The sequence below is a fragment of the Hyperolius riggenbachi genome, chromosome 2, assembly GCF_040937935.1.
Source record: "Hyperolius riggenbachi isolate aHypRig1 chromosome 2, aHypRig1.pri, whole genome shotgun sequence".
NCBI classification, from domain to species: Eukaryota; Metazoa; Chordata; class Amphibia; order Anura; family Hyperoliidae; genus Hyperolius; species Hyperolius riggenbachi.
This window is the reverse complement of record NC_090647.1, coordinates 497424137-497692228: the sequence shown is the minus strand read 5'-3', so window position 1 is coordinate 497692228 and position 268092 is coordinate 497424137. Positions and strand designations below refer to the sequence as shown.

Below are 268092 nucleotides of genomic sequence, written 5' to 3'. Positions count from 1 at the left end.
GAGTTATTTTAAGGATTGAAGAGTTAACTTAAAGACAGAAGAGTTATCTTTAGGTTTGCCTGGGGTAAAATGTTTCCTGAATACTACATGCCTCATCACCATGGTGATAACTATATAAACATTATTAAAGACAGGAGATAAGCTTAATGAATTGAGGCCATAGTGGTGATAAACTGATTACTTGACTCTGTTAAAAGTGGTATTAAAGAGAGTCTGAAGTGATTTAAAATACCTGTTTTTATTCATCAGGCTGCTTCAGAATTATAATCCAGACTGATTCGCGGCAGAATGAGGTCTTCTTAATCGCCCCAAAATCCCCTGGGCAAAATTCGGGGCTCCTTCCTGGTAGAGGCAGAGCTTTGTGCAGTAGCAATCTCCATAGATCTCCGCCTCCTCCCGCCCCTCTCAGTCTTCTTTCACTGAGAGGGGTGGGGAGAGACGGAGATTGACGTGACTGGAGGCAGAGCTACAGCGCAAAGGTCTGCCTCCTCTGGGCAGCAAAATCCATGACCTGGAAAGTCGTGGAATTTAGCCCCTGGATTTCAGGGATTGAAAGACCTCGTTCTGCCGCGCTGTTGCGGCGAATCAGATTGGATTATAATGCTGAAGCGGCTTGATGAATAAAAACAGGTATTTTAAAACGCTTTAGTCTGTCTTTAAACTCTAAAAAATGAAAATCCCCCAAAAAAACCTATGTATTGTGTTAATTAAAATAATAATATCTATAATACCCTGCCTTATAATATTTTTTTTTGAATTGTTCAAGTGTAAAAAAAAAACATTATATACTGTACATTTTACACTGGTTCTTTTTTGCCTTTGCCGATAACAGAGGGAGATCCGCATCCGAACGGGTGATAACATTATCTTGTGTTTACTTACCGTAATTGTAGCAGAGAGAAATGTAAACATTCCCTGACTGTGCAGAAACTTCTTCTAATGTGTCCAGAACTGATACACTGCTCAGAAATCATTACTGGGTACATTACAATATAAATACACCAGTTATGAATACAATACAATGGCAGCTTTCAGAGCAAATAAAACTGTACTTTGGAAACTTGTAATTTCTAAATGAATAATAATTCAAAAGCAAATATGATAACTGTATGGGATGTAAAAAGTAGGAAAATTACATTTTTATTGAATATTATGTCAGCGTTTAATACCGCTTTAAGAGTCAAAAGCAGAACCAGTGTAATGTACAGTGTAAACTGTTTTTTTACTCTTGAACAATTAAAACAAGTATGGCGGGGTCTTATAGGTATTACTTTCGTTATCACAAAACTGTGTTGTTTTTTTAGATTTTCATTTCTTAATACCATTTAATTCCAGCGAAACCCAGAAATAAATAAGGTCAATTCTCAAAGCAACCAAAATAATGCATTTCAATTATGAATTAAGAGACTGAACTTTTCAAATTGAAAAAAAAAACTTCCACTATTCAGCTTTTCTTGCCTACAGCTGTGCACCTCTCTGTACGGATTTATGATCTCTAAAGCTTCCTGTTAGCAGATTGAGGTCTTATAATTGCTAACCTCCTACTTCCTGTGAGCTACAAGTCCTGCCTCCTCATGTAGAGGTCACATGGTTTCTAATTCAATGCAAGGATGCTGGGAAATGTAGTCTAGCATGTGTTTCTGCTTTTGTTGTAACTTGGTCACACCTGACTGATCTATACAACAGGTGAACCCAAAAAGGAAAGGAAATAAAACATATCGCAGTTTATCAAGAACAGTAGGCCTACAAAAAAACTATTTTCTCCACTGCTTGGCTTCTGTATTCACTATCTATTTAGTTACCCACCTGATTCCTTTTAGAACTTGCCTTGCTTGTTCTCCAGTTTAGTAGTGCTTTAATAAAAATCTAAGCGATTGCCTCTAGGACAACCATACACAGCACATTGAAACTATTACAGCAGATATATTGCTTCTCATCACCTACCTGGCTGCTGTGGGCATGATGGAGGGAATATGTAGGAACCTGAAAGTTTGCACTCATCCTATCAAATTATACACAGGGCTTTTTGGTGTCATTAGTATTGTATTGATGATATCAGCCTACCATTACAATGTATATATAATTAAAATACAATTTTTATGGTACCATATAAAAAAAATAATATCATCTGGATCACACAGTTGTATAGAATAAATATTCACAGTTAAGTAAATGTGTCTTTACAGTCTATGTGGGTTTCCTCCGGGCACTCTGATTTCCTCCCACATCCCAAAAAACATACAGATACGGTAATTGGCTTCTCCCTAAACTGGCAATAGACTACAATACATACACTACACCATACATACATAGACATATGACTATGTTAGGAATTAGATTGTGAGCTCCTCTGAGGGACAGTTAAAGAGACACTGAAGCGGAAAAAAATATTATGATATAATGATTTGTATGTGTAGTGCAGCTAAGAAATAAAACATTAGGAGCAGAGACATGAGTCTAATATTGTTTCCAGTACAGGAAAAGTTAAGAAACTCCAGTTGTTATCTATGCAAAAGAACCATTGAGCTCCACGACTTTCAAAGTCGCAGAGAGCTCTGTCTTCTGAAGCTTATTATCTCAAGTGTCGGTCACTGTATTGTTTTTTTTCCTGCAGAGAACAGTTCAAAAGTTTACCTGCCTGCTCTGTAAAATCATTTACAATGCTGAGTAGTGTGTAAACTGCAAATATTAGAGAATGATGCAATGTTATAAAAAAAAACTATATAACTGAAAATAAAAATGTGAGAATATTATCTTTGCTACTAATATTCTAGTAATTGTCTGTACTACACAACCAATTCATTATATCATATATATATTTTTTTTTTTTTTGGCTTCAGTGTCTTTTTAAGTGACAAGACAATTTACTCTGTACAGCGCTGCGGAAGATGTCAGTCCTCTATAAATACTAATAAGAATGCCTTTTTGTACACAAGTCTGTGTGATCCATATGCCAAAAAATTATGTTTTATAATAAAAGTTAGATTTTATTTATACATGCATTGTAATGGTAGCAAGGTCAACGAATAAATTATCAACCGCCCAAAAATCTTATAACTTGGTTGGAACCAGACACCTTTTTCAGGTGCACTTCTGCAAATTCAAGGGTTGTTTACCCAACAATCTATATTACATTATAATAAAATTACTAACACATGATATATGTTGTGAGGCCATGCCAGAGAATTGCCGAGGCGATTGAGCACCTGAACAGAACGTGGTAACTGGGCATACCTGCAGATCTGAGCGCACAGGAAATTTGAGGGCGTGTCATTCACCATATATTGTATTGCTGTGCTGGACGCATGTTTATATATTTTGAATTGTCTGCCATGTCTAAACAATCACAGCGGACTATATAGACTGAAATAGAAAGGTCATTTTTATTAACTTTAAATTAAAATTACAAAATGGCTTTTGTAACACAGATATGTTATATCAATTCCTTTAAAATGCTCTTATCCTTTTAAGTGTGGATTATATTTTAACTTAATAAGTATGATATCTTTTTGATTCTGCTTCATGCCAAATGCAGTGTCCTCACATGCAAGATGGGATCAACTGGGCAAAATGTTCTTTTTTTGTTTTTGTTTTCAAAAGGGACTTAATGGCACTGATTGATTTAAGATGTAAAATGCAGGGTTATATATATATATATGAAAATTATTATTTAAATGTACTTATACAGGTCAGCTCTGAAGCGTATTTTTAAGCAGGCCTATAGATCAGTGTTTTGATATAAAAGCAAACCTAAAACATAATAGAGAAGTTAAACCCGACTTAGCTGCAGGCAGCATAAACAGGCTTATTTAAATCCATTCTGTCTTCCTTTTTTTTTATTTTTGTTTTCAGATTTGTAAGATTATTTTATAGCTTGTGTGTACTTAGGTTAAAAGTGTAGCATGCAGACATTCAAGGCTCATACACACATCCAACATGCACACGACCACATGACCAGCATGACAAACCACACAACCTGACGAACCACATGACCTGTACGTACACACGCCTAGTCGGCTTTAACAACCAACTCAATTAGCAAGAGGACTGACAGACTACACATTCAAAACAAGTAGAAGTCTTTCAAATAACTTGTACACACGCACCAACTGCGCACCAACTGCATGATATCAGACCAACATAGATCCAACAGTTGGATCGGGAAAACCGCCTGTTATCAGTTGCTCAAGTTGTTTGAACGCGTACAAATGCCTGATTATCATCCAACAGACTAAAGGCGCGTACACATGCCTGATCTCTTCAAATGACATGTCGAGAGGCTGATCAGGCTTGTTTTGACCGATCCGCCGAGCGGATCAGTCAAAACCAGCCTTATCAGTTTGCCGACAGACTGTAAACACGGTGAAACTGTCCTCAGAACGGCTGCCCCGCGGGCGGGTCTGACGACCCGTCGTTTGAAGAGGTCAGGTGTGTGTACGTAGCTTAAAGTCAGATGATAATCAGGCTGCAGGTTGGTCTGTGTGTACTTACTAGATTTAGTCAGTTTTTGGTTGGTTACCAGTTTGAGGCTTCAGGAGGTTCTCCAAGAAGTTAGAAGGTGTTCTGAGTGGTAAACCAAACTTCACAGGAAGTTCAATACCTCTAAAGGCTCGTACACACATCCAATAAATCTGGCCGATTGTCATCTGAACTTGGTCTGTTGGATGACAATCAGGCGTGTGTACGCATGGCAAAGGACCAGGCGAGTGACTGATAACAGGCGGTTTGCCCAATCAATCCGGCTCATCAACTCACACGACTGTTGGGCTGATATCGTGCACTTGGACACGTGTGTACGTCGTTTGAACGACATACTTGTTTTGAATGCAGCCATGTAGTGCAGTCCATCGCTTCGCTTTCGATCACTTGGTCATTAAGTTGGTTGTGCACAGAAAATACAAGTTGTGTAAACGGTAAACGAGGAGTCTTTCATGTTGTGGAGTTGGCCGTGCACTTTGTTGGACGGTTGTACGCACCTTGGATTTAACCTTGCATGGCAACATTTTCACTTTTTTGTCCTCCTTTCAAAACAACCCACCTTGCTCTTTACAAAATTCATTGTACTGAGTGGATTTCATCAGGCTTACCATTATGTAAACAAACATTTTTTTCCTCCTTTCTTTCATGACATTTATTAGGGAAAGACAATAAACAGCTGTGAAAAACAATTACGGTAGTTGAGAGACAAGAAAGTTTTTTCAGATGCAACTTTAAGGAACGTTTCCATTCCTTAAATATCTTGTGAAATTCAGCCCCGTCTGTTGTTGTTTTTTTTTAGTATGTGAAGTTTGACTTTTGATGAGCCACTTTGGGCACCATTTCAGGAGATCCTTGAGAAGCTTGTTACATATGACATGCAGTCTCTGCTGCAGGTTTTTTTTTTGGCACAGTAGCTTCAAGCAGGTTAATGGGTTACTATAACAGCGTCTGTTACAGGCTTATAGCAGTGGGCTTGGTTCTTTGCAATAGGGAGTCACTAGGTGGCAGCAGAGCTCCACTTTCTTTTTGTTTTGCAGTCTTTTTCTAACTGGAGTTGTCTTTTGATTTGACAGATCACTGTTGATTATTTTTATAGCAATTTTTACAGCATAGGGAAATTACTTTGTTTCATTTTCAGTTGTTGGCTCTCCCTAGGGTTGCTGTGTATAAGGATAAAGGAAAACTTAGTCTACAAGGTAAGGTTCACGGGAAACAGAAATATTGGCTTTTAGGCAAATCGCTTTTAATGCTCACAACTATGTCTATCATATACCTACAGGGACCTGAAATATCTGACATTCACTAGCCCTTCATTTTGCCGTTTATTGCACTATTTGCTGTCACTGTAGGCCACAGATGACCGTCTCCTATGGAATTACTGGAAAGGATGTCAGCTGTGCATGTACAAATATTCATACTCATTACTTTGCCTGGATTCTAAATATCTTCACTTCTAAGACGTTCCTGCAATATTTACAGAAATGCTACTAGGTGAACCTAAAGTGTTAGTTCATTTATAGTAACTTAAGATGCAACATATACTTGTATTACTGATTTTAGCTGCATTTTATAATACAGGCATGTTACTTCCTAAATGTTTACAATAAGTGGTTACTGTGTATCCATGCTGAGAGCAAACTAATGGCAGTGTGTGCTGAACCCTTTTTTTGAAAAATCTGCTTCAAATATGTGTCCTTTCCTTCTCTCTTGTTGTAAATTGCGTGTTTACACTGCTTATCAACTCGATGCAGCTCCTATCAGCACTCCAGCACACACTGAGCACAGAGTGGCATCTATGATGAGTAATTTCTTAAAGCAGACAAGGGACCCAGCAATGCAAATATATTACACTATTGATCAGAGTATGATTTTAAATCAATTTAGCCACGCTTAAATATAATTGCATTAATATTTACAGAATCCACTCCCCCTTCTGCATTCACTCAACACTTTCTGGTTTCATACAGCTGGGTCCACATCCCTGCCTGATGTCCAGCCAATCACTAGGCACAACTGTAGTCACGTGGGGGAGGGGTTACTGATGTGCACATATGTTAATTAATAACCAAGCTTTTCAGCATATAGGAGTTTGGAGTGGTGACAATGACAGAGAGGACATACATCAACGTAAATGACAGCAGTGTTGGCAGCGCACCCTGTCATCACCACAACATGCCAGTATCTTAAAACGCAGCTAAAATCATTTATGCAAGTAAGTTCCACCATGCATCTGAGTGTCAGGTCAACGCTTATTACCCATGACTATATGTGCAGCTGTTCAATTACCATTTTCCCAGAATGATCATTGATGATCACAAAATATCATCTTTCAGGACACTCTTGCAATGAAAATCTAGCTTTTGTGCATGCTTTAAGTGCACTAACACTTTAAATAAAAAATGGAAAGAAAATGATTTTATCTCTAGTCAGGGAATAAGAATAAAATAATAAATGGGATTAGAAGGTGACTTGGTAGCACTTAAGAATATAAAAAGCATTTGAAAGCGTTCCATTTAAATGTAATTCTGTGCTAGGGCAACAAGAAAAACTGTTATCGTTTCAAACGCATCAGATCCTTTGCGGACAGAGCCAAAGATATTTTATTGGTTTTTATGTCTAGTAATTACTTAGCAGTATTTTTTTCAGCTATTAAACACAAAGCAGTTCTGAGATTTCCAACCTGGGTCAGTGCTCTTATTTCCCAGAATCCTTCACACCAACAAACTTCTGCCAAGATAGACAACTGTCATCTAATCACGTGTTATGGTGACAGATATAGCAGGGTACCCCTATTGATCTCGTCCAATCAGTGGCAGCTACTGAGCACACCCCCTCTGCATGCAAAGTCATTTTATTTTGAAAGCCATATATAAATATACTTACTTGTTTAAGGAGCTCTTGTATTGGAAATACAGCCATCTTTAAAAAAAATGTATGGTAAAATTGTAGCATTTACTTGCATTATGTACATTTTCTGGGACATTTTTAAATAATTTAAACCTTTTTTTTGTTTTTGTTATTACTTTTGCTATATAATATTATCTGTATTTATGTGTAAATACATTTCAGAGCTTTCTGGGCATGAGAATCCTGATGCTTTTCATTGAAAATGCTTTACAGACTTTGTAAAAATTTGCCTTGTCTTAAGAAAAAAACACTGAACTGAGATTTTTTTGTTTTTAAGTTTTGTTTATTGAGCTATATAAATATATATATTTTTGTTTCTTGTTCACATTTATATACAGCTTACAGAGCATGGAGATATCAGACTCTTTTCATACAAGAGGGTTTACAAAAAAACAAAAAAATGACATCACAGGTTGTCGTAACGAGGAGTTTTGAGTTTGCATCGAGCTTTTGGGCTAATGTTCAATCTTTGCTGTTTCATTGTCCAAATAAACTTTTAAAAAATCAAGCTTGTTGTAGCGTGGTTGTTGGCGTGATGTTACGTTATGTGCGTTTCCCAAGTTCAGATAGAAAGCATCTTGTATAGCCTACTAATAGTATATGTCTATGGTTGTCATCTAATAAAAGGAGGACTTTCAAGTGTAACTTTAGCAAAAGATAGTAGTAAAAAAAAATCAAAACATTGCAAAGTGAGAAGTTAAAAAATACAAGATAGATCAAGAAATTATTGATATTTTCTGTGTAATTAATTCATGTTGTTTACTCCACCTTGAGCCTGCAGGCAATCATCTGTACTGCTGGTAGACAAGAAAAAAAAAAACACAGACAGCACCAACTGCCAATATCTACAAACACGCCCATTAATACAATGCATACTGTATATACAGTATATTTGCACACACACACACTGCTTGCATGGCAGCTGGAAAAAGCTGCTATTTCCCAGTGTGACGAGGTTCACAGACTGCAAACTGTCAGGATTATGGTCATGACATCACACTGTGGGAGGTGTCTCACCATAATATCAGCTATACAGACTCACCTAATGATCTAAGAAAAGGTAACGGTTTCTCATAGGAAAAGGGGTATCAGCTACTGATTGGGATTCTTCAATCCTTGGTTACAGTTCCCCTTTGAAGGACCTGTGTTACGAAAATCTAAAAAATGTAAAATACATGTTAACATATACAAATAAGAAGTAAGTTTCTTCTGGAGATAAATGAGCCATAAATTACTTTTCTCCTATGTTGCTGTCACAGTAGGTAGTAGAAATCTGACATTACCGACAGATTTTGGGCTAGCTCATCTTCTCGTAGGGGTTCTTAGGGTTTTCTTTATTTTTAAATGCACTAAATGGAATCAACTAAACGAATGGCAGTTGCCAAACAAGTGTACAGTGAGCATGGAGGCTGACCAACATCACTGTATAAATCTTTTTCAGGGAATGTCTTTATAAAGAATAAAGGCCATGTTGAGAATCCCCCATCGAGAGATGGACTAACCCAAAACCTGTCGGTAATGTCAGATTTCTACTACCTACTGTAAGTGACAGCAACATAGGAGAAAAGTAATTTATGGCTCATTTTACTCTGTAAGAAATGTATGTATCTAATGGACTTCTCAAGTCATCATGCTATAGATAGCACGGTAGCATCTATAGCACGATGACTTGAGAAGTCCATTAGATGTGTATTACACATCTTGGGACAAATAAGGAAGTGCTTTCTGATGCATGGATCTACTTGGAGGGGCCTTCTGAAGCTCGTCAGCCTGATGTAAGTTATATTTGGTTGTTTCTAGTATGGAGACTTCTGCACTGTTTACAAACTTTGGACTTATTTCCATTGGTCACTGCTGATATGAATATGTATATATGCAAATTGCTCAGACAGGTTGTAGTCTTCTATCAGGTCCTCTACCTGTGTATATAATGAGCATGGTTTGTGTGAATATGGCAGTGTGTACTGGAACCATTCTGAAGAAGGATCATATCCGAAACGCCGTGCATCAATCGTGACCCGGCACACTTTTATATTTTTGCCTGTGATGTTTTAACGAGCTTTAAATAAATACCTTTTTTTTAGACGGTGCGGATCCTTTCAACTGAAATTTATTACAGGCAGTAACATATTTAGTACTGGCAGGTGCTTTCTGCTGTTTATTTACTGAGAGTTCTAAAGCCAGTTAGAAAAGATCTCTGGTTTCACAGAATTGTCGGGGGATTCCTAATATTAAACAGTTTAGGCTAAGCCTCAGTGGAAGGGCAAGAATAGATACTAATATACAGCAAAGTATAGAAATAGGAAGTGTTTCTGATGCTGAATCCAGGAAATTTAACTTACAGGACACCCAAGGCGAAAAAAAAACTAATGAAATAAACAATTGTATCTATCTTCTTTCTTCTAAAAATGACTTTTCAACATATTCCAAAGTTTTATTTTATGTTTAAATCTAATTTTTAAGTTTTAACTGTTTTATTCTTTTTGCTCAATGACACATTCATTGAATTATGCCAGAGATAAAATTATGAACTATTGACCCTTTGTATCTCTTTCCTGCTCTCAGGCCTGGTGCACACCAAAAACCGCTAGCAGATCCGCAAAATGCTAGCAGATTTTGAAAAGCTTTTTCTTCTTTTTCTGTAGCGTTTCAGCTAGCATTTTGCGGTTTTGTGAAGCGTTTTTGGTGTAGTAGATTTCATGTATTGTTACAGTAAAGCTGTTACTGAACAGCTACTGTAACAAAAAACTCCTGGCAAACCGCTCTGAAGTGCCGTTTTTCAGAGCGGTTTGCGTTTTTCCTATACTTAACATTGAGGCAGAAACGCATCCGCAATCCAAAATCTGCAGCAGCCCGGGAGTATGTGTTTCTGCAAAACGCCTCCCGCTCTGGTGTGCACCAGCCCATTGAAATACATTACCCAAGCGGATCCGCACCCGCAAGCAGATCGCAAACCGCAGCAGAACCGCTCTGGTGTGCACTAGGCCTCAGAAGCCATTTTCTGCTAAGAAAGTGTTTTATAGTTGGAATTTTTTTTTATCAGTGAGGGTCACACTGTATTGCTCTTTCAGGCAGAGAAAGAAAAAAAAGCAACACAGCCTAGTTATTTGTGTGCTAGGCACTGTACATACCCATGTCTATCTCATCATGTCACATGTCACCTCGGGTATCCTTTAACCACGTAGGTCTATCTGGATGGATATATCCGTCCAGATAGCCTTCCCTGCTGCCGCTGCACCGGGCGCGCCATCGGTCTTTCTGAGCAAAAAAAACCTTTCCTGCCCTCCTTATGCTTCCTGGAAGCTAGAGCGTTTGCTTCCAGGATTAAAAAAAAAACATGTTTTGACTGTGGCCATCTTGTGGCCAAATAGTAAAACTACATCCACATACTTTTTTTTATTAAATAAACACATACTGTATTATTACATTTAAAATTAACTGTTTACCTCCCACACCAAAAATTACCCAAATAAAATTTTTAATACAATAAAAAAGATTACAATAAAAAAAAAAAACATAAATAGTTACCTAAGGGTCTGAACTTTTTAAATATGCATGGCAAGAGAGTATATTACTATAATTTTTTAAGTTATAAGCTTATAAATAGTGATGGGCGCAAATTGAAAAAATGCACCTTTATTTCCAAATAAAATATCAGCGCCATACATTGTGATAGGGACATCATTTAAACGGTGTAATAACCGGGACAAATGGTCAAACAAAATACATGGGTTTTAATTACAGTAGCATGTATTCATTTCAAACTATAATGGCCAAAAACTGAGAAATAATGAATTTATTCCATTTCTTTTTTAATCTTCCTGTTAAAATGGATTTAGAATAAAATAATTATTAGCAATGTACCACCCAAAGAAAGCCTAAATGGTGGCGGAAAAAACAAAATATAGATCATTTCAGTGTGATAAGTAGTGATAAAGTTATTGGCGAATGAATGGGAGGTGAAAGTTGCTTGGATTCATAAGGTGAAACAACACTATAGGCTGAAGTGGTTAAAGTGGGTATCCTAAATTTACTGCATTCTACTATATGTCACTACAGTTCCGCTTTAATTTAACTTTATTAGACAAAGTTGATAAACACTCTAGTGAGGATACACGTGTGCTAAGACGATATGGTGCTGTAGTCCAGCAGAACCACAAACAGGAAAAGCAGAGATCAGCAGCACCACGTAGGTGAATTTATTGCATAAAAGAGATACAGCCCAGGGACAGCGACAGACGCTATTTCGGAAGTATACTCCTTCCTCAAGCTGTGTAGGCTCACTAAAAAGAGCAACAAACACCACAGGCATTTATATACACTCTCTATAAGGTCACATGGACCAATCAAACATCACCACAACAGAGGTGAACACCAACATCCAATCGTGGAGCAGGGAATAATGAGAGGACCTGATGGGAACCAAATATGTAAATTAGTGACTGTTATCTCAACAAAATTTAAAAAACATCAGACCCATACTGGCCAATCAGCAGTCACCAGCCAAAGAGGACCTGATGGGGAACTGCATCACAAGCCTACACAGCTTGAGGAAGGAGTATACCTCCGAAACAGCGTCTGTTACTGTCCCTGGGCTTTATCTCTTTTATGCAATAGAGAGCTTTAAATACACTTATGTGGTGCTGCTGATCTCTGCTTTTCCTTAGTTTAACTTTACATATATAGTATGTGGGAGGGGCATGGCTTTTTTTCCCATATTTCCAAAGCTCCCCTTTAGCTGGGCACCCCACATGGAATTGGGGAGATCCACCGGTAACCTACACATCATGTACAGCAGCAGCAACCCGCAATGTGTTCTCCCTTATAGAGAAAGCTCATAATTTTAATGTAACAGATAATGAAGTGCTGGAATGATAGATTACCCCATAAAACCCCAGGCACTGAATAATCAGGCTGAATGGATTTGGGTTTACACAAGATGGAAATCACGGGATTGGTGTTTTCCTGCAGCCCTGATAGCGCCGCGTATGACATCACTGCTTCCACTGCTCCGCACTGATTACACTCTTTACTCAGATAACAGGACTGCTGAAGGTGACATCTATGGAGGAGGAAGTTCTGAAGAATAAAGCCATATCCGTCCACTAACAGACCAGAGGAACATTCTGCCTTATAGACATATTACTTTACTTCTTCTGAGCTTAAAGGATACCTTAGCGCTTAATACAATTTAAAAACAGGAGCAGACCTCCCAAACCTACTTCCGGGTCGAGATCACACACATGCGGCCCAGAGTGCTCTGCGCATGCACATTACATCACAAGTACGTAGTGAGCTCCCAGCCGCATGCGTGCGATCAAGGACGCGCTCCGCTGGGCAGCCCCTGCGCACTGCACACCAACCCTCCCGATCCAGAAGTAGGTTCGGGAGGACATTAGGCCTTAATGGAGGGGTACGAAGGTCAACGGGGGGTGTAGTGGACGTGAAGAGAGGCTCCTCTACATGCCTGCTCCCCCCATTTTTACATTTTAATAAGCGCCAAGGTAACCCTGTTGTGCTGATACGCTAACGGATCACAACTTCTTTGTCTGTTTGAAAAATCAGATCATTCCTTTTAAAGGGGAACTTAAGAGAGAGGTACAGTATATGGAGGCTGCCATGTTTATTTCCTTTTAAGCAATACCAGTTGCCTGGCAGCCCTGCTGATCCTCTGCCTCTAATACTATTAGCCATAGCCCCTGAACAAGCATGCAGCAGATCAGGTGTTTCTGACTTTAAAGTCAGATCTGACCAGACTAGCTGCATGCTTGTTTCTGGTGTTATGCAGACGCTGCTGCAGAGAAATAGACCAGCAGGGCTGCCAGGCAACTGGTATTGATTAAAAGGAAATAAATATGGCAGCCTCCGTGTACCCCTTACTTCAGTTCCCCTTTAAGATCAACATATTTAAAGGGAACCTGAAGTGAGAGGAATACGCAGGCTGCCATCTTCATTCTCTAATAAATAATACCAGATGCCTGACTTCTGTGCTGATGCACTGCTGCCTCTAAGGGCACATTCACAGTGGGACATTGTGTTTTCACCTTCCTGGCGGTGCATTTCTGTCTGGAATTATGAGTCAAAAGTGTTACATTTTTTCAAGAATTTTAGGCCTCCAATTCTTAAAGAGAGTCTGAAGCGAGAATAAATCTCGCTTCAGACCTCATAAATAGCAGGGGCACGTGTGCCCCTGCTAAAACGCCGCTATAGCGCGGCTTAACGGGGGTCCCTTCACCCCCAAATCCCCCTCGATACACCCGGGGAGCGCTTCCTGGTTGGGGCAGGGCTAGCCGCCGCAACCCTGCCCCATGCGTGTCTGTCAGCGCGTATCTCCGCCTCTCCCCCGCCCCTCTCAGTCTTCCTTCACTGAGAGGGGCGGGGGAGAGGCGGCGATGCGCCGCTGACAGACGCGACTGGAGGCAGGGCTGCAGCCGTTAGCCCTGCCTCCAGGAAGCAATAAATCACGACCAAATCTGCGACCAAGTGTCGCAGTGGTCGTTTTGGGGGTGAAGGGACCCCCGTTAAGCCGCACTATAGCGGCGTTTTAGCAGGGGCACACGTGCCCCTGCTAACTATGAGCTCTGAAGCGAGATTTATTCTCGCTTCAGAGTCTCTGTAAGTCTTAAGTCACCAAAATATGTCAGTGTAAAAGCCTGGCAGACATTCTGCATATAAATTAAAGACTAGTACATAAAATTGTTCAATTAATTTATGAATAAACTTTAAAAATTGTGAAATTGTACAAATAAGGCAGACAGGGAGTAGTCAAAATCCATGCTGAGGTCGATGCAGGCGGCAGGCTGAGAGTAGTCAAAATCCAGGCTGAGGTCGGTGCAGGCGGCAGGCTGAGAGTAGTCAAAATCCAGGCTGAGGTCGGTGCAGGCGGCAGGCTGAGAGTAGTAAAAATCCAGGCAAAAATTGGTAACAGTAAGGCAGAAGCACTTAGCACAGAAACAGTTGGAAACCAAATGGCTATATTGTCATCCTGTGCTTTCAATTGAGCTTATCTGCCATCTCTGCCATGGCAGTCAGGTGACACAGGGGAGAGATCAAATTACAACTTGTGATTAGAGACAAATGAGGAGGAATTAGACACGCTAAACTCTCTATATACATGCAGGCTACACACACACACACACACACACACACACACACACACACACACACACACACACACACACACACACACACACACACACACACACACACACACACACACACACACACACACACACACACACACACACACACACACACACACACACACACACACACACACACACACACACACACACACACACACACACACACACACACACACTATATACACACACATATGGGCTTGATTCAGTAAACGGTGCTAAGTCAGTTAGCACGCTTAAAGACTTTGGGCGTGATAACCAGGGTGCTAACTAGGTTAGCACCATTTACTAAATTCACATCGTGCACAAAATGCCTCATCGCAGTGCAACGAAAAAACGGCGCACCCGATGTGCCTATAAGGTCGTATCGGGTGCGACTTTAACGTCGCATGGTGCTTTGCGCGCAATGTGAATTTATCCAGGTATTCTCTACCCCGACCTGAGCTCTAGATTACCGCTGGCTGCAAATATTTTCTACCCCAAGCTCCGGTCGGGCTTACAGCCAGGGAGGTTACTGCAATGTTAAAGTCACAACGTGTCTGCATTAAGAGGTAACGCACTGCAAGCCGTGAGTTACCGCAACGCATCATTTTCAACACAAGGATGACTTCGCACTGTGAACGGCCCATAGGATTATCATTGCAGTGCAGTAAGCTGCGTTATAAGAGTTTATAACGCAGCTCCGCAACGTGGCACTGTGAATGCAACCTAATACTATAATTCCCTTGCCCTGAATGAAGGGTGACACAGCAATTTAACTTAGTTGGTGGCTGGGGCCCTCCTCTTGGTCTAAAGCCTCGTACACATGCCTGACTTAAAGGGAATCTGAAGTTAAAATAAACTTAAGGTGGCCATACACTGGCCCGATTCCCGGCCGTTTCGACAGCAGATTCGATCCTGGGATCGAATCTGCTGCCAATCGTTCGCGGTAAACGCCGCCGACGATCCGATTTCCTCCCGAAATCGGATCGGTCCGTCGATCGCGCCGTGCGGGAAATTACCCTCGATCGCCCGCGGGTAAAGTGCGCGTCGCTAGCGGCGGCCGATCCGATGAAAAATACATTACCTGATGCGGGCTCCCGGGCGTCTTCTCCGCATCTTCTCAGCGCTGCACCCGCTCCATCCCGGCGCTTCCTGGGTCACTGCAGTGATCCAGGAAGTTCAAATAGAGGGCGCTCTATTTGAACTTCCTGGTCACGGAGTGACACAGGAAGCGCCGGGATGGAGCTGGTGCAGCGCTGAGAAGATGCAGAGAAGACGCCCGGGAGCCCGCATCAGGTAATGTATACGGGGGGGGGGGGGGGGGGACAGGCGGCAGGAGCAGCTCAGCAGATGGTGAATCGGTTTCAGGCTGAAATCGATTCACAATCTGTTTGCAGTAAAGGCAGCCATACGATCCCTATCTGATCAGATTCGATCAGATAGGGATCTGTCAGCTGGTCGATCTGATGGCACATCGACCAGTGTATGGCTGCCTTTATGATATATTGATTTGTATGTGTAGTACAGCTAGGAAATAAAACATTATTGGCACAGATATAAGTCTCATATTGTTTCCAGTACAGGAAGAGTTAAGAAACTTCAGTTGTTATCTATGCAAATGAGCTTCTTTGAGATCTGCAACTTTATAAAGTTTTGGACAGCACTGTCTTTTGAAGCACTTATCTCAACTGTCTCTCATTGTTTCTTCTTTGTTTATGTTTTTTTCTGCAGATAAAAGTTCAAAGGGTCAGTAGCCTGCTCTGTGAAATCATTTAAAATGCTGAGTGTATTATGGAAACTGAAATTATTAGAGAATGATGCAATTTTATAACCAAAAAAAAAAAGCTATATACCTGAAAATAAAAATATGACACTATTTTCTTTGTTACTAATGTTCGCTTCAGTGTCACTTTAAGTCGGCTGAGGTGGTCAATTGCGACAGCTTCAGCCAATAATCAGGCGTTTGTATGGCATCCAGCGACCCCCAACCCATGAGCAATCCGCCGGACGCACTCCCAGCTAAGTCAATCCCCACAGATCCCGTTGTTTGTACTGCTCCCCCATCCGCCACGTGACATCACAGACGTGACGCTCATCGTCCCTCCCTCGCCTCCCACATAGCAACACAGTGTGTCTTTGTGTGCAGCCTGGCCCAGTGAGGTTCCCCTCTTTCGGAGGGTCAGTCCCTTTTTGGGGACCAAGAAAAAAAAAGAAACCAAGGCAAGTCTCCCCTGGATTTAGATGGCTGTTGGTGAGATACAGCTTGTGTACACTTCTGACCCTTTGAAAAGCCAGGGACCAGGCTCTCAGGATGGCAGTGAGGTAGACAAAGACAAGACAAATAACATTTATATCGCGCTTTTCTCCTGGCGGACTCAAAGCACCAGAGCTGCAGCCACTAGGACGCGCTCTATAGGCAGTAGCAGTGTTAGGGAGACTTGCCTAAGGTCTCCTACTGAATAGGTGCTGGCTTACTGAACAGGAAGAGCCGAGATTCGAACCCTGGTCTCCTGTGTCAGAGGCAGAGCCCTTAACCATTACACCATCCAGCCACTACAGGGGATGCAGTCAGCCTTGGGATCCAGGGGGACCATCCGGATGTCCCGTGGGTTGGAAGGAAGCGTTGACGCTTGCCCCACAGCGATACTACCAGCTCTCTCCTGGTGGAAGACGGGAAAGGGGTGTTCGCGTATCAGGTGCCACCATAAGCTGTATGCAGGAGAGGTAGGCGTCACACGCTGCTTGGCAATACCGAGGTGACTGCAGATGAGGGACGAGGAAGCGTGAATGGCTAAAAGAGGTGGTTTATTGGGCAAATAGGCGACACGTTTCTCGGTTGTTTCGTCCTCCTTTTCATTAGGTCTTTTTTCATCCGCTTTTTATGACCTGATAAAGCGGAGGACGTACCTATGAGAAATTATCCTATTTTACAGAAATTCAATAAAAAATTATGGGATTTTCTGAAAAATCTAAAGCTTTTTTTTTTTTTATTCGAGCAAGATACTAATTTACAGTAATTACTGAATTTTCTATGCATTTTATATGCAAATCCACCCCCAAAAAAGAAAGAATACACTATTTCTCTAAATCCATCCCCTACAGTTTTAAAATAAGAGTAAGAGATTTGCCTTATAAGTAAAACAGGCTGTCTGCATCAACAAATACATCAGAAATTGCCATGCCATAGACATATTTTGACCATTTGGTGGTTGACTCTTATGGTGGCCTCTTGTATCTAGGAAAACTTGCTCCTACTTCGAGCGAGACTTCCTCCTACCTTGAGGATCGTAGACTTTGAGTTTGAAAGATCTGAATGAAATTTCAAAGTTAGCATACTTTTGGGGATGACTCTAATGATGGTCGCTTCATTTATCATAGGTCACGATTGTGGACATTTACTGTGGCATCTGCTGGCGTCATTGGCATGTCCTCCTGGACCTTCTTGGTAATTAGTCTCTCATTAGCATGCAGTGCCAGAACAATAAGAATCCTGAGATATTTAGTGGACTATAGATAGCTGAATCAGAGAGTCCTGGGCATAGCATACACTCACATCTGGGGGACCCTGTACAAGCAGCGATAACACACATTTAATGTGTTTGCACAAGCAGAGAATGAGCCTCTGACGTTGGCAAAGCTATTACTAGGAGGACACAATGCAAACCTCACAGAATAGCTGGGGACTGGCCGCCAAATGTCACCAATGTGACTGGCTAAAGTGGAATTTGATTGGGGTCCTGGAGATGCGTTGGGGGGGATCTAGGATTATAAGAGCGGTCTGGGCTCACATTGTGTCAGAAATCCAGGACAAGCCTTTCTCTAAGGCGCTCAGTGATAGGAACTATCATAGTTGATAGAAATGGACACTATAGTTATTCTCAGCCTCATCAGCACAGTTCTGTTCTCAACGACCCGTCTTGTGAGCTGTGCTCCGATAGGACAGGATGACCCTCTGCAACTTACAGAAGGTATGTAGACAAAACAACAGCAGAACCAGGTATTCAGGTAGGGGCGGGGGTAACTCCAATGCAGCAAGGAGAGTCATCTAAAAGCATATTGGCCCATATGCAAGTCACTTTTCTCCTAAGTTTTCTCCTAGGAGATAATTTTTCATCTTCTATTTAAAATAATTTTTAAGCAATTTTTAAGCTATTTAAAGGGACTCCGAGCAGTGCAGAAACTATGGAAAGATGCATATCATTTTAAAGCTCTCTTTCTCCTCTTTCCAATGATATATTAACCATCCGCCCTACGCCTTTTAGTTTTTGCTATTTTCGCGATCGAAATTGCAGCGGCCGCGATTTCAATCGCGAAAATAGAGAAAACTAAAAGGCGTGGGGCGACGATTTAGGTGTCGTCAGAAAGAAGAGAAAGAGAGCTTTAAAATGATATCCATCTTCCCATAGTTATATTGTATTACACAGGGTGACTTTTTCTCAAAGTCAGCAGCTCCATTCAGCAGGAAAAAGTCGCCCTGTGTAATACAATATAACTATGGGAAGATGGATATCATTTTAAAGCTCTCTTTCTCCTCTTTCTGATGACACCTAAATCATCACCCTACGCCTTAAAGTTTTCTCTATTTTCGCGATCGAAGTCGCGGCCGCGGCAATTTCGATCGCGAAAATAGCAAAAACTCAAGGGCGTAGGGCGGCGGTTTATACATCATTGGAAAGAGGAGAAAGAGAGCTTTAAAATGATATGCATCTTTCCATAGTTTCTGCACTGCTTGGAGTCCCTTTAAAAAAATACCAAAAATAGGTGAACAGGTGCTATGAAAATTATTTTGAGTGTTTTCTTTCTTGCTGGTAGTTTAAAGGGCATTTTATTTTCAAGTGAAATTATCACCAAGGAGAAAACTCAGGTGAAAAAGTTATCTCCTAGGAGATCATCTTCATATTCTCTTTAAAATAGCTTCTACGCATCTTACTATTGATAATGTACCCAAAAGTTGTAGAAAAAGTACCATCAAAATTATATTGAGTATTTTCTTACTTGCTGGTGATTTAAAGTGCATTTTATGACAAGGTGTGAAAATATCTCTCCTACATGATATTTTTTTACACCTTATTAATAAAATGCCTTTAAAAGGACACCTGAAGTGAATTGAGGGGGAATTGGAAGCTGACATATTTATTTCCTTTTAAACAATACCAGTTGCCTGGCTGTCCTCTGCCTAATGCTTTTATCCATAGACAAGTGATGGCTAACCTTGGCACTCCAGCTGTGTTGGAACTACAAGTCCCATGAGGCATTGCAATAATCTGACAGCTCTAAACATAATTTGGGGAGGCAGAAGCATGATGGGATTTGTAGTTTTGTAACAGCTGGAGGGCCAAGGTTAGCCATCACTGCCATAGACCATGGAAAAGCATGCAGATCAGATATCTCTGACTGAAGTCCGACTTAAACTAGTCGAACTTCAGTTGCAAGCTGCATGCTTGTTTCAGGTGTGTGATCCAAATACAACTGCAGCCAAATAGATCAGAAGGACTGACAGGCAACTGGAATGGTTTATAAGGAAATAAATATGGCAGCCTCCATATACCTCTCACTACAGGTGCCCTTAAAGGGAACCTTAATTGAGATGGATATGGATGTTTCCTTTTAACCTCTTGAGGACCTCAGTGTTAAACCCCCCTAAAGACCAGGCCATTTTGCATTAAATTGGCCACTGCGGCTTTAAGGGCAAGCTGCAGGGCCACTCGACACAGCACACAAGTGATTTCCCCCCTCCCTTTTCTCCCCACCAACAGAGCTCTCTGTTGGTGGGGTCGGATTGCCCCCCCCCCTCCCCCCCCAAATGTTTGTTTGTTTGTTTGACTGTGTGTGTGTTTTTTAATAAAAATATTGAAAAAAAAATTTCAACTGTAACCCTCCCTCCCTTCCCCCGCCAGCCAATCCCTGTGATCAGCTGTCATAGGCTTCAGCCTATGACAGCCGATCACTCTGTGTCTCAGGAAGGGACAGCCATGTCACACATTGCTGCTGCAGATCGCAGCGCTGTACATGTAATTAGACGGCGGTTACGCCGTCTAACAGAGACTGAAGGCAGAGCTCCGCTCCACCCACCAAGCAGGAGATGCACGCGCACCCTGCGCACGATCTTTTGAAAAACAGAGCCCCAGGTCTTTAAGCCGATCGGCGTTAGGCGGTCCTGGGGCTGCGCGGTTGGCTAGAGGTTAAACAATACCAGCTGCCTGGCTGTCCTGCTGATCTCTTTGGCTGCAATAGTGCCTGAATCATACACCTGAAACAAGCATGCACCTAATCCAGTCTGACTTCAGTCAGAGCACCTGATCTGCATGCTTGTTGAGGGTGTGTGGCTAAAAGTATTAGAGACACTGGATCAGCAGGAGAGTCAGACAACTAGTATTATTTTAAAAGGAAGAATCCATATCTTTCTTAGTTTAGGTTCCCTTTAAAGCCACCAGCAAGCAAGAAAATAATCAGAATAATTTTGAAAGCACTTTCCTCCTACTTTTTGGTACTTTTTTTTTAAATTTGCAGAGTGCTGAAAAGTCATTAAACAGAAGATGATTTCCTAGGAGAAAACGCAGAGTAAAAAATGAATTAAATACGGATCATTGTTTTACATTATTATGAAGTACTAAATAGTATGCAGCTATAAATATAACAAACGAGGTGTGGATTGCTCATTTATAACAGACTAAAGCCTAGTACACACTAGCAATTTTGATAGGCCAATCATTGGTCAATTTTACCACCTCCATGTAGTATGACCATTTACCTATATAATCTGCATAGAATTTAAAATCTGTTTGGCCCTCATACTACATGGAGGTGGTAAAATTGACCAATCATTGGCCAATCAAAATTGCTAGTGTGTACTAGCCTTAGGGTGCGTACAGTATACGATAACGATCGTTCGTTCTGAACGACGAACGATGTTAAAGGAGGTATCGGCCGATGATCGTTTGAAGAAAGGCTACTTTGAACATCGTTCGTGTACGAACGATCTTGGAACGGGCGTTGCGTGCGCAACATGATTTATAAACTGATTTCAAACACAAGTGTCAAAAAGAACTGTTTGAGCATGTGCAAAGCTTTGAGAACGAACGATCAACGACCGATCGTTGTACAGACATTACTTTTTGAACGATGGTCGTTGGAAAAGATCTGGCAGAATGGATCGTTCTTTACCAACGACATATCTCGTTGGTCGGTCGTTTTAACGATCGTTCGTGCACTTTTTACGAACGATCGTCGGGCAATGCCGTCGGTAACGATCGTTTTAAACGACTATAGTCGCATGTCTGTTCGCACCCTTAAAGGTGGGTACACACATCAGATAAAAGTCTTTGGAAAATGAAAGATCTTCGACCAATTTTACCCCCTTCCATGTAGTATGAGAGCCATACTCTACACAGTCTATTCTATGGAGCTGAACTCCCCATCAGATAAAAACTCTTTGCAAGATGCTGTACACAAAGATGCTGTACACATGCAACAGATAAGTATCTGCAAAAGATCCGTTCCTGCAAAATGCATTCATAGTCTATGATATCTGCAGATCTCATACACATCAGTCCAAGTTTTGTTGAGGCAGCAGAAAGTCTAGAGCCAACGCATAGGAAATATGTTGCAGAAATGTAACTTCATCAGTTGGCTGATGGTGTAATGGTTAAGGGCTCTGCCTCTGACACAGGCGACCAGGGTTCGAATCTCGGCTCTGCCTGTTCAGTAAGCCAGCACTAATTCAGTAGGAGACCTTTGGCAAGTCTCCCTTACACTGCTACTGCCAATAGAGCGCGCCCTAGTGGCTGCTGCTCTGCTCTGGCGCTTTGAGTCCGCAAGGAGAAAAGCGCAATATAAATGTTATTTGTCTTGTCTTGACTTGTCTTGTCTAACTTTACTGCCCACCAGGCAAAAGAGTTAAATATGGGCCAAACTGTAAGGCACTATGGGGGATATAGGCCTACATGGTAGCTGCACTGGAGGCGCGAGATGAGGTATCTCAGAGCAGGTGGTGTAGCTAAGCAGCTATGGGCCCATGTGCAAGTTTTACATTGGGCCCCCCTTAAGCACTCTAACAGTTAGCACCGCTTTGTGAATCAAGCCCAATATGTGCCCTTTACTCATGCTCACCACTCCCTTTACCTAGTTCAGTCCAGGTTTTCTGGATCTCTTATGTTCCCTCAACCTGGAAAACCTTTATTCCCTTGTCTGCCTCTTCTAGTATTAGAGAGTTCTGGCCACTCATGGGATTGTTTTCCTGCTTTTTAGGAGAGTCAGAAGAGAACGAAGAGGACCGCCTGTCAGCAGAACAGCAGGACAGGATTGTCACGTTTTTAACACTATTGGAGAAGGCGGAAAAGATTGCAAGTTCCAGATTCGCAGCTAGAATCACTGGAGTCAGAGGTGAGATCTCCTTATTCCCATTTCCTGCAGACATGTAACCATCTTGTCAGCAACTTTCACTAGTGATGATTTGCTAATGACTCACAATTATGCATATGTTTTCACAATTTTGGCCATACGCAATTATGATTTGGACATTAAATTCGAAATAGTCCATTCGTAATTTTGCATATTTTTTGCGTAATTTCTTACCGATTTTAGCGGTTAATAGCAAAGCCCCTGTACATGCTATCGCCACCAACACTGCTATGTATGTTAAGGAAAATAATGGGAACAAGTGAAAAAAAAATTTTTTTCAAAAAGTCCTAGTCGTTTTTGAGAAAATCGATTTTAAATATGCAAATGAACATTTATTTTAAACTCAGAAAAATTAGTTTAAAGGATACCCGAGGTGACATGTGACATGATGAGATAGACGTGTATGTACAGTGCCTAGCACACAAATAACTAGGCTGTGTTCCTTTTTTTCTTTCTCTGCCTGAAAGTGTTAAACATCAGGTATGTAAGTAGCAGTTCCTGTCTGAGTCAGGACTGGGTCAGACAACAGTGTGACCCTCACTGATAAGAAATTACAACTATAAAACACTTTCCTAGCAGAAAATGGCTTCTGAGAGCAGGAAAGAGATAAAAAGGGTCAATAGTTCATAGATTTTAGCTCTGGCATACTTCAGTGAATGCGTCATTGAACAAAAACAATAAAACAGTAAAAACTTAAAAAGTAGATTTAAGTATACAATAAAACTGTGGAATATCTTTAAAAAATCATTTTAAGAAGGAAGAGAGGTACAATTGTTTATTTCATTAGTTTATTTTCACCTTGGGTGTCCATTAAAAAACATTTTTCCTTTGCATTTCCATTGTCCACTATCTTCCTTAAAGAGGAACTCCAGCCTAAACAAACATACTGTCATTATGTTACATTAGTTATGTTAATTAAAATAGATAGGTAATATAATCTCTTACCCACCCTGTTTTAAAAGAACAGGCAAATGCTTGATTTCATGATGGCAGCCATCTTTTTGGTTGAAAGGAGGTGACAGGGAGCATGAGACACAGTTCCAACTGTCCTGTGTCCTGAGCGCCTCTCCCAGTTGCTAGGCAACGTGAATAACAACATAGGAAATCCCATTATGCTCTGCACAGCATCAGGGAAAAAAAGACTGGGCTTTTTTTCTTTGATTTGTGGAGCTTAGTTAAAAATGCAGCTAAAAATGATGCTTTGGTAAGAAAAACAAAGTTATGATGCTGTGAAAATGTTAAAGAAACACCAAGCCTTTTCAGTTCTGCTGAGTAGATTTTTAGTCCGGACTCCGGAGGTTCACTTTAACATACTGTATGTAGAAATTTTGGGGACCATAGCATGTATGGAGGCCTTGCTATTAACTGCAAACGTCAGCAGGAAATTACATGAAAATTATGCAAAATCACGGTTCCTGATTATATTTACAAATGAAATGTATTTATGATTTTCCCAAAATTTCAAATTACGATGCAAAATTACGGTTATGCAAAATGAGTGATGTCTTCTGTTGTAAGGCCCTACGAACACAATGACTGAGCAGAAGCGGACTGATTTGGTATGGCGAATTTGGCAAAGGCACCCAGGTTATGAGTGGGTGCAAAGATTTGGTGCCCCATCAGGGTCGAATTATGCTTTTAGATGGAAGAAGAAGGAATAGGCACCAGAGCCTCAAGCCAAAACAAATCATAGAAGGTGAGTATCAGTGGAGGATATTGGTTAGAGTTAGGCGTAGATTAAAAGGGGGATGCAGATGATGTTTAGGCAATTCATGAGGTAGATGTCAAAACCATTTATGTGTTGAATCCCAGCACTACTGCAATCTATTCTGAAAGGAGGGAATAAATTATCCCTTCACCATATTTGAAGGGGTTGTGGCTTTTAGAAACATTACATTTCCTCTTCCCATTCTGTCAAATTGAAGGCATGGTTTCAGGTACAGGAGTTGCAAAGTGGACATGGAACACTGTTTAACGCAGAACTAGGGAATGTTGGAGAAGGTGTGACCACTAAAGATTGAGTATCCTGATGGTCCAGAGGTGTATGAGCAGCTGTTGTAAAATCGGGCAACGGTATCCAAGAGAAGGTGACAACGTCAAGTTGAATCTCTCATTGTCCATTTCTAGGATACCCAAGTCCCTCTCTGCTATGGCCTGACTGTAGGCTTACTCTGCTATATCTCCAGGAAACTACATTCTTAAATAGCAGGAATGTGAATTTATGTACACTGAGAGCCCTCAAAGCCAGAGACGTCCTGAGAAGAGTAGCCACATTATCCATCCATTAAATTGAATAATGTCCAAAAAAATGTGAACCATCTTGATCAACACAAAAAAGAAGACATTTCCCAGGTCCTTTGTCATAGCGCCTACGAGGTCAGGAGGTCATATTTGTTCTTCATAAATAAAAGACTTTTACAAGGCCGTAATTTGGTTCTTGACATTATTTCCAGTGTCCTGCCATGGCCCAACAAGATGTTTTCCGAAAGACGTCAAGCTGCGTCAAATCTTCAATATGGCGGTGCGGCTGAAGAGGAATGCTTTGTGGTTGTGTGGAAAGTATTTATTCTGCCTGTATGGACCATTCATCAATTTGAAGTGTGGGGGCATCACGTGTCCTCAGGATAAGCTCTTCATAATTATGTTGGTTTGACGAAGCACCATTTTGTGGTTGTTGTGTGGTCAGATGAGCGGAGGAGGGCTCTCATAAGAGAACAAGGGAAAATACAAAATGGAGATTTTGCACAAAACAATCAGTCAAGCATTAGCTTTTACTTTCTTACTTCTTCTAGAAGAATTCCAACACTGTAAGAGTCAGAGGCCAATATGCAATTCATTTTTTCACATGAGTTAGCACCATGGAGATAATTTTCATCTTCTCTGTAAACTTTATTTTCAGCATTTTGCAATTTAAAAAGTACCCAAAAGTTGGTGAAAAAGTACTATCAATTTTATTGAGCATTTCTTGCTGGTGATTTTAACCACTTGCCGACCGCGCACTCATAACGCGCGTCGGCAAAGTGGCAGCTGCAGAACCAGCGACGCAGTATTGCGTCGCCAGCTGCAGGCTGATTAATCAGGAAGCAGCCGCTCGTGCGAGCGGCTGCTTCCTGTCAATTCACGGCGGGGGGCTCCGTGAATAGCCTGCGGGCCGCCGATGGCGGCTCGCAGGCTAAATGTAAACACAAGCGGAAATAATCCGCTTTGTTTACATTTGTACGGCGCTGCTGCGCAGCAGCGCCGTAAGGCAGATCGGCGATCCCCGGCCAATCAGCGGCCGGGGATCGCCGCCATGTGACCGGAGACAGCCTGTCACTGGCTGCACAGGACTGATAGCGTCCTGTGCAGCCCGGCTTACCAGGGGGGGCCAGGTAGGAGAGGGAGGGGGAGGATTTCGCCGCGGAGGGGGGCTTTGAGGTGCCCCCCCCCCCCGCAACACCCGCAGGCATGAGCGATCAGACCCCCCCAGCACATCATCCCCCTAGTGGGGAAAAAAGGGGGGCGATCTGGTCGCTCTGCCTGCACCCTGATCTGTGCTGGGGGCTGTAGAGCCCACCCAGCACAGATCAGCTACAACAGAGCTGGTCGTTAAGGGGGGGTAAAGGATGGGTCCAAGTGGTTAAAGGCATTTTATGACACTTTGTAAAAATATCACCTAGGAGACCACTTTTTCTCCTGATTTTCTCCTCAGTGATATTTTCACAACTTGTCAATACAGTGCCTTTTAAGTCACCAGCTAGCAAATACTAATAAATAATTTTGATAGTACTTTTTCATTTAGTTTTTGGTACTTTTTCAATTGCAAAGTGCTAAAAAGTTATTTTAAAAAGAAATCGAAAAAATGTCAATTGCTTATAGGCCCCCGAAGCCCGTATGCAATTCACTGTTTCACCTGAGGTTTCTCCTAGGAGATAATTATTTAGCTTCCCTTTAACCTGCTGGGCGGTCTGGACGAGCACAGCTCGTCCAGTACCGCCGGAGGCTGCCGCTCAGGCCCTGCTGGGCCGATTTGGCTGAAATAAAAAGCAGCACACGCAGCCGGCACTTTGCCAGCCGCGTGTGCTGCCTGATCGCCGCCGCTCTGCGGCGATTCGCCGCGAGCAGCGGCGAAAGAGGGCCCCCCTAGCCGCCTGAGCCCTGCGCAGCCGGAACAAAAAGTTCCGGCCAGCGCTAAGGGCTGGATCGGAGGCGGCTGACGTCACGACGTCGGCTGACGTCGATGACGTCACTCCGCTCGTCGCTATGGCGACGATATAAGCAAAACAAGGAAGGCCGCTCATTGCGGCCTTCCTTGTTTATTCTGGGCGCCGGAGGCGATCGGAAGATCGCCTCCGGAGCGCCCTCTAGTGGGCTTTCATGCAGCCAACTTTCAGTTGGCTGCATGAAATAGTTTTTTTTTTATTAAAAAAAAACCCTCCCGCAGCCTGCCTGGCGATCTTAATAGAACGCCAGGCAGGTTAAAATAACTTTTAAGCATTTTGCACTTGACAAAATATTAGAAAGTAGTTATAATAATACTAATGTCATTATTTTGAGTTGATTTTCTTGCTTGCTGTGGGTTTAAAAGGCATTTTATTAACAAGGTGTGAAAATATCTCCTAGGAGAAAGCTCAGGAGAAAAAGTGAATATGGGCCACAGTCTACTATCCTTTTCAGTAGCCAGCAATGAAATGTTTCTTTCCAGAAGTTGTTATGGGAAGGTCAATCTATTGCAGAAAACTGGATAATCTGACTTTTATAAACATGGCGAACACCAGAAAGAACATCAGTTTTCTGGTAATCTGCTGATGGGCATCTTAATATATAGCCGCTAGGCCTTACTGGTCCCTGCTGAAAGCAAACCTGCAGCCAAAAAAACTTGATATGAATTGCATTCGTAGTACAGAAAAAAAGCTATAGAACATTAGAAGCAAAGAGAAGAGTCTCATATTTTTATTTTCAGTTATATACAACATTGCATTATACTGTCTCAGTTGCAGTTTTAAAACCACACTCTGCCTTTTAAGCTATAAAACAAAGTAGAAATAATGACCCTTTGAACTTTCCTGCAGTAAAACATTATCTCAAGCTGTCTCTTACTATTTCTTGGCTGTTTAAGTACTTTAGAATCTTGGACTGGTGGTCCGTGGGCCGTTTGCTGGTGGTCCGCGGGTCTAGCCTCTTGCCCCCACCTCCCCCTCGCGGCCACCACTGCTGTTACCTTAGCTGATGGCCGCTTCCTTATATTCCCCTCTCCTGCGTGTGCTATTTGGATTCACAGCAGCGCGCCCCACGGCTGCTGTGATGAGCAGAAAGCAGGAGAGCGGCTTCCTGTAGCGGCGATGTTACCTGGGGTACCGCTCTCCTGCTTCCTGCCTCATCACAGCAGCCACGGGGCGCGCTGCTGTGAAGCAAAATAGCATGCAGGAGGAGAGGAGAATATAGGAAAGGAAGCGGCCGTTAGCTAAGGTAACAGCAGCGGCGGCTGTGGAGGGGGGGGGGAGCGTATGCTGGGGCAACTTTACTACCTATACTGGGGCACTATACTACCCATACTGGGGCACTATACTGGGGCACTATACTAGCTATACTGGGCACTATACTACCCATACTGGGGCACTATACTAGTTATACTGGGGCACTATACTAGCTATACTGGGGCACTATACTACTCTGGGGCACAATACTAGCTATACTGGGGCACTATACTAGCTATACTGGGGCACTATACTGGGGCACTATACTAACTATACTGGGGCACTATACTAGCTATGCTGGGGCACTATACTACCTATGCTGGGGCACTATAATACTCTGGGGCACTATACTAACTATACTGGGGCACTATACTACCCATACTGGGGCACTATACTGGGGCACTATACTAGCTATACTGGGGCACTATACTAGCTATGCTGGGGCACTATACTACTCTGGGGCACTATACTAGCTATACTGGGGCACTATACTAGCTATACTGGGGCACTATACTACCCATACTGGGGCACTATACTAGGGCACTATACTAGCTATACTGGGGCACTATACTAGCTATACTGGGGCACTATACTACCCATACTGGGGCACTATACTGGGTCACTATACTAGCTATACTGGGCACTATACTAGCTATACTGGGGCACTATACTACCCATACTGGGGCACTATACTAGCTATACTGGGGTAACTAAACTTCCTATACTGGGGCAAGTATGCTTGCCATGCCGCCGCACCCCCCAACCCCACTGGGGCACTACCCTGGGGCACTATACTACCCATACTGGGGCACTATACTACCCATACTGGGGCACTATACTAGCTATACTGGTCACTATACTACCCATACTGGGGCACTATACTAGCTATACTGGGGCACTATATTAGCTATACTGGGGCACTATACTGAGGCACTATACTAGCTATACTGGGGCACTATACTACTCATACTGGGGCACTATACTAGCTATACTGGGGCACAACCCTGGGGCACTATACTACCCATACTGGGGCACTATACCAGCTATACTGGGGCACTATACTACCCATACTGGGGCACTATACTAGCTATACTGGGGTAACTAAACTCCCTATACTCCCCCCAACACCCCCCCCCCCCCGTAACTCGCTGCGCACGACACTGCTCAACCCGGACACCAACCCCCCCTCTCTGGTCGAATAGCGATCCCCAGGCCGAAAAGGGTTGGGGACCCCTGCTTTAGATAACAGGACTGTATTCGATTAAAGTTGGGTCGAAGGGCTCAGTGAAGTTCTTTTGCATAGGTAACAACTGAAGTCTTTTAACTCTTCCTGTACTGGAAAACAATATATGACTTTTTTTTCTTTTGCTACTAATGTTCTATTTCTTAGCTGTACTGCACATACAATTCATTGGGCTTGATTCACTAACCGGCGCCGGTTAGTGAGCCCTATCACTTAGTGGGCGCAAACCACGGCACTAAGTAGTTTGCGCCCATACATCACTCTCAGCCCCGCTCAGTGCGCGTACACTGCTGTGCGCCTGTATTAGTGTGATAATAACGGCGCATCGGAGGCCCCTGAGCTTCGGGGAGCACCCGATGCGCCGTTATCGTCGCACCGGCTGCGACGTCTAAGGTGCAGCGGGTGCGACGTTATCGTCGCACCACGCACTAATACAGGCACACAGCAGTTTGCGCGTACTGAGCGGGGCTGTGCGCAAACTAGTTCTGCGCGGCCGTTAGTGCGCGCAGAGCTACTTAAGGAGCACTAAAGGCTTTTCACAGCGGCGCTAACAATTAGCGCCGCTTTGTGAATCAAGCCCATTATTTCATAAGTTTATTTACACTTCAGGTTTGCTTTAAGCGACAGCAGAAATTTGATCTAGGAAAACCTGATCAACTCTAATCAACTCCTCCGTCTAGCTTTCCTTTAGCTTGTGGAAACAGCCGGTTTACGCTTTCATATTTCATTTTTATTTTGATTTCATATGCGTCTGAAGAAAGTGCTGGGATAAGAGGCACAATATCAAGTGCTTTCTTCATATACTTATGAAAACTATGGAGGTTTTTCAAAAAACCAAACGTCAGATTTGAAAAGCTATTACACCACCTACACAAAGCGTATTTATAACTGGTACATGGAGTTCTGCAATAAATGCATTCTGCGGCAAAACGTAAAAAGACAAAACAAAACGATTTTCTTTAGAAAAACAAAACATAAAACGCAACATTTCTAATCTAGTCTTTTTTTTTCAGCTGGCAGTGGCAATAAACTATTTGGAAAGAAGAATAGAATGGTATGTATTATGTAAAATATAATCACGTATTATTGCTATCTATTATTACTATAATAATTACGGAATGATGTACTGTATATAGTGTATATAGCATATGTATGTATATAGTGCTGCCAGGCCCGGATTTACATCACAGGAGCCTATAGGCACAGATGTCCTGGTACCCTAGACTTTGCCCTACATGAACCTACAGACCCCTGCAGAACCACACTAGTACTACAGGTGTGCTGGCTGTACCAACTGTCACTTCTACCCTCAGTATTAAGTAGCTAGAGGTGCCCCAGACTGAAATGAAATCTTGTCAGTGAAATGCTGAGAGCTGGGTGAATAACCTCTTATTTACGCTCTGCTTGGGACTTTGCATAGGGAAGGAGGGAGAGAGGCAGTCGAGGAGGAGAGTGAGCTGCCTTTCCATCATCAGGCGCCTGTAGGCATGTGTCAGAATCCTCACACAGCACAAGAAGCTGCTTTTTCCCAGTGATGACATCTTCACCTCGCTCTCCTCTCCCTTCTCCTCCTACTCTGACTGCATGCTGCAAGTGTAAACAGTACAAACATACTGCCCCTGAAATCTCTGTGCCTGATCCAAATGTTTCACCTTGCTTCATGAGAGAACCAGCCCTGTGTGTTAGGCCCCATTGCCTTGCATTGCCGTTGCGTTAACTAGCAGTAAAACAGGGTAACGCAATGCAGAATTTCAATGCAAGTGTAAAAGGAGCCTTAAAAATCCATCTGTGCCCCCTAAAATGTATCCAGGAGGAAGCGATGAACTAAAACTCTTGATGATGGTTAAAACTCTTCCCCATAAAAAGTTTATTTGTAATGTCTTTTTGCACTGCAGTGAGAGAAATGTCCCAAGGAATGCAAATAACAATAAAAGCTCCAAAGAGGATCTAATTCCAAACTGGCTGTAATACGTTGTTTTCCAGGATTTGGGCTCTAAAGTTCATCTCAGCTGAACGTTCCTCCACTTGAGCCTACAGTGGGTTGCAAAAGTATTCGGCCCCCTTGAAGTTTTCCACATTTTGTCACATTACTGCCACAAACATGCATCAATTTTATTGGAATTCCACATGAAAGACCAACACAAAGTGGTGTACATGTGAGAAGCGGAACGAAAATCATACATCATTCCAAACATTTTTTACAAATAAATAACTGCAAAGTGGTGTGTGCATAATTATTCGGCCCCCTTTGATCTGAGTGCAGTCAGTTGCCTATAGACATCGCCTGATGAGTGCTAATGACTAAATAGAGTGTACCTGTGTGTAATCTAATGTCAGTACAAATACAGCTGCTCTGTGAGGGCCTCAGAGGTTGTCTAAGAGAATATTGGGAGCAACAACACCATGAAGTCCAAAGAACACACAAGACAGGTCAGGGATCAAGTTATTGAGAAATTTAAAGCAGGCTTAGGCTACAAAAAGATTTCCAAAGCCTTGAGCATCCCACGGAGCAATGTTCAAGCAATCATTCAGAAATGGAAGGAGTATGGCACAACTGTAAACCTATCAAAACAAGGCCATCCACCTAAACTCACAGGCCGAACAGAGAGAGCTGGTCAGAAATGCAGTCAAGAGGCCCATGGTGACTCTGGACGAGCTGCAGAGATCTACAGCTCAGGTGGGAGACTCTGTCCATAGAACAACTATTAGTCATGCACTGTACAAAGTTGGCCTTTATGGAAGAGTGGCAAGAAGAAAGGCATTGTTAATAGAAAGCATAAGAAGTCCCGTTTGCAGTTTGCCACAAGCCATGAGGGGGACACAGCAACCATGTGGAAGAAGGTGCTCTGTCAGATGAGACCAAAATGGAACTTTTTGGCCAAAATGCAAAACGCTATGTGTGGCAGAAAACTAACACTGCACATCACTCTGAACACACCATCCCCACTGTCAAATATGGTGGTGTCAGCATCATACTCAGGGGTGCATCTCTTCAGCAGGGACAGGGAAGCTGGTCAGAGTTGATGGGAAGATGGATGGAGCCAAATACAGGGCAAACTTGGAAGAAAACCTCTTGGAGACTGCAAAAGACTTGAGAATGGGGCGGAGGTTCACCTTCCAGCAGGACAACGACCCTAAACATAAAGCCAGGGCAACAATGGAATGGTTTAAAACAAAACATATCTATGTGTTAGAATGGCCCAGTCAAAGTCCAGATCTAAATCCAATCGATAATCTGTGGCAAGATCTGAAAACTGCTGTTCACAAACGCTGTCCATCTAATCTGACTGAGCTGGAGCTGTTTTGCAAAGAAGAATGGGCAAGGATTTCAGTCTCTAGATATGCAAAGCTGGTAGAGACATACCCTAAAACAGTGTTTCTCAACATTTTATTGGTATGTACCCCTTTTAAAAGCTTGTACTCGCCAAGTACCCCCTAGCATAGTAAACCTTATCACAAGTACCCCTTGACAAATAAATATTTAATCATAGTACATAATAATTGGTTCTAAACAATTTCCAAACATTTACTATTGCTTTTAATTAGCTAAAATACTAATTTGGAGATGTTTATGTAGGATTTATCATTTTCTAAAACTCTAAATTTGTTATACTTGGTTAAGTAAATCAAGCATGAGTACCCCCTGGAACCATCAGAAGTACCCCTTGGGGTACGCGTACCGCAGGTTGAGAACCTAGGCCCTAAAAGACTGGCAGCTGTAATTGCAGCAAAAGGTGGTTCTACAAAGTATTGACTCAGGGGGCTGAATAATTACGCACACCACACTTTGCAGGTATTTATTTGTAAAAAAATGTTTGGAATGATGTATGATTTTCGATCCACTTCTCACATGTACACCACTTAGTATTGGTCTTTCACATGGAATTCCAATAAAATTGATGCATGTTTGTGGCAGTAATGTGACTAAATATGGAAAACTTCAAGGGGGCCGAATACTTTTGCAACCCACGGTATCTCTGCCATGTTTCTCTGATACTTCCAATGGTTCTCTATGAAATCCCCTTCCTGCTGTCTTGTTTAAAAGGCCACATGTGAGATCTGTAGTAAGGTCTGATCAATCCGCTCTGCCTATCCTCCTTGATCATCAGTGGAGAAGGGCCAAAATGGCTGATGAAAATTCTGTGACTAAATCAATGTAGTAAAGTATTGGTAGAAGCAAGTTACAGATACTCTCACTATTGACTTTTCCTGGTGGCCAAAATGCGCAAAAAATGAAATTATATTAATAAAAATACTTGTGTTAGTGAAACATTGGTCAAAATTACATTTTTCATACAAAATCACAATTCAGGTTTTTCAAAAGTTCTTCCAAACAAGCAACCCGCTTACTTTTACATGTCAAATGTAGACTAGTTGTACGCATGTAGAGGTGTGGTTGTCCTGAGGCAGGAGAGCCTGGGGCAGGACAATCTCACTGCACCATTCCCCTATGCACATTGCCCTGCGACACAGTGCACCAACAAACAGTGACTTGCTTCCAGCTTGACAGGAAGTATGTCACTGTTTTTCCCCCGATAGGCGCATGCATGCCGCACCACCATTGCCACCGTCACCGTGCCATAGACTCCAATGCAAATGACTGGTGCGGGGTACTGGTTGGAAATGCCTCTACGGCGTCGTGATCACTTCTGTTGCATTGCGTCGCACCAGGGGGTAGTGTGTCCTGTTGACCTGTCGGGTAGTGGGGGTAGTGGGGGTAGTGTGTCCTGTTGACCTGTCGGGTAGTGGGGGTAGTGTGTCCTGTTATGACCACTGCGATGGGGGACTGGCGGGGGAGCATACAACGACGCTATGCGGGTTGTGTGAAAGTAGCCTTAAAGTTACTATTGTTATATATTTATATTATCCTTATTTTATAGGATGACAATAGGGAGGATCACAGCCACCCATCTCTCCATCAGGAAGAATCTGTTGACCAAACTGATGAGCTGACAGACCACAATAACATGAGGGGGAAGCACTTCAGGAAAGGCTCTCAAAGCCTACCCAGAAAGGCTAAAAAACGAGGTAAGCGTTCATGTTAGAAAGTAATGCCACAGTGCGTTAGATAAAGGTATCGCTTGGCCTGAGTTTGAATGGAAGGAGGCATTTCTATTGTTTTTGTTCTCCTACAATATAAACAACTTCTCCCAGACATGGCCCTTCTGTTCCTCAGTGGGACATGGACCTGACATGATACCTTCCTCTCCAGATTACTAAAATTCCATCACCTGAGCTACAATTCATCTAGTATAGGTGTCCTCCAACGTTGTTTGCTTCCCCTTTAGTAATATGCTGACAGGCCCGAGGCAGAGGCTTGGGAGGCACCAGCCTATGGGCAGACACACCTGAGGGATTACCTAATACTGGGGGCACATCTGGCTACCTATACTGAGGCGGGCCCAATCAGCGGAGGCATACTTTGAAATCTCTGCCTCTGGTGCTGGGTAACCTTGTCCCAGACTTTAAGTGTTTCCTGTGTGACTGTCTGAAGATCTTATCTTCCTACAGAATGAAGCATATGTATATAGAGCATGACTAATGTCTACATCTTTTTTATTTTTATTTTTTTTAGCTTGCTTTTGGAAATACTGCATACAAAATAACTGACCAAGACGACCGTGTGCCATGGCCGCGGAAATTCGAAAATCGACAGTGAACTCTTCCTTTGAAGATTTTATACATTAGTATCTTTAGCGACAAGGAACAGCCAGAGCTTTGTTCCAGCACTTAAATGTAACGAAACTGTATATAGTGTATGTTTAAATTAAAGCATTGGGAAAAGATATTGGGGACGAATGATATATGACTAAATAATGTTATTTCACCTGTAACGACAAACAGAAGCAATGTTTGAGCTGTTTTTTTGTTGTTGTAAATGTTCTAATTTGTGTCTACAGCTGTATTTTTGGATTACAGGGGAAATATTGTACAGTATGTGCCCCTCAGACTTCACCAAAAAGCCACCAAAATGCAGAATGTTTATTTTGGGTGTCATTTCCTATCATCTAACAGATTCTGCATTCCTGTTCAGCTCAATGATTAGGTCGGCTTGATGTAATACTGCATTTCTAATGGCTGGTACACACCATGCAATATCGCATAAGATAGACGGTCAAAACGATTATTTCCGGCAAGTCAGATCTGATTTTAAAATCGATTGTTTAAAAATGACCGGAAATCAGATCGAATGTGTTGGAAATAATCAATTTGACCCACCTATCTGATGGGAAATTGCATGGTGTGTACTGCAGTCACAACACTGCACATTGGCTAATCGGTCAGCAACCCCAACAGATGTTCTAATATGACCTAGACTAGACTTGTAGTCTTATGCTACGTACACACATGCGACAACGATCGTTCATTGAGAACGACGAACAAACTTTTAATTGATGAAAGAACGACCTAAGTAAAGTTAGTTTTTAAATGTGTGTAACGATCTGATCGTTACAACAAACGTTACATCACATAAAGCAACTATTGCACTTGCGCATAAAAATGAGAAGTTTCATGGAGAAATAGCGAAATGCGCATGTCAAGCCTAGTACGAACGACCGTTTCCAACGATGTACGATGTACTACTTTTGCAAACGATCGTCGTTGGTAAAAATCCGCCAAGCTAGATCGTTTGTTTTTAACGATCTAGCTCGTCCGTCGTTATACTTAATGATCGTTGGTTGCTTTTTTTTAAAAGATCGTCGTTTGAAACGATCGGGGAACGATCGTTTCAAACGACTATAGTCGTATGTGTGTACGCACCTTTAGACATTTTCTCTTTCAAATCCAGTTTAGGATTACATAGTTACATAGTTAGTTGGGCTGAAAAAAGACATTCATCCATCAAGTTGATCCAGAAAGTATGGTACTAGTATAACACTAAGACTAGCATGCACCCTTATATATCCCAGAGGAAGGCAAAACCCCTTATCCTTGCTTTGGATCATTTATGACGTTCCCACTTGGGGTCTTCTGGGATTATTATTAGAGATGCTCAGTGATGGATCTAGACAAAGTTGCGCCTGGGGCAAGGTCAGGTTTTTGCGCCAAAAGGTCAGGTTTTGGAGCCTAAACTGCCATTCAGTTTGCTGCCTTTGTAAGAACTCAACAAACTGCGCCTGGGGCAAGAGACCCGCCTGGATGGCCGAGCTGTCATTTCTCTCCTGGTTCCCTTGCTCATCATAGGTAGCTACAGGTGGTCCTTAGTATTAGGTAGCAAGAGCTATCCTCACTATTAACCACTTAAGGACCACGGCACACAAGTGATTCCCCCCCCCCCCTTTTCTGCCCACCTACAGAGCTCTCTGTTGGTGGGCAATGATCGCTCCCAGGATGTTTATTTTTTTATACAAATATTTATTGCATTATTTTTTAAGTAAATATGTTTATTTATTTAGGCCCCCCCCTCTCTCTCCCCGCCAGTTAATCAGTGCGATCGGCTGTCATAGGTTTCAGCCTATGACAGCAGATCACTTCCCTGCCTCTGAAGGGGACAGCCGTGTCACACAGCTGTCTCCAGTACAGCGCTGCCATAGATCGCAGCACTGTACCTAGTAAAAATACAGCGGCTTCGAGGTCTAACAGTCTCCTAGCAGCAAACACCGCTAGGAGATTGATGGAGGAGCAGAGCTCCGTCATTTAAGTGGAGATGCGCACGCAGCGACGTCCTGCAAAACACGCCCCCCAGGACTGCACACCGATCGTCGTTAGGCAGTCCTGGGGCTGCCGCCATGTCCACGCCAATTGGCATGGAGCGGTCCTAAAAAGGTTTAGTAACTAGTGGTGCCCCCGACTGAAGGGAGATCTGATTAGTGGGATGCTGAGAGCTGGATGAGTAACCTCTCATTTACACTCCGTTCAGGACTCTGCATAGGGAAGGAGGGAGGGAGGCGCTAGGGGAGGGGACTGAGCCACCTTTCCATCATCAGGTGCCTGTAGGCATGCGCCTCCAGTGCCTTATGGTAAATCCAGCCCTGGTCAGGACTCTTCCATGAGTAGCTGAAGGTGATGAATTCACCGCCTGTCAGCCGCTCCCGTTCAGTAGCCGGACGCTTGCAAGTGCTCAGCAGTGGACAGGCAGCCCTCATGGAGTTGCGTCCGAGCACAGCTCAGATGTGACCTGGCTGCTGGGTAGCGCCGTGCTCGTCAATCGTGACATGTTCAGTGTTCCCGAACGTTGTCCTTTAGCTGTATGAGAAGGAGCTTATGTCCGGCAGCTACAAGTGGGCAGTTCCACCTCCCGTGGAAAAGAGGCCTCAAAAAATTAACATTTTAAAAGTAGCTTGTCATTATCTCTCCTCTGTAGGTTTACACTGAAGGCATGTGCAGTGCTTTTTTTTCTTTATTTATTTATTAGGGTTAGTACTGAAAATAAGTAGTCTGTCCATATATTTAAATATCATTTTGCTACTTTAAAACAGAAGGCAATTGCAATAATTCATATTAATGTGAGCAAGAAAAATCCCCCATGATGCATCACTGCTGATTGTACAAATCATCCCTTAATGTCCCTGAAAGTCCAGAACCGCTGGATTTCAATGCAAAGTGGTTAAGCATTTTGGTGGGAAAACAAGTAATTGACATGCAGAAGTACCATTACCATTGAACACACCTGTGACACAAGTTGGCTTGCTTGTGGGGCGGCGGTCAGGGGCTATTGTACACACATCTGATTATCAGCTGAGGCGGTCCTTATTGGCTGCCTCAGATGACTTTGATGATACATGTGCACAGCAGAATGCTTGTACAGCAATGATCTATTTATAATAAAAGGGGAATTCTCTATCAAAAATTCTGACTATTCAATGCTGAGACAAGCCAAGACCTTGTTTCCTACATGTGTTCTTTGTTTCATTTTCTACATTTGAATGGCAAATAAGACAAAACAGTGAGGTATATCATGTTGAAATGTAATACTTTAATAATAAACATTTAAGGCATGTGTACAATGCAGATGCATGTGAATCATACTTCCAGCCAAGACAAATAACATTAGCTGATTATCCTGCTGGAGCCATTTTGAATTCCAAGCCAATATCCGGCCTATCGTTTTTGTGTAGCAGAACTCATGGTGGAGCATGTGATCACTTTGGTCAGGTGATAGATTTGCAGGGCTCTCATTTGCTGTGATCACTTCCTGGTTTACATTAAACATGCATGTGACAATAACAGCTTCTTATGGCAGACAATCGGCAACTCCATCCTATATACATCAGATTTCACGGCCCCCTCATAGAATACAATGCTACACTAATACAAATAGCAGTTGAGGTTTTCATGGATGTCATATCACTCCATATAAGTACAAAACACCTTACACATTAAAATATATTTTTTTTTAGTTTAAGATAACGGGTATAGAAATCCACACAAAATTCAATATTCCATCAAAATGTATAATTCATGCTTCTAGATGCATTTCCATTTCTTTCTTTACAACTAACGCGTTTCACAGCCCTCAGACAGCTTCATTAGAGGCAAGAGCGTTATCACAGAATACTACTGTATTTACATTTGGGAAGCGTATATTGTTTGGTGATAATTAGTCACAAATGTATCAGGTATAATAACCACACCGCCCAACTTTTTGAGATAAGAAAGAAGGACACTTTAAGACACACCCCTGTCACACCTCTAACCACGCCTCCACCACACCCCTTGTCATGCATACCACAAAGAATTTAGAGGCCAAATATGTCGTTTTATCATTCACACCACACTGGTCCTCTCTATCATCATTTTGTCATATGAAAATTAAAAAAAAATAATTTTAAAGGATGGGAATAAAGTTTAGTGTCAATTAAACACATTTTTCAGTAGACAAATACATATATTTACATAAACCTGTACATGAGTCCTGAAAGAGGGACAAATGAGGGAGAAAGAGGGACAGGGGGATTTGGTTCCCAAAGAGGGACTGTCCCTCTGAAAAAGGGGCAGTTGGGAGCTATGTAATAACTCAGGATCTCCCCCATAACAATGACAGTAAATTTTCACCCTATCCGTGGAATTTCATATGCAAGGCTGCAGTAGTGTCTGAATCACACTAGAAACAAACATGCAGCTAATCTTGTTAGATCTGAAAATAATGTCAGAAACCCCTGATCTGCTGCATGCTTGTTCAGGGTGTATGGCTAAAAGTATTAGAGGCGGAGTAGCGACAGGACAGCCAGGCAACTGGTATTGCCTAACAGGAAATAAATATGGAAATATGGCAGCCTCCACATAATTCTAGTTACAGTTGTCCTATAAACTGAAAATGAAGTAAAAGTTATATTTTAACCACTTGCCGACCGCACGCTTATACCGTGCGTCGGCAAAGTGGCAGCTGCAGGACCAGCGACGCAGTACTGCGTCGCCAGCTGCAGGCTGATTAATCAGGAAGCAGCCGCTCGCGCGAGCGGCTGCTTCCTGTCCATTTACGGCGGGGGGCTCCGTGAATAGCCTGCGGGCCGCCGATGGCGCCTCGCAGGCTAAATGTAAACACATGCGGAAATAATCCGCTTTGTTTACATTGTACGGTGCTGCTGCGCAGCAGCGCCGTAAGGCAGATCGGCGATCCCCGGCCAATCAGCGGCCGGGGATCGCCGCCATGTGACGGGACGTCCTGTCACTGGCTGCACAGGACGGATAGCGTCCTGTGCAGCCCGGATCACCGGGGATGAGCAGGTAGGAGAGGGAGGGGGGAATTTCGCCGCGGAGGGGGGCTTTGAGGTGCCCCCCCGCAACTAGCCTGCCCACCAGAGCGATCAGACCCCCCTGCACACCATCCCCATAGGGGGGAAAAAAGGGGGGCGATCTGATCGCTCTGCCTGCACCCTGATCTGTGCTGGGGGCTGCAGAGCCCACCCAGCACAGATCACAAAAAATAACGCTGGTCCTTAAGGGGGGGTAAAGGGTGGGTCCTCAAGTGGTTAACGTGAAAGGTGTTTTGTACATACATGGCGAGACACGGTCTCAATAACTCCGAGATTGAAGACCATTCATATAGCAGTAATTTATTCAGCATTGATTGAACTGCTAATGCTATACATCTCAGTGCGGTACAACACTGTGGCATTCACTCACACAACTCTACCCAACAATTATCTATCCTCACTTATTTTTCACCTTACCTATAAAATATTTTTTCATTTTTTTTTAACAAAGAAGATCACTCAAAATAAGCTGTTCTTGATTAAATAACTTTTTATTACTTTTCTTATATTGTATTTTGTTTGTTGAATAATTAGCAGGATATATACAGCATAGGTAAAAACCTAAAGCTCGGTGCACACCATGCAATTTCCTGTCAGATAGATGGGTCGAAAGATCATTTCCGATTCTGATCGATTTTCTGATCACTTCTATGCAAATTGATCAGAAATCAGATCGGACCTGTTGGAAATGATCTGTTCGATCCATCTATCTGGTGGGAAATTGCATGGTGTGTGCCAGGCTTAATGCTGGGAATACACCATAAGTTTTTTCAGCAGATAGATGGTTCGATAGATAATTTCCGACATGTCAGATATTATTTTCGATCGTCTTTCTGATCGATTTCTCATAGAAGTGAATGGAAATTGATAAGAAAGGATAAGAAGATCGATCGGAAAATCGATCAAAAATAAGATCGGACAGTAAATTGGCTGACAAATGTCATTGTGTATTCCCAGTATTATGCTGGGTGCACACAATGCGTTTTTTCGGTCGATTTTCCGTCCGATCGATTTCCCATTCCATTCTGTTATCTTATCTATTTTCATTCACTTCTATGAAAAATAAGATCTGACATGGAAATTATCTATCGAATCATCTATCTGCTGAGAAAACATATGGTGTATTCCCAGCATTAGATGAGATAACTCCTGAGAAAAGCTTTGCGAATGATCCTCTCCCTGAGGCAGAACCCCCCCCCTACACACACCCCACCACCCTCTCTACCCACCATACAGAGATCCCCAACATGCCAGAGAACATAATTCATCTGTAGAGCTTGTACAGACTGCAACTCTCACTTGGGTAATATCAGAACATAACGGGGTTACTGAAAGGTTAGTAAACGTGAGGTTGTAAGACTGTTGCAGTAAGTCCTTTCCAGTTAATAAACCCAGGCTCTCTTATGTCCTTTTTGTAGATGTTTGTATACAATTGCAACAGTAATATTTATAATTCACTAAGCTTTCAGTGATCCTCACTATATTCCAATATGGCCCAGGTGACGGTTGCAACGTTTCTTTTTTTACAGATCTAGTCCAGGTTTGCTTTTTCATTTGTATTCTCCTAACCTAAGTGAACTTATCCCTATGCCATCATTCTAGAGTCATCTATTTATGGCTCAGTTACATTGATTGGCACATGTATTATTAGTACAATCTACATAGTGAAATCATTTAGCCACACCCTCTTACCTCTATGGTCATGCAGCAATGAAACTACAAGGCCGAGCCTTCCCTAGAATTGCACCAAAATGATTGCTTTTGATGGATTCAGTCAACACTCTGCCTGCAGATAGTGACAGCTTACATTCACCAGGCTGCTGAGCTATATTTATTGTCCTATGCAGGGGTGTGGAGGGGGAGGAAGGGGGGGTTATGAGATGGAGAAGCAGGGACTCTACAACCATGCAATTGGCAGTTGTATAACTAGAGATCATGGGTCCCCATAGCAAAACTTTCTGGGTCCCTCAGCTGTAGGCACTCTCAAGCAATGCCACCTGTCCCTACCCTATGGATATGACTTAACTGGGCAATGTACATTCTCATGCAATCATCACTGTATATACTGCATGGACACTGAGACAAGGTCAGAGGGCGGAGAAACGCAAGAAAACTAATGGGGAATAAATGAAGTACCACCTGGGCCCCCTATGCTGCTATGGCTATTGTCATGTCCCTGGCAGTTGGTCAACTGTCATTGGGATGAATTGCACCTTTGAAGACATCAGATTGATGACTGCTAGCTGAATGATTATGAATGATTATTTCAGTGGTCAGGGCCCTTTTCCACTAGCGATTGCGATTTTTCATCAATTTTGTTATGCAGTTGCAATTTTGCACACTGAAGCACAATCGCAGGTAAAATTGCTCCAAAAAGCAACTATACTTTAGCGAAAATCGAATCGCGATACTGGAAGTTACATTTTGTGATTCCTGTGTTAAAGGTACATAGTTACATAGTTATTTGGGTTGAAAAAAGACATACGTCCATCAAGTTCAACCAGAGTTGCAACCATAGTGATTCAAAAATTAACATCTTACAATTTTAAGCAAAAATGCTCTCAGTAGAAAAGGGAGCCCAAACACAGCATTGGAAGTTTATACCAGCTAGAGCTAAAGCAAATGGGGTCCCACAGCAACCAATCATACTGTGTGTCTTTGCAGGTCGAAGAATGAAAAATAAAACCTGATTGGTTATGATCTGAAGAAAAATCTCCTTCATCCACACTCAATCCTCACCCACCGTTCTTCCTGGGGTAGCTAGGAAAATGAATTCATGTTAGTAGTAATTCATGTCTTGTGTGGTCCCATGTATAAAAAAGAGGTAGCCATTTTGTGATAGATGCCACAGAATAGACTGCACGCTCTCCAATAATGGGAAAGCCCAATAAGCTACCTAAACTTAAAGCTGTAGTCCAGAAACACAGTTTAAAACACACCATATACCGACCCCCGAATAATCTTTCTAAACTTCTCACTCCCCACACCTTAGAAACTCCGTAATGGTGAGACTCCCATGATGCATCACATAAATACAAGAGAACCTTCCAACAAGGTTTGCGGGAGGGGTGATGTGGTGACATCATCACATGCCCCTCAGATGCACCAGCCTACAAGAAGCAGGGCCAAGACCAGGCCTGAGGAACTTACAGCATAGAAAAGAGCATTCTCCTAGGCATGAAAAACATAACTCCAGGATTTACATTTTTGGATGTGTAAAAATGGAATGTTTCTGGGGTTAATTGTTTCTTTGTTTTGTTTTTTGTAATAAGTGACATCCATATTTGACAGGTAAAATAATATTTGTGCCCGGAGATAAATGAACAGAAGTGATAGATGGCTAAGATGGTTGCAAGCACAAATGACAGATTAACAGCTCTAGCATATAACATACAGTTTTGACACTGGTGAGCAATATTGCATAGATACACAATCTTAAACTGTCAGTTTCACAGAATAAGTATCTTTTCAAACTGGGGAATTAAAGGAGACTTCCACTCAAAACTAATTTGTTTTCTGTAGACCAAGGCGAGGATATTTACAGGACCATTGCTATAAAGTTGTAATTACTTTCAAAACTTACATTATATTTACCATTTGAAGTTCTGGAGTCAATCTCCTCCTCTAGTTATGCTCAAGCTCCTCCTCTAAACATGCCCATTTCTCCACCCCTCAGCATCTCAGATGATGTCAGCAGAGAGAACGGGTGTTGTAAAAAAAGAGGGTATTGTAAGTGAACTTCACAGGTGTAAAACACATCGTAGTTAGGTATAACCTTTTGTACATGGTCCCCTCGCCATATCTCATGTAAAATAAATATATTAGTTTTGGGTGGAGGTTAACTTTAAATACTGCCCAGATTCTATTGGTTTTAAACCTGAGGTAAACAACATTTCCTGAACCATCACACTGCATGAATAATATGCTGTGACGCTGGCCAGTGTGACCTATGACCCCATTCTTTTGGCCACTCCATAATATGCATATTCGATCTCGTAGTCGGCTGGGCAGGTGTTGGTAAACTCATCCCTGGCATACGCATACTTCAGATATCTCCAGATTCCGTTCATGTCTGCTGGGATGTCGAAATTCCGGAATTTCTTGGCTACCACCTTGAACAGGAGACATAATGTAAGGGTTGCAATTAGCTGAGGTAAAATTGGTGAAGAAGGGTTTGTGGAAGTAAATCAGCTGGAAAGAGATGAGTGATGGAGGTCGGCACTGCTTCTTATGGTCTTAATACAACAATCAGTCAAATATATTCTGTATACAAGCATAGTAGGTCATTCAAATATGTGCACATACCAGGTCAAGGTGCAGCAGGCGGTGCGATGGGTGCAGGGCACTGAGTAGCTGCTCAGTGCCGACCTCCATCTTTCATCTATTTCAAGTTACCGTAAGACTGTCTTCATGGTCAGAGCACGCAGAGGCTACATTTGCTGACCATGTCAAGTGTAGTGGCAAGCCAGGCAGACCCATATATTCTTTCAGTCACTGCAGTGCCAACGCTATTTTCTACATTTGCTATTGCAAGTAAACAAGTAGGCCCAAGCCTCCACTGTAGGAACAGACCATTTTCAGGCTCTGATGAGCTGTTTTTTAAAATCTGCATAGTAGTCAACTTAGCCAGTCCATATAGTTTTTTACAGGACAGATTTGCCTTTATTTTTCATACTATAATGCCTGCCCAAACTAATATATATATATATATATATATATATATATATATATATATATATATATATATATATATATATATATATATATATATACACACACACAAAATAGTCGGACAGTTCTGCCTCTTTCTTGATTTGTCTGTTTTTTCTTATTCATAACACTCGATTTGTTGATGTTTTTTATCATTCAACAATTAAGTTTCATATAATACGGAGGACAACTTGAGTAATGGCAATACACAGTTCTTGAATGCTCATTTAAATTATTGATGAACATCCATATCATTCAAGTGTAACAGCAATTGCCCTCCCTAACTTAATTATTGGTTCTGAGACTTCCACCATCAACACCAAAACCTGCAATAAAATCCTTCTGGCAACAGAAAATACTAGTATGTCTTTGGCATCACTGTGGAGAAATGCTGTCCCACTTTTCTCTGCAGAATTGATTTTATTGAGCAACATTGAAGGGTTTGTGACTATGAAGTGCCCATGTAAGGTCCTTTCACAACATCTCCATGAGGTTCAAGTCAGGAGTTTTGACTAGGCCACTACAGACCTTAATGTAACCATTTGATGGTGGATGTTCTCTTGTGCTTTAGATCAATGCATTGCAGTATAGTCTAGTTCTGCTGGAGCTTCAAATCATGGACTGAGGACCAAACATCCTTGTTCAGTATTTTCTAGTACAAATTTGAATCCGTACCTACCTTGATAATTGCATGTCATGCTGGCCAGTCATGTTTGACTGCGAACATGATGTTTTTATTGTAGTGAGCTGTATTACCATAACCCCATCGAGCTATAGCAGCGCTCAGTGAGTGATTTGGGTGCCGTCAAAGCACAAACTACTACAAAAACACTGTCATTTGGCCACCAGCAATAGCTGTAAGCCAAATTACGTCTTTCCCTCACTATTCATGGCGGCCTGGAGGAGGAATAGTAATAAACGCCGGCGGGGCTTTTGCAGGAGCAGGGTAAGCCTTTTAACGGCTTTGCCCTGCACCCAAATCTCCCAGCTGCCATTTCATAGGTATGCAACACCAGCTGTAACTGGGTTACATGTCATCCATAATATTCCAATTTTGAATCAATATATGGAAAACTACTCCAAAGTTTTAGATAGTGAATTTTAGACAACCCTTTGTGTTGGTCTTGTTTAAAAATGGTTTTAGCCTTGCATGTCTCCCATGGATGCTATTTTTACCAGCGTCTGTTTAAAGGTGGAATACTCAATGATAATATTAACTGAGCTTAGAAAAGCCTGAGGTTTCTGAGTTGTTTTTGTGGGTTCTTGGTGACTCCATGGGAGCAGTTTTGATAGGACAGGTCCTCGACCCGGGCAGATTTACCACGGCTCCAAGTTTTCTCTATTTGCATATGACGATTCTCACAGTGGTTTGTTAGAGTACTAAGACTTTAGAGATTGCTTTGTAACCCTTCAGTTTTCTTCTTTCTCAAGTCTTTTGGAATCTGTTTTGCTCAAGGCATGGCAAGCCATTCTATTGCAATTTAAATGCAGCTGAATATCAGCGTTTGTAACATCACATGTGTCAGCGCTTGACACGCAGTGGGGTTACCTAGGGGCAAAAAAACACTTCATCAAAATCACTGCCACCAGCCTTCCATGTGGAAGAGGCCTAATTTGAGCCATTATATTCAACTACTTTCATTTACACAAGTGTGAGTATTGGTGAGCATCTTCTTGTCTTTTCAGGAATGAGTCCCACTGTGGTTGAACTCATCACTTGTAGCATTCATTAGCTGACGTAGTGATCCTGGAATAAAATTAGCCTTGAAGTTGACTTTGGGGCTTCCCACCATAGCCATGAATATGTGGAACCAGCAATATCTGCTGTTATTAGAGGTGTTGTTTACATCTGATTAATACAGACGCTTCTGGTCATGTAACTAGTATTATTTTTGGTGGGGGATTTGGCACTTTCTAATGTTGACAAATATGGAGTATTGAGCAGAGGAAGAGGGCTAAGGGCTTGATTCAGTAAACGGTGCTAACCCAGTTAGCACGTCTAAAGACTTTGGGCATGATAACTAGGGTGCTAACTGGGTTAGCACCGTTTACTAAATTCACATCGCGCGCAAAGTCCCGCACACAAAACTTTGCACGCGCACAGCGTAGTGCGCACGAAACATTGCATCGCAGTACGACGAAAACGGCGCACCTGATGTGTCTATGAGGTTGCATTGGGTGCGACTTTAACGTCGCATGATGCGCCTATAAGGTCGCACCCAATGCGACCTTATAGGCGCATCGGGAGCGCCGTTTTCGTCACACCGCGATGCAACGTTTCGCGCGCACTGCTCGGTGCAGGCACAAAGTTTACGAACGAAACTTTGCGCGCGATGTGAATTTATCACGCCTAAACTTTACTTTAGGCGTGATATAGGGCTTTTCACAGGCGTGCTAACACTTAGCACGGTTTACTGAATCGAGCCCTAAGTGAGACAGCTAGCCTTCATTATGGGTGGTTTGGCAGCTTTTTTTTTTGGGAAGATATTAGCCAGGCTGAAGCCAGTTGGTAGGTATTGACAATGGGCACAATTCACTAAGATCATACTAGTGATAAAGCAGATCAAAACTTATCACCACACATAAATCAGTATTTTAAGTGTTAATTCACTAAAGAAGTTTGCCATATTAACATGTAGTGATAATAAGCTTTCATGGTGAAAGTGTTACTGTCCTTAAATCAGATTGTCACCATAAAAATCAAATTTCAACAGCAATATTAAGTGATAAAGATGCTAATCCTGCATTCAAAACTTTCAAAACTTGTTCTGCTGTTATGGTTTGGAGTTATCACATACCTTAAGAGCACTGGCCCTTTAATTGCCATTGTCAAATAGTTGCATGTTGGGGGATCTTTTTAATTTTTTTTTATCTATAATAGATTCCTCATCTTCAATTTATTTCCCCCTACTCCTAATGACATAAGACTTCACTTCCTAGTATAGACCTCAGTGGGAGTGTCTGAAGACTTTGGGAGGAGGGCGGGTAACGAATACACAATTAGCAAGAGGAGAAAAAAATAGCAAGAGGAGAAAAAATAGTAAGGGATGAAATGATGTCAGGAGGTCAAATGTGACCAAGATGGAAACTGTCTAGAACAGAATTCTCTGCTTTTCCCATATAAAATCCACAAGAATCATAATGGGGCCCGTGTAATACATTATTTACATTACAGTCTGTAGTAACACTTCCCTTAAATACAGTTCAGGCCAGGTGATAACTTCTCACACATGTAACACTTGCATTCTTCTCTGTGAATTAACATCCTGTCCTTAACTGTAGAATTCTGTCATTATTTTAAGGATTGAAAACTTAACTTTAGAAATCACTCCTTAACTTAAGGACAGAATCCTAATTTTAAGGTCTGCCTGAGGTAAATTGCTTAGTGAATACTAAATGCTTTATCACCATGGTGATAACAGTAAAAAGAGCACAGAATCGTTATTAAAGACAGGAGATGAGCTTAGTGAATTGTGGCAATTTTTTGGCTTTAGAAAGGTTAGGTAATATTAGGGTGAGTGAATATAGGGGCCAGGACTCAACATCATTTCTGTCTTCATAACTACCATTTGCCAGTAAAATTATAGCTATGTTAATAATTTGGGAGCTGCATAAACACTTTGCCTCTGCAAGCTCCCCTGTCCATTTCTCTCAATACTCCAGTCTGTACAAAGACTGTTAACCAATTCTTACAGTGAACACAAGCGCAGTTAGGATTCTACAGGTAATAATGGAATATTACAAAGAGTTCCCCAAATCAGCAAACCACAGCTTAGCTATACATAGCCGCATGTTATCACACCTTAATGATGTGGAGTTTTGGCAGGAGGTTGCAGTCTGCTAGAGTCAGGTCATTCCCATCCAGAAACTTCCTGTCGGAGACTTGGATCTCCTCTGTGCTGTTGGCATCAATCTCATCAGGCAGGGGCGTGTTCAGAAAGTCATCCAGTTTTTTAAAGGACCTCAGCAAGTTTTTCTCTAAAGCTAAAACAAAATATAATTGGGCCAAATTAGAAACATGAATCTTTTCTCCAATGTATATTATCTCACAATAATGGATGAGAACTTACAATATAATTATGCTACAAACAACTAATGATTGTCCAAATAATTTATCATTACAGTCCATTACTGAAGGAGCCTCCCTGAAAAGATCTGAGGACCCCAAGGCAAATTTTTTAAAATAGCTTCTAGTCTGTTCACTTTATACAGCAGTGTTGTGGGAGGCACAATTTCTCCTAGCTCTCCCTCTGCCTTTTAAACCACCTAAAGGACAACTGAAGTGAGAAGAATATGGAGGCTGCCATATCTATTTCCTATAAAATACTACCAGTTGCCTGGCAGCCCTGCTGATCTATTTGGCTGCAGTAGTGTTTGAATAACACCAGAAACAAGCATGCAGCTTATCTTGTCAGATCTGACAGTAATGTCAGAAACACCTGATCAGTTGCATGCTTGTTCACGATTTATGGCTGATTGTATGAGAAGCAGAGGATCAACAGGGCAGCCAGGCCAGGCAACTGGTATTGCTCAAAAGGAAATAAATATGGCAGCCTCCATATCCCTCTCACTTCAGTTGACCTTTAAAGACCGCAGTGTTAAACACCCCTAAAGACCAAGCCATTTTTCACTAAATAGGCCACTGCAGCTTTAAGGCCTTGCTGCAGAGCTGTACAAGTCAGCACACATGTGATTAACCCCCCCCCCCCCACCTTTTCTTCCCACCATCAGAGCTTTCTGTTGGTGGGGTCTGATCGCTCCCCCAATGTTTTGTTTTGTTTTATAAATATTTATCTGATTATTTTTTAAATAAATTTGACCTTTTTGTTTGTATTTTTGTTACATCCCACCCTCCCTCCCCCCGCCAGCCAATCACTCCTGTCTCCCCCAGGGGGACCGCTGTGTCACACGGCTGTCCCCAGTATAGCGCTGCCTTAGATCACAGCGCTGTACACTGTTGTTAGACGTTGGTTTCGCCATCTAACGCTCCACTCCATCATTCATGCGGAGATGAGCGCGATCTCCTGTAAAACCCCGCCCCCAGGACTGCATTACAATTGGCGTGAGGCGGTCCTGGGGCTGCAGCCGCACTCACGCCACTTGTCGTGAGTTGGTCCTAGGGAGGTTGAACCTTTCCACTGCGTATCTCAACAGAATTACCCATATTTCTTTTACCTGTTACATGCATGCCGGATGTGATACAGAAACAAACAGGAGAGGGATGATTACAGAGAGCACTGTTCAATGCATGTGCTGTATAATGCATACTATGCCTGCAGAATGCTATCCTATTAGTATTCAGCCTGCAGCACACTGTCCTATTTATATGATGCCTTTAGTATGCTGTCCCACACATACTGTGCCTGCAGCACTCTGTCCTATGTGCACTCTGGGTGCAGCATGGTGTTCTATGTGTACTGTTTGTGCAGCATGCAGTTCTATGTTACTCTGTGTGCAGCATGCTGTCCAATGTATTCTCAGCCTGCAGCATGCTGCTGTCCAATGTGTTCTCTGCCTGCAGCATGCTGCTGTCCAATGTATTCTCAGTCTGCAGCATGCTGCTGTCCAATGTATTCTCAGCCTGCAGCATGCTGCTGTCCAATGTATTCTCAGCCTGCAGCATGCTGCTGTCCAATGTATTTTCTGCCTGCAGCATTCTGCTGTCCATTGTATTCTCAGCTTGCTATGTGTTATCTGCCTGCAGCATGCTGCTGTCCAATGTATTCTCAGCTTGCAACATGCTGCTGTCCAGTGTATTCTCAGCCTGCAGCATGCTGCTGTCCAATGTATTATCAGCCTGCAGCATGCTGCTGTCCAATGTATTCTCAGCCTGCAACATGCTGCTGTCCAGTGTATTCTCAGCCTGCAACATGCTGCTGTCCAGTGTATTCTCAGCCTGCAGCATGCTGCTGTCCAATGTATTCTCAGCCTGCAGCATGCTGCTGTCCAATGTATTCTCAGCCTACAGAATGCTGCTGTCCAATGTATTCTCAACCTGCAGCATGCTGCTGTCCAATGTATTCTCAGCCTACAGAATGCTGCTGTCCAATGTATTCTCAACCTGCAGCATGCTGCTGTCCAATGTATTTTCTGCCTGCTGCTGTCCAATGTATTTTCTGCCTGTAGCACACTTCAAACTATAACTTACTACTTATATATCAGAAGGATTTGGCAGATCAATTGAGGACCATAAGTTGGCACAGTATACAGACTCGAAAAGAAGATATAGATAGTCTATCATACAAAATATCACTTTACCATCTAACATAGTTTATTGTTGCAATGATCTATTTATATGTTTAGTGACTGATTGTGCTTTCTTTACAATATATGTACTTCTGAACTGTTCTCTGCTTATACATGTATGAAAAGTTTTGAAAAATGTGGACATTTTTTTTTTAAAGAAATGGCTTAAAGAGTAACTGTCAGGCTGCAAAAGCTAATTTAAACCTCTATTCTCCTGTGTTAAACAGTTTAGAAGGAAGCCAAAAAGGCAATACTGAAGTTAAAAATCTCTCTTACTTTGATGTGTGCTGAACAGCAAGGCTCGTTATTCCCAAGCTCCTAAGGAGGCCAGCAGGCCGCATAACAGATACTGCAAAGCATTCTGGGGCTGCTTCTTCTCCCCACTGCACTACCTTGGGTCCTCCCCCTTCATTTCCCTATCCCGCCCTAAGGCTCCTTTCACAGTGGGAAGTTACAGGCTCATGTTACAGCAGCTTGTAACAGCAGCCTAACTCACAGCACTGAAAAATCACAGGGCACATGTTCCATTAGAGTATACTGCATGAGTCCACTATTGTTCCTAGCCACATGGCTAATTAATATTCACTGCACAGTAGTGTTGTCCGGATCATGAACCATTAGGATCTTTTTTGTGAGTCGAATCATCAGGAAGCAGGGAGGATATGACATCACAATTGGCTTCATACAAGACAGACAAACATGGAACCTGCCATGAGCTGTCAGGAGCATCATTCTCTGCAAATACTATATAAAAATTCTGTGAAATCCAAACGTGGACAGTGAAATGCATATGTAATGTAAGTACAGCCAATATTTAGCTACTGATATATGTGTTTTTTTTTCTCTGAGACCTTATACCTAACAGCTCCTCTTTAACCAACCATATTTTGTTTAGCCTTTAGATTGTAAGCTTGCAAGGGCAGGGCTCTCTCACCCTTTTGTGTCTTTGTTACACATTTTATTAATATTACTTTTGTCACTGTAATAACCAATTCTGTATTTTGCACGGATTCTGTATTTTGTACCAACTCTGTATTTCATATATTGGTGTACACCATTGTCTGTATTATTTTGTACCTCATGTTTGTTTCTTACTTTGTACAGCGCCACGGAATATGTTGGTGCTTTATAAATCAATAATAGTAATAATACAGATGAAGACAAATATACTCACTTTCATTTAAATCTTTCCTGGGGTTTTTTATGTAGGCTGAAAATTTTGCAAAAACGTCATTTCCGGCTGAATTGGATTCTGGGTGTCTTGGGGCAAGTTTTGGATACCTTCAGAAAATATAACAAGAAAAGATGCAAAAGGTCACTAAGTGGTCAATATACTGTAAAATTCAGTATATTTTGAATATCAGAAACAAGTGAAAACCCCTAACCAGGGTGATAGATAAAGATGATCTCTGGGACAAATGCAAAAAATACATACACATAAAGTACTGTGTGTGTATTGTGTCTGTGTTTGTATTCACCTTTTAAAGTTGCCACAAAATTGAATAAAGTAGCACTTCCTGTGTTGGGATGACAACGGGAGGGGGCAGGGCCGGATAAGGCACCGTGGGCTCATGCCTACAGGTGCGCAATGACAGAAAGGTGGCTTACCCCCTCCCGTAGTGCCTCCCTCCCTCTTTCCCTATGAGGAGTCCTGAGCAAGAGTGTAAATGAGAGGCTACTCACCACACCCTCCTGCATTCCACTGACGAGATATTCCTTCAGTCAGTGGCACCTCAAGCTACGTAATATTAGATCACCAAGAGATCACTTTATTACTTTATAATTTGTGGCTTTATATAGAGTGATGAGGCAGCTGGCATTGAGGGATTTTAGCACAGACAGTAGATTGTTACCTTAGGCCAACAGAGTCCAGAATTTAATGTTGCTCAGCTGGCATTTACCTTGGCAATGCTAGTTTCTCTTCCAGAAATTCCTCTATTTTATTCACATCAGTCTTCACTTCACCGTCAAATGTTAGAAAAGGCGGGTTGGTCCCCGGAGCGAGGTTCTGCAGGTCTGCCGGCTTCCTGCATACAGATGAGACATAGTTAGTATATTCAGCATGTGATCATTCTTGTATTGGTTACACAGGGAGTACCTTCCTACAGCCAAGGACACTGGAGAGCAAATCCACCAAACCTCTCTAAGGCCTCTTGCACACTGCAAGTGATTCAGATTCAGATTCCGCTTTTTAATCGGTTTTTACTTCCGATTCTGATTCAGATTTGCAGTTTGCTCCCTACACACTGCAAATCGGAATCTGAATCGGATGTAAAAACTGATTAAAAAGCGGAATCTGAATCTGAATCGCTTGCAGTGTGCAAGAGGCCTAACTATGGTCTGCTACTAGGCTGCAAAATCTTGCCAGCCTTCTCCAGGACAGATTAGACCACTGAAAAGCGGGCAAACCCAGGATTTTCAAGGTAGGGGATTCCCTCAGGCATGCAAAATACAGTATAATAATATGGTAGGACATCATACTGGGTACACATAATGCAATTTCCCGTCCGACTGACAGGATCTGACAATTATTTCCTAAATGTCCAATCTGCTCCCGATCGACAACAATCATTTGGATACAGATAATAATGAGGACAGCTGACATTGCTAATGAAGGGGAAAGTGAAGCATTCACCCAGCAGGAGCACAGTGTTGTGCTCATACCTTACTCTGTTTCCCAAAGGGGCAGTGCTGGGAGTTGCAGGATGCCTGCAGATATTCTGGTGTCTCAATTGTGCCTATCCCCAGACACTGCACTGGCCCTGGTCTGAGGGGGATTCTGGGAAGCTGTAATCCCCCCCGCCTTAACCTATGAAAGGATTGCTGAAAGTTTAGCAAATAAGTGCCCATTTATAAAGCGGTAAACGCTATGGAGCTTTGGGCTCCAGTGCAAGTTTTATATTAGGCCCCCCAAGCACTCTATACATAGCAATTCATATGGCGCCACAAACCTGCCAAGGACAACCACATTATTAGAGGTGTAAACAGAGGAGGGGAACAGTTTGTTAATGATAACCACTATTCAAAGCATACATAGTAGTGATCATTACTAGCATAGCACCATTGAAGAGCTACTGCTGTGTTGAGGTAGGGCCCCTAGTTGACCCTCTGGTCAAAGGGCCCTGATGCAGTCGCAACCTCTGCATCCCCTATTGCTACACCACTGGGTGAAAAGGCTGTTTGCCATAAAAATGCAGCTATTGTTTTCTGAAATAGCCTTTTTCTGTTATCTGAGCATACCTAATGGGCCTGTTTTGATAGTGCTGATCCCCATAGGAAATGGGCCTGTGTGTACTATTGTTGCACCCCTGTTCTCAGAGCTTACAGTCGTGGACCAATAGACATTTTAAAATGGCCACAACTGTCCCATGGGCCCGGTCACACATGTCCATTTTCTCCATGTCTGCGCATAAACGCAATGGACAAACTCAACAGATTAATTCAGGTGTGAAGCTTTCTGACTGACTTGTAATACTCCCCATCCTCCTATACAAGAAGGTGGATCATATATTTACATATCTTCATATTGGTTCAACACCCTTATTTGATCACATTAGAATTAGTCCTAGCAGACCCTCCCCTTTCTTAGTTGCAACTCCTGAAGAATTTGCTACATGAAACGCATCGGGCCACACTGTCGAGGTGAAAAACACAATGGCCTCAATTCACTAAGCTTTATTGAACACTTTGTCGAACATCTGATAATTTACCTCATGAGTAAAATCTAATTTTGAATTCACTAAGGTGTTATAGGTTTATCAAATGTTTTATCTATAAAATGTTCAATAAACCTATAACACCTTAGTGAATTCAAAATTAGATTTTACTCATGAGGTAAATTATCAAACGTTCGATAAAGTGTTTGATAAAGCTTAGTGAATTGAGGCCAAAGTGTCATCCTATATATTACTCTATATCAGATTGTACTGGGACGGTGATCAACATTAATTATGAATACTGCATATGGATAACCAAAATGTATACCGGTAATTATGGAGATTTGCTTTGCAGTCATTAGGAATGGGACAAAGCCAGTATGTCAATCACCCTCATTTCATTGTAGGTATGTAGAGAGGGTTTGGCCCAGTTTGGGAGGTGGCATCTAGCAAACTGTTCTGAGGACTGGTCATGTGACTGGGTGGATTTTTTGCAGGGAGATAGTGGGGAGTTAAACCGATCTAGAAAAGAGCTTTAGGGTGACCCAGGAATAAAATGTTCCTTAATTACCTCTTCAGATCCACAGTGGTGACATTAAATACAATGCCCTTCAGCCATAGGATCATAAATAGACGTTGAGAGAACGGACAGTTGCCAATGCTTTCACCATCACTGCCAGCCTAGACAAGAGAGACAGGAAATACAATCAATACAAGTTACCTTATACAGGGAGAAGCAGACAGCAGTGACCGTCTGTACAAACAGCTTCAGCACAAAGCCTTGACTACACCATTTACCCCGGCCCTGCTAACAACCAGCGCAACTTGCATTATTCTTTATGGTCAATATTCAGTCCTTAAATAGTATACCTTCTTCAGCCTCCTATGTGAAAGAGGCTGCAAGGTATACACAAGTACAACAGATAAAGGTGCCCATACACTCGTCAGATTGGCAGCAGATAGATAAGAAATGCATCTGATGATCTATCTGATGCGTTTTTAGAACATTTTTTACCAGGATAGAATTCCAATAGATTTCAGTTTGAAATCTATTGAAATTCGATCTGATGGCATTTTTTTGCCATCAGATTTCCATTAAGGCCAATGCAAAATGATAAGCAATCTCATCAGATCGACCTAAATTTTCCATCCTGCCAGTTCGACAGAAAGCCATCGAAATCGATCGAAATCGGCCATCGATCGGTCGATTGGCCAACCGATTTTCAACCGATTAAGCGATCGATCGATCTGGGTCGATCGGTCGGCCAGAAAATCGGCTCAGTGTATGGGCCCCTTAAGAAGCAGAGACAGATGTTTAGGAAAGATACAACACTTAAAGGAACACTATCACAAAAAAAGTAAAATGTAAAATACATGTAAACACAAACAAAATAAGAAGTATGTTTCTTGTTAGAGTAAAATTAGACATAAAATTACTTTTCTCCATGTTGCTGTCACTTATTAAGGGGCCCATACACTGGTCGATTTCAGCCATCGATCGATTCTGTAGACTCTAATAGTACAGGAGTCCATACAGCGCTCACTCCTCAACAGTCCTATATATTTAAACTTAAATAGTTCCACAGTTTCTTCAGCAGTTCAATCCAATCATTGATATCATAAAATACTCTCACCAACGTTCAGTGGCTGATTTAATCACAGATCAGCAAAACACACTTTGCAGATGGATCTCTCCTCAGCAGGCTGCAGGCTGTCAGTGTTTAGGTCAAGCACTTGCCAGCACAAAGTCTGACGAGGCCCCTGCCCACATACAAACAATGGAAATCCCCATGTAACCTGTTCATGAACAGAGAAAGCAATAACTGTTGAAGAGTGTGGAGCTGGTTGCTATACTAAAGCGCTGTATGCTGGTCCTGGTCTGGTCAGCAAATCTTTGCGGTGAGCCTGCATTCCTACTATTCGGTACTGGGAAGTGCTATGGAGGTGAACACTCGCTACTGGCACTGGGGTGCACGGAGGTGTGCATATGTTTGCAAAGGGGTGTAAAAACTTCTGCACTTTGGAGTAAGTGATGTTAAAAGTGTAATATCGGTACTGGATTACGCCATGTTGTATACCCCCTGTTTTTTCTGAGGGTTATATGAAGCAAGGCCTGGACGGTGTGAGCCAATACAGATTAAAAACCAAGCGAGTTATGCTGATCTGTGGTCAAATCAGCCATTTCATCTGGTGAACCTGCATCTTATCTAGGAACTCCAAGAGAAGAGACCCAGCACCGTCTTCAAGTGTATTATAAGCTCTTTTATTTATTTAAAGCATCAAAAAGACAAAAAGGGCAAGTCTGTGCGACGTTTTGAGAGGAGACTCCTCTCTTTCTCAAGCTGACAAGCCCTCTGAATACATGAAACACAATCAGCCTTAAATAGTCCTTGCTCCACTAGAGAGCCAATCAAAATGGTCTGGACGCCCTGTCATCAACCAATTAGGTTAAGTTCCTGCTTGCAGGCCCTCCCATCTGGTGGAGGACCTGATGGGGAACTAAATCTATACACTCCAATCATTTTAAAATGGCCGCTAGAGGGCCGAGCAATGAGGGTAGAGCATGTTCTGAATGGAAAAACGTCATTCAACCGTCATGCGGAAATCCGCATTGAAAATCCGCATGTGGTTGCGTTCAATGCGTATGCGAAAAAACGTACACGTAAAAACCATATTCCAATACTATAACCACGCGGAAATCCGCATTGGATATCCGCATATGGTTAAAATGAATACAAACGTACGCGTAAACACCTGGAAGCAAAAAATCGTCTAAACCATAGACGTTTCAATCCAATCGCCTATACCGGTTACGCATAAAACTGATCTTAACAGGTTTAAAAATGTACATGCTCCTAACCCTAATAGAAATGAGTGTCAACAATATATAATAAAAGAAATCTGATCTTATCTATTGAGTATTAGTTCACACAGAGGAGGTGCTGGTGAAGGGAACGTATCCTAAACTGGATTACGCTATGTTTGTCCCATCTTTCTTTCCTGAGTGACATATAGGAAGGAGGGACACTGCTGAAGAGAGATCCATCTGCAAAGTGTGTTTTGCTGATCTGTGATTAAATCAGCCACTAAACGTTGGTGAGAGTATTTTATGATATCAATGATTGGATTGAACTGCTGAAGAAACTGTGGAACTATTTAAGTTTAAATATATAGGACTGTTGAGGAGTGAGCGCTGTATGGACTACTGTACTATTAGAGTTTTAGGGGAGGAGATATACCCCATTCTGTATAGCGATCTGCCCGACAGTTCAGGATGCACGAATACTAATATTAATATTAATACTATTTGGATCTATTGCAGAGGAGCGCACATACCACTTTTTTCACATGATTCTGTAGAATCGATTGATCAGAAATCGATTCTTTCAAATCTATTGATCGATCGATTTGTGGCCGATTTGATCTATCTGACAGGATGGAAGATCTAGGTTGATCTGTTGCTGGCAGCAGATCGATGGCCCATAGAGTTGCATTGTATCTAATGGTCCAATAATGGATTAAGGCCTCTTGCACACTGCAAGCAATTCAGATTCAGATTCCGCTTTTTAATCTGTTTTTACTTCCGATTCAGATTCAGATTTGCAGTTTGCTCCTTGCACACTGCAAATCTGATTCTGAATCGGAGGTAAAAACTGATTAAAAAGCGGAATCTGAATCTGAATTGCTTGCAGTGTGCAAGAGGCCTTAGATAGATTTCCAATAGATTTAATTCTGAAATCTGTTGGAAATCTGTTCCTAGTGTGTGCCACACATCAGATACATTCCTGTCAGATTCGACTTGAAAGGCATCTGACAGAAATATATCTGATGGTAAAATCTGCTGCAAATCTATAAGCGTATGGCCACCTTTACAGTAGGTATTAGAAATTTGACAGAACTTACATTTTTTGGATTAGTCCTCTGACCCCCCCCCCCCCCCCCCCCCCCCCCTCCCTTCTTGTTTGCACACTATTTTGACAGCTGGACCGAGCAACTGCATTCACTGTTGTTGTATTTTTTTAAAAAAAATATTTTTTAAAATATATTCCTTCAGGAGACAAAACGTTTATAACCGACCCTGTACTGTACACTGCATAGAAGATTAAGTTGCCATGACCACTCCTATCCGCAGAGTAGATGAAGTTGTGGTGAGGCCCTATGATTCCTAGTTGCTCCACTCTTGTACAGGCTTGTGAGAAAGCTGAGACTCTGACACACTGTAGCAATGTGCTGTGATAACAATTGGGATATAGAGTTCTCACTTTTCATTGCATGTGACAAGTTCACGCCGCTGGAGCGGATCCACAGCAAACACAGTACACGTCTGAGCGGCCGGGAACAAGTGACCTTGGGTTACAGAGGCTTCAGCTCAGCCAGAGATGGATTCTGCCGCATTGTGTGGGCCAATTTACTACCCGCAGGCCGTCTGCTTGGAAACTGCACGTTTCCTTCATTTATTTCCGATTGTCCCGGCAACAGTAAATTTCACCGAGTCTGACGCGCGAAAGCAGCTCGGTAACTTTCCACCCGGCGCTGCAACAAGCTGTCACCGAGGAGGCTGCCAGCCTGCTGTGATATGCAGAGCACCCCAAGAACATCACACACAGCCTGCTCCGTTCAGGTGATTAATGAGAGGAGGATCATGGGAAACCGAGAAGCAGGATGTACCACGGAACACTCATGGGAAAACCAGTATCACAGGGCTGAATATTCCATACTCAGGTAGTGAGAGGAGACAGTCTCCTATCAGAGTTTCAGTGGAGAATCCATTGTTCCTGCTGAAACCAGAAATCAACTCAAATACACAATGTTCAGGCCAAATTTCACTTGTACCTGTATCTGAATAGCAATAGTTGTGACAGGTTCTCTTTGATTTTAAAATACATTTTCACAGAAAATTATGGGATTTGTGACCGCCTGTTAAAGAGGAACTTCAGCCCAAATAAACATACTGTCATTAAGTTACATTAGTTATGTTCATTAACCTCCTTGCCGGTTATCCCGAACTCAGTTCGGGGTAACCTGCGCAGGAGGATTGCTCAGGCCCCGCTGGGCCGATTTGCATAATTTTTTTTTTTGTTACAAGCAGCTAGCACTCTGCTAGCTGCTTGTAACTTCCGATCGCCGCCGCCGATCCGCCGCAATCCGCCGCACCGAGCCGCTCCCCCCCGCCCCAGACCCCTGCGCTGCCTGGCCAATCAGTGCCAGGCAGCGTTAAGGGGCGGATCGGGATTCCCTATGACGTCCCGACGTCCATGACGTCGGTGACGTCATCCCGCCCCGTCGCCATGGTTCTCAACGGGATTTCCTGCATACTCTGATCGGTGGGGGGATTCCGCCGCTCAGCGGCTATCATGTAGCCCTCGGCTCGCTACATGTTTTAAAAAAAACAAAAACAAAAAAAAACCTGCGCTGCCTCCTTGCCGGAGGAATTGAACCGGCAAGGAGGTTAAAATAGATAATTGATATAATCTCTTACCCGCCCTGTTTTAAAAGAGCAGGCAAATGTTTGTGTTTTCATGGGGGCAGCCATCTTTTTGGTTGAAAGGAGGTGACAGGGAGCGTGAGACACAGTTTCACCTGTCCTGTGTCCTAATCACCCCTCCCAGCTGCTAGGCAATGAAAACAACAACATCAGAAATCCCATCATGCTTTGCACAGCATCAGGCTAAAAATTCCTGTGCAGTTTTCTTTGATGGGGCGGAGCTTAGCTTAATTGCAGCTAAAAATGAGGCTTGGGTAAAAAAAACAAAGTTCTGATTCTGTGAAACTGTTAAAGAAACACCAAGCCTTTTCAGTGCTGCTGAGTAGATTTTTAGTCTGGAGGTTCACTTTAAAGAGAACCTGTACTGAGTAAAATTATTTAAAATAAACACATGAGGTAACTTCAAATGAACATTACATAGTTACCTTGCCATCAGTTCCTCTCAGAAGCTTTTTGTCAGAACTGAAATATATCAGTTGCTGTCAGTTACAGCTGAGAGGAGAACTGATGTGTCCATGTTTCCCTATGGCTCAAATGGGCGATGTTACAGTTTAACAGTATGCTGACCAGGAAGCTGTTATGGGGTACTAGCCATTTTCAAAATGGAGGACGGAGAATTCCATGCATTGACCACAGTGGACAAACAGGACACAAGAAAGGAGAAAGAGATTTAGGAGTAGACTACACAGGAGGTAAGTATGACTTGTGTATGTTTATTTTGACTTTTAATTTTCAGTTCAGGTTTTCTAGAGTGACCAGATATTTGTTGGCTCAACCTGGGACGGGGGGCGCCGAAAAATGGCGAGCCGAACCATGGGGGAATGTGCGCCGTGCCGAAAAATGGGTGTGGCCATGATATTGTATGGGCGGAGCTAACATAATGATGTAACAGTGAGGCATAAGAAAGCAGTGTTTACGCCATGATGTGGTCAGACGAGGTTTCGCATCATGGGTGTGCAGAAACTGTGTGATGCTATTTAAAAGTATACCGTAACTCCAAAGCAGCAAACATAGCCAACTATGACCATTAAATAATAAATGCAGCAACAGTTACCCCAGACACCAGAAAATAATCGCAATGTGGGCAAAATTTCAGCACAAAATAAATGCAATGGGTAACATGTCAGCACAAAATAAACACAATGGGCAACATGTCAGCACAAAATAAACGCAATGAGCAACATGTCAGCACAAAATAAACGCATTGCGGGCACAAAATAAACACACTGGGCGCAAACATGTCAGCACAAAATAAACGCACTGTGGGCAACGTCAGTACAAAATAAACGCAATGTAGGGAAACATGTCAGTACAAAATAAATGCAATGCGGGGAACATGTCAGCACAAAATAAACGAATGTGGGCAAACATGTCAGCACAAAATAAACGAATGTGGGCAAACATGTCAGCACAAAATAAACGCACTGTGGGCAACGTCAGTACAAAATAAACGAAACTGAGGGCAAACATGTCAGCGGAAAATAAACGCACTGAGGGCAAACATGTCAGCACAAAATAAACGCACTGCGGGCAAACATGTCAGCACAAAATAAACGCACTGCGGGCAAACATGTCAGCACAAAATAAACGCACTGCGGGCAACATGTCAGCACAAAATAAACGCACTGCGGGCAAACATTTCACGAGAAAATAAACGCAATGGGGGCAAACATTTCACCAGAAAATAAACGCACTGCGGGCAAACATTTCACCAGAAAATAAACGCACTGCAGGCAAACATTTCACCAGAAAATAAACGCACTGCGGACAAACATTTCACCAGAAAATAAACGCACTGCGGGCAAACATTTCACCAGAAAATAAACGCACTGCGGGCAAACATTTCACCAGAAAATAAACGCACTGCGGGCAAACATTTCACCAGAAAATAAACGCACTGCGGGCAAACATTTCACCAGAAAATAAACGCACTGCGGGCAAACATGTCACCAGAAAATAAACGCACTGTGGGCAAACATTTCACCCGAAAATAAACGCAATGGGGGCAAACATGTCACCAGAAAATAAACGCAATGGGAGCAAACATTTCACCAGAAAATAAACGCACTGCGGGCAAACATGTCACCAGAAAATAAACGCACTGTGGGCAAACGTTTTACCAGAAAATAAACGCAATGGGGGCAAACGTCACCAGAAAATAAACGCAATGGGGGCAAACATTTCACCAGAAAATAAACGCACTGCGGGCAAACATTTCACCAGAAAATAAACGCACTGCAGGCAAACATTTCACCAGAAAATAAATGCACTGCAGGCAAACATTTCACCAGAAAATAAACGCACTGCGGGCAAACATTTCACCAGAAAATAAACGCACTGCGGGCAAACATTTCACCAGAAAATAAACGCACTGCGGGCAAACATGTCACCAGAAAATAAAAACACTGCGGGCAAACATTTCACCAGAAAATAAACGCACTGCGGGCAAACATTTCACCATAAAATAAACGCAATGGGGGCAAAAATTTCACCAAAAAATAAATGCACTGTGGGCAAACATTTCACCAGAAAATAAATGCAATGGGGGCAAACATGTCACCAGAAAATAAACGCACTGCGGGCAAACATTTCACCAGAAAATAAACGCACTGCGGGCACACATGTCACCAGAAAATAAACGCACTGCGGGGCCCACATTTCACCAGAAAATAAACGCAATGGGGGCACAGTTCACCTGGAAAAAAAAGCATTTACTCACCTGGCAAAAGTTTCCTCTGGCACGCTGCTCCTGGGACCGTCTTGTTCCTCCTGCAGTCGCCCGCGCTCAGAGTGCAGGGCTATGGCAAGATGGCGCCCGAAGCCCTGTACTGGAGACATAAATAGTCTCCAGTACAGGGCTTCAGCAGCCATCTTGCCGTAGCCCTGCTCGCCTGCCGGTGTCGGAACACCGGAAGACAAGACACTAAGGAGGCTGGTGCGGGGCTGCAGGCAATGAACTGGCACGGCGTCTATAGAAGCCGCTGTCAGTTCATGCAATACAGTGACCAGAGTCCCGAGGACGGGACGTTCCGCTGCTAAAAGCGGGACGTTTCCCGGGACCTCATGCAGCCTAGGACAGCGGACCCCGAATCCGGGACGCGTCCCGGGAAATCCGGGACGTCTGGTCACTCTACATTAAGATAGAAGAGGAGTGGGTATTTCATGACATTAAAGGGCTGACATAGTGAGATGGTTCAATAGCTTAGAGGTGCATGCATAATACAGATAGTTCCCGAGATGTGAAAGACAAGACACACAACATTTATATTGTGCGTTTCTCCTGGCAGACTCAAAGCACCAGAGATGCAGCCACTAGGGCACGCTCTATAGGCAGTAGCAGTGTTAGGAAGACTTGCCCAAGGTCTCTTCACTGAATAGGGGCTAGCTCACTGAACCGGAAGAGCCAAGATTCAAACTTGTGTCAGAAGCAGAACCCTTAGCCTGGCTAGGGATGCTCAAATTCGGATTCGGGAGTGTCACAGGAGCCCTAGTGGCTGACCGCACTTAGCCTTCTAAACGGTGCCAGCGCACGGATCGTGCAAACTCTGGTCGCAGTCAATGCGCAGGAACCGTTAAGAATTAGCCGCAGACAACTCAGAAGGGAGCCTGTGAGACACTGGTGATTACAACTTCACCCACTGGTTAAACTGCCACCACCGCGGTTACCATGGGACCGTGGAGCCCACTAACTGACTGACTAGTCCTGCGAATAAAACGGTTAAACACACGGTATTCTGTCTAGCCAACAACAAACAAACAGTAGCGTATCTTCAGAGACCCGGGATCAGTTCTGTGTGTGCTGATAAGCAGGGTAGCGGACAGTGAATGACTTGGAGAAAGTCGTTTATTCACGCAATATAAATAATTAATATATACCGACAATTATTAAAATCAACAATTATTAAAACAGTAATAGCCAGTAGTGATGCTCAAATACCCCTTTTTAAAATTCGAGTTTGGTCGAATTCGAATAGTAAATTATTCGAGGTCAGTCGAATATTCGAGTCGAATAATTTTTACTATTCGATTCGACCTCGGACTTCGAGCTCACTATTCGAGTCGGTATTCGAGCTAACTATTCGAGCTGACTATTCGAATTGGCCTTAAATAGCTTTCAACACTTGTTTTGAGGGTGAATGATGCAAGAAACCTCTTTTTTTCCAAGTAACAACAGCAAGTGATTATGTGGGGATGTTCCTTTAAAAAAAAATGTGGAAAGAGAAGTTGTGTCCTTAATTTTGTTCAGTAGTGTTACTGTATATACTTGTTCTTCTTCTTCTTTATCTTTCTTCTTCTTCTTCTCGATCTTCTTCTTCTATATCTTCTTCTTCTTCTTCTATATCTTCTTCTTCTTCTTCTATATTGTCTTCTTCTTCATCTTCTTCTTCTTCATCTTCTTCTTCTTCTTCTTCTTCTTCTTCTTCATCTTCATCTTCTTCTTCTTCTTCTTCTTCTTCTTCTTCTTCTTCATCTTCTTCATCTTCTTCATCATCTTCTTCATCTTCTTCTTCTTCTTCTTCTTCATCTTCTTCTTCATCTTCTTCTTCTTCATCTTCTTCATCTTCTTCTTCTTTTTCATCTTCTTCTTCATCATCTTCTTCATCTTCTTCTTCATCTTCTTCTTCTTCTTCATCTTCATCTTCTCCTTCCTTTTCAATATCGTCTTCTTCTTCTTCACGTATTTCTCTTTTCAATTTTTTTTTTAAAGAAATGCAGCTATTTTTGAGCGTAACAAATAGCTGGTGGGCGCACGCATGTTGGAAGCGCCATTGTATGTGCTCCCTGGCAGTGGAAACACAAAGACAGCAGGAGGTAAATTCAGCAGCAGGAGGAGGAGGATGAGTGTGTGGCAGCAGGCAGTCAATGAGGCAGGCAGCTCGCCGTGACATAATAGCCCTGGTACCTAGCGGTGATACCAGGGCTGTAAATAAACACAACAGGAGGTCCCAGACAGCGGTCGTGCAGCCCACATTGTGTCCAATACACAACTGGGACAACACAGTTTTCAACCCGGGCACCTCAGAAAAATTAAACCTTTTTTTTTTTTTTTAATGGTTTGTTTGGTTTTGGTTTTGCAACCAATATAGCTATTGTTTGATGTAATAGCTGGTGGCAGAGTGGCAGCAGAAGGTAATTCTGTGTACCCTGGCAGTGGGAAACACAGACAGACAGCAGCAGCAGGAGGAGGAATGGAGGAGTAGGCGAGCAGCTATTGTTTGACGTAATAGCTGGTGGCAGAGTGGCAGCAGAAGGTAAATCATCTGTGTACCCTGGCAGTGGGAAACACAGACAGACAGCAGCAGCAGGAGGAGGAATGGAGGAGTAGGCGAGCAGCTATTGTTTGACGTAATAGCTGGTGGCAGAGTGGCAGCAGAAGGTAAATCATCTGTGTACCCTGGCAGTGGGAAACACAGACAGACAGCAGCAGCAGCAGCAGGAGGAGGTATGGAGGAGCAGTGTGAGTGTGGCAGCAGGTAGGCAGCGTGACATAATAGCCCTGGTACCTAGCGGTGATACCAGGGCTGTAAATAAACACAACAGGAGGTCCCAGACAGCGGTCGTGCAGCCCACATTGTGTCCAATACACAACTGGGACAACACAGTTTTCAACCCGGGCACCTCAGAAAAATTAAACCTTTTTTTTTTTTTTATGGTTTTTTGGTTTTTGGTTTTGCAACCAATATAGCTATTGTTTGACGTAATAGCTGGTGGCAGAGTGGCAGCAGAAGGTAAATCATCTGTGTACCCTGGCAGTGGGAAACACAGACAGACAGCAGCAGCAGGAGGAGGAATGGAGGAGTAGGCGAGCAGCTATTGTTTGACGTAATAGCTGGTGGCAGAGTGGCAGCAGAAGGTAAATCATCTGTGTACCCTGGCAGTGGGAAACACAGACAGACAGCAGCAGCAGCAGCAGGAGGAGGTATGGAGGAGCAGTGTGAGTGTGGCAGCAGGTAGGCAGCGTGACATAATAGCCCTGGTACCTAGCGGTGATACCAGGGCTGTAAATAAACACAACAGGAGGTCCCAGACAGCGGTCGTGCAGCCCACATTGTGTCCAATACACAACTGGGACAACACAGTTTTCAACCCGGGCACCTCAGAAAAATTAAACCTTTTTTTTTTTTTTTTTATGGTTTTTTGGTTTTTGGTTTTGCAACCAATATAGCTATTGTTTGACGTAATAGCTGGTGGCAGAGTGGCAGCAGAAGAAGGTAATTCTGTGTACCCTGGCAGTGGGAAACACAGACAGACAGCAGCAGCAGGAGGAGGAATGGAGGAGTAGGCGAGCAGCTATTGTTTGACGTAATAGCTGGTGGCAGAGTGGCAGCAGAAGGTAAATCATCTGTGTACCCTGGCAGTGGGAAACACAGACAGACAGCAGCAGCAGCAGCAGGAGGAGGTATGGAGGAGCAGTGTGAGTGTGGCAGCAGGTAGGCAGCGTGACATAATAGCCCTGGTACCTAGCGGTGATACCAGGGCTGTAAATAAACACAACAGGAGGTCCCAGACAGCGGTCGTGCAGCCCACATTGTGTCCAATACACAACTGGGACAACACAGTTTTCAACCCGGGCACCTCAGAAAAATTAAACCTTTTTTTTTTTTTTATGGTTTTTTGGTTTTTGGTTTTGCAACCAATATAGCTATTGTTTGACGTAATAGCTGGTGGCAGAGTGGCAGCAGAAGAAGGTAATTCTGTGTACCCTGGCAGTGGGAAACACAGACAGACAGCAGAAGGGCAGTACACAGCAGCCCACTGTAGGTGTAAAATGTGTGGCTGCAGGCGACGTAATAGTCAAAGTGAACCAGGCTGGCTTAGTGAGCAGGAGCCAGGAGGTGGTAAAGGGTGGTAAGGCACATTAACGATGGTTCCGGCAGCCAGTTCATGTCCCCCTCTCGCCGACAACAGGGGCCAGGAACTCGCCTTCCACCCACGCCTGGTTCATCTTGAGAAACGTCAGTCTGTCCACAGACTTGTGAGACAGACGTGAGCGTTTCTCGGTGACCACGCCACCAGCTGCACTGAAGCAGCGCTCGGACAGCACGCTGGAAGGGGGGCAGGACAGCACTTCCAGGGCGTACTGCGCCAGCTCGCTCCAGATCTCCATGCGCTTGACCCAATACTCCATGGGATCAACAGGGGCATCGCTGTCAAGCCCGCTGTACGACCCCATGTAGTCAGCCACCATGCGGGTCAGGCGCTGGCTGTGACCGGAGGAGGATGCTGCTGCATGCATCTCCTCTCTAGTCACTGCTGCCGGAGCCTCTACAGTCCTGTAGAGCTCGTGGCTGAGAGACAGCGGGTCTGTGGGGCGCTTGCTGCTGCTGGATGCAGGCACCTGCTGCTGCCTCTGTGCTGGCTGCTGGACAGTGGGGGTGGAAGGCTGGGGGAAGGCTTCCTCCAAGCGCTCAACAAGGGCCTGCTGCAAGCTCCTTATTTGTTGCGCTGGGTCTCCTCCTGCAGGCGGCAGGAACTGGCTCAACTTCCCCTTGAGGCGTGGGTCCAACATCATGCTGATCCAGATGTCCTCCCTCTGCTTCATCTGGATCACCCTGGGGTCCCTGCGCAGGCACGTCAGCATGTGCGCTGCCATTGGGAAGAGGCGGGCCACGTCTGCTGGCACATCGACGTCAGTGCTGTCCTCATCCTCCTCCTCTGCCGCCTCATCCTCTCTCCACCCCCGCACCAACTCAGCTGCGCTGTGCTGATCCCCCTCATCAGCAGCCAGGTCAGGGACCTCCACCAAGTCCTCCTCCTCCTCCCCCTCAGAGGTGGACTGCGCAGCTGGTTGCCGCTCCTGCTGGTCCAAGGCTGCCGCTCCCTGTTCCAGCAAAGCATCGAGGGCCCTGTTCAGCAGATAAACCAGGGGCACCCACTCGCAGACCATAGCATGGTCCCTGCTCACCATGTTTGTGGCCTGCAGGAAGGGAGCCAGCACTAAGCACACCTGCTGCATGTGCCTCCAGTCATCATCGGGGACGATGGACGGGATGTTGCTGGTCTTGTCCCTTCTCTGAGCTGCGGAAACAGTGGCCAGGGCAAGGTACTGTTTGACAGCGCGCCTCTGTTCAACCAGACGCTCCAACATCGCCAGGGTGGAGTTCCAGCGAGTCGGAACGTCAAGGATCAGCCGATGGCGTGGCAGATCCAGCTCCTTTTGCACGTCTTCCAGGCTCGCACAGGCTGCAGCCGAGCGCCGGAAGTGACGCACAACATTCCTTGCCGTTTCCAGCAGTTCGCCCATCCCCTGGTAGGTGCGCAGGAACTTCTGCACCACCAGGTTCAGCACGTGGGCAAGACAGGGGATGTGGGTCAGGTTTCCCCTGTCTATTGCGGCAACCAGATTGGCCCCATTGTCGGCCACCACCTCTCCGACTCTGAGGCCTCTGGGGGTCAGCCAAATCCTCTCCTGCTCCTGGAGTTTGGCCAACACATGGGTTGCCGTCAGCTTGGTCTTCCCAAGGCTGACCAAGTGCAGCAGCGCTTGGCAGTGGCGGGCCTTCACGCTGCTGCTGAGGCGGGGGGTTTGGCCAGGTGTGCCGGAGGATGGCAGAGGATCGGAGGAACCTGCTGCAGTTCCCCTGAGCCTGCGGGGTGGCACCACCCACTGTGTTGCTGCTGCTGCTGTGCCCGCTGCTGCTCTCCCATCCTCACCCCCTTCCACCAAGCTGACCCAGTGGACAGTGAAGGACAGGTAGCGGCCTGTCCCGAAGCGGCTGCTCCAGGAGTCCATGGTGACGTGGACCCTTTCACCAACCGCGTGCTCCAGCCCTCGCTCCACATTGGCCATCACAAAGCGGTGCAGTGTAGGAATGGCCTTGCGGGCAAAGAAGTGTCTGCTGGGGAGCTGCCAGTCTGGGGCTGCGCAAGCAAGCAGCGCACGAATGTCGCTCCCCTCCTGCACGAGCGTGTACGGCAGGAGTTGGGAGCACATGGCCCGTGCCAGCAAGCCGTTCAGCTGCCGCACGCGACGGCTGCTGGGAGGCAGAGCCCTAACCACCCCCTGGAAGGACTCGCTCAAAAGGCTCTGGCGTGGCCTTTTGCTGACACGGGAATCAGCAGACACAGCAGAGGAGGCCACTGAGGACTGGCTGCCAGAACAGGCCTCAGTGTCGGCGGCAGGAGTTGCAGAGGGGGGAGGAGCAGTGCGTTTCCGCACTCCTGCTGGTGCTGCTGGAGGAGCAGGAGGGCGGGTGGCTGCTGTTGCTGCTGCTGCTGCTGAAGGCTGTGCAGTGATGGGTGTGGTGCCACTGCCAGCAGCAGATGCCTTCAGCCTCTGGAACTCCTCATGCTGGTGGAAATGTTTAGCCGCAAGGTGGTTGATGAGCGAGCTGGTGCTGAACTTTAAGGGGTCTGCACCTCTGCTCAACTTCCGCTGACAGTGGTTGCAAGTGGCGTACTTGCTGTACACAGTGGGCATGGTGAAAAACCGCCAGATTGGTGACAGAAACTTCCCCCTACGGCATGGAAGCGCTGCTGCCTGTCTCCCTGTGGTGGTTGGGGGGGGGGGGGCTTGGGTGCGGCTGGGGGTGGTACTGGCTGATGCTGCTGCTGCTGCTGCTGCTGCTGCTGAGCCTGAGACACCAGCAGGCTGTGGGACGCTGCCAATGCTTGCAATGATGCGCCTCCTTGCAAGGCCCACAAGCGCATCCTCCTCCTCCTCCTCAGAGCTGCTGAGGACGACATCCCCTGGAGGTGGTGGCACCCAGTCTCTGTCTGTCACCGGGTCATCATCATCCTCCCCCTCCTGAAACATGTCCTGCTGGGATGAGGACCCCCCAAACTCCTCTCCTGATGCATGGATGGGCTGCTTGACTGTCGCCACAGTCTTGCTGTCCAATCCCTCATCCCCCAAAGTGCCCATCAGCATCTCCTCCTCAAGATCGCCAACAACAGCAGACAATTTACTCATGATGCCTGGGGTCAAAAGACTGCTGAATGACAGGTCGGCGAGTGACGGTGAACTGGCCTCCTCCCCAGACCCTGCTGGCGGCTGCTGCGAACAGGGGTGGTGGTGGTGGTGAGGGTGGAGGCCTCGGATGCAGAGCTGATGGCGGGCTGCTCATCCTCCGTCATGAGTTGCACCACAGTGTCTGCATCCTTTTCCTCAATGGGACGTTTCCGACCCGGCTGGAGGAAAATGGGAGCAGGTGCTACACGCTGCTGCTGCTGTGTCTCTGCAGCGTGAGTTGCAGATGCTCCTGCTGGGCGGCGCCCAAGGCGTCCACGGCCAGTGGCTATGGGAGGAATGTTAGCCACTGACGCTGCTGCTGCTGCTGCGGAACTGTGCATGGTGGCGCGCCCGCGGCCGCGGCTTGCCACAATGCTGCTCCCTCTCCTCCTGATTCCCTTGCTGCCCTTCCCCTTGCCCAAACCGCGCTGGCTGCCACTTCCAGACATCTTAAATGTTTTGGGCGTATAGACAAAAGTTTTGTAAAAGGGCGGGTGAAAAGTGGGGTACTTTAATGGAGTGGGTTGGTTGGTGTGGTGACTGAGTGAGTGTCCCCTAGTACAGTAAGTAAGTAGTAACAGTCAGGAAGTACAACTAGCAGTTACAATAATCAGTAGTAATCACAAGTAAATTTAGTGTGTGTACACTCAGACAGTGAGTGCACGCACGCAGGAGCTAGTAGCCTATGAACACAGTGACTGAGTGTCCTAGACTCCTAGTACAGTAAGAGTAAGTAGTAACAGTAAGTAGAACTAACTAATTACAATAATCAATCAGCGATCAGAAGGAAATGGAGTGTGGGTGTGTGTACACTCAGACAGTGAGTGCACGCACGCAGGAGCTAGTAGCCTATGAACACAGTGACTGAGTGTCCTAGACTCCTAGTACAGTAAGAGTAAGTAGTAACAGTAAGTAGAACTAACTAATTACAATAATCAATCAGCGATCAGAAGGAAATGGAGTGTGGGTGTGTGTACACTCAGACAGTGAGTGCACGCACGCAGGAGCTAGTAGCCTATGAACACAGTGACTGAGTGTCCTAGACTCCTAGTACAGTAAGAGTAAGTAGTAACAGTAAGTAGAACTAACTAATTACAATAATCAATCAGCGATCAGAAGGAAATGGAGTGTGGGTGTGTGTACACTCAGACAGTGAGTGCACGCACGCAGGAGCTAGTAGCCTATGAACACAGTGACTGAGTGTCCTAGACTCCTAGTACAGTAAGAGTAAGTAGTAACAGTAAGTAGAACTAACTAATTACAATAATCAATCAGCGATCAGAAGGAAATGGAGTGTGGGTGTGTGTACACTCAGACAGTGAGTGCACGCACGCAGGAGCTAGTAGCCTATGAACACAGTGACTGAGTGTCCTAGACTCCTAGTACAGTAAGAGTAAGTAGTAACAGTAAGTAGAACTAACTAATTACAATAATCAATCAGCGATCAGAAGGAAATGGAGTGTGGGTGTGTGTACACTCAGACAGTGAGTGCACGCACGCAGGAGCTAGTAGCCTATGAACACAGTGACTGAGTGTCCTAGACTCCTAGTACAGTAAGAGTAAGTAGTAACAGTAAGTAGAACTAACTAATTACAATAATCAATCAGCGATCAGAAGGAAATGGAGTGTGGGTGTGTGTACACTCAGACAGTGAGTGCACGCACGCAGGAGCTAGTAGCCTATGAACACAGTGACTGAGTGTCCTAGACTCCTAGTACAGTAAGAGTAAGTAGTAACAGTAAGTAGAACTAACTAATTACAATAATCAATCAGCGATCAGAAGGAAATGGAGTGTGGGTGTGTGTACACTCAGACAGTGAGTGACCGCACGCAGGAGCTAGTAGCCTATGAACACAGTGACTGAGTGTCCTAGACTCCTAGTACAGTAAGAGTAAGTAGTAACAGTAAGTAGAACTAACTAATTACAATAATCAATCAGCGATCAGAAGGAAATGGAGTGTGGGTGTGTGTACACTCAGACAGTGAGTGCACGCACGCAGGCAGGAGGTAGTAGCCTATGAACACAGTGACTGAGTGTCCTAGACTCCTAGTACAGTAAGAGTAAGTAGTAACAGTAAGTACAACTAACTAATTACGATAATCAATCAGCGATCAGAAGGAAATGGAGTGTGGGTGTGTGTACACTCAGACAGTGAGTGCACGCACGCAGGAGCTAGTAGCCTATGGACAGTGACTGAGTGTCCTAGACTCCTAGTACAGTAAGAGTAAGTAGTAACAGTAAGTAGAACTAACTAATTACAATAATCAATCAGCGATCAGAAGGAAATGGAGTGTGGGTGTGTGTACACTCAGACAGTGAGTGCACGCACGCAGGAGCTAGTAGCCTATGAACACAGTGACTGAGTGTCCTAGACTCCTAGTACAGTAAGAGTAAGTAGTAACAGTAAGTAGAACTAACTAATTACAATAATCAATCAGCGATCAGAAGGAAATGGAGTGTGGGTGTGTGTACACTCAGACAGTGAGTGCACGCACGCAGGAGCTAGTAGCCTATGAACACAGTGACTGAGTGTCCTAGACTCCTAGTACAGTAAGAGTAAGTAGTAACAGTAAGTAGAACTAACTAATTACAATAATCAATCAGCGATCAGAAGGAAATAGAGTGTGGGTGGTGTGTGTACACTCAGACAGTGAGTGACCGCACGCAGGAGCTAGTAGCCTATGGACAGTGACTGAGTGTCCTAGACTCCTAGTACAGTAAGAGTAAGTAGTAACAGTAAGTACAACTAACTAATTACAATAATCAATCAGCGATCAGAAGGAAATGGAGTGTGGGTGTGTGTACACTCAGACAGTGAGTGCACGCACGCAGGAGCTAGTAGCCTATGAACACAGTGACTGAGTGTCCTAGACTCCTAGTACAGTAAGAGTAAGTAGTAACAGTAAGTAGAACTAACTAATTACAATAATCAATCAGCGATCAGAAGGAAATGGAGTGTGGGTGTGTGTACACTCAGACAGTGAGTGCACGCACGCAGGAGCTAGTAGCCTATGGACAGTGACTGAGTGTCCTAGACTCCTAGTACAGTAAGAGTAAGTAGTAACAGTAAGTAGAACTAACTAATTACGATAATCAATCAGCGATCAGAAGGAAATAGAGTGTGTGTTGTGTGTGTACACTCAGACAGTGAGTGCAGTGCGCACACGCAGGAGCTAGTAGCCTATATGAACAGTGACAGTGAGTGTCCCTACGGGTACAGTAAGAGTAAGTAGTAAGTAAGTACAACTAACTAACAATAATCTATCAGTAATCAGAAGGAAATAGAGTGTGTGTACACACAGACAGTGAGTGAGTGCACACACGCAGGAGCTAGCTAGTAGCCTATAAACAGTGACAGTCAGTGAGTGTCCTACTCCTAGTACAGTATAACTACAATACTATTAGTAAAGGACAGCAGAAATACTGGTATAGATGAGAGAAATAAACAGAGGACAGCTGCCCACAGAGGCAAGGCCCCCCTGAGGCCTAAACCTGTAAGCTTGCAGCAGCTGCCTGTCTCTAATGTAACACACAAGCTACTAACTAAAATACAATGTCTATCTAACTAACAACAATATAGGTGTATATGGCAGGTGTAGGTGAGCAAAAACGCTAGGTAAATGATCACAATAGAGCACTTGCTAAGCCAAAGCACAAAGGAGCAACTCTCTCTCTGTACAAGTCTCAGGCAAGCATGGAGAAACGGAACATGGCGGCCGCTATTTATAGGGTAGGGGCTGGCCAGGGTCCCCCTCTGTGATTGGCTGCCGTCAGAGGGCCTGGGAGCCCTCTGATTGGCTCTAAGGACATCAATCTGGGCTATGACGCTATTCGAGCTCGGTACCGAGCTCGAATAGCGCCGGGTTGCTCGAATAGCTCGAATAGTGAATGGGCTATTCGAGTGTACTCGGATAGCCCATTCGAATAGCTCCAGCTATTCGGAGCTCGAATACCGAGCTCGAATAGCTGAAAAAGAGCTCGAATATTCGAGCTACTCGAATATTCGAGCTCTGCTGAGCACCACTGATAGCCAGTATAAAAAAAATAAAAGAAGGGAGAAAAATACTTAGTTCCTGGAAAGATGTCCTTTTTTGTGGGAAAATCATAAAGTTCTTGGTTTCAATCAAAGTTCAGCAGAATTCTTTGTTCCAGGTTACAGAAGAGATGGCCAATCAAGATGGCCGCCAGCACATGTGTCCTTTGTTTCAGAGCTTCATTCAAAGTTCAGCAAAATGGCCACCAGCCCTATGTCCTCTGAGCTGGCAGCAGGATGTTCTCATATGGATGGAATGGGAGGACTCAAGCCCGCCTGCTGGCTCTGTGCTTTTGATGAAGCTGGTTTGGGGGTGTGGCAGTGCCAGCCCCCTCTGAGCTACCAGCAAATGACAGTTCATTCCCTCTGAGAGATTTTAGAGCTAAACTTATGAATTGCTGTAACTCCTGGACCATACACGTTACATTTAGGGGGGTAACAGCTTCATACTTGGAGGAAAATACAGATTAATATGATATCCGACATGGCTAGTGCAGCAGATCAGGGTCCTGGGTAGATTCATACCTGGGTTGTAGGGGCCCCGGGCCCCTCTCAACTGGTATCAAGAGATCCAGCATGACCCTACGGATCCAATGATACCGCTCTCATAACCACCCTATTTATTGTATTCTGTAAATGGGCAAAAGATTATATAGTACATTCATTTCTTCCTGCTAAGGCTGGAGTCAGCCTGACTGGAGTCCAGCTGTGTCTGCTTCTTGGGATCTCCTTTTTTTGAAAGGCCCTGTTGGCTCCTTCAATTAACATCTGAATGTGAGATCAGCTAGGTGTCACCTGGTTCCCAGAACAGAAAGGGAAATTGTGCCTTCCACAGGGAAGATGTTCAAGCTAATTAACACCTCCCCCCCCAGGCTTCCACTCAGCTAAGACAGATCCCCCAGCTGTTCCTAGGCAAAGGGATACTACACATCAAATCTTGGTTTAACGATTTGTGTCGCAAAGCGACCGCAATCGCGTTTTGGCCGACTGGGCGTCGCCCGGCGTCACACCTCCCCTTCCTGACGCTGTGTAGGGGGTTGTCAGCAAGACATCCGCCGTAGCAGCCATTGGCGCTGCTGGGTCTAGTTCCCCCTGACACCGGGACAGCCCATCGGCGTTTTGGTGTCGGCTGCCCGCTTTGTGTTGGATCGTAAAGTCGTACTGTTGCAATGACAGGCTCCACCGTAGGAGCTTGCCATTGGTCCCAGCAGTACGGTTTAGCCAACTTAGGGGGTTATGGTCGGTAATGATCGTGAAAGAGCGGCCGTACAGATACGATTGTAGTTTCTGTAGGGCCCACACGATCGCTAGGCACTCCTTTTCAGTTGTGGAGTAAGCTACCTCTCGGGGCAGGAGCTTCCGGCTCAGGTAGAGGATAGGGTGTTCATCTCCCTTTCCGTCCACCTGGCTGAGGACTGCGCCGAGACCGTAGTCAGAGGCATCGGTTTGCACAACAAACCGACGACTGAAATCCGGGGCTTGAAGCACAGGGGCACTCGCGAGTGCCTGCTTCAACGCTTGGAAGGCGTTCTCGCAAGCGGGGGTCCAGCTAACAACCTTGGGGTGTTTCTTGCTAGTGGCATCGGTCAGGGGCTTCGCCAGGGTACTATAGGCTGGAACAAATTTCCTATAGTAGCCGGCGGTCCCCAGGAACGCCTGGACCTGCTTTTTCGTGATAGGCCGAGGCCATGCCAGGATGGCGTCAACCTTTCCCGTGTCAGGTTTCAGGGTGTTACCCCCCACCCGGTGACCTAAGTACTGCACCTCGGTCATACCAATCTGACACTTACTCGGCTTAACTGTCAGATTGGCTGCGGCCAGCCTCTCTAGTACCTGGGACAGGTGTTTGAGGTGTTCCTCCCAGGTGGGGCTGAACACCGCAATGTCATCCAAGTACGCTACAGCGAACCCTTGCAGTCCCTCCAGCAGGTCGTTTACGGCCCGCTGAAACGTGGCAGGAGCGTTCTTCATCCCAAAGGGCATCATCGTGAACTCGAAGAGGCCAAAAGGGGTGATGAAGGCCGACTTCTGCCTCGCGTCAGGTGCAAGTGGTATCTGCCAGTACCCCCGGCTCAGATCCATGATTGATAGGTACCTGGCGGACGCCAGCGTATCCAACAACTCATCGATGCGAGGCATGGGGTAGGCGTCTGTAGTGGTGACGGCGTTCAACTTCCTGTAGTCCACGCAGAATCGAGTTGTCTGGTCCTTCTTGGGGACCAGGACAACAGGGGCTGCCCAGGCACTACAGGACTTTTGAACCACCCCTAGCTCCAGCATCTCCCTCACCTATTTCTGCATGTCCGCTTGCACCTCTGGGGAGACGCGGTAAGCGGATTGCCTGATGGGGGGATGGGTGCCCGTATCTACCCTATGCACTGCCAGACTGGTCCGCCCCGGGACACCGGAGAAGGTGTGCTGGTACGGACCCAGCACCTCCTGCAACTGCTCTTGCTGGGACGAGGAGAGTTGTGGGTTGACGCTTAGGTTGCTGTCCACATCTCGTATGTCAGCCAGCAGGTCTAACAGAGGGTCTGCCTCTCCTTGCTCTAACCGGCTGCACACTGGCAGCACATACTTGGTCCTGTCATGGTGGGCCTTCAGCATGTTGACATGAAAGCTTTTCTGTTTCCTGCCTCCCATGTTCACCAGATATGTCAGAGGGTTTAACCGTCGCACTATAGTGTAGGGTCCCTCCCAGGCCGCTTGCAGCTTGTTCTGCCTCACTGGAAGAAGGGCATACACTTTGTCACCTACTTCAAATGACCTCTCTCCAGCAGTGCGGTCATACCAGAGTTTTTGTTTGGCCTGAGCCTGGGCCATGTTTTCCGTTACCATTTCTGTGAGGGACTCCATCTTGTCCCTGAACTTGAGGACATAATCCACTACCGAGACATCTGTGGGGTCCCCCTTGCCCTCCCACGTCTCCCGCATCAATTGTAGGGGCCCTCGGACATTCCTACCATACAGGAGCTCGAACGGGGAGAACCCGGTAGATTCCTGCGGCACCTCCCTGTATGCAAACAACAGATGAGGCAGGTATCGTTCCCAGTCCCCACCTTGCGACTCAACAAACGTGGTCAGCATTTGCTTCAGCGACCCGTTGAACCTTTCACACAGTCCATTGGTCTGCGGGTGGTAGGGACTGGAGACAATGTGCGTCATCTGTATCTTTTTGCACAGGGCCTCCATGAGTCCGGACATAAACTGGGTTCCCTGATCAGAGAGCATCTCCGCAGGGAACCCGACTCGGGAGAAAATGTTAAGTAGCGCGTCGGCTACCTTGTCCGCCCTCAGGGAGGAAAGTGCCATGGCCTCAGGATAGCGGGTGGCGTAATCCACCACCGTCAGGATGTACCTTTTGCCACTGCTGCTGGGAGTGGGCAATGGTCCAATTATGTCGACTGCCACTCTGTGAAAGGGCTCACCTATGATTGGCAGTGGACACAAGGGAGCTTTGCGGGGATTCCCAGCCCTTTTTACCTTTTGGCAAATGGTACATGAGCGGCAGTAGTTCGTCACATCTATCCGCATTTGAGGCCAGTAGAAATGCCCCCGGATACGATCAAGGGTCCTGTGGATCCCCAAGTGCCCGGCCAGGGGAATGTCATGTGCGGACTTCAGCACATGCCCCCGGAAGGCACTAGGTACCACAAGCAACTTGGTACCCATGCCCATTTCACCTTCGGTGGGGTGTACAGGCTCACTGTACAACTTCCCACCTTCCCAGTATACCTTGAACGTAGCCTCGTCTGTGAGGGGCTCAGAAGCCTGTTTTCTGAGGGCCTCGAGGTTAGGGTCAGTCTGGAGTGCTTGCACAAATGCAGCACTCTCACTCTCAGCCAGTTGGCCCGTGGCATATGAGGTTAGTGGCTGAAGGGTACCATCCCTGTGGTCAGAGGAGGGAGAGGAGGCCGGAACCTCCTCCACCTGTTCTGAGCTCAGGTTCTGAGCAGTATGGCTGCGTGTTACCGCTAGCACAGGTATCCCTTCAGAATGGCACATATTGGCATTACCTACATCATTGTCACAAGCATTAATAACAGTAACAGGAACATTTTCATCACAGACAGTTTATACATCAAACACAGGTACCCGTGAACTGGGCACGTTCAACCCACCTCCCCCCTGTTCTTGCCCCTGGGTGCAAAGTACCTGGGTGTGGGCAGAGAGTCCGTCTCCGTCCTGGCATTCCACAGGGCTTGGTGCAGGTTCATAGTACGACACCAGCGTGCCCAAGTCGGTCCCCAGCAAAACAGGGACCGGCAGTTGGTCCAGGATCCCAACAACCTTCTCGTGGACTCCCACTCCCCAGTCAATGGACACCCGAGCTTGGGGAATGTGAGAAAGAGTGCCCCCCACTCCCGTGAGGGTGAGGTACTGGTCAGGAATGATGGCCTCTGCGGGGACAAGGTGTGCACGCACCAGAGTGACATCTGCTCCGGTGTCACGGAAACCAGTGACAAGCTGGTCATTCACAGTAACCAGCTGGTGATTACTTGTGATGGGGGAGTTCCCTGTCCCCGTGGCAAACATCATGTTGGATGCGGCTCCTGGTTGGGGTACACTGGCGGGTGGTGTCTGCCGCGGGCGAGGTGCGGGTGGTCCAGGGGCTGGGGTGGTCTGCCTCCGCTCCGGACAGGTGAACTTCATGTGTCCCGTCTTGTGGCAGTAGTGACAGGTGACCTCTCCAGAGGCTGCAGCCCTGGGTGCAGAAGCTGTGCTGGGTGGCCTCTGTGGCTGACGGCTCACAGGGGCAGGAGAGTCTGCCGAGGTATTGGGCTGACCTCCTCTCCAGCTGGATGGGACAGTTCTGCGTGTATCAGACACCCGGGTAGTTGCAAAGGTCTCAGCGAGGTCTGCAGCGACAGTTGCTGACGCAGGCTTGCGCTCCAACACAAATTGTCGTACATCAGCAGGGCAAATGTTCAGAAATTGTTCGAGGACTATCAAGTCCTCCAGGACGCCATAAGACCCTTTGGTGAGGCCTAGAGTCCACTGGCGGAGTGTGGTGAGCAAGCTGCTGACCACATCTCGGTACGAATCAGAAGACTTTTTCTGCCAGGCCCTGAACTTTTTCCGATAGGCTTCTGGCGTCAGCTGGTACTTAGTAATGATAGCGTCTTTTATAGCAGCATAATCATTATCCTTTTCCGCAGGCAATTCTGCGAAAGCATCAAGCCCTTTGTAGCGCAGCAAAGGTGTCAGATGTCTGGCCCACTGGTCTTGGGACAGACGATACTGACGGCAGGCTTTTTCAAAAGACCGCAAAAACAAGTCAATGTCTGTGTCCTTTTCAATATTAGCAAATTTAAATTTTGCACTTACGGGTGCTGCAGCTCCTTCAGCAGGGAGGCTGGGCGGTGAACTCCGGCTGGCCTGTTGAACCTTTGCCATGTTGAGCTCATGCTGTCGTCTCTCCCGCGCCTCTGCGGCATCCCTCTCCGCGTGGCGTTCTGCAGCAGCAGCAGCAGCCTTGCGTTCTGCAGATTGGCGTTCCCGCTCATCGCGGGCTTCCATGTACTGCATGTACTTTTCCAGGTCAGTCTCCATCAGCTTTTGTAATGCCTGCTGCATTACCGGGTCAGCACCCATGGACAGTCCAGTACTGGCCGGTTCCAGGCGAGTACTTTCAGAAACTCTGGGATTGGGGTCCATACTGACAGTCTCTGGCGTAACTGTTGCGACAGGGCCCGCAGGATGCTCAACCTCTGTACGCCTAGGATCTTCAGCCTCTGGTTCCCCTCGATTGTCAGATGGGCTGGTATCCACCTCAGCGGACACTCCCGGCTCCCGCAGTTGCTGGGTATCCCATCTGGACAAGTCTGCTATCAGGTCCTGTTGTTTCCTGCGGCCGACGTCAATGCCTCTCGCTTGGCAAAGATTTTGCAGGTCCGACAGGCACATGTTCTGGTAATTCCCGGACATTTCCATGCCAAATAAAATAAAACTTTTGGGGAGGGGTACTGGCTACACAGTCTCTCTGTATATATAAAAAATATATTGCATTCCAGCTACACCAACAAATTAGTTCGTTTCTTGATAGAGCTAGCGCTATCTTAGATACTTTCAGCACAACACAGGTTCCAACCGCTGCCTAACCACTGTCACAGGAGTCCTAGTGGCTGACCGCACTTAGCCTTCTAAACGGTGCCAGCGCACGGATCGTGCGAACTCTGGTCGCAGTCAATGCGCAGGAACCGTTAAGAATTAGCCGCAGACAACTCAGAAGGGAGCCTGTGAGACACGGGTGATTACAACTTCACCCACTGGTTCAGAGTAAACTGCCACCACCGCGGTTACCATGGGACCGTGGAGCCCACTAACTGACTGACTAGTCCTGCGAATAAAACGGTTAAACACACGGTATTCTGTCTAGCCAACAACAAACAAACAATAGCGTATCTTCAGAGACCCGGGATCAGTTCTGTGTGTGTGCTGATAAGCAGGGTAGCGGACAGTGAATGACTTGGAGAAAGTCGTTTATTCACGCAATATAAATAATTAATATATACAGACAATTATTAAAATCAACAATTATTAAAACAGTAATAGCCAGTATAAAAAAAATAAAAGAAGGGAGAAATATACTTAGTTCCTGGAAAGATGTCCTTTTTTGTGGGAAAATCATAAAGTTCTTGGTTTCAATCAAAGTTCAGCAGAATTCTTTGTTCCAGGTTACAGAAGAGATGGCCAATCAAGATGGCCGCCAGCACATGTGTCCTTTGTTTCAGAGCTTCATTCAAAGTTCAGCAAAATGGCCACCAGCCCTATGTCCTCTGAGCTGGCAGCAGGATGTTCTCATATGGATGGAATGGGAGGACTCAAGCCCGCCTGCTGGCTCTGTGCTTTTGATGAAGCTGGTTTGGGGGTGTGGCAGTGCCAGCCACGTCTGAGCTACCAGCAAATGACAGTTCATTCCCTCTGAGAGATTTTAGAGCTAAACTTATGAATTGCTGTAACTCCTGAACCATACACGTTACATTTAGGGGGGTAACAGCTTCATACTTGGAGGAAAATACAGATTAATATGATATCCGACATGGCTAGTGCAGCAGATCAGGGTCCTGGGTAGATTCATACCTGGGTTGTAGGGGCCCCGGGCCCCTCTCAACTGGTATCAAGAGATCCAGCATGACCCTACGGATCCAATGATACCGCTCTCATAACCACCCTATTTATTGTATTCTGTAAATGGGCAAAAGATTATATAGTACATTCATTTCTTCCTGCTAAGGCTGGAGTCAGCCTGACTGGAGTCCAGCTGTGTCTGCTTCTTGGGATCTCCTTTTTTTGAAAGGCCCTGTTGGCTCCTTCAATTAACATCTGAATGTGAGATCAGCTAGGTGTTACCTGGTTCCCAGAACAGAAAGGGAAATTGTGCCTTCCACAGGGAAGATGTTCAAGCTAATTAACACCTCCCCCCCCCCCAGGCTTCCACTCAGCTAAGACAGATCCCCCAGCTGTTCCTAGGCAGAGGGATACTACACATCGAATCTTGGTTTAACGATTTGTGTCGCAAAGCGACCGCAATCGCGTTTTGGCCGACTGGGCGTCGCCCGGCGTCACAGGGAGATACCCGGATAGTTGCAATCCGGATATCTCCCAGTAATGCTGTGCGGGGTGGGCTGGGGGGGGTCAAGCTTTCCTCTCTGACGTCTTCTTCGCGCGTCCTTCGGCGCCTCCCACGATGCGGTCCACGCGGCGGTCACGTGACTACAAACACTTCCTCCTTTCGGGTTAAAGGAGGAAGGGTTTGTAGTCACGTGACCGCCGCGTGGACCGCATCGTGGGAGGCACCGAAGGACGCGCGAAGAAGACGTCAGAGAGGAAAGTTTGACCCCCCCCAGCCCACCCCGCACAGCATTACTGGGAGATATCCGGATTGCAACTATCCGGGTATCTCCCGAATCCGAATTTGAGCATCCCTGAGCCTGGCATCTCCTACTTCATGACCACTGATCACATGCAAGATGAGCAGAGTGAAATGCCGGCAGTAGAGGGAGTAGGAGATGGACAGGATGGTGGCACAAACACAGCGCTGGACTCAGAGGGGCACGTAAGAGCACAGCTTCTGCTGCCCTAAACTTTGCATTTACACACTGGGCTGAGGGAGTGCAGGAGGGCAGAAGGAGGCACAAAAAGGGGCAGAGGGAGGCACGGAAGGGAGGGGGGCAGATGTAGCAAAGAGGAACAGAAGGAGACACAAAGGGGTAAGAGTGAGGCACAGATGGCACAAAGGGTCAGAAGGAGGCACAAATGGTGACAGAAGGAAGCACAAGGGGACAGAATGAGTGCCGTACAGCGGGACAGAGGGAGGCAAAATGTCGTAGTTTCTTGGTGACCCATGGTTTGTCGTTTGGGTAAAGTTTAAAGGATTTCGTTGGTATACACAGGTCCTCACAGAAGCTGATATATGATGAAACGTGGTCTGCCCACTTTTTGGTGCTTTCAGGGCCTCCCAGTCTGTACAGTCAAAGCAGACCTGCAGTTGTCGCTTGGCCTCACTTGACCATACTTTGGTGGACTTAAGGACTGGTTTCGCAGTTTCCAGGCGGCTCTTATAGGTGGGTATCAGGTGGATGAGGCAGTGATCAGATGCAGGGCCGGATTTGTACTCTTTACCGCCCTAGGCCACTGTCATCAGCTGCCCCCCTTCAGTATAGGTAGCGAGATGACCCCTCCCCCTTCCCTCTAGTATAAGTAGCCAGATGACTCCTCCCCCTTTTCCCCTTCAGTATAGGTAGCCATATGACCCCTTCCCTCTAGTATACGTAGCAAGATGGCTCCTCCCCCCTTTACCTCCAGTATAGGTAGCCAGATGACTACCTTAATCCTTCCCCCCCACCTTTCAGTATAGGTAGCCAGCTCACCTTCACACCGCAGCAGCCCATCTGTGTCACTCATTTCTCCACTCGTCTCCAGTGCAGAAGCTTCCTCTTCCTTCCCGTCTCCAATGCTGCCCAAGTCCATAGCCGCCAGCCACAATGCAAAACGTGCACAGAGAGAAAGGTGGCTGCTGCACAGGCAGCTAGCAGCAGAGTACCGAAGTCAGGTGCTAGCCTGATCTCCTTGAATTGCAGCATTTGCAAGCTTGAAAATGCTGCACCAGTTTAGACTGCTGCTTTGGTGCCCTTGCTCCTATGGTGCCATGGCCTAAATCCGGCCCTGATCAGATGAGCCTAGTGCTGCCCACGGGGTGGCCTTGTATGCGTCTTTCAGGACCGTGTAGCAGTGGTCGAGGGTGTTAGCGCTCCTAGTGGGGCAGGTCAGTGGCATACCTAGGGCATTTGACAGCCGGTGCTGGTTATTATTAGACACCCCCCCCCCCCAACTAACCCCCCTCCCAAAAAAAAGGAGTGAGTGTAGCATACTAAGCGCGCCACGGTGGGTAATGCCAGGTATAGGTGCTCCCTGTATAGTAAAGTGGGCAGCATTTCACCAGAAATCGTAAATTGGGCAGCATTTCACCAGAAATTAATCGTAAAGAGAGCAGCATTTCAGCAGAAATCGTAAAGTGAGCAGCATTTCACCAGAAAATAATCGTAAAGAGAGCAGCATTTCACCAGAGATTGTAAAGTGGGCAGCATTTCAACAGAAAATAATCGTAAAGTGGGCAGCATTTCACCAGAAAATAATCGTAAAGTGGGCAGCATTTCACCATAAAATAATTGTAAAGAGAGCAGCATTTACCCATAAAATAATCATAAAGAGAGCAGCATTTCACCAGAAATTGCAATGTGGGGAGCAATCACCAGAAAATAATCGTTATGTGCGCAGCATTCACCGGAATAAAATCTTCATTGTGCGCAGCATTCACCAGAAAATAATCGTTATGTGCGCAGCATTCACCAGAAAATAATCGCTATGCGCGCAGCATTCACCAGAAAATAATCGTTATGTGCGCAGTATTCATCAGAAAATAATCGTTATGTGCGTAGCATTCACCAGAAAATATTCGCTATGTGTGCAGCATTCACCAGAAAATAATCGCTATGTGCGCAGAATTCACCAGAAAATAATCGCTATGTGCGCAGCATTCACCAGAAAATAAACCTGTGAAAAAAAAATTCACTCACCTGGCCGGCTGACGATCCAGCGACGATCCTCCTGCAGCACATCTCCCGTGCTGACAGGCAGAGCAGGGCTACGGAAAGATGGCGCCCAAAGCCCTGTACTGGAGACACAAATAGTCTCCAGTGCAGGGCTTCGGCAGCCATCTTCCCGTAGCCCTGCTCTGCATCCGGGAGGCAGTCCCCGCAGTGCACTTCGGGGAGTTTGATGTTGGGGGGTGCCGGGAGGGCAGCGGGGAAGAGAGGCAGAAGGAGGGGACCCAGGTGAGGGAGGGGGGGGGGATCTGTCCCCTCTCCCCGCCGCTGTCCCCCACCCCTCCTTCTACTGCTGCTCTTCCCCTACCATGGGGGGTCGTGGCGACAACCCCCTGGCTGTCAGTCACCCGGGCGCCACGCCCCCTGCGCCCAATGGTAGTGACGCCACTGGGGCAGGTAATGTGCTGGTGGAAGCGTGGTACATATTTATGTAATTACTTTTAAGTGTTCTGTTAAACACATGTGCCGGAACTAAAGCCCAATCTGCACGATAAGATTCTTTGTACGATTCGATTACGATTCTACTTACGATCCAAATAAATCTGACATGTCCGATCTGCATTCGATTCGATTCAGTTCGATTTGCAATTGCAAAACAATGGTAAATTGAATTGCATCGAATCTAATCCCGATCGGACATGTCGGATTTAATCGAATCGTAAATAGAATCGTAATCGAATCGTACAAAGAATCGTATCGTGTAGGCTCATTTTTCGTCCAAGCAATCTAGGAAACTCCAAAACCCACAGTAAGCTGAAAAAGTTCTTCTTTGCAACCATGGCAACACTACTCTGCCAGAGTACAACCTGTCTGCAACACCAACCACCGCACCTTGCTGCCGGAATAATAAGCTGCACCAGGGCCAGTGCTAAACCCCCCCCCCCCCCCCCCCCCTCCCGTCGGCTGGCTGTGCACGTGCCCCCGTCGCACTCTCGTGACTAGGAGCATTCTGCACCTGACCTGCGCCTTTGACCGAAGGACTTTCTGGGGCTATTTGCTGAGGCTGCAGGCAGCAGAGGACGGCGGTGAGAGAGCGATCAGGTATGTATGAATTTTTATATCCCCCATCTCAAGTTTTCTTTAAGCACAACAAAAGAACCCTGCAGAATTATTTTTTAAAAAGTCATACTTCGGAAGACGATAGATACAATTGTTTATCTCACAAGTTTATTTTCGTTCCAGTTTGCTTGAATTACTATTTTGGGGTTCAAAACTCTCCTCTTACTTGTATTACAGAATTCACCATTGAACGTTCACATCTGAAATGCTTTCAGAAAGCTCCTATGTAACAATTTTATGTTAGCTGTCTGCCACCTTCTGGGCATTTCCTGTAAGATCATTTTTGAAAGACCGTGTTGGTTACCAATTTTAGTTAATACTGACAAATAAAAAGTAGTAATGTGGTTCCACCCCTATCAAATATGTTAAACAGTTCAATGTACACACGAAGGCGGGGTTTTTTGTGAACCCAAAAGTTCTCTTTTATTCTCCAATTTTCTCTTCAGAACGCAAGTGGTAAATGTAGATACGACATCAGACCTTCACATACAAATGCCTGACACGTGTTTCGCAGCCATAAGCCGCTTCCTCAGAGGCACATTGCAACAACACATCCAAAGTCTAGGTCATAAAGCGCACTGGATCGATCTGAAGGTGGGTGCAAAGAAATATCCTCCAAGACGTCTCCCCAGGTGAGCAGGCTGTGGAGATCCTTTTGAACCCAAAAGTTCTCTTTTATTCTCCAATTTTCTCTTCAGAACGCAAGTGGTAAATGTAGATACGACATCAGACCTTCACATACAAATGCCTGACACGTGTTTCGCAGCCATAAGCCGCTTCCTCAGAGGCACATTGCAACAACACATCTGTCAAAAGATACATAGATATGTACATACCATTAGAAGCCCATGTGCAGATCAGGACAAACGGCCATACTATAAAATAGTATTATAACTGTCTTACCCAAAGTCTAGGTCATAAAGCGCACTGGATCGATCTGGAACCACAACAATAGGTATATATGGCATAAATCAATATGGTCCTACAACCTTAGTAATTCATATAAACCCCTCCAATCTACATACAGTACTGTGAGATAGCCAGAAGATCCACAACATGCAAACCAAGAAAATCTCCGATAGAGGAGATAATATATCTACCTCATCTAAACCACCATACCAAAAGATCAGAACAGATCACCACCTGTGCATCTATATAGCTAAACCACGTGCCTAGCTACCACCGTACATAAGTGTGCATGCCATTTGGAAATATCACAGTGTGTCAGTATGTTTTTGCACCGGGCATACCAACCCTGCGCTTTACATCATCCATCATTACACTGGACATCACCTTATCTCCATAACGGTGCATCTCTATATTGTACAAGTAATCCTAGGATCCTTTAGAATTATACCACAGGGACCTAGATCACATTCCCCATTCGTGCAGTGAGATAGACAATCCATCACCATATCTAAAATATACATACATGTGAAGTTCATAATATACCAGTCTGGTCCCTAAGTTATATAATGCAGCCCAATATGGTGTGAAGAAAAAAATATCTATGTGATACAACAAGACCAACATTCCCATAGGAAATAGTAATACCTGAAGGTGGGTGCAAAGAAATATCCTCCAAGACGTCTCCCCAGGTGAGCAGGCTGTGGAGATCAACTTGCACCGTGCTGTAGCAGGCTTAAGAACCTCCGTACGCCAATGGCAATCAGTGGGGGGCGGGCCATGCAAGAAATAGTGCCAATGGATTGGAGGTAAACCTATTCCTTCCGTCTCCCTGGTACGCACGCTAATATAGCGTGGTATATAGGAGCGCATATCTATCCGGATATTGCTTCCGCATATGCGCATAGAGCTGCTCACCTGCTCACCAGCCTGCTCACCTGGGGAGACGTCTTGGAGGATATTTCTTTGCACCCACCTTCAGATCGATCCAGTGCGCTTTATGACCTAGACTTTGGATGTGTTGTTGCAATGTGCCTCTGAGGAAGCGGCTTATGGCTGCGAAACACGTGTCAGGCATTTGTATGTGAAGGTCTGATGTCGTATCTACATTTACCACTTGCGTTCTGAAGAGAAAATTGGAGAATAAAAGAGAACTTTTGGGTTCACAAAAAACCCCGCCTTCGTGTGTACATTGAACTGTTTACCAATTTTAGTTACTTGTTCAGCTAGTGTTTATCTTTGTAGGGCCAGTTTTAGATGAAACAGAGTTCTTCTAAGCAAATAGCCAGTAGGCACTCTCATTACAAATGACATTGCTCAACTGAGGTTTTCGATGAATAGGGGCCCGTTTCCATATGCACGCTTTCCACCTAAACAGGGATATCAGTGAGTGCATAGACTGCGCTGTCTGCCGTTTCCAGTCATGTGCTGCGATTCACCAGTCACCACTGAATTGCAGCACATGGTTGCCTGCATTTTGGAGCGATTGCGCACACCTTCCCATTTATTATAATTTATTTATTCAAGTATTGATATAGCGCTGACATATTACGCAGCGCTGTACAGAGTTTATTGTCTTGTCACTAACTGTCCCTCAGAGGGGTTTACAATCTAGTCCCTAGCATAGTCATATGTCTTTATCGTGTAGTGTATGTATCATAGTCTAGGGCCAATTTAGGGGAAGCCAATTAGCTTATCTGTATGTTTTTGGCATGTGGGAGGAAACCGGAGTGCCCGGAGGAAACCCATGCAGACATGGTGAGAACATACAAATCCTTCCAGATGTTGACCTGGCTGGGATTCGAACCGGGAACCCAGCGTTGCAAGGGAAGAGCGCTAACCACTATGCCACCGTGCTGCCCATGAATGGGATCGCAAGCACCATCCCCCAGGGGATTCACGTGCAACGCAAAGCTGTGCTTACCCATGGCTCCTGCACTGCACAGATGGAAACGGGCCCTTAGGCTTCACATGGCCATGCGCCACGGTGCTGGTCATATGCACAGACCCCGCCCCCTAGCTAGAGACATACTCCCACTCCCTGCTGGGCAGAGAGTACATCACTGGGATTCCCGTCGGTCCACGCATGCATGCCACATTGCACCACGCTCCAGTCGTGCACACTTACTGCATCGCCCATTGACTTGCATTGCTGCAGAATTCCTTCGGTAGGCACGGATCTTCTAAATGTTGTTTATGGTGATACGCTCTAATGTTCAGAAAAGGAATAGATCACCTGCTCCTGGCTAATCCTACCTGGATCAAGAACTCTAATGCCAACATCTATGCAGATTATGATCTAATGTTCACATAGAACTCTTTGTTATAAAGGTTTCTTAGTTTTTAGGTACACTATATGATTCATTTCAGGGGGAAAAATATAACACGTTGGTTTGTTTATGCTTAATACCTTAAAACGAAGTGTGCCGCTGTTTGAGTGGACTGCCCTGCATCTATTTTTTACTCTACCTATACTATTCATAGATAAATGTACTCCTATATCTGCCATCATTAATATGATTATTTGCTTTACTAGGGGAGTGTTGGTAAAAATTGATTCTAGCATACATATCTCATAAACACTAAAAAACTGCTATACCTTAATGCCACCACTAGATGACAGCTAAACACCATAATTGTATATAAGCAGCTTACTCAGATGCGGAGCAGCCCAGAAATAACAGGACACGCAAATATAAAACATGTATCTCTAGCTCTAACTGATGGTTAATGTTTTATATTAAAATATTATTTATTAATGTTTTAAAGAGAGTCTGAAGCGAGAATAAATCTCGCTTCAGACCTCATAGATAGCAGGGGCATGTGTGCCCCTGCACATGCCCCTGCTAAAACGCCGCTATCCCGCGGCTTAACGGGGGTCCCTTCCCCCCCAAATCCCCTCCGAACAGCGGGGGAGCACTTCCGCATTAAGGCAGGGCTAACCGCCGCAGCCCTGCCCCACGCACGTCTGTCAGCGCGTATCTCCGTCTCTCCCCCGCCCCTCTCAGTCTTCCTTCACTGAGAGGGGCGGGGGAGAGGCGGCGATGCGCCTCTGATAGACGCGACTAGAGGCAGGGCTGCAGCCGTTAGCCCTGTCTCCAGGAACAGAAGATTTACGACCAAGCCACGACCAAGTTTTTGGGGGGTGGGTTGGGGGTGAAGGGACCCCTGTTTAGCCACGGGATAGCGGCGTTTTAGCAGGGGCACACATTCCCCCGCTAACTATGAGCTCTGAAGCGAGATTTATTCTCGCTTCAGAGTCTCTTTAACCCCTATGGTGGAATAATGATGTATATGGCTTATCTTCGTTCGACAGGAATAATGCTGATAAATGGTTGTCATTCTACTGTGCTAATCTACTCTAATGCAAAACAAAAGTTTGCTTTCTTAAAACAGAAATAATTTGCGATAATTCAGGTTAGAGTGAGCTTGAGATGTCTCACAGAGCACCACTGCTGAATATATGCAAATTAACCATTGTTACCCTTAGACACTAAACACACCTCCAGAACCGCTGGAATGCAATGATGTGTCAGCTTGTTAATTTGTACAGAGTCATAATAATCCAACATGCATACAGACTGTTTCGGATTGTTTGATCCTCATCAGTGCATGGCATGGATTAATTTGGCTCTATGGAGTAGGGCTTGTAACACAGAGAGGTACAGACTAACCAGCAAGCTCTCTAATGCTAGTCTCTTCAGTGGATATTGGCTGGGGTTGCCTATAGGGGAAAGCAATACACAGTAAACCCTATTACACTCTATTACATATATTCAACGGTCTTTCCCCTTTGGGTAACAGCTTATTTGATTGATGGAAATAATTCATAGGTCCAGCACCACAACTATAGAGCTTGTAATGTTGCATTACCTTGGCCATAAGCCATTAGTCAGAAATACTAATACTATACATGCTAGCCTCCACCAATTGATGCTATCAATACTTAACGCTGCATTTACCATCAATAGGTACTGTGCATACATAGATTATCCCTCCAGTTTTAGTGTACACATAGTTTATATGTTAACGTTTTTTCGTGCAAGACAGGTTTGCCTCCCAGTAAATACTGGGTGCTGCTGGGCAGTGGCCCTCGCCTGCTCATTGCCGCCCTCACACACAGGTATGTACATATCACGCACCTGTCCTGTACACTAGGTAATAGTTTTTTCTAGGCGGATAGCTGACGGAAGACAGGGGTGTTCTGGGATTAAGCTACTCTACATGTTAGTAGGCATAGCAGGGTGGGTGTTGTGGGAAAGGGGGAACTTAATGGGTCAATGTTTTTGGCAGACGCTAGAAATGGTTCTAACTGTATTCTTCATACTATCTCCTTTCCAACTTTCCTATCTCTTGGCGGCCCTCCCTTGGGCGACAATACCTCACAATTATAATGCATATAGTTATATTTTACAGATTTATATACAATGACTTCTAATAGACAGGTAGATATACCATCCAGCTTGACCTGTATAACATGGAATGTTAGGGGTCTAAACTCCAAGATTAAACGATCTCTAGTCTTTGACTTTATAAAAAAAATATCATCCCCATATTTGTATATTACAGGCAGGCCCGTTTTTAGGGCCGTGCGGCCCGTGCCGCTGCCCTGGGCGCTGTTGTGAGGGGGGCGCTGTAAAGGAGGGGGGAGCCGGAGCCGCGGGGAGGACAGCCCGACCTCTCCTTCCCTCTCCCCGGGCCGCCCTCCTTGCTCCCCCCCTCAGACGCAGAGTAATGACGCAGCAGGAAGCGCTGTGCATAACTACTCACCTTCTTGCGTTCCACTCGCCGCTGATCTCCTCTTGTCACAGACACTGCTACACACGCTGCTTCCGGCTAAACAGGAAGCAGCGTGTGTAGCAGCGTCTAAGACGAGAGGAGATCAGCGGCGGGTGGAACGCAGGAAGGTGAGTAGTTATGCACAGCGCTTCCTGCTGCGTCATTACTCTGCGTCTGAGGGGGGAGCACGGAGGGCGGCCCGGGGAGATGGGAGGGAGAGGTCGGGCTGCCCTCCCCGCGGCTCCGGCTCCCCCCTCCATTATGGGGGGTGGACCTACCTAACCTATACTGGGGGAAGCTGCCTATCTAACCTAAACTGGGGGGCACCTACCTAATCTAACCTATACTGCGGGGCACCTACCTATCTAACCTATACTGGGGGGCACCTACCTATCTAACTTATACTGGGGGGCAGCTACCTAATCTAACCTATACTGGGGGGCACTTACCTAATTTAACCTATACTAACTTACTTAATCTAACCTATACTGGGGGGCACCTACCTATCTAATCTATACTGGGGGGCACCTACCTATCTAACCTATACTGGGGGGTACCTACCTATCTAACCTATACTGGGGGCACCTACCTAATCTAACCTATACTGGGGGGCACCTACCTAATCTAACCTATACTGGGGGAAGCTGCCTATCTAACCTATACTGGGGGACACCTACCTAATCTAACCTATACTGGGGTGCACCTACCTAATCTAACCTATACTGGGGGCACCTACCTATCTAACCTATATTGGGGGGCAGCTACCTATCTAACCTATACTGGGGAGGCACCTACCTAATCTAACCTATACTGGGGGGCACCTACCTAATCTAACCTATACTGGGGGGCAGCTACCTATCTAACCTATACGGGGGGAACCTACCTAATCTAACCTATACTGGGGGGCACCTACCTATCTAACCTATACTGGGGGCACCTACCTATGTAACCTATACTGGGGGCACCTACCTATCTAACCTATACTGTAGGGCACCTACCTATCAAACCTATACTGGGGGCACTTACTTATCTAACCTGTATTGGGGGCACCTAGCTAGCCTATACAGGTGGCAACTATACTGGCTACCTATATTGCAGGCACCTAACTATCCTTTACTGGGGGCATCTACCTATCTAACCTATGCTGGGGGCAACTATACTGGCTCACCTATGCCTGGCTACCTATACTGGGGGGACCTATAGCTGGCTACCTATACTGGATTACCTATTCTTGGCTACCTATACTGGGGGGACCTATACTGAGTGCAACTAGACCTGGCTAACCTATATTGCGGGCGCCCATACCTTGCTCGGGAGGGGGCGCAATTTTTACACCCTCGCCCTGGGTGCATTTTAGCCTAGAAACTGCACTGATTACAGGAAACTCATCTTATTGGTAGAACTATTATGGCCCTAAAAAAAAACCCTGGGTTGGGCATTACTTTCATTCTACTTATTCTACATATTCTAGAGGGGTCAGCATTTTATTCCACAAACCCTTAAACCTGACAATACAACAGGTCGAGCTGGATACTTTTGGTGGATATGTGCTGGTGCAAGCTATTCTTTTTGGAGTCCCTTTTATTATTATTGGACTATACTTGCCTCCTAGAGGAAGTGCTGAACTTTTAAATGATCTTATTACTATTATTACACAACTTCCACCTGCTAAAATAATATTGGCTGGAGACTTTCATTTAACGCCTAATCCGATTATTGACAGATTAAAATATACTGGACCTGAGCGATTTAACCTAAACTCATGGGCAGAAGCACATTCCCTCATAGATATATGGAGGTGGAAGCATGGGGAGGGGGGAAAAAAATTCACTTATTCATCTACTACACATAAAACTCTATCACGTATAGATCTCATATATACCACAGATGATGTATTACCAATAACTAAAACAGTGGATATACTCCCTGGTGGTGTATCAGACCATGCTCCAGTGCTCCTTACTCTGGCCTTGGAAGGGGTTCTGAAGACCAGGAATGATAATGAAAAATCAGCCTCCTCGGATGTGGTCTGGGACACCCAAAAAGCATGTATAAAGGGGTATTATATAGCAGACATTGCTAATGCTAGGAAACAAAGCAAGGTTTGTGCGGAAGGTTTGTCCAACACTGCAGATGCTGAGGGCCGCACGTGCCGGGACTTGGGGGAAGTATGAAGCCTCTTCTTCAAACTTACCCTATGCGAAACTGACGTCATTGCGATACTCGCCGCTTTGACGATTCCGCAATTGTGATCATGGTGATCGTGAATTCGGTTTAAATTCGATTTATCGTTCAGGCCTACTGTCCACTCCCGCTGGCTGCACGTGGTTTGGCACAAGTGAGAACACAGCCTTAGTGTTACACTTGCAAATTGGCAAGTGCTGATCATTTCGTCAAAAACCAGCTAAGCCACTGTGCATTTCTGCTATCTATATAAATGAACCCTATCTGATGGAATGAAAGCACTCGGCGCATACACCAGAGGTAAATATGGAGCAAAGGTGAAGCTGGGCATTAAGGGTGCACCGTACAGCCGCACGTAACCGCCAGTCGATGAACGTATAGCTTATGTTCATTAATGGGTTAATCAGCCACAAACTCTAGAGATTAGCCCCCTAGCAGGACTGCCGCGGAAAGATTAGTGTCACAAGTGCACAAACTTCTCCTTCCATTCTATTGGCTCTTTATCTTATTTTCAGTTAGGTGGAAGAAATATTTACCGCTATTCCTAATCCTAACTTAATAACCCTGTGGGAGCGCAGCCAAACATTCACCATAGATACAAAACCTCCCATATCCTTTTTAATTTCTTAAGCGGCATTATGGGCATAAAAGGGGGTCTTTGTTCTGCGGAGCCACGGTGGAGAGGAAACAGATTATACAGCGGTATTTTAATCACGTTGTTCTAACGCACTGCGATGTTCACTGAGAATATGTAATTTTCATTGCAAGCCAAGGCGGCTGCCAAGTTATTTCTCCTTTATAAGATGATGATTTGAATAAAACCGAAATAAAAGCTGACAACGGTGGATGACAAAATCGGAGCGCGAAAAGTAGCTGGTTCGCCAAAAGCTTTTTATTAGATTTCCAACCCTTTGGCATATAATGGGGAATGGTTGCAGCTTCTGTTATATGAGAACACCTGTACTCCGACTTATTCATGCAATTATCTAATCAGCCAATCATGTAGCAGCAGTGCCGTGCATAGAATTATGCTGATACAGGTTAGGAGTGATATTCTATTTTTTGCTTCAAATAAGAAGAAATAGTGGCACTGTATCTCAAAAGATGTACGTGAAACCTGACAGACGTTTAGACAAGACAAATAACATTTATATCGCGCTTTTCTCCTGGCAGACTCAAAGCGCCAGAGCAGCGCTCTATAGGCAGTAGCAGTGTTAGGGAGACTTGCCAAAGGTCTCCTACTGAATAGGTGCTGGCTTACTGAATAGGCAGAGCTGAGATTCGAACCCTGGTCTCTTGTGTCAGAGGCAGTGCCCTTAACCATTACACCATCCAGCCACTGCCACTGTTTAGCCTAGAAAGAAGCAGGAAGCCGCTGTGTCTTAGATTCTGAAGAAGCCGGTAACCGCAAAACAGCTTTCAGGCTCTGCCCACCCCCACTGCTAATCCATGTTGGTTTGTTTTCAATAACGTTTATTGAGATACAGTGCCACTATGTCTTCTCTTGATGATATATGCTTTGGCTCAAGCGTGCACTTATCTCTTGGGGCTGGTGCACACCAGAGCGGTTCTGAAGCATTCTTTAAACCGCTTGCAGGGGGAAAACCGCTTGGCTAATGAAAGTGAATGGGATGGTGCGCACCAGAGCGGCTCGAAACCCGAGGGCTTCAGCACTTTTTAGATTTCTGAGGCATATCTGCCTCAATGGTAAAGTGTAGGAAAGTGGAAAAAAGCTCTGAAAAACGCTAGATCAGAGCGGTTTTCTAGGCGTTTTTGTTACAGAAGCTGTTCAGTAACAGCTTTACTGTAACAATATTTGTAATCTGCTACACAAAAACACTGCAAAAAAACGCTAGGCATGTTTAGAAAACCTCTCTATACATGCCTAGAACCGCTCTGAAAATCTGCTTCAAAAACCTCTGGTGTTTTGCGGATCTGCTAGAGGTTTTTGTGTGCACTGGGCCTTACACTGCTACAACCATAAGTCTCACTGCTTTACAGCATCTAATGCCAGTCTTATATTTCTAATTGTTGCAGATATTCTATTTTTGCTGGTAAAAAAAAACAAACAAAAAAAAAAAACTAATCTCCTCTTATGTATCCATTTCCATGAAGATTGCAAAGATTTATTTATTTTTCATATTTCTTATTTTTATTTTATCTGCAGAGGCAGCGTTAGCCTTGGCATAGGATTACTGACAGCACAATGCTTAATGGGTGTGTCAGTTAGCTGATAACTGCCGGGGTTTACTCCAGTTACTGTCAGTTAGCTGATAACTGCAGGGGTTCTGCTTTGTGCAGCTAGTTACTAATATAGAGTTATGTATTCTCGCCGCCCGATCACTTTGGTGCAGGGTAAGTAGGGTGAGCTGAATGACGGCTGAGCCTCACCCTGCTGCCACTCAAATTGCGGGTGGCGTCAATTACAATTCCCCCTCCGAGTCGTACCAGCTCTGAGGGAGAAGTAATTCGGGGTCCAGCGATTGCACTGCTGCGTGCCCACAGACATTATGTGTATGGCGGTTCCCAGGTCAGGCACGGTGCGAAGAAGAGAGCGTGCTGAAACTACCTGCTTCGGCAGAAATATGGGAGCTACTGGGCAGGATCTACGTTACAGAATGCAGGGATGGGAAAAAAAGAGCTAGTTGAGCTTAAAGGGAACCAGAGACGAAGCACCCTTGTGTATTTTACCATGTATATCAGTAAGAACATTAGAGAAAACACTTACCATGCTCTCTGTTTCATCCTCACTGCTAAAAGTGTCTGTTATCAGCTGTGATAAGAATCCGAACTGAGCATTCAGTCTGGCTTTGCAGGGAGTCATTATAGCAGAGCCACAAGGGGGCAGGCTTCGGCTTGAAAAGACACCAGAGAAAACAGACTCAGCTATAATCTTTCCGTAGCAAAGCTAGACTGAGTGCTCAGTCTGGGATTCTTATCAGAGCCAGAGGTGATAACAGTCAGATTAAACAGAGAACAATTAAACAAAGAGCAGATTAGGTGTTTACTGTCATGTTCCCACTGATTTATAAGGTAAAATACAAGAGGGTGCTTCATCTCTGGTTCTCTTTAAAGTGAACCTTAAAGCGAGTGAAAAAAAAATCGATACTTAACTATGGCGAGGGATGGCTCTGAATCCTATAGAGCCTCAAGGTCCTCACTATGTCTTCTTGTTCCCCTGCTTTCCCCTGCGGGAGGCCGGGGAGGGACTTAGACGTGTTTATGGGGCGGGAGGAAGCCCCGGGTAAGTATCAGAGCTTTACATTACTTGATCTCTGAGTTTCTTAAAGGACTGTTTCACACCATGCTACATGCAATCAGGAATGTTGTGGTGTGACTGCTCCCATAGGGAGCCACTGCACTAGCGATTTGCCAATCGCCAAATGCCGCAGTCTGCAGAGTCACTTGCGTGTTGAAACAGCCCTAACTGACATCAATTAAACAAGGAATTGCCCAAACAGGACTAGAAAAAGATCTGTTACTCATGTGAGTATTTTAGAAGAAAAATGCATAAATATAGGAAAGGGAAGGGCACCACACAGATTTTTTTATAGCACTGAATATATAATGTGACAGAAACATCAGTGACAGTGTGCTGTTTAAATAAAAAACAGGTTCTCTTTTCACCATTGATCTCTATAATTGCCACGTTCAGATCTTGTTTACATTTTAGGAGCTCTTTTCGGCACCTCTATGCGGCTCCAGCGGTGTTTGATGTCACTGTGGTTTAATCTGGCTGTGTGACTCGGGGACATTTGCCAAGCAAGACTTCTGTTCTGCAGGCAGCAAACACCAAAGAAGCAGAAATCATTTGCAAAGCGGCGCGGCAGCGACTGTGGTCTGCAGACTCGCGGGCTGCTAATGGAGAGGAATCCTGTAATTTGGGGTCCTGTGCCCACCCATGGCTGCATTCTACCAGACTCAGGAGCTATTTCAGAAGGCGTGTGTGCCTGGGAATAGCGCGACAGCAAATATGTTTCTTATTTCGGTACCGCTAGGAGCTGCATGAAATACATATAATTATAGAGAAGGGACACTGGGGTTCTCATTCCTAAAATGATTATAAGGAATTTAAAGAAAATCTATCATGAATAATTATATATTTCATAAACAAAATCTGCTAGAATAAATAATAAAGTCTTTAAGGGTTACTCCGCGTTCATCAACAAAATCAAGGCTGGATTTATACCTTTTGTGCCCCTAGGCCAAGTATGTTGAGGCTCCCCTTTCTTGTGTAGCAGCGCCCCTCCCACTCCATGTGTAGCCCCCTCTTCCTTGTGTATCATCCATGTACTGCAGCCCCTTTCTTTCATGAACAGCTCCTTTGAGTATTAATTTCCTTTTTCATGTTGCTCCCCATTTTAAGTCTTCTCTTTCATACGTAGCAACACCTCTTTCATGTACAGGGGCCCCCCTTGGGCTGCAGCCGCTCAAGGCCAAGGCCTTTGTGGCCTCTCCAGAAATCTGGCCCTCAACAAAATTGATAATGCATATATCTATGCTGCACAAATCATTATGTGATTTAACGCTATTAATACTTTTTGATTGAGGCCCTTTTTTACACTTACCTACTGTGTCACCCCGTTTTACGCTTCCCCACTGCATTCCCGCTGTTAGGGCCAGAAAAATGTATGGAGACTTGCACACTTAACGCAATGCGAAGCGTTGCGCTGGAAGTATCCTGAACGCTGCATTCCCAAAGTTGCGATGTGGCATGCATTGCGACGTGGCATGCATCAACGGGAATATGCATACGACCCTGTCGCAGAATGGTGGCGCTGTGTCATATGAAGGCTGTTTTCTGCGGTCACACCGCTACAAATACCGCTAAGTATAAAACTGGCATTAAAGGACAAGTGAAGTGAGATGGAGATGGATATGGAGGCTGTCTTTTTTTTTTTTTTTCTAACAATGCACATTGCCTGGTTATCCTGCTGATCCTCTGCCTTTAATACTTCTAGCCATAGACCCTGAACAAGCATGCAGATAAGATGCTTGAGTCAAGTTTGACTGCATTTGTTGCATGCTTGTTTCAGTTGTGTGATTCAGAAACTACTGATGCCAGAAAGATCAGTAGGATGGAGGGTAACTCGTATGTTTTACAAGGAAATAAATATGGCAGCCTACACATACCTCTCACTTCATGTGTCCTTTAAAGCTAAGTACATAGGATAGCTCAAACTAGGCTGAGGGGCTCATTAAAGGACCATCTCGGCCAAAAATCAAAACATGTCCACAGGAGCCCCTTGACGCTGTCTAAAGATCCAGAATACCAACCGATGCCTGAGCACGCTGTTCACCTTACATTGTCCCCCCTCCATCCTCAACAGCAACTCCTCTAGGCTAGAGATGTGTCTGTACAGCACTCGACCGATGGATCGAGTCTCTGTAAGGCTCAACACACACCATACAATCTTGGTTGTTCAATCTTACCACTTTCATGTAATAAAAGAGCTTATCCAATCAATCATTCAATGTATTTTCAATCTGTTGGCCCTTACACTACATAGATTTGGTAAATCTGTACAACCAAGATTGTATGGTGTGTGTTAAGCTTCACTTGTAACTGTGGTCATTCAATCTCTATAACATGGCTGTATGGTCGCTGAGTCTCTGTATCATCACTAAATTGTCACCAGGATTCCATAACAGGACCCTGTGGTCATTAGCTCTCTGTAACATTTAGCTACTCCATTTCTGTAAACAATGCACCATCTGTCTACAGGGAAATTATGATTTTATTTGGTGGCAGTGGTGCTGAGGCGGGAAGAGATGGGGTAACATCCCTGGCCTTTACATGACTACAGCAATACCTGTAGAAGTCCCTGTGCTGAGGCAATGTATATCATTGACAGTGGCGTAGCTAAGGAGTTGTGGGCCCCGATGCAAGTTTTACAATGGGGCCCCCCAAGCACTCTATACATAGCAATTGATACGGCACACCAAAACCTGCCAATGGCAACTACAGTGTCAGAGGTGCAAGAAGGGCATGGGGAACAGTTTGTTAATGATTACCAATATTCAAAGCATCTATATAAGTTATTATTATGAGCACAGGACCAATCGAGAGCAAATACTGTAGTTGAGGGAGGGCTCCTCTGGCCCAAGGGCCCCGATGCTGTGGCTACCTCTGCAACCCCTATTGCTACGCCCCTGTTCATTGAACAGTTTTTAAAGAGGGACTCCAACCACTGCCACTGGGAAATATGGGTAGAGATGACTGCTGGTATGCCTGCCATAAAAACCCATCTGGTGGATGGCAGTAGATCACTTTAACTGAAAAGAGGGGCACTCATGTATTACTGCAATCCACTGTAACTTTCAATTAGTGGCTCCTGGCTAGAAAATCAACTATTAACTCCTATTAGAGTTGGGCCGAACGGTTCGCCTGCGAACGGTTCCATGCGAACTTCCGTGGTTCGCGTTCGCGTCCCGCAGGCGAACCTTTGCGGAAGTTCGGTTCGCCCCATAATGCACATGGAGGGTCAACTTTGACCCTCTACATCACAGTCAGCAGGCCCAGTGTAGCGAATTAGGCTACACTAGCCCCTGGAGCCCCACCCCCCCTTATATAAGGCAGGCAGCGGCGGCCATTACGGTCACTCGTGTGCTGCCTGCGTTAGTGAGAGTAGGGCGAGCTGCTGCAGACTGTCTCTCAGGGAAAGATTAGTTAGGCTTAACTTGTTCCTGTCTGGCTGCATACCTGTGCTGTGAACCCACCACTGCATACCTGTGCTGTGAACCCACCACTGCATACCTGTGCTGTGAACCCACCACTGCATACCTGTGCTGTGAACCCACCACTGCATACCTGTGCTGTGAACCCACCACTGCATACCTGTGCTGTGAACCCACCACTGCATACCTGTGCTGTGAACCCACCACTGCATACCTGTGCTGTGAACCCACCACTGCATACCTGTTCTGTTCAGTGGACTCGCCACTGTATACCTGTTCATTGAACCCACCACTGCATACCTGTGCTGTGAACCCACCACTGCATACCTGTTCTGTGAACCCACCACTGCATACCTGTTCAGTGAACCTGCCACTGCATACCTGTTCTGTTCAGTGAACCCGCCACTGCATACCTGTTCTGTTCAGTGGACCCGCCACTGTATACCTGTGCTGTGAACCCACCACTGCATACCTGTTCTGTTCAGTGGACCCGCCACTGTATACCTGTTCATTGAACCCACCACTGCATACCTGTGCTGTGAACCCACCACTGCATACCTGTTCTGTGAACCCACCACTGCATACTTGTTCTGTTTAGTGAACCTGCCACTGCATACCTGTTCTGTTCAGTGGACCCGCCACTGTATACCTGTTCAGTGAACCCACCACTGCATACCTGTTGTGTTCAGTGAACCTGCCACTGCATACCTGTTCTGTTCAGTGGACCCGCCACTGCATACCTGTTCTGTGAACCCGCCACTGTATACCTGTTCTGTTTAGTGAACCCGCCACTGCATACCTGTTCTGTTCAGTGGACCCGCCACTGCATACCTGTTCTGTGAACCCGCCACTGTATACCTTGTATACCTTGCCGTGGTGAAGGGGCTTGCGTATCACAATGAAGCAATGACCGGCGCCTAGATGAGTGTCTCGGGGGGCACACCCACGATAATAAGGTCGTTGCCTCATTGTGGTCAGACCAAATTTGATCAGCTGGACAGTTACTGTTCTGTCATTCAGCTACATCAGCCAGGCGACCATATGGGCTGTAAAGCCACCAAAACCTGCACTCTCGCCATGGTGCGCACCAGTCCAGCACGGCCGTCACTACACAAACAGCTGTTTGCGGTGCGTTACACGGTGAGTTTGGTGTGTCAGTGTGAAGCAGTACCTTAATTACACTACCTGATTGATGTATACACATGCAAGATGTTTGAAAGCACTTTAGGCCTGTCATTTAGCATTCAATGTGATTTCTGCCCTTAAAACGCTGCTTTGCGTCAAATCCAGATTTTTCCCGGGGACTTTTGGCATGTATCCCACTCCGCCATGCCCCCCTCCAGGTGTTAGACCCCTTGAAACATCTTTTCCATCACTTTTGTGGCCAGCATAATTATTTTTTTTTTCAAAGTTCGCATCCCCATTGAAGTCTATTGCGGCCCAACTCCTATTAGAGTTGGGCCGAACGGTTCGCCTGCGAACGGTTCCATGCGAACTTCCGTGGTTCGCGTTCGCGTCCCGCAGGCGAACCTTTGCGGAAGTTCGGTTCGCCCCATAATGCACATGGAGGGTCAACTTTGACCCTCTACATCACAGTCAGCAGGCCCAGTGTAGCGAATTAGGCTACACTAGCCCCTGGAGCCCCACCCCCCCTTATATAAGGCAGGCAGCGGCGGCCATTACGGTCACTCGTGTGCTGCCTGCGTTAGTGAGAGTAGGGCGAGCTGCTGCAGACTGTCTCTCAGGGAAAGATTAGTTAGGCTTAACTTGTTCCTGTCTGGCTGCATACCTGTGCTGTGAACCCACCACTGCATACCTGTGCTGTGAACCCACCACTGCATACCTGTGCTGTGAACCCACCACTGCATACCTGTGCTGTGAACCCACCACTGCATACCTGTGCTGTGAACCCACCACTGCATACCTGTGCTGTGAACCCACCACTGCATACCTGTGCTGTGAACCCACCACTGCATACCTGTGCTGTGAACCCACCACTGCATACCTGTTCTGTTCAGTGGACTCGCCACTGTATACCTGTTCATTGAACCCACCACTGCATACCTGTGCTGTGAACCCACCACTGCATACCTGTTCTGTGAACCCACCACTGCATACCTGTTCAGTGAACCTGCCACTGCATACCTGTTCTGTTCAGTGAACCCGCCACTGCATACCTGTTCTGTTCAGTGGACCCGCCACTGTATACCTGTGCTGTGAACCCACCACTGCATACCTGTTCTGTTCAGTGGACCCGCCACTGTATACCTGTTCATTGAACCCACCACTGCATACCTGTGCTGTGAACCCACCACTGCATACCTGTTCTGTGAACCCACCACTGCATACTTGTTCTGTTTAGTGAACCTGCCACTGCATACCTGTTCTGTTCAGTGGACCCGCCACTGTATACCTGTTCAGTGAACCCACCACTGCATACCTGTTGTGTTCAGTGAACCTGCCACTGCATACCTGTTCTGTTCAGTGGACCCGCCACTGCATACCTGTTCTGTGAACCCGCCACTGTATACCTGTTCTGTTTAGTGAACCCGCCACTGCATACCTGTTCTGTTCAGTGGACCCGCCACTGCATACCTGTTCTGTGAACCCGCCACTGTATACCTTGTATACCTTGCCGTGGTGAAGGGGCTTGCGTATCACAATGAAGCAATGACCGGCGCCTAGATGAGTGTCTCGGGGGGCACACCCACGATAATAAGGTCGTTGCCTCATTGTGGTCAGACCAAATTTGATCAGCTGGACAGTTACTGTTCTGTCATTCAGCTACATCAGCCAGGCGACCATATGGGCTGTAAAGCCACCAAAACCTGCACTCTCGCCATGGTGCGCACCAGTCCAGCACGGCCGTCACTACACAAACAGCTGTTTGCGGTGCGTTACACGGTGAGTTTGGTGTGTCAGTGTGAAGCAGTACCTTAATTACACTACCTGATTGATGTATACACATGCAAGATGTTTGAAAGCACTTTAGGCCTGTCATTTAGCATTCAATGTGATTTCTGCCCTTAAAACGCTGCTTTGCGTCAAATCCAGATTTTTCCCGGGGACTTTTGGCATGTATCCCACTCCGCCATGCCCCCCTCCAGGTGTTAGACCCCTTGAAACATCTTTTCCATCACTTTTGTGGCCAGCATAATTATTTTTTTTTTCAAAGTTCGCATCCCCATTGAAGTCTATTGCGGTTCGCGAACTTTAACGCGAACCGAACCTTCCGCGGAAGTTCGCGAACCAGGTTCGCGAACCTAAAATCGGAGGTTCGGCCCAACTCTAACTCCTATTAGCAGAAGAGCATTGTACCATGTTAGCCATCAGAAAAAGCAAGACGTTTTGAATCAGGATGATACCATCTCTGAAATAATTAACACGGTGTACAAATTGTTTAAACATCTGTAATACCTGGCATACTTGTATAATTTCTTCTCTTCCTTGTTACTATCACTATGTTCCCTATATGCACCGTGGGGTTGTCATGAAAAGTAATTTCGTTGTGTTACACAATGACAATAAAGTGAATTGAATTGAATTTATTGGCTATCTTAAACATATATGAGTAATCTTTCGGCTATTGTGCCTTCATCATACTGAATCCTGTATGCTTGCAAGATGTTAGAACAGCTATATGCATGGAACATCAAAAGTCTTAGGGCTCGTTTCCACTATCGCGAATCCGCATGCATCCAACGCATGCGGATTTGCACATGGTATGCAAGTGAATGGGCCTGTTTCCACTGTTGCGTTGGTGATGTGCGTTTTTTTGAGCGGTGAAAAAACGCACAAAAGAGCCAATGAATTCGCCTGAGAGTGGAATGCATGCGAATCGCATGCAATGTATTTAATAGGGAAATGCGTTTTTTGCCGCGAATTCTCATGCGAATTTGCATAGGTACCGATGTAAATTCACACAGGCAGTGACATGGTTAAAATCGCATTTACCCTCACCTATGCGAATTCGCATGCGATTTCGCGGCAAAAACGCATGGGGAATCGCATCCGCATGCGATTTCATTAGCGGTGGAATCCAGGCGATTCTGCACCGCAACAGTGGAAACGAGCCCTTAGTTATGTGAGGATAGAATATACAAAGAGTCTTATCTGTTTGTCATAAATCAGCTAACATCCTCTCAAGATCCTATTTGGATGTTTTGTTTCAATTAAGGCATGGTAATGACATGCATTTATGTTTTCAAAAAATCCATGTATCCCCTTATGATGTTGCATGTATATAGCTGTCTGTTCCAACATCTTGTAAGCATAGAGGATTCAGTCTGATGAAGGCACAATAGCTGAAAGCTTACTCTTATATGTTTTTAAAGTTAGCCAGTAAATGGTATGATCCTTCTTGCTCTAACTCCTATTAATGTCCATCATAGTTACAAAGACATGGTTTTCAGTGACGCAGTAAACAGACCTCAACGCACACGCAAATTCACTGGGGGATCATCTCTCTGACCAAGCTGGTCTACTGCCAGCTGCTAGATAGGTATGTATCCTACATTCATCTCCACTTACCCTGTGGAATGGTGGTGGGTGGAGTTTTTCTTTAACAATGGCAGAAGTGTTCCTTCAAAGAGGAACTGTAATGCAAATAACATTATGACTAAAATTGCTTATTGTTTACCATATTCATCTATAGCAGGGGTAGGGAACGTCAGCTCTCCAGCTGTTAAGGAACTACAAGTCCCACAATGCATTGCAGGAGTCTGACAGCCACACTCATGATTAACCTTCCTGGCGGTAAGCCCGAGCTGAGCTCGGGCTATGCCGCGCAGGAGGATTTCTCAGGCCCTGCTGGGCTGATTTGCATAAATTTTTTTTGGTACACGCAGCTAGCACTCCCCCCCCCCCCCCCCCCCAGACCCGATGCGCTGCCTGGCCAATTAGTGCCAGGCAGCGCTGAGGGGTGGATCGGGACTCCCTTTGACGTCACAACGTCGATGAAGTCATCCCACCCGTTGCCTTGGCGATGGGGGAAGCCCTAATGGAAATCCCGTTGAGAACGGGATTTCCGGACAGGCTTGATCGCTGGAGGCGATCGAAGAGGGTAGGGGGATGCCGCTGCACAGTGGCTGTCATGTAGCTAGCTCTAGGCTAGCTACATGATTTAAAAAAAAAAAAAATAGTGTTGCGCTGCCCCCTGGCGGTTTTAAGTGACCACCAGGAGGGTTAATAAAGGCAAATGCATTGTGGGACTTGTAGTTTTATCACAGCTGGAGAGCCAAGGTTCCCTACCCCTGATCTATAGATTATTTAGTCAGTGTTTGCCCATTGAAAATGTTTCCTTTCCCTGATTTACTCCTTGAATTGTATCGCTGGTGGTGACATATTTACTGTAGTTCTGCCAGGTGATATTGCTTACTTGGCAGTTGGGAAAAGCCATTATTTCTTACAATGCAAAGAGGTTCACAGACAGCAAACTGTCAGGGCCATGGTCATGACATCACACTGTGGGAGGGGCTTCACCAAAATATCAGCCACACAGACCCCCCCCCCCCCCCACCCCACCCCCTGATGATCTATTCAAGAAATGGTAAAGATTTCTCATGAGAAAGTGGGTATCAGCTACTGATTGGGATGAAGTTCTATCCTGGGTTACAGTTCCTCTTTAGCCATGACCAGGGGCGTAGCAATAGGGGGTGCAGAGGTTGCAACCGCATTAGGGCCCTTGGTCCAGAGGGGCACCGAAGTGCCCTCCCTCAACTACAGTATTAGCTCTCTATTGGTCCTGTGCTCATAATAATCACTTCTATAGATACTTTGAATAGTGGTAATCATTAACAAACTGTCCCAATCCCCTTCTTGCATCTCAAACACTGTAATTGCTATTGGCAAGTTTTGGTGCGCCGTTTCAATTGTTATTTATAGAGTGCTTGGGGGGCCCCATTGTAAAACTTGCATCGGGGCCCACAGCTCCTTAGCTACGCCACTGCCCATGACAGAAGTGTTCCTTTAAGAGCCTGTCCCCTTTGGTGGAAGACTAGACAGATGTAGTCACTGAGGGCCTCACAGCCAAATTCCCCCACATTCTTGTGGTTTTTATTTAAGCTATTAGGCCGGTAACTGGAGCATGAAAACAATTTATACTGCAAAGGGATCACCGTAATCCATAACGATAATCTATAGATCATGCCTAACGAATCCTCCTCGTCTGCTTTTCTATAGCTTGCCAACTATGCCGCCTTTTCATGAGATACGAGAGAGGCATTAATCTCGCCTTGCACACTAACGGGATTCAGGAGCTCAGCGGATAATCCCCCGTCCTTATTAACACCTTAATGGTCAGGACAATTTAAAGGGGGATTCCAACTTTGTAAAATGCCTAAGTCTTCATACACTTTAAAAAACGGATCCGTTTGGAAAAACTGAACGGAGAGTCCGGATTTGCAGGTTTTTCACGGACCCTGGATACACGGAGGGGTAGTGAATGGCTACACAAAAAATGGATCACCCTCTACACAGAGTACTTTTGCACACAAAACAGAGGCAAAAACGGATTGCCTACTGCCTGTTCCTCCCCTCAACATCATCTCTTATCCAATACAAACACACATGAAGAAAGGACATACGTTTAAACGGACTGGAAACGTATGCTACAAAAGGACAACATTTTGAAAAACTGTTCAGTTTTGCATCAGTTTTTAGAAAAACCAGGAACGTCTGGTGGTTGGATAGTGTACTGGTTAAAGGGGTTCTCTTGGGAGGGGGGGGGTTGTTAAAATAAAAACATACACTTCTACCAACCCCCTGAAGCTGTAATGTCCCACACCATCCTCCTACGATCCCCGGTACCCCGCCGCCGGTCCCGATAGTATATTCCTCTAACAAGACGAATAATGCTTGCTCCGGCGTGCGTCATCGGGAGCTTACTGCGCAAGCGCACTACGAAGTTTTCTTGTACTGCACCTGCAAAGTAAGCTCCTGATTAGCGTGTGCTCGCTCCCACGCACGGCCGCACAGCTGCAGTGGGTCTCAGATGCCGATCAGACCGGGACCGGTGGCGGAGAACGGCGGACAGAGGATGGCGCGGGACATTACAGCTTCAGGGGGCCGGTAGAAGCCACAGGTAAGTGTCCGTTTTCATTTTAAACTCCCCCCCCCCCCTAAAGAACTCCTTAAAGGGCTCTGCCTCTGACACAGGAGACCTGGGTTCAAATCTCTGCTCTCCCTGTTCAGTAAGCCAGCACCTATTCGGTAAGGAGATTTTGGGCAAGACTCCCTAACACTGCTTCTGCCTATAGAGCACATCCTAGTGGCTGCAGCTCTGACGCTTTGAGTCCGCCAGGAGAAAAGCGCAATATAAATTGTATTTGTCTTGTCTTGCTTTACATTTGAATCTATAATAAATGCTGATACAGTAAACCTCTGGCTACAGTAACTCAGTTCCCAGGTCCCCTCCATGCGCCTGTATACAATATATGACCAATCCTGATTTAGTAAACTTCTGCTAAAGTAAACGAGCCCGGACCCGTGAAGTGAACAAGGGGATTTTACTGTATTGTGCAAGGGTCAATTTGCAGTAGTTTAACCACTTTACCTCCCTTGCTACGCTTATCTACTCCCCACAAAACTTTACTTGGAGCTCAGGGGAGTAGATAGGCGTACTTGTGGTAAACAGTGTGCAGTATGCCCAATAAGCTATCTGATTATGTATATAAGGTATCATTTTAACCGTGACAAGTGAGAGAATAGATTTTGTGTTGTTTGACAACTGAGGGCTAAGTCATGTGATTTTATTTACCGGAAAACTGAATGAAAAGCAATAAAACTGTTATTTTCATGTACTCTATACCCCTAAATAAATACTTGTAAAAAAAAAACAAAAGTGACAGCATTGAAAAAAGAATACATAGTTAGTTACCCTAGGGACTTAGCTTTTAAAATATGTATGCCATGAGAGTGTATCACTGTTAATCATGAAGATAAGGGCTTTTAATTACTGATAGAGTACAATGAGAAAACAAAAAACACAAACCAGAAACTAATATATTATCGCCATACATTGTACTAGGAACATTATTTAAATGCTGAGATAACCAGGACAAATTAGCAAATACAATGTGTGGGTTTTACCTATGGTAACATTGTTTATTTGAAAACTATAGTGCATGGAAATGGAGAAATAGTGTATTTTTTCTTTTTTTTTTTCTCATTTTTTCCTTTAAAATGCACAGATAATAGCATAATTACTCAGTGGCGTACCTAGGGCATTTGACACCCGGTGCTGGGTATTATAAGACACCCCCCCCCCCCCCCCAAAAAAAAAAGTAAAGGGGCAAAAAATGGGTGGGCGTGGCCATGACCGGATGAGGGCGGAGCTAACTGTAATTTGCCGTGAACCCGGGTGAGAGTGATATGGAGGCTGCCATATTTATTTCCTTTTAAACAATACTAGTTGCACTGCTAATCTATTTGGCTGCAGTAGTGAGCTGAATCACACCAGAAACAAGCATGCTTGTTTAGGGTCTGTGGTTGAAAGAATTAGAGGCAGAGGACCAGCACGGCAGCCAGGCAACTGGTATTGCTTAAAAGGAGATAAATATGGCAGCCTCAATATTATTCTCACCTCGGGTTCCCTTTAAAAGTGCAACGCAAAGACAGTGGACCCAAGTTTTGGTGACCCTTTCCCCAGAAAATTCACATAATTGTGCAGGTTTTCTCAAGAAAATACACGTAATGTGTGCAGATTTGCCCAGAGAATACGTTCAATCATGTCGGCAGATTTGCCCAGAGAATACGTTCAATCATGTCTGCAGATTTGCCCAGAGAATACGTTCAATCATGTCGGCAGATTTGCCCAGAAAATACATGCAATCATGTCGGCAGATTTGCCCAGAAAATACATGCAATCATGTCGGCAGATTTGCCCAGAAAATACATGCAATCATGTCGGCAGATTTGCCCAGAAAATACATGCAATCATGTCGTCAGATTTGCCCAGAAAATACATGCAATCATGTCGGCAGATTTGCCCAGAAAATACTTGCAATCATGTAGCAGATTTGACCAGAAAATACATGCAATCATGTGGCAGACCTGTCCAGAAAACACTTCAATTGTGTAGCAGACCTAGCCAGAACATAAACGCTACCCCTGGCTGCTAATATAAATTAAAAAAAAAACATTTACTTACCTGCAGCAGAGCTCCTGTTCCGGCCTCCGTCCAGTGCGCAGCTCCCACGATCCTCTGCAGCCAGCAACTCCCAAAGTCTCTAGAGCAGGGCTTCGGACATTTTACTATAGCCCTGCTCTGCCGCTGCGGTGAACTGATACGGCATCTATTAGATGCCGAAAGTCAGTTCACGCTGGGGGGTGCTTGGAGAATTTTAAGGGGTGCTTCAGCACCCAAAGCACCCCCCCCCCCGGTGCCGCCACTGCCCCCAGTATAGGTAGCTAGCAGTTGCCCCCAGTATAGGTAGCTAGTTGCCCCCAGTGAAGGTAGTATAGTTGCCCCAATATAGCTAGTATAGTTGCCCCCAGGATAGGCAGCATAGCTGCTGTCCCCAATGTAGGTAGTGTTGCTGCCCCCAGTGTAGCTAGTATAGTGGCCCCCGTACAGCTGCCCTCCAGTATAGCTAGTATAGTGGCCCCCATAGTTGCCCCAGTATAGCTAGTATAGTGGCCCACAGTTTAGATAGTATAGTTGCCTCCATTGTAGCTGGTATGGTGCCCCCCCCCCCAGTATAGGTAATATAGTGGCCCCCATAGATGCCCCCAGTGTAGCTAGTATAGTGGCCCCCCGTTTAGCTGCCCCCAGTATAGTGGCCCCCAGTATAGCTAGTATAGTGGACCCCAGTTTAGGTAGAATAGTGGCCCCCGCCCCCAGTTTAGGTAGTATAGTGCTCCCCCCCCCCCCCCCGTGTAGCTAGAAGGAGGGGTGACAGCAGGGATAGCGGCGGGGAGGGGGGAAATATCCCCCCTCCCTCTCCTGGGTCCCCTCCTTCTGCCTCTCTTCTCCCCCCAAAAATGCGGGCAGCGGGCCGGGGGCAGTGGGCAGCAAACAGGCTGGCGCGGAGCATACTCACGTTACTTCCGCGTATCAGCCTGGAACGCTGCGTCGCCGTCACGTGCCTCTACTGCGCCTCCAATGATTGGAGGCGCAGAAGAGGCCCCCTGCACCCTTAGGTAGGAACGCTACTGTAATTACTAAAAGCAAATATCACCCTCACAAAGCATAATTTGTGGCAAAAAAAACAAGATATAGATCATTTACATCTGATGAGTAGCAATAAAGTTATTGGTGAATGAATGGGAGGAGCGCTGAAATGTGAAAATTGCTCTGGTTTTTAAGCAAAAAACCCTGTGGTGCTGAAGTGGTTAACATATGAATGACTTCCTTTATCTTTTACCAGCAAGTTATGCTGTCATTCAGTTTTGTAAACAAACCAAGTCATTTTTCTTAGTTTGGTTAGCACTGTTAACACCTTCAGTACCAACACATAAAACCCCTAAGGCCCCGTTCACACTTGCGGTTTTGTCAAAACCGCACCGGATGTCCGGACCGCACCGTATCCGGACCGGACCTGATCCGTACGGTTCCTATCCGGATCCGGTCCGTTTGCATCCGGTTTCCGTACGGTGTGAACACGGTTGCGGTCCGGATCCGGTTTCTTAAGGAGATAACAACCTGTAAATACCTGGGGTCTGGGAGGTCAGCAGAAGGGTCTGGGGTCATTGTTGGAGACAGGTGGACGTGTGGAGACCATCCGTGGATACAGAGACTGCAGTTTGGACCATGGATCCAGGCATTTTTCGTATACCTGGGAATTCTCTGTTGTTCGCCTCCTCGTTATCAGACTTATATCAGACATGTTGCTGCCTAGAGCTCCAGCATGAAATCGCTGCTGCCCCACTCTGTGAACTCCATGTGGTCCCCATCCAAAATGCATAGGAAGTGGGGTAGAACGTCCGGTTTTTGTAGCCAGTGTGTTGTGCGCTCTCCGGTTCTCATTACTTTGTATTGGCCGGATGGTGCAGTCCGGCTCCGCCCCGGATACGGCTGCCGGAGGAGCCGGACCAAAAAATAGCGCATGTTGGAACGGACGCCGGAGTCCGGATCCGGTCCGGATCCGGTCCAGCTCCGGTCCGGCAGAACGCATAGGCTTTCATTGCTATTGCCGTGCGTCCGTTCCGTCCGTTCTGCAAGCGGTCCGGCTCCGGCACGGCGATTCCGGACGGAATCGCCGTGCCGGAGCCGGACCGCTTGCAGAACGGACGGAACGGACGCACGGCATAGCAATGAAAGCCTATGCGTCCGTTCACATGCGTCCGTTCTGCCGGACCGGAGCCGGACCGGATCCGGGCCGGATCCGGACTCCGGCGTCCGTTCCAACATGCGCTATTTTTTGGTCCGGCTCCTCCGGCAGCCGTATCCGGGGCGGAGCCGGACTGCACCATCCGGCCAATACAAAGCAATGAGAGCCGGAGAGCGCACAACACACTGGCTACAAAAACCGGACGTTCTACCCCACTTCCTATGCATTTTGGATGGGGACCACATGGGCCCAGCGTTCAAAGAGTGGGGCAGCAGCGATTTCATGCTGGAGCTCTTTTTGGCAGCAACATGTCTGACAAGGAGGCGAACAACAGGAAGGAGAGAATTCCCAGGTTTACGAGTAAAAAATGCCTGGATCCATGGTCCCAACTGCAGTCTCTGTATCCACGGATGGTCTCCACACGTCCACTTGTCTCCAACAATGACCCCAGACCCTTCTGCTGACCTCCCAGACCCCAGGTATTTACAGGATGTGTATCTCCTTAAGAAACCGGATCCGGACCGCAACCGTGTTCACACCGCACGGAAACCGGATGCAAACGGACCGGATCCGGATAGGAACCGTACGGATCAGGTCCGGTTCGGATACGGTGCGGTCCGGACATCCGGTGCGGTTTTTACTAAACCGCAAGTGTGAACGGGGCCTTACGGCTCAGTTCCCGCTTGTGCAGGATAACGTGCAGCCAACAGGAGCGGACAGTGTAGTGTCTGCTCCGATGGGCTACTGTGGTCCAGCTTTGCGACAAACTAGTCTAGTTCTGTGGGAAGTATTTTCTACCATGAATAATTTTACATTTTATACCTATACTTATTATGGTTTCAAAATAAAAAGTGTTACTTTGGATTAACCCACACATTTTATTTGGCTATTTCTTCTGTTTATCACAAAACTTAAATGATGTTCCTATCACAATTTATGGGGATGATATTTGATTCTGAAATAAAGGTGGGTTTTTGCTACAGTGTGTACTTCTTGCCTTAAACTGAAAAACAATTAGAAGTATTGTAAATGGTAAAAGTTAGGGAGAAAAGGTTAATGGGGAAGGTTAATTAATATATTTATTATGTAGCGGGTATAGTCTTAAAAGTGGGCGGACGTAAACAGTCCATTTTATTGTAATAGTTTTCACTGCATCCCCATCACTATAGTTTCCCTATTACCGGGGCCGGATTTCCCATAAGGCACTGTAGGCACGTGCCTACAGGCGCCTTATTTAAGAGAGGTGCCCCTCCCCCCTCCACAAATGTCCCCCTGTCGAGTTACACTGCTACCCTCCGCCGATGTCCCACTGTTCTGCAAACAGTTGCCCCGCTCCGCAGCACTGTGCAGACATTGTTCTGCTTCCCACCCTCCCTCTCTTCGATATACGATCGGATTCACTACAGACAGTGGGGCTCACCCGTCATCCAACTGGCGGCAGCTGTGGTTTGCATTACTGGCGGCTTCCTTCTGTTACTTTAAGGACCCTCGCTTGATGAGGTCATCAAGCAAGGACCCTCCTTCCACAGACCTCACCTACCAGCAGTAAAGATGCCGACATGTGATACATTTCAGAATGTAAATCAGGGAAAGAAAAGATTTTACAATGGGCAAGTACTGACTAAATCATTTATGAATAATTATTGTAAAATGTAAAATACATGTAAACACACATATAAGAACTATGTTTCTCCCAGAGAAAAATGAGCCATAAATTAATTTCCTCCCATCTTGCTGTCACTTACAGTAGGTAGTAGAAATCTGACAGAACTGACAGGTTTTAAACTAGTCCATCCATTCAAGGGGGATTCCTAGCATGGCCTTTATTCTTTATAAAGACACTGCTTAAACAGAATTGATATAAAGATGCTGACCAGCTTCCCTGCTCACTTTTTTAGCAGTTAGATGGAGCAACTGACATTCACTAACTGCTTTTGTAACGAAACAAAATCATGAGAATTCCTCATGAGGAGATGGGCTAGTCTAAAACCTAAGGAGACAGGTGGAACCTTAATACTGTCTTATACTGCTGACCCATACACGCATGCAACTTTCTCGGGGTTCCCATTGAATGGGCCCCGTATGTAAGTTTTGTTTTTATGCTATTTTTACGCTGTTTTTACTATGCAAACTCTATATTAAACGGTTTACACTTAGAGTTGCCATTTGTTTGTTTTTTTATGATGTTTACTGATATCCATTCATGCGATCATTGCTGAATTGGTGGATCCTGGACGGACTGTTGCTTCCTGAAGTTCTACCAAATCGTTGATACAACCTTATAATGTGGGTTGTCACCAGCTGGTAAGCCTCTTTCCTTTTTCTGGGTATCCATGATTGCAGAGTTGTGCTGTAACCCCAACATTTACTGTGGTGGAGATTTTCCTGCTCTTATTCTTCGTTGAAGACTCGTCTTCTGTTTTTGGATTCTGCACTGATTATATATAAATTAATCCAAAACCTGTCGGTTCTGTCAGATTTCAACTACCGTATATACTCGCATATAAGCCGACCCGCATATAAGCCGACCCCCCAACTTTTCCATGGAAAAACAGGGAAAAATGATTGACCCCCATATAAGCCGGGGGTAGGAAATGCTGGATTGGTGCAGGCCACGTAATCCCCCCAGTGTGTCCCAGTATAGCTAGTATAGTGCCCAGTATGGGTATGTAGTGCCCCAGTATAGCTAGCATAGTGCCCAGTTTAGCTAGTATAGTGCCCAGTTTAGCCAGTATAGTGCCCAATATAGGTAGGTAGTGCCCCAGTATGGCTAGTATAGTGCCCAGTTTAGCTAGTATAGTGCCCAGTTTAGCCAGTATAGTGCCCAGTATAGGTAGGTAGTGCCCCAGTATGGCTAGTATAGTGCCCAGTTTAGCTAGTATAGTGCCCAGTTTAGCCAGTATAGTGCCCAGTTTAGGTAGGTAGTGCCCCAGTATAGCTAGTATAGTGCCCAGTATAGCTAGTATAGTGCCCAGTATAGCTAGTAGAGTGCCCCAGTATAGCTAGTAGAGTGCCCCAGTTTAGCTAGTAGAGTGCCCCAGTATAGCTAATAAAGTGCCCAGGTTAGCTAGTATAGTGCCCAGTTTAGCTAGTATAGTACCCAGTATAGCTAGTATAGTGCCCAGTATAGGTAGGTAGTGCCCCAGTATAGGTAGGTAGTGCCCCAGTATAGCTAGTATAGTGCCCCAGTATAGCTAGTAAAGTGCCCAGGTTAGCTAGTATAGTGCCCAGTTTAGCTAGTATAGTACCCAGTATAGTTAGGTAGTGCCCCAGTATAGCTAGTATAGTACCTAGTATAGTGCCCCAGTATAGCTAGTATAGCGCCCAGTTTAGCTAGTATAGTGCCCAGTTTAGGTAGGTAGTGCCCCAGTATAGCTAGTATAGTACCCAGTGTAGGTAGGTAGTGGCCGGTATAGTGCCCTGCTCCCCCCGCTGCTATTACCTGCAGCGGCTTCCTCGTCCCCGGCGGCGCTTCCTCTTCCCCGCTCTCATGCCTCTATGAAGAAATCACAGCAGCGCGCCCGGCGCTGCTGCTCTGATGATGCAGGGGGCAGGAAAGAGCGCGGCTCCCTGTAGCGGCGATCTGCATCGCCGTTACCATGGGAACCGCTCTTTCCTGCCCCCTGCATCATCAGAGCAGCAGCGCCGGTGCTCCAACACTTTATCCTACACGTCGAACTAACCTACATCCCATAGACTTTTACTATCCCTTCCCCTCCCCCAACCCTAACCCCTAACCCTCCTGGCATACGTTTGATAGTGGATGTAGGCAAATTCGACGTGTAGGTTATCACGTCGGAACACCGGGCGCGCTGCTGTGATTTCTTCATAGAGGCATGAGAGCGGGGAAGAGGAAGAGCCGCCGGGGACGAGGAAGCCGCTGCCGAAACAAGTAATAGCAGCGGCGGCGGCGGCGGCGGGGGGAGCGGGCAGGGGGTAGCGGGGGCCGCGGACCACCAGGGAAGACTCGCATACAAGCCGACCCCCCAACTTTTGACCCCCTTTTTGGGGGTCAAAAATTCGGCTTGTATGCAAGTATATACGGTACCTACTGTAAGCAGGGCCGGATTTGTACTTTTTACCGCCCTAGGCCAACTATATCGTCTGTATGGTTGTTACCTCTGTGTGCCCCAATGAGAATTCTCCTTATTTTCTATCATTGGTTTCACAGACAATAGCTATTTTAGTAATACGCATATAGATTATAAGTTATGTTTTCCTTAAGAACTTTTAAGTTATGTTTGGCCTCTGTTAATGATGGACCCATTTATTGTGTCACCATGTGAGTTAGGCTGATGTGTACAGTACCTTCAGGATAGAGCGTACATATCTTGCAGGGATGACAAGTACAGGACAGAGAGTTCAAATGTTAAAGCTGTCCTTGTAGATAAGGATGGCTGCATAGAACAGCTTTACTGCCCTTCACTGAGCCGCCCCTAAATTGCTAGTGCCCTAGGCCATGGCCTATGTGGCCTTGCCAGAAATCCGGCCCTGACTGTAAGTGACTGCAGCAAAGGAGAAAAGTCATGTATGTCTCATTTTACTCTGGAAGAATCATACTTCTTATTTGTATGTGTTTACATGTCATTTAACCACCCTGGCGTTCTATTAAGATCGCCAGGGCGGCTGCATGAGGGTTTTTTTTAAATAAAAAAAAAACTATTTCATGCAGCCAACTGAAAGTTGGCTGCATGAAAGCCCACTAGATGGCGCTCCGGAGGCGTTCTTCTGATCGCCTCCGGCGGCCAAAAGTAACACGGAAGGCCGCAATGAGCAGCCTTCCGTGTTTGGCTTCTCCTGTCGCCATGGCGACTAGCGGAGTGGACGTCATGGACGTCAGCCGCCTCCGATCCAGCCCTTAGCGCTGGCCGGAACTATTTGTTCCGGCTGCGCAGGGCTCAGGCGGCTGGGGGGACCCTCTTTCGCTGCTGCTCGCGGCGGATCGCCGCAGAGCGGCGGCGATCGGGCAGCACACGCGGCTGGCAAAATGCCGGCTGCGTGTGCTGCTCTTTATTTCATCAAAATCGGCCCAGCAGGGCCTGAGCGGCACCCTCTGGCGGTAATGGACGAGCTGAGCTCTTCCATACCGCTAAGGTGGTTAAATTTTAAAATTTTCGCAATAGTGGTCCTTTAAACATCTGTGAGCACGTGTATTTTACAGTGTTTTTGTCATAGTGCCTCTTTAATTCCCCGTCTGATATTTATTGGATGACTTTTTTAAAAAAAGATATCAATTTCAAATGTTATTCCTGACAAGGACCCAATCCTATGACACTGTATAGACTCCACTTTAACTCTTTGTCCACTTTAATCACGCAGATGGCAGATTAATACATGACCGCTGTGGCCAGCATTGGTGGACGTATAACGTGCCCCCCAAATGTTACAGTGTTTGGTGTCACATGAACATAGGTCCTCTTGAGTGTCTTTCAGCAGCTCATTGTATTACATCGCCTGTTAGGAGAATGGAGCTATTACAATGTACTGGATTGGTCGGTGTGCATTATGACATACACCAGTGGTTCTCAAACCCCCTCGGGAAAAACAACTATTGAGATGCTGTTATGACCCTTATTGGGCAGCTACCCCCCCCCCCCCCCCCCTCCAAGGCGTCAATGACTGCCTCTTGCCTCCAAGCAGCAACCCCCCAGCCAGTGACCCCACAATAGGCATCATTACCCAGAGGCGTTCCTACCATTGGGTGCAGGGGGGCATGGTGCACCGGGTGATTGACAGCCAGGGTGTGTCGCCACGACCACCCGTGGTAGGCAGAGCAGGAGGGAAAGCAGCGCTATAAGAAGGGGCTGCGCCGACAGCGGTGGGAAGGGGGGACCTGGGGACCCTCCTCCAGCGCTCTCCCCTACCAAATTGCGGTGGCAAGAAGGCAGGCAGGGCGGGCGCTGGAACGCTGTGTCGCCGTCACGTGCCACTTCTGCGCCTTCAATACCGCCCACTGTGCTTTCTTATGAGCGGAAGCACAGTGACCGGGGTTGAAGGCGGAGATGTAGCACGTGACGGCGACGCAGCGTCCCAGCGGCTGGAACGCGGAAGTGAGGTGAGTTATTCTCCTCCCGCCCGCCCTGTTTGCCACCGCATGTTGGAGGGGGGAGAGCACTGAAGGAGGGGACCCAGGTGCAGCGCCAGTTCTAGTCACCATGGGGCCCCAGGGCAAAATTAATCAGGAGGCCCCCAACACCCTCATTCCCCCCATGCCCCCCCCCCCCATAAATGTACCCCCAGAGCCAAAGCCAGAGAGTGCACCGGCTGGACTTATGAGAGCACCATCCACATGGGGGGCCCATAGAGTGGCGGGTGTGGAGCTAGCAGCATTTGGTGGCCTCTGTGTGCACCCCCCCCCCAGATTGCAGTAGGGGGTTACATACTGTAGGGGCCCCTCTTCCACAAGATTCTCCACCCCCAGCTACCCAGTGGGTGCCGAGATCCTGCCACCGCCGGTCACCGGGGTTAATGCGCAGCGGCAGCATAGGGTCGCATACATTACCTCCCTAGCATGGGCGCTATTTAACCTCCTTCCACCAGGCGTCCTCCTGTTTCCATGGTTCCCCCGCAGCGGCATCGCTACCTTCATGGCACGCAGGCATTGTACATCACTAACGCAGAGACGTACAATGCCTACGTGTCATGAAGATAGCAATGCCGCTGCGGGGGAGCCATGGAAACGGGAGGACGCCTGGTGGAAGGAAGATAAATAGCACGCTTGCTAGAGAGGTAATGTATGCGACCCCATGCTGCCGCTGCGCATTAACCCCGGTGACCAGCGGTGGCAGGGTCTCAGCACCCATTGGGTAGCTGGAGGGTGGGGAATCTTGGGGAAGGGGGGCCCCTACAGGCGATGGGGCCCGGGGGCAACTATATTACCTATACAGGGGGCACCTATACCTGGCATTACCTACCGGGGAGCACTTAGTATGCCACACTCGCTCCTTTCCTTTTTTTCTTTTGGGGGAGGGGGTGTCTTATAATACCCAGTACCGGGTCTCAAATGCCCTAGGTACGCCACTGTCATTACCCCCTCCAAATAGTCAGTGACCCCTCCCCCCCCCATTATCATCCAGTTTGAGAAACACTGAAGTACACATTACTGAGCGAGCGTGTATAATGTGAATGAGGCTATGCAGGATTTAGAGGGCTGCAACAAGTCAGGAGTTGTTTTGGCCTGTTGCTGTTATAATGTTAATAAACAACTGAAATGGCGCTTTCTCATATGCCGCTCTCTTCCAGTTTCAGCCACAAAAGCAGCCCCTGGCTATTGCAAAGCAACACATTGTTAGGCATTCTGCTGCTGACATGTATTCTACCACAGTACATTCATGTTATTGTGTCCAGAGGTGCTAACAAGGCAGACTTGTAAGTAGGGTTGCCAGGTGTCCGGTTTTAGACCGGACAGTCTGGTTTTTGGCCGCTGTGTCCGGTGCAAAAAGGCATGCTAAACCGGACAATTAAGATGTCCGGTTTTATGCCTTTTCCGGCGGCTGTCAGTATTGACAAGCCGCCTGTAGCAGGAGGAGAGCAGCGCAGTGGAGGGAAAGCGGTGGGCAGCGGCGGAGAAGGGGGCCATCTCCCCCCCTTCTCTCACCTTAGATGCTTTCCGTCCCTCGCTGTCTCCTCCGATCTGTGTGTGGGCTGACTGGCGGTGGCGCTTGGCAGCGGGCGGGACTTACCTTCCGTGTCGCTCCATGCGCCGGCCGGAAGTTCTGGTGCCGCAGCCGCTGCTCTGGTCTGCATCAGACCAGAGTAGTGGCAACTCATCCCGCGCGGCGCCTGCGACGAGACCAGTCACCAGACGGAGGAGACACGGAAGGTAAGTTCCGCCCCTCTGCCAGCCACCGCACACACCGATCGGAGGAGACAGCGAGGGAGGGAGAGGACCCTAAGGTGAGCGAAGGGGGGGAGATGGCCCCCTTCTTCACCGCTCTCCCTCTTCTCTGCGCTGACTGCTTCCCTCCTGGGGGGGGGGGGGACACACCTGCCTACATTATACTGGGCCCATATACACCCTGGCTACATATACTGGGCCCATATACACCCTGGCTAAATATACTGGGCCCATATACACCCTGGCTACATATACTGGGCCCATATACACCCTGGCTACATATACTGGGCCCATATACACCCTGGCTAAATATACTGGGCCCATATACACCCTGGCTACATATACTGGGCCCATATACACCCTGGCTACATATACTGGGCCCATATACACCCTGGCTACATATACTGAGCCCATATACCGCTGGCTATATATACTGGGGACATATTCCCCTGCCTACATATACTGGGGACATATACCTCTGGCTACATATACTGGGCCCATATACACCCTGGCTACATATACTGAGCCCATATACCGCTGGCTATATAAACTGGGGACATATTCCCCTGCCTACATATACTGGGGACATATACCTCTGGCTACATATACTGGGCACATATATCCCTGGCTACATATACTGGGGACAACTGGCTGTTTGTCATTATGTGCAGTTACTGGTGAAAAGCTGTCTCTTATTATGTGCATTTACTGGTGAAAAGCTGTCTCTTATGTGCATTTACTGGTGAAAAGCAGTCTCTTATGTGCATTTACTGGTGAAAAGCTGTCTCTTATGTGCATTTACTGGTGAAAAGCTGTCTCTTATGTGCATTTAGTGGTGAAAAGATGTCTCTTATGTGCATTTAGTGGTGAAAAGATGTCTCTTATGTGCATTTAGTGGTGAAAAGATGTCTCTTATGTGCATTTAGTGGTGAAAAGATGTCTCTTATGTGCATTTACTGGTGAAAAGCTGTCTCTTATTATGTGCATTTACTGGTGAAAAGCGGTCTCTTATTATGTGCATTTACTGGTGAAAAGTGGTCTCTTATGTGCATGTACTGGTGAGGACAGTTAGTGACATGGCTATGTACTCTGTAATGTGCTGCAGAAGATGTCAGTGCGATATAAATACTGTAAAAAACATTTTTTAAAAAGCCCATTGCTTAGCCCCACTCTACATAAAAGTGCGCTTCTGACTCCGCCCCTAACTCCACCCCCTGTCCGGTTTTCTCCATCAGCCGACCTGGCAACCCTACTTGTAAGTGCTTTGCTTACATTGATCTTATAGGTCCACAGTAATATGCCTGACACTGCTGGGCAATGCTTTTGAAAAAAAATGTATACTAGCAAAACTCTGTCTGCCTACTGCCATGCATGCGGAAATTTGTCCCCTAGCTCTTTCCTCCCTGTCTTTGGATTGGTGCAGAGGATGCAGAAGAACTTAAAGAGGAACTTTAACCAAGGATTCAACTTCCAATCAGTAGCCGATACCCCCTTTGCCATGAGAAATCTTTACCATTTCTTGAATAGATTATCGGGGGGGGGGGGGGGGGGGGGGGGGCTGTATGGCTGATATTGTGGTGAAACCCATCCCACAGTGTGATGTCATGATCAAGGTCCTAACAGTTTGCTGTCTGTGAACCTTGTTGCATTGTGGGAAATAATGTCTTTTTCCAACTGCTAAGCAAGCAGTTTCTTCCTCTGTGCATAGTACTCTCAGTAACAAACATTATGTACAGATCACCTGGTAGGACTAAAGATGTCACCACCAGTGATATGCAGAAAATAAATCAGGGAGAGGAAAGATTTTACAATGTGTAAACACTGACTAAAAAAAAATCTATAAATGAATATTGTAAAAAATAAGCAATTTAATTAATTATTCATTCATATATTCATTCATATTCATATATTTAATTAATTATTCATTTTCACTGTTATATTAACATGATAATGGAATACATGATTTATTGGGGCCTGATTCACAAAGCGGTGCTAACAGTTAGCACCGTGGTGAAAAGCCCTTTATCACGCCTAAATTCTGTTTAGGCATGATAAGTTTAGGTGTGATAAGTTTAGGTGTGATAAGTTTAGGCATGATAAGTTTAGGTGTGATAAGTTTTTAGGCGTGATAAGTTTAAGCACCAACTGGGTTAGCACCGCAGTGCACAGCTGATCAAAAGTTTTGCGCTAGCAAAGTCTGGTGCTCTTTGCATAGAGTTTAATGGCGCTGCTTTGCGTGCGGGACTTTGCGCGCGTAATAAACTTATCTAAACTTAGCATGCCTAAACTTATCACACCTAAACTTATCATGCCTAAACTTATCATGCCTAAACTGAGTTTAGGCATGATAAAAATGGTTATCACGCCTAAAGTCTTTAACTGGGTTATCACCGCTTTGTGAATCGAGCCCCTGATGTTTAGGCACATGATTTTTAGAAATGTTCAATAAATGTTATATTTCATAATCTTCTTGCCAGACTGATACTAAGCCAGTAAACCCTACCTATTTTTGCTTTCACTGAAAGAAGGTAATTTAAAGTATGATGCTGCCAGTGCTGTTTTGCTGGGGGGCCGCCAGGATGGCAGTATACGCCCCTGCACTGCAATATCCACTCCGGTTGGCTGTTAGAGATCCGGCTCAGGTGTGAACCGAGCCTAACGCAGGCTTTTGCTTTGTGCAGAGAATTAATCCAGCAGTAAGGTAACGTTACTTTATGACGAAAGTGGACTACCCCATATTCCTGCATAGAAGCACCTGTTCCATTGCATGTGGGTCTTGACAGAATTAAACATCACAATATGCACAAACATACTTCCTCTAGTATCCTGACATATACAGTATACTGTATATTCTGGCGCATAAGACTACTTTTTAACCATTAAAAATCTTCTGAAAAGTCAGGGGTCGTCTTACATGCCGGGTGTCATTGATGCCGGGTGATACTCCCTATCCTGTTACCGCCTCTCAGATCTCGTTGCTGAGGATTGTAGTGAAGCGGCACAGAGGCACATGTGCGAGATCTGAGAGGCAGAGAAGGAGGTACATAGGATACAAGGGCGGGCCAGAAGGGTGAAAGAGGCGTGTTTTATGGGCACAGCTCAATCTATTTTTCCATATCGTTCTGATAAACAGGGAGAGCTGACCAATCCACTTATGGAGAGGGAGAGTTGACCAATTTATCCAGTCAATTGCCTGTATACTGTTATATACTAGGTACCACATATAGTACAGCACCAGAATCTGTTCATACATAGCACCAGTATATGATGTTTTTTTAATTTTTATTTGGTGTACGTTGGAAGAGGGGTAGTCTTATACGGCGAGTGTATCCCAAACTCTATATTTAAACTAGAAAAGTTTGGGGGGTCGTCTTATACGCCCAGTCGTCTTATACGCTGGAATATACGATACATATTTTCCTTTTTGAGGTTTCTTTAGTTAAAGCACAACTCTGGCCAAAAAATTTCTTAAAATCTGGAATAAATAGTAGAAGATTACAACAGATGATGAGCGTGGGTGGCCACTACCAGGATGGTGGGGAAGTGTCGGGATTGCTGTCATCTTAGCTATCATAGCAGTCTTATTCAAGTTAAAAAGAACCTGAGATCAAGCAAACATGGGCTCCCTTGCTGTCCTCCCGGGCTACGGTAGTTGGGCACTACTGCACATGCACAGCCCTGACTGCGCATCCTTGGTCCGCGCTTCCATGGTCCGGAGCAGTCTGCGCTTGCGCAGTTAGTTCAGGCATGTAACTGTGCTGGCGCAGAACGCTCCAGACAAAGGGAGCGTGATCAAGGAGGTGTGTGGCCAGGGCCACATATGCGCAGTAGTACTTCACTAGAATGGACAGCAGAGGAATGGATAGCACCGGACAGACACCGAGGTAGACCAGGCTGGTAACCCATATCTTATTGAAGGAGCTCAGCTATGGCAGTCTTCATAGTTTTGGCATAACAGGTTTAACCTAAGGAAAATCTGAACTAAGCAATATAGAGGTCACCATTTCTAACTGGTATGGCTGCTGTGTTGATCCACTGCCTTGAATATTTTCTGAGTAACAGACCTATAACAAGTATGCAGATCAGGTGATCTGACCCCTTGGGCTGCATGCTTGTTTCAGGTGTGCGACTCCAAAATATTGCAACGTTTTCTCCAAATTACCAAATCTACTCGAGTATAAGTCTAGAAATGTAGGCCTGACTCACATAATAAAAGTATAGGGGTCAACTTATACAGGAGTCACAAGCAACATTGAGCTCACTGAGTAATGTGAGTACTATTAGTAACATTCCCATTTGCAGTGGTAAGTTACACTTTTTTGATAAGGGAAATGCCAAGAAAGAACCGTTCTGAAAGTCCTGGCCACAGCAATTACCAAGGAAAAAATACTGGGCTGCAGGAAGGGGGGTGATGGGATGGGGGGAGGGGACCATAATTTAATGTAGGGAAGGGGCGCGTCCGAATTCTGCATCGAGGCCCCAAGGTGTGTAGCTACGCAACTGGACGGTTGTTATCGGCTTCTTCGACTGGGTTTCGTCTGCTGTGTGTACGAGCTTTAGAGCTGAAAAAGGGTATTATATACAGTGCCGGATTTATCCAAGGCCACCTAGGCCATGACCTAGGGCACCACAGGAGCTAGGGCACCAAAGCAGCAGGCTAAACTAGTGCAGCATGTGCAAGCTTGCAAATGCTGCAATGCCTGACCGCGGTACTCTGCTGCCAGCCCCCTGTTCAGCAGCCACCCTGCTCTCTGTGCACGTTTCAATTGTGGCCAGCGGCTACGGACTTAGGCAGCATTGGCGACGGAAAGGAAAAGGAAGCTTCTACACTGGAGATGAGCAGAGAAATGATTTACACTGATGGCTGCTGTGGTGTGAAGGTGAGCTGGCTATCTATACTGAAGGGGGGGGGGGGGGAGGAGGGCTTAGGAGAGTCATCTGGCTACCTATACTGGAGGCAAAGGGAGGAGGGGTCATCAGGCTACCTATACTAGAGGGAAGAGGGCTGGGGTCATCAGGCTATCTATGCTGGAGAGAAGGGGAGAGGGGTCATCTCGTTACCTATACTGAAGAGGGGAAGCTGGTGACAGTGGCCTTGGGCGGTAAAGAGTACAAACCCAGCCCTGATTATGTACTATAGATAAGAGAAAGAGAAGGAGCCTGGTTCACAGAGCTTTTCTCATGAGTTATCTCCTCTTCTGGTTTTCTATCACTGGGTTGATTCCTAAAGCTTTGCACGACAATTACCTCACATGACTTCATTTTCATCTCAACGATAAGGAGAGCTAAATCATGAGATAAATAGACAGGGGGAGCATGCACAAGCATGTATGCATGCACAGCTTATGTAAAGTGGTGAGGATAATGCTAACTATGGTAATGTGCGTTATGTTAATACTGTAACCCTGTTAGTCAGCCAGTGCTAGTCAGCCTATCTGTGTTATACAAGCAACAAACACACTGAGTTACATCATTTATGTAACACACTTTGGGCCGGCCTGATCCAATTCACTTTTTCTAAGTTCTCTCTTAGGTGATATTTTCACATCTTATCAATAAAATGCCTTTAAAGTCAACAGCAAGCAAGAAAATACTCTACTTTTTACAGTACAGTACTTTTTCAATTACTTAATTGAAAAAAAACTTATCTTAAAGGGGTTCTGTGGTGGGCTTTGAAAACAAAACGGACAATAACCTTGGGCTTTTACCGGCCCCCTGCAGCTGTCATGTGCCAGCACCGTCCTCTATGATTCGTCTAGTCAGACGAATAATTAAACGGTGACGGCAGCGGGGAACGGAGGATCGTAGAGGACGGCGCTGGCACATGACAGCTGCAGGGGGCCGATAGGAGCCCCAGGTAAGTGTCCATTTTTGTTTTGTTTTTTTCAAATTGGTTTTTTATTGGGAAAAGATTACATTGTTGAATTGAGTACATTTGCACATAGCATCCAGACTTGTTCATGTCGTAACATAGCAGATACAATTTAAGTCCCAACATTTTAACTTATACATTAGGGTAATGATGTTCATAACTGAGTAGGTGCTGCCACCCATATAGTTATCTGGTAAAATGCCTATATACCTATTGCATTCATATATGAGTCCCAATAGCACAACATTTATTAAAGAAAAAGGATTCAGGGGGACGACCCGTCAAGGTACATCTCGGCCCCCTGTCTTTAACTAGATTGCAGGGTATAAAGTAGCATCTACCAGATATGATTCTCAAGACCTATTACGACCAAAAGATAATAGATCAAAACATAAACTATATACATATACAGGTTGCTCCCAGATATAAATTTCCCCAATCCCCCTCTCTCCCCTTATCCTCAGCACTTCGCTTATCGTTCCAGCATATGTCAGATTTCCAACCTCCCCAGGTGTCCTCCAATTTTCTGTGTTCTGTAGGGGTGTCATTATGGCCACGATTTGTTCCCTTGAACATTCTTTTTGAATATAGCTTCTACATGTTTTAAAAAACTTTTTCACAGATTGTTTTTTCTCCCGTTCTATGTTTATATTTTCCATTTGGATCAGAAACCCCAGTCTCTCCTTCAACATGGTCTTAGTTGGGACTATTGGTGACAACCAGTGACGAAGAATAAGCTTTTTAGTCGCTAGTAAAACTAACTGTTCAAAACGTGAAAGAGGCTTTATTTGGTCACCCTTTAAATAGTCTGGGCTGTGGAGAAGGCAATAAAACATATGACATTCTCGTTTACAGCCTCCTATCGAGTAGATTAGTTCAAGGGAGTCCTTCCAAACTTTCTGAATGGCAGGGCAAGTCCATAGCATGTGGTCTAGATTTGGTTCTATTGAGGGACATTTAGGACAGGTAATTAGTTCTTTTGTGGATTCGGGGTGGGTATAAGGGCCCTTTATCGGGAGATATGCTCTGTGTATTATTTTTAGTTGCATTTCTCTCCAGTCTGCACTTATTATGCTCTTTCTCGTTTTTCCCAATGCTTCGATAATAGAGTTCCGAGTATCTTCCATAGATATTTTCCCCAATGTAGCCCAGTGTCCATTTTTGTTTTCAAAACCTCCCACAGAACCCCTTTAAACAAAAAATGAAAAATTATCTCCTAGGGGAAAAAGCAAAAGGGATAAGGGCTGAAGTTTATGTAATATGTGTAACTCCAGTTAAACTTTATCCATGCTGTCTGCACACTTAAATGCAGCTAAGTGATTATAGCCCAGGGAAAGGGAAATCATGAGCTAGGGCAATTGCAAATGCATTTGTGCTTGGAAAAGCTTATTTTTCCACTTGCTGCGATTGCGCTGTGAACCATCGGGAGAGAAACGCGATCACACCAATAATCATGCAGACGACGATTGCGATTTGTGAAAAATCGAAACGTGCTAATGGAAAAGTGCATCACGGTTTACACGTAAATCATGGCCCACTAGCGATCGGAAAAACGACGGTGATCCGCTTTTTTAAGTGGATTGCAGCTAGTGGAAAAGGTCCCTTAAACAGACAAACAGATATTCAGTTCACTCTTTCTCCTAAGTTTTCTCCTGGGTATTATTACCAATAAAAGCCACCAGCAAGCAAGAAAATACTCAGATTAATTTTGACAGCACTTATTCACCTACTTCTTCAAGTGCTGAAAAGTTATTTTAAACAGAAGATGAAAAATTATCTTATAGGAGAAAATTTAGGAGAAAAAGTGAATGGAATAAGGGCACTAAATTGCCCACAGCAATTTTACCGGTACCAACGTCAGGGTGCAGCGTGCTTTACCCCATTAGCGCAATGTGTGCTATCAGATTACACTCGCATTGTTATGGTAACGAGCTGCATACTACACTAAGAGGTAGTGCACACTGCCCCCTGCCTTTAGTGCTGGTAAAATTGCCGTTCGCTGCCTGCGCATGGCAATTTTATCACAGTTTAGTGCATGTTTCCCAAGGAAAGATATATTGTGAGTTAAGCCAGTTAAGGTGAGATAAATCATAGTTAATATGTAAGGTGAGGTATAAGAATCTTATCTGGGCACATATACCCCCTGGCTACATATACTGGGACATATATACCCCTGCCTACGTATACTGGGACATTTACACCCCTGCCTACATATACTGGGACATATATACCCCCTGGCTACATATACTGGGCACATATATCCCTGGCTACATATACTGGGAACACTGGCTGTTTGTCATTATGTGCATTTAGTGGTGAAAAGCTGTCTCTTTTGTGCATTTACTGGTGAAAAGCTGTATCTTATTATGTGCATTTACTGGTGAAAAGCTGTGTCTTATTATGTGCATTTACTGGTGAAAAGCTGTCTCTTGTGCATTTACTGGGGAAAAGCTGTCTCTTATTATGTGCATTTACTGGCGAAAAGGTGTCTCTTATAATGTGCATTTACTGGTGAAAAGCTGTCTCTTATGTGCAGTTACTGGTGAAAAACTGTCTCTTATGTGCCCTGGACCAGTACTACTGGTGAGGACAGTTAGTGACATGGCTATGTACTCTGTAATGTGCTGCAGAAGATGTCAGTGCGATATAAATACTATAATTTTTTTTTTAAAAAAGCCCATTGCTTAGCCCCACTCTACATAAAAGTGCGCTTCTGACTCCGCCCCTAACTCCACCCCTAACGCCACCCCCTGTCCGGTTTTCTCCATCAGCCGACCTGGCAACCCTATATAAGATTTATGAATCAGCCCAATTTTCTTTTGATAGTATTACACAGGAGAAATCCCAACAGAGACAGTGCATGGGAACCACTGACTGGGATACCTGGTATTTATAAAGTTCATTATCTCACTGCCCTATCTTACACAACTACATTTCCCAGAAAAGGGCTACATAGAACCACCGGACAATGTATAGCATTCTTGGTGTCTTACCTTGACAAAAAGAGAGATATCATGTTCTTGTGGCAGTTCCTTGGCTTCTAGCAGGGCTTTTGGGCTGCCTGCAGGATCTGTACCATTTTCTCTAATCACATCACCTTGGGCTGTGTCCACTCTGTCTCCAGGACCAACAGGCTGGGCCTCCTCCTCAGCAGGAGGAATATGTGCTGGGCTTTCCTCGATAACAGAAGGCTGCTCTTCAGGACCTTTGTCAGTTACATCTCCAAGTTCAGCTTTTTTTTCTATGACTACATCGTCTATTGCTAGAGGACTTTCTGCAGGTTCACCACTTAAGGTGCCCTGTGGGGCATCCGGTGCCACTTGTGGAATCTCTTGTTGGGGACTGCCTGGTTCACCTTCTCTACCTATAGGTTCTGTTTCCCCTTCAACCCCTTGAGCTCCAGAACTTCCTTCTTCAACTTTTTCCTCTACACCTTCTGTTGCTGCACCAGCTTCCTCTGCTTCATTATTGACAGGTTCTGCTGTTTCTTCAGCCTCAGTCTTTCCCTCATCTTCATTCTCTACTGTTTTTCCTGCTTCTTCCGGATCTTCAGTTTGCTTTTCCTCCTTCTCCTCTTCTTCCTCCTCCTCCTCCTCATCACTGCTGGCTGATGTACCACTGCTCTCACTACTAGTTTCCTTCTCACCCTCATCTGCATCATTGTCCTCAGCACTTTTCTCAGCCCGAGCATCAGCATTGTCAGGTTCTGTAGGCTCGTGAATAGGAGCCACCTCTCCTGGTGTCTCCTCTTTTTCGGTAACACCAGAGGACACGACCTCTGCCTCTCCCTGAGCTTCTGCTGCAGGTTCCTCTAATGGGGGATTCTCAACTACTTCCTCTGCCCCTGAACCCTCTACCGATGTTTCCTTTAATCTGGGGTCTACAACTCCCTCATTTGCCCCTGCTGGCGACTCAGTCTCCTCCACTGTAGGAGTCACAGCCTCCTCTCCTGTGGAGGCCACAACCTCCTCTTGTGGCCCTGCATCCTGCTCTACCGTGGGGGCCACAACCTCCTCTTGTGGCCCTGCACCCTGCTCTACTGTGGGGGCCCAAACCTCCTCTTGTGGCCCTGCATCCTGCTCTACTGTGGGGGCCACAAACTCCTCTTGTGGCCCTGCATCCTGCTGTACTGTGGGGGCCACAACCTCCTCTTGTGGCCCTGCATCCTGCTCTACTGTGGGGGCCACAATCTCCACTTGTGGCCCTGCATCCTGCTCTACTGTGGGGGCCACAACCTCCTGTTGTGGCACTGCATCCTGCTCTGCTGTGGGAGTCACAGCCTCCTCTTGTAGTCCTGCACCCTGCTCTACTGGGGGAATCACAGCCTCCTCTTGTGGCCCTGCACCCTCTTCAACTAGGGGAGTCACAGCCTCCTCTTGTAGTCCTGCACCCTGCTCTACTGCAGGAGTCACAGCCTCCTCTTGTGGCCCAGCACTCTGCTCTACTGCAGTAGTCACAGCCTCCTCTTGTAGCCCTGCACCCTGCTCCACCAGGGGAGTCACAACCTCCTCTTGTAGCCCTGCACCCTGCTCTACTGCAGGAGTCACAGCCTCCTCTTGTAGCCCTGCACCTTGCTCTACTGCAGGAGTCACAGCCTCCTTTTCCGCAAGGGCCACAGTCTCCTTTAGTTGCTCTGAACCCTGCTCTACTGTGGGGGTCACAACCTCCTCTGTTGTCTCTGCACTATCCGCCCTTGCCCCGACCTCCAATGGGGGTGTCACAGCTTCCTGCACTGTTGGTGGAACAGCCTCCTCTTTGCCGGTTACACATTCATCCATAGTGGGTCCTACAGCTTCATCTACTGTGGGGGGCACTGCTTCTTCCTTTGCACCTGCACCCCCATCCACCGTTGGTGACACAGTCTCCTCCACTGTTGGGGTCACAGCTTCCTGTGCTGAGGGGATCACAACCTCCTCTTTTGTCCCTGCTCCATCTTCTAATGCTGGTATGATAGTGTCCTCAGTCACTGGGATCACTGCCTCCCCTTTTATCACTGCAACCTCATCTACTGCTGGGGTTTCACTCTTCTCCACCCCTCCTGCACCCTTCACAGCTGGGGTCACACTCTCCTCTGTCCCTTCTGCACCCTCTGCAGCTCGGGTTGAAATCTCTAACTGCCCTGCATCCACTATTTCTGCAGCATCCTCACACTGAGTGTCAGAACCGATCATCTCTCCTCCATTCACCTGGCTTCCACCTGAGTCACTGCCCTCCACTGTCACCTTTGCTATGCCGACTTTCCCCACTGCCTGCTTTGCTATTACTAGCTCCTCACCTGCTGCAGCCTCTGCCATGCTCTTGCTGTGCCAGTGAAAAGTGCTTGTGCTGTCCGAGCTGTCAGTCTCCCTGGGCTTCCTCTGTGACTATGGTGACCTGGATCAGTGCAGGATTAGTGCAGCCAGGACTGTGTTCACAAATCCTCTAAGTGGCTGGCTATGAGCATGTCCCACTCCCCAGCCCAAGCCTTTCCTCCCCTCCCTGCAACCCTCCCACTGGCACCACAAGGCTCCAGGTCCCAGGAGGAATTCCCTGTAACTTCTGCACTGTGCAGGTCACATTGTACCAGGCTCACTGTACGGTAGCCATGCTGCAGGGGGCAGAGGATTTTACTAGGCCCATGTATGCAACACACTTGCTGACTCTAGCAGTCATTTACAGTTCTGTGGACATTAAAGCCCAACTCTAGCAAAAATTAGTTTTATTCTAGTTTTTGATAGTGTAGTAAGAAATTTTCTTCTAAGATTTTAGTGGATCTGCACTGTGGACATTATGACATATGATTACTATTATTAATTTGTATTTGGACATTTTCTCTTACTGTTTCCTGAGCGGTATCAATAAAATAGGGTGCATGCGACTTCTGGACGAATAGAATTTAATCAAAAATATCAGCAAGTCGGTGCCAAAAGGGAAATTTTGCAGGACTTTACACTGTTTTTAAGCCGGCAACAAAGTGGAAATTTGGGTGCACCTTGTTAATATTTTCTTTTTGCAGTTTTTTTTTTCTTTTCATTTTTTGCACCACCAGGGTGGGTCTTAGGTTCAGGCACCACCTGGGGGGAGGGGGTCTTAGGTTCAGGCACCATCAGGGGGTGGCTTAGGATAAAGCACCACGGGGGGGTCTTAGGGTTAGGCACCACCAGGGGGGTTAGTGTTAGGCACCACCAGGGGGCTTCAGGGTTAGACATCACTAGGGGGGGGGGGTGAGGGTTAGGCACCCCCAGGGGGATCTTCGGGTTAGGCTCCACCAGGGTTGTCTTAGGGTCAGGCACCACCGGGGGGGTCTTAGGGATAGGCACCACCAGGAGGGGTTAGGCACCACCAGAGAGGGTTAGGCACCTTCGGAGGGGGGTTTAGGACTAGGCACCACCGGGGGGGTCTTAGGGTCAGGCCCCACTAAAGGGGTCTTAGGGTCAGGCACTAGGGATGCTCATCCGGATTCTTCGGAATTGAAATTGTCACATTGCCAATCAGAATTTGGTATTTCCGATCGGAAAACGGAATTCCGTGGAGATCCAATTTACTGCACCTCAGTAATTTTACCCCAATCACAGAACTCAGAAGCATTGGACCAATAAGAGGATGCAGAATTTTTCTGCAAAAATCAAATCACCGCGGTAGTTTGAGACCAATCACAAGACTGATTTTTTGTTTTTCTGATTTCCGTTTTTCCGCATCGCTAATGTAAAAAATGACTAATAAAATGCTCCTGGGGGGATCAGAAAAACAGAAATTGGCATTGGTGGAAATTGAAATTTCCGACCATCCTTATTAGGCACCACGGAGGGGAGGGATAGGCATAGGTAGTGGAGGGTTCTGTGTGAGAGTAGGGTTAGCTATAGCAAAACAATTACCGTTAGTTTTCAAAACTAACACTTTAAATAGAAGAGTATTGGTATATTCACTGATATTCTACTATCGGCACTGTTCCTGCGCCCGATTTTCCATGGTGCCTGAAATTCACGTACGTGTCATGAACCCTTCATAGACCTCACATAGAACTTCAGGGGGCTGACAAATAAAAAAAGCTATCCCCAGTAAGGGCTGGGCCGAGGCAGAGGCGAGAGAGGCTCCAGCCTCAATGCGCAGTGTAGGAGGGGGAGCACAACTCCCTCAGCTGTCATTCCCCTATTGGGCTCTATTCACAATAACATGTGTGGTCTTTTTTGGTCGTAAAATTACCTCCAGTGATAATTACTGACTTTTTTGAGTATTCACTAAAAATTTATCAAGTGTGATTAATGTTCGATAAATGTGCGGTTATGTTGCGGTAAATGTGCTAAGTGGTCGGTAACGTGCGAAAATAAAGTTTTTTTTTACCACTATAGGTAGCCCATATACTTGTCACCCATTACACAGAGACGACCCAGGATAGCCTGTCACATTTAAAGTGGGACTTTAACTCTTGTGCAGGACAGAAGGAAAACATATAGAAATGCACCCTATGGCCTAGTGCACACCAGAGCGGTTCTGCTGCGGTTTGCGATCCGCTTGCGGGTGCAGATCCGCTAGGGTAATGTATTTCAATGGGCTGGTGCACACCAGAGCGGGAGGCGTTTTGCAGAAACGCATACTATCGGGCTGCTGCAGATTTTGGATTGCGGATGCGTTTCTGCCTCAATGTTAAGTATAGGAAAAACGCAAACCGCTCTGAAAAACGGCACTTCAGAGCAATTTGCCAGGCGTTTTTTGTTACAGTAGCTGTTCAGTAACAGCTTTACTGTAACAATATATGAAATCTACTACACCAAAACCGCTTCACAAAACCGCAAAATGCTAGCTGAAACGCTGCAGAAAAATAAGAAAAAGCGTTTCAAAATCTGCTAGCATTTTGCGGATCTGCTAGCGGTTTTTGGTGTGCACTAGGCCTGTATGTATATAGAGAGTTTAGCCTGTCTAATTCCCCCTCATCTGTGAATAAGCACAACTGTAATTTGAGCTCTCACCTGTGCCAGCTGGCTGCCTCAGCAGAGCAGCTAATTTGTAAAGACAGGATGTTAATCCTATGTCTGCTTCCATTAATGCAGGAAGTACACACATTGGAGATGTATTGCAGGATTTGTATCAGCTGTAACAAAGAAATGTTTTTCTTTAAAGGGTATTATGCTGCTGCTTATCTTTTAGAGCCGAGAGGAATTTCCTCCTTGGCATCTATAAAATCATCTAAAATTCTGTACGAGGTGTGAAACTGCGCCTTGAGATTAGACACACTCGTCTTCTCTGCCTCCTTCTATGTACAATCGACTTGAACTTGAGCAAACATAGTTCAAAAGGCTTCATCTTAGACTTCACCAGCAGAGCAGTGAAAATTATCACCTGTCATTTGTAGGTGATAAAAAAAAACCCTAATTAACACCAATTATCGCACATTTATTCAATTACGAATCTCAAATTGGAGAAAAATTACTCATTTTTTACCGCACTTTTACCACACATTAGTAGTTATATATGTAATTGCTGTGTCTGCATGTTTAAACACACAGAGGGCCAGTGTACACTTAAAAGTGCTAGTGTAATCGCAAACGCTCAGCACTTTTAGAAGTATGTTTTCTAAGCAATTCTGGGCATGTAAATTCATATCGGGGTTCCCAAAGTCTTGGGCCCCGTATTCATCTTATCTTATTTATCTTAGTCTTATTCTTTTATCCTTTTATAGTTTACACATGTGATTTTTAAATAAACACTTAGAGTTGCCGTATGTTTGTTTCACGTTAACCTTCTGGATACTCGCCAGGATTGAGGGACTGGAGGTCGTGTGGATCCCCGCTGGACTGTGGCCCGTGCCTTCGATCACTGAAAGCGATATACACAACCTTATAATGTGGGTTGTTTGGAGCTGGTAAGCCCCTTTTATTCCTTTGGGTGATGGTGACTACAAGAATATAGGAGGCCTGTACACCACCCTGGTGAAGTCTTACAAACTGTTTATTATATTTCACTGTATTTGTATCAGGAGCCACTGGCCAGGGATTCTGAAGATTGCTAGGAGATGGGATGTACTAATGCGGTAGCACCCAAAGGCTTGTTTTTGGTGGTGCGGTGCAGCCCACGCACCGCATTGCTACCGCCAATATGCAGTGTGAAACCGGCCTCAAGCAACCAAAAAGCACACTTAATGTATTTTTCGCCATATAAGACGCTCCGGAATATAAGACACACATAGGTTTAGAGGGCAAAAACGTATCTGGCAACAACCGATACTTGCCAATGCCGGATAACCGAGACTTATTATTGATTTATAAAGCACCAACATATTCCGTGGTACTGATTAGATCAGCCTTTATCAACCTTTTTACCCTGGAGAAACCCTGAAAATAACTTTTGGATCTCAAGGAACCCCTGCAAACAATCTTTTGAACTTGAGGAATCCCTGCATTTATATTGCAGGAGGCATGGTCTTAAGAGGTTGTTTATTTCACTACTCCCTATTACACTGCCACTTATTATACTGTCCCCTAGTGTTTTTTTTTAATGTGATCATTATTATTCTCACCCCCAATTTAGTCTTTCTTTTTACAGTACCACCTATTACTATGTGCTGCTCTGTTATACTTCCCCCACGATGGGGGAAAATGCCAAGGAATCCCTGCAGAGTACTCAAGGAACCCTGGTTGAGAAACCCTGGATTAGATAGATAGACAGACAGACAGACAGACAGACAGACAGACAGACAGACAGACAGACACACACACACACACACACACACACACACACACACACACACACACACACACACACACACACACACACACACACACACACACACACACACACACACACACACACACACACACACACACACACACACACACACACACACACACACACACACATATATATATCAGTATATATATATATATATATATATATATATATATATATATATATATATACACAGTGGGTTGCAAAAGTATTCGGCCCCCTTGAAGTTTTCCACATTTTGTCACATTACTGCCACAAACATGAATCACTTTTATTGGAATTCCACGTGAAAGACCAATACAAAGTGGTGTACAAGTGGATCGAAAATCATACATCATTTCAAACATTTTTTACAAATCAATAACTGCAAAGTGGGGTGTGCGTAATTATTCGGCCCCCTGAGTCAATACTTTGTAGAACCACCTTTTGCTGCAATTACAGCTGCCAGTCTTTTAGGGTATGTCTCTACCAGCTTTGCACATCTAGAGACTGAAATCCTTGCCCATTCTTCTTTGCAAAACAGCTCCAGCTCAGTCAGATTAGATGGACAGCGTTTGTGAACAGCAGTTTTCAGATCTTGCCACAGATTCTCGATTGGATTTAGATCCGGACTTTGGGCCATTCTAACACATAGATGTGAAGGTTAGCAGAGTTACCGCCGCCGCAAGCGGTAGCAAGGCGGCGGTTTCTGCGTCTCAGCCGGCGGTTTCCACCGCACAGTCAGTTTGTGACATCTTGCCTCAGGGCAGCAGGGACACCGCAGCCGGCGGCATGGCAGCGGTTCCCGCTACTCAGCCGGCATCTACTAATCTTCTTGCCAACACGGATACTGCACACAGCCTCTCTGTCACTCAGAGGCTGAGGCTTACGCGCGCGCGGACCAAGCGGGCCAAGCGACACACACACACACACACACACACACACACACACACACACACACACACACACACACACACACACCATATATACATACAAACACACACACATACTGTACATAAACACACACATACATATATACACACACACATGCTGTACACACAAACACACACACTGTATATATATATATATGTATATACACACACACATACTGTATACATACACACGTACACACACATACTGTATATACACACACACGCATACACCACACACACATATATATATGTACACACAACAAACTCACACTTTATTAGTGGGAAGCAAAAAAGTTTCAGCTAAATTAGAGATACAAAAATAGACTGAATTAAAGAAGTGGATTGGGTGTTTCAGGCCTTCACATGAGATGAGAGAAGTGCTTTTAGAGGGAACTTATAATCAGACATTTTATACTTGTAAGGAATAAACTGTAAAGGAAATGGTGTTCTATCCATGTGCTTTTAATCCAGCCTGCTTTCATATTTCTCCACCATATTTTGAAGTGGTTTGAAACTCTCTTGAGACGGCGCAGCAAGTGCTGGATGGGAGAAATCTCAAGGTCAGAGCTATCTATGTTTGATTTAGACTTTCCAAACATTCAGAGCTGATTGCTGGGAGGGTAATATGCTTCTGTAAAGGGTCACTCTGCTTTACTACACATACAGTATCTATATTAACATTTATCAGCTGCAATCTTTTTTTTTTTTTTTTTTAGCAAATTTGCCATGGCAACAATAGATGACTTGGTGTCATAGATACCCCAAATTCTATTTCCTCTGTTATTCTCATGAGTTCTTATGCCTGCACAAAGCAGGAGGTAAAATTAACTGCAGTGCAACCACAGCTGAGTATGCTGATCAACATGAGCAGCTGGGGCTGATAGGCGGCATCTGTGCCAGGCTGTCACCATCCACTCCATGATGATAATGGCACCATCAGCAGGGATGGTAAGTGTGTGGACATTGGACCTTCTCAGTGACAGAGTTCCAGTGACAGGTCCCTTAGTAACATAGCACCCTGTGGTGACACAGGCCGCCATTAGTGACAGAAACCCCTTACTGACACATCCCATGTAGTGACATAACCCCCTTGGTGACGGACACCCCTTGGTTACATTACCCCTTTAGTGACAGTGACACAGTGCCCTTAGTGATACTACCTCCTAGCAATAGAGACACTTCACAGACAAGCCTGCTTAGTCTGTAAACCTTGCAACTGCACATGCGCACAATGCTCCTGGCAACTGGAGCGTGATCGAGGAAGTGCATGTCCTGGGCCACATGTGCAGTAGTGCACAACTGAGCCAGTCGCAAACTTTACTGTGGCTGACAGTGGCACAGCAGAGTGGTCCTGGAGTAAAGCAAGAGTCTTTAGGGTCTACAGGAGGCTGGAAGAAGCCTCAGGTAAGTTAGATAGAACATTTTCACGTCGTTTAAGATTTCCTTAAACCCCCTTAGTGACGCAATCTCCCTTTATTGATATAAATCTCTTAGGGATTGATTCACTATAACAAATAGAATGCCTTATCAGAGTTAACATGCCTTATCAGAGTTGTTAACATGCCTTATCAGACTTAACGTGCTTTATCAGGATTAGAGTGGCTTATCAGAGTAGTATAGGGAGCGCTACAAACTTATGCCTGCTAATTGGCAATGATGAGAGCTCCACTCGTCCTGCCCTGAGTCATTTAAAATGACACTATCCCTGCACTTTGATTAGCCCAATAGGTTGCCTGTCAAGTTCCCTGTCAAGTGACAGGCAGCCTATTGGGCCAATCAAAGTGCGGGGATAAGGTCCTATAAGGAGTTATCAGGGAAATATACAGAAAATAAGTACTACTTGCCCGGGGCTTCCTCCAGCCCCAATCTCCCAGCATGTCCTACGCCGCAGCTCTGCACGCAGCCGTTCACCGCAGCTCTGTCCCGGTCCCCGGCAATAACGTCAGGCCGACCTCCAGGTCGGCCTGTACTGCGCCTGGAACGCTCCGGTCCACGTGGCGGTGATTGACAGCGCCGCTCGTGCAGGCGCAGTACAGGCCGACCTGGAGGTTGGCCTGACGTCATTGCTGGGCACCGGGAGGGAGCTGCGGCGAACGGCAGAGCTGCGGTGAGGGACACACCAAAGATCACTAAGCGTAATCACGTTAGCGCTTTTTGTAGCAATTTGCAGTGCCGATTCTCATGGCCGGTTTTAAAGCAAGGCCACAAAGGCCATGGCCTAGGGTACCAGGAAAGCAAGGGGCGGCCAGCGGGCTGGCACACTCATGCAGTCAACCTGACAAACATCTTAACTTCATCAGTCGGGCAAGTGTCTGGGACTCAGGGATGAAGGGGCAGCAAATGTGGGCAGCTTATTGTCTGTAACCTGAGCTATCCATAAGTCCAACTCCGCCCTCCTCCCAGCTCCAACCTATAAGAGGGGAAAGCATCAATTTGACTCATAAATGAAATACAAATGATAATCCTTCCGATCATTTCAGATGTAATCGATCCACAAAACAGGTTGATAAAACAACTGACAATCGTCAATCATGGTTGTTTGAAGTTGATTGGCACCATCAACAATAATTTGGAAGGTTGATCATTGAGTAAAATTGCATCGTTAATAAGCATCTTTAAATACATTGATTACTGGGATCAATAAAAGTGTGTGTGTGGTTGGGGGGGTTTGCTGTTTGTCAGAGGGCGGCTGGTGATAGTGGCCTTGGGCGGTAAAAAGTACAAATCCGGTCTTGCCGATTCTGGGCGTGTGCCAAGCGATTTTCTGTGTATGCCTACCGATTTTGTAGCGTTTGGGTTTAGCAGTTTTGTAGTTCTTGTACACTTTGATGTGTAAGTGAACAGCTTTTGACAAAAAAACACTTTGCAAGATCGCTTTGTTCAACAATTTTTAAAGCGATTTTAAGCCCTGTTCACACTAGGGATCGCAAAATGGATTTTTGTTCGAGTTTTTTGAGATCACCGCTATATACTTTTAATTACACTAGCGCTTTTCATAGCGCTAGCGATCACTAGCAATTTGGCGATTGGCCCCAGTGTGCATGGGCCCTTACGGTTTTCCTATACATAACACTGAATGTTGCAAAAAAAATTATATCTCTCTGGTGTGAGCTAGCCCATAGAAAGACATTAGCCAAGCGCTTTTTAAAACCCAAGCACTTTTAAAAGTGCTCGGAAAAGCGCTTGGTGCGTACCAGCGAAGTGTGGCAAGTATGTCTGTCTGAAAGAAGGTGCCCTTCCTCTTACTCCATTTGAATAGCAGAGCACAAATACCTACTCAAGTGCCAAGACCTTTCGGGGCTCGTTCACATTGGAGGCGTTTTTGGCCTTTTTTCAGACGCAGGCGGTTTTAAAAATTGCCTGCCAAACGCTTGTGCAATCAATGTCTATGACAATGTTCATATCAGTGCAGGTTGTGCTCTGTGCGGGCAGCAAAGCGGTGCGTGAACTATTTTTGGGGTGATTCCGCCTTAATGGAAGGTATAGGAGAAACGCAAAACTGTCACAAAATTGCTTTGTGCAGCGATTACGTACGCTTTTTAAGAATAAATACATTGTATTTATTATTTTCCGGGTCAAAGAGTTCACATCCTGACTTGCGTCAGGGAGTGAAAAAAGGCAATCGCTCTGAAAAAGCTCTTATTGAAGCGCTTTACAAAACAACGCAGCGCCCATTCGAGCGCCGGGAGGAGAAAAAAAAACTCCTCCAAGAATGGACAACGCGAACGAGGCCTCAAAACTGAAATGAAATCTATATTTTAGTATTATTTATTTTTCCCTTGTGGCTTCACTTTAATTTCCTAGCAGAGCTCTGGCAATTCATGAACCTTCATGAGGCAGTAATCACAAATTGCCAGCAGGTGTCGCTGTACATCCAGGCGGCGGGCCTCCTGACGTCACTGCGGCGTCAGCGCGTTGTACATTGTGTCAGTGAGAGGCCGATGACAGCGATGAGCTCGGCGTCCTGCAGTCACTTTACCGATCTGTGACCTCACAGCGACCCGAGAACTGCCTGTGGTGACGTCATGGAGCAGGCCCTGAGGGAACTGGCAGCTCACCTGGGGGTGTGTTCTGAGGGCCCCGGCTCCCAGCTGGCCGCCAGTGACTGGGATTTCCTGGACATCGATATGGAGGACATCGATTTACGATCCCTGCCCAGCTCCCTCATCTGCTGCAACCTGGAGGCCTGCCTCTTCTATGACATCCGCTGCAGGGTGAGTGATCGGCCCGTCTGTGTCTGCTGAGTGTGGGGGAGGGGCTGCGCTGTGTATTAGGGGGACAGAGTGCTGTATACAGGGGAGGGGCTGCCCTGTGTATAAGGGGTCAGAGGGGTCTGGGGGAGAGTGCTGTATACAGGGGGAGGGGCTGCACTGTGTATAGGGGGGCAGAGTGCTGTATACAGGGGTAGGGGCTGCCCTGTCTTTGGGGGGCACAGGGGTCTGGGGGAGAGTGATATATACAGGGGAGGGGCTGTCCTGTGTATAGGGGGGCAAAGGGGTCTGGGGGAGAGTGATATATACAGGGGCAGGGGCTCTCCTGTGTATAGGGGGGCAAAGGGGTCTGGGGGAGAGTGATGTATACAGGGGGGCTGTCCTGTGTATGGGGGGGGGGCAGAGGGGTCTGGGTAGAGTGTTGTATACAGGGGGGCTGTCCTGTGTATGGGGGGGGGGGGCAGAGGGGTCTGGGTAGAGTGTTGTATACAGGGGGAGGGGCTGTCCTGTGTATGGGGGGGGGCAGAGGGGTCTGGGGGGCGTACATTTGAAATCGGCGCCGGTAGACTTGGGCGCAGGATACAGCGGTATATAGCTGATCCTGCATCTGCACAAGTCCTGGCCGATTTAATTACTATTCCCCCTCCAGGCCGACATGGATAGTGGGGTAATGAAATAATTCGGCTTCCAGCGATTGCTGGAGGCCGAATTATTATGTTTTTAAGCGACTTCGGCTCTGTCTTCTGACGGAGCCGACGTTACTCACTGAGCGCTTCAATAGGAATGATTCCTATTGTAGTCTATGGAGGCGCCGGCTGCACCCAAATCTAGCAGCGCTGAAAAGCACTGCTCCGGTCTGGCGGAGAGTGCTGTATACAGGGGGAGGGGCTGTCCTGTGTATCGGGAGAAGAGGGGTCTGGGGGAGAGTGCTGTATACAGTGGGAGGGGCTGTCCTGTGTATGGGGGGGGGGGGGGCGCAGAGGGGTCTGAGGGAGAGTGCTGTATACAGGGGGAGGGGTTGTCCTGTGTATGGGGGGAAGAGGGGTCTGGTGGGGGGCAGTGGGGTCTGGGGGAGAGTGCTGCATACAGGGGGAGGGGCTGTCCTGTGTATAGGGGGGAAGAGGGGTCTGGGGGGGAAGAGGGGTCTGGGAGAGAGTGCTGTATACAAGGGAGAGAGGGGTCTGGAGGAGATTGATGTATACAGGGGGAGGGGCTGTCCTGTTTATGGGGGGGTAGAGGGTTCTGGGGGGGCAGAGGGTTTTGGGGAAGAGTGCTGTATACAGGGGGCAGAGGGGTCTGGGGAGAGTGCTGTATACAGGGGGCAGAGGGGTCGGGGGAGAGTGCAGGACACTAGTCTACTTTAGGGGATCACAGCACCCGATTATAGCACAAAGTGTTGTGATTGGCTGCCTAGTACACGCAACCTATCTGAAACCTAGCAGTTGGAGGGGGTGTCGTCCACCATATCACATTAGCAGAATTTCCTGTGGGGTTTCCTTTCCTGCTGGGTCCCCAAACGTAGACTAGCACCAAGTACTTTATACAGGGGGAGGGGCTGCCTGGTGCAGAGGGGTCTGGGGGAGAGTGCTGTATACAGGGGGAGGGGCCACCCTATGTATGGAGGACAATGTGCTGGCAGTTGGGTCTTGCAATAATGTGTAGCTTGGGTATAGTGCTTTATACGTGGGGGGCACACCTATCTAGGGTGACTGCTGGGTTGAGGGCAAAGGGTTTTATTATACGCTGTATAGAGGTAAACCTTAACTGTTTCCTTAGTCTGATACCTATCTATACCTCTCAGACACTGCAACTGAACTTGGTTGGTTTTGGGGCTCCATATCAATACAGTGGTTGGGCCCCATGTAAATCTCGCACTGAAGTGCCAAGCTCCTTTGTTACGTCACTGCTGTCTGCAAGGAGGGGACAGTGTTGTATACTGAAAAGGGTCTTGTTACATTATATATTTGGAGGACACTACTGTGTGGAGGAGAGGGCTCTCATTGTACTGTGTATTGGGGGACACTCAAGGAGGGGTCTAATTATACCATGTATTGTAGTACAGTACTTTATGCAAGATATACAGATATACAATGGAGGAGTCTATACTGTGTATTGGGTATGCTGCTGTATACTAGTAGCGGTTTCACTACTATATGCTGCAATGGGGCGTCATTGCTGTATGCAGGGTGGGGAAATACTGTGTACTGGGGGAACACTGCAGTATACAAAGGTGAGGGCTATATAAGTATTTTTTAAGGCACTTTGCACTATATGGGGTATTAGTCTGTACTGTATATTGTCAATACTCTGCTCTGTACAGGGGAGAGGTATGTACTGTATCCTGAAGGACACTGCTTTATACAAGGTATGGGACTATACTGTGTGTAGGGGCACCCTCTGCCATATACAGGCTAGGGAGGTATACTGTGCATTGGGAGACGCTGCTGTATTCAGGGTATGGTGCTATACTGTGTATTAGGGGGCCACTGCTGTATACAGGGTAGGGAGAGATACACTGCTGTGTTTGCATATTTTTTTCCATGTTAAACCGTGCATTCAAATTCTCACATGTAAAGAACAAAGTGGAAACTCCACCTTGGTAAAAGGATCATGACAGAATGTTCTGAGGACAAAATCCTTTAGGTCATCTGGAATAATGAAAATATTTTAAAACACCTTTACCATATCTGGCCAGTAGATGGAGTTTTCCCATCTCGAGGAATGTGGAAGCTGCCTTATTTACAGTATTTCCTTTTTAAAGAAAACCTGTAACTAAAAAAAAGTTCTCACCTCGGATCCTATCGAGGCTTCCCCCGTCCTCCTGTGTCCCACGGCGGTCTCGCTGTGCCCCTCCGAACAGCGGGGATGTAAATACTTACCTTCCCGGCTCCAGTAACGGCTCTCTGCTCGGAGATGGGCGATCGCTGTAGGTCCGCTCTACTGTGCAGGCGCAAGTCTCCTGCACCTGCGTAGTAGAGCGGACCTGACAGAGATCGGCTATTTCCGTGCTGAGCCGCAACAGCGCCACCTGCTGGAGCCAGGGAAGGTAAATATATCAAGTCTTGTCAGGCTTGTCGAGCGAGGATTGCGGGACGCTTCGGGGGAGCCAGCACTGGACTGCCTGCAGCTACAGGGATGTGGGAAGCCTCATTGGGACCCTGAGGCTTTCCCCTCCCGAGGTTCACTGTTTTTAGCTGGATGTTATCTGTAGGGATGGCCCTGCTTAGAACTCATGGAGAAGAATGTTTGATCAGCTGATTGATTTGCTGGTCATGATCATGTGTTAAACCAGAAAGTCATCACAGAACCTTACAAATCTGTCAGCTGCTCAAACTGATCACATGCTTCTCCATGAGTTTTCCTAGGCAGAGCAATCACTAGTTAGCAGCTGTCGTCATTGCTAGGGATCATGGGAAGTGTAGTCCTGTGTCCCTCCTAGTAGCTTTACTGCTAGAGTAGTACAGTGAGGCTGCAGTGATGATGTCATCAGGTTATTAAAAACTGTTATACTCTGATCCGCACAAAGGGTTTATTCCACTTTGAAATAAAAATCTGTATAAGGGCCCGTTCACACTTGAACAGATGCAGATAGGAAACAGTAAACGTATCCACGAGGCGGATGCGTTCCCTCCGTTCTGCATCCGCATGCAACAATTACGCCCATCCGCCCCTGCGTTGATCACATCCGCCCGTACGCATCGCCGCTCCCCTTTTCTGCCGCCGCTCTTCCCTTCTAAACATCCCAGAGGTTAGCAGAAGCATGGGTCTCTCCATAGGCTGCAGCAAGCCAATCTCCCTAGCAACAGGGAGAATTTTCATTGTTCCATCATGAACCAGTGAGAATCCTCACTGCTGCTGAGTGGAGATCTCCTGGCGACCGAGCGGCGATTAGTATCATGTCACGGTCTTGCAATGCGAATGCGGCGACTAGCCTAGTGAGAACAGGACAGTGTCTGTTGTCATAGGCTTTCATTGGACACATTTTCCCGTTCGGTCCAGGAAAATGTGCCAAGTTGGGACTCTGCGTTCTTTGTCGCATTCCGCGGCACATGGATCTGTGAAGGATCCATGCTTTAGGATCCTCTTTTTAATATAGGATCTGCTTCCTGGGTCCCACGCAGGCATGTTTTTAACTACTTGCCGACAGCTCCACGCCGATTGGCCTGAATGGCTGGGAATGGGGCTAGCAGGAGATCTGCATGCACATCTCCGCTTAGTCTCCTAGTGGCGATTGCCGCTCGGAGACTGTTAGCCGACTAATATACCTGTACAGCGCTGCGATCTAAGGCAACGCTGTACTGGGGACAGCCGTGTGACACGGCTGTCCCCTCTGTAGTCCAGGAAGTGGTCGGCTGTCATAGGCTGAAAAAAAATAATAATAAAATATTTATATTAAAAAAACAAAACAAAAAAAAACTGGGGAGCAATCAGACCCCACCAACAGAGAAAGCTCTGTTGGTGGGGAGAAAAGGGGGGGAATCACTCGTGTGCTGAGTTATGCGGCCCAACAGCTAGGCCTTAAAGCTGCAGTGGCCCAATTAGTAAAAAATGACCTGGTCACTAGGGGGGTTTAGCACCGCGGTCCTCATGCGGTAAAGCAAGTGTGAACTGAACGTAACATATATCATTACTATTAATGTCGTTTTAAAACTGACATCAGTGGAGCACTGTAGCGAAATGAGCAAATAATACATTGAAAAAAATAACCAACCTGTACAGCAATGAAGAAGTAAGAATAGCAATGCTTCAATAGATTGAAAATTAATTCTGATGGCAAACCTACTTTCAGACAGTCCATGGATGAGTTTACTCTGCCGACAGGTGAAAATATGCAGGCTTTTTGCATTTTTGTGTGCGTTTCACATTTGCAGTTCTTATTAATTTGCCTAATCAATGGAATGAAATACAATAACATTTAAAAAAAATATATCAACAATGCTTGTAAAAGTACATTCCTCTGCGTCTTCATTGAAATACATTATGTGTGTTTTACATGCGTTTTTAAAAATTATGCAGCAATTTTTTTCGCACTCATTTATAACTGCAGGTTTAGGAAGTTAACTGCAGTGATGCATTCACTCCACAGGGAGGCGACCTTCTCAGTGAAACAAGCAAATGTTCACATCAATGATGAGGGGAAAAAATGCTCTAGTAAGTACTGGTATATCTGGGTTGTTCATAGTGATGGGAATATCGGCTCTTCTGAATCGGCTCCCATTAAAGAGCCGGCTCTTACGGCTCTCAATCGGCTCTTCATTAAATATCACTAGACACCACTCAGAATCGGAGTAAAAGCCCCGCCCCCATCTCCATGACAACTCCAGACTGCTTCTCTGACTGGTGCAATCCCTCCTGCTACTGCTCTGCTCCGCCCCATACACTCCTACAAGCTGCGAGAGGAGGACTACATCTCCCAGCATGCCACAGCGTCCTTTATTACAGACCAAAGCAGGGCTGTGTGGGGCGGCTGAGGCATCGGCTCTTTTGAAACTGAGAGCCGGCTCTTGTCGTTCGCAGCAAAGCGCCGGCTCGATCGCGAACGACCCATCACTAGTTGTTCACAATGAAATTCATGCAGCACCATGCATTAGTAGGCGTGTCACTGTCAGACTTTGCTCTGCGCGCGATGTCTGATGTTTTTGTGGATGGCACACTGCAGTGTGAATAAGTCCTAATGATAAAACTTTGTCAAAATACTTTGACAACTGAAGCAAGAGGGATATGGGGGCTGCCATATTTATTTCCTTTTAAGCAATACCAGTTGCCTGGCTATCCTGCTGATCCTCTGCCTCTGATACTTTCAGTCATAGACTCTGAACAAGCATGCAGCAGTTCATGTGTTTCTGACATTATTGTCAGATCTGACAATATTAGATGCATGCTTCTTCTTGGTGTGATTCAGACACTACTGCAGCCAAATAGATCAGCAGGGCTGCCAGGCAACTGGCATTGTTTAAAAAGAAATAAATATGGCAGCCTCCATATACTTCTCTCTTCAGTTCTCCTTTAATATAAATGAGATCATCTGATAAAGTGTTATTTTTGTTTTGTTTGTTTTCCAGGGAGAATAGACTGAAGCAGGTGGTTTTGGAGCCAAAGCTGTGCTCCTATAGCACTAATGTTATAGAGCGCACCCCTCGCAAGGGTCATTTGGGTGTCGAATAACTTCTCCTTCTCCGAGTGACGACTCGGAGGGGGAATAGTATTCACTACTGGGGATTTGAGTGGCAGCAAGGTGAGCCGTTGCTCGGCTCCCCCTGCGCTCAGCTCACCGGCGGCGTGCATTGACTTGCGCAAGTAACATTCATTTTATATTGTTTGTAAAATCCACGTCTCCAGAGATCCATAAGTTCAGCGAAGATATCGATTAGGAGAATGTCATTCTCATTGCAATTACTACACGAGTGGAACTCAGTGGGAGTTGTGCCTAGGACAGTAACATTGATGTCAGCTCTGAAAATATTTACTGAATATTTCATAATAATAACAAGCATGCAGCAGATCAGGTGTTTCTCACATTGTCAGATCTGACAAGATTAGCTGCATGCTTGTTCTGGTGTTATTTAGTCACTAGTGCAGAGACATAGATCAGCAGGACTGCCAGGCAACTGGTATAGTTTAAAAGGAAATACATATGGCAGCCACTGTATTCTTCTCACTTCGGTTGCCCTTTAACCACTTAAGGACAAGGGGATATTCCAGTGGATAAGGAAAAGTACCGCTCAACTCACAACGGGGAGACAGTGCTGGAACAGGGGCTGCCCAGCCCAAACACAATATCGAATGAAGGAATGTCCGCACAATGCCTCCTCGATCCACAAATTTATTCAGGACGTATCCCATACAGATAAAAGAGTAGACTGACATGTTTCGAACCTACATGGTTCTTAATCATAGTTCAGCGAAGATATCGATTAGGAGAATGTCATTCTCATTGCAATTACTACACGAGTGGAACTCAGTGGGAGTTGTGCCTAGGACAGTAACATTGATGTCAGCTCTGAAAATATTTACTGAATATTTCATAATAATAACAAGCATGCAAGGACAAGGGGATATTCCAGTGATCGGTGCTGCGTGGGCTCTACAGCCAGCAGGGCGATCAGACTTCCCCCCCCACCTTTTTCCCCACTAGGGGGATGTCCTGCTGGGGGGGGGGTCTGTCGCCGCCGGCTAGTATCAATTTGCGGGGGGGGGCTCCTCAAAGCCCCCCTCCGCATCGTTTTCTGGCCTCACCTCCGTTCCCTCCCTCTCCCTTCCCCTCTGAGCGGCGCAGGACAGATATCCGTCCTGCGCCTGATAGCAGCGCCGTATGATGTAAACAGCGGGGATTTCTTCCCCGGGTGTTTACATTATGCGAGCGAGCCGCATTCGGCGGCTCACACACTGTTCACGGAGACAGTCTCCGTGAACGGGCATGGAAAGTCCATGCTATACCACTAACGACCCGGCGGTCATTAAGTGGTTAAGGCTTATTTTATTTTGTAATGTTTTGCTTCAGTAGTATCATGGTTGCATTAAGATTTATAATGTGCTCCCAATTAGGGTTGCCGCGGTATACTGGCATGACGATATACCGTAGTTTGATTGTGTATGGTAATCATACCATGCACAAACTCGTTTTACTGGTTTTCGGGGGGCGGGGCTAACGGGGGGGCAGAGCGACGTAGCGGCGGGCATGTGACGTAGTGGCGGGAGAAGGAACAGAGGCGAGGAAAAGCAAATACTCACTTGCTGGCAGCTGGGTAGTCCTGCACGATGTACTAGCTACTAGCTTCATTGTACTTCCTGTTCTTGTCCTATTTCCCTGACACAGAGCACCCTGGGTGCTATTACAAGGAGATGATGCAAGAACAGGAAGTAGAATGAAGCTAGTACAGCGTGCAAGATCACCCAGCTGCCGGCAAGTGAGTATTTGTTTTGTACACCCTGCTGCTGCTGCACCCCCCCCCCCCCCCCGGCTCTCTATACTGCGGGCACCAATCCTCCCTACACTTGTCCCTGGCTCTCTATACTGCGGGCACCAATCCTGGCTACACTTGTCCCTGGTTCTCTATACTGCGGGCAATAATCTTGGCTACACTTGTCCCTGGCTCTCTATACTACGGGCACCAATCCTGGATAAACCTATCCCTGACTCTCTATACTACGGGCACCAATCCTGGCTACACTTGTCCCTGACTCTCTATACTACGGGCACCAATCCTGGCTAAACATATCTCTGGCTCTCTCTACTGCGGGCACCAATCCTGGCTACACCTATCACTGGCTACCTATGCTGCAGGCGCCTATCCTGGCTAAACCTATCCCTGGCTCTCTATACTGCAGACACCAATCCAGGCTACACCTATCCCTGGGTCTCTCTACTGCGGGCACCAATCCTGGCTACACCTATCCCTGGCTACCTATGCTTCGTCCACCTAATTCAAGCTACACCTATCCCTGGCTACCTATGCTGCGGCCACCTAATTCTGGCTACACCTATCCCTGGCTGCCTATGGTGCGGGCAACTACTAATGGGGGGGCCCGGGTCGAAATAATTGTTTAATACCGTATACCATATATATTTTTTTTTTTTACGTTTTTCGTACCGTTGCAACCCTACTCCCAATTACAGTTTCTCTTTGTGTGTGGCACAGAATATATTGTCACCTGTCCCTCGGCTCGAGCACCCTGGAAATGCATGCTGGGAGAGAGGTGGCTGGCACGGGCAGGTGCATACTGGGTACACTTCGCAATAAGTGCATGTCAGGACAGTGTGGTAGGTTACCATGGCAACAAATGCTAGAACCACTGCCTTCTGTAAAATGATAGGTATAATGGTTGTTAGCCGCTATCAGACCTTTGCTGTTTTACAGCGTAGGGAAGTGGTCTCTCTTATCATGCAGCAATCAGCAGATACAACTTCTGGAGAAACCTAATACATAAGCCGGAGTGAAACAGAATCTATAGACATCTAGCTTTACCACATCTATTATTATTGTCCTGTATTTATACAGTGCTGACATTTTCTGTAGTGCTTACTTTGTGGAGAAATGAAATATTTGTCACTTACTGACCCTTAAGGTGCCCATACATCACTCAATTTTGTGTGTCTGATTCGATCATTTTATCAAAGCGGCGGAAAATCAATGCTGAAACATGGCTGCCTGATTGACTTTTCTATTGATTTTGGGTCGAAAGGATTGACTGGAAATGCTGGTAAAATCTCTGTCGCAGGGCTCAATCGGGTGCACAGCTGTAACAGTGCTTGTTGACAGACAACCGGTCGGTGTCCCCACAAGTTTTTCTGTGCCCCTCCCATGCCTGTATGCAGTGTATAAAGGCTCACTTCTCTGCCAACGCAACCTCTGGCCTCCTCTGATGTCACTGCGAGCCCTGGACCATGTGACACAGGCACATATAGTGACATCCTTTATACGACTGTGTCACGTGCAGTCACCTCCTATGACATTTGGCACCAGAGGAGGACAGAAGTAACATGGCAGGGGGGGATACAAACACTTGGAGGGGAGGGACGCGAGGCAGTGGGGTTAGGATAATTTCTGATAGATATCATGCATAAATCTATTGGAAGTTGGGCAGGCAACAGATCGGAGAGGGATCTATCTCATGGGTGATCTGCCCATATGTTGAGTAATGTGTGGGTACCTTTAGATGGCCTCGCAATCTGGTGTCCATACCCTATTTTTATTTAGTACTTATATAGCGTTGACATCTTCCACAGCCCTGTACAGTATGTTGCTTGTCATTTGACTGCTCCTCAGAGGGGCTCACAATCTAATCCCTAACATAGTTATATGTCTATGTATGTATCGTATAGTGTATGTATCTGCTACAGAGCCAATTTTTTTTTTTGGCGGGGGGAATCCTATTAACTTATCTGTATGTTTTTTGGGGCGTGGGAGGTAACGAGTGCCCAAAGGAAAACCCGCAAGGTCCCCCGGCATCCTCTTGTGTGACTTTAGCCGAAGTTGCCGGAATACTGGAGCGGCCAGTGGGAGCTTGGAAGGGATCAAGAGGGTGGTGGGGGACCTAGTGGGCTACAGGGGCTGGAGGAAGCCCAAGGTAAGTCCAGATTTTATTTTTATGGCACTGCTCAGTGTCCCTGAGTAGTTTTTGGTTACACTGCTGCTGGTTCACTGATCTTTCAGCAACCATTAGCAACTCTTACTATTGTCCAATATAATCAACTCTTCCCACCGTCTAGCAGATAAGCTTTAATAAAGTCATGTTTGCAAAATCACTTATGTTTTCCAAACCTTAGCTTATCTCGTCTATGCAATGAGTACCTAAGGACCGTTGCTGTTAAACTTAGTGAGCACTAGAGGGTGCTGTGTGTATATCCTTATGCTGTACTGCGAAAAAAGTACAGTAATATCATGCTGAGATATTGATCCTGCTTGCTCTTCTGCCTGTACACTTTTTTTTATATTTTTTTTTATTACTATTTTATATAACATTGATATCTTCTGCAGTGCTTTTACATACTCTATATAGTGATGTCACTAACTTCCCCCGAGGAGATCACAATTAATCCTTCTCATAGTTGCTGATTGGCTAATGTTCCTACTTCAGTGTAAAAGTGTGTTCACACATGCAACTTAATGCACGACCAACCGCACAACATGATCAGCTGCACGACAAGTACGTACACACACGCTGATCAACTAAATAACCAACTCACTTAAATACTGCATGCGAACCAACTTGTCCGCATTAAAAAAAAAAAAAGAGTAGTTCAAGTGATGTATACACACGTTACCTAACTGTACGATAGTTCAATCTGCTTGTTGGATCAGGCAAACCGCCTGTTATCAGTTGGAGGTCTTGTCGTTTGCCAGCGTACACACCCCTAGCTATCCTCTAACAGACCAAGTTTAGATAATAGTTGGGCAGAGCCTTAAAGAGAGCCTAAACTGTCGCAAAGAAAAGGAGTTTCACTTACCTGGTGCTTCTACCAGCCCCTCGCAGCCATCCTGTCTCGCGCCGGTCATCCACGCTCCTCTGCTCTCCTGCCGTGGCTTAGTTTTGGTTCTGCAGACTGATCAGTTGGCAGTCCACTGTGCCTGTGCGGCCCTGGCCGCATGCATCCTCATACGTGTTCACAGCGGTGAGAGCGTCCTGTGCAGGCGCAGTAAGAGAAAACCTTGTACTGCACCTACGCAGGCTGCTTTCGGCACCATGAACGTATACGAGGATGGACATGGCCAGGGCCGCGCCGGTTGCAGTGGACCATCGGCAGAACCGAAATTAAGCTGCGGCCGGGAAACAGAGGATTGTTGAGGACTGGTGCGGGACAGGATGGCTGCGAGGGGCTGGTAGAAGCCCCAGGTAAGTGAAACTCTTTTTCTTTGCGACGGTTTAAGTTCCCTTAAAGCTAATTTATCAGTGGGAGCCAATTATGAAGCAGGTGGTTTCAGCGTCGTGTCCGGCCGAGTAGCTGTTGGGCTCTGCTTTAGCATTGACTCTTTAGTCTGCATCCCGTGCATGGGTAATTCGGGGTTCCGGCGATCGCTGGACCCCAAATTACTTCTGCAAGTTGCTGTTACTCGGAGGAGGAATTGTATTTAACGCCACCGGGAATTTGAGCAGCAGCAGGGTGGGCCATCATTTAGCTGTGCCCAACTCACCGGCAGATTACATATACGTACGCAACCAGTTAACCTTAGTTCCTTGCCTTATGGGGCCACAAGTCTACACGTGGAAGCGCCCAGTCCAATGTGCTGCCTGATGTCAGGCTCTGTCATCAGAATAGAAAAAACAGAATGAGCAGAAGGCCCCTCCTTCTAAATCTGCATATGCAGATTTCTGAATGAGAGGTTTTAGAGTTGCTGTACATCGGTCAGGAGCTGCAGCGGATTAGGCAAATCCCTATCACTGCTGTACATACGGATGGAAGCCCTAGTAGATTTAATGCTTTTTCTTTTTATTCAGATTGTTGTAATAAAATATTGATGCATTGAAGGAATTACTTCACTGACTGTTATGGTCCCGCCCTCTGTTATGGGTCAGTTTAAGGCATTTGAGAACAGTTCATTCTGCTTTTTAAAAGCATTCAATAACTGGCAAGTAAAATCTCGCTAAGCGGAGGAACTGCACATTTCCGCCATTAAATATTAATACGGGTTAGAGTAAATGGGTTCTTGTCTCCCCTTCCTCCACTTTGCCGATTATTGCTTCTGATTACAGTTCATGGTGCATTTAACCCGCACAAGCTGCTGTGAGCTGCATTGGTTGGAGTCCAGCTCGTTGTTACACTGAATCAGAGGCGCTGTAATACCGGTCTTTGAGCTTTGTATTTTGTTACAGGAGGTATAGATCCTCCCTGCAGGAATCATTTGAAACTGCATTTAGGTTTAGGCTGGTTTCACAGTGGGACGTTACAGGCGCACGTTAGAGCAGCTTGTAACGCACCCCACCACACAGCAATGAAAAATCAATGGGCTGTTCACAGTGCCCACGTTACGTTAGTGTAACGCTGCGCCATAATATAACGTACTGCATGCAGTACTTTGTAAGCGGCAGAGCCGCGTTAGACTGTTTGCACATGCTCAGTAACGTTGGGGAGGAGGGGAGAGCGGCCGGGCACATGGCTAATTAATATTCACTGCACTCAGTGAAGTGCAGTGTTTACTTCCTGGAGCGGCCGCTCTGTGCGGCGATTGGCCGGCGGGACCACGTGATGCTGCATGCGTCCAAGAGTGCGCATCACGGCATCACAGACGCCAGAGTGAGCTGCACAACGTGGCTCACTCTGACGTCCAAAGCAGGGAGCACCAGGCGTTGCGTTAGGGGCACGTTATGCGACCATAACGTCCCCTAAAACGCAACGTCCTGGTGTGAAACCAGCCTAAAGGGGACCTGAACTCAGAACTTCCTCTCTGCTCTAAAATCTAAGCAACAGCATAATAACCTTTAAAGAAAAAGTTATTTTTTTTTTTTGTTACAGCTGATACAAATCCTAAAATACATCTGCAGTATGTCTACTTTCTTCTTTCATGGAAGCAGACATATTGTTCACATCCTGTGTTTACAAATTATCTGCTCTGCTGAGGCGGCCAGCTGACACAGTTTAGATATCAAATTGGGCAGAGCCAGGCTGCATGCAGACGTTATGAGAAGCGAAGGCAGACTCGGTTGGACGCACTGCCCTGTGTTCTGCGGCCCGGGCATACAGTGTTCTGTTACTAGCTGTCCTGCCGGTGGTGTTTTAAAAAAGCTACTTCTAATCCTTGAAACCGCCGATGTGATGCACAACTTTGTAATACGCAAGAAGCAAGTTATGGTCTGGTGAGTGGACTCGCAAGGGGGGACTCTGCATAATCCCCAAGGTGGTGGCACTTCCCCCAGGAGTGCAGCACGAGGTGCAGGCTGTGCTATGTATAAGACAATACTTGGCACTATGTTCACATTCCATTTGTTGTTTTAGGGTAATCCTGCTTCCTAGCGAGGACGATTATAGATGCGCAGCTTTACTTGTGGATAGTGTTTGAAAGAGAGGTGACTCTGACTATAGCTGCGATCCCCACTATGCACTGAGATTGGTTCTGTGGAGCGCAGTATATTTCCTTCTTTTGCTGGAGGTCAAATTAGTGGTGATTAGTCACAGATGAGGGGGAATTAGACAGACTAAACTCTCTAAATACATACAGGGTGCATTTCTATGTTTCCTTCTCTCCTGTGCAAGAGTTCAGGTCCTTTTTAAAGGGGAATTGTAACGTGCCATGTACAGGAAACCCTCTGGATGGGCTGTGGAGTCGGTACAAAAATCAACTGACTCCTTAGTTTATGAAACCACCGACTCCAACTCCAGGAACCCAAAATTGCTCAGACCCTCCGACTCCACAGCCTGCTAGCGGATCAGGTCATTTTGTAGGGGGGGGATCCTCTCTTTAGGCACTTACAGGGGAGATGAAGGTTAGGGCAAGTTCACATCAAGAGCGCTTCTGAGTGCTTTGAAAAGCATTAGCATTTTGAAAAGTGCTTGGCTAATGTCTTTCTATGGGCTAGTTCACACTAGAGCTTTATCCCCAGAGACCGGGCATTTTTTTCCCCAAAGATGGCCGAGACCTTTTCGTGCTTTTCCAGGCCATCTTTATTTTCACTGTCCTCAGTCGCTCTCCCAAGTGCACCACACTGCTCCAGTGGGTCACGCCGTATGGAGCTTGTGTGCGCGGCTCAGAGGGGCGGAGAAAGGTAGAGACGTGAGCGGACAAGATGCAGAGCCATAGAAATCAGCTGTGCCTCTTCCCTTTTTCAAGCAAATTTGACCGGACTGGTCAGTCATTTAGCGGAGCGATTTCAGGTCCGAGGTACAACATGATTGGTTTAGGGGAAAAAAACTCACTTCACTTTAACTGCTAAAGTCGACATGATATTACGCAAAATTATGATTGGATTATGCAAATTCAGTTGAATTTACGTGTGGCCATAATTGCAAAATTTTATGTGAAATTTTGCGTAATCCGTAAATCCTGATTATCACTACCAGTGGTTTACTAATGTAAGATGTACAAAGTTGTTGTTTTTAGTGGGTTTGGGAGACCCCGAGGACGTTGCCAGAAAAATAGTATTTATTTCCAGATAAATGTCTGCTTGCTGAAGACGCAGCATAGTTTCCCTGCAGTGTGGCCTTTATGTCACAGCAAATGTCCATTTCAGATGCTTTTCCATTTGTCCAGAGGAGAGTTTTATAAACGGCAAATGAATGAAATCTTCCATGAGTTTTAGTGGCAGGCGAGTGATTTATAGAGGCAGAATATGTGGAAAGTGGTTGCTGTCTTCCATGACTTCATCATTCCATACCTCCTCATAGCATGGCCGGTCCTGCCCGCCTGCACAGCTCTGCCAGGCCTATATGAAGTCGCGTTTCCCAGGCTCCAAACTGCTGCTGGGAAACTGTCATTAAAATATATATTATCGCATCCGATTGGAAACTCTGCTCATTATTGCACATTTCCATTTACTAAAGCAAAGTTTCCAGCCCTTTTCACACATGCATGGTGGTGGAAGACAGCCTGTGGCCAGGGTTTAAAGGGAACCTGTATTCTTACAAACCAGGATCGTTTTGACCTTTATAGAGTGCATGCATCTTGTGGGACCTGCAGTAATGCTCCAGTCAGATTCTGTGCTCCTGGGCAGCACGGGACCCTGGTGCCTGGAGTCTCTGACTTTGTGCTAATCTCCATATTTATCCTTTACCAACCCTTTTCAAGTGTCTCATATGTCAGTAAGGATATACAGTATTATTTTATTTAAGTATTTATATAGCGCCGACATGTTACGCAGCGCTGTACAGAGTACCATATTTTGCGGACTATAAGACACACCTAGGACAGAAACCAGGGGGGGGGGGGGGAATATAATATATATATATATATATATATATATATATATATATATATATATATATATATATATATAGCTAGCTAGCATCTTGTGGTTTATGCCTCCTTTGTACCTTATGCCCCCTTGTACCTCTTTTGGCCTCCTTGGGTCCTCCTCTATGCCCCTTTGTGTCCTTCTCTGCATGGGCACAGTACAGGGAGTCCCCGGCATTGCGGCCTGTTCAGTAAGCCAGCACCAATTCAGTAGGAGACCTTTGGCAAGTCTCCCTTACACTGCTACTGCCAATAGAGCGCGCCCTAGTGGCTGCTGCTCGGCTCTGGCGCTTTGAGTCTGCAAGGAGAAAAGCGCAATATAAATGTTATTTGTCTTGTCTTGTCTTGGTATTGGCAGGCGTTTTCAAGTCAGGAACTCCCTGCATTTGGACTATTGGACACATTGACTTTTTCCCCCCCACATTTTACAGTCTTATAGTCCAAAAAATACAGTATATTGTCTTGTCACTAACTGTCCCTCAGAGGGGCTCACAATCTTGTACCTACCATAGTCATATGTCTAGGTATGTATCGTGTAGTGCATGCATCATAGTCTAGGGCCAATTTAGGGGGAAACCAATGAACTTATCTGTATGTTTTTTGGGATGTGGGATGAAACCGGAGTGCCCTGAGGAAACCCACGCAGACATGGGGAGAACATGCAAACTCCTTGCAGATGATGACCTGGCTGGGATTCAAACCAGGGACCCAGCGCTGCAAGGCGAGAGCGCTAGTATATATTGAGCTACTGAAAGTGTTGAAGCTAGAACCACTGGAGACGGAAGCAGTGGCACAGTACTGATTCTGCCAGCAGCAGCTGTGGTGAAAAGTAGACCTTACCCTCCCCTAATACCTGTGCAATGCAGCCTAGCAGTGGTGAGATGGCTACGGAAGGACTTTCCATAAGCTTTAAAGCATATCTGCACAATTTATTTTGAAGATACACCGCAGTGCCATGTAAGTAGAATGCAGTAACTTATTCAGGATACCCACTTTTACAGTACTTTTTCTTTGTTTCAGCATCAGAAACACTTCCTATATCTACCGTATATATTGTTGTATATTGAATGCCTTTGCAGTGATGTTAAGCCTAGGCTGATTAGCTGTGTGGAATCCACCCCCTCTTCCCCGAGCATTCTGGGAGATCAGGTATATTTTGTACTGGCTTCTGAACTTTCAGGAAACAAACATTCCACATAGATTTATCAAAAGGACTAAAGATGTTGCCACGTGTGATAAATTTCAGAATATAAATCGGAGAGAACACTAATTTAAAAAAAAAAAATTGTGTGAAATTTTTACTTGATATACGGTAGTCCCCGGTTAATGAATGAGATAGGGATTGCAGGTTCGTTCTTAACCTGAATCTGTTCTTAAGTCAGAACAATGTGCTATCTTTGTCCCCTGTACCTCCTCTGTGCCTCCAGTGTCCCCCTCTGTGGCACCTCTGCTCCCTGTGCCTTCCTATACAAGTTTAAAAGCCATTTTTTCTTTGAATTTTTAAAAATCTATTTTCTCCAATTTGGTTAAAAAAAAATGTTTGGGCTTGTTCCCATGGAAACACTGAATTTATGCCATTCATATCGGCCAGGCGTTCGTATGTCGGGGCCTACCTGTATAAGCAAAAAAAACATACATGCATTGCATCATCACAACTGAGCAGATAGTTCTTCTCCCTTTTGGAGCTGCAGAATTGTACTTAATTGAACTTAAAGGATACCTGAGGTGACATGAGATAGACATGTGTATGTACAGTGCCTAGCACACAAATAACTATGCTGTGTTCCTTTTTCTCTTTCTCTGCCTGAAAGAGTTAAATATCAGGCCTGTAAGTCAGTCCTAACTCAGACAGGAAGTGACTACAGTGTGACCCTCACTGATCAGAAATTCCAACTATGAAACTGTTTCCTAGCAGAAAATGGCTTCTAAGAGCAGGAAAGAGATAACAAGGGTCAATAGTTCATAGATTTTAGCTCTGGCATACTTCAATGAATGTGTCATTAAGCAAAAACAATAAAACAGTTAAAACTTAAAAAGCAGATTTAAACATAAAATAAAACTGTGGAATATCTTAAAAAGTCATTTTTAGGAGAAGGAAGATAAATACAATCATTTATTTTATTCATTTATTTTCACCTCGGGTGTCCTTTAATCTGAGATTGCAAAGTCACAATTCCATGAAATCCTCAAAAGTAACTGTCATTGGAAAAGATCCTTGCTAAAGCCACACTCACAAAAAAAAAGTTTGGGGCGAGCCAACACATGGCAATGATAGTTATGAGTCTTGTTTACATTTTTATTTTATACAATTGTATTCATTACAATATTTTTAGTACAGTTACCCAATTATGACCCATCACCCTAATAGAACACCTAATGCTCTTCCTTGCACTCCTGGCTGCCACACTTCCTGTGCAGTATTGTTGGCGGGAAGGTTGAGGCAGAATGATGCGTATTCTTGTGTGTGACATCACATGCGAGGAGTTTCAGGGAAGGACTGGCAGAGAATGCACTCATGCAGGTTTGTATCTATTTCATACCTGCACACACCTCCACCCATTTTATCGTTCGACACCTGCGTGATGTTCTCTGTGGCAGGTAGAAATGTAGTGTACAAGTCTGCTTGAATCAATGGTGATACAGTATATCATTTTTTTTTTTTCTGAACGTTCTCTCGGCTGGCAGGTTTGGAGGTGTTGATGGAACTGGCTGTGGATGCATCCCTCTCTTCTCTTGAATGGGGTTCGTCATGCTGTCACCACGTTTGCTTGCAGCACGGGTCGCTTTCTTTTTTTCGCCTACATGCTGTCTGCATACGTTTGGATATCCTCCCATTTGAAGCTCAGATTAGATAACCAGCTCTAAATTTAAACTAGAGAGAGTTGCAGTTTGTGCCAGTCACCGACAGAAACATGTTTACAGCTTGTTAGACGGTGGTGGACTCATTCCTGGGTCATCTGAGCTTAGATGTCCTGGTGGTTTGTATCTTGCTACGAAGCTCTCCTTTAAGGTGTCCTCCTAATCTCGTTCAGTTAGCAGTGACACTGGCCATCTGTGACTTTGTGCTGACACGTCTTTTTCCACTTCCCCCTGATATGGGGTGAAGGTCGGGTCCCTGTGGTGAAGAGTGTGTTATTTTTCCATCGCAGATTCATTGACCTCGCACCCTCTTCTGGACTCTGACCAGGCCATGTTTTTATACTGTCAATTGTTTTACAATTTTTTTCCATCATTACAAACCCATAAAAACAAAGGACAAATAAAAATGAGCTACTGATAAGACATCTGAAGTATGTCATGGGGAAAAGTGGAACTCCGTGTGTGTAAGCCTGGTGCCTGGTGGTATCAACGCGGGAAAAGGTTTGCTAGGCGTCCTAGATTTTCATTGCCTTCAGACTGAGAGTGTTATCAAGGGAATATCTAGCAAGAGTACAGGTGTGCACCGATGTTGGTGGCCTCTGCTTCAGATAACCACCACCATTTTAGTCGTCCTGCATGACCTACCATCTCCCCTGTCTGTAGGAGAGAGTGGTGGTGACTCCAGCAGCTCAGTAATAATATCAGGTATACAAATACACCTACATTGTAAATGTTACCTAACATTGTCATACTACAGGCACAGATGTATTCCTTATGCTGTGTAGGTACTGATTGGTAGGGCTTTTGTTTAATTTGTGTGGAAGTCTGAACAATGTTAACTAACTGGAGCAGGAGTCAGATGATTTTTGCACCAACTCCACGGCCCTGGTAAGTATTAGACTAAGGAGTTGGAGTTGAGGAGTCGGAGACGGAGCAATTTTAAGTACCTGGAGTCAGAGTAGAGTCAGTGGTTTCATAAATCTGAGTCGTCAGATGATTTTTGTACGGACACCACAGCCCTGGTGGAAAATCCTTAGTCCTTTCCAATCCTATGTCAGGCTGTGTCTGACATTGGCATTTTCCAGTTCAGGCCCAATGGTAGACATTGTCCAATATAGGAAAACATAGCTGCTGCTGGCGGCACTGTTGCCGGATAAAATATTTAACAGTCAACGTCTTTAGATCAAAGTGTCGAACAGAACTGAATTTATGCTCTGACAGTTTAGGCCTCTTTCACACTAGGAGCTGATCCGTGCATTTTGACGGCTCGCTCCTAGGTTCCAGTAAGCTGGGTAACCTGAAAGTCTATTTGACTTTCATGTTAACTTTCACATTAGACAAAGTGTTCCAGAGAGTTACGTTGTAACGCATTTGGGAGCTTTTAATCGTCCAGCCACAGCATTTTCCCGTCAGGTGAATTAGAATTACCGCTGCTAATCAACGTCGCACCGCAACTTCCCGACATCGCGCCGCAGGTCTTAACGTGTGCATGAAAGCGGTTTGTGCACTCGTTATGTAATGTGAAAGAAGCCTTAGCAAGCAGTTTCCACTAGTGGTCCTCGGGCTCTCTTTAAGTTCTCTGCCAGTCATTCTTTAAAGTAGGCCTGAAAGATAAATCGAATTTAAATCGAAATCGCGATCACCAAGATCACAATTTCAGAATCGTCAAAGCGGCGAATATCGCAATAACGTCATTTCCACATGGGGAAGTTTGAAGAAGCGCCTTCAAACTTTCCCAAAGTCCCAGTGCGTGCGGCCCGCAGCGTTGGACATACCTTCCATCCTCTATCGCGCTCTGCTGCCTCTTGTGCTTGGCAAAACTTTGGGTTCCTGTATGTCACATGATATACAGGAAGTATGCCATGCATTAGAGCCTGTAGGAGGCAAGGTGGATAGACGGGCATCGCTGGACTCGTGCTTGAAGCTATGTCCAGAACTGATGCAACTTGGGGGACAGTGGAGGCACAGAGAGAGAGAGAGGGGGCACAAAGCAGAGTTGCCAACTCACCCCTTTAATTACTGACACATATGAATTATACAGGTTTTGTGGCTAGGTAGATGCAGCTAAGGCACTGAGTATGTGCAAATAACCCCAGAACCTGTATAACTTAGATGTGTCAGTAATTAAAGGGATGAGTTGGCAACACTGGCACAAAGAGGGACACAGGAGACACAGAGGGGGCACAGAGAGAAACAGAGTGGGCACAGAGACACAAAGGAGGCAAGAGAGTGACCCAGAGGAGGCATGAAGAGTCAAAGGGGGCACAAGAAAAGACAGGGGGACAGAGGGGGGGGAACAAAGCTTGATTTGAAGGAAATGGTGAATCGAATCGAAATCGTAATTTTGGATAGAAATCGCTCAATTCAATTTTTTCCTAAAATCGTTCAGGCCTACTTTAAAGTACACCTGAAGTGACCTGAAACAAAAAAAGTACATACCCCCCCCCCCCCCCCCCAAGAAGAGGTAAGGCTCTGAATCCCATGGAGTCTTCCTAGTCCTCTCTACGTCTCCTAGTTCCCCCACTGTCCCCTTACTAAATTTGTTATACGAGGTGTACTGCCCCCTCTGCTGACTCAGGCTGTGCTGTAACGGCTATTTGTCCTCTCCTTTCTTCCTGCTGAAGCGATACAGGAGATGCAGGCTGCTCAGCAGTGCTCAGAGATCGTAGCACTGGGAGCAGAAGGAGCCGAGTCCAGTGTAAACAAGGGATTTATCTTACTTATTAGTTTATTTACGATCTTCCACATCACTCGCTGAGCAGCCTACTTTCCAATGTCCCATACAGCTTCAGCAGGGAGAGAGGAGAGTAGAGCTGATACAATGTAGCCCAAATCATCAGATGGGAAGGACAGGCAGGATCTCTCTCTGCATATGCTCTCTATAACCTTTGAAGCACACATTTAAAAAAAAAAAACCTGCTTAGTATCTGAAGTTCCTAATATTAGGTACATGCTACCAGGGTTATCCCACTAGCCAGGGGCATAGCAATAGCCATAGCAACTGCAATGGGGCCCTGGAGCTAAGGGGGGTCCAACTGGTAATGAGTTCATTATTTATTTTCCTGTTTTTCTCCACACTCTGTTTATCTCAGTGCCCATAGGCTGTTTAGTGTACATTGCATAGGAATGTACATTGGAAAGCCAACTTTATATCCCATTGGATTGGGGCAGGTGGCATTGCTCTTAAAGAGAAACTCCAACCTAGAATTGAACTTTATCCCAATCAGTAGCTGATGCCCCCTTTTACATGAGAAATATGATTTTCACAAACAGACCATCAGGGGGCGCTGTATGACTGATTTTGTGCTGAAACCCCTCCCACAAGAAGCTCTGAATACCCCGGTACTCTGGGCAAACTGCCACAATGTAACAATGTTCACAGACAGGAATTAGCTGTTTACAGCTGTCTCTAACAGCCAAAACAGCTAGGAGCAGCTACATAACCTGCCCACGGTAAAAATGTCACCATGTAATAAATGTCAGAATGTGAATCTGGGAGAGGAAAGATTTTACAATGAGCAAACACTAACTAAATCATTTATCCATAATTATGGTAGAAAATGAAGCACTTTTTTTTACTACATTATTTTCACTGGAGTTCCTCTTTAAGTGCCTAGGTCTGATGACCCCATCGAAATTCAGTTATGGTGCCCCATAATCTCTAGCTACGCCTCTGCCAGTAGCCTGATTTTTGCCACAGTGCTCTTTAAGTTTGCAGCAGGGTCACTTTAAGTATAGCAGAGTTTGCATTACACGCCACTCATTGTTAGGAATTAGCCCAGAATCCCTGACACTGTGCAGGAAACGGCAAAGTAATGAGGGCTGCTGCTGTGTTGGAGTCAGCTGGAGGTGCTATGTGCCTCCACCACACAATGCAGCCTTGTACTGCCCAGTCACTCACTTTATTTAAAAATACATGTTGGGGGGGGGGGGGGGGGTAACATAAAACCCACAATTACGGGGCGGGTGCTTCAGAGCAGTACATCTGCTGTTCCCCTATGGAAAGTACATTGACGGTACAGTATCTGCTAGTCTTTCCACAGTACTAGCTGTACTAGTTACGTATAGTAGCTAGATGATGTGCTGCAGGATGCCTCCTCGGGATAATAGGCACAGATGACTGACTGTAAGGACCGGTTCATACAGTGCACATAGCTCGGCACTGCTACTGCTTTTCAATAAAAGTTAGGTTGAACATGAGAGGTGCTTTATTTCTTAACCACTTAAATGCCAGCGGTCTCTGCCCCCTTAAGGACCAGAGACCACTGGTACAGAAAAGGCGGAATCCCGACGAATTGCTGCACATACCCGCCGCAACCTGGGCCACCCACTGCCCTCTCTATGACGGCAGAGTTCCTGTGAGCCGGTCAGGAGCCTCTTTCATTGGCTCCTGACCCTGTCTATCAATGTAAGCCAATGGGAGTTGCTTACACTGAAAGACAGGGCCAAGAGCCAATGAAATCGGCTCCTGACCCGCTCACAGGGCTCAGCAGACAGGTAGAGCAAGTGAGCTGCGGCGGGGATTCAGCGATGAAAACGGCGGATGAGCACAGTGGCGGTGAGTTATAATCTATGCCCTGGCAGCCAGATAGCCATCAAAGCAGGGTGTAGACTGTAACTATGGCGGTCCTTGAGTGATTAAAGCGGAACTGTCACCATAAAAATAAAATTTCAACAGCAACTGGTTTGAGTTTAAGTGATAAAGATGCTAATCCTGCATTCTGCTGTTATGGTTTGGAGTTATTACATACCTTAGGAGCACTGACCCTTTCATTGCCATTAGCTGGCAAAACAGTTGCATGCTGGGGGTCTTTTTATCTATAATATATTCCTCCTTTTCCCTTTATTTTCCCCTCCTTCTACTTACATAAGACAGTGCAGTTCCTAGTATACACCTCAGTGGGAATGTCTGAAGACTCTGGGAGGAGGGCCGCTAATGAATACACAATTAGCAAGAGGAGAAAAAAAGAGAGAGAGAGAGAGAGGTAGGAAATGTCAGGGTTAGCTTCATTCAAAGGTAACTAAAATTTAAACTGTCTAGAATAGGATTCTCTGCTTTTTCCTTTAAAAAAAATCATAATGTGGACAGTGCAATAAATCTATTATGTAAGTAGAACTAGTATTTATCCACTTACGTGTTTTTTATTTCTAGGTTAGCATGGGTGTCACTTCTTTAAAGCAGAACTGAAGATCTTTTTAAAACAAAGTGTTTCACTTACCTGGGGCTTCTGCCAGCCCCGTGCAGCCTTCCTGTCCCACGACGGTCCTCCATGATCCTCCATTCTCCCGCTGCCAGCTACTTTCTTTACCGCCAATGCGGCGCCTGCGCGCCCCAAGCCACACATAGATTTTTCCGTGTTCCAGCCCCCCCCCCCCCCCCAAAAAAAGAAGAGAAGCTTGAATGCTGTTAACGCCACACGTTACACTGTATATGTAGAATGTTTACAGTTTAATGTGCATTAAATCCGCATCATTCAAGGCAGGTCTTTGCTCTGTGCATTCTGGGTAATTACCATTTCATACATTTAAAAGAGATGGCCGGGATTTCTTTCTGCTATGTTAAGGTTAGGGAAAAATGTGAAAATAGATGGGTTTGCACATGTTATTGGCACAGGAGTGCTCAGATCGGCAGCCCCTGTCTGGATGGCCCTATTTTCTGGGATAGATACAGTGGTTTGCAAAAGTATTTGGCCCCCTTGAAGTTTGCCACATTTTTTTTTTCTTATTACTGCCACAAACCTGAATCAATTTTATTGGAATTCCATGTGAAAAACCAATGCAATGTGGTGTACACGTGAGAAGTGGAATGAAAATCATACATGATTCCAAACATTTTTTACAAATAAATAACTGCAAAGTGGGGAGTGCGTAATTATTCATCCCTTTTTGGTCGGAGTGCAGTCAGTTGCCCATAGACATTGCCTGATGAATGCTAATGACTAAATAGAGTGCACCTGTGTGTAATCTAATGTCAATACAAATATAGCTGCTCTGTGAGGGCCTCAGAGGTTGTCTAAGAGAATATTGGGAGGAACAACACCATGAAGTCCAAAGAACACACCAGACAGGTCAGAGATAAAGTTATTGAGAAATTTAAAGCAGGCTTAGGCTACAAAAAGATTTCCAAAGCCTTTAACATCCCACGAAGCACTGTTCAAGCGATCATTCAGAAATGGAAGGAGTATGGCACAACTGTACACCTACCAAGACAAGGCCATCCACCTAAACTCACAGGCCGAACAAGGAGAGCGCTGATCAGAAATGCAGTCAAGAGGCCCATGGTGACTGCAGAGATCTACAGCTCAGGTGGGGGAATCTGTCCATAGGACAACTATTAGTCGTGCACTGCACATAGTTGGCCTTTATGGAAGAGTGGCCAGAAGAAAGCCATTGTTAACAGAAAAGCATAAGAAGTCCGGTTTGCAGTTTGCCACAAGCCATGTGGGGGACACAGCAAACACGTGGAAGAAGGTGCTCTGGTCAGACGAGACCAAAATGGAACTTTTTGGCCAAAATGCAAAACGCTATGTGTGGTGGAAATCTAACACTGCACATCACTCTGAACACACCATCCCCACTGTCAAATGTGGTGGTGGCAGCATCATGCTCTGGGGATGCTTCTCTTCAGCAGGGTTAGGGAAGCTGGTCAGAGTTGATGGGAAGATGGATGGAGCCAAATACAGGGCAATCTTGGAAGAAAACCTCTTGGAGTCTGCAAAAGACTTGAGACTGGGGTGGAGGTTCACCTTCCAGCAGGAAAACGACTCTAAACATAAAGCCAGGGCAACAATGGAATAGTTTAAAACAAAACATATCCATGTGTTTGGATGACCCAGTCAAAGTCCAGATCTAAATCCAATTGAGTATCTGTGGCAAGATCTGAAAACTGCTGTTCACAAGCGTTGTCCATCTAATCTGACTGAGCTGGAACTGTTTTGCAAAGAAGAATGGGCAAGGAATTCATTCTCTAGATGTGCAAAGCTGGTAGAGACATACCCTAAAAGACTGGCAGCTGTAATTGCAGCAAAAGGTGGTTCTACAAAGTATTGACTCAGGGGGCCGAATAATTACGCACACCCCACTTTGCAGTTATTGATTTGTAAAACATGTTTGGAATCATGTATGATTTTCTTTCCACTTCTCACGTGTACACCACTTTGTATTGGTCTTTCACGTGGAATTCCAATAAAAGTGATTCATGTTTGTGGCAGTAATGTGACAAAATGTGGAAAACTTCAAGGGGGCCGAATACTTTTGCAAACCACTGTAGATAGATAGATACTGTATAGATAGATACTGTAGATAAATAGATGATGGCTAGATGAGTTTGCACATGATATTGGCACAGGACCCCTGAGATCGGCAGCCCCTGTCTGGACGGCCCTATTTTCTGAGATAGATAGATAGATAGATAGATAGATAGATAGATAGATAGATAGATAGATAGATAGTATTGCACATGATATTGGCACAGGACCCCAGAGATCAGTCGCCCTGTCAGGAGGTCCTGGCGCACACGCTGTTCTGCTAGAGGTGTGATGTGTCTCTGTACTGGTCAGCTGGATTATCCAGCAACATGTATTCTGCTGAAGGAGGAATTTCCAGCCCATTTCCATATGATCTTTCCAGCCATGGAAATATAAATAGATGCATGAAGGTGCTTGTTCCATTTAGGTCTGATTTCCATTATGGTGAATGACAAGGAACATTTTGCAGAGTGGCTCTTATGCTTTAAAGAGGAACTCGGCTGGAAAATATTTACGTGTCTCTGTCCTAAAAACAGCCCACCCATCTACACATGAACCCTTCCCCACTAAAGAATGTGATCAATAAAGAAAACGTAGTTCAGAAATCCATCTGATACTGTAGTCCCCACAGGCACTGGACAGGAACACCCCCACGGCATGCCTGAATAAAAAGTCTCTATTCCTTTTCCACTCCATCAAATAATGTTACTGTACTTAAAGTTGGGCTTTTCATGATCATTTCTATGGTACCCTGCCTTATGTCTGATTATTATTATTTTTTTTGCTAGCAGGTAACAGTCACTGCCAGGAATCATGGGAGAGTAGTTCTGGGCAGTACGGTGGCCTAGTGGTGAGCACTCTTGCCTTGCAACGCTGAGTCCCTGGTTCAAATCCCAGCCAGGTCGACATCTGCAAGAAGTTTGTATGTTCCCCCCGTGTGGGATTCCTCCGGGCACCCTGGATTCCTCTCACATCCAAAAAGCATACAGATAAGTTAATTGGCTTCCCCCTAAATTGGCCCTAGACTACGATCCATACACTACTCAATACAAAACATAGACATAGGACTATGGTAGGGATTAGATTGTGAGCTCCTTTGAAGGACAGTTAAGTGACAAGACAATATATACTCTGTACAGCGTTGTGTGAGATGTCGGTGCTATATAAGTACTAAATAATAATAGTTCTGTTCCCAACTAACAGCTGGTGCAGCATCACCCTCTCCCAGTGGCTCTGCTACTAGATTAGTGAAGTAAAGCTTTAATTTTCATCTGTAAATCGGTCACAACAAAAGCTTTTTCCTGCATCAGATGGTTTGCTGAAACAGCTTAAAGATTAAAGAAAACCAGAGATGAAATCTAAAAAACAAAAAATTCATACATACCTGGGGCTTTCTCCAGCCCCCTCCGGCCTGATCGCTCCCATGGCATCATCCTCCGCCTTCGGTATCTTGGCCAGTCGGAGCTTACTATGCAGGCACAGAACTCTCCTGTCAGCGGGAGTGAGGCGGGCGAGCATACGCAGCTGCACTGACTGGCCAAGGTACCAGAGGCAGAGGAAGGCGTCGAGAGAGCGATCAGGCCGGAGGGGGCTGGAGGTAGCCCTAGGTATGTATGAATTGGGTTTCATCTCTGGTACACTTTCCATTTTAAATTCTTCACTCACAGAAACAAGATAATGTTGTTTTCCACATGGAAGGTAGTCTGTTTTTATTAGAAAATAGTCTCCTTATATCCTGAAATTTGGAGGCTCACGCCTGATTGTCTTTTCCTTTTAGCCTGGCACCAGTTTCTGCTTTTGCTCCTCTGGAAAAGTTCAAGTCAGGTAGATGGGCAACTAGATTCTCTTCTGACTGCTGTCTCTTATCTAAACAACATTCCCTACCTCTGCAAGAAGTCCCTGGAGCTTGCAGAAAAATCAGCAGTCAGTTTGGAGGGGAAAAGAATTGCACAGAAAACACCGTCCTACACAGGTTCATTCACATTGGCTGCAGTACAACTGACAATTAATGGCAGTTTAGCATTGTAAAAAAATGCATTTTGCTGCAGTGCTGCATTACTTGACACATCAGTGCAGGCAGCGTTATTGCAGAGCAGGGTGCCCAGTGCATCACTGCTAGTGTGAAGAGCCCCTTAAACGACAACTGAAGTGAGAGGGATATGGAACCTGCCATATGTATTTCCTTTTAAACAATAAAAATGCCTGGCAGCCCTGCTGATCTATTTGGATGCAGTAGTGTCTGAATCACACCAGAAACAAGCATGCAGCTAATCTGACATTATTGTCAAACGCCTGATCTGCTGCTTGCTTGTTCAGAGTCTATGGCTAAAGGTATCAGAGCCAGAAGATCAGCAGAATAGCCAGGCAACTGGTATTGCTTAAAGGATACTTGAGGCTCAATAGACAGAGCATGTACTGAATGATTGAGGATTGGGAGGGGGGGGGGGGGGGTTGTGGGGTTAAATACTCCAGACGTCTTCCCTTTAGGCAGATTATAGCTTCACCTCCCTCTCAGAATGGGCCCTTGCAAGTCTTTTTTTTTTTTTTACAAAATTGCCATCGATCTAGCCACGTCCACCTGCGTGGCCGCGGCCTGATTGGTGGCTGGGGGCGGGCCATGCAGGCGGATGTTCCTGAAAACCTTCGGCAGTCTTCCGAAACATGGCCACACTGCTACCTCTTCTTTTTACATTTAAGAGTTTAGCAGAGGGTTTTATTACCCTACTTCTGAGACCTGCAGGACCCAGCAATATCAGGCAGAGAAGGACTAACGTAATTAATTTATTGCACACATTAGCAGAGAGCAAACAAAAGATTTCCTCAGCAGGGGGAGTGGGAGATGGGACACTGTACTTCAAAGAGTTTAGAGAAGTCACAGATGCTATCTTAGCACCTTCCCCTGGATAAATAATGGGCAGGTAGAAGGGGAGGGGGAGCATGCCAGCTCCTATTAGAAACCAGGAGAAACTGCAGGAAAAAAGTGGTGCTTGGTTCCCTTTAAAAGGAAACAAGTATGGCAGCCTCCATATACCTCTCACTTCAGTTGTTCTTCAGACCAATTTGTGGCCACTATCAATATTATTCTATCAGGCAGCGAAGATCTCAGCCCTCAGATGGCAGCCATATTCCTTTCATAGCAGGTGTGGATTAAGCTCAGCTGTGATATTTCCTCGATAGCGTCATTGCTTCTTGTTCGCTCGCCGCAGAGTTGCTGTGGGTGATTGTGAGGTTGTCATTCTCTGCAGCTTGCAACGAACATTCCTGGAGGTGAGAAGTGCTGACAGGCATTGTAATTTGCTGGTGAAAGTGGAGTGACATTTTTCCATGAGGTCATCCTCATCCCAGAACCCGATTCACACAAGGTGTGTCAATGGAAAATATTCAGCGAGGATGGGCAGGGCGCTGCCATAAGCTTTTGTTTGGCACAGTTCCTTATAAGTAACTGGAAAAAAATACAAACGACAGGGCCTCGACTCCGGGAGGCTGAGGTTAAGTTATGTAATCCCGGTGTCTGAGGGAGATGCTGCTTTCTTCAGGCGTTTATTATTGGCAGCCGCTGATGTGGTGACAGAGGATTAGGATGAACCACTGGGGCCTATTCCATTTTTCTTCTTTGCGTTTTTTTTCCGTCATAATATACTTCACATTATTTTTTTCTTTGTCTTGGCTAATGAAAACGTTTAGTGAGGGGACACACTTGCAGGGCCGTTTTCCTCTGCGACTCCCAGGTTTCTGTTGGCTTTTGCAATCACGTTTTCCATGACCGGTTTGCCGCCATCGTTCCATGTTCTCCAATGCGTATTTGTGAATGTGCGAGTCGTGTGGAAAAAAAGTGGAAAGGTGTGCAATTTAAAAGCGCATACAAAATGGCAAGCGCAAAATGCAAACTAACATTCACAATGGGCGTTTCCTAAGTGAGGCTATTGACTTCAATAGCCTGTGGAATTGTTAGTTTTGCCACAGGCGGCTTTATCTCTATTGACGCGCTCTATCTCTATTCCTCCCTTGTAACCTTCCCCTCACACCTGGAATTTCGGTAATCCTTTAATAAGCGCTCTTTTTGCTAACTGCTGGCTTGAAGGCCTCCATAGCGGTTTCAGAGGACCGCAGAGTACTGTGTCTTCAGGACACGAGTGATATATTGCTGCATCTAACAGTCCTCAGTCACATCAGGCAACTTTGTCATGTCTATACCTTTCCCTGCAGCAACCACTAGCCGCTCCCTGCTGGAAAACCGTCTATCTGTCGTCTCTCCGTCCAGCGCTGTGTATGTGTGCTTTTCTTGCTGCTCTTTTTTTCTATAGCAGTAATGAGATAAGATATAGTTATGCTGACACCTCTGCATATGGAACAGGCATGTATTTGGTAAAACTGTTTGTTTTTAAAGAGAAACTCCAACCAAGAATTGAACTTCATCCCAATCGGTAGCTGATACCCCCTTTTACATGAGAAATCTTTACCTTTTCTCAAATGGATCATCAGGGGGCTCTGTATGGCTGATATTGTGGTGGAACCCCTCTCACAGTGTGATGTCAGGACCATGGTCCTGACAGTTTCCTGTCTGTGAACCTCATTGCATTGTGGGAAATAACAGCTGTTTACAGCTGGGTCCAACTGCCAAAAAAGCAAGCAGCATCTCCTTCCACTGACATCACCTGCCAGCAGTGAAAATTTTGCCATGTGATAAATGTCAGAATGTAAATCAGGGAGAGGAAAGATTTTACAATGGGCGAACACTGACTAAATCATTTATACATACGGTATTTTCTGGACTATAAGACTCACTTTTTCTCCCCCAAAAGGGGAGGAAAAAGTCAATGCGTCTTATAGTCCAAATGGAGTTCCTGACTTGTGAACACCTGCCAAAATGAATCTCCAACCCGCTGCAATGTTGGGGACTTCCTGTACTGTGCCCATGCAGAGGAGGATACGGGGACAAACTGAGGACACAGGGGGACACAAAGGAGCATAGAGTAGGACACGAGGACAGAGGCAAACATATGGGGGACACAGGAAGACACACACAAGGGGGCATGAGGTACAAAGGGGGCAATAATCCACAAGATTCCCCTTCACCATGGATGCACCAGGTTTAGTATATATTTTCCCCCCTGGTTTTTGTCCTCTAAACCTAGGGGCATCTTATGGTCAGGAGCGTCTTATAGTCCGAAAAATACGGTAACTATTGTCAACATTAAGCAATTTTGTTCATTACATTATTTTCACTGGAGTTCCTCTTAAAGGAATCACGAGGTGAAAAATAAACGTGATTTTGTTTTTCTTGGGTGAAGGAAGAAAAGGGAAAGCCGGCACTGCTGATAGCTGCTTTTAATCAAACCTCTTTGCATTTAAAACATGGTGCTTACATGCTGTGTACAAAAATATCGTAACTTCACATACCAGGTCTATCCACAAAGATGATGGTGGTGGGTGCAGGGCCAGGGCACTAGAGCCTTATGGCCGTTTCGCGGTGTGTGCGCTTCTACGGAGGATTGCCCCCCCCATTACAGTAACCACGCTGTTATTCCAGTGGCAGCAGCTTTATCCTATCTTTGCTTGATAGGTAATTTTTACTTACCTGGGGCTTCTTCCAGCCCTAGAAGTCCAGTGAGTCCCTTGCCGCAGCTTTGGTAATCCCTGGTGTTCCGCTGGCCGCCTGCAAAGCTCGCCAACCCGTCGGTAGGCCGGCGTTTCTGTTCTAGAGAGCCGACCTGCTGGCAGATCGGCAGGCTTTGCGGGCAGCCAGCGGGACACCGGGGAACTGCCGAGATTCCTGAACTGACACAGCTAAGAGACCAAATTACACTTTTGATTAGTCACAGATGAGGGGGAATTAGAAAGGCTAAACTCTCTAAATACATACAGGGTGCATTTCTCTATGTTTTCCTTCTGTCCTGTGCAAGAGTTCAGGTCCACTTTAATGCTGATTGTCAAATTTACAGTATGAAGTGTCACCACTCTATTAGTACAGTAGTAGTAGTAGTAAACGCCATAGGTAACAATGGAGAACAGTGGTATTTGTTACAGAAATCCTGAGTGCCACGTTTACCACAGATCTCCACTTTACAAAGAGGCGGCAAACAGACCCGATGAAAGTTAATGGGCTGCTTATAAAATGAAGATCATAGTGAGAACTAATGGTCCCAAGTGGCAGTCATTTAGTAGTCCATGCAAGTAAATGGAGCTTCTGATCAACACCTCAGGATAATAACTGTGGGAGTAGATCGTTTTCATATTTCGATTGCCAGGAAACAGACTGTTCTCTTTTATAAGGCATTTTAAAAGTGCCAATCAGGATTTTTGACGTTAAGAGCCAAAAAAAATGATTTAGACAGCACTTTTCTGTCCTTACGTGGCTTTTAGCACTACCTATGTTTTAGCCACACCCCCTCTGACGTGGCACAGGTGCTCATGGGAGAGTACATTGCAAGTTGGCATGGACTGCTCCATCGTTTGTGGGTGGAGGGTATATTCTGACGTGGAAGGGATGGGTAACAAAGGTAGAAATAATAGTTGAATGATTCAATACTATGTAGACAAAGGTTGCCAAGGAGGCTCCTTGAACTATATACAGCAAGTATTTTCTTTTTTTTTTCTTTTTACAAACCCTGATAATGACCAAATCATATTTTTCATGTGTTCTATTTATTCTTGAATAGAAAAAACTGAGCTTGAAGTTGAGCTTTCAGAGTGGCTTCAAAGAACTGCATTAGGTATATTACTATGTAGACAAAGAATATACACAGGATTTTACTACAGTGCAAGTGCTGACATCACCAGCAAAATGGCAGCTCCCATTCAGGCAATTAAAAAAACCACATACATAATAAACCAGCTATGGGAAAGAAGTGTTAGTGGGAATGTACTGAGGTAAGCATGTCTGTTGCGTCAGCATGCAGACAGTGCCACATGTTTGAGGTATGCCTTTAAATACAGGTTTACATGAATCTTAACACCCAATTGACATAATAGCTGTTCAGCATCAGCTTTCTCCAGTCCACCCAGCCACAGCGGTGCAGACATGTCTGGCTTTATCTCGTACATATATCTCCTATTATAGGGGGAGAGTCATTGGCTGATATTATCTGTAGCAGCTTATTGGAGGAGACCTGGCCTCAATTCACTAAGCAGTTTAGACTAGTCTACTGATGGTTTTTAGTCTACTGATAGTTTGGTGTAAATCCGTTGCATCAAAAGGGTATTCACTAATTACCAAATGTTTTAAGCACAATCTACACGATACGACTCTTTGTACGATTCGATTACGATTCTATTTACGGTCCGATTTAAATCCGACATGCCCGATCGGGATTTGATTCAATTCGATTGGCCATTGTTTTGCAATGGCAAATCAAATTGAATCGAATCGAATCCCGATCGGACGCGTTGGATTTAATCGGATCGTAAGTAGAATCGTAAAAATAATCGTATCGTGTAGATTGGGCGTTTGACCTGTTTTTAGATCTGCTCTAAAACATTTGGTAATTAGGTCGGTAAAGCAGGGGAAATGATCAAAAGATGCAATTCGCAAACAGAGTAGCTATGACTGACAGACATCAGCTGGTCTAATATCTGTCAGAAAAAGTGGGCGTGGTTACTCCGTTTGCCTTTGTGAATTGCATCTTTTAATAATTTCCCCTGCTTTACCGACCTAATTACCGAAAGTTTTTTAGCCCAGGTCTAAAAACAGGTCTAAAACATTACACCAAGCCATCATAGACTAAAATCCGTAGACTAGTCTAAACTGCTTAGTGAATTGAGGCCATAGTGTCAATGGATGTGGCGGCACAAATATGACACTTCTGTGTGAACAAGTCAGTTCAGACAGCCGGTGTTTTAGCTCTGTACGCTGCCACAGACCCGCCATCGAGCTTTTATTCCTATCTATAGGATATCCAGAATCCACATTAAAGGGTCGTCTCACAGTGGTACAAAATGTATAAAACATATTCCATTACTGTGCAAGTCATTTTGGAGTTGAACTCCATTAAAAGTAATGTTTTATCTTCAATACACTGTTCCTTGACACCATGGCAACAGTGTAAAAGTTGGTGTGTTACAGATACAGGGTGCCGTACAAAAACGCCCGGCGGGCCTACCACGAGAGTGAGTTTACTGTACAGGCAGGTGCTGGTTACTCGATCTACACTGTGTATGTGTGTACTTTGTGTCCTGACCTTATTGAAGCCTTTGTCGACTGCACTTGCTGCCCTATGGGTAACTCTCTCAGACAGCAGCAAATGCAGGCGACACAGGCTTCAGTCATGAGGACAAATGGAGCTGGACTTTTCTGTGCCGCCCTGGTTCAGGAGTCTAGGAAGCAAAATGTAAAACAAAATAGGAAGTGATGCTTTGCAAGTCATGCAAACCTTAAATTAAACCTTGAATAATTTAAAGTAGTATAAAAGACAACATGGCAATCCTTTTTTTTTTTTTTTTCTCTTTAAGACCCTGAACAAGTATGCAACAGATCATGTGTTTCTGACATTATTGTCAGATCTGACGAGATTAGCTGCCTGCTTGTTTCTGGTGAAATTCAGATGCTACTGCAGCCAAATAGATATGCAGGGCTTCTAGGCAACTGGTGTTGATCAAAAGGAAATAAACACGGCAGCCTCCATATACACCTCACTTCAGGTTCCCTTAAAAACTGATGGATGTTTTTTTTTTTTCTTTTCCAAATTTATATGTTAATTTTAATCTGATGCCAGCAGCACATTCTTTTTTAATAAGTTGGGACTGGCATGTTTACCATTGTGTTGCAGCACCTCTATTTTTATCCGCACTCTGTAAATGTTTGGGAACTGAGGAGACTAATTGGTACAGGCTTCAAAGTGAAATGTTGCGTCAGCCTTGCCTGATATAGAATTTCATCTGCTCAACAGTTACCGTAAGTCGCCTTTGTTGTGTTTTTTCATTACATTATGCATCAGATGTGTTGTAGGTGACAGGTCTGGACTGCAGGCAGGCCAGTTTAGCAGCCAGAGTACAGCAAGGCCTTCCCCAAACGATGGCAGCATATGTCACTCTAAAACCTGAATATATCATTCAGCATTAATGCTGTCATCCCAAATGTTCAGACTACTTATGCCAAGTCTGCCTTGTACCACCATAGATTCTGGTTTTGCACAAACCATGCCCTGTTGTTTCTGCTCTTTAGCTTGGAGATTTGTAAAGAATAATTAAAAATTTTGATGAATCAGTTGACAGGACAGTTTTCCACATTTCAGCCCATCTGAAATGAGCCGGGGCCTAGAGAAAGCAGTGGTGTTTCTGAAACTTCTTTATATGTGGTTTCTTCTTTGCACGGTAGAGTTTTCGGCTCCCTGCACATTGCATATCCGGTTTGCGATTCCGTTTCTGATTTTAAATTCCGATTTTTCCCTGAATGCAATCAACAGAAAAACGGAGGGAAAAACGCAGCATGCAGTAACGATTAAAAATTGGAATTGGAATCGCATGCAGTGTGCAGGGAGCCTGAAAGAGACTCTGAAGTGAGTCTAAGAGCATGTTCTTACTGTAAAGCACCTTAGATAGTGCTAAACCGCTGCATCCCTGCGGCACAACGAGGGGTTTATACCCCCCAAATCCCCCCTGCAAAATCCATTACTTTCTTGGTTGTGGATTTTGCTGCTCATGGAGGAAGAGCTATGAGCTGCAGCTCTGCCTCCAGGCGCATCAATCTGTCAGTGGATCTTCGCCTCTCCCCCACCCCTCTCTGTGAAGGAAGATTGAGGGGGCCGGGGAGAGGTGGCGATCAGCCGGGATTGACGCGCTGAGAGGCAGAGCTACAACCATAAGCTCTGCCTCATCAGGAAGCGCTCTCCCGAGTTTGTAGAGGGGATTTGGGGGGTATAAACCCCTCGTTTTGCTGCGAGGATGCAGCGGTTTAGCACTATGTAAGGTGCTTTACAGCAGGGCTGTGGAGTCGGTACAAAAATCCTCCCGACTCCTCAGTTTAGGATTCCTCCGACTCCTCGACTCCGACTCCTCTAATTTGCATATTACAATCTTGTTGATTGAAAGTATGTAACATGAAATTTGTCTCTTAACTGCCAACGCTTAGGAATTTTTTTTCAAGACAACTGAAGTGAGAAGGATATGGAGACTGCCATATTTATTCCCTTTAGTCATAGACTAAAACTAGTCCTTGGTAAGAGTACTTGTAGAAGGTACAGACCGGAACAAAGAACATCTATCAGGCCCTAGGCAATGTAACTGGGTACATGTAAGAGTGATGTGCAGGTACTCTGCAGGGGAATGAGGAGAGTCTTCCTCTATTACACATTCTTCATGCACAATGTGAACATGGATCAGGCCCTAGGCAATGTAACTGTGGGTACATGTAAGAGTGATGTGCAGGTACTCTGCAGGGGAATGAGGAGAGTCTTCCTCTATTACACATTCTTCATGCACAATGTGAACATGGATCAGGCCCTAGGCAATGTAACTGTGGGTACATGTAAGAGTGATGTGCAGGTACTCTGCTGGGGAATGAGGGGATTCTTCCTCTATTACACATTCTTCATGCACAATCTGAACCAGGTTTATGGGTGATAGACAACACCTCTATGTTCAATGTGCACAACATTCTCAGTGGATTCCCTGCAGCTCTGTGGGGAGTGCATATGTAGAGTATAGTACTACTGTGTAACAAAGTAAACCTTAGACAGATGAAATTAAAGTTTTATACATACCTGGGGCTTCCTCCAGCCCCCTTCAGGCTAATCAGTCCCTTGCTGTCTTCCTCCGCCACCTGTATCTTCTGCTATGAGTCCAGGTACTTGAGCCAGTCTGGCGTAGTGCGCATGCACACACTCCGCCGCCGGGAGCGTACTACACCTGCGCAGCACTATTGCGCAGGTGCAGAACGCTCCTTGCTGTGGAAGCGGCATGCGGCCGGACTGCGCTGACTGGCTGAATTACCAGCACTCATAGCAGAAGATCCAGGTGGTGGAGGTGGACAGCGAGGGACTGCTTAGCCTGAAGGGGGCTGGAAGAAGCCCCAGGTATGTTTCTTTTCATCCTTCTCAGGTACCATTTAATTCGTAGTCACCAAACTAAATTTTAACATATCAAATTATTTGATTTCATGAGCAAAGTACATTTGCATAAATCAGAATCAACGCAGAATTATTTCCATCTCATTAACCATCTCTATTAGTGACACGGCTACACATCAGGCTTTATACTTACAGCATAGATGTTATTTAGTATATATAAAAGATTCCTGTGTACACATCATATATACCAGGGCTGTGGAGTCGGAGTCGGACAATTTTGGGTGCCTGGAGTCAGAAAAAAATGCACCGACTCCTAATGATTTTGCAACTGTAATTAAAATAGAAAATATGATAAAATGTTCTATTTCTCAGATAATAGTCATTAAAAATAATGTATATATACAGTATATATACAGTAATAGCTGTGCTTAGTCCACAAAAATGAAATAAACCAATCAGAATTAGTTACTTGTGCTGCTTCAATAAAGCAGTCCCCGTATTTTTAAGGTCAGATATACATATCTGATTGTGACTGTATATATGATGTGTACACAGGAATCTCTTATATATACTAAATAACATCTATGCTGTAAGAATAAAGCCTGATGTGTAGCTGTGTCACTAATAGAGATGGTCAACGAGATGGAAATAATTCTGCATTGATGCTGATTTATGCAAATGTATGCACTCCCTTTGCTGATTAAATCAAATAATTTGATATGTTGTTAAAATTTGGTTTGGTGACTACAAATTAAAGGGTAACTGAGACGGATGAAAAGTAAAGTTTTATACATACCTGGGGCTTCCTCCAGCCCCCTTCAGGCTAATCAGTCCCTCGCTGTCCTCCACCACCCGGATCTTCTGCTATGAGTCCTGGTAATTCAGCCAGTCAGCGCTGTCCGGCCGCATGCCGCTCCCACAGCCAGGAACATTCTGCACCTGCGCAATAGTGCTGCACAGGTGTAGTATGCTCCTGGCGGCGGAGTGTGTGCATGCGCACTATGCCTGACTGGCTCAAGTACCTGGACTCATAGCAGAAGATCCAGGTGGCAGAGGAGGACAGCGAGGGACTGATTATCCTTAAGGGGGCTGGAGGAAGCCCCAGGTATGTATAAAACTTTAATTTCATCTGTCTCAGGTTTACTTTGTTACGCAGTAGTACTATACTCTACATATGCACTCGCCACAGAGCTGCAGGGAATCCACTGAGAATGCTGTACACATTGAACACAGAGGTGTTGTCTGTTTACAATCTCCTCATTCCCCTGCAGAGTACCTGCACATCATTCTTACATGTACCCACACTTACATTGCCAAGGGCCTGATAGATGTTTTTTGTTCTGGTTTGTACCTTTTACAAGTACTCTTACCAAGGACTAGTTTTAGTCTAAAGGGAATAAATATAGTAGTCTACATATCCTTCTCACTTCAGTTGTCTTGTAAAATTCCTAAGCGTTGGCAGTTAAGAGACGAATTTCATGTTACATACTTTTAATCAACAAAATTGTAATATGCAAATTAGAGGAGTCGGAGTCGGTGGAATCCTAAACTGAGGAGTCCGAGTCGGTGGATTTTTGGACCGACTCCACAGCCCTGATATATACAGTCACAATCAGATGTGTATATCTGACTTTAAAAATACGGGGACTGCTTTATTGAAGCAGCACCAGTAACTAATTTTGATTGGTTTATTTTATTTGTGTGGACTAAGCACAGCTATTACTGTATGTATAAATTATTTATGATGACTATTATCTGAGAAATAGAACATTTTATCATTTTTTATTTTAATTACAGTTTAAATTCATTAGGGCTCTTTCACACTAGAGGCTGCGGTAGAAAAGGCTGAAAGTCAGCCTTTTGCTTAACGCCAATACATAGCGTTTTCAAAGCGTTTTGAAAGAGTTTTACAGCCCATATGAAAACGTCCTTTTTTTTTTTTCTTCTATAAAAATAAGTGAACAAGATAGCTGTAAAACGCTTTGAAAAGGCTTTGAAAACGCTGAAGTTGGCGTTTTCCATTGACTATCATTGAAACGCCAACAGCCAACTTTGGCTGTAAACAGCCCTAAAAAAGCTCCTGGGAGCGTTGAAACGCAACGCTCCACAACGCCGAGTTAGATGTGAAAGGTAAAATGAAAGTCTATAGACTTTCTTTTACCTAGCAAAACGCCAACTTCAGCCGTGGCGTTAAAACGCCGAAAAATCCCTCTGGTGTGAAAGGGCCCTTAGGAGTCGGAGTCGGTGCATTTTTCCCCGACTCCGACTCCAGGCACCCAAAATTGCTCCCGACTCCACAGCCCTGCTTTACAGTAAGAACAGGCTTTTAGACTTGCTTCAGTCTCTCTTTAACTTGTATTTGCAATTGTAGGGACAAACTGGGTTCTCAGTCATTGTTTTACAAGCATTCCTGACTACATACAACGATTTCCACAACAGAATTATGTACGTTTTTTTTTTTTAATGCACTGTCAAATGAAAATCACTGCCATCCATTGTTGTTGTTGTTGTTATTATTTAGTATTTATATATCGCCGACGTCTTCCGCCACAATTTACAGAGTGTATAGTCTTGCCACTCCTGGCAACGTGAACGTGCGCAACCAGTGCGCGCATGCACAGAAGAGCCTGACTGATGCAACTGAAACTATATTACCGGGGCGGCTCTGTAACATTTATTAGCTGCAGACTTGCTATACACTAGTGGTTCTGGATGTTCAGCCTTACTTTCAATGGCGTAAAGAGATAATTTGCATATTCGGGAGTGATGCATCATGGGAAACCACAGTTGCTCACTTACAGCGGAATTATCGCAAATACCTTCGGTTTTAAGAATGCAAAATTACATTTGGTATTGCTTTTTAATAGAGAGCTTTTTGGTCTCTTCAAGCCCTTTATACTGTCCAGGTGGTTCTGGGTCACCATGAGCTGTCTGAGTATTACTTCATATTGTAATCTGAATTTGTAGGGTTGACCTGCTGTAGGCTTTGTGCAGTGACATGAGAGGAGCCTGGGAATGGCTGCACTAGTGTTACTCCACATAAGTGTAATAGGGGAGATTTTGCCGTCTCTCCGGCTGGTTTACAGATCTTTTATGTCTTTTTTTTTTTATTATTATTATTTTTTTATCTGTGTTTCCATGAGGACGGATCTGTTCTCAGTACACCCAGGTGACCCGGCAGCGGGAACAGGAAATCTGCACAGATACTCCGCGTTTCCTCTTGTTTTGCTTTTTCATTTCAGCAGCTCTTGCAGCAGATAAGATAAGAGGCGGTTCACAAAAACTTGGAGAAAAGAAGATGGTTACAAATGTTGCCATAACAACAAGCTTGTTACGTAGAGCTAAACTTTCCAATGTACTTACCGACATCCCATTAGACGTACAATACAGTGTCTGTGCACCCGGCTCCTATTTACCTGTTAGATATTGATGTATGGGGAGCTTAAAGAGACTCCGAAGTCTCATAAAATTCACGTTTTTATTTTAAAAATCTCCTAACATCATTGCCCTAACTAAAACACGGCATCCCCGCGGCTGCACACTAACTAAATCCCCCCCAAACTCCCCGGGGCACATTGCGGGGAGCACTTCCGTGAGAGGCAGCTCTTTGGGCTGTAGCTCTGCCTCTTCACGCGTCCATCTGAGCAGATCGCCGCCGCTCCCCCGCCTCTGTCTTCTTTCACTGAGAGGGGCGAGGGAGAGGTGGAGATGCATGTGGATTGACACGCATGGAGGCAGAGCTGCAGCTGAAAGCTCTGCCTCCCGGGGCAGCAAAATCCATGACCAAGAAAGTCGGGGATTTTTGCTGGGGAGTTTGGGGGGATTTAGTTAGTGTTCAGCTGCGGAGATGCGGCGTTTTAGTTAGGGCAATGATGTTAAAGAGATTTTTAAAATAAAAACCTGAATTTTATGAGACTTCAGAGTCTCTCTATGGTATTAGTACATACTTAATGCATCTAGAGATTTTGGTTCAATTGACAAAGCGATTGACTTCAGTATGGTTGCTTGAAAGTCGATCGACTAGTGGCCCACACGTCAAGCAATATCCTATATGATTCACCTTCTTTAATTAATCTGACCGATGTTGTGTCTCCATGCTCTGAATGCGAGATTCGATTCAGAGTCGATCGAATGACATGTGAACAGTAGCCGATTCCTATGCGATCGACCGATATCTTGCATCCTGCTTGATCGACTAAGTTGGTCAATTCGATGTGATATCAGACACTTTGTAAGATGTAAGGCGCCTTTAGAGAAAAGTTGGTCCTACACAGATCTTTTTTGTTTGTTTGGTAGTTTGTTTTGTTTTGTTTGCTTTATCGAACCAGACCTAAATCCATTCTAAACTTCTAAATTCAGTTGACCAAGCCTTCCCCATAAACAGTGTTATCTAGGATTTTGTAGAGAGGTAAGTGCAGGGACTTATGGGGGGCCGATACATTAGGCGACTTGGCGGCTGACCAACCATAATCGTATTGGATGAAAATCGCTGCGATGGAACAGCGGGCTCGAGAAGCATCAGGGAAGCCTCTGGACTATCCAGAGACTTCCTTCGACTAAAAAATTTATTTAAAGGCTACCCGAAGTGACATGATGAGATAGACATGGGTATGTAGAGTGCCTAACACACAAATAACTATACTGTGTTCCTTTTTTTTTTCTCTGCCTGAAAGGGTTAAATATCAGGTATGTAAGTGGCTGACTCAGTCCCGACTCAGACAGGAACTTACTACAGTGTGACCCTCACTGATAAGAAATTCCCTTTTTTTTATCTCTTTCTTACTCTAAAATGCTATTTTCTGCTAGGAAAGTGTTTTATAGTTGGAATTTCTTATCAGTGAGGGTCACACTGTAGTCACTTCCTGTCTGAGTCAGGACTGAGTCAGTCACTTACATACCTGATATTTAACTTTTTCAGGCAGAGAAAGAAAAAAGGGAACACAGCATAGTTGTTTGTGTGCTATGCACTGTACATACACATGTCTATCTGATCATGTCACTTCGGGTATCCTTTAACTACTGTCTTTTAGATCACTTCCGGTATGCTTTCAAGGACGACTGACGTGAGAGAGATATTGAGGCGGTCTTGTTTATTTCCTTTTTAACAATACCAGTTGCCTGGCAGTCATGCTGATCTATTTGGTTGCAGTAGTGTCTGAATTACACACCTGTAACAAGCATGCAGCTATTCTTGTCAGATTTTTGTCAGAAATCTCTGATCTGCATGCTTGTTCAGGGTCTATGGCTAAAAGTATTAGAAGCAGTGGATCAGCAGGGCAACCAGGCAATGTACATTATTTAAAAAAAAAAAAAAGAAAGAATATGGCAGCCTCCACTTCACATGTCCGTTAAAACTGTAAGGGCTCAGACACACTATAAGCGCATTTTCGGGTCATCAGCGCTTTCTGACCACTTTTAAAAAATCGCTCCCATTCATTTGCATGAAAATTGCGTAAAAATCGCCGCGATCGCGTAAAATCATGAATGGGAAAAACGTACGTGATCGCAGCGATTTTTACCGCGAGTTTAATGCAAGTGAATGAGAACAATTTTTTTTTTTTTTAGCGCCCACAAAGCGCTGATGATCTGAAAATGCTCCGAAAAGCGCTTATAGTGTGTCTGAGCCCTAAGAGTCTCTAGGGCAAAGACTGGTCTTAATTGTTAAGTTTTAATCTTGGACGCACTGATGCTTTTTTTTATATATGGAAATAAAATAAAAATACTTAAGTCTGTAAACATGATTGTCTTCATGTGATTGTTTTTTTTTCCTTGGGAATTCACCACTATAAAATATAAATAGAGCATTGTAGTTCTGTGAAATGACACATCATGGAAAGTTCTTCCAGCCCCTCAGTGTCCTTGAAGTGCATAATTTCATTCTTATTAAGACATTTTTCCATTTCATTTTAATTTCCTGTCCTTAAGCTGGGCTTGTTGTGTGAGGGAACATGTTTTCAGAAATGTTTCAAGACCTCTGAGATTAATCTAATCCTTATTTAATGGCTGCCATTTCTCTGTTTGCGAGGTGGTATTGTGGCAATTACTGAGAGGCACGGCTCTGGGAAACCGCTCTCTCTTGTCCTGTGGAATTTTGGGTGAGGCCTTTTGGTGGTCCCATGATGGCAATACTCAACGACCTGAGTCAGGGTCACTCAAATTATACATCATTGCTATCAATGTAGAGCAGGGCTGGATGATAAAAAATCAATTCTAGGCACACGTTTCCATCTTCCACCCAGATTCTCCCTGTCAGAGTTAATACTATAAAGAACTTTTAACAGTGTACATGTAAAAAGGGTGCCTGAGATAATTGCTAGTTGAATATACAGTGATGTGAAAAGCTATTTGCCCCCTTCCTGATTTCTTATTCTTTTGCATGTTTGTCACACTTAAATGTTTCTGCTCATCAAAAACCGTTAACTATTAGTCAAAGATAACCTAATTGAACACAAAATGCAGTTTTAAATGATGGCTTTTATTATTAAGTGAGGAAAAAAAACTCAATCTACATGGCCCTGTGTGAAAAAGTGATTGCCCCCCTTGTTAAAAAATAACTTAACTGTGGTTTATAACACCTGAGTTCAATTTCTGTAGCCACCCCCAGGCCTGATTACTGCTAAACTGAGAACGCGGAAAAGCCGCCGCGTGTACTAGCAGCAAGGCGGCTGATTCCGCGTCCAACGCGGCGGTCTGCACGCGGAAGCGTGCATCTAGTGACATGGCAGAACGCGGAAAAGCCGCCGCATGTATTGATGGCGAGGCGGCTGGTTCCGCGTCCAGCGCAGCGGTTTGCACGCAGCAGCGAGCAGCTGGGGTGGCTGAGCCTGTTAGTTCACATAGGTTTAGGAATACACGCGTGCGCGCTGAAAGGCAGAGCTTTTATGATGGCCAAGTGGGGATCAGCTGACCAGGCTGGTCAGCTGACCTCAGAGCTGGTAACCATTGGTTAATCACTTTAGGGCGGCGCCAGAGAGCACTGCTCTATATATGGTTACTGCTGGCCACTCTCAAATTGTCTGCCGTTGCGATCACTACGTGGAAGCACTCAGACCTTAGTCAGATCCAAGGCCTGGTGCACACCAAAAAACGCTAGCAGATTTTGAAACGCTTTTTCTTCATTTTCTGTAGCGTTTCACCTAGCATTTTGCGGTTTTGTGAAGCGTTTTTGGTGTAGTAGATTTCATGTATTGTTACAGTAAAGCTGTTACTGAACAGCTACTGTAACAAAAAACGCCTGGCAAACCGCTCTGAAGTGCCGTTTTTCAGAACGGTTTGCGTTTTTCCTATACTTAACATTGAGGCAGAAACGCATCCACAATCCAAAATCTGCAGCAGCCCGGGAGTATGCGTTTCTGCAAAATGCCTCCCGCTCTGGTGTGCATCAGCCCATTGAAATACATTACCCTAGCGGATCCGCACCCGCAAGTGGATCGCAAACCGCAGCCGAACCGCTCTGGTGTGCACTAGGCCCAACAGTGTGTTTGAACCAGGAGGACTTGGGAATTCACACTGAGCCAGATTACTTGTGTTATTATTCTGTTATACTTCAGACTAGTTCCAGGGTGTAGAGACCACGGACCTCACACCCAAGACTAGGGAACTTGTGTTATTATTCTGCTATACATCAGACTAGTTCCAGGGTGTAGAGACCACGGACCTCACACCCAAGACTAGGGAACTTGTGTTATTATTCTGCTATACATCAGACTAGTTCCAGGGTGTAGAGACCACGGACCTCACACCCAAGACTAGGGAACTTGTGTTATTATTCTGTTATACATCAGACTAGTTCCAGGGTGTAGAGACCACGGACCTCACACCCAAGACTAGGCATTGTTTGATATTTGCTATGACCTGTTGCTTTCCTGACTATCCCTCTGCTTTCTGATTCGGTACCACGCATATCTGATATATCGTTGCCAAACCCTGCCTGCCCTGGATACCGAATCAGTCTTCTGTACTTTGTCCGTGTGTTGCAGACCTGGCTCGCCCGACCTCGAGAGCTATCTCTCTCCACTTAAGAGAGAGTCTCCAGATCTGTCAGTGACATCCACCTCCAGGTGTAACTCACTCTCTGGTCCTTCCTACCTTCAGCCTGACTCCACCCCTTGGAGAGTCTCAGGCTGCTGGAAGGTTTCTGTACTCTCTATAGCAGTACTTCCTGTACTGCCTAGGGCCACCTGCTCTTCAGGTGGGTTGCTCAAAGTCATACTGTTACACCAAACACTCACTATATTCTTATTTAGAGGTGTCCAGAGGTTAGCACTATATCTGTATTATTGGTGATACTGCAGATCACCAATAATCAGATCCTCTCTGCGAGCTGACACCGATCGTTACACACACCTGTTTCAATCAAGAAATCACTTAAATAGGAGCTATCTGACACACAGAAGTAGACCAAAAGCACCTCAAAAGCTAGACATCATGCCAAAATCCAAAGAAATTCAGGAACAAATGAGAACAAAAGTAATTGAGATCTATCAGTCTGGTAAAGGTTATAAAGCCATTTCTAAAGCTTTGGGACTCCAGCGAACCACAGTGAGAGCCATTATCCACAAATGGCAAAAACATGGAACAGTGATGAACCTTCCCAGGAGTGGCCGGCCGACCAAAATTACCCCAAGAGTGCAGAGAAAACCCATCCGAGAGGCCACAAAAAACCCCAGGACAACATCTAAAGAACTGCAGGCCTCACTTGCCTCAATTAAGGTCAGTGTTCACGACTCCACCATAAGAAAGAGACTGGGAAAAAATGGCCTGCATGGAAGATATCCAAGGCGCAAACCACTTTTAAGCAAAAAGAACATTAAAGAGAACCAGAGATGAAGCACCCTCTTGTATTTTACCTTATAAATCAGTGGGAACATGACAGTAAACACCTAATCTGCCCTTTGTTTCATTGTTCTCTGTGTAATCTGACTATAATCACCTCTGATAAGAACCCCCGACTGAGAAGTCAGGCTGCTCCGTCTAGCTTTGCTACAGAAAGATTATAGCTAAATCTGTCTTCTGTGGTGTTATTTCAAGCCCAAGCCTGCCCCCTTGTGGCTTTGCTATAATGACTCAGCAATAATCATTCCCAGCAAAGCCAGATTTAATTGCTCAGTCTGGGATTCTTGTGACTGCTGATAACAGACACTTTTAGCAGTGAGGACGAAACAGAGAGCATGGTAAGTGTTTTCTCTAATGTTCTTACTGATATACATGGTAAAATACACAAGGGTGCTTCCTCTCTGGTTCCCTTTAAGGCTCGTCTCAATTTTGCTAAAAAAACATCTCAATGATTGCCAAGACTTTTGGGAAAATACTTTGTGGACCGACGAGACAAAAGTTGAACTTTTTAAAAGGTGGTAGTCCCGTTACATCTGGCGTAGAAGTAACACAGCATTTCAGAAGAACATCATACCAACAGTAAAATATGGTGGTGGTAATGTGGTGGTCTGGGGTTGTTTTGCTGCTTCAGGACCTGGAAGGCTAGCTGTGATAGATGGAACCATGAATTCTACTGTCTACCAAAAAATCCTGAAGGAGAATGTCCGGCCATCAGTTCGTCAACTCAAGCTGAAGCGATCTTTGATGCTGCAGCAGGACAATGACCCAAAACACACCAGCAAATCCACCTCTGAATGGCTGAAGGAAAAACAAAATGAAGACTTTGGAGTGGCCTAGTCAAAGTCCTTACCTGAATCCTATTGAGATGTTGTGGCATGACCTTTAAAAAGGCGGTTCATGCTAGAAAACCCTCAAATAAAGCTGAATTACAACAATTCTGCAAAGATGAGTGGGCCAAAATTCCTGCAGAGCTCTGTAAAAGACTTGTTGCAAGTTATCGCAAACGCTTGATTGCAGTTATTGCTGCTAAGGGTGGCCCAACCAGTTATTAGGTTCAGGGGGCAATTTCTTTTTTCACACAGGGCCATGTATATTTGGAGTTTTTTTTTCTCAATTAATAATAAAAACCATAATTTAAAACTGCATTTTGTGTTCAATTAGCTTATCTTTGACTAATAGTTAACGGTTTTTGATGAGCAGAAACATTTAAGTGTGACAAACATGCAAAAGTATAAGAAATCAGGAAGGGGGCAAATAGTTTTTCACATCACTGTAGGTAAAATTACTGATAGTAAAATATCATTAAACTTTACTGATATTTTACTGTAACACAACCCTACTCTCACACAGAACCCTCCCTCTACCAATGCCTAAGCCTAAGACCCACTGGTAATGCCTTACCTTTATCGACTCAAGTATAAGTCTACCCAGCAAAGTTAATGGCTGCATTTGGGGACCAGGAAGAATTAACAGCTGCAGTTGGGGCCCAAGAGGGGTTAATGACTGGACTGCATACAGTATTGCAGCCATTACCCCCTCCTGTCCCTTAAGTACAGCCAATAACTCCTCCAGGCCCCCAAGTGCAGCAATTATTCACTCCCTTTTAGGAAGCCCAGTATTTCCCCCCTGCCCCTTTCCTTGTTAATTGTTGTAGCCAGGACTTTCAGACCTGTGTTTGTGCTCACTGTGCTCAGTGTTGCCTGTGACTTGTGTATAAGTCGACCCCTATACTTTTATTTAGTGAGTCAGACCTACATTTCTAGACTTATACTCAAGTATATATATGGTATCTCATCAGTTTATTTTCACTTCGGGTTCACTTTAACTCAAGGGCGCTCCCACCAGACATGCCACAAAGTGCCCACTATAGAAGATGAGGATTAGATAAGGTGCATCCGCACAGGAGTGAGCCTGTGTCAAAGAAGTTTGGATTGCAGAGTATTGTATGCTATTCCTGGTGAGAATTTTGCAGCAGTGCGCTCCTTTCTGCTTTTTTAAAGGACGCCTGAAAATAGGCTTCTTTTCCGAGGGCAGCTGAAGACCATTAATTCAGCGCCTGTCACACTGTTCCATCTTAGCATGGCAGTTGCTGTAGTGATGTGACATGAAACTGGTCAATGCCACTGTGTGTCAAACGTGACAAGCGCGGTTTTACCAAACGCTGCCATTCGGCATGTCATTGCAGCCAAATGTCGTTTGACGCCAGCAGTCGGATCTTCCACCTAGCCGTCTGTGCTGTTTATTACAATACAGATTCTTATTACACCAGGTTGTTTAACTTCAGCCTGGCTACATGAAAATTGATACCGTTCTTTTCTCTGGCTGAAGATAAACTGAAAATTACAAAATAGCTTGTATAGTACTGACAGATTTGATATCCTTTAATTTTATTTTTTTAAGTGGACTTTCCCTTTAAAATGGGGATAGTTGTCCTTGAATAAACCTCCTTGTCATTTGCGCGTCCCTTGCTTCTGCTACATCTTGTACTTTTTTACATGTCCTAACTGGGCTACAGTGGCTTCTGCAGATATAAATACTTTTCAGCGGAGTCCTCTTTTAGCTCTGGAAGCACGCCCTCCTATTTTTGGCTGTAAGAACATGGAACTTTGGAATCATCGATGTTCTTTATCTTAATAAACTTGGAATGTCTAATTATTTTGTCATCACCCAATTCTATATACTGGTTTACAAGATCATCATCCATATAAATCAGATGCTCTGTCAGGTTCAGCTCCATCATTAAATTGATGGTTGGGGCGAAGTCTATTTTAAATCTGCGGTTCTTTTTCCATTGCTTAATAGGTGTCACTGTATAGTCATCGGATATACAGTAATTATAGAGCTCTTTCACATAAACTGCAGATGTTTAATAATTGTTTGACCATGAGATATTCCATCTTTGCAGCTTGCCCGTGTTTTCCTTCTCACCATCCGTAAAGAGTGACTCTACTTTTGTGATTTAACCCCTTGTGCGCTTGGTACGCCAGTCATTTTGTGGATTAATACAAACCTGAAGTTTAAAGTGTAACTGTTGGGCATAAAATTAAAAATCCGTTCTTTATTTTTATCTGGTAAACAAGTAATAAGGATGCTAACCAGGCAATCCAAAAGTTAAAATCTCTATTACGTTCTTGTTGATAAATGATCATTCCCCAGTTTACCTGACTCTTATTTGGTACACACAAAATTTGGTACACAAAAAGGAAGTTGCAGGGCATGTTGGATTGTCCTTTTTTGCTTCTGTACATTAGTTAAGTCTGAGGGGAAATAAAAAAAGCAAAAAATACAACCCAGCATGCCCTGCAACTTCCTTTGTGCGGCAACGTACCAAATAAGAGTCACGTAAACTGGGGAATGATCATTTATAAACAAGAAAAGTAATGATTTTAACTTTTGGATTGCCTGGTTAGCATCCTTATTACTTGTTTACCAGATTAAAATACAGAATTGATTTTTGATTTTATGCCCGACATTTACACTTCTGAGATGAGTATTTGTATCTTTAAAACTAATCATAAAAACAGATCTATAACGACAGGTCTTTCCTGGAGTCCAATATTCTTATTTTGGGCTGTAGGGATGAAAATCTCAGTTTTACGTCTCGGCATTAACACCACGCTTACATTTCTGCTATTTTTTCAGCTCCCATGCAGAGAAATGATAACCTATTGACCTTTTCATTTCTGTCTTGCTATAATTACCATCGGCAAAGGCGCAAAAAAGTTTCATGGTTTCTGATTAGTATTTGGGAGAGATGCCTTGCAACTGGCAAAGCGGTTTTTTTTTTTTTTTTAATTGTGTGTGCAAGTTTACAATGAAATGACAAATATTACATTAAGGGGGACAGCACAGGGGAGGCGAGGTGGCAGATGTGGAGTCACAAGGTCGATTCCCAGGAGATTTCATGCTGAAATCGATTGGGAATCGGCCTGTGCTGTATGGGTAGGTAACAGATCTCTCTCCGATCAGAGAGATATCTCTCTTGGTCGATCTTCACATACATCTGCTGATGTATAGGCACCTTTAGAGTACTTCCAGTAATCTTTCTGTCATGCTGATTGAATTAGAGTAGCAGATTGGATGCGTTAAAAGGAGAGTGATGCTTGAAATCATTGTTCTTCCTCTGTTAACCCTGGTTACCTGCAAGGAAACTTATGCAGTTATCATTGTGTTGCATAAAAAGAGCTTCACAGCCAAGGATATTGCTGCTACTAAGATTACACCTAAATTAACCATTTATCAGATCATCAAGAACTTGGAGAAAGGTTCAGTTGTTGTGAAGAAGGCTTCTGGGTGCCCAAGAAAGTCCAGCAAGCGCTAGGATAATCTACCAAAGATAATTCCGCTGTGGGGTCAGAATGCCACCAGTGCAGAGCTTGCTCAGGAATGGAAGAAAGCAAGTGTAAGTGAGGTAAGGACTTTTGGCGGATGGCCTGGTGTTAAGAATGGGCAACAAAGAAGCCACTTCTCATCAAGAAAAACATTAGGGACAGGCTTATATTCTGCAATAAAAACCGCAGGGATTGGACTGCTGAGGACTGGGGTAAAGTCATTTTCTCTGATGAAGCCCCTTTCTGAATGTTTATGGCATCTGGCAAAATGATTGTCCGGAGAATAAAAAGTGAGAGTCCTGTCTCATGCCAAGAGTAAAGCATCCTGAGACCATTGATGGGTGGGGCTTCTTCTCATCCAAGGGAGTGGACTCACTCATAGTTTTACCAAAGAGCACATGCTTGAATAAGCAATGGTTCCAAAACAGTAATGTCTGCCAACCATTCAAGAACCGTTTGGAGAAGAACCATGCCTTTTTCAGAATGATGGAGCACCATGCCATAAGGCCAGAGTGATAACTAAGTGGCTTACGGATCAAAACATTGAAATTTTGGGTCCATGGTCAGGAAACTCCCCAGACCTTAATCCAATTGAGAACTTATGGTCAATCCTCAAGAAGAAGGATGGCAAATAAAAACCCACAAATTCTGACAAACTCTAAGCATTGTTTATGAAGGAATAGGTTGCCAACAGTCAGGATTTGGCCCAGAAGTTGATTGACAGCATGCCAGGGAGAAGGAAACTGTGCTCAGGCTCAAAACAGAATTTGGACTTACTCAGGACTTTCTCCAGCGCCCCGTAGCCAGACAGGTCCCCTGGTGTCCTCTTGGCTCCTCTTCTCCCGGTCCTGCTGGTGGTTCCGTTAATCGGCGGCTTCAGCAATGCGTCATCACACCTACAGGCGTGAGAGTCCTGGGCATGCGCAGTTCAAGATTTCAGGCCGAAATCGATGATTAACAGAGGCATCCGCAGGACTGGGAGAGGAGCAAGGAGGACGCCAGGGTTCCTCGTGGGGGGGGGGGGGAAGGAGTTTCCGGTAAGCCCAAATTATGATTTTAGGGCCTGAGTTCCGGGTCCCTTTAAAAGGAGTCTGAAGCGAAGTATAAAAAAAAAAAAAAAAACAAGAAACAAATACTTAACTAAGGAGAGGGAAGGCTCTGGATCCTGTAAAGCCTTCCTGTTCTCCTGCTGGTCTCCGTGTTCCAGTGCTGGCCCCCCAGTTCAAATCTCCCACTGCGAGAGGCTTCGGAAGCCCAAGTGCTCCCAGGGCTGGCCGATCTGTACTGCACGTACGCGAGAAAGCATGCTTGAACATGCTCAATATGGAGCGGCCCTTCGAAGACTTCCGAAGACCCCCCGCAATGGCAGAGAGCAATCTGCTAAGGGGAGTGACCGTGCTGGAACAGGAACGGGAAGGCTCTATAGCGGTGTTCCTGTCCTCAAGGCCCACCAAAAGTGCATGTTTTGTGGAAATTTACAGAGGTAGTTAATGAGCTCTGCTGAGACAATAATTACCACACCTGTGCGTGTTTGTGGTTTTCTGCAAAACATGCACTGTTGATGGGACTTGAGGACAGGGTTGGGAAACTCTGCTCTATAGGACCCAGAGCCTTCCCCCTCTCCTTAGGTAAGTATTTGTTTTTCTTTACTTTGCTTCAGTCTCACTTTAAGCTTTGTTGGTGGGAACATTTACCTTTCTGTCTTGGAGGTTTTCACTGAATGTTGAGATGTCCACCCTGTCTTTTTTGACCTTTGGAAGCAAACTTGGTTCTTAAGACTCATCACTGCTGCTTTCCAGTTTTGATGGAATGTTTTGCTATCATGGAACATGACATTTCCCTAGCGCAGAGCACATGCAAACCTCAATTCTTTACATAATGTGCTGGCTTGTGAAAGCTGACCCTTGTATAATACAGCTCTGAGTATTTTTAGCCTGGCCCACTAGTGGTGGAAAAAAGTTCAACATTGTGGCTGAATGCTCCATCCTGGATTTCCAAGAAGAGGTTGTCCATTACAGAGAATGCATTTTGTCTCGGAAAGCAGCTCTGGAATACCTTTATTTGCTAGTAAGCTGAATACTTTAAATGGACCCTGTTGTGAATCTACCTTCTTATAAGACGGTAATCAACTTAAAGCACTGTTCCTGTTTATCGTGTAAAGGGTTACCACTTCCTAATCCAGCCAATTGAAAACTGTTGACTGTGGTGCTTTGTGGATAACCACAGTTACAAACTTGAAGCTAAATTATCGCAAGTATCTTCTGTTTTAAGAGGGCAAATCACACTAAGCATTGCTTTTTAGTAGGAGGGTTTACCGTTTTTTACCGTTTACCGTTCTGTTTTGGTCAAAGTCCTATCCTATCGAGCAGTGTTCCCCAACCCTGTCCTCAAGACCCACCAACAGTACATATTTTGTGGGAAACCACAAACATTCACAGCTGAGGTAATTAGTGTCTCACCAGAGCTAATTAACTAACTTGCTTGCAACCATCGTAACTATCGCACCCCCACTAATGCGGCGGGGCCTGGCAGTTTGGGTGCCCCTGTCCTGTGGGTGTGCAGAGCGGCAGTGGAGCGTTATACGCTACCTGCTCCAGATGGCGATACAGGTCCTCCTCACCCCTTCAGTGTACAAGTGTGGTGCACCCAGGCAATCACTATGCGTCTTCTGTCACATGATGTGGGATGAAAGCCACATATTGATTGGCCGGCTGCATGGCACTTGCCATCAGATCTCGGGGGGGGGGGGGGGGGGGGGGGTTAGCCACTATGTAGTTATGCCCTTGCCTGCAGTGTTATACAGTTAACAAATAAAAGTAAATTAAAGATAAAGATGCACATCAAACAGCCTTGTTTTTTTTATATAGCATAGGTGCTCCAAAACACATCTTTACTGATCCAGTGTATGAAGAAGGGGGCATTCAGCCCCTGATCCTAGTCACCTCCTTCAGTCTCTAGAGCGGGGGTAGGGAACCTATGGCTCGGGAGGCAGATGTGGCTCTGTTGATGGCTACTTCTGGCTCACATACAAATCAGTAGGGGTTGATTTACTAAGGTACACTGCTCAAGTAGCGCAGCTTAGCGTGTCAGCGTAAGTAACATTTTCAAAGTAGGCACACTACTGCTGTAGTACTACAAACTTACTCACGCTCCCCCCCCCCCCCCCCCCCCAAAATGAACGGCCGCTCCAATTGTCCCACTCTGGGCCCTGTCAGGTCCGGTGACTCTGTAGGACGAGATCCCTGCACTCTGATTGGCCCAATAGACAGTCTGTCACTTGACATAAAAGTGGCGTTTATGGCTCTCTTGGCCTAAAAGGTTCCTGCCAATTGCGTGTGGTCCGGGAATTAGTCATAGAGAGATTCCGAAGCCATAACAACAAAAGTTGTTTAGGTGATAAAATACCTTTAATCCCTGCAACATTTCAAAAAAGAGGGATTGCAGGAGACTCTACAAAATCATATATGAAGCCTGTGTATGTGACAGTATTTTGTATGGTTCTGATCCAGTTCTGAAACATGCCTGCAGAAGAAACTTAGTTTCGAAATCTTGCAAAAGAATCTTGTACAGTTAGTCATTAAAGGTATCACCTAAACAACTTTTGTTGTTATGTCTTCGGATTCTAAAAGGTTCCTGACCATTGCCTAATCCCATTGTTGGGAAGCCCTGATCCAGGGAGGATTGTGAGGCCCTCTGTTTATTTTCTTCCCCAGTACACAGGTGTGCTATAAGAAGGGCTGGAACATACCATTAATTTGTGTGGCGCCTCAGTGAGCGGCTGGCACGCTTGTAATCATTGTTGTGCTCTGTCATCTCTCTAGCTGATTGCAGAGATTATCTCGTTTCATCTGAGAAGTGTTTATGGAAAGTTGCCCAGTGGAAGAACTTAGTCACTGAGTTCCTTTTTCAAGTCACTAGGAAGTAATTTAATGTGACCGATCACAGTCATAATGTGGGGCTCCAGAACACTCTATAAAGAAGGCATCAAGGGGTTCACAGGCAGGTTCTAGAAAGACTGACTTAAAGGAATACTGTAGGGGGTCGGGGGAAAATGAGTTGAACTTACCCGGGGCTTCTAATGGTCCCCTGCAAACATCCTGTGCCCGCGCAGCCACTCGCCGATGCTCCGGCTTCGCCTCCTGTTCACTTCTGGAATTGCAGACTTTAAAAGTCTGAAAACCACTGCGCCTGCGTTGCCATGTCCTCGCTCCCGCTGATTTCACCAGGAGTGTACTGCGAAGGCACAATACACTCCTGGTAACATAAGCGGGAGTGAGGACATGGCAACGCAGGCGCAGTGGTTTTCAGACTTTAAAGTCTAAAATTCCAGAAGTGAACCAGAGGCGGGGCCGAAGCATCGGTGAGTGGCTGCGTGGGCACAGGATGTCTGCAGGGGACCATTTGAAGCCCCGGGTAAGTTCAGCTCATTTTCCCCCCGACCTCCCTACAGTATTCCTTTAAAGGAAGCATCAGCGGAAAAACCATGACCAATTTGATGTTTCCTTTAAGGTGCCCATACATCCAGCGACTTGGCCAAACGACAATCCGATTCGATAATTTTTTTATTCAAATAAATATCATTGCCACCAAGTGCATGCACGATTGACAATGCGACCAATATTGGGCCGAGTATGTCGATTGGATATGCTGCAAGATGTCAGGCCATCGTGGTTGATCGGGTGTGCGGCGGTAACGCCAAGTGATATCTGGAGAAACAATGAATGTGATGAAACCCCCACCGCTGTTCCTGCAGTGTATAAATGTGCATGTACAATATGTGTGCATTTAGGGCCTGTACACACTGCTCCAATTGTGCTGTGTTTTTATAATCTCATGTGATTATCAAATCACAAAGCCTTCATGAAAATAGAAAAATCGCATCGCACCAGTGTGTACAGGTCTTCACGATTTTCTTGTTTTTCAAAAGACCATTCAAATTTAAAAGCGCAGCAGTGTGTGCAGGCCCTTATACATTACCTGTCCTGTGTCGTGGTGCCCATACGTCTTGCAAATCCACCACTCTTCCATTAGCGGTATTCATGCTGCTGGCGCATAGCAGGCGGTGCGTGTGTAACGTCACGGCAGATTCAGAAGACTGATGGGATTTTATGCTGAAATCGATCAGGAATCGGCCTGCGGTGTATGGACAGCCAACAGATCTCTCTCAGATTCAATCAGAGAGGGATTTGCCTCTTAGTCGAATCTGCCCATCATCGCTAGATGTCTGACTACCTTTACAGGTGAGGAGGTCAGCAAGCGGCCTGCACTAGGGCCCATATGCAATTCACCTTTTCTCTCGAGTTTTCTCCTAGGTGATATTTTCACAACCTGTTGTCATAAAATGCCTTTTAAACCACTAGCAAGCAAGAAAATACTCAAAATAATTTTGATTATACTTTTTCACCAACTTTTTGGTTCTTTTTCAATTGTAAAATGTTGAAAAGTTAAAGAGGAACTCCAGCCTAAACAAACATACTGTAATTAAGTTACATTAGTTATGTTAATTAGAATAGATAGGTAATATAATCTCTTACCCACCCTGTTTTAAAAGAACAGGCAAATGTTTGATTTCATGATGGCAGCCATCTTTTTGGTTGAAAGGAGGTGACAGGGAGCATGAGACACAGTTCCAACTGTCCTGTGTTCTGACTAGCACCTCTCCCAGTTGCTAGGCAGTGTGAATAACAACCTAGGAAATCCCATCATGCTCTGCACAGCATCAGGGGAAAAAAAGCCTGGGCTTTTTTTCTCTGATGGGTGGAGATTAGTTAAAAATGCAGCTAAAAATGATGCTTTGGTAAGAAAAACAAAGTTCTGATACTGTGAAACTGTTACAGAAACACCAAGCCTTTTCAGTTCTGCTGAGTAGATTTTTAGTCCAGAGGTTCACTTTAAGGTGGCCATACATCAGGTGACTTGGCAGTCGATTATACAATTCGATTATTATAATCAAATTGGATGAAAATCTGTGCCACCAAGTGCATGCCCGACTGACAATGCAACCAATTTCGGGACGAAAATTGGTCACCTTGTCAATCGTGCATGCTGCAAGATGTTGAACCGACTTACTCGAACAAGGGCGCAGCAGTAACGGCGTGCAATTTCGCAACGAACGCGATGAAACCCCCGGCGCTGCAAGGTATTCATTACCTGTCTGTGGTCTGCGCTTTTCCCTTCACTGCTCCAAGCACCCTACGCTGTCCATACACGCGTGCCTCAAGTGGTTTCCTTACTAGAAAACCACATGGGGCGAGCGTGTATGCTGAGGAGGAATCCCAGAAGCCAATGGGGGACAAGCGCAGGCCACAGACAGGTAATGTATACTTTACACTGGGCATCGGGGGGACATTTTTCATTAGGGGACAGCGTCTGGGCAGCAAGGTGCATGGATGCAGGGTCACAAGGCCGATTCCGAATCGATTTCAGCCTGGAATTGATCAGGAATCGGCCTGTGGTGTATGGGCAGCTGACAGATCTCTCTCCTAAAAGGGGAACTGAAGTAAGAGGTATACAGAGGCTGCCATATTTATTTCCTTTTAATCAATACCAGTTGCCTGGCAGCGCTGCTGGTCTATTTCTCTGCAGTAGTATCCGAATAACACCAGAAACAAGCATGCAGCTAGTCTTGTCAGATCTGACTTTAAAGTCTGAAGCACCTGATCTGCTGCATGCTTGTTCAGGGGCTATGGCTAATAGTATTAGAGGCAGAGGATCAGCAGGGCTGCCAGGCAACTGGTATTGCTTAAAAGGAAATAAACATGGCAGCCTCCATATAACTCTCACTACAGTTCCCCTTTAAAACCTCCCTTCCTGACACCCAACCTTAAAGAGGCACTTAAGTAAAAAAAAGTTTTACTCACCTGGGGCTTCCCTAAGCCCCCTGCAGTTGATCGGTGCCCTCGCCGTGTCTCTCCGATCCTCCCGTCCCCGCCGGCGGCTACTTCCGGTTTCGCCGTCAGGACCCAACAGGCTGGTAACGCGAGTGATTCTTCGCGTTCCCAGCCACAATATCGCCCCCTATACTGCTATTGCGGCAAGGAACGCCCTCCCTGAAGCTTAACCTTAAACACCCACCACCCCCAACGCACACCCCTTCCTGACACCTCACCATAAACATCCACCCCCACTGCCAGAAAACAGAGAATCCTGGATGCCGCACAAGACATTAGATTATGAAGAAACTGAACAGATTAGGTAAAGAAATGACTTTCCATGCTTATATAGGCTAATCTTCCTACACGAAAAAAACATGACAACAAGAAAAATTGGTAAAGTTTTTTTTTTCTTCTCATTGCCACCGGTTTAATCAGGGAAGAACCTATTTGGAATGTCTCAGATAAAGCCGGCTAATTTGCTGCTTCTGTGCACACAATTACCACAGAGGCCCAGCAGGAAGCTGCTTGTGGGGATTAGTGAAACGCTGTACATGTATTTAGGCAGGTCACAAGTCACGGCCTTTTAGTTCCACGGAAATGAACAATTTTGCCAGTTCTCTTCTGTGGTATTTTTAAATTGTATTACTGTCTAAGTATATCTGCTGTGATCATTCCGGGAGCAGCTGAGATTGTGAAATCATGAGCAGGAATTGGTGAATGATGTATGTGTGAGATGATGGGGATGAGGCGTGTGGAATGAATTGATACTCGCTGGACCAATCCCAGGAGCCGACAGACCAATTCTCAGAAACAGCTACTCTCAATGCCGGGCCTGCTTATGTCCTCTGTTGTGATCTGTGTATTCTGCATGTATCTCCAGTAACTTTTACAGCTCTGTTCCCTCTCCCTTTCTCTCTCCTTTTCTCTGTGGCTTATGACACGCTTGTTAAAAAGTTTAAAACAGCGCAGGAGATTTGGGTGCAGCTGGCGCCTCCATAGACCGTAATAGGAATTACAGCTATAGCATGGCACAGTGAGTAACTTCGGCCCCGTCCGAAGACAGAGCTGAAGTTAAATTAAAAACACTGTAATTCGGCCACCAGCAATAGCTGGCAGCCAAATTACATCATTCCCATCCATCCACGCTGCCCTGGAGGGGGAATAGTAATTAATGCCGCCGGGAACTTGTGCAGGAGCAGGATAAGCCATATATCCGCTGTATCCTGCGCCCAAGTCTCCCGGCAGCTATTTCGTAGGTAAGCTTATTAGGGAGCCTTGCCTGAATACTCCTTACCGGTTTACGTCCTGTCTTGAGCCTGGATTCAAGCCCTGGTCAAAGTCTCAAATCCCACATCAAAGGCCTTAACCAGTACGCTATCCAGTTTAGGATTATAACTATAAATATCTGATAGGTATCTGATCGTGGCTTCTGACTGGGTGTGGTGGAGTGCACTGTGATATGCAAGAAGAGGGACCTTGAAGCATCTGCAGAGGAGGAAAAGAACTTTGTTATGGAAGTTGTGTGACTTTATTGCTATAACATATACATTTGAGTGAGGCCTGTGTCAACTGAAAATTTTAATTTGTGACTAGTTCTCATTACTGAACTTATCATAAAAAGACATTATCATCATCATCTTGTTTTTGAACTTTGTGATTGGCTGGTAAGCTCATGATCCTAGAATGTTTTGGCTCATCACTTATCGGACAATCTGTGTTTCGAGTCCCCCTTTTCCTTGCCATTCACTTACTTACTGGCATCTTTTCTGACATTCTTGCCTGGGAGTGTTCAGCCAGTAGGATGGCCGGGCACAATAGAGTGTTTATGTTCTGTTCTAAAAATTCTTCTAAGAGGGGAAAGAGAGAGAACAATGAGGTGATTATTTCTTAATTGCACTTGTGTTAACTGAGGCACTACTGTAGTCAGAAATAGACTTCCGTGAGATCAAACATGCTATCTGTCTGTTCCCTGAGGAGACCAGAGGCAGCCGTTGTGTCCCAGCTTGACTCAGTGAGGAACACGCTCCCTGCATCCCCGAACACGTAATGTGGGTGCCGTGCCGGGCAGCTAATTTTATGACTACATTTATAGGCCGTTTTTTCCTCAGAATGGAAAATGCAAATCATCAATGCTCAGTAGCTGTGACTGGAGATCATTGTCTGCATGTGTTCCCTGAGTAAGCTCAGGCTTCCTTCTGTCAAAAAGGGTGGTCATTTAAAGGACCAATTATGCGAAAAATGTAAAATTTTAAATACATATAAACATATACAAATAAGAAGTAGGTTTCTTCCAGAATAAAATGAGCCATACATTACTTTTCTTCTATGTTGCTGTCACTTACAGAAGCTAGTACAAATCTGACATTGCCAACAGGTTTTGGGCTAGTCCATCTCTTCATGGGGGATTCTCAGCATGGCCTTTATTCTTTATAAAGATACTCCTTGAAAATAATTTATACAAAGATACTGGCCAGCCTCCCTGCTCGCTTCACACTTTTTTGGCAGTTGGATGGAGTAACTGCCTATCAACAAAGTGCTTTTGAAAATAAAGAAAACCCAGAGAACCCCCATGAGGAGATGGGCTACTCCAAAATGTGTTGGTTCTGTCAGATTTCTACTACCTTTTATAAGTGATAGCAACATAGGAGAAAAGTAATTTATGGCTCATTTAACTCTGGAAGAAATGTACTTCTTTGAGGCTGCCTTGACATTGGGACATTACAGGCGCACGTTAGAGCAGCCTGTAACGCAGCCCAACTCGCAGTAATGAAAAATCACTACTACTACTAATAACAAAAAAAACTAATCAAATTTACTCCCTTCATGTAGTATGAGGGCCAACAGAATGTTTGAATGTTATGTATTGTGTAGGTAAGCTCTAATACTACATGGAGGAGGTAAAATTGGCAGGTGATGGGCTAAATATTTTTGTGGTGTCTTACATATTTCAGACCCTACTAATGCCAGAAGCCCAAAAGCACTGCCAGGCAACTGGTATTAATATGGCAGCCTCTTAAAGGGTCGGTTTGCACTGAGCCGGCGTGCGTCTTGAAGGAGCACTTGTAGTGATACGAGTACACACTTCCGAAACAACAGCTATACAAATTCGGGTGTGGGCTGCAGGGAGCCGCAATATGCCGTCCAGAATTGCACTACAATGTGATAGGGACAGCAAACCATAAAAGGAATAGGCAGCATCTTCCCGCCCGACTTGCATTTGTGAAAATGCTGCAGGAAACCTGTCCTTAGGGCCCTTTTTCACTTGCTACGTTTGCGCAGGCTGCTTTTCACCTCACGATATCACAGAAACTTTCATTCGGCGCTCAAAAAATCGGTCGGCCAGAAAATCGTCGGGAAAATGGGTACTTAGCTTTAGGCCTTTCACAGTAGGGGAGGTCAACTCAATAGACCACTCTCTTGTCACAATTGAGGCACAAATCTCTGCTGTGGAAATTCAGTTAGCGAGTGACCTTTTATCGCCACATGTATATTTATTTTTCCACACTTAAGTCTTGCAAGGACCACAAAGTTTCCGTCTGCTTAACCTGTCCTGGTATTTAGCTGTGAATGCAGCAATCTGATCTGTGGAATTCCGTTACACAATGCACTTTATGTACATCTGATTGTTTCCAGGCCTCCTTTATAATCTGGATCAATCACATGTCCATTTGCAGCGCTCTCGCTAGGTAAATACTGTCGCTACCTTACTGGAACATTACCTCCTCACAGGAACAGCAGGGACTGGTTTTTCTTGTTTACGATGGTTACACTGAGATAAACTGACAGATTGGGATGATTCATGTATCCATCTTGCGATAAGTCCATCCATAAACTAATATGGTCCTTCTTTTATAGCCAGCCATAGTCATGAAGTAGTTTGGAGGTAAGAATTTTCCACAACAAGAGTTGGTGTAAAAAGTAATTGGTGTACCTTGTGTGTGGATGTGCAAGAAATTGCACTTTATGACAGGTGTGATAAGATAGTAGATTAGATGGAGAATTTTCCATAGCGTGATCCACGTGTAAAGGTAGTCGTTGTGTTTTCTGCTCTTCAGTTTCCAGCCCAGATATAGCGTTCTCCTAAGGACGGTTTTACATGTTTTTTTGCATTGCAGGGGGTGTGCAATGCTCCTGCCGCGTTCCAACACAACGCAAAAGACGACAATCATATGACCCTGTGGCAGAGTGCCCCAACAGGGTCCTATTCATAGCGCTGCCCCCTGTTCAGTGATGTACTACCTGCGCATACCTATGAATATGCCGCTGGGAGACTTGGGCGCAGGATACAGCCAATATATGGCTTACCCTGCTCCTGCACAAGTCCTGGCGGCGTTAATTACTATCCCCCTCCAGGTCGACGTGGATTGTGGGGAATGATGTAATTACAGTGTTCTAAAAGTAACTTCAGCTCCGTCATCTGACGGCGCCGAAGTTACTCACTATCCGCTATATCCTATTACGGTCTATGGTGGCGCCGTCTGCACCCAAATCTCCTGCGCTGTTTCAGCAGCGCTCGCTCCCTGGTGGGCAGGAAGTACGTCACTGGGATTCCCGTCGTTCCGCGCATGCGCTCCACATGCGTCACTCATAGACTTCCAAGCACCAAGGTGCTGCTTCCCTTGCGTCAGCCAGGATACTTCTGGCGCACATCAAGGGACCGAAATAAGTGTAAAAGTCTCCATAGACTTTTATTGCTTTTGCGGCAATATAGGGTAACACAAGACAGGTTTACCAGGCAAGTGTCTCAAGTATTTACTTTAAAATACACCTGAATGGAGAAGGATGTGGAGGCTGCCATATTTATTTCCTTTTAAACAATGCACCATTGCCTGGCAGTCCCGCTGATCCTCTGCCTCTAATACACTTAGCCATAGACCCTGAACAAGCATGCAGATCTTGTGACTGAAATCTGACTGGACACTACTGCAGCCAAAGAGATGAGCAGGACTTCCAGGCAACCATTATTGTGTAAAGGGAAATAAATATGGCAGCCTCCATATACCTCTCATCTCACTTCAGGTGTACTTTAAAAGGAACCGGAGGTGAGAGGGATATGGAGGCTGCTATACTTATTTCCTTTTTAACAATACCAGTTGCCTGGCTGTCCTGCTGATCCTGTGTGTCTAATACTTTTAGCCGTAGACACTGAACAAGCATGCAGCAAATCAGGCAGGGCAATTTGTAGGCTACATTGCACCCAGTGCGAGGGTGTTAAAATTGAGACCCCCTACACCTCCCCCCCCCGCGGAGCCAGGTATACATGCCCGCAGTATAGGTTAGTCAGGTCTAGTTGCACTCAGTATAGGTAGCCAGCTATATGTCCCCCCAGTATAGGTAGCCAGGCATAGTATAGGTAGCTAGGCTTAGGTGCCCCAGTATAGTTGCCCCCAGTATAGGTTAGCCAGGTAGGTGCCTCCAGTATAGGTAGCCGGTATAGTTGCCCCCAGTATAGGTTAGATAGGCAGGTGCCCCCGGTATAGGTTAGATAGGTAGGTGCCCCCAGTACAGGTTAGCTAGGTGGGTGCTTCTAATATATAGGGAGTCAGAATAGTTGCCCCCAGCATAGGTTAGATAGGTAGGTGCCCCCAGTATAGGTTAGTTAGGTAGGTGCCTCCAATATAGGTAGCCAGTATAGTTGCCACCAGTATAGGCTAGGTAGGTAGGTGCCCCCAATACAGGTTAGATAGGTAGGGGCCCTCCAGTATAGGTTAGATTAGGTAGGTGCCCGGCAGTGTGGTTAGATTAGGTAGGTGCGCCCCCCCCCCAGTGTGGTTAGATAAGGTAGGTGCCCCCCAGTATAGGTTAGATTAGGTAGGTGCCCCCCAGTATAGGTTAGATTAGGTAGGTGCCCCCCAGTATAGGTTAGATTAGGTAGGTGCCTCCCAGTGTGGTTAGATTAGGTAGGTGCCCCCCAGTATAGGTTAGATTAGGTAGGTGCCTCCCCAGTATAGGCTAGATTAGGTAGGTGCCTCCCAGTATAGGCTAGATTAGGTAGGTGCCCCCCCCAGTGTGGTTAGATTAGGTAGGTGCCCCCCAGTATGGAGGGGGGAGTCAGCCACGGGGAGGGCAACCCGACCTCTCCCTCCCTTCCTCTCCGCGGGCAGCCCTCCGTTCTCCCCCCTCCAAGTGTGACTGCAGGGAAGCGCTGTGTAGGGAGAGAAACTCACCTCCCTGGTTTCAATCGCCGCTGGTCTCTTCTGTCTTCACCTCATAGCCGCTGATACACACACTGCTTCCGGCTAAACAGGAAGCAGCGTGTGTATCAGTGGCTATGAGGAGAAGACAGAAATGGAGACCGGCGGCGATTGGAACCAGGGAGGTGAGTTGCGCTCCCTACACAGTGCTTCCCTGCAGTCACACTCGGAGGGGGGGAAGGGAGGGAGAGGTCGGGCTGCCCTCCCCGCGGCTGACTCCCCCCTCCATTACAGCGCCCACAGTCCTTCGGCGGCCGCACGGCCCTAGAAACGGGCCTGAAATCAGGTACACTGACTTAGCTGATTCTGGTTTTACTGGATTAGCCATATGCTTGTTCTGGGGTTTTGACTCAGACACTACTTATGCCAAAAGATCAACAGGGCTGCCAGGCTACTGGCATTGTTTACAAGGAAATAAATATGGCAGCCTTCATATGCCTCTCACCTCGGGTTCCCTTTAAATACTTTAAATACAAAAACAGCTCCTGTGGGTACCAGCCCTGAAGGACCTTATCATTAGATACGCTGTTTGTAACTGAATTTCACTACTCTGTAAACTTCACCCTGCAGCTGCTATAACTTCTTAGAAAACTTGCTGGAAATCATGAACAATGCATGAAGTCTTTCCTCTGTGTTTGGTTCACAAGTCTTCACAAAGCAGGAGGTAAAACTTCTGCAGGAGGTAAAACTTCTATCCGATCACACCTGACTGCTTTGCTGGGTTACTGGAATAGCACTTTAATTCTACAGAGGAGGCATCCTACAGGTACATCTGGCTGGCTGCTGGCTCAGTGCAGTACAACGCTACTGCAGCCTCAATTCCACCCCCCCATTGAGGAGTTATTCTTTAAATGTTATGCTCCAGTTTGCAGCCTCTATAATTTTTGGAATTTTGGCAAAATATATCTTATGCAGTGTTCTCCAGTGCTGTGGAGTTGGTACAAAAATTATCAGACTCCTCAGTTTATGAAATCACTGACTCAAACTCCGAGTCTGACTCCAGGTACCTAAAATGGCTCAGACTCCTTGACTCTGACTCCACAGCCCTGGTGTTCTCCCCAGGCTCTGTAAGCTGGGTGATCCACCCGGCTAGTTTTGGTGAGCACCCAGCTGTTATCAGCTCACCTCATGGCTCCTGCTATGCTGTAAGCAGAGAAGCACCGGCCCTGCATTCTGTCATATTGCCCCACCCGGCTACTTTTTCATGCCACCCGGCTGAATCTTTTTCTGGGGAGAACACTTTTGTAAACTTGCAGAAAACCATAGTAAAAGTTTATGGCCTGGCGTTCCAGCAGTGATATAGCTACAGAACAGCAAAATTTGAACCCGCAACTTCCACGCCAAACCAGAGGAGTATTATCTGCACATCTATATGTGTTCATCTTATGACCAATTATCCAGTCATAACATTTCTTTATCTTATCAGTATTGTGCAAGTCTACATGACAGACACTTACTGGAAGACCAGCAATGTTTACATGGAAAAAAAGGTGAATGCAGTTATCTAGGGCTGTAAATAACTGGTGTCCAAGTTCATCCTCTTTGAAACACTGTGTATCTTAAAGCAACCCTGTAGTGAGAGGGATACAGAAGCTGCCATATTTATTTCCTTTTTAAGTGGACTCTGCATTAAGCTTTAAATTTAATTTAAAGGCTGCTACATTTATTTCCTTCTAAACAATACCAGTTGCCTGGCAGCCCTGCAGATCTATTTTGCTGCAGCAGTGTCTGAATAACACCAGAAACATGCATGCAAATAATCTTGTCAGGTCTGACAATAATGTCAGAAACTCCTGATCTGCTGCATGCTTGTTTCGGGTCTATGGCTAAAACGATTAGAGGCAGAGGATCAGCAGAACAGCCAGGCATTTTTCATAGTTTAAAAGGAAATAACTATGCCAGCCTCCATATCACTCTCGCTTCACTTGTCTTTTAAATATCTTTTACTCCCCAGTAGTTTTAATAATGGTGTTTATTTCTGTGGAATCTGAGCATGTGGGGTGCGTGTATGGACCAAGGACTGTGCCCGCAATCAGCGGCAGACAAGCGGTGGCCAAGGACAGGTAATGTAAAGTGCACTCGGGGGGAGTTGGGGGGGTACATCGGCTATTAGGAGACCGCATCGGGCCGGCGATGGCGGGGGATGCAGCATCACAAGGCAGATTCTGGATCAATTACAGCAGGGGTCTCAAACTCAATTTACCTGGGGGCCGCAGGAGGCAAAGTCAGGATGAGGCTGGGCCGCATAAGGAATTTCACAATCGCAGCGCATCGCCGCCTCTGCCCGCCCCTCTCACTCTTCCTTCACAGAGAGGGGCGGGAGAGGGGCGATCCGTGCGGCGATTGACATCAGGAGGGGCAGAGCTGAAGCTGAAAGCTCTGCCCTTTCCAGGAAATGCCGGCGGATCGCCCCCCGGGCTATTTGGGGGCTCTGCAGCCCTTGTTTAGCGGCGGGGATGCGGTGGATTACTTGGGAGCACTGAAGCGCACTATAAGGAAGCTTTTGCCGGCGAGGGCCACAAAATATTGTATCGAGGGCCTCAAATGACCCGCGGGCCGCGAGTTTGGGACCCCTGAATTACAGTAACTTGATCAGCAGTCAACCTGCAGTGTATGGGCAGCCGATAGATCTTTCTCTAATCAGATTCGATCAGGTAGAGATTTGTCTCCTGGTTGAATCTGCCCATCATGGCCTGATGTATGGCTACCTTGATAAGGATGATATGTGGCAGAGAGCTTTTCTGTGAGAAAGGTAAACTTCTAGAACGTTGTAAATTCCGGAAAGCAAAAATGTTCTGCTTACATAGATTGAACTAGATATGACATTATTGCACAAGATGTCAGCTTCTCTACTTGCTGCTGTGACCATTACATGTGAAAAGGCAAAAGGCATGTGGAAAGATTAAAATATAGTCATTAAGATATAACACACGTCGAGAAACTTTGGCACCATGGATAGATTATTAAATAGTGTGAGCATGTCGCACCTCCCGAATGTGTAATTAAGACTTGATGACCCAATGCCAAGACATCATTTTGTTGTACGGTTGTACTGTCCTTGACGAACAGAATGTCCGGTATCAGGGGCGGACATACGGCCGTGCCGCCGCACGAGGGCCCCTGAAGTTCCGTTTTCTTCAGGGGCCCATGGCATTAAGTACTTTTTTTTTTTTTTTTTTTTAATATTTTTTTTTTTTTTTATTATTTTATTCCCGGGGGCCCCCCGACTCCTATCCTCCCTCCCTCCCTCACCTCGGGGGCCCCCTCCCGATATGCACGGCGGGAGAGCGAGCGAGCGGCAAATGCAGGAAGGGCTCTCCAGGCATCCGCTAGAGGCCCAGCCGCTTGGTCTCCAATATGTCTCCAGTTGGAGACATATTGGAGACTCAGCGGCTGGGCCTCTAGCGGATGCCTGGAGAGCCCTGAAGACTTCCTGCATTTGCCGCTCACTCTCCCGCCGCGCATATCGGGAGGGGGCCCCCCGAGGTGAGGAAGGGAGGGAGGGAGGATAGGAGTCGGGCCCCCCACCCGGATAGCTACCCACCCGGCTACCTACCCACCCGGCTACCTACCTACCCACCCGACTACCTAACCACCCACCAGGCTTCCTACCTACCTACCCACCCGGCTACCTACCCACCCACCAGGCTTCCTACCTAACCACCCACCCAACTACCTAACCACCCACCCGGCTACCTACCCACCCGGCTACCTACCCACCCACCAGGCTTCCTACCTAACCACCCACTCAACTACCTAACCACCCACCCGGCTACCTACCCACCCGGCTACCTACCCACCCGGCTACCTACCTACCTACCTACCCGGCTACCTACCTAACCACCCACCCGGCTACCTACCTAACCACCCACCCGGCTACCTACCGGGCTAGTTACCAACCCACCCACCAGGCTACCTACCCACCCACCCGGCTACCTACCTAACCACCCACCCGGCTACCTACCTAACCACCCACCTGGCTACCTACCTAACCACCCACCCGGCTACCTACCGGGCTAGTTACCAACCCACCCACCAGGTTACCTACCCACCCACCAGGCTACCTACCTACCCACCCACCAGGCTACCTACCCACCCACCAGGCTTCCTACCTACCCACCCGGCTACCTACCTACCCACCAGGCTACCTACCCACCCACCAGGCTACCTACCTACCCACCCACCAGGCTACCTACCCACCCACCAGGCTTCCTACCTACCCACCCGGCTACCTACCTACCCACCCGGCTACCTACCCACCCACCAGGCTTCCTACCTACCCACCCGGCTACCTACCTAACCACCCACCCGGCTACCTACCTACCCACCCACCCGGCTACCCACCCACCAGGCTTCCTACCTAACCACCCACCCGGCTACCTACCTAACCACCCACCCGGCTACCTACCGGGCTAGTTACCAGCCCACCCACCAGGCTACCTACCCACCCACCCGGCTACCCACGCACCCACCAGGCTACCTACCTACCCGCGTACATTTGAAGTCGGCGCCGGTAGACTTGGGCGCAGGATACAGCGCTATATGGCTGATCCTGCTTCTGCACAAGTCCGGGCCGATTAAATTACTATTCCCCCTCCAGGCCGACATGGATAGTAGGGGAATGAAATAATTCGGCTTCCAGCGATTGCTGGAGGCCGAATTATTATGTTTTTAAGCAACTTCGGCTCTGTCTTCTGACGGAGCCGACGTTACTCACTGAGCGCTTAAATAGGAATGATTCCTATTGAAGTCTATGAAGGCGCCGGCTGCGCCCAAATCTAGCAGCGCTGAAAAGCACTGCTCCGTACCTACCCACCCACCGGGCTACCTACCTACCTACCGGGCTAGTTACCCACCCACCCACCAGGCTACCTACCCACCCGGCTACCTACCCACCCACCAGGCTACCTACCCACCCACCCACCAGGCTACCAACCCACCCACTCAACCAGGCTACCAACCCACCCACCCACTCACCCACCCACTAGGCTACCTATCCACCCAACCACCCATGGGAGCTGCGCGCCGGATGGAGGCTGGGACAGGAGGTCTGCTGCTGCAGGTGAGTAAATGTTTTTGTTTTATTTATATTAGCAGGTGTATGTTCTGGGCAGGTCTGCCACATGATTGCATGTATTTTCTTCGCAAATCTGCCGACATGATTGCATGTATTTTCTGGGCATATCTGCCGACATGATTGCACGTATTTTCTGGGCATATCTGCCGACTTGTTTGCACGTATTTTCTGGGCATATCTGCCGACTTGATTGCATGTATTTTCTGGGCATATCTGCCGACTTGTTTGCACGTATTTTCTGGGCATATCTGCCGACTTGTTTGCACGTATTTTCTGGGCATATCTGCCGACTTGATTGCACGTATTTTCTGGGCATATCTGCCGACTTGATTGCACGTATTTTCTGGGCATATCTGCCGACTTGATTGCACGTATTTTCTGGGCATATCTGCCGACTTGATTGCACATATTTTCTGGGCATATCTGCCGACATGATTGCACGTATTTTCTGGGCATATCTGCCGACATGATTGCACGTATTTTCTGGGCATATATATGTATTTTCTTGAGAAAACCTGCACAATTATGTGAATTTTCTGGGGAAAGGGTCACCAAAACTTGGGCCCACTGTCTTTGCGTTGCACTTTTCAAGGGAACCTGAGGTGAGAATAATATTGAGGCTGCCATATTTCTCTCCTTTTAAGCAATACCAGTTGCCTGGCTGCCGTGCTGGTCCTCTGCCTCTTATTCTTTCAACCATAGACCCTGAACAAGCATGCAGCAGGTCAGGGGTTTCTGACAATATTGTCAGAACTGAGAAGATTAGCTGCATGCTTGTTGCTGGTGTAATTCAGTTTATTACTGCAGCCAAATAGATCAGCAGGGCCGCCAGGCAACTAGTATTGTTTAAAAGGAAATAAACCCTCACCCCGGGTTCGCTTTAAGTTACAGTTAGCTCCGCCCTCATCCGGTCATTGCCACGCCCATTTTTTTGCCGCGGCGCTCCGCGCCGCAGGTTCTGTCCACTAATTTTTGCCGCGGCGCGCTTCGCGCGCCGCAGGTTGTAGCCACGCCCATATTTTGCCGCGGCGCGCTACGCGCGCCGCAGGTCATAGGGGGCCCACAATTACAATTTTGCACAGGGGCCCACTGCTGGCTGTGTCCGCCACTGTCCGGTATATAACCTGGCACCTGTAAATTTTACTAGGTTATGTTTATACTAGAGAGAAGGGCATCAAAGAGGTTCTTAAAGAGAACCGTGACCAAGAATTGAACTTCATCCCAATCAGTAGCTGATACCCCTTTCTCATGAGAAATCTATTCCTTTTCACAAACAGTTCATCAGGAAGCTCTGCATGGCTGATATTGTGGTGAAACCCCTCTCACAGGAAACTGTGAGGACCATGGTCCTGGCAGTTTCCTGTCTGTGAACCACATTGCATTGTGGAAAATAGCTGTTTACAGCTGTTTACAGCTGTTTCCAACTGCCAATAAAGCAAGCAGTAGCTACTTCCACTCGTATCATCTGCCAGCAGTAAAAATGTCAACATGTGATAAATGTCAGAATGTAAATCAGGGAGAGGAAAGATTTTACACTGGGCAAACACTGACTAAATCATTTATACATAATTATTTGTAAAAAATGAAGCACTTTATTATTACATTATTTTCACTGGAGTTCCTCTTTAAAGCAACATCAGCACATTGTGGTGGTGTATGTCTGTATAGGATATTGTATCAAATCACAGAAACAGAATAGAATGTAATACTAATAAACCCGGGTTGCTAGAGCGAGCAACTGCCAATTGCAGTTGTGAGGAAGAACTATCCACACTCTGTCTTTTGGGGTTCCAGTGATCCATGTGAACAGACTCCAAAAAAATTTTTTTTTTAAATTCCCATCAGAGGTTGTTACAACAAGATGTGCCCAATATCCATAAAATAATGAAAAACAGTTTTAAAAGGACATAAGTGTTGGCATGCCTATTACAATGAGACACAAAGTAATATCAGTCATTTTATTCAGAAAAAGCACTTAACATCAACGCCTTTCGTAGAACACGTCCGCTTCCTCAGATCTGTGAACCTGGCGTAACGTATCCCACATATCTATAGCGTGCAGACTGGTTCCATGAAACAGTTTTGACTTTATGTGCTTTTTCTAAATACGATTACTGGTTTTGCTTTGTATCTCATTCTGAGGTAAGCCAACACTTACCGTACTTCCTTTTTAAACTTTGTTTCATTATTTTATGGATGTTGGGTGCCTCCGCTTCTTGTTCTAAGTATTCTATGTTATGCTCGTTTACATTGTTTACCTCGTAATTCTACTGCACTGCACCCAAAACATGGGTAAATTGGAGTTTTCAAACCATTATATCTGATGCAACTTAGAATAAAAAAAAAAAACAGTTGGAACTAAAATTTAGTTAAGCAAGCATACCTGAAGGGAAAGAACAATTACCTTTGAATACTTACCTCAGTAGTGGTGAAGGCTCCGTATAGTCCAGAGGTTTTCCAGTTCCTCATGCAGCCCACCGTTCCATCGCTGGGTGCAGAAGCTTCCATCAAGTGAAGCATGCACACTATCAAGTTCTGGGTGCTTGATGGCTGGATAGTGTAATGGTTAAGGGCTCTGCCTCTGACACAGGAGACCTGGGTTTGAATCTCTGCCCTGGCTGCCCAGCACCTATTCAGTAGGAGACCTTGGGCAAGCCTACCTAACACTGCTACTGCCCATAGAGTGTGTCTCAGTGGCTGCAGCTCTGGCGCTTTGAGTCCGCCAGGAGAAAAGCGCAATATAAATGTTCTGTGTTTGATGAAGTGACATAGGCATTGTCACTCACCATACAATACTGTATATAACAGTACATCAGCACACCAAGCATAGTTAGATGCAACGCATTATTGATGTGGAGCACTGCACAATAAAAGTGTGTTGCATCTAACTACACTTGGTGTGCTTATGAACTGTGTTCATAATGTGCAGAAGCTTGGTGAATATGTTTCGCATGGCCACACTCCCATCAAGTAACAGATCGAAATTGTAACACCAGGTGCCAGGATAGGATATATTATTTTAAAAATATTTAGAAAGGGAGGGAGTGGTGGACTTACCTCCCCCCAGAAGAATAACAGTCAATGTATCAGCAAAATTCACTTTATCCATAACTCCAAATATTGCAACGCATTTCACGGGTCTAAGTCTGCTTCCTCAGGCTATAACAGGAGAAACTATCATTAAGCCTTAATCCGTATGAGCACCTCCGTCAAAGTAAGGTCTGCACATGCCCTGCGCTTTTCCTCCATGCACTTGTGCATAGTTATACTGGGCATGTGCAGACCTCACTTGCACATTCCCAGTCCGGATCCCCTCGAACTTAGCTGGGAGCTTGACCAGAAGAAGAGCGTCCTGTGAAAGAACTGTGTGCTTGAAGAAGATCTAGAGAGTATGCAAATCTTGCCTCCTCTACCTGTCAAACGTTCGCCTAGTGAAAAAGTTCTGTGTGGGCCACTTGATGGGTTTTAAAGCCCTAGTACCACAATGGACTCGAGCTGACTGGCGCAAGACCAGCAGCCCATAAACATAATGGCCTAGAGGAGGGGCAAAATGTTTTTGATTTTTATATTGCAGGTAATGAAATGTATTTTATTCTGAACCTTGCAGAAGATCTGTCTATAAGTGTACTGCTTACCTGCCAGTAAAGGCAAGTCTGCCCAGAAACTATAAATGCAAGGTACAAGGCAATTATAGTTCAAAGCATATGTAGTCTTTTTCATCCAGCATCAGAAGTTGCCCATAAAGCAGGAGCTGCTGGTCGGACTGGATGACACAAGTACAATGCGAATATTTATTTTTACCTGCATGGAAAATCTCCACACCCGACAATGTCTCTATAATTACATTTGTCTAGCCCTGCAGGCTAAAGTCAGGTCTTGAGTCAGAGTGACACAAGTGTCGTGCCGGCGGCAGGTGTTGGCCAAATCATTAAGTCATTTGAGAAATATGGTAAATAAAAATCAGTTGTATTTCCAGGCTAGTAAACGATAAGGCCCTTAAAACACAGCAAATATTTTCCGATGGTGTTGGACTAAGGAGGGAGGTGTAGATCTTTGCGCAGTGGGATTTAGGCCAGGGCGACACCTAAGTTGCCTGATTTTATTTTTTCCATTGAAATGTGCTCATTCCTAAACATAGTACATACACTACAGTACCAATCCTAATTAGAACCTGCCTGTGTTCCTTTTTCTTTCTTTTTCTTTTTTATTTATTGCAGTGGTTAATAATTGTTGCTTTACCTGTCCAATGAGAGAAGCTGCAGCTCTTCTGAGATGTAGAGGCCAAAACACTTGCATCTGGCTGAACAAACACTCCTGGCGGTAAAATAATGGTGACATTTCAAAAGATCATCTTTTCTCTGTTTCGGAGCAGACTGAATAGATTTTGCATTGCACTGACATGCCTGTTGTTTATATTTCAGACTTATAATTGCAGCCCTTAAAGCAAGTCTGAAGTGAATTTTAAAATAAAAAAAACAGATACTCACCTAAGGATAGGGAAGGCTCTGGGTCCTATAGAGCCTTCCTGTTCTCCTCCCGGGCCCTGCATTCCGCAGGCTCCCCTGTTAGCAGTCCACAAGCAATTGGTCGTGGACGGCTCTCTTCTGGATTGGGGAGACTTCGGCATTCTTCGGAAGCTCTCAGGTTTCAGAAGATAGATCCACTAGTGCGAATGATATTAAGGAAATCGCAATCGCAGGACATGCAGCATTTTGGGAGCGTTTCCATTCTAATGAATTGTATAGGAGCAGGAATATCGCTCCCAAAATTACTTGCAAAGCACTATCGCAAATCGCTAGCAACTGCAATAGCTTTTGCGCTTTCTAGTCTGTTCCAGGCCTAACTCACCTGTCTGAGGGGCTTGGCCATGTCTCAGCTTTCCCTTGTGCTGATGCAGGAGATCTCTGGGAATGGCAAGTTGCCATGCACAGGGCATAGCCCATAGAGTTAAAACAAAAATAATGTAGTGTCATCACTCAGTACATGTGAAAAATTGGCAAAATAGCCCATAGAGTTGCCAGGCGTCTCTGTACTACCTGTTGTGGTACAAAGCAGGAAGTGATAGTATCTAAGGAATGGGACTTCACAGAGACAAAGCAATGGTATGTAGCTTATTGTGCTCATCATGGTTTAAATGGAAAGACCCTATTTAATTTAGAAGATGTACAGGTCAGGTACACTATAAAGGTGCAATTTTGAGTGAAGGATTGTATTTTCAAAAAGAGTATTCAGATCGCATTGTATAAAAACAGAGAAGCCGCTGGACCCAGTTAATTCTGAATGATAGCAGTATTTAACGTTTTTAAAGATCTGGTCAGTCGGCATGATGGATTTTTTTCATAGATCTGTATGATCTTATCAAACTGCAATAGGGTTCTCCCCAAAAATCGCACCATTAATAGGCACCTTAGAGGAGTTATCAGCCAAATAATGCTGCCACCCGCTCTACTTACTCGGGGCTTCCTCCAGCCCCTTGCAGCCGTCACATCCCACACCGCAGCTCTTCTCTCAGCCACTCCGGACAACGTGGACTTGATTGACAGCGGCACAGGCACAGAAGAGGCCTCTGCACTGTCGGGGACCCCAGGCCAGCTGCTGGGATGTGAAGGCTGCAGAGGGCTGGAGGAAGTCCCGGGTAAGTAGAGCTGTTAGCAATCCGCAGCATTATTTTGGCTAACACTTTTAAAGAGGAACTTTAACCAAAGATTGAACTTCGTCCCATTCAGTAGTTGATAACTCCTTTACCAAGAGAATTCTTTACCTTTTCTGGAATAGATCGGGGGGTGAAACCCCTCCCACAGTGTGATGTCATGACCACGGTGCTGAAACAGTTTGCTGTTTGTGAACATTGTTGAATTGTGGGAAGTAACAGCTTTTTCCAACTGCCAAGTAAGCAGTATTTCCCTCTGTGCATAGAACTCTAAGTAACGACCATTCTGTACAGATCACCTAGCACAACTAATGGCACCATGTGATACATTTCAGAATGTCAATCAGGAGAGGAAAGATTTTACAATGGGCAAACACTGATGAACTCCTATAGTGTAAAACCCCTGTGTCTCTGTGCCCCCTCCTGCCCCTGTGTCCGTGCTTTTGCGCTAATGCGCATGTGTGGCACGCGGGCGGCCGTTGGGACAGGAGGAGGAGGTGGTCACATGGGGCCGGAGGGGAGAGTTGAGAGGGAGTGACCTTTTGTTAGGCTGATGCAATTCCTTTTTCTGCCGTTGCTTACAAGATTTGAGTAGCTGCTGCTCTTTCTGATGGGACAGAGATTTCAGCTGATCGCAGGCCTTGCCCACACACATGGACTTGCGTTGGTGATCGCTTAGCATGGTTCTTATGTTTGACACTATCTGACCTTCAGAGCATCCCTGGCACCGTGCGAGGGATTACCTTGTATCCTAGCAACAGTGTAGAACATTCCCAATAATCGGAAGCCTGTGGCTTCTCAGAACATGCCAGGCATGCGTGCAGCATAATGCTTTCTGTTGTCATTACAAAGAAAGTGTGTCATGCACTCTGCTATCAGCCAGTGTCATCCTGTGCAATCCGTGCACCACCTGCAGCATCACACACGCCCATACAGTGGGATAACTGCCCAGAGGTGGTATCTAAGGTCACAGTCACACAAGGGGAAGAACCAGAAGTCACAGGCTGCTGTGAGAGAATTCTCTGGGCTCCTTCCAACCGTTGTTGCCATCCTGGGTATTTCAGTCTGTAACATCATTACATTCATGCTGGTTTGATACCTGAGAAATGCACGGTGGGATGCGGCACCTCCAACACACCGCAACGCCAATGCCATTGACTTCCATTTATTCCGTAGTTGCGGAAGTCTCGCAGTAACGCGCTGTTGACTTTGTGGGGGAGTCACGATCTTGACCCAGTTAGTGTACTGGGCTCCGCACATTTCCTTTGCTCTTGCGTCACTCTGTGTGCAGAAAGGGTAACACAACGCAAAGAAAGTGGCCAAGTGGAAAAGGGGCCTACGGCATAAATAAAACTGGATGTAGGTTAGCTGAAAATGGGCACTGCGATCCTTTCAGCTCTGGGTGAAGCCAATAGCAGAGTATTGGTAAAATTACCAAAATTCTACTACTGGCAGCTGGCAAATAAAATATCAGTAGAAGGCCTCTTGCACACTACATGCGAATCCAATTTTTTTTTTATTATATGATCCGATTTTTGATTCCGATTAAAAAAAAAAACGTACTGAACGTAGCTAAGTTTTTTTTAATCAGAATCAAAAGTCGGATCATATACAAAATCGGAATCGTATGTAGTGTGCAACAGACTGAATATCGGTAACATTACTAAAATTCTACAATCCCTTAACCTAACCCTCTTCTCACACTAATCCACCCTTTACCTACTCCTAACATTAACCTATACTGCCAGAATGCCCTCCCAACCACCCTGCCCCCCCCCCCCTTCCCCGTTATCTGCACCGCAATCTCCACCCCTGAAGTGTCCCTCCACCGATATCTGCACCACCTTCAGCTGCTATTTTTAACCTGCTCCACCGGTGGCCCAATTATAAACCGTGCACCGCTATAGCACCAATCAAATACCGTCAAGGTGGAATTCAGTTGGTCCATTTTCAAGCTGCAACAATTTGCATAATATATTTACACAACCCTGCATCCCCTCTGGAGTTGCAAATGCTTGGAGAAATAAATGCTTGCCTATCCCCACCTTGTCCTGTTCTGAAGGCCCTCTGCAGACCCTGCTGGACTTGCTAGAGCAATCTGTGCATGCGTTGGATTGCCCTGTAGAGTGGCATGCAGTCAGGTGACTCGTCACACAATGTAACAACTTGTCCTTTGTGACACTATGTAATGTAAACCTTGTTATCAACAGCAGAAATCTGTACATTGTTACTTCTTTACCCAAAACACACAAAGCAATTTTCCGATAAACATGGACTTTCCAGGGCAATGTGTCAGGTTACATACATTTTCTGTTTCGGTCAAAACAAAGTCCTAAAATCTGATGATTTGGGGGGGTTGTGTGTTGGGGGGGGGGGGATTGTGTGTATACACATTCTAGTCTTGGTTTACTTACTTTTGTTTCAACTTGTATAACTGGTGTGTTTGAAGAGGTGTCCTACTTCCTATGAAGTGATTGTAGTGGAGGGCCATATGTCAAACTATTTCACCTTAGCGGTGTTGTCCTCTGTCACCAACACCGCCTCTCCAAAGCCCAACAGGGTCCATAAAGTCAGTTGCAAATCCAGCCATAGCTCTGGCTTCTGACTCATGCCCTTCCTTGATTTTTGTACTCCGCATTGGTGCAGAGGCCAGTGTAAGATGTAGTTATGGGGCATCTAGGAGCGTAGAAACCTGTTGAGTATTTACCTTTAACGGCTGTTTGAGTTCCAACAATGCAACACAGGAGTGCTTTAAAGAAAATCTCTGAGTAATTCGCTGGGGTCCTCAGAACCTTCAAACAATTAAACTCTTAAGTTTGGAAAACGTGCCTGCAAAACCGTGTACGCGGCTTATAGTGTGTACTTATTGTATTCTGAGTGCCATTTAGAAGTGGTTTACCATACAGACTGTGCATTCTACGCCAAAGCCACTGAATACAAGCAGATGGTAGTGGAGATAACCGTGAATGCGATCTGTTTAGTAGGATTCCTTGTTCCTTTGGCATGGGATGGTGAGGATGTTTATGTAGGTGTTTAGTTTCCCTGGTGAGTATACTGTACAAACACACGCCTGATTACCCCTGCCAGGCATGACAGTTCTGCGAATTAGCAATTACTCCACAGCACCACTTGTTATAGCCAATTTCATCAGCTTTTATTTCAGTCATGCAGGTTAGTTCTGGTATGATGATCTGGCTGTGCGCTTTCTCCACGCTGCTCAGTTGTAGCCTAGAGTCAGAGCCGTGCCCGATTAACCTTCCTTAAAGGACCACTATCGCGTAAAATTTAAAGTACATGTAAACATAGAAATAAGAAGTACGTTTTTTACAGAGTCAAATAAGCCATAAATTACTTTTCTCCCATGTGGCTGTCACTTACAGTAGGTAGTAGAAATCTGACAGAACTGACAGGTTTTGGACTAGTCCATCACTTCATGGGGGATTCTCAGCAAGGCTTTTCTTTTTTATAAAGACATTGGCCTCAATTCACTAAGCTTATCTCCTGTCTTTTAATAACGTGTCTAAACTGTTTCTAGTGTTATCAACATTGTGATAAGGCATGTAGTATTCACTAAGCTTATCTCCTGTCTTTAATAACGTTTCTGAGCTGTTTCTAGTGTTATCACCATGGTGATAAGGCATGTAGTAAACTTAAAGGATACTGCAGCCCACAGGCTGCGGAGAGATAAAACCTGCAATGTGTAGGGAAAGAAAAGGACATACTCACCGCTCCCCTCGCTCCCTGCCGTCTGGTCCCGCGCGTCAGCCACAGCTCCCGGTACTGGCCGACTACCCTGACCCGGACATACTGCGCCGCACATGCGTAGTATGTCCTGTAATCTTCGCTTCTGGCGTCACATCATGACGCCAGAAGTATGGACACTCCCCCGCCACCTGTGTGTGCGCTCCAGCGGCTCCACTATAAAGCTAGCAAATCGTTGTTTTTTTTTAAAATCACTTGTGCACAAATTCTGACTGGAAATTGCATGGTGTGTACCAGGCATTATACTGACACAAGCAGACAATGGCTGCTCAGTGACTCCTGTAGACAATGCCACCATAGAAGCCGAGAGGTGCGAAAAAGTCATTCTCAGTTCCACTGTATTGTCGCGGAGGTCAGGGAATGGTCTGTATATAGGAAGTGGGTGCTGACCTGGTGCCCTGTCTCTTGCTACAGGAATAAGCTACTGTTCTTATTAATAGGCCTTTATGTTGCAGCAACCTCATCTGAAGTGCCTTACAGTAGAGTCATGCCTTTAATTGTCCCTGTACATACACCCGAGAATATTATTTCCCCCAGGGTTCGGGACTTGATCTCAAGGGGGGGGGGGGGGGAGAGACAACAGTCTGAAATGAGTATGAAGGAAAACAAAGGGCTTAGCCTGTGCTCAGCTGCGATGGTTCTGGCACTCTGGATCTCTCAAGGAAGATTTGGGAAGCTTTACACACACTAGATTGGCAACAATGGCCCCAACCAGCCTCCTTGGCTGAGAACCATCTAGTATATGTGATGCTTTACAGGAGCTAACCATCTAATCCAGGGGTCCCCAAACATTTTGGGTTGAGGGCCGGGTCTACATACTTCAGACTGCTGGGGGGCTGGAATATACATAAAATGATGTAGAAGTCTTTGCGGGCCAGACAGTGAAGAATACTCAGGTGACAACCGGCAGTCCAATTGGACAGCAGTGTCACCTGATGTGGAATTTGATTGGAAACCAGCGATTAACTGCTTTCTGCCTTCCACGTGGATGAGTGGTGCCAGCACTGCTATTCCATATGCGGACCACCAATATTTCAAGAAGTAACTGACCGCATCTATAAGTAATACATTTTCTGTGTGTGGGGGGCCGGTAAAAAATCCTCAGAGGGCCACATTCGGCCCGCGGGCCTTAGTTTGAGGACCACTGGTCTAATCCCTGCTAAGGTCCTAGTCTAATGTCCCTGCTGTAGTTTAGGACAGGCATGGGCAAACTTGGCCCTCCAGCTGTTAAAGGGAACCTAAACTGAGAAGGATGTGGATTTTTCCTTTTAAAATAATACCAGTTGCCTGAATCGCCTGCTGATCCTGTGTCTCTAATACTTTTAGCCACAGCCCCTGAACAAGCATGCAGATCAGGTGCTCTAACTGAAGCCAGACTGTATTAGCTGCATGCTTGTTTCAGGGTGTGATTCAGCCACTATTGCAGCCACAGAGATCAGCTGGACTGCCAGGCAACTGGTATTGTTTAACAGGAAACATCCATATCACTCTCAGTTAAGGTTCCCTTTAAGGAACTACAAATCCCACAATGCATTTGCCTTTATGAGTCATGACTGTGGCTGTCCGACTCCTGCAATGCATTGTGGGACTTGTAGTTCCTCAACAACTGGAGGGCCAAGTTTGCCCATGCCTGGTCTAGGGGCCAATTTTGGGATGAACCAATTAACTTGCTATTTGTTTTTGGAGTGGGAAAGGGAATTGGAGTGTCCAGAGGCAACCCACGTTGGGAGAATATTTACACTCCATGCACGAGCTTGGCTGAGAGTTGAACCTGAGTTCCTAATGCTTCTCGGTGATAGTGCTAGCCACTAGGACACCATGAAGACTATGACCTCATTACGGTTTATGTAACCCTGTGATATGGCTCCTGGCAGTGTAGGTGCTGGGCATGGTTTCCCAGTGCAGGAGAAAGCAAATGGCTGCAGTTAAAGGGGAATCCGCCATACACATTCCTGATAGTCCTCATATTGGGTTCCCTTAAAGGAAACCTGTTAGGGAATAAAGTGCCCAATTTGGGGATCCAGAGGCTTCCCCCTGTCCTGTTCCTCCTTGGCTGTCCCCTCTCAAAAAACGCTTGTCAACTCTCATGGACAGCCTGTGCTTGTACAGTAGCACAGACCCAAATTGGGTGCATGCTTACTGCACATGTGTGAGCTATCTGTGTCGTAGCACATCATTGATCGGGCTCATCGTTTTCTGCTGAAGTGCAAGCGGGTGGTTGCTATTGCACAGGCTTCATAATCATTGGCTACCGCATGAGTTGTAACACCGATGAATGCATGAGGTGTGCAGGAAAATGACGCATGTGATTACCACACACAAATGACCCCTGCCTAACTGTTAGATAACTGTGATGAGCAGAATTACTGACTAGAAAAATCAGGTTTCATCATAACTGGACATTTTCGTGGGTCGAACCAGAAATTTGGGCGCACTAATCAGATTCAGCAGCTCCTGATTAATCACCTGCCTGTTTACTGCCTTGCACTTCCTGATTCTGATTGCATTTCTGCTCATTTCTGCCCATGTAAATTCTGATTCCTGTTAACTGGGAATTTGCATATTTCTTTTCAGTTCCTAAGTGATTGACTCAGAGCTGCAGTTCTCATGATCCTTATTGGTAACTTAATGCTGCTGACATTCCATGGTAGTAATGGAAAAAATGCTTATTATTTACTGTACTGTTATTATTAATACTTTATACTGCATTCATTTATAAATTATGCAGTCAGTGTTTGCCCATTGTAAAATTTTTCCAGTTCATGATTTACATTCTTAAAGAAAACCTGAGATGTTCTGATATTGTATATTTATACTTACTGAGGTTTCCTTGCTGTCCTCTTCGGCGACTCCCTTCTTGCGCTATGCCTCCATTAATCCGGCCGCGCCCTTCTGCACATGCATGCGTCCGTGCGCGCTCCTGTGGCTAGGAGCATTCTAAGCCGCACAGAAGCCCAAGACTGACTGGATTACCGGGAAGTCATAGCTCAGGAGCAGAGGGTCCGAAGAGGACGGCGAGGCAGCCCCAGGTAAGTAAAAATAAGGCACAGCGGACCATCACAGGTACACTTTAAGTTTATCAGTGGTGGCAGCATCTTTATCGCTGGCAAGGTGTATCACTGTGGGATTTTTTTTCCCCTCATCTGTGTTCTGAGCAGTAATGTCAGTTGATCTCCCAGAGTGCTCTGGGACAGAATTTTGCATGACACCATAGCCTAAGCCAAACGTCACTGGGAGGGCGGGGTTACATACCTATATCCAGCAATATATAGTTATAAGAAGCATATTGATGCTGAAACCAGGAGAATTATCATAAAATAGGTATCCTGAATCATTTACAGTGTTGTGAAAAACTATTTGCCCCCTTCCTGATTTCTTATTCTTTTGCATGTTTGTCGCACTTAAATGTTTCTACTCATCAAAAGCCGTTAACTATTAGTCAAAGATAACATAATTGAACACAAAATGCAGTTTTAAATGATGGTTTTTATTATTTAGTGAGAAAAGAAACTCAAAACCTACATGGCCCTGTGTGAAAAAAGAAATTGCCCCCTGAACCTAATAACTGGTTGGGCCACACTTAGCCGCAATAACTGCAATCAAGCGTTTGCGATAACTTGCAACAAGTCTTTTACAGCGCTCTGGAGGTATTATGACCCACTCATCTTTGCAGAATTGTTGTAATTCAGCTATATTTGATGGTTTTCTAGCATGAACCGCCTTTTTAAGGTCATGCCACAACATCTTAATAGGATTCAGGTCAGGACTTTGACTAGGCCACTCCAAAGTCTTCATTTTGTTTTTCTTCAGCCATTCAGAGGTGGATTTGCTGGTGTGTTTTGGGTCATTGTCCTGCTGCAGCACCCAAGATCGCTTCAGCTTGAGTTGACGAACAGATGGCCGGACATTCTCCTTCAGGATTTTTTGGTAGACAATAGAATTCATGGTTCCATCTATCACAGCAAGCCTTCCAGGTCCTGAAGCAGCAAAACAACCCCAGACCATCACACCACCACCACCATATTTTACTGTTAGTATGATGTTCTTTTGCTGAAATGCTGTGTTACTTCTACGCCAGATGTAATGGGACACGCACCTTCCAAAAAGTTCAACTTTTCTCTCGTCGGTCCACAAGGTATTTTCCCAAAAGTCTTGCCAATCATTGAGATGTTTTTTAGCAAAATTGAGATGAGCCTTAATGTTCTTTTTGCTTAAAAGTGGTTTACGCCTTGGATATCTGCCATGCAGGCCGTTTTTGCCCAGACTCTTTCTTATGGTGGAGTCGTGAACACTGACCTTAATTGAGGGAAGTGAGGCCTGCAGTTCTTTAGATGTTGTCCTGGGGTCTTTTGTGGCCTCTCAGCTGAGTTTTCTCTGCGCTCTTGGGGTAATTTTGGTCGGCCGGCCACTCCTGGGAAGGTTCATCACTGTTCCATGTTTTTGCCATTTGTGGATAATGGCTCTCACTGTGGTTCGCTGGAGTCCCAAAGCTTTAGAAATGGCTTTATAACCTTTACCAGACTTATAGATCTCAATTACTTTTGTTCTCATTTGTTCCTGAATTTCTTTGGATCTTGGCATGATGTCTAGCTTTTGAGGTGCTTTTGGTCTACTTCTCTGTGTCAGATAGCTCCTATTTAAGTGATTTCTTGATTGAAACAGGTGTGGCAGTAATCAGGCCTGGGGGTGACTACAGAAATGGAACTCAGGTGTGATAAACCACAGTTAAGTTATTTTTTAACAAGGGGGGCAATCACTTTTTCACACAGGGCCATGTAGATTTGGAGTTTTTTTTCTCACTAAATAATAAAAACCATCATTTAAAACTGCATTTTGTGTTCAATTATGTTATCTTTGACTAATAGTTAATGGCTTTTGATGAGCAGAAACATTTAAGTGTGACAAACATGCAAAAGAATAAGAAATCAGGAAGGGGGCAAATAGTTTTTTACATCACTGTATATGCAGCTTGGAATTGGACCAATCAAATTCACTTCTGACGGATTCTTTGGCTTGCTATACACCAGCGGAAATGGATGTTTGTCTGGCTTACGGGGCGAAAAGAGATAATTTGCATATTCAGTAGTGGTGCATTGTGGGTAACCACAAATGTTCGCTTATAGCTGAATCATTGCAAATTTACTTCTGTTTTAAGAAGGCAAACTTCACCAAGCATTGCTTATTAGTATGAGGGCTTTTCGGTCTCTTTTATCCCCCTATACATTCCTAGTGGTTTGGGTCACCCCGAGCTGCTTGGTTACTGTGATGGATTTAAAGTGAACCCGAGATGAAAATAAACTGATGATATCCTCCTACTCCTAAAAATGATCTTTTTTTCAGATATCCAATGGTTTTATTTTATATTTAAACATGTACAAGGTAGATTAAATGTTTTATTGTCTCTGCTCAATGGCAGCCTATTAAGTCTCCCTGATTTAAAATACTTGATTGCATTTCTGCTCATTTCTGCCCATGTACCTTTTTCTACCTCCCTCTGCTCTCAGAAGTTGTATTCTGCTAGGAAAACTTGTATGGCTGTAATTTGCTTATCAGTAATGCTTACTATATTCCCGAGAAGGTACCGACAAGACAGAAACTGTCACTTGCATGCCTGAAAATGAACTCTTTCAGGCAGCAAAATAGAACAATAAAATACAGCCTAGTTATATATGTTTTGCAATGTACATACACGTTTATATCATCGTGTCACATGTCATCTCAGGTACACTCAAAATTGTTCCATTTTGGAGCTGCATATAATATGATTCAAATTTGCAGGCAAACTGGGGTTATTTGCCTATCATTGACCATGCTTTATCCAGAGACTTGGCACCAATTAGACCCACACCTCCCTGATTAGAACCCCTTTGTTGGCAAATACGACACCTCATCTTCAGTCCTAGCATTCACCTTTACCCATGACCTGTCCCTAACATAAACTTGTGTGAACACGGAGCATATAAAGATGGACCACATAATTAGTGGATAGCTATAGTGAAAATTACACACCTAAATGTTCAGCAGTTCCAGAAACTGAAATGGATGTACCTGGTACTGAGAGTACAGCAAGCTATGCTCCTGAGCATCTCTGCTTGTCAGTGAAGCCAACCATTATATTAAAGACATGTTTTGTGAAGTAATCATTATTATTTAGTGTTTATATAACACCAACATCTTCCGCAGTGCTGTACAGAGTATATTGTCTTGTTCCTAACTTATCTGTATGTTTTTGGAATGTGGGAGGAAACCGGAGTGTTCGGGGAAACCCATGCAAACACGAGGAGAACATACCAACTCCACGTCGATGGTGCACTGGTTGGGTTTCAAACCGGGGACCCAGCGCTGCAAGGCGAGAGCGCTAACCAGTACACCACCATGCTGCCCATGTAAGAAAAATAATCCCCGCTTTCATCTCATCACCTAAATTACTTATATACCCCTCCCCCTGAGGTTCTGAAGTTTCGACAGAAGCAGTCCTCCTGGGCACTTTGCTTTGGGGCAATGGCCCCAACTCTGCCCCCTCCCATAACCCTCCATGCTGGGTCCAAGAAGCCCTAAAGTGTTTGAACAATGCTTCCCCCCCCCCCTCCCCCTCGTAGTCACAGACTCCACTGGTCCATAGAGTGAGTGGTCAGTGGTTGTAGTAGCCATGCTCGCGTATGTATAGCGTCACTGCTGCATGAGTTGGGCACTCAGGAGTTTCCCATGGTAAAAATATTGGTTATTTAAATTACTGATATTTTACTATAGACAAATCCGGCGCCCTTTCTCACTTGAACCCTTCCCCGGTGCCTAAAACTACCGGGACAGAGGCGTAGCTAGGGTTTTTAGCGCCCGGGGACAAAGACTATTAATGCCCCCCCCCCCCCCAAGGTCAAGGTTGCGGTGCGCTGAGCGTGTCGCGCCACAAAGGGGCGTGGTCACATAATAAATGTGGGCGTGGTTATGGGTGGAGCCAAATGTATATGGAGGTTAGCAGGCTCACGCTCACCCACCCTCCCTCAGTATGTACCTTCCAGCATGTTCCAAGACAAATTCAGCAATCATGAGCGCCCCCCCCCCCCCCCCCATCAAGACAAATTCAGCAATCATGAGGCCCCCAACATAACCAACTCAGCAATCATGAGGCCAACAACAAGACAAATTTAGCAATCATGAGGCCCCCAACAAGACAAATTCAGCAATCATGAGGCCCCCAACAAGACAAATTCAGCGATCTTGAGGCCCCCAACAAATCATGAGGCCCCCAACAAGACAAATTCAGTAACCATGAGGCCCCCAACAAGACAAATTCAGCAGTCATGAGTCACATAAATAGACAGCATTTCACATAAATAGGTAGAATGCCCCCTTAATATGGTAGACACCTCTCACCTGGCAGCAGTTCTCCAAAATACACTCAATCTGACGTGGTTCCCCAAAAATAGGTAGCCCCAGGTCTATAGTTGTCCCCAGAATAGGTGGCCAGCAGTATAGATGTCCCCAGAATAGGTGGCCAGCGGTATAGATGTCCCCAGAACAGGTAGCCAGGGGTAGAGATGTCCACAGAACAGGTAGCCAGGGGTATATGTGCCCAGTATATGTAGGCAGGGGTATGTGTGCCCAGTATATGTAGCCAGAGGTATATGTGCCTAGTATATGTAGCCAGGGGTATATATGCCCAGTATATGTAGCCAGGAGAATAATCTGTGCCCAGTATATATAGTCAGGCGTATATGTGCCCAGTAGATGTAGCCAGGGGTATATATGCCCAGTATATGTAGCCAGGGGTATATATGCCCAGTATATGTAGTCAGGGGGTATATATGCCCAGTATATGTAGGCAGGGGTATATATGCCCAGTATATGTAGGCAAGGGTATATATGCCCAGTATATGTAGGCAGGGGGTATATATGCCCAGTATATGTAGGCAGGGGTATATATGCCCAGTATATGTAGGCAGGGGTATATGTAGTCAGGGTGTATATATGCCCAGTATATGTAGCCAGGGGTATATATGCCCAGTATATGTAGTCAGGGGGTATATATGCCCAGTATATGTAGCCAGAGGTATATATGCCCAGTATATGTAGCCAGGGGTATATATGCCCAGTATATGTAGCCAGGGGGTATATATGCCCAGTATATGTAGCCAGGGGGTATATATGCCCAGTATATGTAGCCGGGGGTATATATGCCCAGTATATGTAGCCAGGGGTATATATGCCCAGTATATGTAGCCAGGGGTATATATGCCCAGTATATGTAGCCAGGGGTATATATGCCCAGTATATGTAGTCAGGGGGTATATATGCCCAGTATATGTAGGCAGGGGGTATATATGCCCAGTATATGTAGGCAGGGGGTATATATGCCCAGTATATGTAGGCAGGGGGTATATATGTCCAGTATATGTAGTCAGGGGGTATATATGTCCAGTATATGTAGTCAGGGGGTATATATGTCCAGTATATGTAGCCGGGGGTATATATGTCCAGTATATGTAGCCAGGGGTATATGTGCCCAGTATATGTAGCCAGGGGTATATATGCCCGGTATATATGCCCAGTCCATGTAGCCAGGGGGTATATATGCCCAGTATATGTAGCCAGGGGTATATATGCCCAGTATATGTAGCCAGTGGTATATATGCCCAGTATATGTAGGCAGGGGTATATGTGCCCAGAGTAGGTAGCCAGGTGTCCCCCTCCCTGGCTCCCCAGCAGGAGGGGAGCAGCGCAGAGAAGAGGGAGAGCTGCACTCCCTCCCTCGCTGTCCCCTCCATTAATGTCCGGGTGCTGGCAGCGGCGGGCGGAACTTACCTCCGTCACGTCGCAGTGCGGATGGATCTGCCGCTACTCTGGTCTAGTCCAGACCAGAGCAGCGGCTGCGGGACCCGAACTTCCGGCCGGCGCTGGAGCGAGACGGAGGTAAGTCCCGCCCGCTGCGCCAGACACCCGGACAATAACGGAGGGGACAGCGAGGGAGGGAGGGAGAGCCCTAAGGTGAGAGAAGGGGGGGAGATGGCCCCCTTCTCCACCGTCCGCATAGCTCTCCCTCTTCTCTGCGCTGCTCCCCTCCGCAGAGAAAGATAAACAAAAACAAAAAAATCAGCTCAGCTGGGCGCCCTTAGTGACCCGGTGCCCGGGGGCACTTGACCTACCCCGACCCCCCCCTAGCTCCGCGCCTGGGTATATATGCCCAGTATATGTAGCCAGGGGGTATATATGCCCAGTCCATGTAGCCAGTGGGTATATATGCCCAGTATATGTAGCCAGGGGTATATATGCCCAGTATATGTAGCCAGGGGTATATATGCCCAGTATATGTAGGCAGGGGTATATGTGCCCAGAGTAGGTAGCCAGGTGTCCCCCTCCCTGGCTCCCCAGCAGGAGGGGAGCAGCGCAGAGAAGAGGGAGAGCTGCTCTCCCTCCCTCGCTGTCCCCTCCATTAATGTCCGGGTGCTGGCAGCGGCGGGCGGAACTTACCTCCGTCATGTCGCAGTGCGGATGGATCTGCCGCTACTCTGGTCTAGTCCAGACCAGAGCAGCGGCTGCGGGACCCGAACTTCCGGCCGGCGCTGGAGCGAGACGGAGGTAAGTCCCGTCCGCTGCGCCAGACACCCGGACAATAACGGAGGGGACAAGGAGGGAGGGAGAGCCCTAAGGTGAGAGAAGGGGGGGAGATGGCCCCCTTCTCCACCGTCCGCATAGCTCTCCCTCTTCTCTTCTCTGCGCTGCTCCCCTCCGCAGAGAAAGATAAACAAAAACAAAAAAATCAGCTCAGCTGGGCGCCCTCAGTGACCTGGCGCCCGGGGGCACTTGACCTACCCCGACCCCCCCCCCCTAGCTCCGCGCCTGTACCGGGACACACACACACACACACCTTAAATTAACCGCCACCCAATGCCTAAACCTAACCTCCCCCCTCTGGGGCTTGCTATTTGTAACCCATTGGCTGCTTTTCTACAAACCTATATAGAATCTGATTGGCTACTTATGCACTGATCGGTTACTACTCCCACATTTGCTTTCCACTTCTCCCCGGCTCTGAGCACAATTACCTATACCCGATATTGGCACCAGTTAAACACCTGCCAAGCTGCGCACCTGTGACGCCGGGCGACGCCCAGTCGTCCGAGGATTCGCGGCCGAGTGTCCGATCGCAACCGTGATCGGAAAACTGACATTCTTTATTTTTAAAATAGAAGTTTTTCCTTCCTGCCTTCCCCCCCCCCCCTTTTGCCATGAGGGCTGAATGGGCCTGCGTTAGCATATGGCTAAAGCAACCTGGTTTAGCAAGAAATCCTGTTAAGGCTCCCGGAAAAGCTCTGGTGACACTAATGTGCTAATTGGGCAGAGCTGAAATACCAACAGAGTCTATTCAACAGGGGAAGCTAGCACAGCATGAGGTCTATTGACACCTACATTCCTCCCAGTCTTGACGGCACCGACTAAACTGAGTATGGAATGCATGGTGTTGATAACTTTGTCACATTTTGCAAATACCATCCATGGGAGGAATATGAAAATTACATAATTTTGTTTCCCTAATTCTGTAGAATATGGTGATACTAGACATAGCCAGGTAACCCGAGCAGGGGCTGAGATATGAATAATGGGGTCCCCGTGCGCCCCAAATATTGCAAGTTTGATGTCCTATGAACGTGTATTCTCAGCCCAATCTGAATATGAAATCGGTTTGCATGTGCGACAAAACCCCGGCGGGGTATGAAATTGGACATATTTTGTGGATGGCTGGAAGTTCCTCCCCTGAGAACTCACTGCCTGACACGCCCCTGGGCTGAGCTTGAGACTCCGCCCAGAAATGTCAGTGCTCAAAACTGATTGCATGAGGACCCTCAGCCAATTCCCCCACTTTCCATCATACCGAAAAGACTGCCACTGCTTGGGGAAATAGCAGTGGCCATCTTGCAGGCGGAGCAACGGCCATGTGGTTCGGCCATATTGCGAACTAACTGCAACAAAGGAACTTTGTCTTTTCCCGAACGGACTTTCCACAGAATCATAAGTATTCGTTCTTTTTATCCCTTTTTCTTTTATGTACTGTGTTATCACTGTCTCTCATCGTTTAATTGTTCACGATTGTCTGTATATATTAATTATTTATATTGTAACAAATAAAGGCTTTTTAAAAGGTCTTTACCTCTCAGTAAAACCTTCTATTCAGTATACACAGACGAGACCTAAACTTCCGAAGGGACGCTACTGTTTTGATAGATAGATAGGAATTGCACAGTTTTAACCGGTTGTTTGTTTCACAGGTCTATAGCCAGTTAGCAGTTATCTCTGGGCTGATAGAAAACAGAGATGGTGGCAAATCTACCCCTGGGTTGGAGTAAAAGTGTATTTTCGTAACCTCACAGGCTCCCTACTGCGTCGTGACGCTCAAACTCCGCCAATTCTACGCAGATTGCGTCCATAGCTCTCAATCTGTGTGCTAGAATCGGATCGGACGGTTTTGCGTGTTCACGGCCAGTGGGGCTCGTGTGACAGTGGTCGGCAGCGTTTGGGATCTGTGTGTGCTGATAGTATCTCAGGTAGGGCTATCGAATTAGCCCTATCGAGAAACGAACTAATTCGTTGGTAGTGACTGAGTGCAATATATTTTTCATATATACAGAGAGACTGTGTAACCAGTACCCCTCCCCTAAGTTTTCTTTTATTTGGCATGGAAATGTCCGGGAATTACAAGGTCATGGTCCTATCCGACCTGCAGAGTCTGTGCGAGGCGAGAGGCATGGACATCCGCGGCAAGAAACAGCAGGACCTGATAACGGACTTGTACCGATGGGATAGCCAGAATCTGCGGACGCTGGAGGTGTCCACTGTGGAGGACACCGGCTCATCTAACGCAAGTCGAGGGGAACCAGAGACTGAAGATCCTGTGCGTACCGAGGTTGAGCAACCCGCGGGCAATGCGGCAACAGATACGCAGGAGGCTGTCAGTGTGATCCCCGACCCCAGAACCCCTGAAAGTACTCGCCTGGAACCGGCCAGTACTGGACTGTCCAGTTATGTTGATCCAGTAATGCAGCAGGCATTGCAAAAGCTGATGGAAACTGATGTGGACAAGTACCTGCAGTACATGGCGGAGCAAAAGCGAGAGGAACGCCAATCTGCAGAGGCGCGGGAGAGACGACAGCATGAGCTGAACATGGCGAAAGTGCAGCAAGCCAGCCGGAGTTCAACGCCCAGCCTCCCTGCTGAAGGGACTGCCGCTCCAGTAAGTGCAAAATTTAAATTTGCTATTATCGAAAAAGACACTGACATTGACTTGTTTTTGAGGTCTTTCGAAAAGGCCTGCCGTCAGTATCGTCTGTCCCAAGACCAGTGGGCCAGACATCTGACACCCTTGCTGCGCTACAAAGCGCTTGATGCTTTCTCAGAGCTGCCTGTGGAAAAGGACACTGATTATACCGCTATAAAGGAGGCTATAATCACTAAGTACCAGCTGACGCCAGAAGCCTACCGGAAAAGGTTCAGGTCCTGGCAGAAAAAATCTACTGATTCTTATCAAGATGTGGTCAGCAGTCTGCTCACCACACTCCGCCAGTGGACGCTAGGCCTCACTAAAGGGTCTTACGGTGTCCTGGAGGACTTAATCGTCCTGGAGCAGTTTCTGAACATTTGCCCGGCTGATGTACGCCAGTTTGTGCTGGAGCGCCGACCGGCGTCAGCGACGGTCGCTGCAGACCTCGCTGAGACCTTTGCAACGACCAGGGTGCCGGAGACCCGCAGGACTGCCCCATCTAGCTGGAGAGGAGGTCAGTCCCACAATTTTGCAGACTCTCCTACCTCTGTGAGCCGTGCGCCCCAGAGGCCCTCCAGCGCAGCTGCTGCGTCCAGGCCTGCAGTAACAGAGGGCATCACCTGTCACTTTTGCCGCAAGCCCGGACACATGAAGTTTAACTGCCCGGAGCGGAGGCAGACCGCGCCAGCTCCTGCACCACCTACACCTCGCCCACGGCAACTGCCGCCAGCCAGCGCACCCCAGCCGGGAGCACCCAACAACGTCATGTTCGCAGGTGGGAGAGGGATCCACTCCGCTACGAGCAACCACCAGCTGGTTACAGTGAACGACCAGCTTGTTACCGGTTTCCGCGACACTGGAGCGGATGTCACCCTGGTGCGTGCGCACCTGGTCCCGACGGAAAATATCCTCCCTGACAAATACCTTACCCTCACTGGAGTGGGGGGCACTCTTTCTCGCATTCCCCAGGCTCGGGTGTCCATCGATTGGGGGGTGGGGGTTCAAGAGAAGGTTGTTGGGGTCCTGGACCAACTGCCGGTCCCAGTTTTGTTGGGGACCGACCTGGGCAAGCTTGTGTCCTATTATGAACCTGCCCCAAGCCCCTCAGACTGCCAGGAGGGAGACGGACTCTCCGCCCACACTAAGGTACTTTGCACCAAGGGGCAAGAACAGGGGGGAGGTGGGTTGAATGTGCCCAGTCCAGGGGTACCGAGTCCAATAGTACCTGTGTCACAGGTACCTGTGTTTGATATACCGATTGTTTGTGATGAAAATGTTGTTGTACCTGTCACTGTAATTCATGCATGCAGCCAGGATGTGAGTAATGCCAGTATGTGCCAGTCTGAAGGTGTACCTGTACTGGCAGTGACACGCAGCCGCGCTGCTCAGAACCTGGGCTCAGAGCAGGTGGAAGAGGTTCCGGCCTCCTCCCCCTCCTCTGACCACAGGGATGGTAGCCTTCAGCCACTAACTGCATATGCCACGGGCCAGCTGGCTGAGAGCGAGAGTGCTGCATTTGTGCAAGCACTCCAGACTGACCCTAGCCTCGAGGCACTCAGAAGGCAGGCTTCGGAGCCCCTCACGAATGAAGATACCTTCAAGGTATATTGGGAAGGTGGTAAGCTGTACAGCGAGCCTGTACAGCCCACCGAAGGTGAAACAAGTGTGGGTACCAAGTTGCTTGTGGTACCCAGTGCCTTCCGGGGGCATGTGCTGAAGTCCGCACATGACATTCCCCTGGCAGGGCACTTGGGAATCCACAAGACACTTGACCGTATCCAGGGTCATTTCTACTGGCCCAGGATGCGGATCGATGTGACCAACTATTGCCGCTCATGTACTGTTTGCCAAAAGGTAAAACGGGCTGGGAACCCCCGCAAGGCTCCCTTGTGTCCACTGCCAATCATAGGTGAGCCCTTTCACAGAGTGGCAGTCGACATAATTGGACCATTGCCCACTCCCAGCAGCAGTGGCAAAAGGTACATCCTGACGGTGGTGGATTACGCCACCCGCTATCCTGAGGCCATGGCGCTTTCCTCCCTGAGGGCGGACAAGGTAGCAGACGCGCTACTTAACATTTTCTCCCGAGTCGGGTTCCCTGCGGAGATGCTCTCCGATCAGGGATCCCAGTTTATGTCCGAACTCATGGAGGCCCTGTGCAAAAAGATACACATGACGCACATTGTCTCCAGTCCCTACCACCCGCAGACCAATGGACTGTGTGAACGGTTCAACGGGACGCTGAAGCAAATGCTGACCACGTTTGTTGAGTCGCAAGGTGGGGACTGGGAACGATACCTGCCTCATCTGTTGTTTGCGTACAGGGAGGTGCCGCAGGAGTCAACCGGGTTTTCCCCGTTTGAACTCCTGTATGGGAGGAATGTCCGAGGACCCTTACAATTGATGCGGGAGACATGGGAGGGCAAGGGCGACCCCACTGATGTCTCCGTGGTCGATTACGTCCTCAAGTTCAGGGACAAAATGGAGTCCCTGTCCGCAGTAGTGACCAACAACCTGGCCCAGGCTCAGGCCAAACAAAAAGCATGGTACGACCGCACTGCTGGAGAGCGGTCATTTGATGTGGGTGACAAGGTATATGCCCTTCTTCCCGTGAGGCAGAACAAGCTGCAAGCAGCCTGGGAGGGGCCTTTTACTGTAGTGCAGCGGTTAAACCCTCTGACGTATCTAGTGAACATGGGGGGCAGGAAGCAGAAGAGCTTTCATGTAAACATGCTGAAGGCCCACCATGACAGGACCCAGTATGCGCTGCCAGTGTGCAGCCGGTTAGAGCAGGGAGAGGCAGACCCCCTGTTAGACCTGCTGGCTGACGTACGAGATGTGGACGGCGACCTAAACGTCAATCCACAGCTCGCCTCAGCCCAGCAAGAGCAGTTACAGAAGGTGCTGGGCCAGTACCAGCACACCTTCTCCGGTATCCCGGGGCGGACCAGTATGGCGGTGCATGGGGTAGATACAGGTACCCATCCCCCCATCAGGCAATCCGCTTACCGTGTCTCTCCCGAGGTACAGGCGGACATGCAGAAGGAGGTGAGGGAGATGCTGGAGTTAGGGGTGGTTCAAAAGTCCAGTAGTGCCTGGGCAGCCCCTGTTGTCCTGGTCCCCAAGAAGGACCAGACAACTCGGTTCTGCGTAGACTACAGGAAACTGAACGCCATCACCACTACAGACGCCTACCCCATGCCTCGCATTGATGAGCTGCTAGATACACTGGCAGCAGCCAGGTACCTATCAATCATGGATCTGAGCCGGGGGTATTGGCAGATACCACTTGCACCTGACGCGAGGCAAAAGTCGGCCTTCATCACCCCTTTCGGCCTCTTCGAGTTCACGATGATGCCCTTTGGGATGAAGAACGCCCCCGCCACGTTTCAGCGGGCCGTGAACGACCTGCTAGAGGGAATGCAAGGGTTCGCTGTAGCGTATCTGGATGACATTGCGGTGTTCAGCCCCACCTGGGAAGAACACCTCAAACACCTGTCCCAGGTACTAGAGAGGCTGGCCATGGCCAATCTGACGGTTAAACCGAGTAAGTGTCAGATTGGCATGACCGAGGTGCAGTACTTAGGTCACCGGGTGGGGGGTAACACCCTGAAACCTGACACGGGAAAGGTGGACGCCATCCTGGCATGGCCTCGACCTATCACGAAAAAGCAGGTCCAGGCGTTCCTGGGGACCGCCGGCTACTATAGGAAATTTGTTCCCGCCTATAGTACACTGGCGAAGCCCCTGACCGATGCCACTAGCAAGAAGCACCCCAAGGTTGTTAGCTGGACCCCCGCTTGCGAGAATGCCTTCCAGGCCTTGAAGCAGGCCCTCGCAAGCGCCCCTGTGCTTCAGGCCCCAGACTTCAGTCGTCGGTTTGTGGTGCAAACCGATGCCTCTGACTACGGTCTCGGCGCAGTCCTCAGCCAGGTGGATGGAAAGGGGGATGAACACCCTATCCTCTACCTGAGCCGGAAGCTCCTGCCCCGAGAGGTAGCCTACTCCACAACTGAAAAGGAGTGCCTGGCGATCGTGTGGGCCCTACAGAAACTGCAGTCGTATCTGTACGGCCGCTCCTTCACGATCGTCACTGATCACAATCCCCTGAGTTGGCTAAACCGTACTGCTGGAACCAACGGCAAGCTCCTAAGGGGGAGCCTGTCATTGCAGCAGTACGACTTTACGATCCAACACAAAGCAGGCAGCCGACACCAAAACGCTGATGGGCTGTCGCGGTGTCAGGGGGAACCCGACCCAACAGCGCCAATAGCTGCTACGGAAGGCGTCCTGTTGACACCTCCCTGAGCAGAGCTCGGGAAGGGGGAGGTGTGACGCCGGGCGACGCCCAGTCGTCCGAGGATTCGCGGCCGAGTGTCCGATCGCAACCGTGATCGGAAAACTGACATTCTTTATTTTTAAAATAGAAGTTTTTCCTTCCTGCCTTCCCCCCCCCCCTTTTGCCATGAGGGCTGAATGGGCCTGCGTTAGCATATGGCTAAAGCAACCTGGTTTAGCAAGAAATCCTGTTAAGGCTCCCGGAAAAGCTCTGGTGACACTAATGTGCTAATTGGGCAGAGCTGAAATACCAACAGAGTCTATTCAACAGGGGAAGCTAGCACAGCATGAGGTCTATTGACACCTACATTCCTCCCAGTCTTGACGGCACCGACTAAACTGAGTATGGAATGCATGGTGTTGATAACTTTGTCACATTTTGCAAATACCATCCATGGGAGGAATATGAAAATTACATAATTTTGTTTCCCTAATTCTGTAGAATATGGTGATACTAGACATAGCCAGGTAACCCGAGCAGGGGCTGAGATATGAATAATGGGGTCCCCGTGCGCCCCAAATATTGCAAGTTTGATGTCCTATGAACGTGTATTCTCAGCCCAATCTGAATATGAAATCGGTTTGCATGTGCGACAAAACCCCGGCGGGGTATGAAATTGGACATATTTTGTGGATGGCTGGAAGTTCCTCCCCTGAGAACTCACTGCCTGACACGCCCCTGGGCTGAGCTTGAGACTCCGCCCAGAAATGTCAGTGCTCAAAACTGATTGCATGAGGACCCTCAGCCAATTCCCCCACTTTCCATCATACCGAAAAGACTGCCACTGCTTGGGGAAATAGCAGTGGCCATCTTGCAGGCGGAGCAACGGCCATGTGGTTCGGCCATATTGCGAACTAACTGCAACAAAGGAACTTTGTCTTTTCCCGAACGGACTTTCCACAGAATCATAAGTATTCGTTCTTTTTATCCCTTTTTCTTTTATGTACTGTGTTATCACTGTCTCTCATCGTTTAATTGTTCACGATTGTCTGTATATATTAATTATTTATATTGTAACAAATAAAGGCTTTTTAAAAGGTCTTTACCTCTCAGTAAAACCTTCTATTCAGTATACACAGACGAGACCTAAACTTCCGAAGGGACGCTACTGTTTTGATAGATAGATAGGAATTGCACAGTTTTAACCGGTTGTTTGTTTCACAGGTCTATAGCCAGTTAGCAGTTATCTCTGGGCTGATAGAAAACAGAGATGGTGGCAAATCTACCCCTGGGTTGGAGTAAAAGTGTATTTTCGTAACCTCACAGGCTCCCTACTGCGTCGTGACGCTCAAACTCCGCCAATTCTACGCAGATTGCGTCCATAGCTCTCAATCTGTGTGCTAGAATCGGATCGGACGGTTTTGCGTGTTCACGGCCAGTGGGGCTCGTGTGACAGCACCCAAATCACCTACTTCAGCCATGTTCTCCCAATTGTCTGGCGTCACATGTAACCAATCAGAGGTTCTATCAAATGACACCATTGCGTTGAGCATAAATTGATCAAAAACTGCACCAAAGTGCGTTCATTCTGATTTACACATCAAACTAACGTTAATCGAGACCCGTTGCACTTGTTATTCATGGAGAGCTATTGGGGATTATGACGTCCGCATAGCTTTGTGCTGCATTTATTGGTACTAAGCTAGCAATGGCAGTGTCGGTGGTTTATTTTATTCGATTTTTGCTGTAATCTGATTGGAATCCAGTGTGGCTCGGCGGCAATAGGGGATGCAGAGGTTGTAACCGCATTGGGGCTCCTGGACCTGAGGGGCCCAATAGGGGGCGCTCCATCATTCTGATTAGCTTCTTATTGGTGCGATGCTGATATTGAACACCTCTACATGTACATTGCACAGTGGTTATGCTTAACCAATTATTTCCTTACTATAAATACACCTCTCTGACACTGCACCTTTCCTTGGTGGGATTAGGGATCCCAGGGCTGGATTTACAACTTGAAGGCCTGTAGGCACAGGCGTTCTGACACCCTAAACCCCGCCCCTGAACACAGACCACACCTCCAAATTAAAATATTCAGAACTCAATCCCTGCCTTATGTCACTAACTGTCCTTAGAATGTTACACTATAATCCCTGTCTCCTATTATCCTTCGTGACATGAGAAAAGGATTAGGGTGTAAGTGCTTGATGTCAATGATATGAGGCATGGATTAGACAAACCTCCTGAGGTCAGTGATCTGAGGAGTAGGGGCCGCCTCTCCAACATACAGCGCCTGTAGGCATGTGCCTACAGTGCCTTATCAAAAATCTGTATCAATGTAAAACTTTCACTGGGTCCCCAGGCTCTTTAGTTACATGCAAGCATAGACCCAGATGGATCGGGAGACTGTGATATAGTGTGTATGGCTATTTAGTGTTCTGAGACAGAGAGCGCTCTCCAGCCAGCACTGGTAACAGTTAAATCTCTCTGCTTGGATTTGGGAGGGGTGATGTTGGAGGACAGTATAATTACTGCTCCATCTCCTCTCGTTTTTTTTCCTTTGAGTATAGCGATTTCCTAGAGCGGCCTTACAGCAAACACATTAGTAAGGTGCGGTCGGTAATTCAGCGCTTGTTTCCACATCCAAAGGGAGCTGACCTCTTCTTGCTGTTCGGGAATTGATGTCTCTTATGTGTGTTACAGGCAATTATTTCCCCGCAAACATGGGAAAATGGCAAAAACTGCTCTTGTTTATTAACGTGACCCCATCGTCCTCTTACAAAAAAACCCTAGTAGCGAAACCTATTGTGTGCAAGGAGCCTACAGGAAGTGAAGTGCTATTAGCTGCTTCCTCTTCTTGATGCAACATGTACTGATCTCTCTTCCTTCTCATTTACATACAATGCCCCCCTGGTGATGCAGAAAGATTTCTCTCACAGGGCCTAGTTTCCTGAAAGTGTACCTGAGACCAGTATTATTCAGATAAACTTGAAATAGATTGAAAGAAAAAAAAGTATACATACCTGGGGCTTCATTCAACTCCTTTCAGGTTGATTGGTCCTTCACAGTCTTCCCAGGCCGCTGGGTAACTCCGTAAAGCCACCAGTCGGCGCAGGTGCAGTGTGGCTGCACGCACTCCCCTGTCGTGCACCCGTGGCCAGGAGCTTTCTGCGCCTGCGCAGATCTCTCACGATGACAGGGGACGCAACCAGGCCGCGCATGCACAGCAAGCCCCGACTGAGGTAATTATTGGGCTGCCTAGCAGAGGAGCCAGGTGATCTAGGAAGACAGCGAGGGACCAATCAGCCTGCAATAATTTTTTTTCTTTTAATCTATCTCAGGTGGTAAAATTGGCCAATGACTGGCCAATTTTTCAGGGCTGTGGAGTCGGTACAAAAATTTTCTACTCAGACTCCTCAGTTTATGAAACCTCCGATTCCAGGTACCCAGAAAGACTCCTCGACTCCGACTCCTTAGTCTAATACTTACCAGGGATGTGGATTTTGTACATAAATCATCCGACTCCTCAGTTTATGAAATCACCGACTCCAACTCAGACTCCGGTTACCCAAAATTGCTCTGACTCCTCGACTCCGCCTCCATGTAATATTAAACTTAGCAGATTTTTTTTATACTATTAACAGATAATATAGGTAAACTCTCATACTCCATGGAAGTGGTAAAATTGGTCAGTGATTGGCCAATCAAAATTCAAGGTGTGTACCAGCCTTTACTTTTAACTCCTGCTAAAGTGACCCAGTGATGACTAGAGAATCTTTATTCACCGCATCTCCATATTTTTGACCCAAGGTAGAGGCTAGACTGCCGGCACCCAAACTACCTGCTTTGCCAGTAATCCTGGCTTCAGTAGACATTGCATTGCTGCAAATAACTCTGCACCGTGTCTGTGTCCGCAGATGATACAAGAAGCTTAATCCAATTCTCTCCTTCCACCCCAAATGTTTTTTTTTTACAATATTTATTTTATTTCTAAAGTGTTTAGTCAGTGTTTTCCCATTGTAAAATCTTTCCTCTCCCCAATTATTTTTCCTGAAATTTAGTAACGACAGGTGATCTCTGCGGAATGTTCGTTTAGGGCCTGTTTCCGCTAGGGCTGAATGCACCGATTCAGCAGCATTTTCCTGCAGTTGTGCGGGGAAACACTGCCAATACTTTCAGTTGTTTGCCGTTTGGATACGTGCTCTCCCACAATGCTCTAGGGGAAGAATCCTGCATAATATACAGTCTAGGCTACGAGGGCGGTGCTAAATATGAATATACAGCAATATATAACTATAGGAAGTGTTTCTGGTGCTGAAACAGGATAATTATGTACAAGTGGGTATCCTGAATAATGTACTCCATTCTAATATGTCACTATAGTGCCTGGACTTTTGGAGGCCGTTATCGGCATCCTCAGCCGAGTTCCATCTGGCATGTGTACAAGTCCTGAAGGAATCATCCATCAAATACTGCTGCCCATGATCTACTTACCTGGGGCTTCCTCCAGCCCCTTGCAGCCGACGTGAACCACACTGCATCTTCACTCGCAGCCGCCAACCTGGGGTCCCCGCGGTGCAGAGGCCGACTGCCTCTACTGCGCCTGAGTGAGCGCCACTGTCAAGCAAGTCCACGTTGTCTGCAGTGTGCAGCACAAGCACAATAGTTTTGCACCTGCACAGTATACTGCAGACTACGTGGTGTTGATTGACAGCTGCGCTCGAGCAGGCGAGACCTTGAGGTCAGCCTCTGCACCGGCGGGGACCCCGTGCCGGTGACTGGGAGCGGAGCAGGGAGGTGGGACATGTCGGCTGTAAGGGGGTAGAGGAAGCCCCTGTTAAGTACAGTATATCATGGGACAGCAGTATTTGGATGATGATTCCTTTAAGGCTAGTTTCACAATGGGCCTTTGCATACCCTGTAAAAACTGGTTTTCAAGTGCAACAGAGGGGAAAAGTCTCATTGTGCATTACAAGTGCAATGCAACGCATACCATGAAGCATACAGTAAATAAAAAGTATGCTTCACTGCAACTGGTAACATGTTTATTGTCCTGTACTGCACAGCATGCCTAAAGTTTTCTCCTCCTTACTCCTCTCTCTTTCAAGGTATCACTTCTCCCTCCTCTATAGCAGCAGGATGTGTTGCTAGCCTGCAGGGTAGCAACACGTCTGTACAGCATTCAGTTCCAAACTGTTGCCCGAAGGATCGAGTCCATTTACTGCGGGTCACAGTAAGGTTCCCTGCACACTGCAAATCCGTTTTGCGATTCCGTTTCTGATTCCGATTTCAATTTTCAATTCAGATTTTCCCTGTATACATTCAACAGAAAAAACGGATCAAAAAATGCAGCATGCAGTAAAGATTAAAAATCGGAATCCGATGTAAAAACCAATTAAAAAGTGGAATCGGAATCGCATGCAGTGTGTGTGTGTATGCATCTTCATAAAGATATCTGCAGATCTCAGTACTGTTATACAGTAGAATCCCGTTATAGTTAACTCTGATATAGTAAACATCTGGATATAGTAAACTCAGTCCTCAGGTCCCAGCAAATGTATTTGTATGGATGGTGAATTCTGATATAGTAAACTTTTGATATAGTAAACTTCTTTTCCTGATCCCTTTGAGTTTACTATAAAGGGATTCTACTGTATCTTCAGAAATTAGCCAATTCGCTATCTATCACTCTCTTGCCATATTTCTTTCCTTATAAGCAATACCAGGTGCCTGGCTGTCCTGCTGATTCTCTGCCTCTAATACTTTTAGCCATTGACCCAAAACAAGCATGCAGCAGATCAGGTGTTTCTGACATTATTGTCGGATCTGACTAGATTACTGGATGAGCTGCATGTTTGTTTCTCGTGTGATTTAGACACTACTGTAGCCAAATAGATCAGCAGTACAGCCAAGCAACCAGGGTTGCCACCTTATCCCTTTAAATACCAGCACATATGAATTATACAGGTTCTGGGGCTACTGACACATACTCAGTGCCTAAACTGCATCTAACTAGCCACAAGGTATGTATAATTCATATGTGCCGGTATTTAAAGGGATGAGGTGGCAACCCTACAGGCAACTGATATTGGTTAAAAGGAAATAAATATGGCAGCCTCCATATACTTCACACTTCATTTGTCCTTTAACCTTCTTAGCGGGGGTAAGCCCTCGCAGAGGATATCTCAGCCCCTGGTGGGGAAATTCACCCCATTTAAAGTGCTGTATGCGCAGCTAGCACTTTGCTAGCCGCAAGTACAGTTCGATCGCCGCTGCTATGTGGCAATCGTCCGCACGCAGCGGCGGAAGAGGCCGCCCCACACCCTCCCCCCCCGCCAGAGCCCTGCGCTGCCCAGACCAATGACTTCCAGGCAGCGCTAATGGCTGGATCGGAGGCGTCTGACGTCCATGACGTCATTCCGATCGTCGCCATGGCGATGGGAAAATCCAAACAGGGGAACGCGTTATATACGCTTTCCCCGTTTGCTATTGATGCCGGCGACGATCGCAATAGAGGGACACATGCGCCCTCTAGTGTTGTTTCATGTAGCTACCACTCTGGTAGCTTTACATGAAACAAAACGAAAAAAAAAATTAAAAAAAGTATTTCTGCCTATTTGGCAGAATTAATGAACCGCCAGGAGGGTTAAAGGGATACTGTAGGGGGGTCGGGGGAAAATGAGTTGAAGTTACCCGGAGCTTCTAATGGTCCCCCGCAGACATCCTGTGCCCGCGCAGCCACTCCCCAATGCTCCGGCCCCGCCTCCGGTTCACTTCAGGAATTGCAGACTTTAAAGTCAGAAAACCACTGCGCCTTCGTTGCCGTGTCCTCGCTCCCGCTGATGTCACCAGGAGTGTATTGCGCAGGCCCAGTATAGTCTGTGCCTGCACAGCACGCTCTTGGTGACATCAGCGGGAGCGAGGACACTGCAACGCAGGCGCAGTGGTTTTCTGACTTTAAAGTCTGCAATTCCAGAAGTGAACCGGAGGCGGGGCCGGAGCATTGGTGAGTGGCTGCGCGGGCGCAGGATGTCTGCGGGGGACCATTAGAAGCCCCGGGTAAGTTAAACTCATTTTCCCCCGCCCCTCTAAGTGCCCTTTTCTACTGAAAATGGTAATGGCACTGTGATGCAAAGACAATTCTTCTCTTTTAGGCCCCATTCACACCTAAAAATGAAAATGCAAGCATTTTGCGTTTTTGTGCGGTGTTTTTTTCCCTCCCGGCGCTCTACTGCGCCCTGTTTTTGTAAAAAGCGCTTTTGAAAGCGATTTTATAATTCAGTCCGGGCGCAAGTCAGGAAGTGAACTCTGTGACCCGGAAAATAATAAATACAATGTATTTATTCTGAAGAAGGCAATCGCTGCACAAAGCGTTTTTGTGAGCATTTTGCGTTTTTCTCATACCTTCCATTATAGCAAAAACAGGCTCTGCTGAGCGGATTGAAAACGATCCGCTCAGCTGTGAACTCTCTCATAGGGAATCATTGCTCGGGTGTTTTGTGGGCGATTTTAAAAATGGCCTGCACTTGTAAAAAGGCAGAAAACGCCCCTAGTGTGAACGGGCCCTTACACCATTCTTCTGTGGGTTTGGCACCGTTTTTCAATTGTTTTTTAATTTTTTTGCACAAAACCTGGAAACTGCAAGAAAATTGTATAGTACTGCATTTGCCATGCGACTTTGATGTGCGTCCATTGTCTTTAACGCAAATGCAGGAAAATGCAGCATGCGCTATGTTTGTGCAAAAAAAAAAAAAAATCTAATTGCGTTATATTATTATTATTATTATTATAATCTCGCGGCTTTACAATCAAAGAATCATCAGCCAAACCTATGCAATCTGCCAGTTTAGGTGAATACTGCATTAATGGTCAAGTGCTAAATACCAATGTCCCTCTTATAACTATTGTGTTATTAAAGCGACAGTCGTGTTTTATAAAGCGGAAAAACAAATGTAATTTTTTTCCTTGTGTGTGTTTTTTCCTTTTATAAATAGCTGCCATTGTGTCTTTTATCCCCAGTGACCCCTTTCAGCATGAAGTGTCCCTGTCAGATAATACCTGTTTGTATCTGTGCAGCCTGGGCCTGTGCATTAACATTTTCCATCTTAAGACAGGCTGCCGGGCTCAAGTGGAGAGAGCATGTAAGTCTGAGTGCTCAATGGAATTACTAGCAGTGGAAACTATGCAGCCAAAGGTCTGATAAAGCAGCTGCTGTGCAAACCTCAGCTGTTTTTTCCATCCTGCTAAGAAAAAAAAAAAGGCAAACTTAATTAGCATAGGGAAAGTGACTAATAGTGACGTCACCTCCCTCTCTCTCTAGCTAGTCCTCTTCCCGGCTGCGCTTGCAAAGCATGTAGGACTGTACACAGGAATGTGCTGCCCCATAGCAGACTATCTGGAGAGTTTGACTGGGAGGAGTTGAGCCCTCCTGCCTTATAAACAGTGATGATTACAGTTGCTCTGCATTGTGGAATACTCTCCTGTCCTGTTCACCACAGTGTGCCTCCTCCTCCTCTCACTGCAGCTCAGGGTACCCAACAGCCAAACATGCACTTTAGAAACTTCAACTACAGTTTCGCCTCTCTGGTGGCCTGTGTGCCAGACTGTGACGTTTTCTACCAAAATGACGCCAGGGTAAGATCTCACACACTAAACTTTATTATTTGTTTATTTCTTGCATCATTTTACTCATCTCTTTTCAGTTGCTTATTTTTGCTATTGCTTTTTTTTTCTTGTTTTAATCTGTACATATTTTATTCGTATGCTGGCATACATTTTACCAAACGACGCAGGATGTGGAGCTAAAATCTGCCATCTTTTCTAAATTTTTAGATTTGTTTACAAGTTGTTTGGTTTTTGTCTTTGTAGTTTTTAATTCATTTATTTATTTTTGTTATATGTTTTTTTTTTAGCTAAAGGTTTTTTTTTCTTTACTTTTTCTTTTACTTGAAGTCTGCGATATACCTTGGTCTTTAATTTACAAGGCACAAATTAAAAGTAGCCCTACCTCTTGGGATTTTGCATCAAGTGATGAAGCGATTGACTTATTAAACGATCAACTGCAGTGTGATTCATGGAAAGTCAGTCGACTAGTAGCCCACACACTACAAGCTATGTCCTCACCATCACTAATCGATCTGAACGATATGCCGCCATGCTAGGAATCCAAAAATGTATTCTTTGTCGATGGAAATTATGTAAACAGTAGCCAATTCCCTTACGATCTTTCTTACTTGATTGTCAAATCGATTCAATCCACCCAGATATTGGTCAATTATTGTTGATCACACAATCTGGAACACCCTCAATTCTCTCGACCAGGTAAAATGATCAGATCGTTTGGTCTATCAGGCTGCAAAACCGCTAGATGTGTTGCCACCTTAACCGCTAACAAATGAGAAAGGCCAAGTTGTACAGTAACCGCGTCTTTCTTGGGTACACATAGCGATTGTGTCATTGGCTGTGATAAGGCAAGCTGGCCATAAACCTGACAATTTTGACCGTACAATCTGATTTAGTGGTTGTAGAATGATGAGCACCTAACTGAATGACCTGTTTCAACTCTTTAACCTGTTGATCAGAGAGTCGTACTCTGGTCAGTAGCGCTGTGATTTAAAGGACAACTGAAGTGAGAAAAATATGGAGGCTGCCATATGGATTTCCCTTTTAATCAATATCAGATGCCTGGCAGCACTGCTGTTCTATCTGGCTGCAGTAGTGTCTGAATCACACCAGAAACAGGCATGCAGCTAATCTTGTCAGACCTGACAATGTCAGAAATACCTGATCTGTGACATGCTTGTTCAGGGTCTATGGCTAAAAGTATTAGAGAGACAGGATCAGCGGGACAGCCACGCAACTGGTAATGCTTAAAAGGAAATGCATATGGCAGCCTCCATATCCCTCTCACTTCAGTTGTCCTTTAACAAGCACTGTCATTGCCCAACTGTGGACTAGTAATAGATTTAAGAACTTTCTCTCTATGAGATTACAGTATCTAATAGTTTGGATGAGACTTCTACTACCTCTGCTAACCTTGTACTGCTTGATGTAGTGTAGAGCTAAGTGGCCATGAATATTGCCCCTCTTCTCAGCTCGCAGCCTCAACAAAAATGTACTTCTATGTCCACTCATGCTTCCCATCAATAAACGAAAAATGTTTAGTTTTCAGGATTACAGGGGCCAATAGATCACTGGTAGATTCAATGAAAGTTAGGAAGGTGGGAGGAGCTTTGTAGAGAGCCAATGTTAAATCAAACAGGAAGGAGAACTGAATCCTATAGGAGCAGAGAGGCTGACTTTAGTAGGTCTCGAGGAAATTTTTCAGCAGTCTGAGCAACCGAAAGCCATTCCTGATTGGCTGCTCTAGATGATTTCATTTAATATTGTGAGCCAGGGATTTGCTTACCCACTGCTGACAATGATGTGTGTAGTCTTACTGCCTCCTGGATGAGTTTAGGCTGAGGAAGTGTTCTATCCTTTCTGCTTTGCCTTTCAAATCTGTACCTCTGACACCTGCCAGCTACAGGGAGCGCGTGTGGTCTGTCTCCATGCTGCAGTGTGATTGGCATGTAAACGTGGTCAGACACACCCTTGCACGTGCCTGTCAAATATTTTTTTTTTTTTTTGCTGTTTGTTCATAGCATAGGTGGTGTTTAGCAGCATTTGATTGGTCCTTTTCCAAGCTGCAAAAATGTGCATCAAAGTTGCATAACTTTTGCATCAAGTTATTTTCACCCCACTGACCACCTCTACTGCTCATACTAAAATCTGTAGAACGTAATTTCTGTAAAAGTTATCAAAAGGGAGGACTGAACTTAAGAAATGGTTGGATAGGGCACGTGTGGCCTGCATGTCCGCTCAAAGGACTAATTCATGAGGTTTTTTTGTATTAGCAGTGCTTATAAAGTGTGTGTGTGTGTGTGTGTGTGTGTGTGTGTGTGTGTGTGTGTGTGTGTGTGTGTGTGTGTGTGTGTGTGTGTGTGTGTGTGGTGTGTGTACAAGTGCACTTCCCTTTTAAAGAAGACTCTTACTGAGAGGACTGTGGAATTACTTCCGTGTAGTAAACCTTTAAGTTTAAAGAAAGAATCCGATACTTATCCTTCATAGGCTTTTCACGTCCTCCGCCAGACCACTGCTGGAGGCCAAGCTCCCTGGAAGTCCGTGGTTGCGCTCTCACCTGTGAGTAAGCGAGGCAGCCGCACTGGGCAAGCACATCAGGGCAGCACAGTAGCACAGAGCCGCTCGGCTATTTCCGCCAAGCAGATCCATGCTGTTGCGCAGGCATGAGGCGTCCTGCGCCTGCACAATGCAACCTGCACTTGTTCCTTGGAGGGCAGCCATGCACTCTCATAGACAAGGCACTTGTTTATTAAGTTCCAGGGCTCACAGCGCTGGATTGGTGGAGGTGAGGGGTAGGGGGGGGGGGGGAGCCTCAGGATTATCCAGACACTTCCCTCTATTGAGGTACCCATTTGGGGAACTTTTTCCCTTCAGGTTTTGTGTATTGTCAGGCTCTTGTGCTGATTGATTGGCCTGTTTGAGTCACTGGTCAGGAACATTTAAGAAGAAACCATGACCAAGAATTTAACTTCATCCCAATCAGTAACTGATATCCCCCTTCCCATGAGAAATCTCTTCCTTTTCACAAACGGTTCATCAGGGGGCTCTGTATGGCTGATATTGTGGTGAAACCCCTCCCACAGGAAACTGTGAGGACCATGGTCCTGGCAGTCTCCTGTCTGTGAACCTCGCTGCATTGTGGGAAATAACATCTGTTTCCTGCTGGGTCCAACTGCCAAAAAAAGCAAGCAGCATCTCCTTCCACTGACATCACCTGCCAGCAGTAAAAATGTCACCTTGTGGTAAATGTCAGAATGTAAATCGGGGAGAGGAAAGATTTTACACCGGGAAACCACTGACTAAATAATTTATACATTATTATTGTAAAAATTAAGCACTTTTTTATTACATTATTTTCACTGGAGTTTCTCTTTAAGTATACATCTAGTGAAGTCCGAGCACTATATCGGTGGCCTGAGGTTGTATTATGGGCAGGGGAGCAACACAAATGCCAGGCACACGGCATGTTATTGAGCAGGGAATAGAGATACGCAGCTTCTGTATCTGTCACACTTCCTTCATGCACTCTGAAGAGACAACTGCTGCAGCATGCAGTATGTGTGAAGCAGGGGAATAACCTGTATGGCCACACAGAGAGGATTGGCTGAGGTTTGACAGGAAGCAGCCAGTGCTGCAAGGAGCCCTGCATACAAACAATCTGGCTGATAACCTTCTGTATTCCGCAGTGTTTGGCAACACACAAATGGAAACCTTGAGGTTTCGTAACACTGAATCTCTCGGGGCGGAACTGGAAACTTCTCAAGAAATATTTCCTTAGGTGAACTTCAGCACGGAGCTGAACTCTCTAATTAGCCCTGATGCGTTGCGTCTGTTCTGGAGCAAGAAGGAAAATGTCACATAGAGCCTTGGTTGTAGCTGGCTGGTGCAGGGGCTCCTGGCCAGAGAGTTCCTAAAATGTATTTTTACACCTGATCTGCAATATTGAAGCAGATCTGAGATTTATAAAAACAACTTTGTGTGGTATATTGTATTTGGAAAAGTAAGCCTGCATACCGCCATCCTCTTTGCTCTCAACTTCCTGTTCCACAGCTCCCAAGCTTCCTGGGGCCTGCTATGCCTCTCAGCCCACCTCCTAAACCCCCTTCCTCCCCATCCACTCACCGACCTTTTCCTGTCACACTTGGCCACATTTTGCTCATACATAATCACCACACAAATGCAAGGAGCCTACCAAGATGGGCTGTTTCCTTGGCTGCCAAAAAGACAATGGGGTTGATGCAAGAACTTGCAGTTATTAGCGGGACCCGCAGTACTCTGCTGGAGTGACCGTTGCTATGGTAGGGCGCATTACTAATGATTACCATTAGTAGTACATGTTACCTTAGCAACAGTCATGTTAGTCGAGTACCGTGAGTCGCGCTGATGGCATAACTCACGGTACACAGTGCCTATAGTAAAGGTAATATTGCCATGCGAATGTCTGTTCATGCCAATATTACTGCAAGTTCTTGCATCAAGCCCAGTGGGTGAAGTACTGTATAGGAGGAAAGGCAAGTATGACTGCGACCCCTACCACAGTGCTAGTGCAGCCACCAATAAGTGTGTGAACCTGTTTTGTACATCAGTACTGCTTCAGGCTTGGGACCCACTAGAGCGATTTCAGCAGCAATTTACACTTTCTAGGAATCGCCGGCGCACTCTGCTGCTGAAAGTGAATGGCCATTCTACCACAGGAGTGATTGGGATTATCCGCAATTGCTCTGCTTGCAGCATTTACAGAGCACCTTCATAAGGGAAAGCAGGGCCCAAAATCCCTTTCCCTGAAATCGCGATGAAGTCACTCTGAAAAGAAACTGCATCGTTTTTGAGAGCATTTTCCCATCACAAGTTGGTCCCAGGCCTTAGGGCCCTTTCTTTCTGAATCAGTTGTGTTGCAGAATAATTTTGCATGTCAACTTATTGCCCATTCAATTCTATGGGCCTGTTCACATCTTTGTGCTTTAACAGATCATGTTATTCTAACTCGCTGTATGCAGACTTTAAACTAATGTCCAGTCTCAATTGCAGTTTACACACATTATCAACGTGCCTAATGTGAATCCAGCCTTAATGGAACCCAAGGTGAGAGACCTATGGAGGCTGCCATATTTATTTCCTTTAAAACAATACCAGTTGCCTGGCAGCCCTGCTGATCTTTCTGGTCAGTGGTGTCTGAATCACATAACTGAAACAAGCAGTTTCAATAATCTAGTCGTAGAAATATCTGATCTGCATGCTTGTTCAGGGCTTATGGCTAAAAGTATTAGAGGCAGAGTATCAGCAGGATAGCCAGGCAATTTGCATTGTTTAATAGGAAATAAATATGTCTGCCTCCATTGCCCTTTCACTTCAGGTTCCCTTTAAATACAAAGCACTTAAATGAGATCTAATGCAGAAGTGTTTGCATGCATAAGAAATCCATTTGCTTGGCCTTTTTATTTTTCCCTCACTCAGCTTGCCCTATTATCCTGCATTTGAAGTCCTTTCAAATGTTATTTAAACACAAGTTAAATGCCTAATCAAACTCCTTGGGGTATGTGCACATTGCTATTTGCTTTGTTTTTTAGTATAATTTTCTTTGGGTTTGAATAAGCCCTTCATTTGAGCTTGATTAGCAATTGAATAGTTTTCAGTGGAATTCAACATTGGTCCATATTTTCCAGCCTCATAACACGTTTATTCCCGTTATTATTTAGCTCAGTCCTAAGCCAGGCTAAAGCTATCAATTACAGATAGGCTCTTTAGGGATGCTTGGCTGAATGGTCTGCGTTTTTCTGCTGAGAGAGATTCTTTCCACAGTGGAAAATGACAGATAGGACACTGGAAAAAGTGTTCCTTTCTACACTGTCCACTTTGTCATCGCCTCTTTAAATAACGTTCAGTTTAGGCGCCTGTTCGGTCATTTATTTGCTGGTTGCGGTGATGGCTTACGATAGTTGTGTAGATTGAGAGGAGGCAGCTCATTCTTCACCTCACAGACATTCCATATGGAATTCTGCTGATCAATGGTTTTGTTAAAGTATAATAATCCCTCGCAGCCGATTTCCATACTCCATATTGCAGCCGGCTACATATGAATTCTGACTGAGCTGCTTCACGCTTCTAGGCAATAAGACAAAGCACAAACAGAAGGAGCTTGGAGACTGGAAACATAGTATAGTCAATCAGCAGCTGTTATCTTGCTTCTCAAGGCAAAAATGAGTAATGCCCTGGCATTGGTCACATGACCAGTCACCTATCTTCTCTTTGTAGAAAGTATCTACACCTAATGATTTTCCCGCCGATATACAGCACATTCGATCACTGTGATCGAATCTACTGTGAAATCGTTGTGCAAACGCTGACAGAACGATCGATTTCCGTCCGAAATCAATCGTTCCCGTTGATCCGTTATTGCGAAAGATTTTTCTTGATCGCCGGCGGGTTGAGAGTGCGTTGATGGCGGCATTCGAATGCCCAACGACCGACACAATACAGCGGAGATGCATTACCTGTTCCGGCCGGCGCTACTCCCCCGGTCTCCGCTTTTTTCTTCTCCGTTCCGGGCTCCAGGGCTGCAGCTTCAATGAACTTCCTGTCCCGGCAGGAAGTTTAAACAGTAGAGCACCCTCTACTGTTTAAACCTCCCCTGGACAGGAAGTTCAGTGAAGCAAACCAGCCAGACCGGAGACCAGCACGGAGAAGAAGACAGCGGAGAGCGGGGGAGATCAGGTAATGTATAGCTGACGGGCAGGCGGTGGCAGCTCCACAGATTGTGATCGGTTTCAGGCTGAAATCGATTCACAATCTGTTTGCAGTAAAGGCAGCCATATGATCCCTCTCTGATCCGATTCGATCAGAGAGGGATCTATCTGTTGGTCGAATCTGATGGCAAATCGACCAGTGTATGGCTACCTTTAGGTTGAAGGAATGTTGGCAAAGCTTCAAGCATGTTTGAATTAGAATGCCCTCAGTAGACCCCTGCTTCTGAGGCACTTGCACAGGACAATAGGAAAACAGAGAGAAATGCACCTTGTATGTATTTAGCGAGTCTAGCCTGTCTAATTACCCTTCATCTAATCACAACTGTAATTCGATCTCTCAGCTGTTAGCTCAGAAATCTCAACGGAGCAGCTAATTTGTAAACACAGGATGTTAGCTCTATGTCTGCTTCCATGAAAGCAAGAAGTAGACACACTGCAGATTTATTGCAGGATTTGTACCAGCTGTAGCCAATAAATGTTTTTTTCTTTAAAGGCTATTATGCTGTTGCATATCTTTTACAGCAGAAAATAAGTTCAGAGTTCATGTCTGCTTTAAGGCACAACTAAAATCTGCCTTCTGGTCTGATTTTGTGAGCCCTGAAGTGATTTCTTGCATTCACTGTTTCATGTATTGTAGCTCAACAATTGACAAATAAAACATGAGTAAGTAAACTGGCACCTAATTCCATGGATCTGTTCTCCACCACCACTGCCCTGAAACATGTTTGGTGCTAGTGCATGTTGCTGAATGTAGTCTATCGCCATCTAGAGGCTGGGGTGATCAGTGGAAAGTACAGAATCATCATAGCAGCTGTCTGCAGCTGGGGCTCTTGGTACCTGCTTGTGCAGAGGGCTAGGAACTGGTACCACAAGCCATCGGTGGGGCTGGGGAGATGGGGGCATTTTGAATACTGTATTTCATAAGCATGGCTGTAACTCAGTCATCTGGAACTGAAGACTCCATTTTGTATCATTGCACAGGCTGCCAGACACTGAAGTAATCTTAAAGGGGAACCTGAGATAAACTTTTACTCATTGCATAATTATATTACTTTCATATAGTTTATAGGGAATTCCTCAAGCCAAATACTTTTTTTGTTTTGTTTGAATACTCTAATTCCTAACACAGCTCCTTTTGTGCCTTGGCACTGTAGCAAGGGCTTATGGGAGCTCAGTGTGGGCAGGAGGAGGAGGTTACTAGCCATTGATTTCAGAGGCAGAGTGGAGGAGAGGGGACTGAATTTACACACAGGCAAACTAATAGCATCTCCAGCCCTCAGCCTGTGACAATATGACAAACAGAACATGGCTGCCCTCGTATCACAGGAATAAATAATCATAAACCGTTGAAGCTGTGTGCAGCTAGATTTGCTGTGTGTCTAAACTTTAGATAAGATATATAGACAAGTTAATTGTTATAGTTAGGTTTTCATCTCGGATCCGCTTTGAGTATTTTTTTTTCTCCTTTCAGGCAAAGTTTGAATCCCTGTTTAGAACGTATGACAAAGAGGCCACCTTCCAGTACTTCAAAAGCTTCAAGAGGGTGAGAATCAACTTCAGCAACCCCCTGTCTGCTGCTGAGGCCAGAATCCAGCTGCACAAGACTGAGTTCCTGGGGAAGGAGATCAAGCTGTACTTTGCTCAGGTCTGTCCTCCATGTTTCATGGTAGTGGGAAGCGGATGATATCCAAATAAAGGGGCAAACACTACGGGGGCTACACAGAGGGTGACGTTAAAGGAGAACTCCATACAGTGTCATTAGCAGAGGTGGCCTTAGAGTATGCGGGGCCTGGGGCGAGGGTCATATGCGGGGCCTAGACATATGCTGTGGATACACACACACACGAATCACACACACACACACGAATCACACACACACACGAATCACACACACACACACACGAATCACACACACACACACACACACACACACGAATCACACACACACACACACACGAATCACACACACACACACACACACACACACACACACACACACACACACACACACACACACACACACACACACACACACACACACACACACACACACACAAATCACACATGAAACACACACACACACACACGAATCACACATGAAACACACACACACACACACGAATCACACATGAAACACACACACACACACACACACACGAATCACACATGAAACACACACACACACACACACACACACACACACACACACACACACACACGAATCACACATGAAACACACACTCTCTCTCATACACACACACACACACACACACATACACTCTCACACACTCTGTATAGGTTAGATAGGTAGGTGTCTGCAGTATAGTTTAGATAAGTAGGTGCCCCCAGTATAGGTTAGATAGGTAGGTGCCCCCAGTATAGATTAGATAGGTGCCTGCAGTATAGATTAGATAGGTGCCTGCAGTATAGATTAGATAGGTGCCTGCAGTATAGATTAGATAGGTGCCTGCAGTATAGATTAGATAGGTGCCCCGCAGTATAGATTAGATAGGTGCCTGCAGTATCGATTAGATAGGTGCCTGCAGTATCGATTAGATAGGTGCCTGCAGTATCGATTAGATAGGTGCCTGCAGTATAGATTAGATAGGTGCCTGCAGTACAGATTAGATAGGTAGGTGCCCAGCAGTATAAATTAGATAGGTGCCTGCAGTATAGATTAGATAGGTGCCTGCAGTATAGATTAGATAGGTGCCTGCAGTATCGATTAGATAGGTGCCTGCAGTATCGATTAGATAGGTGCCTGCAGTATAGATTAGATAGGTGCCTGCAGTATAGATTAGATAGGTGCCTGCAGTATCGATTAGATAGGTGCCTGCAGTATCGATTAGATAGGTGCCTGCAGTATCGATTAGATAGGTGCCTGCAGTATCGATTAGATAGGTGCCTGCAGTATCGATTAGATAGGTGCCTGCAGTATCGATTAGATAGGTGCCTGCAGTATCGATTAGATAGGTGCCTGCAGTATCGATTAGATAGGTAGGTGCCCCGCAGTATAGATTAGATAGGTGCCTGCAGTATAGATTAGATAGGTGCCTGCAGTACATGTTAGATGGGAAGGTGGCTGCAGCAGTGGGGAGAGCGGGCATAGTTGTTAAAAACTCACGTGTCTTCCTCCGATGCTCACAGCTTCCATCTCTTTCCTGTCCCGGCATCTGTGTATTGGTAACAGCGCCCCCTGGAATGACGTGACCGCATGTCACCACAGGGGGCGCTGTTACCAATACACCGATGCCGGCACAGGAAAGAGAATGAAGCTGTGAGCATCGGAGGAAGAAACGTGAGTTTTAAACTACTTTGCCCGCTCTACCCACCGCTGCAGAAAGTGCGGGGCCTGGGGCGATTGCCCCAATTGCCACCCCAAAAGGCCGGCTCTGGTCATTAGACTGGACATTCATATGTAATAAAACTGTTGCGAATTCTACTTTTTTATTCATACCTAATCTTTTCAAATTTATGGCACTTGTTCCCCTTCAGGTTACTTTTTAAAGGTGACGTTGGTTTGCCATGTGCACAAGGTTTAAAGAGGAACTTTACCAAAAAAGGGAAAAAATAAATCAATACTTTTCAAAGTGAGAAATTTAAAAATAGAAGAGATCAAGAAATGATTGATATTGGCCATGTAATTTGTTGATTTGTTGTTTGAACCACAATGAGCCTGCACGTCATCATCTTTACTACTGGCAGACATGAAAAAAAAAAGACAGCACCAACTGCCATTATCTATAACCACACCCACTAACAATGAGATAGGTTAAAATGTTTGATTATAGATATACATATGCACAGAGGGTTGGTTGCTTGGCAGCTGGAAATAGCCATTATTTCCCACAATGCAGCAAGGCTCACGGGAGCAGGAAACTGTTAGGTCCTAGGTCCTGACATCACACTGTGGGAGGGGTTTCACCTCATTGTCAGCCATACAGACCCCCCTGATGATCTGTTTAAGAAAAGGTGAAGATTTCTCATGGGAAAGGGGGCAATAGCTACTTATTATTGGCTGGATAGTGTAATGGTTAAAGGGACACTTAAGCCAGAAAAAAAAATGAGTTTTACTCACCTGGGGCTTCTACCAGCCCCCTGCAGCAGTCCTGTGCCCTGGCAGCCACTCACTAATCCTCTGGTCCCCCGCTGCCAGCTAGTTTCGTTTTTGCCGACAGGCCCGACAGGACAGACCACACGTAGCTTCCTCCGCATTCCCGGCTGTAATTAGCGCTATTGCGGGCCGTAGGTAATGCGGCAACGCGTATCTTTGTACGCGTTGCGGCCCGCAATAGCGCTAATTACAGTCGGAAATGCGGAGAAAGCTACGCGTGGCCGGGCCTGTCGGCAAAAACAAAACTAGCTGACAGCGGGGGACCGGAGGATTAGTGAGTGGCTGCCATGGCACAGGACTGCTGCAGGGGGCTGGTAGAAGCCCCAGGTGAGTAGAACACTTTTTTTTTTCTGGCTTAAGTGTCCCTTTAAGGGCTCTGCCTCTGATAAACGTGACCTTGGTTCCAATCTCTGCTCTGCCTGTTCAGTAAGCCAGTACCTCTTCAGTAGGAGACCTTGGGCAAGTCTGCCTAACACTACGACTGCCTATAGAGCGCGTCCCAGTGGCTGCAGCTCTGGTGCTTTGAGTCCGCCAGGAGAAAAGCACGATATAAATGTTCTGTGTTTTGATTAAGATGAAGGTCAATCCTCTGTTACAGTTCCTCTGTGTATTCTGCAGTCATACTCTTAGCTGAGATAACGTATGCACAGTGCTGGTGTTTTAGGCTCTCGGTATATCTTGCTTGTCCTCTTATCTTGTGTTTTCTGATTCTTGTTTCAGACTTTACATATAGGCAGCTCTCATCTGGCCCCACCGAACCCTGAGAAGCAGTTTCTCATCTCACCACCCTCCTCCCCTCCAGTGGGCTGGAAACAAGAGGGAGATGCCACCCCGGTTATTAACTATGATCTCATTTACGCCATTTCCAAACTTGGTCCAGGTAAGAATCCTCCTAATAAGAAAAACCTCTGTTGCTGATTTGTTTTCTTGTGCACTGTATACTTCAGACAATAAATTATCATTTCTTCTGAGCAAGCATGCAGTCATGGAGTCAGACTGGAGTCAGAAAATTGCATCTGCATACTTGTTCTGCGTCACTGATTCAGAAAGAATTAGAAGCAGAAGCATTTTCAGCCAGCCAAGTAGTGACTTTTCTAAAGCGTACTCTCGCACAGGACAGAAGGAAAACCTAGAGAGATGCACCCTGTGTGTATTTAGAGAGTTTAGCCCAGGCATGGGCAAACTTGGCCCTCCAGCTGTTAACCTCCTGAGCGGTATGGACGAGCTCAGCTCGTCCATCACCGCCGGAGGCTGCCGCTCAGGCCCTGCTGGGCCGATTTGCTTCAAATAAAAAGCAGCACACGCAGCCGGCACTTTGCCAGCCGCGTGTGCTGCCTGATCGCCGCCGCTCTGCGGCGATCCGCCGCGAGCAGTGGCGAAAGAGGGTCCCCCCAGCCGCCCGAGCCCTGCGCAGCCGGACCAATCAGTTCCGGCCAGCGCTAAGGGCTGGATCGGAGGCGGCTGACGTCAGCTGACGTCCATGACGTCACTCCACTCGTCGCCATGGCGACGAGGAAAGCCAAACAAGGAAGGCTGCTCATTGCGGCCTTCCTTGTTTGTTCTGGGTGCCGGAGGCGATCGGAAGAACGCCTCCGGAGCGCCCTCTAGTGGGCTTTCATGCAGCCAACTTTCAGTTGGCTGCATGAAATAGTTTTTTTTTAATTGAAAAAAAACCCTCCCGCAGCCTCCCTGGCGATCTCAATAGAACGCCGGGGAGGTTAAGGAACTACAAATCCCACAATGCTTTTGCCTATGATTCATGACTGTGGCTGTCAGACTCCTGCAATGCATTGTGGGACTTGTAGTTCCTCAACAGCTGGAGGGCCAGGTTTACCCATGCCTGGTTTAGCCTGTCTAGTCCGCCCTCATCTGTGAGTAATCACCAAGGTAATTTAATCTCTGCAGCTGTGTCAGCTCAGGAATATCCTCTGCCACGGCAGAGCTGCTCATTTGTAAACACAGGATGTTAACAATAGGTCTGCTTCCATGAAAGAAGATTTATTGCGGTATTTGTATCGGCTGTAACAGTGTGTTTCTTTAAAGATTATTATGCTGTGGCTCATCTTTTAGAGCAGAGAGGAAGTTCTGAGCTCAGGTCTGCTTTAAAAGGCAACAAAAATGTCTGCCTGCACTTACCACTGACTAAAGTTTCCTTTAAAATGATCCCATTCACATGGACAGGCAGTTTGAGGGCGGTTTTAGAAGCCTGCTATCTTATTGGCTCCGTTTTGGCTTTATAAATTCCAGAGTATTGTTATGCTGCATCAGCGTTGTACACAAGAGCAGTATTAACATTGGAATTTTGATTGGGAAATCGATAGGAATGGTTGGTAGCCGGAGAGGTTGGCAGCAGATTTTCTTATCTGTACCAGGCCTTCTCCAACTAGATGTTATCTTGTCTGTAGGTGAAGATGAACACCACCATCTCTCTGCTGTTTTACACCACCGTGATGTCACTAGTTGTATAGGGGCGTCGCCTACAAAAGTGCAGCGTCAGCAATGTGGGGGTGACAGGTACACTTCGAAGGAAAGTGGCCCAGGCCTTCCACAGGGATAAGCCAGATCACTTCCCGCAGCTGTGAGTCTTCCTGTGTGCGGAAAGAAGCGTTTACTGAACATTTTCTCTCAGCAGTCCAGAAATAGCCGGTGTGATTATATAACAGGCGTGAGGGCCAAGTTTCCATTCTTTCCAGACAAAATCATCCCGCTTTATTTTTAATTCTGTGCAGCACATTTTTCCTACACGAGGGCAAAGGGGAGAGCTGTATCCCAGCGTGTGACACTCACACTAGTTGATTGGAGAAATTGTTGGAACTATTCCCAGACTTTCTTACATTAGAAGATGAGAGAAAAACATATATCCTACTAGGAGAAGAGGAATCCACAGTGACAATCGCTGCACACTATGTCACAGCATGCCACAGACTGAAGAGCATAATGGAACTGTAAACCTAAAAATGTCCACAGACTGCTTAGCAATTGTCTCCCTACCCCACCCCACCCCCTTTCATGTCCCCCTTTTTCCCCTTGCTTTGGCAATACCTGTATGAATCTTGGTCATACCAATAAAGCTATTATATTTGATTTGAACACAGTAACCGTAATCTTTAAAAAAGACCCGAGGCGAGCTGTGTATGGAGGCTGTCATATGTGCGTACGTTAAAAAAGGGCGTCGGGGAAAAAAGGGCGCAGGGTTTAAAACGATAAGCATGAATAGCGTTTAAAAAAAATTGATATATTTTGTTTCAAAATAATGTTTTATAAAGTTATAAATTATTAAATAATGTGTATGAAATCGGCAATTGTAAAAACGTTAATCTTCCCTGTTTAAAAAGTGAAATGTATAATGTTTTATAAAAGATTAATAAGAATTTTAGTAAAGCTATACCTAACCCTACTCTCACACAGAATCCTCCCTGTACCTACCCCTAACCCCTAGACCCCCTGGTGGTGCCTAAACCTAAGACCCCCCTGGAGGTGCCTAACCCTAAGACCCCCCTGGAGGTGCCTAACCCTAAGACCCCCCTGGTGGTGCCTAAACCTAAGACCCCCCTGGTGGTGCCTAACCCTAAGACCCCCCTGGTGGTGCCTAACCCTAAGACCCCCCTGGTGGTGCCTAAACCTAAGACCCCCCTGGTGGTGCCTAAACCTAAGACCCCCCTGGAGGTGCCTAACCCTAAGACCCCCCTGGTGGTGCCTAAACCTAAGACCCCCCTGGTGGTGCCTAAACCTAAGACCCCCCTGGTGGTGCCTAAACCTAAGACCCCCCTGGTGGTGCCTAAACCTAAGACCCCCCCTGTGATAAGCATTAATAACGTTTGAAAAAAAGATTGTACTGTTTTTCGTTTAAAAATGTTTAAAAAAATTATAAATCATTAAATAATGTGTAATCATGAGAAACAGTTATAAAACAGTAAAAGTCTCCGGGCGCCGCTTGTAAAACGTTATTTTTTTCCGGCTCCCTTTTTTCCTCCCTGGCGGTAAGCCAGAGCTGAGCTCGGGCTATGCCGCGCAGGAGGATTTCTCAGGCTCTGTTGGGGCAATTCGCCCCATTCAAAGTGCTGTGCGCGCAGCCAGCACTTTGCTAGCCGCGCGCACAGCTCGATCGCCGCCGCTCTGCGGCGATCGCCCACACGCAGCGGCGGAAGAGGGCCCCCCCGCCAGAGCCCTGCGGTGCCCGGACCAATGAGTTCCGGGCAGCGCTATGGGCTGGATCGAGTGCGCCTGACGTCATGCCGATCGTCGCCATGGCGACAGGAGAAGCCAAACAGGGGAACGCGTTATATACGCGCTCCCCTGTTTGCTATTGATGCCGGCGACGATCGCACTAGAGGGCCACATGCGCCCTCTAGTGGTGTTTCATGTAGCTACCACTCTGGTAGCTTTACATGAAACAAAAACAAAAAAAGGATTTTTGCCCATTTGGCAAAATAAATTAACCGCCAGGGAGGTTAAACGATATTTATTATGGGAGTGAATGGAGGCGCCCTTTTTGTCCACTTGCCTCAGGCGCCCAAATTTACTGTTTCCGTCATATGTATTTCCTTTTCAAGAGGACCTGAACTCAGAACGTCCTCTCTGCTCTAAGATACGCAACAGCAAAATAGCCTTTGAAGAAATACACTTCTTTGTTATAACTGATACAAATCCTGCAATAAATCTGCACCATTTCTACTTCCATATAGGTGTTTTTTTTCCCATAAAGGTATTCATGCTGTGGCTAATCTTTTAGTTTAGTACCATGTTAACTTTTGCTATTGATAACTTTTACTTATTTATTTTCCTCTTTCTGTCCCTGCAGGCGAGCAGTATGAACTGCATGCAGCCACCGACACCACTCCCAGCGTGGTGGTCCACGTCTGCGAGAGCGATCCTGAAACTGAGCTCGAGGTGGACGAAGACGAGGACGGCGAGCGTAAAGCTAAACCAAAAATAATCCAGACCAGAAGGCCAGACTACATGCCCATCCATTTAAGTTGAAGAACTTGTGTCGACGTGTTACGAGACTAACGTCCATTTCACTTCACAAAACTTTAAGCATCGAGATGTCAGGACGCTGCCGACGACAGTGGTGGCAGTGACTGATTCTAAATATGGTTCGGCTGTCTTGGCTCATCTCTGTCCTTTTTATCAGTCGGCCGTCACGTTTCCTACTGGAAAGTCCCGGGGGCTTTAACTTGAGGCAGAGCGTCAAGACGAAGATGAGATACTGTTTTTCAAAGCTGCGCGCCATTTTACTTAAATATTGGCGGCAGGAAACATTGAGGGCTCTTCGTTTAGCGGGCCACGCCGTGGAAGACATAAGCGTTTTTACTCCATAACTCCACCTTTGTACATCGCTGGTACGCACACTTGTCTCTCCGCTATCTTAAGACGAAGTTGGGGAAATGACTTTTTGTTGTTTTTTTTATTATTATGTTGCATGTGAACTAAACGCTATACTTTTATGTCTATTATTTTGTTTCAAACTGCAAAAAAGACTTCTTAGTTTGCATCTGGAAATAGTAATTCAACCGTGTGTTTATAAAACTCCCTGCAAAACGGGGAAACCGCTGAATTTCTGTGTTTGGTTTTAGCATGTTGATGGGTTACTTCTGACGCTTAGACAATGTAGACCTTCTTCATTTTGCCCTGGAGTAGCTTTCATGATCAGAACTAGAGTGTGTGTGTGCTGTGGATGTGATAGAGTGACAAACCGGTGTGGACACTTATTAACGGATTAGTGTTCTTATAGCTGAAAGTCCTTATAAGTGGACCTGAACTCTTGCGCAGGACAGAAGGAAAACCGTGAGAAATGCACCCTGCATGTATTTAGAGAGTTTAGCCTGTCTAATTCCCCCTCATATGTGACTACTAGTCACCAGTGTAATTTGATCTCTCAGCTGTGTCAGCTGGCTGCCTCGGCAGAGCAGCTAATTTTTAAACACAGGACGTTTACAATGTCTGCTTCCGTGAAGGCAGGAATTAGACACACCGCTGATTTATTGCAGGATTTGTATCCGCTGTAACCGAGAAATGTTTTTCTTTGAAGGTTATATTATGCTGTTGCGTTTCTTTTAAAGGACACCCGAAGCAAAAATAAATTAATGAAATAAACAAACAATTGTATTCTTCCTTCTCCTAAAAATGACTTTTTAAGATATTCCACAGTTTAATTTTATGCTTAAATCTACTTTTTAAGTTTTAACTGTTCTATTGTTTTTTCTGAATGATACATTCATTGAAGTATGCAAGAGCTAAAATCTATGAACTATTGACCCTTTTTATTTCTTTCCTGCATTCAGAAGCCATTTTCTGCTAGGAAAGTGCTTTATAGTTGGAATTTCTTATCCGTGAGGGTCACACTGTAGTCACTTCCTGTCTGAGTCAGCCACTTACATACCTGATATTTAACTCTTTCAGGCAGAGAAAGAAAAAAAGGAACACAGCATAGTTATTAGTGTGCTTGGCACTGTACTTACACATGTTTATCTCATCATGTAACACGTCACTTCAGGTATACTTTAAAGCAGAGAGGAAGTTTAGAGTTCAGGTCCGCTTGAAGGCTCCCCCCTTCATAACTTAATATGGTATGCCCCAGAGATTGTCACTGATCCAAATAGTTTTTGATTGAATGCAGATTTTATGCAAATTGTTTAGCTTAAACTTGAACCAATCAGGTCTATTTCCTGATGACAACTGATTTGTCCAAATTCAAGCCGTTTGCATGCATGTCATAATTGACAGTTTCCCACCAGAACGTTTAAGAAGAACTGGTAAATATTTCAGTTTTACAAGTCACACCACTATTCGCCCAGTTTCACTGCTCTCGCCTCATACTGTCCAAATGCCTGGTGTAAAACCCACTTACCTGCTGATCATTCGCCACCTAATGAGAAGTGGTGCCACACTTCTCATTAGGTGGCGAATGATCCCCACCCCCTGCACCTCCATTATTGAGAAGGAGGTTATAATAATTTAGTATTTATATAGTGCCGACATCTTCCGTAGCGCTTTATAGAGAACATAGTCCTGTCACTAACTGTCCCTCAAAGGAGCTCAGAATCTAATCCCTACCATAGGCATATGTCCATTGTAGTCTAGGGCAACTTTTAGGGGGAAAGCAATTAACTTATCTGTATGTTTTTGGGATGTGGGAGGAAAACAGAGTGCCCAGAGGAAACCCACACAGACACGAGGAGAACATACAAACTCTGTGGAGACGGTGCTGGGATTTGAAACAGGGACTCAGCACTGCAAGGCGAGAGTTCTAACCACTATGCCACCGTGCTGCCTGTGTTAGTTATTTTTTGCTGTGGAGGAATACGCAGTGCAGCAGTTATGAGTCACATGAACACACAAAATATTTGTAAACAATCAGGGTATTTACCATTTTGACATTTTTTTGCATATGTTTTACAGCTACTGGAAAGTGAGATTTTAGTGAAAAGGGAGAGTAAAATGCTTTTTTTGTACTCCGGAAACTCTATAAATTCTCAGAGGAACTTTACCTTTAGGTGGCTGCGACTGACTTGCTTTCTGAAGCACAGTGTACCTTATAAATTCGCTATACTAACTGGGAGCCAGAAACATTTTTTCTGCTTGTTTTTGTATACAGTGGTAATAACTAAAACCTTGATCATGTTGTGACTGCTGTCTCTGACTTTGTTGGAGAAATTTCCCCTGCCTCCCTGTCCCAGTGACTACCTGGCCTGTAACGTGCATCCTTTTGGTATATAGGACAGGAAGTAAAGGATAATGCGTGCCGGTACACATATACTCCATTGTACTGCAGGGGGCAGTGGTGTGGCCTTGGACAAGTACAGTGGCTCTGTGTTGTCACATACACCCATTCATGTATGTCCGTTCCTGTTCTGTTTACCAAGCAGCGGATGTGCTGATGCCAGACTTCAAGGGATACTGTAGGGGGGTCGGGGGAAAATGAGTTGAACTTACCCGGGGCTTCTAATGGTCCCCCGCAGACATCCTGTGCCCGCGCAGCCACTCACCAATGCTCCGGCCCCGCCTCCGGTTCACTTCTGGAATTTCAGACTTTAAAGTCTGAAAACCACTGCGCCTGCGTTGCCGTGTCCTCGATCCCGCTGATATCAAGAGCGCACAGCGTAGGCCCAGTATAGTCTGTGTCTGCGCAGTACACTCGTGGTGACATCAGCGGGAGTGAGGACATGGCAACGCAGGCGCAGTGGTTTTCTGACTTTAAAGTCAGAAATTCCAGAAGTGAACTGGAGGCGGGGCCGGAGCATCGGTGAGTGGCTGTGCGGGCACAGGATGTCTGCGGGGGACCATTAGAAGCCCCGGGTAAGTTCAGCTCATTTTCCCCCGACCCCCTACAGTATCCCTTTCAGCTTAGGGGAGTGCTGGAGGCTGTTTGCTCTGAAACTTATCATTTGTGATCGTGTCTCCAATAAACACAAGTTTGGGAAATTGCCATCTGTGTGCCTCTTTATATTCTACCATGCTGAGTATGGAGGCTGCCATATTTATTTCCTTTTATGCAATACCAGTTGCCTGGCTATCCTGCTGATCCTGTGACTCTTATACTTATAGCCATGGACCCTGAGAAGCATGCAGCAGATTAGGGGTCTCTGAGATTTTTGTTAAATCTGACAAAATAAGCTGCATGCTTGTTTTTTGGTTGATTCAGACACTGCTGCAGCCAAATAGATCAGCAGGGCTGCCAGGCAACTGGTATTGCTTACCCACCTTGGCGGGAGCTTAGTGCCAGTTAAACCAACTTAGACACATTTTTTTTTTTTTTTTTTTAAAAGCCACCCGTGGCCGTATGGTCGCAATTAATTGAACACCAGGATGGTTAAAAGGAAATAAATATGGCAGCCTCCATATACTTCTTGCTTCATTTGTCCTTCCTTTAAACTGCCTGGTAAACACTCCCACTGCTTAACCCTCTGTCTGTGTAGAAAGGGTTTCTAGCTTTGTTACACTACATCCCATTAACCCTAACTGAGCCAGGAATGTGGTAGGTCTTTGTAGCTTGAGTCAGGATTGTGGAAGACACAGGGGGTCATAGGTGTGAGAGAATAACTAAATTGTCACCAGACCACAACGGGACTTTAAAAAAAAACGTGATCAAGGCTTTTTTTTTTTTAAGGACCCTTTCACACCACCTGCGTTCCATTGTTTTTGAAAAGGCTTGCAATTTTCCAAACACACGTACAGTAAAGATACAATTGTAATTGTTGGAATGCATTCATACTGAATGCATTTGCGATTTTTCTAAACAGGCAATCCTAGTTCTGCTGCATTTTTTTCCTGCATTTCCATTGAGGCCAACATAGTGAAAATAGCAAAACCCGAAATGCATAACGTGTTTGCGATTTTTGGTGTAAAAGAGCCTAAAGGTGCTTTAAAAGAGCAGAAGGTTAGGTGACCTACCTATTTTAGCTGAGGCTGTAGTGTATCTATAATAATCGTCCCAAGTTGGGTCCTGTTATTTTTGAACGTAGATTTTGTTATTATTGTTCAAATTACAAACCGAAAAGGGAGAATTTGGTTGCTAAATCATTTCAGGCGTGACACCTGTGCCTATGGCACACGTTTATTATTGCATCGAGCTGCCCAGTTTCACTGTGATATATTCAGCCTGAGCACCAGTATACAAAATGGAGTCATCATCCTTGCTCTGTCACACGGCATCTATTCATCAGCACAGCTTCACACAGTTTACTTGTATACAGTTGAGAATGAAGCTAATTTTTCAGTTCAGAGGAAACCTTGCTTTTTGTCTGAAACCTGTTAGTTATAATCCTCGCTGAAGGGATAAAAGGGAGGATGTGATTGGTTACTGAGAGTGACACAAGTCATTTCCTACAAGAGACTTGGTAAGGCTTGGCCTGATTGTGGCATTGGCAGCCATTTTGTGCGCTGAAAGCTTTTAGTTGATCACTGACTCTTTTTTTTTCACAAAGTGATTTCCTTAATTTAATGTGGCACCAAATTTTTTTTATCTGAAATATGGTGGTAATAATCCAGTTTCCTGTTATTCTTTGAATAAGGGCATGTGTGCACAAACCATGGAACAAATGCACTGCATTCTTATTATGGTGCTTCCACATTTTACCACAGCTGTACCACCTCAGCAGTTCTCTAAGCTCAGCAGAATAGAACACTGAGCATTTTGAGAAACCACCAAAATGCTGCTCAACTGGGCCTAAACCACGTCTCTGCTCAAACTCATTCTTCTCCAGAGAGCTGCTTTCAACATTCCGGGGGCCAACGTGTTTTACCCTCTAAACAATGCAGTGAACCTGTAATACAGTGACAGCTGACGTGTATTAGTTATCAGCTCCACAGTGGTTGGTCTGGTGGGATCCATACTTTGCAGCTGGAGTTCTCCAAAGTGTACATGTGTGTAAGCAAAGAGTGTTGGTGTACTTATACTGAAGTGTGCTTAAAATGGACTTAAAGTAAATCTGAGGCAGGAGGAACAAGTTCTATTATACTTACCTGAGGCTTCTTCCAGTCTCCGTAGCCTTACAGGTCCCTTGATTTCATCCTGATGCGCACCATTGTGTTACTGTACCCCTCTGTATAAAAAGGTGCCTAGAAAAAAAGGGCACAGGGCATTGCCGCTAGTAGAATATTGGTAAAATTACTATTCTGCTGCTTAATTCCAATAGTAAAATATTGTTAATCTTTTAATCTTTACCAATATTTAATGATGTCTTAACCTAACCCTACTCTCACACAGAACCCTCCATCCACCTGTGCCTAACCATAAGACCTCCCTCTATCGATGCCTAACACTTAACCCCCTCAGGTGACTCCTAACCCTAAGACCTCACTCTACCTTTGCCTAGCCCTAAGACCTCCCTCTACTGATGCCTAACCCTTATCCCCCTAAGGCGGCGCCTAACACTTAAACCCCCCAACCTTAACCTTCCCCCCCACCACTAAGCAGCAATTTGCTGCAAAGAAAGTCAATTTGGATGTCCAGAAGCGCCACTGCAAAGCCACAATTTGCAGCAAAGAAGGGAATATGCATATCAGCAAGGCTCGGTACCTACAATTTTATCAGGTATCTCTGGGTCGGATTAGTTTATTTTTACGCCAGAGCTGGGTGCTGCCATAGCAGCAATGCTATGCTGGGCATCCCGCATAGCGTTAATTTGGGGTCTGCTACACTCCGAATTACACCTCATTCCATGTAGCTACTTGGAGGGAGAATAGTATTTAACACAACCGGGAAGTTTAGAAGGCAGCAGGGAGAGCAACATTCTGGCTCACCCTGCGCCGAACTGCCTGGCGCCATAATGATTTGCCCCCCATGGGCACCCAAATTTCCTTTCTTTGCAGCAAATCGTGGCTTTTAGAATGGGCACCTATGATTGGCGCCCTTTTTTCCTGTTTTGGTCTAAAGCCCCATACACACGATCAACAGCGGTCTTTTATGCAGCACGATTATCAAACAGCTTTTGTTGTGAAACAACCAAAAAAAGTTGCTTGCTATTGTTCACACAACTGATAAAACTTCAATCCAACTGTTGGATTGATGTCTTATCAGTCTTCTCAGTTGTGTGAACAATAGCAAGCAACTTTTCTTTTTGGTTGTTTCAACTTGTTTTACAACAAAACATTTTTGATAATTGTGCTGCATAACAGACCGCTGTTGAGCGTTTGTATGGGGCTTAAAAGACCTCTGCGTTCCTTTTGTTTTACACCTTGCCATTCCTGAGCAAATAGAACTTCAGCAAACATTGCAAACAAAGGACAATGGCTATTGTTGAGTCATTTCTTTATGTATCACCTTTGTATTTTTGAATAGAGCCAGAACCAGTAATTCATATATATTGTAATACTGGTTTAAGGTGCCCATCCATGATACAATTTTGATTGTACAATCTTTCCAAAGCTATGTAATAAACTAAGGGGATATACTTCTAATGAATATACTGGGTAGTCCCTCATATTAAATAGATGTGGTAAGATTTATCATTGATCATTGGTGGCTACCTTTACATTGATCAGACCTTTATCCCTGCCTAAAGGTGGCCACACACTATACAATTTTTTAAATATCTGTTTAATTCAAGAATTGCGATCAGTTTTTCTGACTGAATGTAAAACTTCAAAAATCTGACCAATGTACCGCACACCTATGTTCAATTTTTCCCCAATCATGAATAAAATAATTGAAAGCGCAGAAAAAATTGATTGGAACTGTACATCAAGTAATAGACAACCCATCACACACCATACAATTCTTGATAAAGTTGGTCTGAAATTTCCAACATGTCCAATCTCCAAAAATAAAAAAAAAATAAAAATGGGAAATTTGATTGGATTTATGTAAGGCTTGGTGGTGTATTCTCCACAGTCAGCATGCAACGCATGAGCTGGCGTGGAGGAGGTACACACACTAGCACAAGGAAACAGGCTATCCCTAGTATAGTGGAGGGGAGGACTGACTCCAATAGGAGATTGTGGCGCACAGAGCCGGTGCAGATCTGACAGCCACAAACAATGCTTTCGTTATAACGTCTCAGCGCAAAGTAGCGCTGAGCGCAAACACCAGAACTGAGGAGATCAGGACAGGTAGACAGAATGAACGCTTGCTAGCTAGCGACTACTTAGCGACAGCAAGCGTCCAAAACCAGACAGACTGGAATGAGGCAGCCAATGCGATGCGGCGATGGCGTGCCTCACAAAGACAGGACAGGACAGTCAGAAAATAGCAGGATTAAGATAGATGAACGTAACACAGATAAATATACAATAAGTATGTTTTCCTAGCGTATTACAATTACAGCTATCAATGAAACTATTTGTAACGTCTGACTAACATATGTATATATCGGCAATGAACCGATATATGACATAAGCAGGAACGCTGACTAGGAATGGAGTAACACAGGGAACAGGACTCAGAAGGATTCGCTATCTCTTCGCAGAGATGAACGCAATCCACAAACGGTAACAGAACAGGATTCAGAAGGATTCGTTATCTCTTCGCAGAGATGAACGCAATCCACAAACAGTAACAGAACAGGATTCAGAAGGATTCGTTATCTCTTCGCAGAGATGAACGCAATCCACAAACAGTAACAGAACAGGATTCAGAAGGATTCGTTATCTCTTCGCAGAGATGAACGCAATCCACAAACAGAACCAGGAGCAGGGTAACTACCTCAGCACGGGTGGTCACGGTACGCGCAACCTACCAAAACGTGCTGGAAAGCTGACTAACTGCACACAGGATATAAACAGTTCGTGTACGTATACATCAGCGACACTGATGTATTAACGTAACACAAATACAAGAAAAATAATAAACGTGCTGGTATGCATATATATTGGCAATGAACCAATATATGATGCAAAGACCAGCAAAGTATCTTTATAACAAGAAACACGATCGGGGGCTAAAGCGACAGCAAGACTGGCTTAAGCTGAAGCTATGAAAACCCAAGGAAACCCTGCAGGAAGCAGATCTTTATACTGAGGTCATCCAATGGGAGCAGACATGCAGATTCCCACACAGGTGAATGATAATCAGTCACAAGCTGACAGCAGGGAAAGACAGACAAAGCTATGCAGCTTGCATGGAAATAGATCAGAACTGCCTGAGCTGCAGCACTACTACTTCCAGTAATAGCTGCTGCAGCAGCGATCATTACAATTTATAGATCAAAAACAAAGAAAAGCTCTAGATTTTTCGGGACAAACGATCAAAATTATCGGATTGGTGAAAAATTGAAGCTTCTAATTGTATGGTATGTGTTGATCTTAAGTCACCACAGTGACCCCATAGGGCTAGTTCACACTACATGAGCATTTCCAAGCGCTTTGTGATTTTAAAAGCTCTTGCCAATGTTATCCTATGTGTGTGTTCACACTGGAGCAATTATATTTTGTAAATAATCCCCCGTAGCATTGCATTAGCAAGAGCTTTTAAAATCTCTAGCGTTTAAAAAGCTCTTGTAGTGTGAATCAGCCCTTACACTTGTTTGGATGGAAGCGATCTGTATGTTTTGTGTAACTGTGTTGGGGCCTGTCTCCACTCATCAGTTTTTCTGTGTATTTTCTGCACAGGAAAACTGCAACCAATGTTAATGGGCTATTTCACACTTGAATGCATTTTTCACATGCAGAAAAACAACTGACAGCAATGCAAAACTGTCAGACAACTCATGAAGAAAAATTGACCAATGGAGACATGCCCTTTGTCTCATGCAGCTCCCTGAAGCGCCTGTAGGTGGTGCTCTTACAGTGGTTATTGGAGAGTGTTAAAGAGAACCCGAGGTGGCTTCCTAAGAATGAAATCCGCACACAAAGGCTGGGTCTGCCTATACTGCCCAGCCTCTATTGCTATCTCAATCCTCCCTAAGTTCCCCCTGGGCTCTGCTATGCCCCATAAATCACAGCCGCGCTGTTGACACGCAGCGGGCTGTGTTTACCTCTGTAGTGTCACACTCGCTGCTCCCCCCGCCTCTTGCATAGCTCCGGTCCCCGCCCAGCCTCCCTTCTCTCCAATCAGCGGGGAGGGAAGGGACGCGGGCGGGGACCGAAGCTGTGCAGGAGGCAGAGGAGCACGCAGAGTGACACTACATAGGTAAACACACTGCGCGTTGACAGCGCAGCTGTGATTTATGAGGCATAGCAGAGCCCAGGGTGAACCTAGGGGGGGATTGAGATAGCAACAGAGGCTGGGCAGTATAGGCAGACCCAGCCTCTGTGCGGATTTCATTCTTAGGAAACCACCTCGGGTTCTCTTTAATGAACCTTTTGTAAACCATTCGTGGGTTTAGAGTGATCTCATGTAATCTGTACTGTACACTTATACGGCAACTGTAAATATGAAGGAAGAAAAAGTCTGAAATCACGCACTGAATAAACTGTCAATGTGTCTTTTCTTCCAACAGAGAAAATAAACCTAACTTGTTATTGTACCATATGTTGTTTTTTATGTTTTTGTTTCATTTAAAAAGAATAGTGCATTGT

At 45.6% G+C, this 268092-nt stretch overlaps 2 protein-coding genes across 3 annotated transcripts; one reads left to right on the top strand and one right to left on the bottom strand.

Moving 5' to 3' along the window:
- Positions 1-40187: 40187 nt before the first annotated feature.
- Positions 40188-130489, bottom strand: CLIC6 (chloride intracellular channel 6). The gene is made up of 6 exons (XM_068270453.1): positions 128077-130489; positions 55490-55599; positions 53164-53289; positions 52437-52543; positions 48819-49000; positions 40188-44418 (listed from the first exon to the last, which is right to left on the bottom strand). The coding sequence occupies exons 1-6, from the start codon at positions 130375-130377 to the stop codon at positions 44254-44256; spliced, it is 2991 nt and encodes a 996-aa protein (XP_068126554.1). The 5' UTR covers positions 130378-130489; the 3' UTR covers positions 40188-44253.
- Positions 130490-139601: 9112 nt separating this feature from the next.
- Positions 139602-259237, top strand: RCAN1 (regulator of calcineurin 1). 2 transcript variants are annotated; one of them, XM_068270452.1, is made up of 4 exons: positions 139602-139910; positions 250492-250665; positions 253855-254014; positions 257936-259237. In XM_068270452.1, exons 1-4 carry the CDS (start codon positions 139722-139724, stop codon positions 258112-258114), a joined length of 702 nt encoding a protein of 233 aa, XP_068126553.1. In that variant the 5' UTR covers positions 139602-139721; the 3' UTR covers positions 258115-259237. The 2 variants fall into 2 exon arrangements, with proteins under 2 accessions (XP_068126553.1, XP_068126552.1); XM_068270451.1 differs by lacking the exon at positions 139602-139910 and adding an exon at positions 242007-242289.
- Positions 259238-268092: the final 8855 nt, after the last annotated feature.

Bases quoted from the DNA above. Each gene is read 5' to 3' on its own strand.
- RCAN1 (XM_068270452.1), top strand. From the start codon at position 139,722: ATGGAGCAGGCCCTGAGGGAACTGGCAGCTCACCTGGGGGTGTGTTCT. The intron at 250,666-253,854 runs GTCTGTCCTCCA...TTCTTGTTTCAG, and splicing joins TCAAGCTGTACTTTGCTCAG to ACTTTACATATAGGCAGCTC. The intron at 254,015-257,935 runs GTAAGAATCCTC...CTGTCCCTGCAG, and splicing joins CATTTCCAAACTTGGTCCAG to GCGAGCAGTATGAACTGCAT.
- CLIC6 (XM_068270453.1), bottom strand. From the start codon at position 130,377: ATGGCAGAGGCTGCAGCAGGTGAGGAGCTAGTAATAGCAAAGCAGGCA. The intron at 52,544-53,163 runs GTAAATGCCAGC...TATTTTCTGAAG, and splicing joins GAGAAACTAGCATTGCCAAG to GTATCCAAAACTTGCCCCAA. The intron at 44,419-48,818 runs GTGTGATAACAT...CTCCTGTTCAAG, and splicing joins CAAAACTCCACATCATTAAG to GTGGTAGCCAAGAAATTCCG.